This window comes from Rana temporaria, chromosome 8, assembly GCF_905171775.1.
Source record: "Rana temporaria chromosome 8, aRanTem1.1, whole genome shotgun sequence".
NCBI lineage: Eukaryota > Metazoa > Chordata > Amphibia > Anura > Ranidae > Rana > Rana temporaria.
Genome location: NC_053496.1, coordinates 177769548 through 177989152, shown reverse-complemented (window position 1 = coordinate 177989152; position 219605 = coordinate 177769548). Strand labels below are relative to the sequence as shown.

At 44.7% G+C, this 219605-nt stretch overlaps 9 protein-coding genes, 4 long non-coding RNA genes and 1 pseudogene across 21 annotated transcripts; 2 read left to right on the top strand and 12 right to left on the bottom strand.

Annotated features, from left to right (window-relative positions):
• Positions 1-13320: 13320 nt before the first annotated feature.
• Positions 13321-22923, bottom strand: LOC120910129 (zinc finger protein OZF-like). Of its 4 annotated transcripts, none has more exons than XM_040322005.1 (3): positions 22798-22917; positions 21142-21283; positions 13321-14586 (listed from the first exon to the last, which is right to left on the bottom strand). In XM_040322005.1, the coding sequence occupies exons 2-3, from the start codon at positions 21203-21205 to the stop codon at positions 13433-13435; spliced, it is 1218 nt and encodes a 405-aa protein (XP_040177939.1). In that variant the 5' UTR covers positions 21206-21283; positions 22798-22917; the 3' UTR covers positions 13321-13432. The 4 variants fall into 4 exon arrangements, with proteins under 4 accessions (XP_040177939.1, XP_040177938.1, XP_040177937.1 ...); XM_040322004.1 differs by having other exon boundaries at positions 13321-14589; positions 22798-22910; XM_040322003.1 differs by lacking the exon at positions 21142-21283 and having other exon boundaries at positions 22798-22923.
• Positions 22924-28938: 6015 nt separating this feature from the next.
• On the top strand, positions 28939-29033 carry LOC120912515 (annotated as a pseudogene).
• Positions 29034-34030: 4997 nt separating this feature from the next.
• LOC120910033 (gastrula zinc finger protein XlCGF26.1-like) lies at positions 34031-44273 on the bottom strand. The gene is made up of 3 exons (XM_040321881.1): positions 44151-44273; positions 34601-35954; positions 34031-34519 (listed from the first exon to the last, which is right to left on the bottom strand). Exons 1-3 carry the CDS (start codon positions 44212-44214, stop codon positions 34129-34131), a joined length of 1809 nt encoding a protein of 602 aa, XP_040177815.1. The 5' UTR covers positions 44215-44273; the 3' UTR covers positions 34031-34128.
• Positions 44274-44477: 204 nt separating this feature from the next.
• On the bottom strand, positions 44478-46004 carry LOC120910245. Its single transcript, XR_005741449.1, has 3 exons — positions 45013-46004; positions 44622-44791; positions 44478-44505 (listed from the first exon to the last, which is right to left on the bottom strand). It is a non-coding gene; the product is annotated as an uncharacterized LOC120910245 (long non-coding RNA).
• A 5045-nt stretch (positions 46005-51049) lies between these two features.
• Positions 51050-86138, bottom strand: LOC120910079 (zinc finger protein OZF-like). Of its 5 annotated transcripts, none has more exons than XM_040321937.1 (4): positions 72780-72814; positions 72507-72668; positions 72244-72385; positions 51050-53308 (listed from the first exon to the last, which is right to left on the bottom strand). In XM_040321937.1, exons 2-4 carry the CDS (start codon positions 72588-72590, stop codon positions 52236-52238), a joined length of 1299 nt encoding a protein of 432 aa, XP_040177871.1. In that variant the 5' UTR covers positions 72591-72668; positions 72780-72814; the 3' UTR covers positions 51050-52235. The 5 variants fall into 5 exon arrangements, with proteins under 5 accessions (XP_040177871.1, XP_040177872.1, XP_040177874.1 ...); XM_040321938.1 differs by having other exon boundaries at positions 51050-53305; XM_040321936.1 differs by lacking the exons at positions 51050-53308; positions 72507-72668; positions 72780-72814 and adding exons at positions 68909-71045; positions 85967-86138.
• On the bottom strand, positions 84118-104641 carry LOC120910185 (gastrula zinc finger protein XlCGF67.1-like). Its single transcript, XM_040322070.1, has 4 exons — positions 104631-104641; positions 104358-104519; positions 104091-104235; positions 84118-84862 (listed from the first exon to the last, which is right to left on the bottom strand). The coding sequence occupies exons 3-4, from the start codon at positions 104152-104154 to the stop codon at positions 84369-84371; spliced, it is 558 nt and encodes a 185-aa protein (XP_040178004.1). The 5' UTR covers positions 104155-104235; positions 104358-104519; positions 104631-104641; the 3' UTR covers positions 84118-84368.
• LOC120910207 lies at positions 86224-91859 on the bottom strand. Its single transcript, XR_005741410.1, has 4 exons — positions 91570-91859; positions 91178-91350; positions 86353-86526; positions 86224-86236 (listed from the first exon to the last, which is right to left on the bottom strand). It is a non-coding gene; the product is annotated as an uncharacterized LOC120910207 (long non-coding RNA).
• LOC120909790 (gastrula zinc finger protein XlCGF57.1-like) lies at positions 100984-103508 on the bottom strand. Its single transcript, XM_040321522.1, has 2 exons — positions 103502-103508; positions 100984-103000 (listed from the first exon to the last, which is right to left on the bottom strand). The coding sequence occupies exons 1-2, from the start codon at positions 103506-103508 to the stop codon at positions 101424-101426; spliced, it is 1584 nt and encodes a 527-aa protein (XP_040177456.1). The 3' UTR covers positions 100984-101423.
• A 5803-nt stretch (positions 104642-110444) lies between the features above and the next one.
• Positions 110445-156726, bottom strand: LOC120910542 (zinc finger protein 585A-like). The gene is made up of 9 exons (XM_040322298.1): positions 156694-156726; positions 156431-156574; positions 156192-156333; positions 136838-137821; positions 134745-134800; positions 126035-126170; positions 119644-120864; positions 119386-119445; positions 110445-110620 (listed from the first exon to the last, which is right to left on the bottom strand). Exons 2-9 carry the CDS (start codon positions 156536-156538, stop codon positions 110445-110447), a joined length of 2883 nt encoding a protein of 960 aa, XP_040178232.1. The 5' UTR covers positions 156539-156574; positions 156694-156726.
• A 240-nt stretch (positions 156727-156966) lies between these two features.
• On the bottom strand, positions 156967-159502 carry LOC120910286. Its single transcript, XR_005741491.1, has 3 exons — positions 159415-159502; positions 157102-157237; positions 156967-156985 (listed from the first exon to the last, which is right to left on the bottom strand). It is a non-coding gene; the product is annotated as an uncharacterized LOC120910286 (long non-coding RNA).
• A 5321-nt stretch (positions 159503-164823) lies between these two features.
• On the bottom strand, positions 164824-169125 carry LOC120910107 (gastrula zinc finger protein XlCGF57.1-like). 2 transcript variants are annotated; one of them, XM_040321977.1, is made up of 2 exons: positions 168804-169125; positions 164824-167439 (listed from the first exon to the last, which is right to left on the bottom strand). In XM_040321977.1, exons 1-2 carry the CDS (start codon positions 168865-168867, stop codon positions 166091-166093), a joined length of 1413 nt encoding a protein of 470 aa, XP_040177911.1. In that variant the 5' UTR covers positions 168868-169125; the 3' UTR covers positions 164824-166090. The 2 variants fall into 2 exon arrangements, with proteins under 2 accessions (XP_040177911.1, XP_040177912.1); XM_040321978.1 differs by having other exon boundaries at positions 164824-167436.
• Positions 169126-169343: 218 nt separating this feature from the next.
• LOC120910277 lies at positions 169344-171637 on the bottom strand. Its single transcript, XR_005741482.1, has 3 exons — positions 171538-171637; positions 169471-169599; positions 169344-169384 (listed from the first exon to the last, which is right to left on the bottom strand). It is a non-coding gene; the product is annotated as an uncharacterized LOC120910277 (long non-coding RNA).
• Positions 171638-177762: 6125 nt separating this feature from the next.
• LOC120910078 (gastrula zinc finger protein XlCGF26.1-like) lies at positions 177763-183584 on the bottom strand. The gene is made up of 3 exons (XM_040321935.1): positions 183554-183584; positions 183324-183465; positions 177763-179385 (listed from the first exon to the last, which is right to left on the bottom strand). The coding sequence occupies exons 2-3, from the start codon at positions 183385-183387 to the stop codon at positions 177896-177898; spliced, it is 1554 nt and encodes a 517-aa protein (XP_040177869.1). The 5' UTR covers positions 183388-183465; positions 183554-183584; the 3' UTR covers positions 177763-177895.
• Positions 183585-197341: 13757 nt separating this feature from the next.
• LOC120910541 (zinc finger protein 850-like) lies at positions 197342-215992 on the top strand. The gene is made up of 5 exons (XM_040322297.1): positions 197342-197462; positions 204730-205715; positions 209468-209533; positions 210957-211098; positions 214432-215992. The coding sequence occupies exons 1-5, from the start codon at positions 197399-197401 to the stop codon at positions 215742-215744; spliced, it is 2571 nt and encodes an 856-aa protein (XP_040178231.1). The 5' UTR covers positions 197342-197398; the 3' UTR covers positions 215745-215992.
• Positions 215993-219605: the final 3613 nt, after the last annotated feature.

Here is a 219605-nt window from a genome sequence, read left to right as displayed (position 1 = left end):
TCCTCCCTCTCCATAGGCACGCCCATTCCCCGCGGGAGCCGAAATCTACGATGTCCGATTACAAGGTGAGTCCGGGGTTAAAAAAATCGGGACAGGCATACTGTAGCTCGCGCTACAATGCCTGTCTCGATGGTAAAATCAAGCCAGTGAGGGTGAACTACCGCTTTAAGTTCCGGAAGCAATTAAAAACTGAGCTTTTCAGTCAAGCCTATGGAATTACATAGGCTTTTTTATAGTTTTCTAGTCTGCTAACTTCTTTTAAAATCATGAACTGTTCAGCTGGCTGATGTTTTTTGGTTGTGGCTGCATTGTTGTTCTCGGCGCATCGAGGCCTACGGGTAACTGACTGCATTTCTGTACTTTTTTTTGTACTTTTAAGAATTTTAATAAATAAATATAAATAAATAAATAAATATAAATAAATAAGGAAAAATAAGAATGTTGATCTGGGTTATCTCATTTCCTTTTCGGATCAGGAAAGAACATTTTAAACTATAGAAAATGAGGCCAAGCTTTATATGGTTATTCTGTCTTCCTCCTGGGTGAACTCAGTAGACATAGACCTTTCCTCCTCTGATGTAACAATGTAAATACAAACTTTATACTCATAGAAATAAAATAATAATGGGAACTGGTTCTATATTTAGTGTTTTTTACTTACTTGTGTCCATATGTAGAGAAGATTCCTCCTGTTTACATTCCGTAATCATCTCCCCCTCCTCCATAGACTGCTGATCTCCACTCACCAACCTCTCTTCTTCTTCCTCTTTAACCTCAATGTCTTTCAGTTCTTCACCCTAAACCCCAAAGATGAGAGAAAGAAACAAGAGATTACACAGAAGAATGTCCTCTCATAGATTAGAATACATTTTGAGTTCTAGTTGCTCATCCCCACCTACCTGATGATGGTGGGGGATGGTGTGACCTTCCTGTGTGGAATCCCGGGAATACAGAGGACAGGGACATCTCTCTGGTGGGTTCCCATTACTGGATCCATCTGTAGGAAACACACACACTGACTGAATACATTGTTTCTATGTGTTTATCAGATGATGGGGGATCTAGGTGAGCCTCCGTACTGCTCTCTCCTTTACAAAAAAGTCTCCTCTTACCCGGTGATGTGAGGGGCGGCTGATTCTCCATCATGACGTCCTTGTAGAGATCCTTGTGTCCTTCTAAATACCTCTGTTGTCAGACAGTGAGGTGGAGACACTGTGATGGGTGATGTCCTGTTAAGACGGCTGCTGGGTGTTAATGGATCTCCAGATAGTTACTGCTCTATAATCTGTGTGAAGACAGGAAGTCATAATGATCACTTCATACTTTCCAGAATTATCCCTACTTCTACCCATGTCAAAAAATAAACCCTAAAAACAGTATTTTAGGTTTGTGTAGTAGTGGATGTTGGAGATAAAGACATCACAGTGACTATGGAGGAAAATAACGAACATGACGGGGGTGGGGGGGTTTATTGGTGTAAATAGAAAAGGAATCTTCTTACCCTCTTTGTGTGTTCCAGTGATGTGTGCTCCCTATTTCCTCCTCCTTTCACCGTGGATATTGTACGTTATACAACGTTCTGTGCTTATCTTTCATCAGTTCCCGTCAGAGTGATCCGCACACAATATGTGATGTTGTTGTCTTGTTAGAACTGCATCATGTGAGGCTTCTAAGGTTACCAAGTGAATGTATCCTATATCTAGCCCATCCTCCACCCATACTTCCTGTGTTTCTTCGAGAGGGGTCTGGCTCCAGAGTGGAGCTCCACTGATGACAGGAAGCACGTGACCTCCACTCCACTTCTTTTTTATTTATTCTTTTACTGAACGTTATTGTGAATCTCTGCAGCTGGGAGAGGGGTCTGGCTGCAGAGATTCACAATAAGAAAAAAAAAAAAAGTGTAGTGGAGGACACATGTTTCCTTTAATCAGTGGAGCTCCACTCTGCAGCCAGACCCCTTGTAGAGACAGGAAGTGATGTAGGGTACAGAGAGGAAGTGATGTAGGGTACAGAGAGGAAGTGATGTTTAGGTATAAACAGGAAGTATCGGGTGAAAGGGGAGTTGTGAGGAGGTAGAAACAATATGTTAGAGCTGATGTTTCATCAGGTATGGCGACCCATCAGAATTGGTAACAGAAGTGACGTTCCATCTTGCTACACCCCGCACTCCTCCACAACGAAAACACAGAGAAAGGGCAAGCAAACATCTTGTTACACCCACTGGAGTTTTGCATTTCACACTTATTTTTAACAGGAAACGGAGCTTATAAGGTGAAATACAGTATTTAGAAATCGGACGGACAGTTTAGATGTTGAATTTTAAAAGCAGCGGCAAACCTGTTGATCTCACAGGTTTTCTAATGTGACAGAACGCCGCTGCTTTTATAATTCAACATCTAAACAGTATGATGGATTTCCAAATACTGTGTTTCACCATATAAGCTCTGTTTACTGTTAAAAATAACTGAAATACAAAACTCGGATGGGTGTAAGGAGTGTGGGGTGTAGCAAGATGGCAACGACGGAACGTCACTTCTGTTACCAATTCTGACAGGTTTGCATATCTGACAGAACACCTGCAAACATGCAGGAAGAGGAATTAAGGTCACCCTGCCCCCATCTCCAATTGTTATAACTACTTGTATTTTGCCCATTAATTCTCTTCCAAGTAAATTCACAGAGCACCCGGGAATGACTCTACAAGGGTGATACACCGTGCATCCATCATCTAAACTGCTCACAAGTAAGCAATGGGTTTCCTAAGTCTTTGTCAGGACCCCATTTATACCCACAGAAGGCTCACATTCTCTCAGAGTTCCAGTATATTCTCTCTTCTTTCACCCCCTTTGCTTCCCAGGACAATTTTCAGCTTACAATGCTTTGAATGACAATTGTGTGGTTATGCAACACTGTGCGCAAATTACATTTTAATATTTTCTTCACAAAACTAGAGCTTTAGGGTATTTAGTAACCACTGGGTCACCACTGAATTACGGTAATGGTTGCGCTGCGGGTGTGGGTTGTCTCCGAGCTGGAGGCCTGGTATGGTAAAAGGTCCCGCAGTGTTACAAGTGGAACAAGTTGGAATTCTGGGTGTCGTCTTAAGACCAACAGGCTGTTAATAAATAGGCTGCTATGGCCATTTGTACTCAATTTTATGTGCGGTCTCATTAATTTAGTTAATAGCAAGGGGGATGGTAAGTACTCATGGTCGGGCAGACACAAAACAAGGTTGGACATCTTATCTACACTGGTCATGTCTTTTTCACACAAGCTGGTTAGCGGCTCTCCTCCCCTCAGGCTGTCAGTGTGAAGAAAGGAATGCCGATAACCAGCTTGTGTTTACATCACACCATGGAAGGAAGAACTTCTGTAGAATAGTTACTCTATTGTCAAAGTGCCAAAGGGCGTAGACAGAACGTTACAGGAACATTGGTAGACCAGTTTTACACGGATAACGCATGCTTGTTTATAAGTTGTTAACAAGTACGAGTTATCCTTGTGAAGCCGGTCTACCAATGTTCCTGTAATGAACTGTCTACGTCCTTTGGCACCTTGACAATAAAGTAACTATTCTACAGAAGTTCTTCCTTCCATGATATATTCTGAATACTGTCATTTTTTTATATGAATAAATATAATGACCACTAAACAAAATCAGTGTCAAAAATAATAAGCAGTGCATACATTTTTACAAACAGTGAATGTGTGTAAATTTCTCTCAAAATGTAAAAATAAATAAATCAGAGATAGCATCAAAAAATTGGTTGTGAATACTATCAAGGATATTATAAAATATAGAACCTGTGAAAATAGTGACACAAGTGATAAACATAAAGAATCTTCAAGTCTTCCACCACACCAAAAGTGTTCAGTGAATCCTTCACCCATCAAATCAAACACTCACCAGAATGATATGCCTAATGCCGCGTACACACACAACCGTTTTTCGGGTTCTAAAAAATGACGTTTTTTTAACGATCGTGTGTGGGCTTCAGAGCATTTTTCGGGTTCTAAAAAATGGTCAAATTTTTGTGTGTGGGCTTTTCACGATCGTGTGTAGGCAAGGCCGTTTTAATAATCGGGTTGAAAAAAACTTTGTTTTTTCCAAACCATTAAAAAAATGAATTTTTTTAGAACCCGAAAAACGGTCGTGTGTACGTGCTTCAGTAAAAAAAAAGCATGAAAAGAACCTCTCAGGTAGGGGGATCAACTGGGACAGTGGAAGTAAGTATGATATGTTTGTTATTTAAAAAAAGAAAAAAACAAACCTTTACTAACCCTTTAAAAACGAGGCCGCATATGTGCGTATGATCGGCGCTAAGGGGATAAACCAGAAGCACTGGATGGACAATTGGATAAATGGTTCTATGTTTAGGATGTGTCTGTGTACATATTATAATACTCTATATATATATACGTCTGTATAGTATTATCGGTTGGAGATAAAATACATTACAGTGACTATGGAGGAAGAGGATGGATATGATGTGGGGGGTTACTGGGTGTAAATATAAAACAACTTGTATTACCTCCTCTGCTTCCGATTGCAAGGATATCCTTCTCTGGTCACCTACACTGACCCCCGACACCTACGCTGACCCCCGACACCTACCAGACACATACACTGACCCCTGACACCTACACTGACACGTATACTGACCCCCGACACCTATGCCCAATCACAGGGCACCGGACATCAAACATGGTGATCGAGATCGGGGACACAGAAAATGAAAATTAGGAGGAGGCACAGAGCCGAATGACGCCCCCCCTAAATGTCAGCACTGTTTTCCGGGACTCTAGTCTAGTCCGTGGGACCCCGGAACACACTTGGAATTGCGGGAGGGTCCCGCGGAATCCAGGACGGTTGGGAGGTATGCATCTGTGTATCCCACTGACTAAGTTCCCGAGACACCAGTCCCAGCCATCCCCTAAAGACAACTGCACTCCTGGAACCACAGGAACTGTATTGTTCACCCTTTGTTCATCCTCCTATACTTCCTGGTCAGTGACCATGGCATTCCTGGGGACAACCACGTATCAATTGATTTTTGGGATGCACAACATACAATGTTTGGTACATAATTAATCCATAAAAACAAACAAATACATTAAGTATGTCAAAATACCTGAACCGGTAATCACTAAACGAAGGGTGCGTAACCCTGCACACCAGAGGCCGTTGGTATTAGGACATAACTTTCAATCAAATTATATAAAACATCTCTGGACTGTATTTATAAAGTTATAGTTTTATAGTCTTACCTTTTACCCCATGAAATGTCTGTTATGATTTATTTGCACATGTGTCTATCTAATATATCCTTTATCATTTATTATTATGTATTTATATGTGTTACAAAATTTACCAGTGTTTTTAATTCTTATGTACATACTGTACCTTGCTCAGTTCTCTCCACGAGTTGGCAGGAAACTTCCGGCTGGCTGGTCTGTGTATATATACACCACATCATTAGGTGTTGTTATTTGCTTGAGAAGGGAGCGCACATGCCCCTATGAGGTATAGCACATGCTCTAAAATGCGTTGCATTCTGGTCCCGAGCCCTGCCTGTGTCATCCTTCTCCTGGCTGCCAACTCACTTCTGGAAGGACTTCGGCCAACTTCCTCCTCCACATGGGCAGCTCCCGCAGCCATCTCCAACTAGCGCTTCTCTGCTTTTGTTTTTGTCCTTGTATATTCAGAGTCTGCTAATCTCCACCAAGAAGCCTGCCCTAGTGCCTTGGACATTTTTGGACTTATCATGGACTTATACCTTATAATTACACTGCTTGCATATTAGGTATTATGACTAGGGTTGTCCCGATACCACTTTTTTAGGACTGAGTACAAGTACCGATACTTTTTTTCAAGTAGTCGCCGATACCGAATACGGATACTTTTTTTTAAATGTGTCCCCAAATGCAGCCATGTCCCCCCACATATGCAGCCATTGTCTCCCCCCATGCAGCCATTGTCTCCCCCCATGCAGCCATTGTCACCCCCCATGCAGCCATTGTCACCCCCCATGCAGCCATTGTCTCCCCCCATCCAGCCATTGTCTCCCCCATCCAGCCATTGTCACCCCCCATGCAGCCATTGTCACCCCCCATGCAGCCATTGTCTCCCCCCATGCAGCCATTGTCACCCCCCATGCAGCCATTGTCACCCCCCATGCAGCCATTGTCACCCCCCATGCAGACATTGTCACCCCCCATGCAGCCATTGTCTCCCCCCATCCAGCGTCTCCCCCCATGCAGCCATTGTCACCCCCCATCCAGCCATGTCTCCCCCCATCCAGCGTCTCCCCCCATGCAGCCATTGTCACCCCCCATCCAGCCATTGTCACCCCCCATCCAGCCATTGTCACCCCCCATCCAGCCATGTCTCCCCCCATCCAGCCATGTCTCCCCCCATGCAGCCATTGTCACCCCCCATCCAGCCATTGTCACCCCCCATACAGCCATTGTCTCCCCCCATCCAGCCATTGTCACCCCCCCATGCAGCCATTGTCTCCCCCCATGCAGCCATTGTCACCCCCCATGCAGCCATTGTCACCCCCCATGCAGCCATTGTCTCCCCCCATCCAGCCATTGTCACCCCCCATGCAGCCATTGTCACCCCCCATCCAGCCATTGTCTCCCCCCATGCAGCCATTGTCACCCCCCATGCAGCCATTGTCTCCCCCCATCCAGCGTCTCCCCCATGCAGCCATTGTCACCCCCCATCCAGCCATTGTCACCCCCCATCCAGCCATGTCTCCCCCCATCCAGCGTCTCCCCCCATGCAGCCATTGTCACCCCCCATCCAGCCATTGTCACCCCCCATCCAGCCATTGTCACCCCCCATCCAGCCATGTCTCCCCCCATCCAGCGTCTCCCCCCATGCAGCCATTGTCACCCCCCATGCAGCCATTGTCTCCCCCCATCCAGCGTCTCCCCCCATGCAGCCATTGTCACCCCCCATCCAGCCATTGTCACCCCCCATCCAGCGTCTCCCCCCATGCAGCCATTGTCTCCCCCCCCATCCAGCGTCTCCCCCCATGTATCCAGCGTCTCCCCCCATGCAGCCATGTCCCACTTACCTGCATCCCCATCCCAGCCATTGTCACCCCCCATCCAGCCATTGTCACCCCCCATCCAGCGTCTCCCCCCATGCAGCCATTGTCTCCCCCCCCCATCCAGCGTCTCCCCCCCATGTATCCAGCGTCTCCCCCCCATGTATCCAGCGTCTCCCCCCCATGTATCCAGCGTCTCCCCCATCCAGCGTCTCCCCCTCATGTATCCAGCGTCTTCCCCCATGTATCCAGCGTCTCCCCCCATGCAGCCATGTCCCACTTACCTGCATCCCCGCTGCCGCCGACTGTGTAATATGCCGGGAACATTACAACTTTGAATCGCTGTAATGATTGGCGCTGCGTATAGACACTCCCCCTCGCTCGGGATTGGACAGTTCACCCGAGCGAGGGGGAGTGTCTATGCGCGGAGCCAATCATTACAGCTATTCAAAGCTGTAATGTTCCCGGCGTATGACACAGTCGGCGGCAGCGGGGACAGAGGCGTCCCTAGGGGGGGGCCAGAGGGGGCCCTGACCCCCCCCAACATCATGCTGTGCCCCACCATGTGCCCCCCCAAAAAAAAAAATTTTTTTTTATTTATTTTTTTTGCAATTTTTGTATTTTGCTCCCCGAGAGGGAGAGCGTCCCCAGTCAGCTCTGTGGGGGATTCCTCCCCCTCGCTGTGCTCGCCGACACTGCATAATGCGAGCGCTCACACAACCAGATATTCAAGCCTGGGCCGTGTTTAAGTGTGTGCACTGCAGACTGCAGTACACTGTAATCACTGAACTACATTATCTCCATCCCTTCTCTCCCCCCCATCTGTCTCCCTCCCCTCTCCTGTTCCTGTTCTTTCAAAACATTCACAATTTACTTTCACTTTCAGTCAGGCAGATAATATACGGTGCAAATTTCTTTCCTGCATCCACAGATTGCAGGAAAGAAACTTGCATGATTCCCCCATCAACAGACAGTGGTGACAGGGTAATATCCCTCCTGCCCAGCAATTATATTCTCCCGACAAACAGTGATTATCACTAGTGACTATACAGCAACCACTAGTGATAATTATAAGAGAATCTGCTCATTAATGGTTCAAATCTCAGCCAGTTTCTGCTGAACCAGCTGAGATTTAAACTGTCTATGACTGGTCTTAGCTTATAGGCAGCCCATACATTGATTAGCACTGTGGAGTGTCGGCTTCCTGGCGTGATCGGGCATGTGGGATTTCAAATACACCCGAGCCCATCTCTATTGGTTGTAGACAGTTGAGCTCCCTGCAGGTTGCTTAGCAGCAGTGGACCCTTCTCTGACATGCTGATCGGGATGCAATCCAGGTGATGCTCTCAGTCAAATCCTAGTCATAAATATCAGTGATTTTTAGGGCTGTTACTGATCAAAATGTTTCTGTTCGATTAATCGTTTTTTTTTTTTTATCGATTAATCGACTAATTTCGATTAATAGCGCACATACAGATCCAACTACTTTTAGCTGATCTCCTTAAAGGCTGATTCCCAGTGCAGCTACCAACCACTGGAAAAATGGATAGCAGGATACAAAAAACACACAAAGGCAGCGCTCGATGGGAATAGCATTAAAACTTTTACAGTCATCAAGTAGGTAACCAAATAAATATTGCACTGGAGCACTGGAGATAAAATCATGTAGCTAAAAATGGTGCGAGTAATACCAAACGGTACCAAAAGCAGTCATAAAAACATGTAGCTAAGTATGATACTGGTATAAAAATGTGTACAACGATACCACTGCTGAATCCAGATGAGAGAGGTTAACATCAGTCCGTCGGCATGTAGATGTCCCATGAAGGGAACTTCACAACTCCCAGTGGATGGCTGTAGAATCCCAGGTTGATAGAGGGAAGTGTAACAGCCCTTGCGTGTGGCAGATAGTGAGGTCCCGCCGGCATGCAGATATGAAGGCACAGCAAAGGAGCCCTTCAGATGGACACGGCAAGCCCCGCCGGTGTCCGTGACGTACGGATCTCCAACGGAACTCCCTGAAGGCCCAGAAGCCGGCGGAGGATGAGTACCAATCAAAAGAATTTTAATCGATCAAAAAGATTTTGATCAATCAAAAAAATTCAAGATTAATCGATTAATTAAAAGTTAATTTGCACAGTCCTAGTGATTTTATTGATCAAAGCCCACACTTTACAGGCATAGAGCCCACATGGCTGCTGATCATACGGTTGATTATATTTATGTGGTTGTACTCTTGATGCTAATAAATACTGTGTTTATTAGATCTGACTGGGAGCATCACCTGGATCACATGCCGATCAGCATGTCAACAGAGAAGGTTATACAGCATTACTGCTGCTAGGTGACCAGCTGGGGGCTCGGCTCTCTATAACCAATAGTGCCAGCCTTCCCCTGCATGCACCCATAATGTCACCAGCACTAGGTCCTAATAGACTGCAGACGCCAGACCAGCGCTGTAAATAGCAGGGACAGGACAGCTGGGGATCCCCACTGTGGCAGAACACCAGTAGACTCCCTGGCAAGACATCCTTTGCAACCCTGATAGTTCTCCCACTGCTTTGGACCCTTATATTTTCTTGGTGTGCTGGTGACATATCTCTTGTTTTCTGCCACCCTGGGGGCCCCAGTATAGTAGGAAGGGAGCTCACTGCAGAACATGTGAAAGGGCCCATAGTGGGATCGTAGTAAAGGGCCCCAGGATATATATATATATATATGTATATATATATAAATATATATATATATATATAATTGCATTTTATAGTTGGACCCCCTACTTTTGTCCCTGTCCCCCCATGTGCCCCCCCTAAATATGAAAGCTGGAGACGCCACTGAGCGGGGATGCGGCGAATGGCGACGGGATGCGGCTTCACGGCGACGGCGGGGGGGCAAGTATTCTATTTGGGTATCGGGGGTATTTGCGGGAGTACGAGTACTCCTGCAAATACTCGGAATCGGTCCCGATACCGATACTAGTATCGGTATCGGGACAACCCTAATTATGACCAAGCCTATAACCTCCTGTTTTTATTTACTACCAATGGCCTTTGGTGCTCAGGGTTACGCACCCTTCATTTAGTGAGCACATAATCAATCCAGACTTTAAAAAAAGTCTCACACATGTGGCATCCCAGTAATCGGGAGGGGTAGAAGAATGTGTTTTGAAGTGTAATTGTTAGTATTCCCATGCTGTGTATTAATATTTTATTAATTGACAAATTTGTGTAAAAAAAGTAACATTTAATTTTCTTTCTACATTTTACTAAAACGTGTGCCAAAAAAATGAAATACCTTGGGGTGTTACCTCTCCAAATTGTGGTCATTTTGTGAATGTTTCTACTGTCCTCATTCTTCAGGACCTCCAAAATGCTATAGGTAGGTCAGATAATTAGATGTGTCATTTTTGACCCTAGAAAGCCTGAGGGTGCTCCTTGGATTTTTCTATGTGGTTAGGCTCTGTAAAGGTCTCACATATGTGGCAACCTCATACTGGGGAGGAGTAGAGGAGTGTGTTTTTTGGGTGTCTTTGGAAGCATTCCCATGCTACATGTTAGAAATAACTGGTTACAATGACAAATTTGTTAAATAAGATTATAGCAAACATGTACAACTTAAAAAAAAAACTCACCTTGCGTCTTACTATACATCTTAGAAAGTCTACTTTCCAAATTTTGTGGGCGTTTCTACTGTCCTGGTGCTCCATAGTCTCCAAAATGTGATAGGTAATCTGGAAATTAAATTGTAATTTATTCCTTGTAGTGCCCACCCCCAAGAAGCCCGTTTGCCCAAAGTTCATTCCCCAGTTTAATGCACAGACAACCAGGCACGCAGCAACAGTCACTCTTTCTGGCTCAATAAAACAATCTAGAGGTTTCCTGGTCTGTACACACAATGTTTCTGCATAACTGGATGCCCCCTTCCAATATCATTCCAACATTCACCACTGAGCTCTCCAGACCAGATCCCAAGAAAAATCCCATGATTAGAAAGGATTCTCAGAAGTAGTCCCCCTAGCTCTGGACTAGCTGGGACCTTGATGAACACCTTAAGAAGACCATCACCTGAGCTGCTGATTTGCTTCATCCAGCCCGCTTCATTCTACAATCCTTCAGAAGGCAAGGGGAAATAATCAAACCTGTAGCCGGCGATACCCAGAACAGCCCAAAGCAATCACAGTGAAAAAATACATTCTACTACTCCTCCCGAGTATGGGAATTACACATATGTGAGACATTTTCAATGTTTGAACCGATTATATATTGAATTTTTAAGGGCTTAACCACATAGAGAAGCCCAAAATCCAAGGCGTACCTTCAGACTTTTAAGGAGTGTATTACCCTCCTAAATAGGTTGCTAGAATCATTAGGAAATATGTCGTTCTTTTTGTAGTAGTTTTTTGTTGGAGCCATGAGGGTGCTATAATGCCAAACACATCACAAAACTCTATCTGCATTTAAACCTACCCCTTTTGGATATACATAAGCAGGACCTGAAGTTACTTCTGAGTGACAATATATTAATGGCCCCTTTCGAGACGAAACATAGGGAGGCGACGTTCTGACGTCACCACGCTTTGTGATCTAACCCGGAAGATACGGGCTGTTTGTTTTGAGAGCCAGCCGCTGATTTTTACTGGATGCTTTATATCTGCTGATTTGATGTACGTGTAATTCGTTTTACTATCAATTAAACCTGAGGATTTTACACTATGTGAGTCCCTTCTTCCTTTCCATATATATTTTGTGTTGGCATACTGATTGAGACCATCCATTACCCTGGTAACACGTTCCGAGGATACTATTGTGCACGCTGTATTTGATCTCCTATAATTTAGAGATCATTTAATTTCGGTAAGAGGCAGTGTGTGATCTTGGTGGAAGTGCCTTTCTCATCACTTTTTCCCTTGGATGTTTTGGTGATCATTTTCACTGGGGAGACCATTTTTTTATGAACTTTCTTTCCGATTTGGTGGACCGACTTTATATTGGAACATGGTTCAGTTATGATTGTACACGGATTCTTAACATATTCACTGTTTATGAATTTTTTTATGTACTCAATGCACTATAATTTGATTCTTAATACTGTTTAGTATAAGTACTTACAGCCACTATATTTATTTGTTCATCCTTTTGGTGTGGTTTCAGCACATAGCGCCAATAGGCCAAATTAGTGCTACTTTTTTCCGTTTACTTCTTTTTATTATACATGTTCTGGCGATATACGCCGAGTATAAGGAGATTACATTTGGATCTGGCACTCATATTGAGCTTAAGGAGACGCGTGAGAGGTCCACGATTCATGTTACCTTTTCAGTTTTGCCTGCATGGATACTATTGGTTCAGGGGGTCCCTTTCCTAAGGTGAGAGTATAAAGTGAGACCGAAGGTGGAGGGATTGTCACTCATTTTAGACCACTTGTGAAGGATTCCGCGAATGCTGTGGATTCTTTTGTTCATCAATTCTTTGGACTATTATTTTACTATACATTTTAGAAACTTTATTTGATTACGCTGCACTTGTTCTATATTTAAAATGTATCATCTAACCTCAGCTTGTTTAATTAAGCTTTGGCAATAAAACCTGGAAGCTGATTGGTTCCTATGCAGAATTGAGCCTGATTTTACACTGTTCAGCTTTAGTAAATAAACCCCACAGAGTAGATGATATACACTTATTTGCTTTGTATTTTACCAAAATTTGGCCTAAATTAACGAAGAAAGGTTATTTATTTGCATTTTTTATGAGAGAAACTAGGAAAAATGCTTTTTATTCTACATTTTTTTGTCTCTCTGCCATTATACTGTATAGTAAAAGTGGTGGAGAAACACAACTAAAAGGAAAGCTTTACATGTCTCATAAAAAATATATAAAATTCATTTGGGTACAGTGTTGTATGACAGAGTAATTGTCAGTCAAATATCACCATGTTAAAAATGAAAGAATGGTGTATACAGGAAGGGGGAATAACATGGCGGTCTTCAAGTGGTTAATAAACAATAAAAAAAAGAAGCTAGAATCTAAATCAAAACATTTATAATTGAAGATAATAAACAAAAACAAAAAATGAATTATTGGTTGGACCAATGAGAAGCCGGCTTCTTCAGTAAAACATAAAAAGACCAATAATGTACAGAAACCGATATCAAGCAATAAGAAGTGTTGTCCATGTATTGTCATATTTGGCCATGTATTAGCACAGTTTAGTTGTATGGTGCGGTCTGTGTGAGTGCGGGACCGAGTCATCTCTGTATGTTTAGAGGATCATATTACTAGAATTCTGCAGACTCAGATCTATCAAACCGAACCTGAAAAACATTCAATATATTCCGCCCCTCCCCCAACACACCACTGTTATCATGAGAAAGATCGTTATCTCATGTGAATTCTCTGATGTTTCACAAGGTTTCCTTTCCGTGAGAAAGATTTCCCACACTCTGAACATGAATAAGGACGCTCACCTGTGTGAATTCTCTGGTGCTGCACAAGGGGTCCTTTCCGTGAGAAAGATTTCCCGCACTCTGAACATGAATAAGGACGCTCACCCGTGTGAATTCTCTGGTGGTGCACAAGGGGTCCTTTCGACCCAAAAGATTTCCCACACTCTGAACATGAATAAGGACGCTCACCTGTGTGAATTCTTTGGTGATACACAAGGGGTCCTTTCGACCCAAAAGATTTCCCGCACTCTGAACATGAATAAGGACGCTCACCTGTGTGAATTCTTTGGTGATACACAAGGGGTCCTTTCGACTCAAAAGATTTCCCACACTCTGAACATGAATAAGGACTCTCACCCTTGTGAATTCTCTGGTGATACACAAGGCTTCCTTTCGCCCTAAAAGATTTCCCACACTCTGAACACGAATAAGGATGCACACCTGTGTGAATTCTCTGGTGTATAACAAGGTCTCCGTTTGACGTGAAAGATTTCCCGCACTCTGAACATGAATAAGGACGCTCACCTGTGTGAACTCTTTGGTGATACACAAGGATTCCTTTCTGTGAGAAAGATTTCCCACACTCTGAACATGAATAGGGACGCTCACCTGTGTGAATGTTCTGGTGTCTAAGAAGACTTTGTTTGGTAGTGAAAGATTTCCCGCATTCTGAGCATGAAAAAAGACGCTCACCTGTGTGAATGTTCTGGTGTAAAAGTAGATGTTGTTTGGTAGTGAAACATTTCCTACATACTGAGCATGAAAAGGGACGTTCACCTGTGTGAATTCTCTGATGTCTATGAAGGTTTTGTTTGCTAGTCAAACCCTTCCCGCACTCTGAACATGAATAGGGACGCTCAGCAGTGTGACATTTCTTGTGTTTAAGAAGGTCTCTGTTTTTTGTGAAAAGTTTCCCACACACTGAACATGACAATGACCTCTCTTCTGTGTGATCTGCTTCCTGCCCTGAAGAAGATTCCTCGGGAATAGACGGATCTATTAAAGTATTTCTACTGTGAGATCTTAGAGTCCTGGTATGTGATTTATCAGAAGATTCCTCAGACGTATTCCGGACATTATGGTCATCTGCTGAGAAACAATTTTACAATAAATGTTAGAGGAATATTTTTGTATTCAGGAGTCATATATGTTGACGAAAAATTATAAGCTGCGCAAAATAAAATGATAATCCAGTTAATGTGTGAATAGGTGTAACGCTCTCGCACGTGAGGTGAAAGAACGGAATGCAGTCTCTCCCACTATATGAAGTGAGTTGTCACCATATTCATAAGGAAAAAATGAAAATAAAATGAAAAGTGAATAAAGTGAGGGATGAAGAGCTAATTAAACACCAATCACATCACAATTTCTTATACGGTAAATGAAGAATAGTGTTCTGCCCATATTGTTCATAGTAAACATGTGCAATGTGCTGTTATAGATTATACTGCAATGTTAGTTTGACGTTGCTGCCATCTAGTGGTCAGAGTTGGTTATTATTTTGCCAGAGCTTACAGGAGGTTGTATTTTCCTGAGAGTAAGAGGCAATAACCTTTAACCTGGAACTGTATTTCCTCCATTTCATGACTGCTCCTGGATCTAGGCAGACTCATGCAGAGGAGCTCTCAATATATTCCTGGACTAATGATGGAATTGTCTGTGAGTACTCCTACTGATGGACTGAGGCTGCTGTATAATGTTTAATGTACTGACACATATGTTTTCTTTATGTTTATGTTGTAGTTTTACAAAGTTATTCAGAAAAAATAATACATACAGATCTGATGTCTCAGTTTCTTGACTTCTGAATTATTGTTAAGCTGTCTGACTAGTGTTATACAACAGTTCAATAAAACAAAGCAGAACAAATGGTATTATGAGACAGGGCTATTGCACCCTACACAATGTCCAATCAACACTGAGAAGTCCAAATGAGAGCAAGATAGCGGTTCAAGAATAAAGACGTCTCACACGCAAAGTCCAGGGTGACAAGTATGCAACACCTGAGAAGGAGTGATATCCATTTTGAGAAAAAGGAAATCCTCCACCACCAAATTGCTGCCGCTTACCAGATTGTGCGATCCCTTGGTTAGAGAGATCACACACGCTTATGGCTATTTCCCCAGCTCTGGGTCTCTGCGTCTCAATGTGAGGGTACCATCAGAAGTATCCAACCCAAGTGTTCACGACGACAAGAGAGTTCATGGCCCATAAAAAAAATGAAAACACATTTCCGTAGTGTAAAGCCTCGTACACATGACCAGTTTTCTTGGCAAAAACTGTAAGGCTTGCTAGAGTTCCCCCATAATATCAATGCTTGTATAGATGTACCATATTTTCCGCAACCATAAGATGCACTCCCCCCCCCCCAAAAAAAATGGGGGGGAAATGTCCCTGCGTCTTATGGTGCGAATACTGACCAGGCACTGTCGCCACCGCCATGTCAGAATCTCTCTCTCCTTCTCCTAGCAGGGGCATACCAAGAGGGAGCGGGGGAGATGTTTTCCCCCAGGGGTCAAAACATGGGGGGTGGCAGTAGCAGTGCTATGGGGATGCGCTCCGCACCCAGGTAGGGTGTCACCTGCCAGAGGTGACACCGTCCCGAAGGCAGTGTGAGCCGTTGCTGGTTTTTTTTTATTTCAGACTAACCCCCCCTTTTGGGGCCGTGGTCTAGTCCTGTCTGACTTCCTGCTCCTTCCCCCACAGCTGCTGCTGTAAACTATGTCCCCAGTCCTCATTTCTAGCTGCTTCCTGGGTACATCTGAGGCTGAGAGCCAGCCAGCCAGCCAGCCAAAGGGGATTATAATGGCAGTGTCCTCCACTGCCTGAGGTGAGCTGTTGATAAGGGGGTGGGAGGTGTGAGCTGGCATGGTATCCATTGCTCATCATCTGAGCTAATGTGATAGAAGAGGCTTAAGGGGTGTTTGTGTCTGCCCTGCCACCCTGAGCTGATCTGGGAAGGGGGGGGAGGTTGCTGTGTCCACCACCAGATATAGTGTAGCTGAGCTGATTTGTTGCTGTGTGTCCACCACCCACCTATATTAGTAGTGTAATATAAAATATTTTAGTACACCGTTTGGTTCTGAATTTTTTTTTCTTGTTTTCCTCCTCTAAAACCTAGGTGCGTCTTATGGAGCGAAAAATACGGTATGCTTTAACCCAGAACCGTTAGGATTAATTACACAGAAGCTAGAAGACAGCCTTGTAGTATGTTATTATTATGTACGAACAGAGAACAATAACAAGATAAGGCATGCGGTAGAAACAAGGTTTAGTTGGTTACACAGAAAATAGATTGCCATGTTTTCATGCTCTCAGAGCAGATGGTTACACGTTGTATAATTGTGACATACTGTATTACTTATATAATCTAATTACTTAAATACGATTGGCTGAACCAAGGGCGTTCCTTTTCTTGTATGTTTTGAATAGGTGCAGTGCGCACGAAAATTAAATCCTAGTCTTTGATTCACCATACCGCTGTGTGTGTCTCGACTTGCCGATGCATCAGAGAGTCTCCATACATCCAGAGGTCCTTAACCCCCAGGTCCAGTTGAACCACCAACCTCACAAAAACCATCAAGAAAACCGCTGGCAGAGCTTTTTTGCTGAGAAAAATGGTTGTGTGTATGTTTTTCGTGGAGAAAACTGTTGTGGATCTCGACGAGAAAAAAAAAGAACATGCTCTATTTTTTCTCGTCGGGAGTCTCAATTTTCTCGTTGTGTTTCTCATCGGGCTGGTTTACGACGAGAATTACGTTCGTTCGTGTGTATGCATAGAAACCCGCGCATGCTCAGAAAAAAGTATGAGACGGGAGCGCACCTTCGGTAAAAGTAGCGTTCGTAATGGAGATAGCACATTCGTCACGCTGTAACAGACTGAAAAGCACGAATCATCTCTCACCAAACTTTTACTAACACGCGGTAACACGAGATTAGCAAAAGCATCCCCAATGGTGGCGCCAGTGTAATCGAACTTCCCCTTTATAGTGCCGTCGTACGTGTTGTACGTCACCGCGTTTCAGAACGACGACATTTTTTCTCGACAGTGTGTATGCAAGGAAAGCTTGACAAGAACCTTGTCGAGAAAACTATGTTTCTTTTACGAAGAGATTCTCGTGTGTACGAGGCTTAACCCTTTTATTTTTTTGTTGTTCCTCTTCATAAAAACCTTTAGTAAAAGGCAAAAGATTTATTGGCTTAACCCTTTTAAAACATTTATTAAGTAAAAACAATCATATGCACTTACAATTGTGCAGGTATGTATAGGCGGTTCAGTATGTCTATTCAAGCTGGCGGGCTCTCAATAACAGCCCGTAGCTTCTGGGACTGGCACAGTACGCGGTGACGTCAGCATGCACGCCGCTCCTCCCTATGCCGTTTCGTCAATTGTGACATCTTCCAGGGTCACGGGCGGCGTGCTGACTCACCGCCGTAAATACTCCACATTACCTCAGGTACCATCCAGCTCTGATCTCCTGGCCATCGCCATCTTGAAACCTGGCATATGCCCTAAGTGCACGAATGGAGGCACCCCAAGAATGCCCCCACTCTTCACTCCTTCATTCAGTTTACCTTAATGATAATTGAACATTGAAAACTAAATTTTGATATGTTCAATCCCAGACTAAAAACCGTAATGTAATACCATACATAGAAATGGCAACATTCTCCGCATTACACCGCTGACACCTGTGGTCAATGGCAGTATTGCGGATGTCTCCTTTCTTGCCGAGCGTACGCATATATGCGTCCTCGGCTTTCGGGGGTTATATTGGGATGATGCCCACAGCTGCAAGCATCATCCCGGTACCGTTGTTTAGAGACGGCGATTGGCTATCCAGGCATAACAACTGATGCGGCTAAAAGCCGCTTGGTTGTTATGCCGGAGGAGCGGGAGGGGACATTCTCCCCCCCACCGCCTCTGGCCGCTCTGATCCTCAATCCCGCGCCTCCAGTGTCCAGGTGCAGACTGAAACCAAGCCGTAAACACGGAAGTGGCATCATGACGTCACTTCCGGGTTACTCGGCTGCCAATGGCGCCAGATTAAGATTTGAAGTGCAAAGGAGGGATCGGGGGTCTTTTAGATCCCCGATCCCTCCATAAAGAGTACCTGTCACCACCTATTACTGTCACAAGGGATATTTACATTCCTTGTGATAGCAATAAAAGTGATCAAAATCTAAAAACAAATAAGATTTTTTTTTTTAAAGCGCCCCCCTCCCCGCGAGCTCGCGCAACAAAGAACACACATACGGAAGTCGCACCCGCATATGAAAACGGTGTTCAAATCACACATGAGGTATCGCTGCGATCGTCAGAGCGAGAGCAATAATTCTAGCACTAGACCTCCTCTGTAACTCTAACCTAATAACCGTAAAAAAAAGTTTAAAACGTCGCCTATGGAGATTTTTAGGTACCGTAGTTTGTCATAAAAAAGAAGAAAGATGACTAAAAATGAACCAGCTGTGACTATTGCATAGAGACTTAAGGTTGATGTTACGTGTTAGCATGAGGTGGGGCTAAATCTATATTTAATATTAATTAGCCGCAACAACCCCAATCTATCCACCCTTCCTTCATCGACATAAATGAGCGTTACGCCAAGAAGAGAAACAAAAGTTATAAGCCATTCTGAAACCCTTTATAGAGCTATTCAGTCGATATTTATGGACCAATATGTTCCATAAAAATCAATCATATTGTCATGGGTGCTCTTTGTCCCATAACCACTATGGACTGATAGGAAAAAATTGTATGGGTATAATAATATCTATGTTATTTGAAACAAAATAAAAATATATATATATATTTTTCCCAAAATCAGGCTTATATGTATGAATGCATGTTAGTGTGGAAAAATCTCAGTACCTATCTCTCTCATCGTGATAACCTTATGCAGGTCACCCAGGAAATCAGTTAGTACACAATAACATGTATTAACTGTTGTCTATAAACACATTAACATCCGTATCTATATTGAGACCATATGGAGTATAGCAACGGACCCTGTGGATCCATGTCATTTCTAACCTTGATATATATGTTGGTCTAGTTCTAAATCTTTGAGCTCCGGAATGCAAGTGGGAGCAATCTGAACAGAAATAGAAATTCAAAGTAGATAAACGATACAATTCATCCAAATCACACTGTGCAACTTTGTGCATTGAGGACATTGTTATTGAGGAACAGAGAGGGACCTTTCATATGGTGTACAGTCTCTCCTCCTCATTTGTTGGGAACATGACGTTATATTGAGGAATGGAGATGGACCTTTCATATGATGTACAGTATCTCCTCCTCATTGGTTGGGAACATGACGTTATATTGAGGAATGGAGATGGACCTTTCATATGATGTACAGTATCTCCTCCTCATTGGTTGGGAACATGACGTTATATTGAGGAATGGAGATGGACCTTTCATATGGTGTACAGTATCTCCTCCTCATTTGTTGGGAACATGACGTTATATTGAGGAATGGAGATGGACCTTTCATATGGTGTACAGTATCTCCTCCTCATTTGTTGGGAACATGACATTATATTGAGGAATGGAGATGGACCTTTCATATGGTGTACAGTATCTCCTCCTCATTTGTTGGGAACATGACGTTATATTGAGGAATGGAGATGGACCTTTCATATGGTGTACAGTATCTCCTCCTCATTTGTTGGGAACATGACGTTATATTGAGGAATGGAGATGGACCTTTCATTTGGAGTACAGTATCTCCTCCTCATTTGTTGGGAACATGACGTTATATTGAGGAATGGAGATGGACCTTTCATATGGTGTACAGTATCTCATCCTCATTGGTTGTGAACATGTTGTTATATTGAGAAATGGAGATGGACCTTTCATATGGTGTACACAAGTGGTGGTCAGTTTGCTGGATGTAGGAGGCCTTAAGTGTGGCCCCTAAATATAATAAAAGGGTGGCACATAATATTCAGTGTATGTAAAGCTACAGAAATCTGTCGAACTGAACATATTACAGTAGATGGTCAGAGACTATAAGTATGGTGCAAATGAGATCGTAGACTGAGGACATGCTGCAGGAGGCAGACACTGTGAATACCTTCCATGATAATTCTGTTACAGTTTCTTTACAGGACATTGATGAGGTACATCGATGATGTTCTTACTGTAAGCAGTTGAGGTTTCTCAGTCTTTCCTGTACAGAAGGATAACATGCTCTCTATTTTGTACATGAGCAACACAGATTGCTTGAAATTAAATAGAAAAAAAAATCTCTGTATACGGAAGAGGTGATTTGTTTTTAGAGCTCTGTTGATGAAAAATTGTCTGGTTCTAGATGACTCTGAAATATTGACTGGATTTTCTTTTTATGATTACTAATAATTGTAGGAAAACTATTTTAGAATGTTGATCTGGTGAGCTATCTGGTTGCCTTTTGGGATCAGGAAGGAATCTTTATAACCTAAAGAAGATTAGGCCGAGCTTTATATGGACATTCTACTGTCCTGGGGGTCAGCTGCTGCTTTGACGTTTTTATTTTTCTCCTGGGTGAATTCAGTAGATATAGACCTTTTCTCCTCTGATGTAACAATGTAAATACAAACTTTATACTCATAGAAGTAAAATAATTATGGGAACTATTTCTGTTTATTACTTACTTGTGTCCATATGTAGAGAAGATTTCTCCTGTTTACATTCCGTAATCATCTCCCCCTCCTCCATAGACTGCTGATCTCCACTCACCAACCTCTCTTCTTCTTCCTCTATATCCTCAACTTTGATGTCTTTTAGTTCTTCACCCTAAACCCCATAGGTGATAGAATACTTGTATAAAAAGGAAATAGTCACAAAGAAGAATGTCCTCTCATAGCTTAGTATACATTTTTGGATCTACATGCTCAGTCCCACCTACCTGATGATGGTGAAGGATGGTGTGATCTTCCTGTGTGGAATCCCGGGAATACAGAGGACAGGGACATCTCTCTGGCGGGTTTCCATTACTGGATCCATATTAGGAAACACACACACTGACTGAATACATTGTTTCTATGTGTTTATCAGATGATGGGGGATCTAGGTGGATCCTCCGTACTGCTCTCTCCTCACAATAAAGTCTCCCCTTACCCGGTGATGTGAGGGAAGGCTATAATGACATCAATGTGATATGACCCAAAATCCTACTCACCTCTTTCTGATATATACAGGACTCTTCTCTCTGGACAGATAACAAACTTAGAATTATGGTCTAGTACAGCCCTCAAAATTTCCACTCGCCTACTAGCATTTGGCGAGTGGATTTAAGCTGGGGGCGAGTGATGACAGGGCTGCATGACCAATCTCCTTCCAATCTGTGCCTACACTTAGAGTCCCGATGAGATTGGCGGCCGAACAGGAAAGGTGCATCCTCGGGAAAAGTAGTCTGGTGAGCCGCGCACAGGCAGAGCAGTACACAGGTGCTCTCCTTCCAATTCTCATTAAGCCATGGGACCTAACAGTATGACCTCTCTGAGCCTGCCCCCCTTCCCCCGGGCCCCGACCAATGTAGCTGTGCTATGGTGTCAATGGCTGTGCAGTTGTGTGGATCTCAGCGCTTTATTGTACTCCCTCCCGCTGTGCTGCAGATCCTCTCCTCTCTGCCAGCCTGAATAAAAGGGGAAGTGGGGACATGCAAGCGTGGAGCCGCACACACAGGCTCCTGATGATGAGATGAATGGGAGAGAGAGAGAGGATGGATGGGAGTTGCAGAGGAGACAGCAAGAAAATGGGGAAGAGACCCAGTTCTAGTGCCCTGTCCCTCTGGTCTGCCCCCAGTGCCCTGTCCCTCTGGTCTGCCCCCAGTGCCCTGTCCCTCTGGTCTGCCCCCAGTGCCCTGTCCCTCTGGTCTGCCCCCAGTGCCCTGTCCCTCTGGTCTGCCCCCAGTGCCCTGTCCTATTTAGTTAAAGTTGTTGTTGGTAATATTTAATTTTGTAACTTGATTCTGCATAAAACATTGTCATTCCATGAGATAATCTACGAGGGCATGTTTACAGGTGCAATTAGGCGCAGGGCAATGTATGGATTAGGTGGGGCAACTAGTGGCGAGTAACTCTCGAGGCCTGGCTAGTAGCTCAGGACTTGAAATTTTGAGCCCTGGTCTAGTATATATCTGGCCTCTAGATGGACAGTTGGATAAATGGTTCTATATTTAGGATGTATCTGGATTATAACACAGAGGCTTTATGAACAGTTGGATTAATGGTTCCATATGTAGGATGTATCTATGTAAATATTACAATACTCTATATAAGTGTAAATATATAATAATATCTTATTACCTCCTCTGCTATCGGTTGCAGAAATATCTCCCTCCACTTCCAGCATGCTTTCCATTCTCAAGAAACTTTTTGTCTCTGTTGACATCACTTCCTCTCTGTAGATTACATTTCCTGTCTGTGTTGACATCACTTCCTGTCTCTACATTCCATTGACCATAAGTGAGATCACCGCCTTGTGGAGAAAATACACACTGCAGCCTATGTTTTTATAAACTTTGACAGATATTTCTTGATATTTTCTTTAGCTTTGGTGCTTAAAGTGGAACTTTAGTCAGAAAATTAGGTCCTGCTAGATCACCTCAGGCTGGCACCTTTTGCACGTACAGCTATATAAAATATAAAAAACAAGTAGCAGCACCTCACGACAATTACCACAGCACACTCGCGAGGATTGTAATATAAAGGGGGCAGAGAAGGACACTCACACTACTTTGGGGGGGTGAAAGAGGCAGAGAATACTGATGTGCAGATGAAGGTGGGCAGATAAGGGACTATACTGTGTAGGGGGAGAAGGAGGACACTACTGTGAGGGGGCTGAAGGGAGGCAGAAGTGGACACTGATGTGAGGGGAAAAATGAAGGGGAGCAGAGGAAGACACTGCTTTGGGGGGTGATATGAAAGGGGGTAGAGAAGGACAGTGCTGTGGTGGGTGATATGAAGGTGCACCATGTCGCTACAACCTCTAACCACCTCCTGTACCATGTTCTTAGTCTCTGACCATCTCCTGCACCATGTCTGCACAGCCTATTACCATCTCCCGTGCCATGTCTGCAGCCTCTGACCATCTTCTGTACTATGTTCGCAGCCTCTGACCACCTCCTGTATCATGTCTACAGCCTCTATACATCTCCTGTAGTATGTCCGCAGCCTCTGACCATCTCCTGTATCATGTTTGCAGTCTCTGACCACCTCCTGTACCATGTCTGCAGCCTCTGACCACCTCTTTCTATGATATCCACAGCCTCTGACCACCCTCTGTATCATGTCTGCAGTCTCTGACCACCTCCTGTACAATGTTTGCAGCCTTTGACCACCTCCTGTACCATGTCCACAGCCTCTACAAACCTCCTGTACCATGACTGCAGCCTCTGACCACCTCTTGTATGATGTCCACAGGATTAACACCACCTCCTGTACGATGTCTTCCGCCTCTAACCACCTCCTGTATGATGTACGCAGCCTCTAATTATCTTGTCTCTTGTATCATGTCCACAATCTCTGACCATCTCTGGTCTTTTATCATGTCTGCAGTCTCTGAGGGGGTCTGGGAGTCAAGAGATGGAGCGCCTCCGAGATGGGGGTCATGGGAGGAGTCAGATGTCTGTGGACTGTGAAGAGGAGACTATAGGACAAAACCAGAGCTACCAAGCTGGAGCCGTCTTACTGAGCCCTGCATGGTGCACCTGAGAGGAGTTCAGTGACAGCGCTGCCAGGCCAGTCTGAGGGGGGGGTCACTGATGTAAGGGGGAGTGAATACAATAATGTATGGGGGCACTGATATAAAAGTCCACCTTACAGCAGGGAACCCCCCGTTACCTTAGTGTATTCACTAGGCGGAAGGTGGTCTCTGGTGACCAGAGGCCCCCCACATCAGAATTCCTGACATTACCTGTTACATCAGAGTCTGCAGGATTCCCCCTTTCAGTGCAAGGGCAATGCTGCAGACCCTGATGTAAGTGAAAACTCTGATGTAAAGGAGAACGCAGTGGACTCTGATATGAGTTGGTCTGTGGTCACCATAGCCCCCTTACATCACAGTGCCTCCTTAGTTCATCATCTGCAGCGTTCTCCTTTACATAAGAGTTCCCTTGCACCCTGCCTTTGGCCAATTATGGCTCTTTCAGCAAAGTGCGCTGTGATTGGCCAAAGCATGCAGGTCAGGTGCATGCTTTGGCCAATCATCATATAGCAATGCACTGCGATATCCCAGTGCATAATGGGGCATTCCACTGCACTCGAATTTGCCATGAACGTCTCATAAAATTTGCTGTACACCCCGATGTTCGAGTTGAACATCGAGCTCATCCCTAAACACCAAGCTGCCAGTCTAATGTAAGCCAGCCAGACCAATGTAAGTCAGCCACAGTGTTACTTACACCAATCCCAGTGTCACTAGACCAGTACAAACAGCAACAGTGTTCCTTATCACCACAAGTCCTAGTGTCACCAGACCAGTGTAGCTCACAACAATATTGTTCCTGATTGTTGACAGACCAGAGCAGTCCAGCAGCATTGCTCCTGATTGCTACGATGCCACTGCCAGTGATTCAGAGTAGTGCAGGCAGCTACAGTTGGACTGGTCATCACTGCCTCACCAGTCACCAGTGTAAAAATCAACAATGTTCCCAATCACCACTAGGGATAAACATTGGGTGTTCGCCGAATAGCGAACAATTTGGGGTGTTTGCAGCAAATTCGAAAGCCGCGGAACACCCTTTAAAAGTCTATGGGAGAAATTAAAAATGCTAATTTTAAAGTCTTATATGCAAGGTATTGTCATAAAAAGTATTTGGGAACCTGGGTCCTGCCCCATGGGACATGTATCAATGCAAAAAAAGTTTTAAAAACTGCATTTTTTTCAGGAGCAGTGATTTTAATAATGCTTAAAGTGAAACAATAAAAGTGAAATATTCCTTTAAATTTCATACCTGGGGGTGTGTATAGTATGCCTGTAAAGTGGCACATTTTTCCCGCGTTTAGAACTGTCCCTGTAGCAAAATGACATGTCCCGGCCGCCGTTGTGTCGCCTGGGGCTTACTTCCGGGTATTGCGTCTCCGGTGCTGTGATTGGCTGGAGCCGAAACGATGTCACTCCCACGCATGTGCGCGGGGGCTGCCGGTAACGGCACATGGACTAAAGCAAGGACACATAGGTGTCATTGCTTCAGTTTGCCCTAATGCGCATGTGCTGATTACATCAGCACATGCAAGGGATATCTCCTAAACCGTTCAGGTTTAGGAGATATCCTGGGTAGCTACAGGTAAGCGTTAGTATAGGCTAAGGCCTACCTGTAGCATAAAGTGGTTGTAAAGGGTTTACAAGTACAACTGTAGCACCCTGGTGTTTAGGCAGTGTGCTGTCTAATATAAAATTGTCTATAGCATTGTCATTTTGAGGACACTTGGTGGTTACCTGTTGCAATTAGTTTCTCACAGGAAAGAAACAGGAAGTCAACTTTGTTAATAAAGTTTCTTATTGAACAACATAAAGTTTTTACCTCAGTTACGGAAGCCATTTTAGTTGTTATGCAGATAACTGAAGATCTTCAAATTTGCTTCTAGATACACAAATGTCTGTAAGTCTATTTATTATTTCCCAAAGTTCATTTTACACTTTGACTGCAGTGTTATGTGTTTGATATATGATTTGATATATGATTTAAATATATAGTAATATGTATAGTAAAATGTTGTACTTATTGCAAAGTGTCACATGTAATACATATTGTAATTCTAAGTTTCTCTGATTGTATTTCAGTTTACAGAACTATTGATAGATGTAAATTCAGTGTTGGAATTAAACACACTGCTATTTTTGTCTGTTTTGTTAACTGGCTCTCAGCTAAGGGATAGTAGGACAGCACAGGCAGGGTTGCTAACAAATTTAGTTTGCCAGGTAGTAATTGTCCTGGCTTATTGTTAGAAGATCCACTGCCTTCCCTCTAATTCTGGAATTGCTGCACCATTTCTCTTCTGTAACTAGGTGGCATTGTGGCTGGTGGCATTAAAGCGGAGTTCCACCCAAACTGGAACTTCTGCTTAATCCACTCCTTGCCCCCTTACATGCCACTTCCTCCTTCCGCCCAGAGGCCGCTAAGGCGATACGTCATATCGCCTTTTGGCGGCCCCTCCCTGTAGGCGATCGCCTGGGACACGTGACAGGTCCCAGGTGATCGCCTGTCCAATCAGATAGCGCCGCTCGCGCATGTGCAGTGAGTGCCCGGCCGTGAAGCCGAAAGCTGACACGGCTGGGTGCCCACAGTAACAATGAGGACGCCGGCCGGAGAGGGGGGGGGGAGAGGAGCGAAGCTCCGGCCGGCGTGTCGCTGGACCGTGCCTGGAACTCCCCTTTAAATCGATAAGGGCATATCAAGGACAGATCATGAATGGATGGGATGTCCTAGCCAATAGGTAAGGGTTTCTTTAGACCCTTGGCCTGATGGGAGAGCCTATTTATTTGGGTGGAGTCAGGGGTTCTGTGCCACCTGGATGGCTGTCTAGGTAGACATGTGTTTTGTCATGAAGGGCTGCTAGGCCGGAAGCCAGAGGCCTATGCCAGAGACACCTGGCTGCTAGGCTGCCTGAGGCCTATCCAGGAGCAGGAGAAGCAGTGTAGGGTTGGGACTGCAGGATTGGAGTCCAACCGAGTTGTGAAGGTTCAGCCGGATGGGGAACCAGTTGTGGTCGGAGGTAAAGGGGAAGCAGTCGCCACTAAGGGACCATCCACCTTGTTACTGGACACTACAGTGAGTAAGCTTGAGTACCAGTGCAATCTTCTCACCAGCCGGGGATGGTGAAAAAGGGGAAAAGCTTCAGCGAGTGCCAAGCCAGGGACCCAGCAGGTTAGTGGGGGTGACACTTGAGGAGTATACAACGGAATAGCTGTGGAAGAGCTCAGGAGATCGGGTGACAACTGGGATCTGGATGTCTAATGAGAGACTGGGAGCTTAGTGATTGAAAACCTACAGTGGGATACTGTGAGATAAGAAACAAACTGTTCTGTGTTACCAAGAGTTATGTATACCTACCTTTAGTGACTGTTACAAGTTCAGTTGCCATAGGAGACAGCGGTCCCACCTATACAGACGTGGCATCCGGCTGGAGGCCTTTCCCTTTATAGCTGTCTACCTATAGTGTCTCTGAGTCTTCCAATTAACTTTACAACCTCTGCCGGGTTAGCCCCCCCCCATATAAAAATGTTTGACTTATTTTATGCAGTTTGTTAGATCAGGTTAGATCAATCATTGTTTGCGTTAGATCGCACACAGAAGAAGCAATATTAACAGTTATTTGCTGGAGGGGCTAACCCGTCATCAGCCCCTCCTTATCAAATTTTCTGGCCAAAAATCATTCAGGCTAATAGATATTCGTTAGATCCGGTAAGATCAAGTGGTTTTTATGTTAGATTTCACATAATTAGAGACTTATTAAGTGATTAATGAGGGGGGGCTGGCCCCCCCTTATCAATTTTTTGGGCCAAAAATCATTCAGGCTAATAGATATTCGTTAGATCCGGTAAGATCAACTGGTTTTAACGTTAGATCTCACATAATTAGAGACTTATTAAGTGATTAATGAGGGGGGCTGGCCCCCCCTTATCAATTTTTTGGGCCAAAAATCATTCAGGCTAATAGATATTCGTTAGATCCGGTAAGATCAAGTGGTTTTAACGTTAGATCTCACATAATTAGAGACTTATTAAGTGATTAATGAGGGGGGCTGGCCAAAAATCATTCAGTCTCTCTCTAATTATGTGAGATCTAACGTTAAAACCACTTGATCTTACCGGATCTAACGAATATCTATTAGCCGAATGATTTTTGGCCAAAAAATTAATAAGGGGGAGGCCAGCCCCCCTCATAATCACTTAATAAGTCTCTAATTATGTGAGATCTAACGTTAAAACGCACTTGATCTTACCGATCATGAACGAATATCTATTAGCCTGAATGATTTTTGGCCAAAAAAAATGATATGGGGGGGCTGATGACGGGTTAGCCCCCCAAGCAAATAACTGTAATATTGCTTCTTCTGTGTGTGATCTAACGCAAACAATGGTTGATCTAACCTGATCTAACAAATATTCTAACAAACTGCATAAAAAAGTATTTTTTTTTTTATATAGGGAGGGGGGGGGGGCTAACCGGCAGAGGTAACTTTACATCTACCTAAGGGTGTCCTGGCTCTAACCTACTCTCCCACAGTTCTTGTTAGAGACAATAGATCTCTTCTTCGCATTTAAAAAGTGACAGACACTCATGATTTCATCTTGCATTACACCCACCATGCCTGCTAACCCACTTTACAAGGAAGATGTTCAGCTCTCCCTAACTCTTGAGGTCACCATTAGGCCTGGGACTCTGCTACACAACCATGACTCATCTGCTGTCAGCGGGATTCCCAACACAATGGAAACAAACAATCGCTTCTCGGCCTTTTGGCTAAGATCAAGTGTAGTATCTGTTCTTATCAGTTGCCAATAGGTGGTGCTATGCTGACTGTCCCCAGTACCTTGTGAGAGGGGGATTGGGATGGCAGTCGGCGGACGCTAAGCCTGTTGGCGTGGAGGTGAAAGCCTTCTGATCGGGACAGAGAGGCATGAGGTCGAAGCCAAGAGGCCGGGTCCCTGGCCTTTGGCCTGGATTCGGTGGTATCTGCCCCAGCCAGTTGTTCGGGAGGGGCGGGTAGTATTTTCCGAATGTGATTAGGTGGGAGAGTTAGGGGTTGTGGGTAGTAGCCTGCTTAGGTGGGCTCTCCCCGACCTCTTCTCCTACCTTCCTGGCTGGGAAGGGTGCTGCCGGTCCGGACCGGGGGCTAGGGACCGCTGAAAAGCCTGTGGAGATAGTGCCCCTGGAGTGGCAGTCCAGGGATGCCATACATTGCATGAGTGTTGAGGGGCACTCATCATGTGGCACCTTAGGTCACTGATCTCCACACACACTTTTTGACACCTGCCTCCTTTTGGCTAGGACCAGAGGAATTTTTGTTCCTGGCCGGAGGGCCGGCCATCGTATTGCACGGTGGCCACTTTCCACTCACCTTTCCACCTTCCTTTTCCCCCACTTTCTTTTTTTTTGACCCCCTGTTTGTCACAGTTACGTCTTCTTTTTGTTTGGTGCACTGCACCTTTAGTGTGATGAGTAGGGTGCTGGTCCTCGGGCCTGCTCTGAAAGTCTTGGGAGTGGGTGGACATGGCCTTCTGGCTTAGTTCGTCTGCTCTCACCGAGGAGGGTTCTGTTTCGGCAGTCCCTCCGAGGATGTTGGGTCCTTGTGGCTTCGGCTGCTTGGACCAAGATGGGTCCATGTGGCTTCGGCTGCATGGATCACAGTTACTCTTTTCCCTGTCAGGAGCCTAACGCCCCGGGGGATCAGAGCTGGGTCCTTTTCGGAGGACCGTTTGACGATGCACCCGTCACAGTTTTTTGTTGCACCTCTTTATGTGTGTGCACATTTTTCCTGCACCGGGTGGAGTTTTTGGGTTGTGTTTTGCACGCCACAGGCTTTTAAAAAAAAAGAATGGAAACAAACAAGTGTCGGGGATCTAGGTGGACCCTCCGTACTGCTCTCTCCTTTACAATAAAGTCTCCTCTTACCCGGTGATGTGAGGGGTGGCTGATTCTCCATCATGATGTCCTTGTAGAGATCCTTGTGTCCTTCTAAATACTTCCACTCCACCCAGCTGCTGGATGTTAATGGATCACCAGAGATTTTATTCACTACTTTATAATCTTGTGTAAAGGGAGAAAGTAATAACAACGACCAGCAAAAACTTGTGGCTGGTGCTTTATTAATAGAAATAAAAGAGATTTCACATGACCTCCCTGAATTCTCCTCACCTCTTCCTGATCTATACGACATGACTCCTCTCTGGTCAGATAACAAACTGAAAATTATCTGGACTATATTGGGATAAATGATGTCTGGGATGTATCCGGTCAATAAACCAGAGGCTCTGGATGGACAGTTGGATAAATGGCTCTATATTTAAGATGTATCTGTTCTATAAAACAAAAGCTTTGGATGGAAAGTTGGATAAACAGTCCTATATTTAGGATGTATCCAGTCTATAAACCAGAGGCTCTGGATGGACAGCTGGATAAATGGCTCTATATTTAGTATCTGATCTATAAACAAGAGGATCTGGTTGGATAAATGTCTCTATATTTATGATGTATCTAGTCTATAAACTAGAGGCTCTAGATGGACAGTTGGATAGATGGTTCTATATTTAGAATGTATCGAGTCTATAAACCAGAGTCTCTGAAGTTCTGAAGTAAAAGGTGGATAAATGGTTCAATATTTAGGATGTATCTGGTCTATAAACCAGAGGCTCTGGATGGACAGTTGGATAAATGGTTTTATATTTAGGATGTTTCCAGTCTATAAACCAGAGGCTTAGGATGGACAGTTAGATAATGGTTCTATATTTAGGATGGATCTGGTCTATAAACCAGAGGCTCTGGAGTAAAAGTTGGAAAATGGTTCTATATTTAGGATGTTTTCGGTCTATAACCAGAGGATCTGGATGGACAGTTGGATAAAGGTTCTATTTTAAAACCAGAGACTCTGGAGTAAAAGTTGGAAAAAATGTTCTATATTGAGGATGTAACTGAGGATTGAGGATATTGAGGATAAACCAGAGGCTCTGGATGGACAGTTGGATACATGGCTCTATATTTAGGATGCATCTGGTCTATAAACCAGAGGCTCTGGATGAACAGTTGGATAAATGGCTCTATATTTAGAATGTATCTGGTCTATAAACAAGAGACTCTGAAGTAAAAGTTAGAGAAATGGTATTTTATTTAGGATGTATCTGGTCTATAAACCAGAGGCTCTGGATAGACAGTTGGATAAATGGCTCTATATTTAGGATGTATCTGGTCTATAAACCAGAGACTCTGGATGGACAGTTGGACAAATGGCTCTATATTTAGGATGTATCTGGTCTATAAACCAGAGGCTCTGGATGGACAGTTGGATAAATGGCTCTATATTTAGGCTGTATCTGGTCTATAAACAAGAGGCTCTGGAGTAAAAGACTCAGCAGGCCTCTAAATTCATTTTGTGGGAGTTTCTCCTATCCTAGCCTCAAGAAATGTGATAGAAAGTCAAGAAATCATTAATTTTAACAATATATGTGCATTAATCAACACCTTCAAAATCACAGTCGTTTTGTACTATATACTTACCTGAGTAGTAGAATGTATTTTGGGGGAAATTGTAAATATGCCCATACTGTGTTTATGATATTTTATTAATTGACAGGTTTGTGTAAAAAAAAAAATTTTTTTTTTCATTTTCTTTCTGTATTTTCTAAAAACTTGTGGCAAAAAAAAGAATGAAATCCTCAAAAGACTCATCATGACTCTTAAAAAGATACCTTGGGGTGTTTACTCTTCAAAATGTGGTCATTGGGCCAAATTCTCAAAAACGCTGCCTAACTTAACTTTCAGCAGTTAAGTTACACAGGCGTTAAATTTCTACCTAAGTGCCCGATCCACAAAGCACTTATCTAGAAATTACACGCCGTGTAACCTAAGTGCCTCCGTCGCAAGGCGGTCGTCTGCTCGAGGGGGCGATTCCTATTCAAATGAGGCGCGCTCCCGCGCCGGACATACTGCGCATGCGTGTGACGTAATTTTTCCCGACGGGCAGCGTGCGAACGTAAATTATGCCGGGCTTTGTGGATTGCGACGGGACAATAAAGTTGCGACGGGTTGAAAAAAAAATACGCGCCGGGAAAAAAAAATCAAAATTAAAAAAAAAACGCGGCGATCGAAAAAAAGGTCTGGTTTTACATGGTGTACTAACTTTACACATTGTAAAACCAGCCCTAATTTTGCGCAAGCAAATCGTAACTTACGCAGAAAACACAAAGCTTAAAAGCTTTGTGGATCTGCTTAAGTACTCATTTGCATACGCTAGGCGGCATTTCGACTCGAAATGCCCCCAGCGGCGGATGCGGTACTGCATCTTAAGATCTGACAGTGTAAGTGTCTTACAGATGTCAGATCTTCTGCCTAACTTTGGTAAATCCTGCGTATCTCCTTTGAAGATTTGGCCCATTGTGTGGGTGTTTCTCTTATCCTGGCACTGCAGGGCCTCAAGAAATTTGATGGGAAGTCAGTTGCAACATTTATGCACTTTGAAAGCCTGAAGGTGCTCCTTGGATTTTGGCCCCCTCTATGCATCTAGACATATAAAAAGTCTCACACTTGTGGTATCCTCATGCTTGGAAAGAGTAGTGTGTTTTGAAGTTTAATTGTAAGCAAACCCATGTTGTGTGTGTGTGAGAAAAAAACTTGTTAAAATGACAACTTTGTGAAATAAAATCAGATTTTATTGCATTTCTTAATTTTCCAAAAAGATTGCGGCAAAAACTTACAGCATCAAAAAACTCATCCTGCCTCTTACTAAATACCTTGGACTGTCTACTTTCCATAAAGGCGTCATTTGGGGTATTTGTACTGTCCTGGCATTTTAGAGATTTAAGAATTTAGATATTCAGTCAGAACATCGGGATTGATTAATTTTTAATATATACACTATACATTGTAGACTTTATAACTTTCACACAGAGTAGATAATATACACCGATTTGCTTTGTATTTTACCCGAGAAATGTAAGGAAAAAAAAATGTTGCCCTAAATTTATGAGAAAGATTATTTACTTGCAATAATTTTTAATTAAAAAAACAAAATTTTACTCAAAATTTTTTTTTTTTTTACATTATATATTAAAAAGCGGTGAAAAAAAATCACAACTAAAAGGCAAGCTTTACATGTCTCATAAAAATTATATAAAATAATTTTGGGTACAGAGTTGTATGACCGAGTAATTGTCAGTCAAATTATCACTGTGCTGGAAACTAAAGAATGGCGTATACAGGAAGGGGAACAACATGCGGTCATCAAGTGGTTAACAAACAATAAATACTAAGATAGAATCTAAATCAAAACATTTATAATTGAAGATAATGACAATAAGAAGCTTCTTCAGTCAAACATAAAAAGAACAATAATGTACAGAAACCGACATCAACCAATAAGAAGTGTTGTCCATGTATTGTCATATCTGGCCATGTATTAGCACAGTTTAGTTGTATGGTGCGGTCTGTGTGAGTGCGGGACCGAGTCATCTCTGTATGTTTAGAGGATCATATTACTAGAATTCAATCCCTGCAGACTCAGATCTATCAAACCGAACCTGAAAAACATTCAATATATTCCGCCCCTCCCCCAACACACCACCGTTCTCATGAGAAAGATTGTTATCTCATGTGAGTTCTCTGGTGTTTCACAAGGTTTCCTTTTGATGTGTAAGATTTGCCGCACTCTGAACATGAATAAGGACGCTCACCTGTGTGAATTCTCTGGTGTTGCACAAGGTCTCCTTTCGCTATGAAAGATTTCCCGCACTCTGAACATGAATAAGGACGCTCACCTGTGTGAATTCTTTGGTGATACACAAGGCTTGCTTTCGATGTGAGCGATTTCCCGCACTCTGAACATGAATAAGGACGCTCACCTGTGTGAATTCTCTGGTGTTCCACTAAGTTTCCTTTCTGATTGAAAGATTTCTCGCACTCTGAACATGAATAGGGACACTCATCTGTGTGAGGTCTTCTGGTGTACATCGAATGAATATTTCCACTTGAACATTTCCCACACTCCGAACAAGAATAAGGACGCTCCACCCGTGTGATCTCTCTGGTGTACAAGAAGTTTTGCTTTCTCAATGAAACCTTTCCCGCACTCTGAGCATGAATAGGGACGCTCCCCCGTGTGAAGCTTCTGGTGTCTACTAAGACTTGATTTGTTAAAGAAACCTTTCCCGCACTCTGAGCATGAATAGAGAATCTCACCCGTGTGACATGTCTGGTGTGCAATAAGATTTATTTTGTTAGAGAAACATTTCCCGCACTCTGAACATGAATAAGAGCCTTCTCCTGTGTGACTTCTTTGGTGTCTAAGAAGATTTTTTTTCTCAGCGAAACATTTCCCACACTCTGAGCATGGAAGGGACGTTCTCCGTGTGCATTATAAGATGTTGAAGAGCTCATTTTTCCGAAAGAAACATTTCCCACACTCTGAGCATGGAAAGGGACGTTCACCCGTGTGCCTTCTAAGATGTTGAAGTAGCTCATTTTTCCGAAAGAAACATTTCCCACACTCTGAACATGAATGGGGGCGTTCCCCTGTGTGAAGCTTCTGGTGTCTAATAAGATTGCTTTCACAAGTGAAACATTTCCGGCACTCTGAACATGAATAGGGACGTTCACCTGTGTGAATTCTCTGGTGTCTTTCAAGACTTTTTTTTTCAGTAAAACCTTTCCCGCACTCTGAACATGAAAAGGGAAACTCACCTGTGTGAAGTGTCTGATGTTTAAGAAGGCGTCTTTTTTGAATGAAACATTTCCCGCACACTGAACATGAATAGGGACGCTCACCCGTGTGAATCATCTGGTGTCTATCAAGACTTTTTTTCTTAGTGAAACCTTTCCCGCACTCTGAACATGAAAAGGGAAACTCACCTATGTGAATTGTCTGATGTTTAAGAAGGCGTCTTTTTTGAATGAAACAAATCCCGCACACTGAACATGAATAGGGACGCTCACCCGTGTGAATCATCTGGTGTCTATCAAGACTTTTTTTCTCAGTGAAACCTTTCTCGCACACTGAACATGAAAAGGGAAACTCACATGTGTGAATTGTCTGATGTTTAAGAAGACTTATTTTTCCAATGAAACATTTCCCGCACACTGAACATGAATAGGGACGCTCACCTGTGTGAATCATCTGGTGTCTACCAAGAATTCTTTTCTTAGTGAAACCTTTCCCACACTCTGAACACGAAAAGGGGCGCTCACCTGTGTGAATTTTCTGATGTTCAAGAAGGTGATCTTTTTGAATAAAACATTTCCCGCACTCTGAACATGAATAGGGACGCTCCCCCGTGTGCATTCTATGATGTTTAAGAAGGTGATCTTTCTGAATAAAACATTTCCCACACTCTGAACATGAATAGGGACGCTCACCCGTGTGAATTCTCTGATGTATAACAAGAGTTCCTTTCACAGTGAAACCTTTCCCGCACTCTGAACATGAAAAGGGATGCTCACCGGTGTGACTGTACTGGTGTAAAAGAAGGTTTTGTTTGGTAGTGTAACACTTCCCGCACACTGAACATGAATAGGGACGCTCAGCAGTGTGACGTTTCTTGTGTTTAAGAAGGTCTCTCTTTTTTGTGAAAAGTTTCCAACACACTGAACATGACAATGGCCTCTCTTCTGTGTGATCTCCTTCCTGCCCTGAAGAAGATTCCTCGGGAATAGACGGATCTATTAAAGTATTTCTACTGTGAGATTTTAGAGTCCTGGTATGTGATTTATCAGAAGATTCCTCAGACGTATTCCGGACATTATGGTCATCTGCTGAGAAACAATTTTACAATAAATGTTAGAAGAATTTTTGGAATCTTGTATTCAATATCCCTTTACAGGGCGGTCCCCTTTATATCATTGTGCCCCCTTACATTAGAGTGCCCCCCCCCCCCGCAATCACAGCCCCCTCCCCCATCACTGTTCCCCTTTACATTACAGTGCCCCCTGCAATCACAGCCCCCCATTACAGTGCCCCCCCCCCCGCAATCACAGCCCCCATTACAGTGCCCCTTGCAGTCAAGAAAGCCCGGAGCTAGGACCAAGGGGACTCGGTGGAGGGCCACATGACTTAGAGAACAGGGGACAAATTAACTATTGGCTGTTCAGGGGATGGGGGGAGGAGAGAGGAGTTGATAAAAGGGCAAGTCCCGCCCCCCCCCGTGTAAGCAGAGCGCTCAGGAAAGTTTCAGAGACAGACAGCATGTCTGATTTAGCCAGCATTTGGGCCCAGCTCCAAGCGGAGGCGGCGATCCATGGCCCGGATTGGCTCCAAGAGCAGCTGCGGCCTATCCTAGGGGGGCCAGCAGCTTCAGGTACCGAGGGGGGGCAGGAATCGGGACGAGCTCGGAGGTCGCGGCCTCCGGAGCGCTTCTCCCCCGATTCGTCTCCCAGGGCCCAGCATCCCATTGGGAGTCCCCATTCGCGGGCCCCTCCGGGCCCCCCCCCCGCGAAGCGCGCGGCATTGCCAGGAAAGGGGGGGACCGGGAGGAATCCCCTCCGTGGACGGGGCTCGGTGGGCGGCCGCTCCGTCAGCCCTGGGGCGGCCCCTACTCCCGCCCGGCGCATGGAATCCGAGTCAGCGGGCTCCTCCTCCCGCGTTGTGGTGCGGGGCCTCAGCGTGGGAGGCCGAAGAGCGCGGCTGCTGGGCCTACAACCTCCGCGGCCTGCGGTCTAGCTCGGGGGGGGGACGGATGGAGATGTTGCGGGTGCCAGCGGTGATCGAGGCGTCGGGGCTGGGGGTGCCCGGCCCGCGGAAGGCGACGGAGAAATCTGCGAACGGGTCTGGCGTGCGTGCTGGCGCCAGGCTCGCGGCAGCCAGGGATCCTTCCCCTGGCGGGCTGTCTGAGGAGGGTGAAGAGCCTGCTGCGGTCCGATCTGAAGGGGAGCTGAACGAGTCCGAGGATGATATCCCCCCCAGGAGTGGGGTGGCGGCGGTGGAAACGGGACGGTCGGCTAGTGGTCCAATCCCTAGGCAGCATGGTAAGCCAGCCTCACCTACTATTTTGAATGCAGGGTTGGGTATGTCGGAGCAGGGGGTGACCGGGGTGGGGGGGCGGCGGGGGGCGGGTTGTTGCCCCCTGGCTCGGTGTCGGGGGGGGGGACCCGGGGGTTGGGGGGGGTTTGCGGGGTTCTTAGCGGGCATAAAGGAACTAGTGGGCAAGTTTGAGGGCACGGTGGGGCGGTACCGGGTCCGGCGTCGGCTTGGGTAGATCCCACCGGGGTGGGGCCTAGTGCGGTGGTGGCTTCTGCGGCGCCTGTGGCTCTGCCGGTGGTAGCATTGGTGCCCCCGCCGGGGTTAGCCCCCGCTGTGGCCCCGGCAAGTACGGTAGCACCTGGGGTGTCCGGGGAGGGAAAAGGGGCGGGGGATACGGCTGCCAGACAGGAGATAATTCGCCTAGTGGACGCAGCAAAGTGTAAGGTCTACGTCTGTTATGAGGCTTCGTTAGGGACCCATCTCAAGGTTGTCTGAAAGATTGGTTTCAAATGTTTTGACAGGGGCGCAGTTTCAGTGCTTGCCATAGGCACCATGGCCTCCCTGATCCTGCAAAGCCTACGGAAGGATCCTCGTATTCGTGCTATCAAGGAGAGGGATCAATACTGGCTGGCAACCCTCCTTGATCCACGTTACAAGAGTAAGGTTGCGGACCTTAACTTGCCGGCACAGAGGGAGCAGAGGATGAAACATCTTCGGGATGCCTTGCAGAAAGGTCTGTGCAACCTGGTCCTGGACAACGTGTTGCTGAGGCTTCGGTAAGTTACAGAAGGAGCGGTGGAGAAGGTGGCCGTCTGACCGATGCGTTCAGACAATTTTTTAGTCCGCAGCCCCAAGGTATGACCAGTTCCAGCAACCATCGCCAGCGTCTGTTTTACATGGTGTGGGAATACCTAGGGGCAAGATCAGACTTGGACACCTTTCCCACCGAAAATCCTCTGGCTTACTGGGTCTTGAGGATGGATCACTGGCCAGAGCTTGCACAGTACGCAATTGAGCTACTGGCTTGTCCTGCATCCAGCGTTCTTTCAGAGGCTTTGTATCCGATCACAGGGTGCGCCTCTCCACCGACTCGGTCAATCGACTGACCTTCATAAAAATTAATCAGGCTTGGATCACCATCAGCTACCAAGCACCTAATGCGGATGTAACCAAATTTTTTTTTTTTAAATGTCAGATCCTTTCAAGACTGCCTATGCTGATGCTGAGTGACTATCCTGTTATGCTGAGTGACTATCCTTTTCCTCCTCAATGATCTTGTTCATAGCTTGTAGGAACATTTTTGGTTCTGGGCACCGCCACCAGTGGCTAGGGCCCAATTTTTCAGCCCTTGTTTAACAGGGGCATGTAATTACAATTTTTGATGCAATACTTTACAGCGGGCTCATTCCTGCGCTCCAACTAGAGTATCTGTGAGGGGTTGCAGTGTTGTGGTACCAGCACCAGTGCCTAAGGCCCAATTTTTCTGCCCCTGTTCAACAGAGGCATGTAATTACAATTTTTGATGCAATACTTTGCAGCAGGGTTCCTTCCTGCACCCACCAAGAGTAACTGTGAGGGCTTAGTGTTGTGGCAACACCACCACCACCACCAAAGGCCCAATTTTTCTGCCCCTGTTTAACAGGTGCATGTAATTACAATTCTTGATATAATAATTCACATCAGGGCCCGTTCCAGCGCCCACCAAGACTAATGCCGCGTACAGACGGTCGTTTTATGCGATGTAAAAAAACGACGTTTTTAAAAACGTCAATTTCATTGACCGTGTGTGGGGGGAAACTTTGCTTTATGTCTTGTAAAAAACGACCAAAAAAAATTGAAGCATGCTTCAATTTTATGTGTCGTTTTTCAAAACGTCGTTTTTTGTGTCACAGAAATTGACCGTGTGTAGCAAAAAACGACGTTTAAAACAACGTTTTTGAACCCAGAAGCTAGTTATGAAGCGAGCTTCAATGGAAAAAACGTGGTGAACGTAACCTCGCTTTGCTAGAGCATTGTGAAAAAACAATGGTGTGTAGGCAACGTCGTTTTTGAAAATTGAAGTTTCAAAAACGTCGTTTTTTACTTCACAGAAAACTTTGTTTTTTTACATCGCATAAAACGACCGTCTGTACGCGGCATAACTGTGAGGGCTTGCAGTGTTGTGGCACCAGCACCACCACCACCAAAGGCCCAATTTTTCTACCACTGTTCAACAATGGCATGTAATTACAATTCTTGATATAATATTTCACAGCAGGGAGTTCCAGCACCCACCAAGAGTAACTGTGAGGGCTTACAGTGTTGGAGCAACACCTAGGGCCCAAATTTATGCAGAGTATATACGGCAGGCCTCTACTTACAAACGACTCCTACTTGCAAACGGAAGGAGACAACAGGAAGTGAGAGGAAATCTACCCCTAGGAAGGAGAAATTCTCTCCTGTAAGGCCTCGTACACACGGCCGAGGAACTCGACGTTCCTCGTCGAGTTCAGGGATGAAGCCGCCGAGGAGCATAGAACAACGAGAAAATAGAGAACATGTTTTCTATTTTCTCGACGAGTTCCTCGGCGGCTCCATCGGGCCGAAAGTGTACAGACGACAGAGTTTCTCGGCAGAATCAGGCTCTGACCGAGTTTCTCGCTGAATTCTGCCGAGAAACTCTGTCGTGTGTACAAGGCCTAAGTGTTAATATGGGAAAAAGGTGTCTCCTCCCCACTGATGCTTTATCACCAATACTTGCTTCACTAAAAACCCCAAATTTTCTAAAAACATTTGTCATTGGGACAGAAAGTGGGGTGAAATATTCTGAACAGATGCACACAGACAGCAAAACAAATGTTACAGGGGTGATAACCCTTCCCTATGTTACCTTAAAAACCTTAAAAATAGATTTATAGAGCTACACTTTAAAAATGTACCAGTTCAACATTACAAACATATTCTACTTAACAACAAACCTACACTCCCTGTCTTGTTTGCATCGCCTGTATACTGCTGTTCAGAGTATATAGGGCCTGGGGGCCTCATGCGGGGTTCCCCTTAATATCCATACAAGACCCAAAAGGTGCTGGTAATGGGCTGGGGGGTACCCATGCCATTTTTTCAATGATTTTCATCCATATTGCTGGGACCAGACATTACATTAAAGCCGCAACCAGTTTTAAATGACTTTTTTTCCTTTAGAAATGTCATTTTGTGCAGGGACTATTCTAAACACGGGAAACATGTGCTACTTTACAGGCATACTATAGACACCCAGCAGGTACGATATTTAACTGCTTTACAACCGCACGCCGTCAAATGACGGCGGGCGGAATACCCTATTGTTCTGACAGGATTTCATATGACGTCCTGTCATTTAAAGCCGCTAGGGGGCGCGCGTTACTGGGAACACAATGCACGTCGCATTACTGGGAACAATGGGAACACAATGCGCGTGCCCGGCGGCCGCGATGGCCGCCGGGCACCCGCGATTGCCCAGTAACTGAGCAGGACCGTGGATCTCTGTGTGTAAACACAGAGATCCACGTCCTGTCAGGGAGAGGAGACCGATGCTGTGTCCCTTGTACATAGGGACACAGATCGGTCACCTCCCCCAGTCACCCCCCTACAGTTAGAACACTCACTAGGCTACACATTTAACCCCTTCCCCGCCCCCTAGTGGTTAAGCCCTTCCCTGCCAGTCACATTTATACAGTAATCAATGCATATTCATAGCACTGTTCACTGTATAAATGTGAATGGTCCCAAAAATGTGTCAAAAGTGTCCAAAGTGTCCGCTATAATGTCGCAAGTCCCGAAAAAAAATCGCAGATCGCCGCCATTCCTAATAAAAAAAATAAGAAAAAAAATCATAATTATGTCCCCTATTTTGTAGGCAATATAAATTTTGTGCAAACTAGTCACTATACGGTTATTGTGATTTTTTTTTTTTACCAAAAATATGTAGAAGAATAGGTATCGGCCTAAACTGAGATAAACATTTTTTTTTTTTTTTAAATTGGATATTTATTATAGCAAAAAGTAAAAAATATATATTTTTCAAAATTTACGCTATTTTTTTGTTTATAGCCCAAAAAATAAAAACCGTACAGGCGATCAAATACCACCAAAAGAAAGCTCTATTTGTGGGAAAAAAAAGGACGTCAATTTTGTTTGGGAGCCACATCGCACGACCGCGCAATTGACAGTTAAAGTGACTCAGTGCCGGAAGCTAAAATTTCGTCTGGGCAGGAAGGGGGTGTATGTGCACAGTAAGCAAGTGGTTAAAGGAATATTTCACTTTTTTTTTTTTCACTTTAAGCATCATTAAAATCACTGCTCCCGTAAAAACAGCCATTTAAAAAAATAAAATTTTTTGCATTGATACATGTCCCCTGGAGCAGGACCCGGGTCCCCAAACCCTTTTTTAGGACAATAACATGCATATTAGCCTTTAACCACTTCCTGACCTCCTCATGTACATATACGTCAGCAGAATGGCACGGACAGGCACATGTACTCTGCTAGACGTGGGTGGGGGGTCCGTCGCGATCGCTCCCCGGAGCTGAAGAACGGGGAGAGCCGTGTGTAAACACGGTTTCCCCATGCTTCACTGTGTCGGCGCATCGATCGCGTCATTCCCTTTATAGGGAAGACACGATCGATGACGTCATTCCTACAGCCACACCCCCCCTACACTAGTAAACACACACAAAGTAAACCCTAACTCCTACAGCGCCCCCCTGTGGTTAACTCCCAAACTGCAACTGTCATTTTCACAATAAACAATGCAATTTAAATGCATTTTTGCTGTGAAAATGACAATTGTCCCAAAAATGTGTCAAAATTGTCCGAAGTGTCCGCCATAATGTCGCAGTCACGAAAAAAATCGCTGATCGCCGCCATTAGTAGTAAAAAAAATAAAAATGCAAAAAAAACTATCCCCTATTTTGTAAACGCTATAAATTTGGCGCAAACCAACCGATAAACGATTATTGCGATTTTTTTTTTACCAAAAATAGGTAGAAGAATACGTATCGGCCTAAACTGAGGAAAAAATAAATTTTTATATATATTTTTGGGGGATATTTATTACAGCAAAAAGTAAAAAATATTGCATCTTTTTCAAAATTGTCGCTCTATTTTTGTTTATAGCGCAAAAAATAAAAACCGCAGAGGTGATCAAATACCACCAAAAGAAAGCTCTATTTGTGGGGAAAAAAGGACGCCAATTTTGTTTGGGAGCCACGTCGCACGACCGCGCAATTGTCTGTTAAATCGACGCAGTCCCGAACTGTAAAAACCCCTTGGGTCTTTAGGCAGCAATATGGTCCGGGGCTTAAGTGGTTAAAATTATCACTTTTGATTCCGAACGTTTGAGTCCCATAGACTTTATCGGGGTTCAAAATTTTGTGCAAACTTTCAGTTCGTTTGAATGTTCTGATGCAAACCGAACCGGGGGGGGGTTCGGCTCATCCCTACGCCTCATTAATTGGTTAATGTGGTAAAATGAATTGCCTTCTTCTGGTAAGGGCTTGAGTTGATTCTTTCAAATGGTTTTCAATACCCACAGTACATTGGGCGGTGGGGTAGGTACATTGATGATGTTTTTACTACCAGCAGTTAGGGTTTCTCAGTTTTTCCTGTACAGAATGATGTGACATTCTCCATTTTGTATGTGAGCAGAATAGATTGTGTGTAATTAGACAGAAAAAACTAACCTCGGTATACGGAAGGGGTGCTTTGTTTTTGGAGCTCTGTGGATAATCTGGTTCCAGATGACTAATAAAAATTATTGGAAGTTCTTCTTATTACAAATACTGTATAAGTCGTGGCCCGCCCATACTGGGCCTTTAAGTTTTTGTGGGATTCCGGACACACAGGTGTATTTGAAGCATGACTGCATGCTGCAATCACCAAAAATAATAATAATGGCCCTTTAAGTGTGTGCAGGGTGCCGGACACACAGCTGCTATGGGAAGCATGATGTTTTTGCAAACACATGATTGCAAACAAGAAGCTCTATTGGCTTCCTTTAGAAAGTCCTCTGGGCACTGAAATCTGCTCCCTAAACACTCCCTCTATAGCATTGTTCCCTGCTGTGATGTGTGATTGGCAGGTCCTGTGCGTTCACTTCGGTTTCTCTGACTCATACCGGCCATCCCAAGGTGTAAGACAGGCAACTTGCTGTGAGTACGAGGGGGGAATGGGGGGACCTCTAATGTAAAGGAGGACTCTGGTGGGGACATCTAATGTAAAGGGGGGCTCTGATGGGGACATCTAATCTAAAGGGGGCTCTGATGGGGACACCTGATGTAAAGAGGGACTCTGATGAAGACACCTAATGTATAGGGGGATGCTGATTGGGACCCCTGATGTAAAGGGGGACTCTGACTGGGACATCTGATGTAAATGGAGGCTCTGAGGTGGGCATTAAGTGGTTTTATTTTATTTGAAATGTGGATGTAATTGACCTACTGTAACGAGCACAGTGAGGCTGCATATGATGAGTACAGTGAGGCTGCATATGACGGGTATAGTGAGGCTGCATGTGATGGGCACAGTGAAACTGCATATGATGGGCACAGTGAGGCTGCATATGATGGGCAATGTTGTTTCTAGCAGTAATGATACATAATCACCTGATAAATGGCTATTTACAGTCCTGCATTACTAACAGTTACATTTTTCAGTTTGTTTGCGCTCCCCCCAAAAAATGTTGAGCACCAGCTGCCACTGCTGTATATGATTACTAATAATTGTAGGGAAAACATTTTAGAATGTTGATCTGGGAAGTTATCTGATTGCCTTTTCGGATCAGGAAAGAACATATTTTTAAACTATAGAAAATGAGGTTCGAGCTTTATATGGTTATTCTGTCTTCCTCCTGGGTGAATTCAGTAGATATAGACCTTTTCTCCTCTGATGTAACAATGTAAATACAAACTTTATACTCATAGAAGTGACAAAATAATGGGAACTGGTTCTATATTTAGTGTTATATTACTTACTTGTGTCTATATGTAGAGAAGATTCCTCCTGTTTACTTTCCATAATCATCTCCTCCTCCTCCATAGACTGGTGATCTCCACTCACCAACCTCTCTTCTTCTTCCTCTTTATCCTCAACTTTGATGTCTTTCAGTTCTTCACCCTAAACCCCAAAGATGAGAGAAAACATGTGTAAAAAGAAACACGAGATTACACAGAAGACTGTCCTCTCATAGATTAGAATACATTTTGAGTTCTATTTGCTCAGTCCCACCTACCTGATGATGGTGGGGGATGGTGTGACCTTCCTGTGTGGAATCCCGGGAATACAGAGGACGGGGACATCTCTCTGGTGGGTTCCCATTACTGGATCCATCTGTAGGAAACACACACACTGACTGAATACATTGTTTCTATGTGTTTATCAGATGATGGGGGATCTAGGTGGACCCTCCGTACTGCTCTCTCCTTTACAATAAAGTCTCCTCTTACCCGGTGATGTGAGGGGCGGCTGATTCTCCATCATGACGTCCTTGTAGAGATCCTCATGTCCTTCTAAATACCTCTGTTGTCAGACAGTGAGGTGGAGGCACTGTGATGGGTGACGTCCTGTGAAGACGGCTGCTGGGTGTTAATGGATCTCCAGTTACTGCTCTATAATCCTGTGTGAAGACAGGAAGTCATAATGATCACTTCATTCTTTCCAGAATTATCCCTACTTCTACCCGTGTCAAAAAATAACCCCTAAAAACAGTATTTTAGGTTTGTGTAGTAGTGCATGTTGGAGATAAAGACATCACAGCAACTATGGAGGAAGAGAACGGACATGACGGGGTGGAGTGACGGGGATTTATTGGTGTAAATAGAAAAGGAATCTTATTACCCTCTTTGTGTGTTCCAGTGATGTGTGCTCCCTATTTCCTCCTCCTCTCACCTTGGATATTGTACGTTATACAACGTTCTGTGCTTATCTTTCATCAGTTCCCGTCAGAGTGATCCACACACAATATGTGATGTTGTTGTCTTGTTAGAACTGCATCATGTGAGGCTTCTTAGGGTACGGAGTGAATGTATCCTATATCTAGCCCGTCCTCCGCCCGTACTTCCTGTGTTTCTACGAGAGGGGTCTGGCTGCAGAGTGGAGCTCCACTGATGACAGGAAGAATGTGACCTTTGTTTTTTTTTTTACTGTTTTTAGAGCGGGCAGTCGGCTCTTCAGGGATAACAACCGATGCAGCTAAAAGCCGCTTGGCTGTTATCCTGGAGGAGCAAGAGGGGATGCTCCGCTCCCGCCGCTTAAAGGGGTTGTAAATGTAGCACCATCCCCGAAGGAGCCGCTTGGTGAATCTGGATTCTCTGACCTCCGCCTCAACTCCAAGAATGACCTCAGCGCCTCTGACACACCTGGTTAAATAAAATTACTGCAAGCACATTTTAGGACACATGCAGTAAATACCGTTATCCTGGCTGTGGAATTATCACCAAAAACAGACACACACCTGGCAGTGATAAACAAGCTGAATATATTAGCACGGTTTAAAGCGTATGGAAACTTACAACACTGTTAAACCTTGCTACAAATAACTAATACATTAGAAAAGACAACCTTCAATTTTAGCAACTGCAGATAAGGAAGGGTAGTAATCTAAATGCCCTTGACACAGGAGCGGAGAGGGAGGAGAGAAGACTTGTCAACCTCTCAGCTCCTTCTGGGCCACAAACACCCTTGAGAGGCACACATGCAAAGAAAAGAATGGATTACACAAGTACAGTAGATAGCTGCAGGTCCTGAGGTGAAGAATACTAGTGTCTTTGGCTAGCAAATGGTGGGGCCCTTGTAGATTTAAACAACCTAGCATGGAGCAGTAATGCCCTAGAACAGGGGTCTCCAAACTGTGGCCCAAGGGCCAGATGCGGCCCTTTGCTAGCCTTTATCCGGCCCTCAGGGCTTTATTCCTCCCACTGATATGAAGCACTATTCCGCCCACTGACTTCAACAAGGGGGCACTTTTTCTTCCACTGATGAGATACAATTACTCCTACTAATAGGGGTACTACTCCTTATCCTACTGATCGCATCACTATGAGGCCATATTTATTCTCATCTATGCTGGGCCCAGGGCTTTTTCTGCCTCCGCTGGCCACAATCCGACCCTCTTAAAGGCTAAAGAACAATAAACTGGCCCTTTGTTTGAAAAGTTTGGAGACCCCTGCCCTAGAATGTTCTGTTAAAGCGGGGGGTTCACCCGAAAAACATTTTTTAACATTAGATTGAGGCTAATTGTGGGAAGCACAATGGGGTGTTTTTTTTTTTTTAAATCAATGCAGTACTTACCGTTTTAGAGATAGATGTTCTCCGCCGCTTCCGGGTATGGTCTTAGGGACTGGGCGTTCCTATTTGATTGACAGCCTTCCGATCGTCGCATACAGCGCGTCACGAGTTGCCGAAAGAAGCCGAATGTCGGTGCGGCTCTATACGGCGCCTGCGCACCGACGTTCGGCTACTTTCGGCAACTCGTGACGCGCTGTATGCGACGGTCGGAGAAGGCTGTCAATCAAATAGGAACGCCCAGTCCCGCAGATCATACCCGGAAGTGGCGGGAGAACATCTATCTCTAAAACGGTAAGTACTGCATTGATTTTAAAAAAAAACACCCAATTGTGCTTCACGTAATTAGCCTCAATCTAATGTTAAAAATGTGTTTTTCGGGTGAACCCCCGCTTTAAGTAGAGATTAAAAATGGGAAAACTACTAGAGATGGTCTGGTCTGCATGCAGTGTCAGTATGGTGTCAAGAGGGATGTTGGGTTTGCACCCACTCACCAATCCTCGGTGCGATGACCAGAGCTTTTTTTCTCAGAAAATAGGTGCAGGAACTCAACCACGACCCCAATGAGATTTCACAAACAGTAGAAGGGTCTTAAAGGGGCATTAAATACCAGGATTGCATTACATACAGAATGCAGAGTTCAGGGGGGTTACACACAGAGTGCAGAGCTGTTGCTTGTAAACACAGAAACCAGACTTCTGTGTTTACAAGTGATTGTGGTGAGCAGGCACCAAAGGGTCTGAGCCAGAGGTGGTGGAACTGAGTTCCCCCAAGTTCCCCCTGAAAAAAAGCCCTGGCGATGACACAACAATAATCCCAGGTGCTGGTTCAGGCTCCTGATGCTCCTAGCAATGCTATAAGGCACTGCTTCTCTTGCTGCTGGCCGATCGATATGATGGATAGCTAAACTTACAACATGAACAGGCAGCGGCTGACACGATACCGAGATGGGTATCTCGATCCCTGAAAGGTGTGGGTCGTCTATGCTGAGCTGAGTGGTGCTGGGCTGCTGAGTAGGGTCCCTGGAATAAATAGTAGTGGACCACGTGGCTGTCTCTGCTCATGGCTCCCCTCAGGCGTCCTCACCTCTCATCAGACCGCTCTCCTTATTCTCCTCACGGACTCTTCTTCTCAGGCTTCAGGATATCCCTCCTCTGTTGGGGCACACACAGTCCCTGGTGTCAGTGTGTGTCTCTCTCCTCACTCTGGCCCCTCAGTTCATTCCCCTCACACACTCCTCCTCTCCTCACTGTTAAGTGCCAATGTGTCCCAGCAAAGGACTTTTGGAGCATTGGTATTTCCCTCTCTTTTAAGCAATCTCCTCTCCTCAGTCTGCTGTCATCCTCTCCCTTTCTTTTACCTCAGGCTTCTCCTCTCCTCAGTCTCTGTGTCCTGTCAGCCTCCTCAGCAATTCCTTTTCCCCCCTGTCCTCAGCACTTCCTGACCCTCCCCTTTTACCTCAGTGAGTCTTTTTGTTTAAATTAACAAGTCCGCATCTCTCTGTCTCCATCTTGTAGCCAAAAGGAGAAATTGCGTTACAAAAATCCCTGCTACATAAAGGTACATGTTTTTTTACCTTAAAGGGGTTGTAAAGGTACAATTTGTTTTCCTAAATAGCTTCCTTTACCTTAGTGCAGTCCTCCTTCACTTACCTCATCCTTCCATTTTGCTTTTAAATGTCCTCCGAGAAATCCTCACTTCCTGTTCTTCTGTCTGTAACTCCACACAGTAATGCAAGGCTTTCTCCCTGGTGTGGAGTGTCGTGCTCGCCCCCTCCTTTGGACTACAGGATAGTCGGGACGCTCTCTACGTTGCAGATAGAGAAAGGAGCTGTGTGTTAGTGGGCGTCCTGACTCTTGGTAGAGCGCTTCCCAGAAGGGGGGATTGTTGATGCGGGGAGGAGCTGAGACACCCGATGAGGGACCCCAGAGGAAGAGGATTGGAACCACTCAAAGCGAGCTGCACAGTGGAGGTAAGTGTGATATGTTTGTGTAGCGCTACCCCCGGAGGAGCCGCTGGTTAGATTGGGATGGCATAATTATGTTACCTCTGTGATGTGTCTAGGGGTGATGACGATAATAAGAGCAATGAAGAAATGTCCAGACAATTGGTTGACGTTTTCTGTGCCCTTTATTTTGGGTCCAACATGACCAACAGTCAACATGAGGTAGATAGAGAAAGGTTGGTAAAAAGGAGAAAACTTTGCAGATTCAGGCTACGGATAAAAGAAGCAGTCCTGCCTCCAATGATTATTCTTGCTTCGTCGCCACTCCAGCCGGAGTGGGTAAAGTGCCCCTGGACAGGTCCCTCTCACAGGCCTGGCAGCCAGGGTGTCACTCGGAACCACTGAGAAGGAACAAGTCTCTGCCACTGACTTGGCTCTAATAGAATTAAGATTAGTAAAGAGCCTCTGCCACCGGCCCAGTACTCAGCAACATAGATAGAGCGAATCCTTTCAGTCAATAATTTGCCTGAATCTCCCTCAGGTAGATTTCCTATATTTGGGGCCACCGACTGACAGTTTGCAGCATACAACCTGTAATTGTTCGGTCACCCAGATCCCCGATGGTTTTGTCTGAGTCCTATTGGATCACCTGCCTCCGGGCTCACCTCAGATCGACTCTCCACCGAACAGCACAGTCAGCTTGGGATCTTCCTTTTGAAGTGTGGGGACCCAGTAAGTCACTGGGGCCCCCTTTCAGCTTTAGTTGCTCTAGGCCATGAGGTCCCAGAGTCTGGAACTCCGCGTAGCACGTGCGCCCCGGCCTGGTAGGCCATATCGCCGGGGCCCGTGATGTGCGCACACCCTAAAGGTGGGTGCCGCACCTGGAACCAGGAACCCGCGAAGACCCCACAAAATGGCGTCCGCCACAGAATTACCCTCCCCCAGCATGCCCCGCGAGGGAAACACTCCTCTGATTGGCTGCTGGAGAAAAGGCGCCTCCGCCTGGACCTCTCTGGCGCCACCTGCCATCAGGAGATGAAACTACATCTCTGGAGCACAGAATGACCCACAGGACAGTCCAACAGCCAAATTTAAACCAATCAACATGGATGAGAGCAAATAACTCTCTCATCCCACTAAATTTGACATAGCACCTGTATTGAAAAGTACACAGGCGCTACATTTGTTATTTAAAAAAAAAACTTCACTAACCCTTTAAACCCAAAGCCGCATATGTGCGTATGGTCAGCACTAAGGGGATAAACCAGAGGCTCTGGATGGACAGTTGGATAAATGGTTCTATATTTAGGATGTATCCGGTCTATAAACCAGAGGCTCTGGATGGACAATTGGATAAATGGTTCAATATTTAGAATGTGTCTGTGTACATATTATAATAATATATACACATCTGTATAGTATTATCTGTTGGAGATAAATGGCATCACAGTGACTATGGAGGAAGAGGATGGACATGATGTGGGGGGTTACTGGGTATAAATATAAAATAACTTGTATTACCTCCTCTGCTGCCGATTGCAAGGATATCCTTCTCTGCTTCCTGCAAACTGTCTTATCTCTAGGAACCGCCCGTCTATGGAATTCTGTCTCTGTGTTCCACTGAAAATAAGTGAGATCAGCACCTTGTGGAGAAAATACCAACTACAGCCTGTGTTTTTAAATACTTTGAAAGCTGCTTCCTGGATTGTTCTTCAGATTTGGTGCCTAACCACTTGCCATATACTGTAACCGTTGTATAAAAAAAGATGGCAGGCCCCTGAAGGTTAGTGCCTATATAAGAATGGCCTGCCCTTTGCACTGCTCATGTGCACCCTCTAGCAGGGAGGCCAGCATTCACCGTATCCCGGAAGAAGACCCTGTCGGCTTCACAGTGTCCACAGGTAAAATGGAAAGATCCATCGGCTGACAATATAAAATATCCTTTTCACAATTACAGCGATTACGCCGGCTAAAGGAGTGGGACACCCTGGTAGTGCGGGAGTACAGGTAAGCCCTGAGGATTACTGCAAAAAAAAAAAAAAAATGATATCCCGCGGAACCCCCGCTTTAAGACGTGCAATTATTTCAAGCCCTCTGACAGAAACGGGTATATCTCGTTGGATAGCTGCCATCATAAAAGCTGGCTCTGCAACATTCCTAGGGGGCAGTTTATTCGCCTTAGAATAAACTGCACCTCCAATAAGGATTTTTTTATCACAATCAAATATTTGGGCTGATAGATTTCATCAAAAGGGTTACAATAAGGACACTATTCAGAATGAAATAGTCTGTCTGTGACTCCACACAGTAATGCGAGGCTTTTTCCCTGGTGTGGAGTGTCATGCTCGCCCCCTCCCTTGGACTACAGGAGAGTCAGGACGCTCTCTACGTTGCAGATAGAGAAAGGAGCTGTGTGTTAGTGGGCGTCATGACTCTTCTGTAGTCCAAGGGAGGGGCCCTCTACATTGTCCTGAGCAAGTTCCACGTGAACGTAACGCGTATGGGGGGAAGGAGCTGCGTATGACATCACCCGCTGCTGTCCTTAGGAAAAGTCATCCATGCTGGATTTGTTATTGCAGTTTTTTAAACATTTTAAATGTGAGTAGTTTTTCCACTTAATATCTACAATAAATCAAACAGAGAGCATTTAGATCCCATCTTTTTATTATACATGTTCTGTCAATATACGCTGAGTACAAGGAGATTACATTTGGATCTGGCACTCGTATTGAGCTTACGGAGACGCACGAGAGGTCCACGATTCATGTTAACCTTTTCAGTTTTGCCTGCATGACCCCCTGTTCGTTCAGGGGGTCGTTTTCCTAAGGTGAGAGTATTTAGTGCGACCGAAGGTGGAGGGATTGTCACTCATTTTAGACCACTGGTGAAGGATTCCGCAAATGCTGTGGATTCTTTTGTTCATCAATTCTTTGGACTATTATTTTACTATACATTTTGGGAACTTTATTTGACTGCGCTGCACTTGTTCTATATTTAAAATTTAGCATCTAACCTAAGCTTGTTTAATTAAGCTTTGGCAATAAAACCTAAAAGCTGATTGGTTCCTATGCTTTAGTAAATAAACCCCACAGAGTAGATGATATACGCTTATTTGCTTTGTATTTTACCAAAGAAATTTAGAAAAATACATTTTGGCCTAAATTAACAAAGAAAAGTTATTTGCATTTTTTATGAGAGAAACTAGGAAAAATGCCCTTTATTTTCCATTTTTTGTCTCTGTTCTATTTGTTGTCTCTTTGCCATTATACTGTATAGTAAAAGTGGTGGAGAAACACAACTAAAAGGAAAGCTTTACATGTCTCATAAAAATTATATAAAATTCATTTGGGTACAGTGTTGTATGACCGAGTAATTGTCAGTCAAATATCAAAAATTAAAGAATGGCGTATATAGGAAGGGGGTATAAAATGACGGTCTTCAAGTGGTTAATAAACAATAAAAAAAATAAGCTAGAATCTAAATCAAAACATTTATAATTCAAGATAATAAACAAAAACAAAAAATTAATTATTTGTTGGACCAATGAGAAGCCGGCTTCCTCAGTAAAACAAAAAAAGACCAATACTGTACAGAAACCGACATCAACCAATAAGAAGTGTTGTCCATGTATTGTCATATCTGGCCATGTATTAGCACAGTTTAGTTGTATGGTGCAGTCTGTGTGAGTGCGGGACCGAGTCATCTCTGTATGTTTAGAGGATCATATTACTAGAATTCAATCCCTGCAGACTCAGATCTATCAAACCGAACCTGAAAAACATTCAATATATTCCGCCCCTCCCCCAACACACCACTGTTATGAGAAAGATCGTTATCTCATGTGAGTTCTCTGATGAGACACAAGGCCACCTTTTGTTTTGTAAGATTTCCCGCACTCTGAACATGAATAAGGACGCTCACCCGTGTGAATTCTCTGGTGGTGCACAAGGGGTCCTTTCGACCCAAAAGATTTCCCGCACTCTGAACATGAATAAGGACGCTCACCTGTGTGAATCCTTTGGTGATACACAAGGGGTCCTTTCGACCCAAAAGATTTCCCGCACTCTGAACATGAATAAGGACGCTCACCTGTGTGAATTCTCTGGTGATACCCAAGGTGTTCTTTCGACCCAAAAGATTTCCCACACTCTGAACATGAGTAAGGACTCTCACCCGTGTGAATTCTCTGGTGATACCCAAGGTGTCCTTTCGACTTGAAAGATTTCCCGCACTCTGAACATGAATAAGGATGCACACCTGTGTGCATTCTCTGGTGTATAACAAGGTCTCCTTTTGACGTGAAAGATTTCCTGCACTCTGAACATGAATAAGGACGCTCACCTGTGTGAACTCTTTGGTGATACACAAGGTTTCCTTTCTGTGAGAAAGATTTCCCGCATTCTGAGCATGAATAGGGACGCTCACCTGTGTGACTGTTCTGGTGTCTAAGAAGACTTTGTTTGGTAGTGAAAGATTTCCCGCATTCTGAGCATGAAAAAAGACGCTCACCTGTGTGACTGTTCTGGTGTAAAAGTAGATGTTGTTTGGTAGTGAAACATTTCCTACATACTGAGCATGAAAAGGGACGCTCACCTGTGTGAATTCTCTGATGTAAAAGAAGGTTTTGTTTGCTAGTCAAACACTTCCCGCACTCTGAACATGAATAGGGACGCTCAGCAGTGTGACATTTCTTGTGTTTAAGAAGGTCTCTCTTTTTTGTGAAAAGTTTCCCACACACTGAACATGACAATGACCTCTCTTCTGTGTGATCTGCTTCCTGCCCTGAAGAAGATTCCTCGGGAATAGACGGATCTATTAAAGTATTTCTGCTGTGAGATCTTAGAGTCCTGGTATGTGATTTATCAGAAGATTCCTCAGACGTATTCCGGACATTATGGTCATCTGCTGAGAAACAATTTTACAATAAATGTTAGAAGAATCGTTGGAGTTTTAAATTCAGGAGTCATATATGTTAACGAAAAATTATAAGCATGGAATGTAGTCTCTCCCACTATATGAAGTGAGTTGTCACCATATTCATAAGGAAAAAATGAAAAGTGAAAAAAGTGAGGGTTGAAGAGCTAATTAAACACCAATCACATCACAATTGCTTATACGGTAAATGAAGAATAGTGTTCTGCCTATATTGTTCATAGTAAATATGTGCAATGTGCTGTTATAGATTATACTGCAATATTAGTTTGATGTTGCTGCCATATAGTGGTCAGAGTTTGTTATTATTTTGCCAGAGCTTACAGGAAGTTGTATTTTCCTCAGAGTAAGAGGCAATAACCTTTAACCTGGAACTGTATTTCCTCCATTTCATGACTGCTCCTGGATCTAGGCAGACTCATGCAGAGGAGCTCTCAATATATTCCTGGACTAATGATGGAATTGTCTGTGAGTACTCCTACTGATGGACTGAGGCTGCTGTATAATGTTTAATGTACTGACACATATGTTTTGTTTATGTTGTAGTTTTACAAAATTATTCAGAAAAAAGAATACATACAGATCTGATGTCTCACGTTTCTTGACTTCTGAATTATTGTTAAGCTGTCTGACTAGTGTTATACAACAGTTCAATAAAGCGAAGCAGAACACATGGTATTATGAGACAGGGCTATTGCACCCTACACAATGTCCAATCAACACTGAGAAGTCCAAATGAGAGCAAGATTCCAGATAGCGGTTCCAGAATAACGACGTCTCACACGCAAAGTTCAGGGTGACAAGTATGCAACACCCTAGAAGGAGTGATATCCATTTTGAGAAAAAGGAAATCCTCCACCACCAAATTGCTGCCGCTTACCAGATTGTGCGATCCCTTGGTTAGAGAGATCATACGCGCTTATGGCTATTTCCTCAGCTCTGGGTCTCTGCGTCTCAATGTGAGAGTACCATCAGAAGTATCCAACCCAAGTGTCCATGACAACAAGAGAGTTCATAGGGTAAAGCCTCGTACACGCGACCAGTTTTCTCAGCAAAAACTGTAAGGCTTGCTAGAGTTCCCCCATAATATCAATGCTTGTATAGATGTACCGTATTTTTCGCACCATAAGATGCACTCCCCCCCCCCCAAAAAAATGGGGGGAAAATGTCCCTGCGTCTTATAGTGCGAATACTGACCAGGCACTGAACCCCCCCCCCCCCTCCCCCGTCGCCACCGCCGTGTCAGAATCTCTCTCTCCTTCTTCTAGCAGGGGCATACCAAGAGGGAGCGGGGGGAGACTTTTGTTCCCCCGGGTGTCAAAACATGGGGGGTGTCAGTAGCAGTGCTATGAGGTTGCGCTCCGCACCCAGGTAGGGTGTCACCCGCCAGAGGTGACACCATCCCAAAGGCAGTGAGAGCCTTTGCTGGGGTTTTTTTTTCAGACAAATCCCCCCCCCCCTTTTGGGGCTGTGGTCTAGTCCTGTCTGACTTCCTGCTCCTTCCCCCGCTGCTGTAAACTATGTCCCCAGTCCTCATTTCTAGCTGCTTCCTGGGTACATCTGAGGCTGAGAGCCAGCCAGCCAGAGGGGATTATAATGGCAGTGTCCTCCACTGCCTGAGGTGAGCTGTTGATAAGGGGGTGGGAGGAGTGAGCTGGCATGGTATCCATTGCTCATCACCTGAGCTAATGTGATAGAAGAGGCTTAAGGGGTTTTTGTGTCTGCCCTGCCACCCTGAGTTGATCTGGGAAGGGGGGAGGTTGCTGGGTCCACCACCAGATGTAGTGTAGCTGAGCTGATTTGATAGGTGGGGTGGTATTGCTGTGTGTCCACCACCCACCTATAGTAGTAGTATAATATAATATATTTTAGTACACCATTTTGGTTCAGAATATTTTTTTTTCTTTTTTCCTCCTCTAAAACCTAGGTGCGTCTTATGGAGCGAAAAATACGGTATGCTTTAACCCAGAACCGTTAGGATTAATTACACAGAAGCTAGAAGACAGCCTTGTAGTATGTTATTATTATGTACAAGCAGAGAACAATAACAAGATAAGGCATGCGATAGAAACAAGGTTTAGTTGGTTACACAGAAAATAGATTGCCATGTTTTCATGCTCTCAGAGCAGATGGTTACACGTTGTATAATTGTGACATACTGTATTACTTATATAACCTAATTACTTAAAGCGGGAGTTCACCCTAAAAAAAAAGTTTAAGATTAGATTCATGCTCATTTTGTCAAGGGGAATCGGGTAGTTTTTTTAAAAACGAAGCAGTACTTACCATTTTAGAGAGCGATCTTCTCCGCCGCTTCCGGGTATGGTCTTCGGGACTGGGCGTTCCTTCTTGATTGACAGTCTTCCGACAGGCTTCCGACGGTCGCATCTATCGCGTCACGAGTAGCCGAAAGAAGCCGAACGTTGGTGCGGCTCTATACGGCGCCTGCGCACCGACGTTCGGCTACTTTCGGAAAATCGTAACGCGATAGATGCGACCGTCGGAAGCCTGTCGGAAGACTGTCAATCAAGAAGGAACGTCCAGTCCCGCAGTCCATACTCGGAAGTGGCAGAGAAGATGTATCTCTTAAACAGTAAGTACGGCTTTGATTTTAAAAAAACTACCCGATTCCCCTAGACAAAATGAGCATGAATCTAATGTTAAAAATTGTCATTTCCGGGTGAACCGCCACTTTAAATACGATTGGCTGAACCAAGGGCGTTCCTTTTCTTGTATGTTTTGAATAGGTGCAGTGCGCACGAAAATTAAATCCTAAATTGATTCACCATACCGCTGTGTGTGTCTTGACTTGCCGATGCATCAGAGAGTCTCCATACATCCAGAGGTCCTTAACCCCCGGGTCCAGTTGAACCACCAACCTCACAAAAACCATCAAGAAAACCGCTGGCAGAGCTTTTTTGCCGAGAAAAATGGTTGTGTGTATGTTTTTCGTCAAGAAAACTGTTGTGGATCTCGACGAGAAAAAAACAGAACATGCTCTCTTTTTTCTCATCGGGAGTCTCAATTTTCTCGTCGTGTTTCTCATCGGGCTGGTTTACGACGAGAAACACGTTTGTGTATATGCTTAGAAACCAGCGCATGCTCAGAAAAACGTATGAGACAGGAGCGCACCTTCGGTAAAAGTAGCGTTCGTAATGGAGATAGCACATTCGTCACGCTGTAACAGACTGAAAAGCACGAATCGTCTCTCACCAAACTTTTACTAACACGCGGTAACACGAGATTAGCAAAAGCAGCCCCAAGGGTGGCGCCAGTGTAATCGAACTTCCCCTTTATAGTGCCGTCGTACGTGTTGTCCGTCACCGCGTTTGAGAACGACGAGATTTTGTCTCGACAGTGTGTATGCAAGGAAAGCTTGACAAGAACCTCGTAGAGAAAAACTATGTTTCTTTTACGAAGAGATTCTCGTGTGTACGAGGCTTAACCCTTTTATAACATTTATTAAGTAAAAACAATCATATGCACTTACAATTGTGCAGGTATGTATAGGCGGTTCAGTATGTCTATTCAAGCTGGCTGGCTCTCAATAACAGCCCGTAGCTTCTGGGACTGGCACAGTACGCGGTGACTTCAGCACGCCGCTCCTCCCTATGCTGTTTTGTCAATTGTGACGTCTTCCAGGGGCACGGGCGGCGTGCTGACTCACCGCCGTAAATACTCCACATTACCTCAGGTACCGTCCAGCTCTAATCTCCTGGTGTCCCGACTGTAAGCATCGCCATCTTGAAACCTGGCATATGCCCTAAGTGCACGAATGGAGGCACCCCAAGAATGCCCCCACTCTTCACTCCTTCATTCGGTTTACCTTAATGCTAACTGAACATTGAAAACTAAATTTTGATATGTTAAATCCCAGACTAAAAACCGGAATGTAATACCATACATAGAAATGGCAACATTCTCCGCATTACACCGCTGACACCTGTGGTCAATGGCAGTATTGCAGATGTCTCCTTTCCCGCCAAGCGTACGCATATATGCGTCCTCGGCTTTCAGGGGTTATACTGGGATGATGCCCACAGCTGCAAGCATCATCCCGGTACCGTTGTTTAGAGATGGCGATTGGCTATCCAGGCATAACAACTGATGCGGCTAAAAGCCGCTCGGTTGTTATGCCGGAGGAGCGGGAGGGGACATTCTCCCCCCTGCCGCCTCTGGCCACTCTGACCAGGCCTCCCATCCCACCGGGAGACCCAATCCTCAATCCGGCGCCTCCAGTGTCCAGGTGCAGACTGAAACCAAGCCGTAAACACGGAAGTGGCATAATGACATCACTTCCGGGTTGCTCGGCTGCCAATGGCGCCGGATTTTAAAAAGTACGCAGTATTCAGAATCGCCGTTTTCGGCGATCTTAAAGCGGGATTCCACCCGCAATTTTTTTTTTTTAAAGTCAGCAGCTACTAACAGTGTAGCTGCTGACTTTTAATAAGGACACTTACCTGTCCTACTTGCCCGCGCTGATGCCCCCCCCCCCCCGATGCCGATCCCACGATCGATGCAGGTCCCGCGCCGCCATTCACACTAGGGGAAACAGGCAGTAAAGCCTTACGGCTTCACTGCCCATTTCCTACTGCACATGCGCGAGTCTCGCGCCGACTTGTGAATGGGCGGCTGCTCTCTGAGTACACACACAGTTCCCAGAAAGCAGCGCGCCCCATTCACTAGGAGAAGATGAAGAAGAAGACAGACCGCGGCTACGGAAGAGGCAGATTACAAACTTCCGCATAGCAACAGGTATTTCGGGTGAGTATAATTTTTTATTTTTTTCACATTTTTTTTAAGGATTTTTGGGCAAATGTTTTTTTCCTGGGTGGAACGCCACTTTAATACTTTGAAGTGCAAAGGAGGGATCGGGGGTCTTTTAGATCCCTGGTCCCTCCATAAAGAGTACCTGTCACCACCTATTACTGTCACAGGGGATATTTACATTCCTTGGGACAGCAATGAAAGTGATCAAAATGTAAAAAAAAAAAAAAGAACACAATTTAATATTATAAAAATAAATAAGATTTTTTTTTTTAAAGCGCCCCCTCCCCGTGAGCTCGCGCAACAAAGAACACACATACGGAAGTAGCGCCCGCATATGAAAACGGTGTTCAAATCACACATGAGGTATCGCTGCGATCGTCAGAGCGAGAGCAATAATTCTAGCACTAGACCTCCTCTAACTCTAACCTGATAACCGTAAAAAAAGTTTAAAGCGTCGCCTATGGAGATTTTTTAGGTACCATAGTTTGTTGCCATTCCACAAGTGCGTACAATTATAAAGCGTGACATGTTTGGTATCTATTTACTCGACGTTACATCATCTTTCACATTATACCAAAAAAATTGGGCTAAGTCTCTTACGCCATCGTATCTTAGTTGCATATTTACGCTGGCCGTTAGGTGGCGCTTCCGGAGATTTACAAGTAGAATATGTAAATTAGGTAGATACGCCGATTCAGAAACGTCCGTCCGCCCGGCGCATTTCTTTACGTCGTTTACGTAAGGCTTTTTCCGGCATAAAGTTACCCCTGCTATATGAGGCGTAGCCAATGTTAAGTATGGACGTCGGGCCAGCGTCGAATTTTGCGTTGTTTTTGTCGTTTGCGTAAGTCGTTCGCGAATAGGGCTTTGTGTAAGTTACGTTCACGTCGAAACCAATGAGGCTTTGCGGCGTAATTTGGAGCATGCGCACTGGGATACGTCCACGGACAGCGCATGCGCCGTTAGTAAAAAACGTAATTTACGTGGGGTCACCATTCATTAACATACAACACGCCCACTGCCTGGATAATTTGTATTTTGCGGGCTTACGCCGGACCACATACGCTACGCCGCCATAACTTAGGGCGCAGGCTCTTTCTGAATACAGAACCTGCCTCACTAAGTTACGGCGGCGTAGCGTATCTGAGATACGATACGCCCGCACAAAGTTACGCCGGGCTTTCTGAATCCGGGCCCAAATGTCGGAAATAGGCTTAGTCAGGAAAGGGTTAATGAATAATGTCTACTACCACACTTCACTCAATAAAATGTGGTCCGTCATAATCCGTAATAATGCTCAACAGTAGATCTAAGTTTAGGGCTCCACATCCCCAAGGCATATAAATTATAACAATGCCAATTAAAATAATCTGTTAAAAAATCAATCAAAAAATAACTCAACACGTCAGTGCGCAAATTTTGGTCGTGTCATGTCTGCTGCTTTGAAAAAAAGGAAAAAAAATGGCATAAAAAAGAAGAAAGATGACTAAAAATGAACCAGCTGTGACTATTGCATAGAGACTTAAGGTTGATGTTACGTGTTAGCTTGGGGCTTAGGTGGGGCTAAATCTATATTTAATATTAATTAGCCGCAACAACCCCAATCTATCCACCCTTCCTTCATTGACATAAATGAGCGTTACGCCAAGAAGAGAAACAAAAGTTATAAGCCATTCTGAAACCCTTTATAGAGCTATTCAGTCGATATTTATGGACCAAAAAAATCAATCATATTGTCATGGGTGCTCTTTGTCCCATAACCACTATGGACTGATTGGAAAAAATTGTATGGGTATAATAATATCTGTTATTTGAAACAAATTAAAAAATATATATATATATTTTTCCCAAAACCAGGCTTATATGTATGAATGCATGTTAGTGTGGAAAAATCTCAGTACCTATCTCTCTCATCGTGATACCCTTATGCAGGTCACCCAGGAAATCAGAGCTAGTACACAATAACATGTATTAACTGTTGTCTATAAACGCATTAACATCCGTATCTATATTGAGACCATACGAAGTATAGCAACAGACCCTGTGGATCCATGTCATTTCTAACCTTGATATATATGTTGGTCTAGTTCTAAATCTTTGAGCTCCGGAATGCAAGTGGGAGCAATCAGAACAGAAATAGAACTTCAAAGTAGATAAACAATACAATTCACCCAAATCACACTGTGCAACTTCGTGCATTGAGGACATTGTTATTGAGGAACAGAGAGGGACCGTTCATATGGTGTACAGTATCTCCTCCTCATTTGTTGGGAACATGACGTTATATTGAGGAATGGAGATGGACCTTTCATATGGTGTACAGTATCTCCTCCTCATTTGTTGGGAACATGACGTTATATTGAGGAATGGAGATGGACCTTTCATATGATGTACAGTATCTCCTCCTCATTGGTTGGGAACATGACGTTATATTGAGGAATGGAGATGGACCTTTCATATGATGTACAGTATCTCCTCCTCATTGGTTGGGAACATGACGTTATATTGAGGAATGGAGATGGACCTTTCATATGGTGTACAGTATCTCCTCCTCATTTGTTGGGAACATGACGTTATATTAAGGAATGGAGATGGACCTTTCATATGATGTACAGTATCTCCTCCTCATTGGTTGGGAACATGACGTTATATTGAGGAATTGAGATGGAACTGTCATATGATGTACACAAGTGGTGGTCAGTTTGCTGGATGTAGGAGGCCTTACGTGTGGCCCCTAATATAATCAAAGGGTGGCACATAATATTCAGTGTATGTAAAGCTACAGAAATCTGTCGGACTGAACATATTACAGTAGATGGTCAGAGACTATAAGTATGGTGCAAATGAGGTCGGAGACTGAGGACATGCTGCAGGAGGCAGATACTGTGAATACCTTCCATGATAATTCTATTACAGTTTCTTTACAGGACATTGATGAGGTACATCGATGATGTTCTTACTGTAAGCAGTTGAGGTTTCTCAGTCTTTCCTGTACAGAAGGATAACATGTTCTCCATTTTGCACATGAGCAACACAGATTGCTTGAATTTAAATAGAAAAAAAATCTCTGTATACGGAAGGAGTGATTTGTTTTTAGAGCTCTGTGGATGAAGAATTGTCTGGTTCTAGATGACTCTGAAATATTGACTGGATGTTCTTCTTACGCTTACTAATTATTGTAGGAAAAATATTTTAGAATGTTGATCTGGTGAGCTATCTGATTGCCTTTTGGGATCAGGAAGGAATCTTTATAAAGAAGATTAGGCCAAGCTTTATATGGACATTCTACTGTCCTGGGGGTCAGCTGCTGCTTTGAAATTTTTATTTTTCTCTCGGGTGAATTCAGTAGATATAGACCTTTTCTCCTCTGATGTAACAATGTAAATACAAACTTTATACTCATGGAAGTAAAATAATAATGGGAACTGGTTCTATATTTAGTGTTTATTACTTACTTGTGTCCATATGTAGAGAAGATTCCTCCTGTTTACTTTCCATAATCGTCTCCCCCTCCTCCATAGACTGCTGATTTCCACTCACCAGCGTCTCTTCTTCTTCCTCTTTATCCTCAACTTTGATGTCTTTTAGTTCTTCACCCTAAACCCCAAAGATGATAGAATACTAAGAAAAACACAAAGAAAAATGTCCTCTCATAGCTTAGAATACATTTTTGGATCTACATGCTCAGTCCCACCTACTTGATGATGGTGGGGGATGGTGTGACCTTCCTGTGTGTAATTCCGGGAATACAGAGGACGGGGACATCTCTTTGGTGGGTTCCCATTACTGGATCCATCTGTAGGAAACACACACACTGACTGAATACATTGTGAATACATATTGTACTTATTGTTTCTATGTGTTTATCAGATAATGGGGGATCTAGGTGGACCCTCCGTACTGCTCTCTCCTTTACAATAAAGTCTCTTACCCGGTGATATGAGGTGTGGCTAAAATGACATCAATGTCATATGACCCAAAATCCTACTCACCTCTTCCTGATACAGACATCTCAAGTCTCCCGGGAGCTGCAGGAGCCTCCCGCATTTGGCAGCGGGCTCCCGGACTCCCACGAGTGCAGGCGATCTCCCGGCTGTGCCTGTCACTTAACCACCGACAGACAGAGCAGCTCGAACTGCCAAATGGAGTACAGCCGCTCTGTCTGTGGCCGAGTGACATGTGGATGCAAGGTGCTGCGAGCTGAGGCGGGGGGGGGGGGGGGGGGACAGCCCATACTGCTGTCCCCATTCTGCTTTGGCTGCTGCATAAGCAGGGGTACTTTCTTCCGGTCTGGTCATTTTAGCAGTGCGGAGGCAGTGACATTGTTATGAAGGGGCGTTGAGTGTGAGGGGTGACACCTGTGGGCAGCGGCATCGCACGATCCGCACACCCCACTGATCTAGATCTCTCTGCTCAGATGTTGGTACCCTGCCCCCCCAGCCTTCTGCACTGCAGCTCCTCCCACACTACGGTACACAGGATGGATGAGGGAGTCCGTGGTGGAACTTGCTGCTGTGCATATCCCACGCTGTTCTGAGGTTTGAACAGTGTACACATGGACATATGCTGGGGCACTATGGGAGGGGGGGACTATTAACACAAGTGGAGGGGGGTCTATACTGATGGAGAGGGGTGTATATGCTCAGTGGGTCTATGCTGATGGAGGGGGGTGTATATGCTGAGGGGGTCTATGCTGATGGGGGGGTGTATACGCTGAGGGGGTCTATGTTGATGGAGAGGGGCTGCACTGGGGGGCTCTATACTGATGGGGAGGTGTCTATGCTGCGGGATGGGGTCTGCACTGCGGGAGAGGGGTCTGCACTGAATTCGCTGACTGGGATGCCTCACCAGCCCCATTTCAGCCAGACCCCAGGACCAGCAGGCAGACCTTTGGCCCCAGCAGCTGGATCCCAGGACCAACAGCCCAGCTCCAGCAGCCAGATCCTTGGCCCCAGTAGCCGGACCCCAGGCTCCAGCAGCCCACCTTTAGCAGCCAGACCCCATGACCACCAGCCCAGCCCCTGTGTGATCAGGCTGCATGTCATGGGCACTGGTATAGCTGCATTTAATTGGAGGGGGGGCATTATTGGCGTGAAGCGTTACCTCCCTGAAGTGAGTTTTTGCAGGTTGGGGTGTCTGCTGATATACAGTATACAGGGGTCTTCTCTCTGGAAGGATAACAAACTGAGAATTATCTGGACTGTACTGGGATAAATATGGTCTAGTACGTATCTGGCCTCTAGATGGACAGTTGCATAAATGGCTCTATATTTAGGACGTATCTGGTATATAAACCAGAGGCTCTGGATGGACAGTTGGATTAATGGTTCCATATGTAGCGTGTAGCTATGTAAATATTACAATACTCTATATAAGTGTATATCAGCATCTTTTGGAGATAAAAGACATCACAGTGACTATGGAGGAAGAGGACGGACATGACGGGGGTTACTGGGTGTAAATATACGATAATATCTTATTACCTCCTCTGCTATTGGTTGCAGAAATATCTCCCTCCGCTTCCAGCATGCTTTCCACTCTCGAGAAACTTTCCGTCTGTAGGGGACATCACTTCCTGTCTGTAGATTACATTTCCTGTCTGTTGACATCACTTCCTGTTTGTATCTTCTATCACTTCCTGTCTCTGCATTCCATGGACAATAAGTGAGATCACCGCCTTGTGGAGAAAATATGCACTGCAGCCTATGTTTTTATAAACTTTGACAGATACTTCTTGATATTTTCTTTAGTTTTGGTGCTTAAAGTGGAACTTTAGTCAGAAAATAAGGTCCTTCTAGATCACCTCAGGCTGGCACCTTTTTAACGTGCAGCTATATAAAATATAAAAAATAAGTAGCGGCACCTCACCAGTTACCACAGCACACTCGTGAGGATGGTAATAAAAAGGGGCAGAGCAGGACACTCACACTACTGTGGGGGGTGAAAGAGGCAGAGGTACTGATGTGCAGATGAAGGGGGACAGATAAGGACAGGACTATACTGTGTAGGGGAAGAGGAGGACACTACTGTAAGGGGGCTTAAGGGAGGCAGAAGAGGACACTGATGGGAGGGGAAAAATTAAGGGGAGCAGAGGAGTACGCTGTGGGGGGTGATATGAAAGGGGGTAGAGAAGGATAGTGCTGTGGGGGGTATATGAAGGTGCACCATGTCACCACAACCTCTACCCACCTCCTGTACCATGCGTTCAGTCTCTGATCATCTCCTGTAACATGTGCTCAGTCTCTGACCATGTGCTTTGTCCTCAGTCCCTGACCATGTACTATGTACCTTCAGGTCTGGAATGGATTTTAAGGGGAACCCCGCACCAAAATTGAAAAAAAATAATGGCGTAGGGTCCCACCAAAATCCCTTCCAGGCCCTTCAGGTCTGGTATGGATTTTAAGTTGAACCCTGCGTCAAAACGTAAAAATGGTGTGGGGGGTCCCCCAAAACCCATACCAGACCCTTATCCAAGCAGGAAAAGGGGGGACGAGAGAGCGCCCCCCCCCCTCCTGAACTGTACCGGGCCAAATGCCCACAACATGGGGAGGGTGCTTTGGGATCCCACAACCCTTGCCTGGTGGTTGTGGGGGGTATTATCGGAATCTGGAAGCCCCTTTAACAAGGGGGGCCCCCAGATCTTGGCCCCCCTTAGTAAATGGGTATGGGGCTAAATTGTACTCCTACCCATTCACCAAAAATGTTAAAAAAATATATAAACGACAGCAGTTTTTGACAATTCCTTTATTTAGAAAAAAAGTGTTTTGCTTTGGTCCCACATTCCATGAATGGATTACGCTATTATATCATCCACAGTTAAACTTAATGGGATCATTTCGGATTTCTTCCTAGTAGCTAGGGGGGCACGCTAGGGATGTCCTCTGTCCCCTGGTTTATTTGCCCTACTTAGGCCTCGTACACACGACCGAACATGTCTGCTGAAACTGGTCCGCGGACCAGTTTCAGCGGACTGATCCGACCGTGTGTACGGCCTAGCAGGCAGGTTTTTCCAGCAGACAAGTTTTAAAGCATGCTTTAAAACTTGTCGGCTGGAAACCCGTCCGTCCGACATGTCCGCTGGTTAGTACACCTAACCAGCGGACAGATATCTCCCGCATGCGTCAAATGGATTCGACGCATGCGTGGAAGTATTTTACTTCCTGGTTTGGTGACGTGGCGGCGTCAACGTCACCACGCTGTCTGTCCGCGGGGATTTCGGTTTGATGGTGTGTACAGCCATCAGACCGAAATCTCCGAGCGGACATGTCCAATGAAAACAGTCCGCGCACAGTTTTCATCGGACATGTTCGATGGTGTGTACGGGGCCATAGACTTATGTGTGTCCTCCGGGGTGAAGGGGATTCAGGTGGGAGTGTTGGAGGAAAAAAACTTTGCTATATGCCGAGTATGTAGTAACCACTCGTTAGCCTCAGCTTTATCCATCTTAGATACCTTCTCTCAGTTTTCGGGTCTTAGGGTAAACTGGGGTAAGTCACAAATTTTACTGTTGCTCGTCCCATCTCCGACCCTGAGGGCCCCAATAGGCTGCCCTCTGCAGTGGGTTGATAAGGTAAAATATTTGGGCTTAACTATCTCACAGTCAATTTCGGATTTTATCCCTCTTAATGTTACTCTGATTGTACAAACTCCTACGCTACGCATGCAAGCCTGCGCAACCTACCGTTATTCCTGCTCGGTAGAATTAATCTGATGAAAATGAAATTTCTCCCAGTGTGGCCAATCTTTTCATGGCCCACTGGGAGCGAGACGTGATTTTCCATGACATGCCGCCCCAGCTCCTGTGCTACAGGAGATATATCGACGATTTGATTATGATCTGGGAGGGTGACATTTCCACTCTTCAGGAGTTTATGAATAGGCTTAATAATTATAACAGGAATATCATTCTTACCTGGAAAGTCTCCCATGAGCAGGTCACATTTCTAGATTTGGAAATTTTCAAAAGAGATTCCAGATTATTGACCAGAAATCATTTTAAAGTAACCGATCGGAATGGGTATATCCCACTTACTAGCTGCCATCACAAGTTATGGTTGTGTAATATTCCTAGAGGACAATTTGTCAGACTCCGTAGGAATTGTACCCTTGAGTCTGACTTCTTGTCACAGTCGCAGGAGTTGGCGACTAGGTTCGCCGCTAAAGGTTATTCTCGACCTTCCATTGCACAAGAGATTGAGAAGGTCAGGATTCTAGAAAGAAAAAACATTATAGCTGATAAGCCCCAACCTTTGGATAAGGAAAAGGGCAGCAACTCTAAAATGGTGTTGGATTACAACATCCAACATAAGAAATTTGAGAAAATTGTGGCCAAACATTGCCCAATTCTCAGGGGTGATAAAGTATTGGGCCCGGTTTTACCTGACCGACCTCAATTTATTTACAGGAAGGCCCCCTCTCTTAGGGACTGCTTGGTCCCTGGAGTCGGGGACCCACCTGTAGTGGCCCCACCCAAATTTTTCAATTTTCTTTCTGGTTTCTATGCGTGTGGACGCTGTGCGACTTGCAAACATGCGAAGGCCAACATTAAAAAGCGGAAATCCTTCTGTTCCACTGTTACACAGACTGAATACCCAATAAAAAAGTTAATTACATGTGCCACGGTGGGTGTTGTTTACATGCTCGAATGTGGATGTGGCCTCCAGTATGTGGGGCGCACCTCTTGTGCGCTGCATGTAAATGGTAGGTGAGCATATTAGCAACATTAAAGTGGTAGTTCATCCCCCCCCCGACACATTTTACCATCGAGACAGGCATTGTAGCGCGAGCTACAGTATGCCTGTCCCGATTTTTTTAACCCCGTACTCACCTTGTAGTCGTCCATCGTAGATTTCGGCTCCCGCGGGGAATGGGCGTGCCTATGGAGAGGGAGGATGATTGACGGCCGGCCCTGGCACGTCACTCTCTCCGAAGACAGCCTGAGTAGGTCTCGGCTCTTCACGGCGCCTGCGCACAGGCTATGCGCACGCGTCGTGAAGACCAAGCCTATTTCGGCTATTTCCGGAGAAGCGTGACGCGCCAGAGCCGGCCGTCAATCATCCTCCGTCTCCATAGGCACGCCCATTCCCCGGTATCTTCGATGGACGACTACAAGGTGAGTATGGGGCTAAAAAAAACGGGACAGGCATACTGTAGCTCGCGCTACAATGCCTGATTTTAAGGTAAAAGAAAAAAAAAATGTTTTTTTTCCCGTCGATAGGGTGAACCCCCGCTTTAAGAAAGGCATTAAAACTCAGTGTCTCTAAACATTTCAGGACTCATCATCAACGAGATCCAAAAAGCCTGAAATTTTGGGGGATAGAAAAAGTTTCTAGGCATGTCTAGGTGGACATTACATTCGACAACTTAGTCGTCGTGAATCTTATTGGATTTATGAGACCAAGGTGACCTCGCCAGCAGGATTAAATGTTAAGTTTGATTTGAATTGTTTTATTTCGAACAGGTGACTTCAGCATTTTATTATTTTTTAGTTTTGTGCAATTTATTTGCGATTTTCTTGCAATTTTTTTGCATTTTTTTGCTAATCTTATCTTTATTTTATTATGTCTGGTTTATATTATTGTATCATTACTGTTTTTTATGATACTTGTATTTTTGGTTTCAGAAAGGGTGATCGCGGCTGACGTTTTTTCTATATTGGTCCTTTCTTACATACCGTTATATTGTGATTTTCTCCACGGCTTCCGGGTTCTGATTCCCGCGGGACTGGGCGTTCCTATCCCTGGGTTAGATGATTGATGTCTGATGAAACAGTTCTCATGTCGCACAAGGCGCGTCACCAGATTTCCGTAAATAGCCGAGCTGCGAGTCGGCGCTATACGGCGCCTGCGCAGTCAGCCCTACACGGCGGGCGCAGGCCCCGTATAGCACTGACTCGCAGCTCGGCTATTTACGGAAATCTGGTGACGTGCTTTGTGCGACATGGGAACTGTTTCACCAGACGTCAATCATCTAACCCAGGGATAGGAACGCCCAGTCCCGCGGGAATCAGAACCCGGAAGCCGGGGAGAAAATCACAATATAACGGTATGTACGGCAAAAAAAAAAAAAAAAGACCTGCATACTGTAAATGTCGTTAGTATGCTGGATGTAATGTTAGATTTTTTTAGAAGTTATATTTGATATCAACAACTAGTAATAAAGGATAACTCTAAAGGGAGCGCTCCAGAAGTTTTCATAGCTCCAGGCTCCCAATATTCTATCTTAACAGTATCCCCATGCTTAGAAGGAGTAGAAGAAAGTGTTTTGAAGTGTAATTGTAAGTAAACCCATGGTGTGTGTGAGAAATAACTTTAAAAAAAAAATCTGAGCTGCAACGTTTATGCACTTTGAAATCCTGAAGGTGCTCCTTGGATTTTGGACCCCTCTATGCATCCAGACATATAAAAAGTCTCACACTTGTGGTATCTTCATGCTTGGAAGGAGTAGAAGAAAGTGTTTTGATGTGTAATCGTAAGTATACCCGAGCTGTGTGTGAGAAATAACTTTAAAAAAAAATCAGATTTTTTTTCATTTCTTTATTTTCCAAAAAGATCGTGGCAAAAACTTACAGCATCAAAAACCTCTGCATGCCTCTTACTAAATACCTTGGACTGTCATTTGGAGGTATTTGTACTGTCCTGGCATTTTAGAGCCTCAAGAATTCAGAACATCAGGATTGATTTGTTTTCAAATACAGTATATATACCATAGTTTGAAGACTTTATAACTTTCACACAGAGTAGATAATAGACACTGATTTGCTATTTTACCAAAGAAATGTAGAAGAATAAATGTTGCCATAAATTTATGAAGAAAGATTATTTATTTGCAATTATTTTATAAGAATAACTAAGAAAAATGTTTTTTATTCAAACCTTTCAGTCCTTTTTCCATTATATTGTATAGTAAAAGTGGTGAAGGAACACAACTAAAAGAAAGCTTTACACGTTTTTGATATAAAATTAATTTGGCATTTGGGTACAGTGTTTGATGACCAAGTAATTGTCAGTCAAAGTATCACAGTGCCGAAAACTAAATAATGGTCTTGACAGGAATGGGATTTAACATTGGGGTCTTCAAGTGGTTAACGAACAATAAAAACCAAGAATCTAAATCTTTATAATTGAAGATAATAAACAAAAAAAATGTATTATTTGATGGACCAATGAGAAGCCGGCTTCTTCAATAAAACATGAAAAGAACCATAATGTACAGAAACCGACATCAACCAATAAGAAGTGTTGTCCGTGTATTGTCATATCTGGCCATGTATTAGCACAGTTTAGTTGTATGGTGCGGTCTGTGTGAGTGCGGGACCGAGTCATCTCTGTATGTTTAGAGGATCATATTACTAGAATTCAATCCCTGCAGACTCAGATCTATCAAACCAAACCTGAAAAACATTCAATATATTCCGCCCCTCCCCCAACACACCACCGTTATCATGAGAAAGATCGTTATCTCATGTGAGTTCTCTGGTGATACACAAGGCTTCCCTTCTGAATGAAAGATTTCCCGCACTCTGAACATGAATATGGATGCTCACCCGTGTGAATTTTCTGGTGTTTAATAAGATCGCCTTTCCCAATGAAAGATTTCCCGCACTCTAAGCATGAATAAGGACGCTCACCTGTGTGACTTCTCTGGTGATACACAAGGCCAACTTTCGATATGAAAGATTTCCCACACTCTGAACATGAATGACCCTCACCCGTGTGAATTCTCTGGTGATACACAAGGCTTCCTTTCGACCTGAAAGATTTCCCGCACTCTGAACATGAATAAGGATGCTCATCTGTGTGAATTCTCTGATGTAGCACAAGGGGTCCTTTCTGTGAGAAAGATTTCCCGCACTCTGAACATGAATAGGGACGCTCACCCGTGTGAAGCTTCTTATGCATATCGAATGAATACTTCCATTTAAAACATTTCCCACACTCTGAGCATGCATAAGGACGCTCACCCGTGTGATCTCTCTGGTGTACAAGAAGTTTTGCTTTCACAATGAAACCTTTCCCGCACTCAGAACATGAATAGGGACGCTCCCCCGTATGAAGCATCTGGTGTTTAATAAGATCTTGCTTTCGAGTGAAACCTTTGCCACACTCTGAACATAAATAGAGTTGGTCACCCGTGTGAATTCTCTGGTGTGTAATAAGACTATTTTTCTCATTGAAACCTTTCCCGCACTCTGAACATGAAAAGGGTCGCACACCCGTGTGACTGCTCTGGTGTGAAATAAGACTTTGTTTCAAATTAAAACCTTTCCCGCACTCTGAACATGAATAAGGATGCTCACCTGTGTGGCTTCTTTTATGTATACGAAGTTTATTCTCCTCAGTGTAACATTTCCCGCACTCTGAACATGAGAAGGGACGCTCACCCGTGTGACTGTACTGGTGTGTAAAAAGACTTTGGTTGTCAGTGAAACATTTCCCACATTCTGAGCATGAAAAGTCACCTGTGTGACTTCTTTTGTGTTTTTGAAGGTTTCCTTTCTTAGTGTAACATTTCCCGCACTCTGAACATGAGAAGGGACGTTCACCTGTGTGAAGGTACTGATGTGCAAGAAGGTTTTGTTTACTAGTAAAACACTTCCTGCACTCTGAACATGAATGGGGGTGCTCCCCAGTGTGAAGCTTCTGGTGTCTACTAAGATTGTTTTTCAGAGTGAAACATTTCCCGCACTCTGAACATGAATAGGGACGCTCAGCAGTGTGACATTTCTTGTGTCTAAGAAGGTCTCTCTTTTTTGTGAAAAGTTTCCCACACACTGAACATGACAATGACCTCTCTTCTGTGTGATCTCCTTCCTGCCCTGAAGAAGATTCCTCGGGAATAGACGGATCTATTAAAGTATTTCTACTGTGAGATCTTAGAGTCCTGGTATGTGATTTATCAGAAGATTCCTTAGACGTATTCCGGACATTACGGTCATCTGCTGAGAAACAATTTTACAATAAATGTTAGAAGAATTGTTGGAATCTTGTATTCAGGAGTCATATATGTTGGTCTATTTCTAAATCTTTGAGCTCCGGAATACAAGTGGGAGAAATCAGAACAGAAATAGAAATTCAAAGTAGATAAACGATACAATTCACCCAAATCACACTGTGCGACTTTGTGCATTGAGGACATTGTTATTGAGGAACAGAGATGGACCTTTCATATGGCCTTCTCCATGTCTGTCTGTCCACCTGCAAGGTGATTAATGTGGCCAGTCTCTGGGTGGAAACCAAACCTGATTTAAGCCAGCCAAGCCTGCAATCTCAGTATCTCCTCCTCATTTGTTGGGAACATGACATTATATTGAGGAATGGAGATGGACCTTTCATATGATGTACACAAGTGGTGGTCAGTTTGCTGGATGTAGGAAGCCTTAATTGTGGCCCCTAATATAATCAAACAGTGGCACATAATATTCAGTGTATGTAAAGCTACAGAAATTTGTCGGACTGAACATATTACAGTAGATGGTCAGAGACTATAAGCATGGTGCAAATGAGGTCGGAGACTGAGGACATGCTGCAGTAGGCAGATACTGTGAATACCTTCCATGATAATTATATTACAGTTTTTTTACAAATCAGTCCTCTCAGATTGGTGTTCTTTACAGGACATTGATGAGGTACATCGATGATGTTCTTATTGTCAGCAGTTGAGGTTTCTCAGTCTTTCCTGTACAGAAGGATAAGATGTTCTCTATTTTGTACATGAGCAACACAGATTGCTTGAAATTAAGTACAAAAAAATCTCTGTATACGGAAGAGGTGATTTATTTTTAGAGCTCTGTGGATGAAGAATTGTCTGGTTCTAGATGACTCTGAAAAATTCACTGGATGTTCTTCTTATGATTACTAATAATTGTAGAAAAAATATTTTAGAATGTTGATCTGGTGAGCTATCTGATTGCCTTTTGGGATCAGGGAGGAATCTTTATAACCTAAAGAAGATTAGGCCGAGCTTTATATGGACATTCTACTGTCCTGGGGGTCAGCTGCTGCTTTGAGATTTTTCTTTTTCTCTTCAGTAGACATCGACCTTTTCTCCTCTGATGTAACAATGTAAAGGAAAACTTTATACTCATAAAAGTAAAATAAAAATGGGAACTGGTTCTATATTTAGTGTTTATTACTCACTTGTGTCTATATGTAGAGAAGATTCCTCCTGTTTACTTTCCGTAATCATCTCCCCCTCCTCCATAGACTGCTGATCTCCACTCACCAACCTCTCTTCTTCTTCCTCTTTATCCTCAACTTTGATATCTTTCCGTTCTTCATTCTAAATTCCAGAGATAATAAAATATAACATCTGGAAACACTGCTGCCAATAATAAGAGATGACATAAAAGAATGTTCTCCCATAGAATTATTTTCTAGTTCTTTGTGCCCAGCCCATCTACCTGATCTCCTGATCTCCCATTCTCTGTATATTGGAGATCTTCCTGTGTAGAATTGTGGGAATCCAGAGGACAACCCTCCTCCATAGACTGCTGATCTCCACTCACCAACCTCTCTTCTTCCTCTGCCTTAATCTCATCTTTGATGTCTTTTAGTTCTTCACCCTAAAACCAAAGATGATAGAATACTTGTATAAAAAGGAACTAGTCACAAAGAAGAATGTCCTCTCATAACTTAGAATACATTTTTGGATCTACATATTCAGCCCCACCTACCTGATGATGGTGAGGGATGGTGTGATCTTCCTGTGTGGAATCCCGGGAATACAGAGGACGGGGACATCTCTCTGGTGGGTTCCCATTACTGGATCCATCTGTAGGAAACACACACACTGACTGAATACATTGTTTCTATGTGTTTATCAGATGATGGGGGATCTAGGTGGATCCTCCGTACTGCTCTCTCATTTACAATAAAGTCTCCTCTTACCCGGTGATATGAAGTGCGGCTAAAATGACATCAATGTCATATGACCCAAAATCCTACTCACCTCTTCCTGATACAGACATCCCAATCATTTGGCAGCGGGCTCCCGGACTCCCACGAGTGCAGGGCGATCTCCCGGCTGTGCCTGTCACTTAACCACCGACAGACAGAGCAGCTGGAACTGCCAAATGGAGTACAGCCGCTCTGTCTGTGGCCGAGTGACATGTGGATGCAAGGTGCTGCGAGCTGCGGCGGGGGGGGGGGGGAAGAGGGTTCGGACAGCCCATACTGCTGTCCCCATTCTGCTTTGGCTGCTGCATAAGCAGGGGTACTTTCTTCCGGTCTGGTCATTTTAGCAGTGCGGAGGCAGTGACGTTGTTATGAAGGGGCGTTGAGTGTGAGGGGTGACACCTGTGGGCAGCGGGATCACATGATCCGCACACCCCACTGATCTAGATCTCTCTGCTCAGATGTTGGTACCCTGCCCCCCAGCCTTCTGCACTGCAGCTCCTCCCACACTACTGTACACAGGATGGATGAGGGAGTCCGTGGTGGAACTTGCTGCTGTGCATATGCCACGTAGTGTTGCTCACGAATATTCGCATTGCGAATATTCGTTACGAATATGGCATATTCGAATATTCGCGAATAACTCGAATTTCGCGGCCAATATTCGATATTCCGAATATTCATATTTTTTCAATTCTATTTTTAAAACAGATCACATCCTAGTGATCTCCATTGACGTCTAAAAGCATTGCTGGTATGATTAGAGACCCTGGGCCGAGTAGCTAAGCTGAGGCGATCCTTTTATGTTGCCGAATATTCGCAATCGCGAATATTCGATTTCCGAATATTCGCGAATACTTTCTCCGCCCTTCTTTTGCATCAGAGCCAATCAGAGTTCTCCTACCACAGTTGTCATAGGAGAGAGTGGAGTGTTTCTGTGCGTTTTTCCAGTGTATCACATCTTCAAAGAATTTTCCACCTTTTTTCCCGTGTCATCATCATTTGCATTTCACCTCTTTAATGAGAATAATAACTGTTTAACATAAAGACATTTAAGAGATGTCAACGTAAACGGTTTACTTGTATTTTCCAAATCTATGGTTATTCAATATTTATTAAACTAATCAATATACAAATTGGTCAAAGTAAACCCTCAAATCTATATAATAATGTACTTATTTTATTAATACCTTGTTAGTTGCAGGGTCCATTACGTAAAACCACACTTTTTCCAAAGGGCAGGTGAAATTGAATGTTTCAAAATTTCGCAATCAATTTCGCATTCGCATTAGCGAAATCTCGCAATCAGTTTCGCATTAGCGAAATTTCTTTTTTTGATAAAATATCACGAATATTCGATTTTAGCGAATATTTCACGAATATTCGGCTATATATTCGTGATATATCGCGAAATCGAATATGGCGTATTCCGCTCAACACTAATCCCACGCTGTTCTGAGGTTTGAACAGTGTACACATGGACATATGCTGGGGCACTATGGGAGGGGGGACTATTAGCACAAGTGGAGGGGGGTCTATACTGATGGAGAGGGGTGTATATGCTCAGTGGGTCTATGCTGATGGAGGGGGGTGTATATGCTGAGGGGGTCTATGCTGATGGGGGGGGTGTATACCCTGAGGGGGTCTATGTTGATGGAGGGGGGCTGCACTGGGGGGCTCTATACTGATGGGGAGGTGTCTATGCTGCGGGACAGGGTCTGCACTGCGGGAGAGGGGTCTGCACTGAATTCGCTGACTGGGATGCCTCACCAGCCCCATTTCAGCCAGACCCCAGGACCAGCAGGCAGACCTTTGGCCCCAGCAGCTGGATCCCAGGACCAACAGCCCAGCTCCAGCAGCCAGATCCTTGGCCCCAGTAGCCGGACCCCAGGCTCCAGCAGCCCACCTTTAGCAGCCAGACCCCAGGACCACCAGCCCAGCCCCTGTGTGATCAGGCTGCATGTCATGGGCACTGGTATAGCTGCATTTAATTGGAGGGGGGGCATTATTGGCGTGAAGCGTTACCTCCCTGAAGTGAGTTTTTGCAGGTTGGGGTGTCTGCTGATATACAGTATACAGGGGTCTTCTCTCTGGAAGGATAACAAACTGAGAATTATCTGGACTGTACTGGGATAAATATGGTCTAGTACGTATCTGGCCTCTAGATGGACAGTTGGATAAATGGCTCTATATTTAGGACGTATCTGGTCTATAAACCAGAGGCTCTGGATGGACAGTTGGATTAATGTTTCCATATGTAGCTATGTAAATATTACAATACTCTATATAAGTGTATATCAGCATCTTTTGGAGATAAAAGACATCACAGTGACTATGGAGGAAGAGGACGGACATGACGGGAGAGTTACTTGGTGTAAATATATGATAATATCTTATTACCTCCTCTGCTATCGGTTGCAGAAATATCTCCCTCCGCTTCCAGCATGCTTTCCACTCTCGAGAAACTTTGCGTCTGTAGGGGACATCACTTCCTGTCTGTAGATTACATTTCCTGTCTGTTGACATCACTTCCTGTTTATATCTGCTTTCACTTCCTGTCTCTGCATTGCACGCATCATAAGTGAGATCACCGCCTTGTGGAGAAAATACACACTGCAGCCTATGTTTTTATAAACTTTGACAGATACTTCTTGATATTTTCTTTAGCTTTGGTGCTTAAAGTGGAACTTTAGTCAGAAAATAAGGTCCTTCTAGATCACCTCAGGCTGGCACCTTTTTAACGTACAGCTATGTAAAATATAAAAAATAAGTAGCGGCACCTCACCAGTTACCACAGCACACTCGTGAGGATGGTAATAAAAAGGGGCAGAGCAGGACACTCACACTACTGTGGGGGGTGAAAGAGGCAGAGGATACTGATGTACAGATGAAGGGGGACAGATAAGGACAGGACTATACTGTGTAGGGGGAAGAGGAGGACACTACTTTAAGGGGGCTGAATGGAGGCAGAAGAGGACACTGATGGGAGGGGAAAAATTAAGGGGAGCAGAGGAGTACACTGCTGTGGGGGGTGATATGAAAGGGGGTAGAGAAGGATAGTGCTATGTTTGATGTTGTATGACATCATGATACCTGTTTGATGTTGTATGACATCCTTGAGACGCAGCTATTATTGTTTTGTTATTTGGGTATGCGCAATATTTATTTCTTTTTTTTTTGGTATATGAAGGTGCACCATGTCGCCACAACCTCTACCCACCTCCTGTACCATGTGTTCAGTCTCTGCTCATCTCCTGTAACATGTGCTCAGTCTCTGACCATGTGCTTTGTCCTCAGTCTCTGACCATGTACTATGTACCTTCAGGTCTGGAATGGATTTTAAGGGGAACCCTGCACCAAAATTTAAAAAAATAATGGCGTGGGGTCCCCCCAAAATCTCTTCCAGGCCCTTCAGGTCTGGTATGGATTTTAAGTTGAACCCCAAAACGTAAAAATGGCGTGGGGGGTCCCCCAAAACCCATACCAGACCCTTATCCAAGCAGGAAAAGGGGGGACGAGAGAGCGCCCCCCCCTCCTGAACTGTACCGGGCCACATGCCCACAACATGGGGGGGTTCTTGGGGATCCCACAACCCTTGCCCGGTGGTTGTGGGGGTATTATCGGAATCTGGAAGCCCCTTTAACAAGGGGGGCCCCCAGATCTTGGCCCCCCTTAGTAAATGAGTATGGGGCTAAATTGTACTTCTACCCATTCACCAAAAATGTTAAAAAAATATATAAACGACAGCAGTTTTTGACAATTCCTTTATTTAAAAAAAAAAGTGTTTTGCTTTGGTCCCACATTCCATGAATGGATTACGCTATTATATCATCCACAGTTAAACTTAATGGAATCATTTCGGATTTCTTCCTGGTAGCTAGGGGGGCACGCTAGGGATGTCCTCTGTCCCCTGGTTTATTTGCCCTACTTAGGCCTCGTACACACGACCGAACATGTCTGCTGAAACTGGTCCGCGGACCAGTTTCAGCGGACTGATCCGACCGTGTGTACGGCCTAGCAGACAGGTTTTTCCAGCAGACAAGTTTTAAAGCATGCTTTAAAACTTGTCGGCTGGAAACCCGTCCGTCCGACATGTCCGCTGGTTAGTACTTCCTGGTTTGGTGACGTGGCGGCGTCAACGTCACCGCCACGTCACCGCGCTGTCTGTCCGCGGGGATTTCGGTTTGATGGTGTGTACAGCCATCAGACCGAAATCTCCGAGCGGACATGTCCAATGAAAACGGTCCGCGGACCGTTTTCATCGGACATGTTCGATGGTGTGTACGGGGCCATAGACTTATGTGTGTCCTCTGGGGTGAAGGGGATTCAGGTGGGAGTGTTGGAGGAAAAAAACGTTGCTATATGCCGAGTATGTAGTAACCACTCGTTAGCCTCAGCTTTATCCATCTTAGATACCTTCTCTCAGTTTTCGGGTCTTAGGGTAAACTGGGGTAAGTCACAAATTTTACTGTTGCTCGTCCCATCTCCGACCCTGAGGGCCCCAATAGGCTGCTCACTGCAGTGGGTTGATAAGGTAAAATATTTGGGCTTAACTATCTCACAGTCAATTTCGGATTTTATCCCTCTTAAAGTTACTCTGAGGCCCCATACACACGAGAGGATTTATCCGCGGATACGGTCCACCGGACCGTTTCCGCGGATAAATCCTCTCGAGGATTTTGATCCGATGGAGTGTACTCACCATCGGATCGAAATCCGGGCCGAAATCCCATTGCGATGACGTGTCGCGCCGTCGCCGCAATGATGTCACGGCGACGTGCGCGACGCTGTCATATAAGGAATTCCACGCATGCGTCGAATCATTACGACACATGCGGGGGATTGATTCGGACCGATTGATCCGGTGAGTCTGTACAGACCAGCGGATCAATCCGTTGGGATGGATTCAAGCGGATAGATTTGAAAGCATGTCTTAAAATTTTTATCCGCTGGAAATCCATCCCAGGGGATAAAAATCCGCGGAAACAGATCCGCTGGATCGTACACACCAGGGGATCTATCCGCTGGAGCCGGTCCGCGGATCAATTCCAGCGGATGGATCCTCTCGTGTGTATGGGGCCTGATTGTACAAACTCCTACGCTACGCATGAAAGCCTGCGCAACCTACCGTTATTCCTGCTCGGTAGAATTAATCTGATGAAAATGAAATTTCTCCCAGTGTGGCCAATCTTTTCATGGCCCACTGGGAGCGAGACGTGATTTTCCATGACATGCCGCCCCAGCTCCTGTGCTACAGGAGATATATCGACGATTTGATTATGATCTGGGAGGGTGACATTTCCACTCTTCAGGAGTTTATGAATAGGCTTAATAATAATAACAGGAATATCATTCTTACCTGGAAAGTCTCCCATGAGCAGGTCACATTTCTAGATTTGGAAATTTTCAAAAGAGATTCCAGATTATTGACCAGAAATCATTTTAAAGTAACCGATCGGAATGGGTATATCCCGCTTACTAGCTGCCATCACAAGTTATGGTTGTGTAATATTCCTAGAAAACAATTTGTCAGACTCCGTAGCAATTGTACCCTTGAGTCTGACTTCTTGTCACAGTCGCAGGAGTTGGCGACTAGGTTCGCCTCTAAAGGTTATTCTCCACCTTCCAAGAAAAACCATTATAGCTGATAAGCCCCAACCTTTGGATAAGGAAAAGGGCAGCAACTATAAAATGGTGGAAAAAGGAGGAAACTAAAGCGCTAGCCAATACTATCAACGTGAGGAATAAAATTGTGAAAACAATAATATAGAAAAATTAATGCAGCTCAAATCTAAAATGTACTAACGATAAAGAAATTGAAATGAATAATGTTGAATGATGAGCGCAAAAAATTGGTAAATGGTGCATACACAAACAATATATATAAATATGAATAAGATCCCCTATAGGGGAATGAAACCAAATAGTGTATTAATTAAGTTCTAGAATGAAATTCCATAGCCACTCAAAACCGCTGTGACAGTGATGCAAACAAAAGTAAACCAAAGTGTCCTGTGTTGCAAAAAATGAATAAAAAATATATATGGTGTCCCACAATAGTCAGCAATGAACTTGTGCATCCAAATAAAAGTGTCAGACACAATCCCACCGGCAGCTGGGCTCACGGAGCGCTTACCTTCCTGATGTTTAAAAACAGCATGTAGATCCTCAGATGGAGATTCAACAACCAAAAAGTGTCCCTTTATGTCAAAAGTGATTTTAGATCAGAGACAGAGCTGTATAAACAGCGTGTAGTACGATCGGATCTCTGCTCTGCGGCCGCGAGCGGATGAAGTCACCAGCAATCCTCCTCTTCCTCACACGTATCGTAACGAACACACGTTACTTAATCATAGGGATTATTCCGGATAGGCGACTACCTAGATCACAGAGGAATACATCCTCTCTAAGACTACACAGGCAGCTTGGAGATGCGTTCCACGGAGAGCTACCACCTACAAAAAATTCAGCTTTCCTTCAATCTATACGGAAAAGTGGGTCCGACATGACAACGCGTACCATCTTTGAGAATAGGTGCATGCAGGATTCTGATCTCCGGGGAGACATCTCTGTGTTCTACAAACAGTTGGCCGCCCCTCTTACTAGGCTCTCGTATCAGGTGGCATGGGACAGGGATCTGGAAATTAGCCCTGAGGCAGAGGACTGGCGTAAATGGAGCATAAGAATCCACAAAGGCATCCTCAATGTAGCCCTGATAGAGGCACGATATAAGGTATACACCAGGTGGTACCTGGTACCAGAACGTCTTCAGGGGTTGTGGACAGGTGGGTTCACCACTCCATGTATGGTAGACGTGCCCCAAGGTGCATTGCTTCTGGATCAGGGTCCCCTCGCTCATATTATCGATCACAATGGTGGATATTATCAAAGATGCCTCAGTCACCCTTCTAAACAAACCAGTACACAATATCCCCAGACACACTTAGACTTTAATATTTTACATATTCTTAGCGGCGAAAATAGCCATTGCATCTGCCTGGAAAAGCCCCATTGTGGACATAGCATTGATGAGCCATTGCGTCTGCCTGGAAAAGCCCCATTGTGGACATAGCATTGATGAAACACAAATTAAATTGGATCATGTTAAACGAGAAAATAGTGAGCATTCTAAATGACAAACAACTCCTCTTCGAGAAAACATGGTCCCCATGGCTCACCTACCTACAGGCCCCTGAGACATAAAGCTATCCACTCACACGACCAAACACAGATTCCCGGATGGACTCGCTTTTCCCTCTTCTCTCTTCTTTTCTCTTCTTCTATCCTGCTTACCTCTGGTACCTTGCCTCCATGATTTTTCGACTTTCCTCTTTTCTGGTTAACCTAGACCTCTCTAGGAATATTGTTGATTATAGGTTCCCCTATAGGGGGCAGTTAGGTTAAACAATTGTTGAAGGAATCTTACCCGCTATGGTATCAAGCCACCCAGACTATCTTGCTGTGATGTTACTCACAGAGACCCACAGAGACCAAGTTATCCTATATACACGCAACATGCGGGATGGCTGATAGAATGACTCTACCACAGAGTACAAATAGATTCTGTGGTATTACAATATCTCGACACTAGACACTGTCCTGCCTCCCATACTAATTAATCTATGTAGGGGGGCCGCAATTAAGCATCTAACCCGCGAGTCGGGTCCATATTTGTTTGTATTAAGCATAGCATTCAATTGTTGCATTGTTGTACTGTTTCCATGCTTGGATGCTTGTTTTCCTGTTCAACAGATATGGGTAGATTCACGTACGTTGCCGCAACTTTGCGGCAGCGTAGCTTAAGGAACTTAAGCTACGCCGCCGTAAGTTAGCGAGGCAAGTACATGATTCACAATGTACTTGCCTGCTAAGTTACGACGGCATAGCCTAAATCGGCGGGCGTAAGGGCACCTAATTCAAATGTGTTTGAGGGGGGCGTGTTTTATGTTAATGAGGCTTGACCTCACATTGTTTATGTTTATTTTAAACTGCGCATGCGCCGGGCGCCTACATTTCCCAGTGTGCATTGTGGCTAAGTACGCCGCACGGGCCTATTGATTTTGACGTGGACGTAAACTACATAAATCCCGATTCACGGACGACTTACGCAAACGACGTACAAAATTAGAATTTCGCCGCGGGAACGGCGGCCATACTTGACATTACTATTCCAACTAGGGCCCAGCTCTAACTTTACGTGGCCAATCTCTTACGGAAACGGCGTAAAAGTACTGCGTCGGCCGGGCGTACGTTCGTGAATCGGCGTATCTACTAATTTGCATATTCTACGCCGACCGCAATGGAAGCGCCACCTAGCGGCCATCCGAAATATTGCAATCTAATATAGGATGGCGCAAGCCGTCGTATCTTAGATATGTTTAAGCGTATCTCTGTTTGAGCATACGCTTAAACATAAGTCGGCGTAGATTCTGAGTTAGGTCGGCTTATCTACTGATAAGCCGGCCTAACTCTTTCTGAATCTACCTAATAGTCTCTTATACAATTCAAACTGCTGCATAAACTTCTGAAGGAGTCGAAAGCTTTTGGCAAAACGTCGAGATTGACGCATCTATTGTAACATGGAATATGTAAACTATGTTTGTTGATCAAAACACAGTAAAATTAATGGTTTTAATAAAAAGATTTAACTGAAATAAAACAAAACATTGTTACATTTTAACAATATTTGTGCATTAATCAGCACCTTAAAAACCCCTATTTTTTGTACTATATACTTACCTGAGTAGTAGAATGTGTTTTGGGGGAAATTGTAAATATGCCCATACTGTGTGTTACAATATTTTATTAATTGACAGGTTTTCTTCTTTGTATTTTCTAAAAACTTGTGACAGAAAAATAAAATCTTTAAAAGACTCATCATGCCTCTTAAAAAAGATACCTTGGGGTGTTTACTCTCCAAAATGTGGCCATTTAGTGGGTGTTTCTCTTATCCTGGCACTGCAGGGCCTCAAGAAATGTGATCGGAAGTCATTTATGCACTTTGAAAGCCTGAAGGTGCTCCTTGGATTTTGGACCCCTTTATGTATCTAAACATAAAAAAAGTCTCACACAAGTTACGATCAGATTCTTTGAAATAAAAATTATCCAGTAGCATTCGATACAAGTACAAGTTTACTGATAATAATCATTCATAATACATATGGAGAAGTACAGAGATAACCAGCGCGGGAGTCCACATCTCAATGGGGTGTAGCCCCGATACAAATATATCAGAAACTTTCATAACAAATTTCATAGCATCATAGTATCTGCATGGCATAGTCCCAACTCACTAGACCTCCCCTCCTAAATACTTCAGCATGACATATAGTCATCCTGACATTTATGCTATAAACAAATGTTTTTGGTCAGGACTCGTGAGTACAACAGGCTAAACTTGCCAAGGACATCTTCCTATTTTCTGGCAAAACTAAGGAAGATGTCCAACCAACTTGTACAGGTCATTTGGCAACCCACCATATGGCCTTGACACAGGGAATTACACAATACTAAAGAATTAAGAACAAAACCAAGTTATACTAGAAGTTATATTAGATATCAACAACTAGTAATAAAGGGTAACTCTAAACGAAAGCGCTCCGGAAGTTCATAGCTCCAGGCTCCCAATATTCTGTCTTAACAGTATCTCCATGCTTGGAAGGAGTAGAAGAAAGTGTTTTGAAGTATAATTGTAAGTAAACCCATGGTGCGTGTGAGAAATAACTTTAAAAAAAATATCTGAGCTGCAAAATGTATGCACTTTGAAAGCCTGAAGGTGCTCCTTGGATTTTGGACCCCTCTCTGCATCTAGACATATAAAAAGTCTCACACTTGTGGTATCCTCATGCTTGGAAGGAGTAGAAGAAAGTGTTTTGATGTGTAATTGTTAAGTATACCCGAGCTGTGTGTGAGAAATAACTTTAAAAAAAATCAGATTTTATTTAAATTTATTTATTTTCCAAAAAGATTGCTGCAGAAACTTACAGCATCAAAAAATTCTGCATGACTCAAGAATTGAGATAGGCCATCAGAACTAGAGGTCGACCGATATATCGGCAGGCCGATATATCGGCCGATATTCGGCCGTTTTGGAGAAATCGGCATCGTTAGGCCGATATTTAACATGGCCGCTAGTGGTGCATCCGCGGGATGCCGCCGCGGCCATAGCATCAGGAAAGGCCGCGGCTTCGGCCTAGCTCCGGAGCCACGGCCATCTTGGTGCACCCAGCGCGGCGGCCCTCCTCTCTGTTTACACCCACAGAGGAGGAGGGGCCGCGCTCGTGGAACACACACCGCTCTCTGGTGTCTGTACTACGGGGGGGCAGGGGGGTGTCTGTACTGAGGAGGGGGGGTGGTCTGCACCAAGGGGGGGTGACACAATTTTTTTTGTGCCAGTGCCAATTAGTGCCACCTGCCATCCAGTGCCACCTGCCAGTACCTGCCAATGCCACCTGCCAGTGCCAATACCAGTGCCACCTGCCAGTGCCAATTAGTGCCACCTGCCAGTGCCATCCAGTTCCACCTGCCAGTGCCAACTAAAGCCATCCAGTGCCACCTGCCAGTGCCATCTGCCAGTGCCAACTAAAGCCATCCAGTGCCATCTGCCAATGCCAACTAAAGCTATCTAGTGCCACCTGCCAGTGCCATCCAGTGCCACCTGCCAGTGCCATCCAGTGCCACCTGCCAGTGCCAACTAAAGCCATCCAGTGCCATCTGCCAGTGCTAACTATTGCCATCCAGTGCCACCTGCCAACTAAAGCCATCCAGTGCCACCTGCCAGTGCCATCCAGTGCCACCTGCCAGTGCCAACTAAAGCCATCTGCCAGTGCTAACTATTGCCATCTAGTGCCACCTGCCAACTAAAGCCATCCAGTGCCACCTGCCAGTGCCATCCAGTGCCACCTGCCAGTGCCAACTAAAGCCAACCAGTGCCATCTGCCAGTGACAATTAGTTTTTAAATACAGTATATATACCATAGTTTGAAGACTTTATAACTTTCACACAGAGTAGATAATAGACACTGATTTGCTATTTTACCAAAGAAATGTAGAAGAATAAATGTTGCCATAAATTTATGAAGAAAGATTGTTTATTTGCAATTATTTTATAAGAATAACTAAGAAAAATGCATTTTATTCAAACTTTTCAGTCCTTTTTCCATTATATTGTATAGTAAAAGTAGTGAAAGAACACAACTAAAAGAAAGCTTTACAAGTCTCTGATATAAAATTAATTTGGCATTTGGGTACAGTGTTGGATGACCGAGTAATTGTCAGTCAAAGTATCATGGTGCTGAAAACTAAAAAATGGTCTTGACAGGAATGGGATTTAACATTGGGGTCTTCAAGTGGTTAACAAGCAATAAAAACTAAGATAGATTCAAAATTTTTATAATTAATGATAATAAACATGGTCCTTTCTGTGAGAAAGATTTCCCGCACTCTGAACATGAATAAGGACGCTCATCTGTGTGAATTCTCTGGTGAGACACAAGGTTTCCTTTCGACCCGAAAGTTTTCCCACACTCTGAACATGAGAATGGATGCTCACCCGTGTGACTGTACTGGTGTAAAATAAGGTTTTCTTTGCAAGTGTAACATTTCCCGCACTCTGAACGTGAATAGGGACGCTCAGCAGTGTGACGTTTCTTGTGTTTAAGAAGGTCTCTCTTATTTGTGAAAAGTTTCCCACACACTGAACATGACAATGGCCTCTCTTCTGTGTGATCTCCTTCCTGCCCTGAAGAAGATTCCTCGGGAATAGACGGATCTATTAAAGTATTTCTACTGTGAGATCTTAGAGTCCTGGTATGTGATTTATCAGAAGATTCCTCAGACGTATTCCGGACATTATGGTCATCTGCTGAGAAACAATTTTACAATAAATGTTAGAAGAATTGTTGGAATCTTGTATTCAGGAGTCATATATGTTGGTCTAGTTCTAAATCTTTTAGATCCGGAATACAAGTGGGAGAAATCAGAACAGAAATAGAAATTCAAAGTAGATAAACAATACAAATCACCCAAATCACACTGTGCGACTTTGTGCATTGAGGACATTGTTATTGAGGAATGGAGATGGACCTTTCATATGGTGTACAGTATCTCCTCCTCATTTGTTGGGAACATGACTTTATATTGAGGAATGGAGATGGACCTTTCATATGGTGTACAGTATCTCCATCTCATTTGTTGGGAACATGACTTTATATTGAGGAATGGAGATGGACCTTTCGTATGGTATACAGTATCTCCTCCTCATTAATTGGGAACATTGGTTAATGTGGTAAATATAATTGCCTTCTTCTGGTGAGGACTAGAGTTGATTTTTTCAAATGGTTTTCAATACCCACAGTACATTGGGCGGTGAGGTAGGTACATCGATGATGTTTTTACTATCAGCAGTTAGTGTTTCTCAGTTTTTCCTGTACAGAATGATGTGACATTCTCCATTTGGTATGTGAGCAGAATAGATTGTGTGTAATTAAACAGAAAAAAAAATGAACCTCTGTATACGGAAGGGGTGTTGTGTTTTTAGAGCTCTGTGGATGAGGAATAATCTGGTTCCAGATGACTAATAAATAAAAATGACTGGATGGTCTTCAAATTAAGAATACTGTATACTACTAATTGTAGGAAAAACATTTTAGAATGTTGATCTGGGAAGTTATCTGATTGCCTCTTGGGATCAGGAAAGAACATTTTAACCTAAAGAAAATTAGGCCGATCTTTATATGGTTATTCTGTCTTCCTCCTGGGTGAATTCAGTAGACATAGACCTTTTCTCCTCTGATGTAACAATGTAAATACAAACTTTATACTCATAGAAATAAAATAATAATGGGAACTGGTTTTATATTTAGTGTTTTTTTTTTTACTTACTTGTGTCCATATGTAGAGAAGATTCCTCCTGTTTACATTCCGTAATCATCTCCCCCTCCTCCATAGACTGCCGATCTCCACTCACCAACCTCTCTTCTTCTTCCTCTTTAATCTCAACTTTGATGTCTTTCAGTTCTTCACCCTAAACCCCATAGGTGATAGAATACATTGGTAAAAAGAAACAAGAGATTACACAGAAGAATGTCCTCTCATAGATTAGAATACATTTTGAGTTCTAGTTGCTCAGTACCACCTACCTGATGATGGTGAGGGATGGTGTGATCTTCCTGTGTGGAATCCCGGGAATACAGAGGACGGGGACATCTCTCTGGTGGGTTCCCATTACTGGATCCATCTGTAGGAAACACACACACTGACTGAATACATTGTTTCTATGTGTTTATCAGATGATGGGGGATCTAGGTGGAGCCTCCGTACTGCTCTCTCCTTTACAATAAAGTCTCCTCTTACCCGGTGATGTGAGGGGCGGCTGATTCTCCATCATGACGTCCTTGTAGAGATCCTCGTGTCCTTCTAAATACCTCTGTTGTCAGACAGTGAGGTGGAGGCGCTGTGATGGGTGATGTCCTGTGAAGATGGCTGCTGGGTGTTAATTGATCTCCAGAAAGTTACTGCTCTATAATCCTGTGTGAAGACAGGAAGTCATAATGATCACTTCATTCTTTCCAGAATTATCCCTATTTCTATCCATGTCAAAAAATAACCCCCTAAAAACAGTATTTTAGGTTTGTGTGTGTAGCGCCCATGTACTTTAGGTACTGGTGCTAGTTAAAATTTAGAGGGAGAATGGAGTGTAGTTAAACTCTGATCCAAATTGTTATGTACAAAACAGGGTCTCTGTCTCAGCTTGGCTGTGCTGTGGGCTCATTCTGTTGCGCTGGGGTGTTCTTCCAGCCCCGATGCTGCAGGTGGCAGCAGTGGAGTCAAGGTTTAGGTGCTCTTTCCCAAAAGCCAATCAGGGGGGTTCGGCCTCACTGTGCATGCTGGAGAAAGGTATTTATGGGGCAGACACCATTGGTTCTGGGTTCTCCTTCGTCCAGTGTGGCACCCACCTTTAGGGTGACCACATCACGGTGGCCCGGCGTTTTGGCCTACCTGGCCGGGGCGCGCGGGCCACGCAGTGTTCCTGGTTCCGGGACCATGTTGGCCTGGAGCATCTGAGCAGCGACGGAGACCCAGTGAGCGACTGGGTTCCCACCTTTGAGGATCCCAAGCTGTATTGCTGTTCGGTGGGGAGTCCGTCTGAGGAGCGACATTGAGAGGCTGGCGGTCCAAAGGGGCCTAGACAAACCACTGGGGATCGAGGTAACCGGACACTGCAGGATTGATCCCCCGTCAGTCGGTACCTGGGCAACAAGTTGAATGAGGTCCAGGCGTACTTCACCTAAGGAGGATTACCTCCGTGACTGCAAATCAGAGAGGGCCTGTTGCAGGGATGTCTCTCTGAGATTCACCAAGCAGGGTCTGTGGCAGAGACTTTTCCTACAATTGTTTGAGTGATACTCCGGCTGCCAGGTCAGTGAGAGAGGCCTCTCCAGGTACACTTAACCCACTAACATAGGAGTGTTGAAAAGAGAGTGTTACGCTTGGGAGCAGGACTGTTTCCCTATCATTACGCCTGAATCTGCTGTTCATCTTTCTTCTTCAACTTTACTTTCCTCACCACAAGTTTATTGTTTTTACCCGGCTGGGTAATAAAGAGCACAGCAAAGAACACCTGTTGCGGACATTCCTTTACTTATACCAAATGCAATATGCATCATTCACCCCTAGGAATTCGGGGGAGCCATGAGGTAAATGTGCCACCCAAAACATCCAGCATCCCCCTCCGGGGGTAATGCTACATGTAGTAGTGGATGTTGGAGATAAAGACATCACAGTGACTATTAAAGGAAGAGAACGGACATGACGGGGTGGGGGGGATTTATTGGTGTAAATAGAAAAGGAATCTTATTACCCTCTTTGTGTGTTCCGGTGATGTGTGCTCTCTTTTTCCTCCTCCTTTCACCTTGGATATTGTACGTTATACAACGTTGTGTGCTTATCTTTTATCAGTTCCCGTCAGAGTGATCCGCACACAATATGTGATCTTGCTATCCTATATCTAGCCCATCCTCCGCCCACACTTCCTGTGCTACTTCTGCTAACTCATCTACGGTTTTCTGCAAACATGCAGAAAGGGGAAGTAAGGTCCACCCTCCCCGATCTCCAATTGTTATAACTACTTGTATTTTGGCCATTAATTCTCTTCCAAGTAAAATTCACAGAGCACCCGGGAATGACTCTACAAGGGTGATACACCATGCATCTATCATCTAAACCAGTAGTCTCCAAACTGTGGCCCGGGGGGCCAGATGCAGTTAGCTTTTATAGTGTGGGGTGGGACCATGAGCACTTGATTGGAGAAAGTAACCATCACTTTGTCCAATCAGAGGGACCTGACAGTGCAAATTGGTGAAACTTACTGTCCAGCAGACAGTTGGAAAAATTGTTTTATAATTAGTAGGGTTGTCCCGAAACCGATACCAGTATCGGTACGGGACCGATACCGAGTATTTGCGGGAGTACGCAAATACCCCCGATACCTAAATAGAATACTTGAAAAACTGATACCCACCCCCACCGCTGCCGCCGCCGCAACGAATGCCGCCGTCGACCCCGTCGCATACCGCAACAACGCCGCCGCCGCCGCATGGGTTAAACAGCGTGCGGGGAATATCACAGCTTTCATTTGAATAGCTGTAGTATTCCCGCTGCGCCGTGTATAGACACTCCCCCTTGCTCGGGATCTGTTCAATCCCGAGCAAGGGGGAGTGTCTATACGTGGCGCAGCGGGAATACTACAGCTATACAAATGAAAGCTGTGATGTTCCCCGCACGCTGTCTAACCCATGTGGCGGCGGCATCAAGGTACGGGGGGGGAATGCTTGATATAGGGGGGACATGGCTGGATATAGGGGGGACATGGCTGCATATAGGGGGGACATGGCTGCATATAGGGGGGACATGGCTGGATTTATGGGGGACATGGGCTGCATATAGGGGGGACATGGCTGGATTTATGGGGGACATGGCTGCATATAGGGGGGACATGGCTACATATAGGGGGGACATGGCTACATATAGGGGGGACATGGCTGGATTTATGGGGGACATGGCTGGATTTATGGGGGACATTGCTGAATATAGGGGGGACATGGCTGCATATAGGGGGGACATGGCTGCATATAGGGGGGACATAGCTGCATATGTGGGGGGACATGGCTGCATATGTGGGGGGACATGGCTGCATATGGGGGGGGACATGGCTGCATATGTGGGGGGACATGGCTGCATATATGGGGGACATGGCTGCATATGTGGGGGGACATGACTGCATATGTGGGGGGACATGGCTGCATATGTGGGGAGACATGGCTGCATTTGTGGGGAGACATGGCTGCATTTGTGGGGGGACATGGCTGCATATGTGGGGGGACATGGCTGCATATGTGGGGGGACATGGCTGCATATGTGGGGGACATGGCTGCATATGTGGGGGGACATGGCTGCATATGTGGGGGACATGACTGGATATGTGGGGGGACATGGCTGCATATGTGGGGAGACATGGCTGCATTTGTGGGGGGACATGGCTGCATATGTGGGGGGACATGGCTGCATATGTGGGGGGACATGGCTGCATATGTGGGGGACATGGCTGCATATGTGGGGGGACATGGCTGCATATGTGGGGGACATGGCTGCATATGTGGGGAGACATATCTGCATATGTGGGGGACATGGCTGCTTTTGGGGACACATTTTAAAAAAAGTATCGGTACTTGTACTCGGTCCTAAATAAGTGGTATCGGGACAACCCTAATATTTAGGATGCATCCGGTCTATAAACTCTGGCTCTGGATAGACAGTTGGATAAATGGTTCTATATTTAGGATGTATCTGGTCTATAAACCAGAAGCTCTGGATGGACAGATGGATAAATGGTTCTATATGTAGCATTACCCCCGAAGGAGCTGCTGGATATTTGGGCGTCACATTTACCTCATGGCTCCCCGAATCCCTAGGGGTGAATGATGCGTATTGCATTTGGTAGAAGTAAAGGAATGTCCGCAACAGGTGCTCTTTGCTGTGCTCTTTATTACCCAGCCGGGTAAAAACAATAAACTTGTGGTGAGGAAAGTAAAGTTGAAGAAAGGAGAACAGCAGATTCAGGCGTGATGGTAGGGAAACAGTCCTGCTCCCAAGCGTAACACTTCTCTGCGCCACTCCTATGTGAGTGTGTTTAGCGTACCCGAACAGGCCTCTCTCACTGACCTGGCAGCCGGAGTATCACTCGAACATTTGTAGGATAAAGTCTCTGCCACAGACCCTCCTTGGTGAACGTCAGGGAGATACCTCTGCCACAGGCCCTCTCTGATTTGTGGTTACGGAGATGATCCTCCTTAGGTGAATTACGCCTGGATCTCCTTCAACTTGTCACCCAGGTACCGACTGACAGGTGATCAATCCTTCAGTGTCCGGCTACCTTGACCCCCGGTGGTTTGTCGAGGCCCTTATGGACCGCCAGCCTCTCAATGGCGGTCCTCAGACGGACTCCCCACCGAACAGCAAATACAGCTTGGGATCTTCAAAGGTGGGAACCCAGTCGCTCATTGGGTCCCCGTCGCTCTGAATATGTGGGCAGACTGTGGGTTGCAAGGTTTCAGCTGTGGCCCGTTGGCCTCATGTGTGGTTGTGTTGGTGGGCAGGGCTGTTTTTGCCTGCCCAGCACGGTCTTATCTTTGTCATTGTCATTATGTGTCTTGTTTATACTTTTGGTGCCACTAATGGATCATATGGGATGTATATGTTTCCTCCTGTTATTTTCTGTGACTTTCTTTATGATGGTCTGTATTTTGTATTTCTTTTTGTTGGCACAATAAACCATTTTTTCTGATTTAAAATAAATAAATAACTGAAATGCAAAACTCCGGTGGGCGTAACAAGATGTCCGCTTGCCACCTTCTCTGCGTTTCGTTCCTGTGGAGGAGTGCGAGGTGTAGCAAGATGGTGGCGACGGAACGTCACTTCTATTACCATTTCTGACGGGTCGCCATATCTGACAGAACACCTGCAAACATGCAGAAATGGGAAGTAAGGTCCACGCTGCCCACATCTCCAATTGTTTTGGCCATTAATTCTCTTCCAAGTAAATTCACAGAGCATAAGATGATTGGGGATCTAGGTGGAGCCTCCGTACTGCTCTCTCCTTTACAATAAAGTCTCCTTATACCCGGTGATGTGAGGGGCGGCTGATTCTCCATCATGACGTCCTTGTATTGATCCTCGTGTCCTTCTAAATACCTCTGTTGTCAGACAGTGAGGTGGAGGCACTGTGATGGGTGACGTCCTGTGAAGACGGCTGCTGGGTGTTAATGGATCTCCAGATAGTTACTGCTCTATAATCTGTGTGAAGACAGGAAGTCGTAATGATCACTTCATACTTTCCAGAATTATCCCTACTTCTACCCATGTCAAAAAATAACCCCTAAAAACAGTATTTTAGGTTTGTGGAGTAGTGGATGGTGGAGATAAAGACATCACAGTGACTATGGAGGAAGAGAACGGACATGACGGGGGGGGGGGGGGATTTATTGGTGTAAATAAGAAAAATAATCTTATTACCCTCTTTGTGTGTTCCGGTGATGTGTGCTCTCTTTTTCCTCCTCCTTTCACCTTGGATATTGTACGTTATACAACATTCTGTGCTTATCTTTTATCAGTTCCCGTCAGAGTGATCTGCGCACAATATGTGATGTTGCTATCCTATATCTAGCCCATCCTCCGCCCAAACTTCCTGTGCTACTTCTGCTAACTCATCTACGGTTTTCTGCAAACATGCAGAAAGGAGAAGTAAGGTGCACCCTCCCCCATCTCCAATTGTTATAACTACTTGTATTTTGGCCATTAATTCTCTTCCAAGTAAAATTCACAGAGCACCCGGGAATGACTCTACAAGGGTGATACACCGTGCATCTATCATCTAAACCAGTAGTCTCCAAACTGTGGCCCGGGGGGCCAGATGCAGTTAGCTTTTATAGTGTGGGGTGGGACCATGAGCAATTGATTGGAGAAAGTAACCATCACTTTGTCCAATCAGAGGGACCTGACAGTGCAAATTGGTGAAACTTACTGTCCAGCAGACAGTTGGAAAAATTGTTTTATAATTAGTAGGGTTGTCCCGAAACCGATACCAGTATCGGCTGCATATGGAACACAACGTGGCACGCACGCCCCGGTAGGCGCTGGGGCGCGGTGATGTGGTTACCCTAAAGGTGGGAGAAGACCCAGAACCAATGGCGTCTGCCCCATAAATACCCCTCCCCAGCATGCACAGCGAGGTCAAACCCTCCCGATTGGCTGCTGGGAAAGAGCACCCAAACCTTGACTCCACTGCTGCCACCTGCAGCACCGGGGGGTTGGAAGAACACCCCAGTACAACAGAATAAGCCTGCAGCACAGCCAAGCTGAGACAGAGACCCTATTTTACACACAACAATTTGGATCAGAGTTTTTTTTTTTTAAGTGTATTTTGTGCGTGTAACCGAGAGAGGAGCCGGACTGCAGTAGTTGGGAGTAGGCAGGCCTCCCCCAGAGGCAATCTGCCACCTATCTCCATGCCCCGGGTGGCAATGGTGGGTGTGTGAGGGAGTCCTCCCACACAGCCTGCCCTACCTGCTCCGCTTTGAAGCCCAACGGGGCAGAGGGACTCCCTATAAGGGAGTGAGAGGATCTAGCCCGCTCAACCAGCCCCGTTAGTCCTTTGACTCTCTTTTTAGAGACCGCATGGTCAAAGTGCGTGCATGTTAACCCAATTTCGAGTGCGTGTAAGTGTGGTGGTTTTTTGCGGGAGGGGGGTGGGCGTACTAAGCGCAGGCTTACCTCGCATAGCACACCCACCGGGAGCCGGGCTGAGACCACCAAACTCAATTCACATGTAGCCGAGACCGGGATCCGAACCCCTAGCTGCAGAGGTGAATGGCTTGTCAGCGCAGTGCCAATCGCGTTGAGCCACCGCAGCTCCCCTTGGATCAGAGTTTAACTACACTCTGATCTCCCTCTAAATTTAACTAGCACCGGTACTATAAAGTAACCAGGCGCTACACATATTTAGGATGTATCTGGTCTATAAACCTATAAGGCTCTGTGTACATATTATAATACTCTATATATACGTCTGTATAGGAGTATCTGTTGGAGATAAAAGACATCACAGTGACTATGGAGGAAGAGGATGGACATGACGTGGGGGGTTATTGGGTGTAAATATAAAATAATTTGTATTACCTCCTCTGCTGCCGATTGCAAGGATATCCTTCTCTGCTTCCTGCAAACTGTCTTATCTCTAGGAACCTCCCATCTATAGTTGAAATCACTTCCTGTCTTTGCGTTCCACTGAAAATAAGTGAGATCAGCACCTTGTTGAGAAAAAAACAACCGCAGCCTGTGTTTTTAAATACTTTGAAAGCTGCTTCCTGGATTGTTCTTCAGTTTTGGTGCCTAACCACTTGCCATATACAGTAGCCGTTGGATAAAAACAACAAGACGGCGGGCTCCTGAAGGTTGGGGGCTGTATAAGAATGGCCTTCCCATTTGCACTGCTCATGTGTGCCCTCTAAAGTGTGCTGTTGCACCTTTTGTTAAAAAAAATGTGCAGTTGCATGCCCCGTGATCACTGAGCCCATCAGACATGGCAGATCAAAGAGCAGGGTACAAAACCAATTAAATTTGGCCTGTCCCGTGTGATCACTGTGACCAATCACCGCTATCATAAATGTGAACAAAAGCTGCATGTTGGTGCCACCATAAGCACAGGACAATGTCACCAAAGCAGCCAACCAATGTCCCTGATCACTACCAACTCCAGTACAGTATCACCATACCATTTCAACCAGCAACAGTGTCCATTATTGCTAGCCATCCCAGTACAAAATCACCAGGCAACAGTATTCCTTATTGTTGCCACCCCATGACACTTTCACTACACTTGTGTAAGCCAATAACAGTGTTCCCGATCACCGCTACACAAGTCCTACTGTCACCAGATGAGTGCAGCCATCAGCAGTTTTCCTGATCACTCCCACAGAAGTCCCAGTGTCACCTGACCAGTGTCAGCCAGCAACAGTGTTCTAGATTTCCTGATCACCAGCTTGAGTCCCATTGTCCCCAGACCAGTGTAAGTTAGAAACAATGGCCCGGATTCACATACATTGGCACATATTTATGCTGGCGTAGCGTATATAATATACGCTACGCCGACATAGCGCAGAGAGGCAAGCACCGAATTCACGAAGCACTTGCCTCCCAAACTGCGCTGGGTTCCCTCGGCGTAAGTCGTCGTAAGTGGAAGTGGGCGTGAGCCATGCTAATGAGGTGTGACCCCATGCAAATGATGGGCCGAGTGCCATACAAGTACTTAAAACATATGGCGCATGCGCCGTCCCGTGGACGTATCCCAGTGCGCATGCTCAGAATCACGTCGGAACTGCTCCCTAAGATACGACGGATCATTGCCTACGACGTGAACGTAACCTACGCCCAGCCCTTTACTATGTAAACGACTTAAAATACGACGGCTGTGTTCCCTGGTCCATACGTTTGCATGGATGCTGCTGACTTACACCTGCTATATGGGGCATAACTTTACGCCGGACGTAGGACTTTATGCGCACTGCGTCGGACGGACATACGTTCGTGAATCAGCATATCTCCCTCATTTGCATATGTGAATAGAAAATCAACGGGTGCGCCAAATACGTCCAGCGTAAATATGCGCCCACTCTACGCCGGCGTAGGAAAGTTACGTCGGTCGGATGAAGCCTATTTTCAGGCGTATCTTGGTTTCAGTGTCCGGCGCATAGATACTTACGCTGCGTATCTCGAGATACGCCGGCGTAAGTGCTTTGTGAATCCGGGCCAGTGTTTCTGATCACCGCCACACCAGTCCCAGTACCTGATTGCTGAGCACATTACTGTCTGTTGTCCTACCTGACCCATCTGTGTATCCCACTGACTAAGTTGCCGAGACACCAGTCCCAGCCATCCCCTGCAGACAACTGCACTCCTGGAACCACAGGAACTCTATTGTTCACCCTTTGTTCATCCTCCTATACATCATGGTCAGTGATCATGGCATTCCTGGGGACAACCACATATCAATAGGTTAGCTTGCCTGGCTTACAGGTACAAGGACTGCTACAGGTGACAACACAGAGCTGTATTCACTTACCACTTGTAGATTAGAGTGACCAGACATCCCCGGTTTCAGGGGACAGTCCCTGGATTGAGGACACTGTCCCCGGACCAAGTCTGTCCCCGGTTTTGTCCCCGGATTGGATTTGAACAGGGGCTGGGGAAATTTCAAAGACAGTCAGTACAGAATAATAATAAAAAAAATTACACACCCGCCGCTCCTACTAGCATACAGGGGTTTATTTTTTCCATTAACTGTACCCCTTTCTGATGATCATGTGCTAGTCGGAGCAGAGGGACTATTTCTTCAGTTTCGGGTCCATGCCCATTCAGATCCGCTCACATGTTCTTCTGCCTTGGCTCAAATCCTGGCCAGCCACCTGCCTGCTTATCTGCTTGCCTTCCCAGGCGGAGTGATCTTCCTCCGCTTCCCACCCAGTAGTAGCCAGGGCCCGGCCCCCAGAGAGTAAGACTTGACAAGCTGTGAGCCTGGCGTCGGCGGCGACGGGCAGAGAGTTGCTGATCGCCCCCCAGGGTGATTGATGGGAGAATGGCTCCTGATCAATCCCCGCATGCCGCGGTACCCGTGCTCCCCCCCACTTCAGCTCCTCGCCAGAAACGATTTTGCACTCGCAAAATGCGAGTAGGCGAGGGGAAATTTTGAGGGCTGTGTTACAAGATTTATCAGTGTTCTTATGTACATACTGTACCTTGCTCAGTTATCTCCAGAAGTTGGCAGGAAACTAGCACCCACTACCTTATAGTAGGTGCTAGAATGAGGTTTTTCATGTTCCAGGTATTAGTGCAGGCAAATTTAGGCAGGCCTGTGCTGTAAGCTAGGCCGGTTTGTTTTGATCTGTGACTGGGAAGTTCAGTGTAGCAGTGGGTGTGACCACTTGTGCTCAGGCTCTGAGGCGCCTCCCCTGCTTCCAGTCAGTAAGTTCTGGAACAGAGGCTGAACTTGAAGTTCTGAGTGACAGGCAGCTCATGTGCGGAGTTCTGCCAATCCCATTGGCAGGCAGTGTTGCTCATCTTCCTTTAAAAAAGTAATTAGTTACAGTTACAAATTACTTGTCCGAAAAAGTAATTGAGTTAGTGACTCAGGGCCAGATTCTCAAAGAATCGGCGTTGGCGTAGTGTAAGCCATTTACACCACGCCACCGCAACTTACTGGAGCAAGTGCCGTATTCTCCAAGCACTTGCTCCGTAATTTGCGGGGGCGTAGTGTAAATGGCCCGGCGTATGGCCACGTAATTCAAAGGGGGCGGCTTGTATTCAAATTAAGCGCGCCCCCGCGCCGATCGAACTGCGCATGCACCGGGCGGAAAAAGAGCCCAGTGCGCATGCTCCAGCTCACGACGGAAAACGTCAATGACGCCGACGTGAGCGTCATTGACGTAAAGTCGTATTCGCGGACGACTTAGTAAAACGACGTAACCGACGGAAAAAGACGACGCTGACCCGACGCCATACTTAACATGGCATACGGCGGACTGGCGTAAGGTTACCCCTCATATAGCAGGGGTAACCTTGCGCTTACGGAAACGAGGGAAACGATGACTACGCGGCGCAAATTCGTTCGGGAATCGGCGTATCAGGCTCATTTGCATAGTCAAATGAGAACTGAACGTAAACGCCACCTAGCGGCCAGCGTCGAATTACATCTAAGATCCGACGGTGTAAGTGACTTACACCTGTCGGATCTTGGCCGTATCTATGCGAAAATGATTCTAGGAATCACTCGCATAGATACCCGGGGCCAAAAACAGAGATACAACGGTGTTTCCTGAGATACACCGTCGTAACTCTTTTGAAAATCTGGCCCTCAGTTACTACATTGGCAAAGTAATTAGTAAAAGTAATTCAGTGTAACACAGTGTCACACTGCACACTGAATCTGATATTGTACAGTATTTTGTAAAGTATTGCTGGGCAGGTGGAGTGTTATGATGATATTAATAATTGTACACAGTATTGCATTTGCTGAGCCTGCCTGGGCATGTGGAGCGGTCCACATGCCCAGGCAGGCCCAGCAAATGCAATACTGTGTATAATTAATTATCAACTCCACCTGCCCACAGTGCCCAACTGCCCACTGCCCAGGCATGTCATCCTTTGTGGGGAGAGCCTGGATAAGCCCGCTAAGCTGCCTGATATGATATCTGGCTCTGACTCTATCCCCACCTCCTGGGTCTGTGTGTCCCGTGTACTGTGCGGGTGTACCTGTGCCTCTCCATCGCCGACTGTCATGATCTCCTCGGCGGGCTCCAACGCCGCTGTTCCGCCGGTTTCATCCGTTTTAGGCATATCGCCGTTATACACTGAAGACACTGCTGGAGCTTGGTATGAGATCATTTCAGGTAGTGAGTCCCGCCTTGAGACCATACCGGAGGTCCCGTCTTCCTGCTGTGCCAGGTCCCACTCCCTTCTCACCGTCAAGTATCGGGTAAGAGTGGCTGGGAGTGTACGGAGTGACGTTTCGACGTGGCCGCATCAGGTGGTCGGTGATTCATAAGCAGCGTCACGGGAGGAGGCAGAGTACGGCTTTTAAAAAAACTAGCTGATTCCCCTCGACCAAATGAGCATCAATCTAAGGTTAAAAAAATTTTTTTTGGGTGAACTCCCGCTTTAAGGACCTAACCCGCGAGTCAGGTCCATATTTGTTTGTATTAAGCATAGCATTCAATTGTCGCATTGTTGTACTGTTTCCATGCTTGGATGCTTGTTTTCCTGTTCAACAGATTTTTTTTTTTTTCGATACACGTGGAGCAAGCGAGGACTGTTCACTGTTCTACTTGATGGTTCTTTAACAATCTACGTAAACGATTAACAAAAAAGCATTGAAACAGAAATCTATCCATCTGCTTCAGGTGCTGTTATATTTTTCCGCTTGCCCCATTTTTCTACTGCATTGATATTCCATTTTGTGTTTGCTCTCATACAGAGCCTTCCCACCCCAGTGAGCTACTGGCTACCCCCCTGGTTTTCTTTCCCTTTTGGATATACCATCTACATAAGCAGGACCTGAAGTTACTTCTGAGTGACACAATAGATTAGTGACCCCTTTCCTGGACTTTTTGTCCTCCCTATATCATTTCAGCTGCCTTGATCATCAGTACATGGGCTCCAGTTGTTGATGTAAATACTGATAATATCTCTTCCTTCACTCTCATTTTTATTATTTAACAGATAGTCTCTTATAAAATTCAAATTGATGCATAAACTTTTGAAGAAGTCCAAAAATTTGGGCGAAACGTCGAGATTGAGGCATCTATTGTAACATGGAATATGTATGTTTGGTGATCAAAACACAGTGAGATTTGATGGTTTTAATAAATATTTTTAACTGAAATTAAACAATTTTTTTAAAATTTTAACAATTTTTGTGTATTAATCAGCACCTTAAAAAACATTTTTTTTTTTTTTACTATATACTTACCTGAGTAGTACAATGTGTTTGGGGGGGAAATTGTAAATATGCCCATACTGTGTGTTACAAAATTTTATTAATTGACAGGTTTGTGTAAAAAAATTAAAATCATTTTAATTTTCTTCTTGTATTTTCTAAAAACTTATGTCAGAAAAATAAAATCCTCAAAAGACTCATTATGCCTCTTTAAAAGATACATTGGGGTGTTTATTCTCCAAAATGTGGTCATTGTGTGGGCATTTCTCTTATCCTGGCACTGCAGTGCCTCAAGAAATGTGATCGGAAGTCATTTATGCACTTTGAAAGCCTGAAGGTGCTCCTTGGATTTTGGATCCCTTTATGTATCTAGACATATAAAAAGTCTCACACAAGTTACGATCAGATTCAGATTCTTTGAAATAAAAAGGATCCAGTAGCATTTGTTACAAGTACAAGTTTACTGATAATAATCATTCATAATCATAATACATATGGAGATCTACAGAGATAACCAGCGGGGTGTGGCCCCGATACAAATATATCAGAAGCTTTCATAACAAATTTCATAGCATCATAGTATCTGCATGGCATAGTCCCAACTCACTAGTCCTCCCCTCCTAATTACTTCAGCATGATATATAGTCATCCTGACATTTAGGCTATAAACAAATGTTTTTGGTCAGGACTCGTGAGTACAACAGGCTAAACTTGCAAAGGACATCTTCCTATTTTCTGGCAATACTAAGGAAGATGTACGGGTCATTTGGCAACCCACCATATGGCCTTGACACAGGGAATTACACAATACTAAAGAATTAAGAACAAAACAGAGTTATACTAGAAGTTATATTAGATATCAACAACTAGTAATGAAGGGTAACTCTAAAAGGAGCTCCAGAAGTTTTCATAGCTCCAGGCTCCCAATATTCTGTCTTAACAGTATCTCCATGCTTGGAAGGAGTAGAAGAAAGTGTTTTGAAGTGTAATTGTAAGTAAACCCATGGTGTGTGTGAGAAATAACTTTAACAAAAATATCTGAGCTGCAACATTTATGCACTTTGAAAGCCTGAAGGTGCTCCTTGGATTTTGGACCCCTCTATGCATCTGGACATATAAAAAGTCTCACACTTGTGGTATCCTCATGCTTGAAAGGAGTAGAAGAAAGTGTTTTGATGTGTAATTTTAAGTATACCCGAGCTGTGTGTGAGAAATAACTTGTTTAATAAAATCAGATTTAATTTCTTTATTTTTCAAAAAGATTGTGGCAAAAACATCAAAAAACTCTACATGCCTCTTACTAAATACCTTGGACTGTCTACTTAGATGTCATTTGGGGGTATTTGTACTGTCCTGGCATTTTAGAGCCTCAAGAATTGAGATAGGCCATCAGAACATCAGGATTTCAAATACAGTGGCCCGGATTCACGTAGAACCGCGTATCTTTGTGCGGGCATAACGTATCCTATTTAAGTTACGCCTCCGCAACTTTGTCAGGCAAGTGCTGTATTCTCAAACCAAAGTTGCGGCGGCGTAGCGTAAATAGGTCGGCGTAAGCCCGCCTAATTCTAATGTGGTAGATGTGGGCGTGTGTTATGTTAATTTAATGTGCCCCACGTAAATGACGCTTTTTACGAACGGCGCATGCGCCGTCCGTGAAAGTTTCCCTGTGTGCATGCTCCAAATTAACCCGCAAGAAGCCAATGCTTTTGACGTGAACGTAAATGACGCCCAGCCCTATTCGCGAACGACTTACGCAAACGACGTAAAATTTTCAAAATTCGACGCAAGAAAGACGTCCATACTTAATATTGGTACGCCTCATATAGCAAGGGTAACTTTACGCCAGGAAAAGCCTAACGTAAACGGTGTATCTGTACTGCGTCGGCCGGTCGTACGTTTGTGAATTGGCGTATCTAGCTGATTTACATATTTCTAGGCGTAAATCAGCGTACACGCCCCTAGCGTCCAGCGTAAATATGCAGTTAAGATCCGACGGCGTAAGATACTTACGCCGGTCGGATCTAATACAAATCTATGCGTAACTGATTCTAAGAATCAGGCGCATAAATACGACGGCTCGGACTCAGAGTTACGACGGCGTATCTGGATACGCTGGCGTAACTCGTACGAGAATCCGGGCCAGTATATATACCATTGTTTGAAGACTTTATAACTTTCACACAGAGTAGATAATATACACTGATTTGCTATTTTACCAAAGAAATGTAGAAGAATAAATGTTGTCCTAAATTTATAAAGAAAGATTATTTATTTGCAATTATTTTATAAGAATAACTAAGAAAAATTATTTTTATTCAAACTTTTCAGTCCTTTTTCCATTATATTGTATAGTAAAAGTGGTGAAGGAACACAACTAAAAGAATGCTTTACAAGTCTCTGATATAAAATTAATTTGGCATTTGGGTACAGTGTTGTCAGTCAAAGTATCACGGTGCCGAAAACTAAAAAATGGTCTTGACAGGAATGGGATTTAACATTGGGGTCTTCAAGTGGTTAACAAACAATAAAAACGAAGAATCTAAATCTTTATAATTAAAGATAATAAACAAAAAAAAATGTATTATTGGTTGGACCAATGAGCTTCTACAATAAAATATAAAAAGACCAATAATGTACAGAAACCGATATCAACAAATAAGAAGTGTTGTCCATGTATTGTCATATCTGGCAATGTGTTAGCCCAGTTTAGTTGTATGGTGCGGTCTGTGTGAGTGCGGGACCGAGTCATCTCTGTATGTTTAGAGGATCATATTACTAGAATTCAATCCCTGCAGACTCAGATCTATCAAACCGAACCTGAAAAAAATTCAATATATTCCGCCCCTCCCCCAACACACCACTGTTATGAGAAAGATTGTTATCTCGTGTGAGTTTTCTGGTGATGCACAAGGTTTACTTTCGAAGTGAAAGATTTCCCGCACTCTGAACATGAATAGGGACGCTCACCCGTGTGAATTCTCTGGTGTTGCACAAGGTGTCCTTTATGTGAGAAAGATTTCCCGCACTCTGAACATGAATAAGGACGCTCACCCCTGTGAACTCTCTGGTGATACTCAAGGCTTGCTTTCAAACGGAAAGATTTCCCACACTCTGAACATGAATAAGGACGCTCACCTGTGTGAACTCTCTGGTGTTTAACATGTTGCCCTTTCTGATTGAAAGATTTCCCACACTCTGAACATGAATAAGGACGCTCACCTGTGTGAACTCGCTGGTGATACACAAGGTTTCCTTTCTGTGAGAAAGATTTTCTGCACTCTGAACATGAATAAGGACGCTCGCCCTTGTGAACTCTCTGGTGATACACAAGGGATCCTTTCGACTTGAAAGATTTCCCACACTCTGAACATGATAAAGGACGCTCACCTGTGTGAACTCTCTGGTGATACACAAGGGGTCCTTTCTGATTGAAAGATTTCCCACACTCTGAACATGAATAAGGACGCTCACCTGTGTGAACTCTCTGGTGATACACAAGGTTTCCTTTCTGTGAGAAAGATTTCCCGCACTCTGAACATGAATAAGGACGCTCACCTGTGTGAACTCTCTGGTGATACACAAGGGATCCTTTCGACTTGAAAGGTTTCCCACACTCTAAGCATGAATAAGGACGCTCACCTATGTGAGCTCTCTGGTGATCCACAAGGTATCCTTTCGACGTGAAAGATTTCCCACACTCTGAACATGAAAAAGGACACTCACCTGTGTGACCTCTCTGGTGATACACAAGGTATCCTTTCGACTTGAAAGATTTCCCACACTCTGGGCATGAATAAGGACGCTCACCTGTGTGAACTCTCTGGTGATACACAATGCCTCCTTTCGACTTGAAAGATTTCCCACACTCTGAACATGAATAAGGACACTCACCCTTGTGAACTCTCTGGTGATCCACAAGGCTTCCTTTGGCCGTGAAAGATTTCCCACACTCTGAACATGAATAAGGACGCTCACCTGTGTGAACTCTCTGGTGATACACAAGGGGTCCTTTTGACTTGAAAGATTTCCCACACTCTGAACATGAATAAGGACGCTCACCCTTGTGAACTCTCTGGTGATCCACAAGGCCTCCTTTGGACGTGAAAGATTTCCCACACTCTGAACATGAGAAAGGTCGCTCACCTGTGTGACTGTACCAGTGTTTAAGAAGGTTTTGTTTGGTAGTGAAACATTTCCCGCACTCTGAACATGAATGTGGACGTTCACCTGTGTGAATTTTTTTATGTTTAAGAAGGTCTCTCTTTTTTGTGAAAAGTTTCCCACACACTGAACATGACAATGAACTTTCTTCTGTGTGATCTCCTTCCTGCCCTGAAGAAGATTCCTCGGGAATAGACGGATCTATTAAAGTATTTCTACTGTGAGATCTTAGAGTCCTGGTATGTGATTTATCAGAAGATTCCTCAGATGTATTCCGGACATTACGGTCATCTGCTGAGAAATAATTTTACAATAAATGTTGGAAGAATTATTGGAATCTTGTATTCAGGAGTCATATATGTTGGTCTAGTTCTAAATCTTTGAGCTCCAGAATGCAAGTGGGAGTAATCAGAACAGAAATAGAAATTCAAAGTAGATAAACGATACAAATCACCCAAATCACACTGTGCGACTTTGTGCATTAAGGACATTGTTATTGAGGAATGGAGAGAGACTTTCCCCCACCTCATTTCTTGGGAACATAATGAATAATGGAGATGAATCTTTTTATATGGTGTACAGTATCTCCTCCTCATTTGTTGGGAACATGACATTATAATGAAATATATGTCATGTAATATAATAAAAGGGTGGCACATAATATTCAGTGTATGTAAAGCTACAGAAATCTGTCGGACTGTGAACATATTACAGTAGATGGTCAGAGACTATAAGCATGGTGCAAATGAGGTCGGAGACTGAGGACATGCTGCAGTAGGCAGACACTGTGAATACCTTCCATGATAATTCTGTTACAGTTTTATTTACAAATCAGTCCTCTCAGATTGGTGTTCTTTACAGGACACTGATGAGGTACATCGATGATGTTCTTACTGTCAGCAGTTGAGGTTTCTCAGTCTTTCCTGTACCGAAGGATAACATGTTCTCTATTTTGCACATGAGCAACACAGATTGCTTGAAATGAAATAGAAAAAAATCTCTGTATACGGAAGAGGTGATTTGTTTTTAGAGCTCTGTGGATGAAGACTTGTCTGGCTCTAGATGACTCTGAAAAATTTACTGGATGTTCTTCTTATGATTACTAATTGTAGGAAAACTATTTTAGAATGATGATCTGGTGAGCTATCTGATTGCCTTTTGGGATCAGGAAGGAATCTTTATAACCTAAAGAAGATTAGGCCGAGCTTTATATGGACATTCTACTGTCCTGGGAATCAGCTGCTGAAGTTTTTTTTTTCTCTTGGGTGAATTCAGTAGACATCGACCTTTTTTCCTCTGATGTAACAATGTAAATACAAACTTTATACTCATAGAAGTAAAATAATAATGGGAACTGGTTCTATATTTAGTGTTTATTACTTACTTGTGTCCTTATGTAGAGAAGATTCCTCCTGTTTACTTTCCATAATCATCTCCCCCTCCTCCATAGACTGCTGATCTCCACTCACCAACCTTTCTTCTTCTTCTTCCTCTTTATCCTCAACTTTGATGTCTTTCCGTTCTTCATTCTAAATTCCAGAGATGATAAACTATAACATCTGGAAACACTGCTGTCAATAATAAGAGATGACATAAAAGAATATTCTCCCATAGAATTATTTTTTAGTTCTTTGTGCCCAGCCCCATCTACCTGATCTCCTGATCTCCCATTCTCTGTATATTGGAGATCTTCCTGTGTAGAATTGTGGGAATCCAGAGGACAACCATCCTCCACAGACTGCTGATCTCCACTCACCAACCTCTCTTCTTCTTCCTCCTTAATCTCATCTTTGATGTCTTTTAGTTCTTCACCCTAAACCCAAAGATGATAGAATACTTGTATAAAAAGGAACTAGTCACAAAGAAGAATGTCCTCTCATAACTTACAATACATTTTTGGATCTACATGCTCAATTCCACCTACCTGATGATGGTGATGGTGAGGGATGGTGTGACCTTCCTGTGTGGAATCCCAGGAATACAGAGGATAGGGACATCTCTCTGGTGGGTTCCCATTACTGGATCCATCTGTAGGAAACATACACACTGACTGAATACATTGTTTCTATGTGTTTATCAGATGATGGGGGATCTAGGTGGACCCTCCGTACTGCTCTCTCCTTTACAAAAATGTGCACCACCCTACAGTTTGGGCCCCACTGTTAGCTGGGAATACAGAGGACAGCAACATCTCTCTGGTGGGTTCCCATTACTGGATCCATCTGTAGGAAACACACACACTGACTGAATACATTGTTTCTATGTGTTTATCAGATGATGGGGGATCTAGATGGACCCTCCGTACTGCTCTCTCCTTTACAATAAAGTCTCCTCTTACCCAGTGATGTGAGGGGCGGCTGATTCTCCATCATGACGTCCTTGTAGAGATCCTCGTGTCCTTCTAAATACTCCCACTCCTCCCAGTTGCTGGGTGTAGATGGCTCACCAGATATTTTCTTAACCACGTAAAGATAGAAAGTAATAACAGTGATCACCAAAAATGTCCCAGAATCCTCCTCACCTCTCTGATCAAGCTTGTATTTTATTAATTTAAATAAAAATGATGTCATATGACCTCCCAAACTCTTATGCCTCGTACACACGATGGGAATTTCTTTTTTCATCGGAAATTCTGATCGTGTGTGGACCCCATCGGACCTTTTTCCGTCGGTGTTTAGAAATAGAACATGTTTTATTTTTTTATGATGGAAAAAAACGATAGGAAATTCCTATCGTCTTTGTGCAACTCCGACAGAGAAAGAACCCACGCATGCTCAGAATCAAGTCAACGCATGCTCGGAAGCATTAAAAAGTATTTTTCTCGGCTCCTCTAAGTGTTTTATGTCACCGCGTTTTGGACGGTCGGAATTTGGTCTGACAGTATGTATGCAAGACAGCTTGAATGGAATTCCGATGAAAAATTCCATTGGAAATTCCAATTGTGTGTACGGGCATTACTCACCTCTTCCTGATATATATACAGGACTCTTCTCTCTGAACAGATAACAAACTGAGAATTATCTGGACTGTACTGGGATAAATATGGTCTAGTATGTATCTGGCTTCTAGATGGACAGTTGGATAAATAGCTCTAGGATGTATCTGGTCTATAAACCAGAGGCTCTGGATGGACAGTTGGATAAATGGCTCTATATTTAGGATGTATCTGGTCTATAAACCAGAGGCTCTGGATGGACAGTTGAATAAATGGTTCCATATGTAGCGTGTAGCTATGTAAATATTACAATACTCTATATAAGTGTATATCAGCATCTTCTGGAGATAAAAGACATCACAGTGACTATGGAGGAAGAGGACGGACATGACGGGGGTTACTGGGTGTAAATATAAAATAATATCTTATTACCTCCTCTGCTATCGGTTGCAGGAATATCTCCCTCCACTTCCAGCATGCTTTCCACTCTCGAGAAACTTTCCGTCTGTAGAGGACATCACTTCCTGTTTGTAGATTACATTTCTTGTCTGTGTTGACATCACTTCCTGTTTGTATCTTCTATCACTTCTTGTCGCTGCATTCCATGGACAATAAGTGAGATCACCACCTTGTGGAGAAAATACGTACTGCAGCCGGTGTTTTTAAATCCGTTGACAGATGCTTCTTGATTTTTTTTTTCTTTAGCTTTGTTGCTTAAAGTGGAACTTTAGTCAGAAAATGAGGTCCTGCTAGATCACCTCAGGCTGGCCTCTTTTGTACATACAGCTATATAAATTATTAAAAATAAGTGCCTACACTGTTTACAATCCAGTAATATACCATCTATTGTAAAGCGCTGCGTAAACTGTTGGTGCTATATAAATTCTGTATAATAATAATGTATAATAATCTCACCCATCTCTGCACATGCTCATTTGCTCTTTATTTTCAGGCATGGTGCAGAATTTGTAGAGGACAATCGGCTGCTTAGGGGCTCTGAGCTTTAGCAAAATGGCCGCCTCTGACCAGAACAAATAGGACAAATGCTGGAGACAATTTACATTGCACATTTATTTTGATAGCATAATTATTCATGTGGAATGTATGTTTCTTTTTATTTATTTATTATTTATCCTATGTGGCAGAGCGAGGCTCTGTCCCAAGAGAAATAGTGTTAAAATGGGTTATGCACATTTGCTGGGTGCAACTCTACAGATGTGGACTGGAGAAGACTGCTGGTGCAGCTTTCTCCAGGTTTTGTTACTCTGTCATGGGGCTCTGTAGTTTGGAGATTCCACAGTGTCTGGGGTGGGACGGAATCTCCAACCCTGTATCCAGACTTTGTTAATTACCAGCAGGTGAGCACAGCCCTTATAATGAGAGTGTGCTAAGATCTCATCGCTCCCAGTTGGAGACAGCTCCTGTTAGGCCCCGTACAGACGAGCGGACAATCCAATGAAAACGGTCCGCCGGACCGTTTTCATCGGACACGTCCGTTGGGAGATTTCAGTCTGATGGCTGTACACACCATCAAACCGAAATCCGCGCTGACAGAGAACGCGGTGACGTAGACGACACCGACGTTCTCTATCGCGCGAGTTCAAAGATTCCACGCATGCGTCGAATCAATTCGACGCATGCGCTGGATTTCTGTCCGCTGGTTAGACGTACTAACCAGCGGACCTGTACGCCGGACAGCTTCCCAGCGGACATGTTTCTTAGCATGCTAAGAAACTTTTGTCCGCTGGAAATCTGTCCGGTCGGACGTACACACGACCGAACATGTCTGCTGAAACTGGTCAGCGGACCAGTTTCAGCGGACAGATCCGGTCGTGTGTACGAGGCCTAAGAGACAGGAGGTCTCCAGAAATCAGAGAGGCTGTAGGAGACAGCCAGAACGTGAGACAGGAGGTCTCCAGAAATCAGAGAGGCTGTAGGAGACAGCCAGAATGTGAGACAGGAGGTCTCCAGAAATCAGAGAGGCTGTAGGAGACAGCCAGAACGTGAGACAGGAGGTCTCCAGAAATCAGAGAGGCTGTAGGAGACAGCCAGAACGTGAGACAGGAGGTCTCCAGAAATCAGAGAGGCTGTAGGAGACAGCCAGAATGTGAGACAGGAGGTCTCCAGAAATCAGAGAGGCTGTAGGAGACAGCCAAAACGTTGGCTACTGCAAGAGGCAGAGCTGTAGACGCTGAAGGGAAGCCGTCTATGTTGAGGAGTCCGCTGGTCTGGGTGACCAGGATAACGTGCAGAAGTACTGCTACAGAGAGCCAGGTGGGCTAGCATTTTCTGTTTGCATTTGATGGAGAAGAACCCCCTGCGTGGGAAACCTTTGATTGAACTTTTTATTTTTGCATTTTTTAATTAAAATGGGCTACCCTGCCCTTAAAATATAGTTCCTGACTGGTGTGAATCACTAAAAAAAAAAAAAACATTCCACGAGAATTAACAACCCCCAATCTTACACCCTTGACAAACAAACATGACAAACATCTCCCAGGAGGCATAGTGGACGGGGGATCACGCGCTCAGGCCTCTGGCCACGGCCCGAGGAGAAGAATATCACTAATAAAACTGTGAGTTTAAAAAAAAGAAAAAAAATTGATATGCCAAATGTGTTTAAGGGGACAGAAAAGCAGGACATGAAGAGGACTTGAAAACGAGGGTGGAACTCCAATGTCAAAATACATGAACTGGTAATCACTAAATGCTCACTAAACGAAGGGTGCGTAACCCTGCACACCAGAGGCCATTGGTATTCGGACATAACTTTCAATCAAACTATATAAAACATCTCTGGACTGTATTTATGAAAGTCTATTTTATGTTTTTACCTTTTACCCCATGAAATGTCTATCAAGTAATGATTTCTTTGCACATGTGTCTATCTAATATATCCTTTATCATTTATTATTATGTATTTATATGTGTTACAAGATTTATCAGTGTTCTTATGTACATACTGTACCTTGCTCAGTTCTCTCCACAAGTTGACAGAAAACTTCCAGCCGGCTGGTCTGTGTATATGTAGCACCCACTACCTTTTGGTAGGTGCTAGAATGAGTTTTTTTTATGTTTCAGGTATTAGTGCAGGCAAATTTAGGCAGGCCTGTGCTGTAAGCTAGGCCCGTTTGTTTTGATCTGGGACTGGGAAGTTCAGTATAGCAGTGGGTGTAGAAATGGTGTGTAAAACCTTTTAAAATTTTATTGTAGAGTAATCATATGTAAAAAAAACTCACACTTTTGCAGTAAAAAAGAAGCCTTGAGTCTGCTGTACCGGCCGGATACAGACAGACAGACCCGTCAGTTGGGAAATCCTTGAGCAGTTCAGGGGGTAATGCCAGTGAGCCGCTCGTTCCGCCCGACAGGGAGCCTCAAAACCACCCCAAAAGCCCCAAAAAAAAAAAAAAAAAGGCCCAAATCAAACTGGAGTCCCCAATAGAGGAGGGGGTAGGGGGGAAATCTTGGTAATACCATTCAACATTTCAATCAGGGGATGTCCCCTCGCACATGGGATCATCATCCCGCAGGCCAGAGGTACCCACCCCCTAATAAGATCCCTGATGGGACTTTTTCTGGCTACCATCCAGGAGCGAACATTGGACCTAATAATTACAATGTCTCCATGCAAAATCGTTTTTTCCCCCTGTCTGATTTTGGGACCCCTTTGGTTTTTACCCCTGAGGGTAGAGGTTTTGGATATGAGAACCCAATTACATATCCTCCACCCTATTACCCAGGCAGTCAAGATCAGTTTTTCAATCAACGGAGATCAGACTACCCCGTTGGTCCCCCTGGGAATCCACCCAATCAAAATTGGGGTTTTCCCAGGGCCCACCAAAATTGGGGAGGCCCTATAGAACAAAGAGAGGGAGCAGGGGGGGGAGGCGGGCCCAGTCGGCCAAAAAGAAAGTGAATTTAGAGACAGGTATTTTAACCTAAGCCAACAAGTGTTGACAGACCCTCAAAAGAGACTTCTAGACAAGGGCTTAAAGTTTACCCCACCCCGCAGTCTAAGTAAATTTCAAACTTACATGGACATTCACAAGTATACTAGGAGACTTAAAGGGGAGTTCCAGCCATTTGTATGTTTATTAAAAGTCAGCAGCAACAAAAAGTGTAGCTGCTGGCTTTTAATAAACAGACACTTACCTGCTCCAGCGACACGCCGGCCGGGGCTCCGCTCCTCACCCCCCCTCCCCGGCCGGCGTCTTCATTCTCAGTGTGGGCACCCGGCTGTGATAGCTTTCGGCTTCACGGCCGGGCACCCACTGCGCATGCGTGAGCGGCACTGCGCATGCGCGAGCGGCGCCGCGCCGTGTAATTGGCCAGGAGATCGCCTAGGACCTGTGACGTGTCCTAGGCGATCGCCTACAGCAGCCCCTTCCTGAAGGCGATTAAGCTTAGTCGCCTACAGGAAGGAGGAAGTGGGACAGGAAGTCCCACTCTTGCTGAAGCCCCCACTCCCCCCCCCCCCAAAAAAATTACATGCCAAATGTGGCATGTAAGGGGGAGAGGAGTGGGTTAAGAGGAAGTTCCAAATTTGGGTGGAACTCCTCTTTAATATCAAGAGATACTTTCTATCTAACCCTGTTATGGACAAGCTAACACCCAATACGGAATACAAGCATTCTAGTTTAGCCAATGCTTCATTGTTTAACCCGCCAGGGTCATTGGCTCCTAGCATTAGGGTTTTCCGTTATGTTGTCCTTCAGGATTTGGAACACATTAAAGTTAAAAAGACCAATATGAATCATGATCTAGAGAAGGGGTTGGAGACGTTGTGCTCCAACAAGTCTTTGGTTATAAGACCTGCTGACAGGGGGTGGCATCGTCATCTTGGATAGATGTGATTATCTCGCAGAGATGCATCGCATCGTTGATGACGATGCCACCTACACACCCCTTAACAGGGATCCTGTTGTGAGATACAAGAGGGAGCATAAGGCCATTGTTGATCGTGGTGTTGACTGTGGGATCTTAAATAGTAAAGAAAGTTTTTTCCTGATACCGAGTGCTCCTCGCACTCTGGTAATTTACTATTTACCAAAGATTCATAAGAACCAGACTTGCCCCGGGACGCCCCATAGTCAGCGGGATTGATTCTATCACGTCCCTGGTGGGCAAGTACATTGATTTCTTCCTGCAGCCACTTGTTCAAATGATTCCCTCTTATATAAAAGACACTAAACATGTCATTAACATGTTGGCTAACATTACCCCTAAGCAAGGTTTATAAATGGTCACGGCCGACGTGACCTCCCTCTACACCATCATTCCGCACCAGCTTGGTTTAGAGGCGGTCTCACTCTATTTGGTGAGGAATTCAGGGTTGGCTCAAATACAGATTGACTACATTATGGAGCTGCTGCAATATGCAGTGAGCCACAATTACTTCTTCTTTGACAACCAGTTTTATAGACAGGATAGGGGGGTCGCAATGGGGGCTAAATACGCCCCTAGCTTGGCCAACCCTTTCAGGGCCAAATGGGAGGAGGACGTGGTCGATGCTTGCCGGAGACCTGAGATTGTTCTTTGGGCCAGATACATCGACGACGTCCTCCTCCTATGGGACGGCAGTGAATCTGACCTCAGGGAGTTCCTGTCAGGGCTAAACATCAATACCAGAGGGATTGCGTTTAGCTTTGAGGCAAGTAGAGAAGAAATTAATTTTTTGGATCTGAAAATTCCCATCAAAGATGAAAAATTTGTAACTACAATTTTTTTTAATCTACTGATAGAAATTCATACATTCCACTAGCTGCCATCTGCCGGCCTGGTTGAAAGCAGTCCCTCAAGGACAGTTTATGCGCCTAAGACGCAACTGTACGGATTTGAAATCTTTTGAGAACCAGGCTTTGTTGCTTTTCAATCGATTCACTGAGAAGGCATATGATAGGGCTTCCCTGTCTTTGTTGATTGATAAGACCAGAACTGTGGAGAGGGAGCATCTCTTAAGAGACCGGACCAAAGTAGACCGGGGAGACAGGTTTTCCATACCATTTGTGACAACTTTTTCTGTCCAACATCACAAAATAAAAAAGTTGATTCAAAAACATTGGCACATTCTTACCACCGATCATGTTTTGGCCCTTATTCTACCAGCGAGACCAAGCATTGTATTTAAGGGAGCCTCTACGCTGGCCAGAGCACTGCGAGAGTCAATCAGCAGCGCAGTGCAACTCGCGCATGCGCCGTAGGGAACCAGGTAGTGAAGCTGGAGCGCTTCACTTCCTGGTTCCCTCACTGAGGATGGCGGGGGGAGCAGCAGAGTGACGAGCGATCGCTCGTCCTCTGCTGCGGATGGCGCTGGACTCCAGGACAGGTAAGTGTCCTAATATTAAAAGTCAGCAGCTGCAGTATTTGTAGCTGCTGGCTTTTAGTATTTTTTTTTTCGTGGCACATCCGCTTTAATGCGGATTGCTGTGACCGGGGAACATAGCATTTGCAAGATTGGACTATCTGGGCCTAGTAGTCCATCGGTCGCCATGTGCTGCTAAAGTACTGGGCCGTCGGGGGAAGGTGTGGATGCCCCTCTGGTTCAGTGTCAGCATTTGAGTGACTGTCAGCACGTTGGGGAGTTATTCAGATTGACGTCTCGTAGGAAAGCAAGTTATGCAGGAAACTAACGGTTTTGCAGCAAAGGATTTACACAGGAATCTAGAAGTGATACTCTGCAGGAGTCAGTGCAGAAGAAGAGGAGCAAAAGTCTGCAGTGAAGCAAAGCAGAGCATGTGCTAAATGCTATGGGCATCTCATATCATCCCTATCCTATCCAAGTTTAATCCCGCAATGAAAATACAGCAAAGCAACGCAGATGACTGTTCATTGTCTCCGATCAGGCAGCAGGGTGATGTGTGGATCTTTTGAAACTCGCGACAGTGCACCGCTATATACTGTATATATATATATATATATATATATATATATATATATATATATATACACCACATCATTAGGTGTTGTTATTTGCTTGAGAAGGGAGCGTGCATGCCCCTATTAGATATAGCGCATGCTCTGAAATGCATTGCATTCTGGTCCCGAGCCCTGCCTGTGTCATCCTTCTCCTGGCTGCCAACTCACTTCTGGAAGGACTTCGGCCGGCTTCCTCCTCCACACGGGGAGTTCTGTCACATTCCATCTGGCGGTACCCGCGACCTGCTCCTACTGGCGTCCCGGACCTACACATATTGATGTGCCTGTTGTTTACCCATCTATTTAAGTAGCCCTGTTGTGGGGTCTTTTAAAATACAGTCTTACTGCACTCAGAGGCGCTTTTCTGCTTTAGTTTTTGTCCTTTTATATTCAGAGTCTGTGAAACTCCACCAAGAAGCCTGCCCTTGTGCCTTGGACATTTTTGGACTTATCATGGACTTATACCTTAAAATTACATGGCTTGCATATTAGGTATTATGACCAAGCCTCTGAGCCTATACCTCCTGTTCTTATTTAATACCAATGGCTTTTGGTGCGCAGGGTTACGCACCCTTCGTTTAGTGAGCACATAATCAATCCAGACTTTAAAAAGAAGTCTCACACATGTGGCATCCCCATACTTGGGAGGGGTAGAAGAATATGTTTTGGAGTGTAATTGTTAGTATTCCCATACTGTTGTAGCGCCCTCTATCATAGGTAGGTGCTAGAGATAAGGGGCCGGATTCAGGTAGAATTGCCCATTATTTACGGAGGCGCAGGGCAATGTTTTTGCCCTGCGCCCCCGCAAATTTCCTCCGCTGCCCTTGATTCACGGAGCAGAAGCTCCGTGAATTGCGCAGGCACGCCGGCAAAATGCCCGGCGCAGGAGCACGTAATTGAAATGATCCCGTAGGGGGCAGGAATCATTTAAATTAGGCGCGTTCCCGCGCCGATCGTAGCGCGCATGCTCCGTCGGGAAACTTTCCCGACATGCATTGCGGCAAATGACGTCGCAAGGACGTCATTTGCTTCAAAGTGAACGTGAATGGCGTCCAGCGCCATTCACGATTCACTTACGCAAAGTACGTAAAATTCAAATTTCGCGACGCGGGAACGACGGGTATACGTAACATGGGCTGCCCCTGCGAAAACCGCCGTACATAAACGACGTAAATTGTGTACGCAGGGCTCGCGCAACGTTGTGAATCGGTGTTAGTATGCAATTTGCATACTATACACTGAGCACAACGTGAACGCCACCTAGCGGCCACCGCAAGAATGCAGCCTAAGATATGCGGGCATAAGAGCCTTATGCCGCGCAGATCTTAGGCTGCAGTCGGTTTAACGACCTATGGTTACACAGGCGCAATTGCTTCTTGAATCTACCCCAAGGTGTTTTGCTCAGGTAAATTTAGGCAGGCCTATGCTGCATGCTAGGCCTCCTTGTTTTGATCTGGGGGGCAGGGAGTGTTTAGTGTAGCAGTGGGTGTGACTACCTGTCTTTCAGTTCTTGGGTGCCGCCCCTGCTTCCAGGAAGAATGTTCTGGAAGAGGGGCGGGGGTTGGGAAATGGAGTGACAGGGAGTTCATGTGAGGAGCCCTGACCAATCCCCAACTAGGATTGGCAGGGGGCAGGCCTTCTACATAAACTCAGGTCCAGCCCACTGGAGGGGGGTTGTTGGCTCGGTGAAGTGAAGAATGGAGTGTTAGACTGCAGCAGGAGGTTCACCCCCATCTGGGGGGGTGCAGGCCTCGGTGGAGGAGCTGAAAGAGAGCCTCACCTTACCTGGTCAAGGAGAGGTGTACTGGAACAGAGGAGCTGGAGAAGCGGTTGGTATCCACGGTTCGGGTAAATTCTTTATGAAGGACTCAGGGCAGGAGAAGTTTGGTGAGTGAGGCACAGTGGATATCTGGAAGAGGCATGCCAGGGGAGCTGGGTGCAAGGCCAGAGGGGAGTCTGTGGGGTTATGGGTCAAATCGCTGTGGCCTGAGGGCACAGGGTTTGCAGGCCATATTGGCTGGGATCAGTAGTCCATCAACCATTTAATGCTGCTAAGTAACTAGGCCATCAAGAAGGGGTACTGCAGGCCCCTGGCCTATCACAATTCAGCAAATCTAGCAACAGCCAGGGATTATTCAGAGTGATGCCTGGTGCAGTTCAAGATGATAGGGTGGAAAGACTACCACTGTGACAGTGAAGTTTGTGCAGGAGGAGAGGAGTCCTGGGAGTAACAGTCTACCGGAATTGTACAGATGAGTAACAGTCTGCAGGAGCTGTGCAGAGGGGAAGCGTAAAGTCAAGGTTAGAGTCCATCATTTTTCTAAGTGCTCTGTCCAAGATATGTAAAGCGCAACTTCTATAGCAATTCTTCAAGTAAATATGGCAAATGTAAAGTGTTCTTTGGGCATCCCATACCCTTTCCCCAACCAAGTTATATCAAAACAATGCAAATGACTGTTCATTGTCTACCAGAGAGTGAGAGAGGTCCCCAAACACTTTTTATGACAATATAAGCCTTTAAAATTAGCACTTTAGATTTCACTCAGACTTTTAAAGGGTGTTCCGCGGCTTTTCGAATTTGCCACGAACACCTCAAATTGTTCACCCCTAGTGATAGGAAGTCAGCTGCAACATTTATACACTTTGAAAGCCTGAAGGTGCTCCTTGGATTTTGGACCCCTCTATGCATCCTGACATATAAAAAGTCTCACAAATGTGGTATCCTCATGCTTGGAAGGAGTAGAAGAAAGTGTTTGGATGTGTGCGAGAAATAACTTGTTAAATAAAATCAGAGTTTATTTAATTTCTTTATTTTTCAAAAAGATTGCGGCAAAAACTTACAGCATCAAAAAACTCTGCATGCCTCTTACTAAATACCTTGGACTGTCTACTTAGAGGTCATTTAGGGGGTATTTGTACTGTCCTGGCATTTTAGAGCCTCAAGAATTGAGATAGGCCATCAGAACATCGGGATTGATTAGTTTGCAAATATATACCATAGTTTGAAGACTTTATAATTTTCACAGAGTAGATAATAGACACTGATTTGCTTTGTATTTTACCAAAGAAATGTAGAAAAATAAATGTTTCCCTAAATGAACGAAGAAAGATTATTTACTTGCTTTTTTTTAATGAGAGAAACTAAGAAAAATGCTTTTTATTCTCCATTTTTTGTATCTTTGCCATTATACTGTATAGTAATAGTGGTGGAGAAACACAACTGAGGCCTCGTACACACGACCGTTTTCCTCTGGAAAAATCCATCAAGAAACTTGGTTGTAGAGCTTTTTTGCCTGAGGAAAACTGTCGTGTGTATGTTTTTCGTCGAGAAAACTGTCGTGGAACTGGACGAGAAAGTTCTCTTTTTTCTCGTCGGGAGTCTCAATTTCCTCGTCGTGTTTCTCGTCGGGCTGGTTTACGACGAGAAACACGTTCGTGTGTAGGCATAGAAACCCGCGCATGCTCATAATAAAGTATGAGACGGGAGCGCACCTTCGGTAAAAGTAGCGTTCGTAATGAAGATAGCACATTCGTCACGCTGTAACAGAATAAAAAGCACGAATCGCCTCTTACCAAACTTTTACTTAACACGCAGTAACATGAGATTAGCAAAAAACAGCCCCAAAGGTTGTGCCAGTGGAATCGAACTTCCCCTTTATAGTGCCGTCGTACGTGTTGAACGTCACCGCGTTTGAGAACGACGCGATTTTGTCTTGACAGTGTGTACGCAAAGAAAGCTAGCTTGTCAAGATTCTCGACAAGCCTGACAAGGAACTCGTTGAGGAAAACAATGTTTCTTTTACGACGAGTTCCTCGGTCGTGTGTACGAGGCCTAAAAGGAAAGCTTTACATGTCTCATAAAAATGATATAAAATTCATTTGGGTACAGTGTTGTATGACCGAGTAATTGTCAGTCAAATATCACAGTGTTAAAAATGAAAGACTGGCATATACAGGAAGGGGGTATAAAATGACGGTCTTCAAGTGGTTAATAAACAATAAAAAAACTAAGATAGAATCTAAGGGCCAGATCCACAAAAGGGATACAACGGCGTATCTACTGATACGCCGTCGTATCCCTGTTTCTATCTTTGGAACTGATCCACAGAATCAGTTTCCAAGAGATAGACAGAAGATCCGACATGTGTAAGGGACTTACACTGCCAGATCTTAGGATGCAGTACCGCATCCGCCACTGGGGGCATTTCGAGTCGAAAAGCCGCGTCGGGTATGCAAATTAGCACTTACGGAGATCCACGAAGCTTTTCAGCTTCGTTTTTTCTCCGTAAGTTTTAGTTTGCAATCGTAAAATTAGGGCTGCTTTTACAAGGCCTAAACTGTTTAGGCCTTGTAAAAGTAGACCCTTCTATCCCGCGTCGCCGTCTTTTTTTTTCAAATTGTTTTTTTTCTCGCCGCAACTCGTATTTTTTTTTTTTTACGCCCGTCGCGATTCTCAAAACCCGGCGCAACGTAAAACCGCACTAAGCACGTCAGGAAAATGACGTCGTGAGCATGCGCAGTACGGCCGGCGCGGGAGCGCGCCCAATTCAAATGGGACTCGCCCCATTTGAATAGGAACGCTTTGCGCCGGCCGGATTTAAGTTACACAGCCGAAAATTTCTAGGTAAGTGCTTTGTGGATCGGGCACTTAGGTAGAAATTTTCCGGCCGTGTAACTTAAATGGCAATATTTAAGTTACGGCGGCTGGCTGTGGATCTGGCCCTAAATCAAAACATTTATAATTGAAGATAATAAACAAAAAAAAAAAAAATGAATTATTGGTTGGACCAATGAGAAGCCGGCTTCTTTAATAAAACATAAAAAGAGCAATAATGTACAGAAACCAACATCAACTAATAAGAAGAAGTGTTGTCCGTGTATTGTCATATCTGGCCATGTATTACACATACTAGAAAAAACAGCAATCAGCACACAAATGTTACAAATAAAACTAAATTGATTGCAAGCTGAACACCAACCGAGGCAATCACAAAAAAACTCAAAAGATATAAATGACAAATAATAATAAAAGTGCAGCGCAAATAGAGTCCTTGACTGAAGAATCAAGAATTAAGATGACACTCAGTAAAAAAGCAAATATCTCCGGCAAATGTGATGATATCCTCCACCAGTATAAGAAGTGCCTCCTTACCAGATGAGATGGACCGTATGTTTTCGCTTGTTCTCACCATAAGGGAGATGGTGCAGTGGAGTCCAATGCAGCAGTGAATAGTAGGTCCAATGCGGAATAAAAACTAAGTATAGACTGTATTTATTCCAGGGAAAAGTCAAAACAGTGCTTCACCATACTACAGTCAATCTGGTATGTCTGCTGACAATCTGCCAGAAAACAACTGGCCAGTAGGCCATGGCTCGACAAAATCCGGGCGCCAGGTGGCAATTGCGACAAGAAATTGTGACCCCCGCGCCCGCTGGTAATTGAGGCCGCGGCTTTGTGAAGTCCCAAGCTTCCTTCTGTGACCTGGCGCCATCTGGTGGTGGCAGTTGGCATTACAAGTAAAACAGCAGTTCTAATGTGTAATTTTTCACTGCCATCTCCTTCCCTCTAATTAGAACCCCCAAACATTATATATATTTTTTATCCTAACACCCTAGAGAATAAAATGGCGATCGTTGCAATACTTTCTGTCACGCCGTATTTGCGCAGCAGTCTTACTTTTTGGGGGAAAAATACAATTTTTTTAATTAAAAAATAAGACAACAGTAAAGTTATCCCAATTTTTTTTTTATATTATGAAAGATAATGTTATGCCGAGTAAATTGATATCCAACATGTCACGCTTCAAAATTGCGTCCGCTCGTGGAATGCCAACAAACTTTTACCTTATAAAATCTCCATAGGCAACGTTTAAAAAATTCTACAGGTTGCATGTTTTGAGTTACAGAGGAGGTCTAGGGCTAGAATTATTGCTCTCGCTCTACCGATCGCGGCGATACCTCACATGTGTGGTTTGAATACCGTTTACATATGCGGGCGCTACTCGCGTATGCGCTCGCTTCTGCGCGCGAGCTCGTCGGGACGTGGGCGCGTTTTCTGGCTCCTAACTTTTTTAGCTGGCTCCTAGATTCCAAGCAAATTTGTCAAACCCTGCGTGTAGGCGACTGGCAATGTAAAATAAAATAAAAACTCGGAGCAGCAGCAGGAAGGACGCGGGTGACGTCACAGGAAAAGCTCCTCCCCCATACGCACGTTACGTCCGGATTGGACTTCGTCAGCGGTGGGTGAAACAAGACACTTTCCCCGACTTGTTCATTCCCCGACTTAGTTGGGGTAGGCGGTACACTTTGGTAGGAGAGGGTCAGCCACGCCCTGTGACCTTTGGGAACCCGCCTTCTGACCTTTGACCTCTGGGGGAGGTTCCTGTACCGATTCCTGAGTCCTAGCCATATTCTTCCGGACGTAACGTGCGTACATGGGAGGATATCATCACATTTGACGCAGATTTTTGCTATTTCACTGAGTGTCATCTTAATTCTGGATTCTTCAGTCAAGGACTCTATTTGCGCTGCACTTTTATTATTATTTGTCATGCATTAGCACAGTTTAGTTGTATGGTGCGGTCTGTGTGAGTGCGGGACCGAGTCATCTCTGTATGTTTAGAGGATCATATTACTAGAATTCAATCCCTGCAGACTCAGATCTATCAAACCGAACCTGAAAAACATTCAACATATTCCGCCCCTCCCCCAACACACCACTGTGATCATGAGAAAGATTGTTAGCTCGTGTGACTTCTCTGGTGATACACAAGGCCTCCTTTCGACCTGAAAGATTTCCCGCACTCTGAACATGAATAAGGACGCTCACCTGTGTGAACTTTCTGGTGATCCACAAGGCGTCCTTTCTGATTGAAAGATTTCCCGCACTCTGAACATGAATAGGGACGCTCACCTGTGTGAATTCTCTTGTGATACACAAGGCCTTGTTTCGATGTGAAAGATTTCCCGCACTCTGAACATGAATAAGGATCCTCCCCCGTGTGAATTCTCTGGTGCTGCACAAGGTTTCCTTTCAACCTGAAAGATTTCCCGCACTCTGAACACGAATAAGGACGCTCGTCTGTGTGAATTCTCTGGTGATCCACAAGGTTTCCTTTCTGTGAGAAAGATTTCCCGCACTCTGAACATGAATAGGGACGCTCACCTATGTGAAGCTTCTGGTGCATATCGAATGAATATTTCCATTTGAAACATTTCCCACACTCTGAGCATGCATAAGGACGCTCACCCGTGTGATCTCTCTGGTGTACAAGAAGTTTTGCTTTCTCAATGAAACCTTTCCCGCACTCAGAACATGAATAGGGACGCACCCCCGTATGAAGCCTCTGGTGTCGAATAAGATTTATTTTCCGACTGAAATGTTTCCCACACTCTGAACATGAATAGGGTTGCTCACCCGTGTGACCTCTCTGGTGTGTAATAAGACTTTTTTTCACATTGAAACCTTTCCCGCACTCTGAACATGAATAGGGTAGCACACCTGTGTGAATTCTCTGGTGTGCAATAAGTTTTGTTTTTAAAATGAAACCTTTCCCGCACTCTGAACATGAATAGGGTTGCTCACCCGTGTGACTGCTCTGGTGTGCAATAAGACTTTGTTTCAAATTGAAACCTTTCCCGCACTCCGAACATGAATACGGTTGCTCACCCGTGTGACTGCTCTGGTGTGCAATAAGACTTTGTTTCCAATTGAAACCTTTCCCGCACTCTGAACATGAATAAGGATGCTCACCTGTGTGACTTATTTTATGTATACAAAGTTTTTTTTTCTCAGTGTAACATTTCCCGCACTCTGAACATGAGAAGGGACGCTCACCCGTGTGACTGTACCGGTGTGTGAGAAGACTTTGGTTGTCAGTGAAACATTTCCCACATACTGAGCATGAAAATTCACCTGTGTGAATTCTTTTGTGTCTAATAAGGCTTCCTTTCTCAGTGAAACATTTCCCGCACTCTGAACATGAATAAGGACGCTCCCCCGTGTGACTTCTTTGATGTATAGAAAGTTTTGTTTTCTGAGTGTAACATTTCCCGCACTCTGAACGTGAATAGGGACGCTCAGCAGTGTGATATTTCTCGTGTCCAAGAAGGTCTCTCTTATTTGTGAAAAGTTTCCCACACACTGAACATGACAATGACCTCTCTTCTGTGTGATCTCCTTCCTGCCCTGAAGAAGATTCCTCGGGAACAGACGGATCTATTAAAGTATTTCTACTGTGAGATCTTAGAGTCCTGGTATGTGATTTATCAGAAGATTCCTCAGACGTATTCCGGACATTATGGTCATCTGCTGAGAAACAATTTTACAATAAATGTTAGAAGAATTGTTGGAATCTTGTATTCAGGAGTCATATATGTTGGTCCCGCACTAAGAGCTCCTTTCACATTGAGGCGCTTGAAAAACGCCTTAAAACTCCCAGCGCTATTGTCGCGTTCGAGCTAAAATGAGGGCACCGCGCAGGAGATTTTAAGGCGTTTTTGAAGCGTTGGCATTAACAACCCCTCCCCCCTACATCACTTCCTGTGCACTGCCTACATCACTTCCTGTGCACTGCCTACATCACTTCCTGTGCACTGCCTACATCACTTCCTGTGCACTTCCTTGTATTCGGTGGAGGGGAGAGAGGGAACACAGAGAAGATGGAGTTTGCTGAGCTGCTGTTTGTGTTTCTCTATAGGGGAAATATCCTTAAACAGAGGCAGCGACGTCTCTTTTGGGTTCATCCCACCCTACAAGAGCGCTCCTCAAGAGGGACATTTGTGATGTTTTATCAGGACTTGAGTGTGACCCTGAAAGTTCTGAAATTACACTCAGATGAGCATTGCAACGCAAGTGGAAATATCCTAGTCCCAATCCCCCTAATCCCAGTCCCACTAGTCCCAATCCTCCAACCCTAATCTCAGTCCCACTCACTCCCAATCCCCTAACCCTAATCCCAGTCCCAATCCCCCAAGCCTAACCCTAATCCCAGTCTCACTCACTCCCAACCCTAATCCCAGTCCCAATCCCCCAAGCCTAACCCTAATCCCAGTCCCAATCCCAATCCCCCAAGCCTAACCCTAATCCCAGTCTCACTCACTCCCAACCCAAATCCCAGTCCCAATCCCCCAACCCCAGTCCAACTAGTTTCAATCCCCCCAACTCCAATCCTAGTCCTAATCCTAACCCTAATCCCAGTGCCATTAGTCCAAATCCCCCAATTTAATCCCAGTCCCAATCCTAACCCTTATCCCAGTCCCACTAATCCCAATCCCCCAACCTCAACTCAAATCCCAGTCCCACTAGTCTCAATCCCCCAACCCTAGTCCCAATCCTAATCCCAGTCCCATTAGTCTAAATCCCCCCATTTAACCCCAATCCCAGTCCCAATCCCCCAACCCTAACCCCAGTCCCACTAGTCGCCATCCCTAATCCTAGTCCCAATCCCCCAACCCCAGTCCAACTAGTTTCAATCCCCCAACTCTAATCCTAATCCTAACCCTAATCCCAGTCCCATTAGTCCAAATCCCCCAATTTAATCCCAGTCCCAATCCTAACCCTTATCCCAGTCCCACTAATCCCAATCCCCCAACCTCAACCCAAATCCCAGTTTTTTTTTTTTTGCATTTAAGCCTAAATATGAGATCTGAGGTCTTTTTGACCCCAGATCTCATATTTAAGAGGACCTGTCATGCTTTTTTCTATTACAAAGGATGTTTACATTACTTGTAATAGGAATAAAAGTGATCAAATTATTATTTATTTTTTTTCAGTGTAAAAAATAATAAAATAAATAAAAATAAATAAAAAAACAAAAAATTTTTTTTTTTAAAGCACCCCGTCCCGACGAGCTCGCGCGCAGAAGCGAACACATACGCGAGTAGCGCCCGCATATGAAAACGGTGTTCAAATCACACAAGTGAGGTATCGCCGCGATCGTTAGAGCGAGAGCAATAATTCTAGCCCTAGGCCTACTCTGTAGCTCAAAAAATGCAATCTCTAGAATTTTTTAAACATCGCCTATCGAGATTTTTAAGGGTAAAAGTTTGACGCCATGCCACGAGCGGGCGCAATTTTTAAGCGTGACATGTTGGGCATCATTTTACTCGGCGTAACATTATCTTTCACAATATATAAAAAAATTGGGCCAAATTTATTGTTGTCTTATTTTTTAATTCAAAAAAGTGATTTTTTTCCAAAAAAAGTGCGCTTGTAAGACCGCTGCACAAATACGGTGTGACAAAAAGTATTGGAATGACCACTATTTTATTCTCTAGGGTGTTGGAAAAAAAAAATATAATGTTTGGGGGTTTTAAGTAATTTTCTAGCAGAAAAAACTGTTTTAGTCTTGCAAACAGCGAATCTGAAAAACACCTAAGGTCTGGAAGTGGTTAAATGTTAGCTTATGCAGAAGTTTGTGAAATTGGTCCTCACAGTTGAGATGGGAAGAGCACAGCTCACCCCTCTCACTGTGTGCTATTTGCGGCAGGGATGGAGACTCGGCAGCTGGGGGAGGAGGGGGGGGACAGAACCAGCTGGGAGAGGGGTGTGGGGGACGGACGGACAGAAGCACATTCTCTGCTAGAAACCAACTCACCGCCGTATGTTAAATTGTCTCCGCTCTGCTTGCACACAGCCCCACCTCCTCCTAAGCCCACGCTGTGATAGACAGAACACATCAGCGCATTGGACACGCATTCTGTCTATCACAGCGTGGTTAGGAGCAGGCGAGGCTGTGTGCGAACAGAGCGGAGACAATTTCAATGTGTTTTTTTACCGCTTTGCTCTGCAGTCCCGCGGCTGTACGCCGCGGATCACGTGTGTGCCGATCCGAAGTCATTGATCCGTGCGGATCACGGATCAATGGCGATCCGTTTCACCACTAATCACAACACAGCCTGTGCTCGAAGCTGCCATGGCAAACAAGGTGGCTTGGAGAAGATTACGGGACTGACGACTATAATTCTATATGCTTTTAATATTCATCCACTCCCTGAGTTGCCATTTGTTTTTAATTAATTAAAACCACGATTTTAATACTGGCGCCCCTCTGTTTCTGCTTTTTATTTACAGAGTCCAATGCTTTGCTCTAAGGGTGATGCCTGATAGTGCCTATTGAACAATTATCATGGACTTCATCAATGGACTATGACAATATCAACCACTTAAGCCCCGGACCATATTGCTGCCTAAAGACCCAAGGGGTTTTTACAGTTCGGGACTGCGTCGCTTTAACAGACAATTGCGCGGTTGTGCGACGTGGCTCCCAAACAAAATTGGCGTCCTTTTTTCCCCACAAATAGAGCTTTCTTTTGGTGGTATTTGATCACCTCTGCAGTTTTTATTTTTTGCGCTATAAACAAAGCGACAATTTTGAAAAAAATGCAATATTTTTTACTTTTTGCTATAATAAATATCCCCCCAAAAACATATATAATTTTTTTTTTTGCTCAGTTTAGGCCGATACGTATTCTTCAACCTATTTTTGGTAAAAAAATCGCAATAATCGTTTATCGGTTGGTTTGCGCAACATTTATAGCGTTTACAAAATAGGGGATAGTTTTTTTTTTTTTTTTTTACTACTAATGGCGGCGATCAGCGATTTTTTTCGTGACTGCGACATTATGGCGGACACTTCGGACAATTTTGACACATTTTTGGGACCATTGTCATTTTCACAGCAAAAAATGCATTTAAATTGCATTCTTTATTGTGAAAATGACAGTTGCAGTTTGGGAGTTAAACACAGGGGGGCGCTGTAACATTTAGTGTTCACTTTGTGTGTGTTTACTAGTGTAGGGGGGTGTGGCTGTAGGAATGACATCATCGATCGGGTCTTCCCTATAAAGGGAATCACCCGATCGATGCGCCGCCACAGTGAAGCACGGGGAAGGCGTGTTTACACACGGCTCTCCCCGTTCTTCAGCTCCGGGGAGCGATCGCGACGGAGCGGCTAAAAACAAATAGCCGCGCCGTCGTCCCGGATCGCTCCCCGAGCGGACCCGACCTCCGCATGTACCGGGGGGGGGGGGGTCCCGATCGGACCCCCCACCCACGTCTAGCAGAGGACGTACAGGTACGTGATTGTGCCTGTCCGTGCCATTCTGCTGACGTATATGTACATGAGGAGGTCGGGAAGTGGTTAAATGAGTATTAATGTAATTCTTTAAATACAGTGTTGTCGTCAGGCTTCGTCTGACTGCCCTATCCATACATTTGTAGCGCCCCCTTACTTTCAGTATGGGCACTACGCTAAAGTTAGTGGGGAATGGGAGAGTTATTTTGCTCCCATTCACAATTTGCTAAATATGCACTTCTGTCGTTCCAGAAAAGGTCCACTGGGTCAGTCTGTGCTCCAGGGATGCGGTCCCATCCCTGGCCAGCAGTTGGCGCTAGAGGGGTTCTGGCAGAACAAGTTTTCCCCAGCAGCCAATCAGAGGAGTTTTCCCCTTGCGGGGCGTGCTGGGGGAGGGTATATCTGTGACAGATGTCATGTGCTAGAAAATCTTTGCGGGGTTCCGGTTCCAGGTGCGGCATCCACCTTTAGAATGTTGATCTGGTGAGCTATCTGATTGCCTTTTGGGATCAGGAAGGAATCTTTATAACCTAAAGAAGATTAGGCCGAGCTTTATATGGACATTCTACTGTCCTGGGGGTCAGCTGCTGCTTTGACATTTTTTTTTTTCTCTTGGGTGAATTCAGTAGACATCGACCTTTTCTCCTCTGATGTAACAATGTAAATACAAACTTTATACTCGTAGAAATAAAATAATAATGGGAACTGGTTCTATATTTAGTGTTTATTACTTACTTGTGTCTATATGTAGAGAAGATTCCTCCTGTTTACTTTCCATATTCATCTCCCCCTCCTCCATAGACTGCTGATCTCCACTCACCAACCTCTCTTCTTCTTCTTCTTTATCCTCAACTTTGATGTCTTTCAGTTCTTCATCCTAAACCCCAAAGATGATAGAATAACTAAAATAATAAAAATGAACAAGGTACAAAGAAGAATGTCCTCTCATAACTCACAATACATTTTTGGATCTACATGCTCAGTCCCACCTACCTGGTGATGGTGAGGGATGGTGTGACCCTCCTGTGTGGAATCCCGGGAATACAGAGGACGGGGACATCTCTCTGGTGGGTTCCCATTACTGGATCCATCTGTAGGAAACGCACACACTGACTGAATACATTGTTTCAATGTGTTTATCAGATGATGGGGGATCTAGGTGGACCCTCCGTAGTGCTCTCTCCTTTACAAAAATGTGCACCACCCTACAGTTTGGGCCCCACTGTTAGCTGGGAATACAGAGGACGGGGACATCTCTCTGGTGGGTTCCCATTACTGGATCCATCTGTAGGAAACACACACACTGACTGAATACATTGTTTCTATGTGTTTATCAGATGATGGGGGATCTAGGTGGAGCCTCCGTACCGCTCTCTCCTTTACAATAAAGTCTCCTCTTACCCGGTGATGTGAGGGGCGGCTGATTCTCCATCATGACGTCCTTGTAGAGATCCTCGTGTCCTTCTAAATACTCCCACTCCTCCCAGTTGCTGGGTGTTAATGGATCACCAGATATTTTCTTCACCACCTTAAAATCCTGTGTAAAGATAGAAAGTAATAACAGTGATCACCAAAAATGTCCCAGAATCCTCCTCACCTCTCTGATCAGGCTTGTATTTTATTAATAGAAAAAAAAATGATGTCATAAGACCTCCCAAACTCTTATGCCGCGTACACATGTCTGTCTGATGGACTTTTTTCATCAGAAATTCCGATCGTGTGTGGGTGAAGAATAGCTAAATTAATATCTAATATTCTTGTATCTCAAGGGCGTTTCTGAATGAACAGCATTCATAATCAGGTTGACTTGAAAATAACGTGTGAGTTTATTATCACACAGGTGGCATCACAAACACAATGAAAAATAGTATTACAGTTCAGTTTAGCGTAGATGAAAATATATGAGATTGAATCGATAGCGCCGTAGCAAGCTTATGAAAGCATGTGTGCTGCCTCAGTCTCCATTTTGCTTCGCTGAGAGTTTTCCAAAGTAGGCATGTGCAAAAGGGAAAATTTCGTTTTGTTTCGTTTTAATTCGTTATTTAATTAATTTCGTTAAAGGGTCACTAAAGGAAATTTTTTTTTTTGCTGAAATGACTGTTTATTGGGTATAGAGACATAAAAGTTAACCGATTCCTTTTAAAAATGATTAACAATTGAATTTAATCTATCATATAATGTGCCTCTACTTTCACTTTCGGTTTTAAAGGACATACATGAAGTTCCGGGTGAGAGGTGAGTCGGGAAGACTCACAGAACAAAAACAAACAAATCCAGGGCAGTGTTTTGTTTTTAAAATGAATCTGATTGGTTCTGAGGAGTTTTAGACACACAGTAATGACAGCTTAGACCACCGTGAAAATCTCCCAGTATGATGGTTATAAGGAAACAGGCAACCAGGAAGTGTGGAGATCACAGCAGAATTACAGCTACTTCAAAGCAAAAACGAACAATAAGGACATGAAACCAGTACTTCAGTAAGGTAAAGGAAGCTATTTAGCTAAAAAAAAAAATTCCTTTAGTGACCCTTTAAGTTAGGTTCGTTACATGTGTTAAATTCGTTTTCGGAACTCGTTCGTTTTCGACCGAATTTCGAAAAATCCGGTCAATTCGAAAGTATTTCGACCGGATTCGACAACAAATAGTCTCTTTTCGAATATAATTTCGAAATTCGATCGGAATTCGAAAAAAAAAAAAAAAATTCGAATTCCAAATCGAAAACCCGCGGACGAAATTCGATCGGAATTAAAAAAAAAAAAAAAAAAAATTTTGAATTCCAAATCGAAAACCCGCGGACGAAATTCGATCGGAATTCGAAAAAAAAAAAAAAAAAAATCGAATTCCGATCGAATTTCGTCCGCGGGTTTTCGATTTGGAATCGAAAACGTTCGTTCGGATTCGGTAAATTCATTAATATTGCAATTCGGGAATTCGTATGCATCCGAATGTCCGAATAATGAAAAATTCGTCCGAATTTCGATTCGGAACGAAACGAAATGCACATGCCTATTCCAAAGTGAAGAAGGAGAAGAAACAGGAAATGACGCTCTTAGACTTCTGGTATCAGCTGTTCTCCTTGTCAATCTGAGTAAATATGTCAGTGTTGTCTTCCGAAGTGGGTGTAAGGCCCCGTACACACGTCCGAGGAACTCGACGTGCCAAACACATCGAGTTCCTCGTCGAGTTCAGTGTTGAAGCCGCCGAGGATCTCGGCGAGCCAACTTTCCTCATTGAACAACGAGGAAATAGAGAACATGTTCTCTATTCGGCCCGACAAGTTCCTCGTCGGCTTCCTCTGTGAAAAGTGTACACACGACCGAGTTTCTCGTCAGAATCCAGCTCCGATCGAGTTTCTGGCTGAATTCTGCCGAGAAACTCGGTCGTGTGTACGGGGGCTGAGAGAATCTGTGTGTGTGTGTGTGTGTGTGTGTGTGTGTGTGTCAGTGTCATGAAAGTGTGTGGTGTAAGTGACTTGTACCAACTTTAAGCAAAACTTATATATATATATATGTTACAAATGAACATCATGACCTCCTGTTCAGACTTAGACCCTTGTATGGCACATTCATTTCTGCTATGTTCAGCAATATGAAGATCGTATGGAGTTTGATTGACAGGCACACATGTGACACTCTATACTTAGGCCCAGATTCTCATACATTAGCGCTGCTCCTGGGCAGCGTAATGTATGAGCTCTACGTTACACCGCCGCAGGTCTACAGGTTTACATCCTGATTCTCAGAACACTTACCTGTAAACTTGCGGCGGTGTATCGTTAGATTGCTCGGCGCAAGCCCGCCCAATTCAAATGGGGCGGGCACCATTTAAATTAGGCGCGCTCCAGCGTACTGCGCATGCTCCGTCGGGTAAATTACCCGACGTGCATTGCGCTAAATGACGTCGCCCCGACGTCATTTGCCTAGATGTATACGTAAATGGCGTCCAGCGCCATTCACGGACGTCTTACGCAAACGACGTAATTTTGATTCAATTCGACGCGGGAACGACGGCCATAGTTAACATTGGTTGCCCCTGCTAATAGCAGGGGCAACCTTACGTGTCGGGTACGCTACGCAAACGACGTTAATTGGCTGCGTCGACCTCGCGTATGTTCGGGAATCGCCGTACTTACCTCATTTGCATAGACGACGGGGAAAAGCGACGATGCGACACCTAGCGGCGGGAAAAAAAATTACTTTTAAGATCTGACAGCGTAACAGCCTTACGCTTGTCAGATCTAATGGGTACCTATGCGCAACTGATTCTAAGAATCAGTCGCATAGATACCCGGGGCCAGATGAGGAGTTACGACGGCGCAAATGGTGTTGCGCCGTCGTAACGCCTTCGAGAATCTGGGCCTTAGAGTATACTGAGTGGTGTGCAGATGATGTAACATCATAAAACATATAGGCCCAGATTCTCAAAGGACTTACGACGGCGTAGCGCCATGTACGCCATCGTAAGTCCGAATGAGAGCCGTCGTATCTATGCGGCTGATTCTTAGAATCAGTTACGCATAAATTTGCCTAAGATACGAGCGGCGTAAGTCTCTTACACCGTCGTATCTTAGGGTGCATATTTACGCTGGCCGCTAGGTGGCGCTTCCATAGATTTCCGCATCAAATATGCTAATGAGCTAGATACGGCGATTCACGAACGTCCGTGCTCCCGGCGTATCAAGATATGTCATTTACGTAAGACATACGCCGGTGTAAAGTTACTCCTCATAAAGCAGGGGTAAGTCATGTTAGGTATGGACGTCGGAAACGTCGGAACAGCGTCGTGTTTAACGTCGTTTGCGTAAGTCGTCCGTGAATGGGGCTGGACGTAAGTTACGTTCACGTCGACTTATCTTTGAGCGGGCGTAATTTAATTTGAAAATTCGACGTGATACTGAGCATGTGCCGTTCGATAAAAGCGTAATTTACGTGGGGTCACAAAACATTTACATACAACACGCCCCCTACCAGCCTAGTTTGAATTAGGCGGGCTTACGCCGTATCAGATACACTACGCCGCCGTAACTTAGAGCGGAAGATGTTTCTGAATACGGGACCTGCCGCTCTAATTTACGGCGGCGTAGTGTATCTGATATACGCTACGCCCGCCTAAAGATTTTTTTTGAATTTGGGCCATAATATATATGAACATATATTATTACCACCAGTTATACCTTCATTAAGTAACTATATACTAATACATATTCGTATGACTAAGACTTCACTAAAAATAACGTAACAATAGACATAAACAAGTATATTATAAGTAGCTTAGTTATGGCTTATCTGTGATTTTAACTTTAAAGCATGTAAAGAATTAAATATAGTGGGCCAGATTCATAAAGCCGCGCGCAAAGTTGCGGCGCCGTAACTTTTCTTATTTGCGTTAAGCCGCCGCAACTTAACATGCAAGTGCTGTAGCGTATTAAGTTGTGGCAGCGTAGCGTAAATTGGGCGGCCTAATTCAAAATAGCCGGTAGGGGGCGTCTCCTATTTAAATTAGGCGCGTCCACGCGCCGAACGTACTGCGCATGCGCCGGCCTTAGATATACAGAAAACAGATAAGCCGGCGCAAAGTGTGAGTTATGCCGGCCTATCACTGATACGCCGGCATAACTCTTTCTGAATCTGGCCCAGTATCTCTAGTTCAGCTTTATGACACATGAACTCTCTGGCCGGGATTCAGATACATTGGCGTATCTTTGAGCGGGCGTAGCGCATCTCATATGCGCTACGCTGACGTAACATAGAGAGGCAAGTACAGTATTCACAAAGCACTTGCTCCCATATGTACGTCGGCGTAACGTAAATGGGCCGGCGTAAGCCCGCGTAATTCAAAGTAGCAAGGCAGTGGGCGTGTTGTATTATAATGAAGCGTGACCCCATGTAAATTCATGGCCGATCGAACGGCGCATGGGCGCGCATGCTCAGGATCACGTCGCAAATACTCCCTAAGATACGTCGGCTCAATGCTTTCGACGTGAACGTAACCTACGCCCAGCCCCATTCATGTACGACTTACGCAAACGATGTAAAATACGACGGCTGTTCAGACGTTTCCGACGTCCATACCTTAAAGCGGGGGTTCTACCTAAAAAAAATTATTTTTTTTCTAGCATGCCATTCAGCATACTAGCGCGAGCTACAGTATGCCTTTATACATTTTTTTTGGCGCCATACTCACAGTTTAATTGCGTAGTAAAGTTTCAGACTCCCTGGGCGTTCCTATGCAGAGGGAACGTGATTGACGGCCGGCTATGGCGCGTCACGCTTCACGAAAATAGCCGAAATAGGAGTTTGCTCTTCACGGCGCCTGCGCAGTCAGCTCCGATGTCTGTGTGCAGGCGCCGTATAGCGCCGTGAAGAGCCGAGACCTACTCCGGCTATTTTCGGGAAGCGTGACGCGCCATAGCCGGCCGTCAATCACGTTCCCTCTACATAGGAACGCCCATTCCCCGCGGGGAGTCTGAAACTTTACTACGCGATTAAACTGTGAGTACGGCGCCAAAAAAAAATATAAAGGCATACTGTAGCTCGCGCTAGTATGCTGAATGGCATGCTAGAAACTTTTTTTTTAGGGTGAAACACCGCTTTAACATGACTTACCCCTGCTTTATGAGGGGTAAACTTACGCCGGACGTACACCTTACGTAAACGGCGTAGCTTAATGCGACGGGCGCAAGTACGTTCGTGAATCGACGTATCTAGGGCATTTGCATATTCGACGCGTAAATCTACGGAAGCGCCCCTTGCGGCCAGCGTAAATATGCACCCAAGATACGACGGCGTGAGGAGACTTACGTCGGTCGTATCTTGGCAAATTTCAGGCGTATCTAGTTTCAAGACTACGCGTATAGATACGACGGCGCACATTTGGACTTACGACGGCGTATCTGGAGATACGTCGTCGTAAGTCCTTTCTGAATCCCGGCCTGTGTGTATTCTTATCTGTGAACCTGCTGACCCGCTGACCTCATGTCAATCCTTGGACTGGAGAAACAGCTGCGTCTAAATCCTGACATTCAAACCTTATGTCATTCTCAAAATGGCTGACCAGAAATATCATCAAAGCTTTAGATTGAAGAATTATGTCATATCAATTGACCAAGGTCATTCACTCATACCTAATTATTATGATTAATCATTAATCCAAATATGTTTTGCAAGCTTGCCATGAATTATGAATTGCCGAATTATGAATTTGAAATAATATTCTAACAGTGGGCCCCATCGGACTTTTTCCATCTGTGCTTAGAAATAGAACATGTTTTATTTTGTTCTGATGGAAAAAAAAACACAACAGGAAATTCCTATCGTCTGTGTGCAACTCCGATGGTGAAAAAAAACCACGCATGCTCAGAATCAACTCGATGCATGCTCGGAAGCATTGAACCTTATTTTTCTCAGCTCGTCATAGTGTTTTATGTCACTGCGTTTTGGACGGTCGGAATTTGGCCTGACAGTGTGTATGCAAGACAGCTTGAATGGAATTCCGATGAAAAGTTCCATCGGAAATTCCAATTGTGTGTACGGGCATTACTCACCTCTTCCTGATATATATACAGGACTCTTCTCTCTGAACAGATAAACTGATGGCTCGTACACACGACCGGTTTTCCCAGTAGGAAAACTGGGGGGAAAAAAGAGAACTTGTTCTCTATTTTCCGAAAAAATCTTGCTGAGAAAACCGTCGTCTGTATGGTTTCCCGAGGGGGAAAAAATGAGCATGCTCGTAAACAATTCAACGCATACGCGGAAGAATAGAACGTCATTTTGTCGGCTCTTCGTAGTTTTTGACGTCACCGCGATCTTGACATTCAAAAGTTCAGCGGCCTTTTATGTGACCGTGTGTATGCAAGGCAGGCTTGACAGGAATGCCGTCAGGAAAAACATTGTGGCCCGGATTCACGTACAGCGGCGTATCTTTGAGCGGGCGTAACGTATCCTATTTACGTTACGCCTCCGCAACTTAGACGGGCAAGTGCAGTATTCTCAAAGCACTTGCTCCGTAAGTTGCGGCGGCGTAGCGTAAATAGGCCGGCGTAAGCCCGCCTAATTCAAATGTGGAAGATGTGGGCGTGTGTTATGTAAATGTTATGTGACCCCACGTAAATGACGCATGCGCCGTCCGTGGACATATCCCAGTGTGCATTGCTCCAAAGTACGCCGCAAGGACGTATTGGTTTCGACGTGAACGTAAATTACGTCCAGCCCCATTCACGGACGACTTACGCAAACGACGTAAAATTTTCAAAATTCGACGCGGGAACGACGTCCATACCTAACATTGGTATGCCGCATGTACGCCTCATATAGCAGGGTTAACTTTACGCCGGGAAAAGCCTAACGTAAATGGCGTATCTGTACTGCGTCGGCCGGGCGTACGTTCGTGAATTTGCGTATCTAGCTGATTTACATATTTCTAGGCGTAAATCAGCGTACACGCCCTAGCGGCCAGCGTAAATATGCAGCTAAGATCCGACGGCGTAAGAGACTTACGCCGGTCGGATCTAATACAAATCTATGCGTAACTGGTCTTAGAATCATGCGCATAGATACGACAGCTCGGACTCGGAGTTACGATGGCGTATCTCCTTTGAGAATCTGGGCCTGTTTTTTTGTCCTGACGGGAAAAATGGTTGTGTGTACAAGGCATGAGAATTATCTGGACTGTACTGAGATAAATATGGTCTAGTATGTATCTGGCTTCTAAGATAGACAGTTGGATAAATGGTTCTATATTTAGGACGTATCCGGTCTATAAACCAGAGGCTCTGGATGGACAGTTGGATAAATGGCTCTATATTTAGGCTATATCTGGTCTATAAACCAGAGGTTCTAGATGGACAGTTGGATAAATGGTTCTATATTTAGGATGTATCTTATTCTATAAACCAGAGGCTCTAGATGGACAGTTGCATAAATGGCTCTATATTTAGGACGTATCTGGTATATAAACCAGAGGCTCTGGATGGACAGTTGGATTAATGGTTCCATATGTAGCGTGTAGCTATGTAAATATTACAATACTCTATATAAGTGTATATCAGCATCTTTTGAAGATAAAAGACATCACAGTGACTATGGAGGAAGAGGACGGACATGACGGGGATTACTGGGTGTAAATATAAAATAATATCTTATTACCTCCTCTGCTATCGGTTGCAGAAATGTCTCCCTCCACTTCCAGCATACTTTCCACTCTCAAGAAACTTTCCATCTGTAGATGACATCACTTCCTGTTTGTATCTGCTTTCACTTCCTGTCTCTGCATTCCACGCATCATAAGTGAGATCATCACCTTGTGGAGAAAATACACACTGCAGCCTATGTTTTTATAAACGTTGACAGATACTTCTTGATACCTGTATTTTCTTTAGCTTTGGTGCTTAAAGCGGGGGTTCACCCTAAAAAAAATTTCTAACATTACATTCAGCTCACTACCGACATTGACAGTATGCATTTTTGTTGTTGTTGCTGTACATACCTCGTAAAGCTATTTTCTTAGCTGGCTTCCGGGTAGTGAATCGCGCGGGAGTGGGCGTTCCTATGCCCTAGTTAGTGATTGACTTGATGACAAACACCGCCCACCCCGTCGCATAAGGAGCGTCACGAGTTGCCGAAAGAAGCCGAACGTCGAGTCGGCACTATACGGCGCCTGCGCACCGACGTTCGGCTTCTTTCGGCAACTCGTGACGCTCCTTTGCGACCGGGGGCTGTAGTGTTTGTCGTCACGTCAATCACTAACTGCTGCATTAGGAACGCCCACTCCTGCGCGATTCACTACCCAGAAGCCGGCTAAGAAAATAACTTTACGAGGTATGTACGGCAAAAAAAAATAAAAAAAATCGACATACTGTCAATGTCGAGACTGAGCTCAATGTAATGTTAGAAAATTGTTTTTAGGGTGAACCCCCGCTTTAAAGTGGAACTTTAGTCAGAAAATTAGGTCCTTCTAGATCACCTCAGGCTGGCACCTTTTGCATATAAAATATAGAAGTAGCCCCCGGCTTAGTATTGCCTCTGTAATATATGCAGAGTATTGCGCTCTGAAACATTGCATTGCGTTTTCTGGCTAAACTGATAGCAGGAGGAGAGACTCTATTGGATACAGCTGCAGGATTGAAGGCAGATTGGGTCCTGCGGTAGCTAAGAAGGAAGCCCACCCCTAACAACAAAACAAGGAAGGACAGGATTGGATAGCAGCCCAGGAGAGCTGTGATTGGGGGAGAGAGAGGAGGAGAGACAGAGGGACATTGTGTGAGTCAGACATAAAAAATGTCCCATGTGCTTGTCTCCTGAGCACTTCCAGAGCCTGCGTTGCTGTCTGTGGCTCTCCTAAAGGGAGGTGCACACTTGAGAGGGGAGTTTGCAGTGTGTTATTCTGCCTGATTACTGAAGATGTGCTAACAGTGCAGTGCAATTTTGTAGTTGCTATAACTTTTGCGCAAACCAATCACTATACGCTTATTGCGATCTCTTTTTTTTTTTACCAAAAATATGTAGAAGAATATGTATCGGCCTAAACTGGGGACGAAAAACATTTTTTTTTGGGATTTTTATTATAGCAAAAAGTAAAAAATATTGTTTTTTTTTGTTTATAGCGCAAAAAATAAAAACCGCAGAGATGATCAAATACCACCAAAAGAAAGCTCTATTTGTGGAGGAAAAAGACGTAAATTTTGTTTGAGAGCCACGTCGCACGACCGCGCAATTGTCATTCAAACCTGACAGCGCTGAAAGCTGAAATTTCACCTGGGCAGGAAGGGGGTATATGTGCCCAGTAAGCAAGTGGTTAAGGGGAACCCCGTACCAAAAAATAAAATAATGGCGTGGGTCACCCCTCGTGCAGCGCGTGTGTGTGTGCTGAAAAAGAGAAGCACGTTTCCGTACGGGATTTTGCCCCGGTGAGCCATTGACGCAGTATATCTGTGTGAACCGGTCGGCAAACAGTAAAAAGATACCTTGCGGTGTTTACTCTCCAAAATGTGGTGATTTTGTGGGCGTTTCTCCTATCCCGTCACTTTAGGGCCTCAAAAAATGTGTTAGATAGTTAGGAAATCAGATGCACTATTTGCCTGAAGGTGCTCCTGGGATTTTGGGCCTCTCTATGCATCCAGACAGTACTTGTGGTATTCCCATGCTTGGAAGCAGTAGAAGAATGTGTTTTGTGTTGTAATTCTAAGTATACCCATATTGTGTGTGAGAAATAACTTGTTATAATGACAACTTTGAGAAACAAAATCAGATTTTATTTATTTTCCAAAAAAGATTGTGGCGAAAATTTATAGCATCAAAAAAATCCCCATGCTTTTTACTAAATACCTTGGACTGTCTACTTTCCATAAAAGGGTCATTTGGGGTATTTGTACTGTCCTGGCATTTTAGAGACTCAAGAATTTAGATATTCAGTCAGAACATCGGAATTGATTAATTTTCAATATATACACTATACACTTTATAACTTTCACGCAGAGTAGATAATATACACAGATTTGCTTTGTATTTTAACAAAGAAATGTAGAAAAATTAATTTTACGCTAAATTAATGAAGAAAAATTATTTCTTTACAAATTTTTATAAGAGAAACTAAGAAAGTTTTATTTTTTTCAATTTTTTTGGTAATTTTTCCATTATATAGCAAAAGTGGTGGAGAATTACAATTAAAAAAAAGCTTTACGTGTCTGAAAAAATCATATAAAATTAATTTGTGTACAGAGTTCCACGGTCGAGTAATTATCAAAGTATCACTGTGCTGAAAACTGAGCTATGGCCTGGACAGGAAGGGGGTTTAACACGCCGGTGTTCAAGTGGTTATCAAATAATAAAATGTAAGCAAGAATCTAAATCAAAACCTTTATAATTACAGATAATAAATAATAAAATCTACAAATTATTGGGTGGACCAATCACAAGCCAGCTTTTTCGGTAACACATAAAAAGAGCAAAAATGTACAGAAACCGATATCAACCAATAAGAAGTGTTGTCCATGTATTGTCATATCTGGCTATATATTAGCACAGTTTAGTTATATGGTGCGGTCTGTGTGAGTGCGGGACCGAGTCATCACTGTATGTTTAGAGGATGATATTACTAGAATTCAATCCCTGCAGACTCAGATCTATCAAACCGAACCTGAAAAACATTCAATATATTTCGCCCCTCCCCCAACACACCACTGTTATCATGAGAAAGATCGTTAGCTTGTGTGAATTCTCTGGTGTTGCAGAAGCCTTCCTTTCTGCATGAAAGATTTCCCGCACTCTGAACATGAATAAGGATGCTCACCCGTGTGAATTCTCTGGTGTTCATGAAGGGCTTTTTTCTGAGTGAAAGATTTTCCGCACTCTGAACACGAATAGGGACGCTCACCTATGTGAATCTTCTGGTGTTCATCGAATGAATATTTCCAATTAAAACATTTCCCACACTCTGAACACGAATAAGGACGCTCACCCGTGTGATCTCTCTGGTGTACAAGAAGTTTTTCTTTTGCGATGAAACCTTTCCCGCACTCTGAACACGAATAGGGACGCTCCCCCGTGTGAAGCTTCTGGTGTCTAATAAGACTTTTTTTCTCAGTGAAACCTTTCCCGCACTCTGAACAAGAATAGGGAAGGTCGCCCGTGTGACATATCTGGTGTGCAATAAGATTTTTTTTGTCGGAGAAACATTTCCCACACTCTGAACATGAATAAGGACATTCACCTGTGTGACTTCTTTGGTGTATAAGAAGAATTCTTTTCTCAGTGAAACATTTTCCACACTCTGAACATGGAAAGGGACGTTCACCCGTGTGCATTCTAAGATGTTTAAGAAGGTGATTTTTCCGAAAGAAACATTTCCCGCACTCTGAACATGAATGGGGGCGCTCCCCAGTGTGAAGCTTCTGGTGTCTACTAAGATTGTTTTTCAGAGTGAAACATTTTCCGCACTCTGAACATGAATAGGGACACTCAGTCGTGTGACATTTCTTGTGTTTAAGAAGGTCTCTCTTTTTTGTGAAAAGTTTCCCACACACTGAACATGACAATGACCTTTCTTCTGTGTGATCTCCTTCCTGCCCTGAAGAAGATTCCTCGGGAATAGACGGATCTATTAAAGCATTTCTACTGTGAGATCTTAGAGTCCTGGTATGTGATTTATCAGAAGATTCCTCAGACGTATTCCCGACATTATGGTCATCTGCTGAGAAACAATTTTACAATAAATGTTGGAAGAATTGTTGGAATTTTGTATTCAGGAGTCATATATGTTGGTCTAGTTCTAAATCTTTGAGCTCCGGAATACAAGTGGGAGAAATCAGAACAGAAATAGAAATTCAAAGTAGATAAACGATACAATTCACCCAAATCACACTGTGCGACTTTGTGCATTGAGGACATTGTTATTGAGGAATGGAGATGGACCTTTCATATGGTGTACAGTATCTCCTCCTCATTTGTTGGGAACATGACGTTATATTGAGGAATGGAGATGGACCTTTCATATGGTGTACAGTAGGGTTGTCCCGATACCACTTTTTTAGGACCGAGTACAAGTACCGATACTTTTTTTCAAGTAGTCGCCGATACCGAATACCGATACTTTTTTTAAATGTGTCCCCAAATGCAGCCATGTCCCCCCCATATGCAGCCATGTCCCTCTAGCCATGTCCCTCACATATGCAGCCATGTCCCTCTAGCCATGTCTCTCACATATGCAGCCATGTCCCTCACATATGCAGCCATGTCCCTCTAGCCATGTCCCTCACATATGCAGCCATGTCCCTCTAGCCATGTCCCTCACATATGCAGCCATGTCCCTCTAGCCATGTCCCTCACATATGCAGCAATGTCCCTCTAGCCATGTCCCTCACATATGCAGCAATGTCCCTCTAGCCATGTCCCTCACATATGCAGCCATGTCCCTCACATATGCAGCCATGTCCCTCACATATGCAGCAATGTCCCTCTAGCCATGTCCCTCACATATGCAGCAATGTCCCTCTAGCCATGTCCCTCGATGCGGCGGCGCGATGCAGTGGCAGCGGCGGGGGGGGGAAAGTATTCTATTTAGGTATCGGGGGTATTTGCGCGAGTACGAGTACTCCCGCAAATACTCTGTATCGGTCCCGATACCGATACTGGTATCGGTATCTGGACAACCCTAGTGTACAGTATCTCCTCCTCATTTGTTGGGAACATGACGTTATATTGAGGAATGGAGATGGACCTTTCATATGGCCTTCTCCATGTCTGTCTGTCCACCTGCAAGGTGATTAATGTGGCCAGTCTCTGGGTGGAGACCAAACCCGATTTAAGCCAGAAATATCTCCTCCTCATTTGTTGGGAACATGATGTTATATTGAGCAAAGGAGATGGACCTTTCATATGGTGTACAGTATCTCCTCCTCATTTGTTGGGAACATGACATTATATTGAGGAATGGAGATGGACCTTTCATATGGTGTACAGTATCTCCTCCTCATTTGTAGGGAACATGACGTTATATTGAGGAATGGAGATGGACCTTTCATATGGTGTACAGTATCTCCTCCTCATTTGTTGGGAACATTGTTTAATGTGGTAAATAGGATTGCCTTATTGAGGTGAGGACTAGAGTTTAATCATGTGGTTTACAATACACACAGTACATTGGGCGGTGGGGTAGGTACATCGATGACGTTCTTACTATCAGCAGTTAAGGTTTCTCATTCTTATTACAAACACTAAATATGGTTACTAATAATTGTAGGAATTTTTTTAGCATGTTGATATGAACAAATAACTGATTGCCTTTTGGGATCAGGAAGGAATCTTCTTAACCTAAAGAAAATGAGGCCGATATATATATATTTATATGGGTATCTTGCCTTCCTCTGTAAAAACTACTGCTTCAATATTTTAAGTTTTCTCCTGGTTGAATTTAGTAGATATAGACATTTTCTCCTCTGATGTAACAAAGTAAATACAAACTTTATACTCATAGAAGTAATAAAATAATAATGGGGACTGGTTCTATATTTGGTGTTTTTTAACTTACGTGTGTCTATATGTAGAGAAGATTCCTCCTGTTTACTTTCCGTAATCATCTCCCCCTCCTCCATAGACTGCTGATCTCCACTCACCAACCTCTCTTCTTCTTCTACTTCCTCTTCTTCTTTAATATCAACTTTGATGTCTTTCCGTTCTTCATTCTAAAACCCAAAGATGATAAAATACATTTATAAAAAATAAAGAAGAGATTACATAGAAGAATGTCCTCTCATAGCTTAGAATACATGTTGAGGTCTACCTGATGATGGTGGGGGATGGTGTGACTTTCCTGTGTGGAATCCCGGGAATACAGAGGAAGGGGACATCTCTCTGGTGGGTTCCCATTACTGGATCCATCTGTAGGAAACACACACACTGACTGAATACATTGTTTCTATGTGTTTATCAGATGATGGGGGGTCTAGGTGGACCCTCCGTACTGCTCTCTCCTTTACAATAAAGCAGGGATAAGCAATTAGCGGACCTCCAGCTGTTGCAGAACTACAAGTCCCATGAGGCTTAGCACGACACTGACAGCCACAAGCATGACACCCAGAGGCGGAGGCATGATGGGACTTGTAGTTTGGCAACAGCTGGAGGTCCGCTAATTGCAAATCCCTACAATAAAGTCTCCTCTTACCCGGTGATGTGAGGGGCGGCTGATTCTCCATCAAGACGTCCTTGTAGAGATCCTTGTGTCCTTCTAATTACTCCCACTCCTCCCAACTTCTGGGTGTTAATGGATCACCAGATATTTTCTTCACCACTTTACAATCCTGTTTAAAGAGAGAAATTACGTAGTGAATGTGAATATCCCGCGTCCTTTCACCAGCGGACTTCTGTACGAACTGATGGATAAACTCACCTCATCTGCCCCAGTGAAAATTCAAATTTTTTCGTCGGATATTCGATGAAGCTGACTTTCATCAGTCTTGCCTACACACCATCGGTCAAAAATCCGACCGTGTCCAATGCGGTGACGTAAAACACTACGACGTGCTGAGAAAAATTAAGTTCAATGCTTCCGAGCATGCGTTGACTTGATTCTGAGCATGCGTGGATTTTTGACCGATGAACTTCCACACAGACGATCGTTTTTTTTATCCATAGGAAAATTTTAAAACATGTATTTTTTTACCGATGGAAAACAAATCAAACAATATAGACTTATTGCGATTTTTTTTACCAAAAATATGTAGAAGAATACGTCTCGGCCTAAACTGTGGAAAATGTATTTTTTTTTTTTAAATTGGGATATTTATTATAGCAAAAAGTAAAAGATATTGGCCCGGATTCAGAAAGATGAGCGCATCTTTCTGCGGGCGTATCGTATCTCCGATACGTTACGCCGCTGTGACTTTGGGTGCAAGTTCTGTATTCAGAAAGAACTTGCGCCCTTAGTTACAGCGGCGTAACGTATGCGTGGCAGCGTAAGCCCGCCTAATTCAAATTTGGATGTTGGGGGCGTGTTTTATTTAAATTTTACTTGACCCTGCGTTTTTGACAAGTTTTTTTTTACGACGCATGCGCCGTCCGTAAAATATCCCAGTGTGCATTGCCCCAAATTACGCCGCAAGGACGTATTGGATTTGACGTGAACGTTAATGACGTCCAGCCCTATTCGCGAACGACTTACGCAAACGACGTAAAAATTTCAAAACTCGGCGCGGGAACGACGGCCATACTTAACATTAGCTACGCCTCATATAGCAGGGGTAACTATACGCCGAAAAAAGCCTAACGTAAACGACGTAAAAAAAATGCGCCGGCGGGACGTACGTTTCTGAATTGGCGTATCTAGCTCATTTGCATATTCCCCGCGTAACTATACGGAAGCGCCACCTAGCGGCCAGCGTGAATATGCAGCCTAAGATACGACGGTGTAAGACACGAAGTGATTCGACGCATGCGTGGAAGCATTGACCTTCCAGGGCCTTCGCACGTCGCCGTGTCATCGTCGCGGCGCGGACACGTCACCGCGTATCGTGTCTGCGCAGATTTTGGTTTGATGGTGTGTACAACCATCAGACCAAAATCCGGCAGTGGACATGTCCGATGAAAACGGTCCTGCAGACCGTTTTCATCGGACAGTCCGTCCGTGTGTACGAGGCCTTACACCAGTCGGATCTTAGGGATATCTATGCATAACTGATTCTCTGAATCAGGCGCATAGATACGACGGCCCGCACTCAGAGATACGACGGCGTATCAGGAGATACGCCGTCGTATCTCCTATCTGAATCCGGCCCATTGTGTTTTTTTTTAAATTGTCGCTGTCCTTTTGTTTATAGCGCCAAAAAAAGGCAGAGGCGATCAAATACCACCAAAAGAAAGCTCTATTGGTGGGAAGAAAAGGTTGCAAATTTTGTTTGGGTGCCACGTCGCATGACTGCGCAAATGTCAGTTAAAGCGACGCAGTGCCGAGATGTAAAAAGTGCTCTGGTCAGGAAGGGGGTAAAATCTTCCGGGGCTGAAGTGGTTAAAGAGCATCTCTGGAATGACTGAAGAAGAAATAATATTAATACATTTTTCTGTCTGTCTCCTGGATGGGGAGATAGCCTATCACTTCATGTCTAGGATGTATCTGGTCTATAAACCAGAGGCTCTGGATGGACAGTTGGATAAATGGTTCTATATTTAGGATGTATCTGGTCTATAAACCAGAGGCTCTGGATGGACAGTTGGATAAATGGTTCTATATTTAGGATGTATCTGGTCTATAAACCAGAGGCTCTGGATGGACAGTTGGATAAATGGTTCTATATTTAGGATGTATCTGGTCTATAAACCAGAGGCTCTGGATGGACAGTTGGATAAATGGTTCTATATTTAGGATGTATCCGGTCTATAAACCAGAGGCTCTGGGTGGACAGTTGGATATATGGCTCTATATTTAGGATGTATCCGGTCTATAAACAAGAGGCTCTGTGTACATATTATAATACTCTATATATACGTCTGTATAGGGTTATCTGCTGGAGGTAAAAGACGTCACAGTGACTATGGAGGAAGAGGACGGACATGACGTGGGGGGTTACTGGTGTAAATTTTAAACAATCTGTATTACCTCCTCTGCTACCGATTGCAAGCATATGCTTCTCTGCTTCCTGCAAACTGTCTTATCTCTAGGAACCTCCCATCTATAGTTGAAATCACTTCCTGTCTTCTATCAATTCCTGTCTTTGCGTTCCACTGAAAATAAGTGAGATCAGCACCTTGTGGAGAAAATACCAACTGCAGCCTGTGTTTTTATATACTTTGAAAGCTGCTTCCTGGATTGTTCTTCAGATTTGGTGCCTAACCACTTGCCATATACTGTAGCCGTTGGATAAAAACAACAAGACAGTGGACTCCTGAAAGTTGGGGGCTGTATAAGAATGGCCTGCCCTTTGCACTGCTCATGTACGCCCTCAAGAGTGTGCAGTGGTGTACTCAGTGATTACTGGGTCTATCAGACATGGCAGATCACAGAGCAGGGCAAGGACCAATGAAGTTTGTCCTGTCCCATGTGATCACTGTGACCAATCACAGACATCACAAATGTGAACAAAGGCTGCATGTTGGAGCCACCACTCTGTTTCCTCTTACACCGATTGGCTGTGAGAGGAAACAGAGTGTTATCCCAGTGATCGGCACAGTACAGTGTCACCAAAGCAGCCAACTAATGTCTCTGATTACTACCAACTGCAGTACACTATCAAGCGAACCAGTCGAAGCCAGCAACAGTGTTTCTGATCACTAGCCAAACCATTCCTACTGTCACCATACCAGTGCAGCCAGTATAAGTTTTTCTGATCACCACAATGGATCTCAGGGTCACCGGACCAGGTAAGCAAGCAACAGTGTTCCTGATTGCAGCCATACTAGTCCCAGTGTTACCAGTGGCGTCACTAGAGTTGGTGTCACCTGGTGCGGTAGAATATGGTGTCACACACCCCCCCCCCCCCCCAATAACATTTTTCAAATATTTTTATTGTTCTCCTTTCTTCCCCTTTTCTCTCTCTCCCTATCCATCTTTCTTGTTCGTTCTATCCCTTCTTCTTTCTCTCCATTTTTCTTTGTCCCCTCCCCCCACCTCTCTTTCTCCAGGACCGGAATTCACATCTCAGGAGCCTATAGGCCAGGGGCGTACCTAGAGCATTTTGCACCTCTGGACCACTTTACATTGCACAGCACCCTGCATCACTGGACCCCTTTACATTACACAGCCCCCTACACCTCTTTACATTACACAGCCCCTGCACCACTGGACCCCTTTACATTAAACAGCCCCCTGCATCACTGGACCCCTTTACATCTCATAGCACCCTGCATCTCTGGACCCTTTTACATTGCACAGCACCCTGCATCACTGCACCCCTTTTACATTACACAGCCGCCTGCACCTCTGCACCCCTTTACATCACATAGCCCCCTGCACCTCTGGACCCTTTTACACTACACAGCCCTCTGCACCCCTTTACATTACACAGCACCCTGCATCACTGCACCCCTTTTACATTACACAGCCACCTGCACCTCTGGACCCCTGCATGTTACACAGACCCCCCTTCAGTGCAGACACCCCCTCAGTGCAGACACCCCCCCCCCTTAGTGCAACCCCCCCCTCAGTGCAAATCCCCCCTCAGTGCAAACCCCCCCTCAGTGCAAACCCCCAGTGCAAACACCCCCCCTTAGTACAACCCCCCCTCAGTGCAAACCCCCCTTAGTGAAAACCCCCTTAGAGCAAACACCCCCTTAGTACATCCCCCCCACCCCTTCAGTAAAATCCCCCCAGATGCAAACACCCCCCCTCCCCATTCAGTACCTCAGATCATCGCAGGCAGCGCCACGGCACATGGACAGAAGGTCCCCTCGGCCCCTCCCCCTCTGTACACACAAACAGAGAGGAGTGGGCTGTGCCGACTGCCGACCACCGCTAACAGCCCGTGGCTGTGAGAGGAGGGGATGGATGGTGCTGTGGTGTCACCCCGCAACCCCCCCTCCTCTTGTACCGCGGCGCTCGGCGCTCCGATTCTGCGGCGCTCATCGCTGCAGTCGCGGGGGGGGGGGGGGGCCGCCCCCCCCCGCATGTCAGCTTTTTTTTTTTAAATCAGGATGGTGTCACCCCTCTAGTGGGTGTCACCCGGGGCGGCCCGCACCCCCCTAGCAACGCCTCTGAGTGTTACCAGAACAAGGTGAGTCAACAACAGATCATTGTCAAATCAGTTCCTGATTTTTGCTAAACCTCTGCCAGTGACCTAGACTAGTTCAAGCAGCAACAGTGGGACTGGTCATTGCTGTATCACCAGTTCAAGTTTCAACAGAATAGTGTAAGCCAGCAACAGTGTTCCTGATCAACACCATACCAGTCCCAGTGATGCCAAAGCAGTGTAAGCCATTAACAGTGTTTTGTAAGATAAGTGTAAGCCAGCAACAATATTCCCAGTCCCAAGTCACACCAGTCCCAGTGCCACCAGACCGGTGTAAGCCATCAACAGTGTTCCTGATCCCCACCACTTAAGCTTAACTGCAACACCAGTGCTAGTTTCAGCAGAACTAGTGCAGCCATCAACAGTCTCTGATAACCACCGCACCAGTTCCAATTTCACCAAACCAGTGTAAGTCATCAGCATTGTTCCTGATTGCTGCCACATCAGTACACTCTCACCAGAACAGCGTAGGCCTGCAACAGTGTTCCTGATCACAACCACTCCAGTCCCAGTTTTCCCAGGCCAGTATACACCAATAATAGTTTTCCTGATTGCAACCAAAGCAGCCCCAATTTCACCAGACCAGTGTAAGCCAGCAACAGTGTGCCAGGGCCAGTGTACCAGCTCCTATCTCTCCACAGTGACTCACCTGTTGTTTATCCTGCTCGTCAACTCTGCCTACTTAAAGCATTCCAGTTCATTTGCTCTCTGCCTTCGCCTTTGTCAACATCACAGAGACTTTCTCCAGCGTTCCTGTTGTGGACTTGCTCGGCTGGCGTTCCTCCTGGCTCCTGATCCCGCTTGTTGGCCTACTACGTTTATCTCTGGCTCTCTGACATTGGCTTGGCTGACTACCCGATCCGGTTACTGAACTCTGGCTTTTAATGATGTTTGACTACGCTTACTCCGTTTACCTTTTTATTATTATTATTATTAAACAAGTGTGATTGAACTGTACTTTTGTCTCGGTCTGATTCATGGTTCCTGATACAGTGGTCCTCACCACCGCTACATCAGTTCCACTGTTACCAAACCACAGTAAGCATGCAACAGTGTTTCTAAAACAGTCCCAGTGTTAACCACCAACAGTGTTTCTGATTGCTGCCACACCAGTTCCAATGTTGCCAGACCAGTGTAAACCAGTAAAAGTGTTGCTGATAGCTAGCCAAATCAGTCCCAGTATTACCAGAGCAGGGTAAGCCAGCAAAAATGTTGTTAATAACTAGCCACACCAGTCTGAATTTTCAGCATAAGCCAGAAACAGTCTTCCTGTCCTGATTGCTGCCACACCAGAGCAGTGTCATCCCAGCCTGCTGCCTGGACCAATCCTTTGTCTGTTTGCTGACTATGTTTCTGTCTGCCACCTGAACTGACTCGTTTGTGTGTCCTAATTGACGGCATTCCTTAGACACCAGTCCCAGCCATCCTCTGCATACAACTGCACTCCTGGAACCACTTGGACTCTTTTGTTCACTCTTCCTGGCTAGTAAACATGGCAATACTAGGGGCAGCCATGTACCAGTAGGCTAGGCTTGCTTGGTTTATAGCTACAAGGACTTCTACAGGTGACAACATGTTATAGGTAGTCAGAAAATTATAATAATTATATTGTAATTTATGCCCCTAGAAAGCCTGAAGGTGCTCCTTTGATTTTGGGCCTCTCTATGTGGTTAGGCTCTGTAAAAGTCTCACATATGTGACAACCTCATACTGAGGAGGAGTAGAGGAGTGTGTTATTTGGGTGTGATTGTAAGTATGCTCATGTTGTGTGTTAAAAATAACTTGTTAAAATTACACATTTGTGAAAAAAAACAAAAACATTTTTGAGTCAATTTTGCACATTTTGTGTCTGTTTTTGTTTTTCCTGTCCTGGTGCTCCAGGGCCTCCTGCCTTTTGTAGATTTATTGTTGAACATACTTGGTGCAGGGAAATATTGGATACTCCAGTAACACCATCCACTAACAGGAGGACACTCGCTATATGTATGCAGTCCAGAACAATCCTTTCAGCAGGAACTACAAGAATGGCCAGCACTGAGATTTCTGGACTAGCTCGATGAACATCTGCACAACATCAGCTGGGCTACCCAGAAGGGCAGCAGCCCTTCAGACTGGGAACTTTTTCTGCTGAACAAGAGAAGGGCTGCCTCGGGCCCAAAGTTCATTCCCAAATTTAATGCACAGACAGCCAGGCACACAGCAACAGTCACTTTTTCTGGCTCAATAAAACAGTCTAGAGGTTTCCTGGTCTGTGGTCTTCTGGTCTGAACTCACAATGTTTCTGCATGACTGATGCCCCCTTCCGATATCAGTCCAACATTCTCCACTGAGCTCTCCAGACCAGATCCCAAGTGAAATCTCTTTATTAGCGTCAAAAACAGGAATGAAAGGATCCTCAGACGTAGCCCACCCCCACCAGCTCAGGACTAGCTGGGACATTGATTAACACCTGCAGAACATGAGTTGGGCTGCCCAGAAGAGAAGCAGCCCCTCAGGCTGAGAACTTCTCCTACTGGACATAAACAGGGCTGCCCCGGGCTCCAGATTATTTATGCTCACTCCCAGCCATATTCTGGGCACCCTCCCCAAGGGATTGATTGAGACAACATAAATATTTGGGATGTTGATTTGCTTCATCCAGCCCTCTACATACTAGAATCCTCAAGAAGGCAAGGGGAGAAAGTCAGACCTGCAGCCAGCAAAGCCCATAACAGACCAAAGCAATCACAAACTGCTCCAATGATTACAGAGGAGCCAAAAATAACTAAATTTTCCTAATCATCCTAGCAACCCATTTAGAAGAGTGACACATCCCTTAAAAGTCTGAAGGTTCTCCTTAGATTTTGGGCCTCTCTCTGCGGTTAGGCTCTGAATATGTCAATATAATCAGTCCAAACATTGAAAATGTCTCACATATGTAGTATCCCCATACTAGGGAGGCGTAGTAGAATGGATTTTCATTTTCTTTCTGTATTTTCTAAAAACTTGTGGCAGAAGTATGAAATCTTCAAAAGATTTATCGTGCCTTTTAAAAAATACCTTGGGGTGTTTACACTCCAAAATGTGGTCATTCTGTGGGTGTTTCTCCTCAGGGCCGGTACAAGGGGGGGGGGGGGCGGATGCCCTGGGCGATACTATTTACTGGAGGAAGGGGGGCGCATGTGAAGTGCTGGCTGTGTGCTTCTAAAACTGTCTAGACACACCAGCCGGCAGCCGCTAATACCTACACCTGCAATGATGTGCCGAGTGTGCTCCTGCACCCGACACAAGCCTAGAACAGACCAGTGCTTCAATTATTCACTCCCCTGTCAGTGGAGATACACCCCCTTACAGGCGCTTGGTATTCCCTACCCAGCGTCACACACACAGAGGCTGGCCGGAGGTGGGATAGGAGCAGTGCGAGGAGGGGTGGCGGACAGCACCCTGGTGACACCATAAAGAAAGTTAGCAGTTGTAGCGGGTGCTGTCAAGCCCCCCTCCCTCCACCCCCCATCAGTCAAGCTGTGATAGTGGCGGTATGACAGGGGAGAGGCAAGCTACGGGATATCAGAATCTTTCGGGGCCCCCCTTTCTCCTGTCAGCAGTCCGGGAGAAGAGACAGCGGCTCTCTTATTAGGTTCGCTGCTCAGCTTCCCGCGCGTTCTATTTCCCTCCCCATTGGCCACAACACAGGGCCATTTACAGCAGACTAGTGGAGCATCATGGGATATGTAGTTCCATAAGATCAATGACGCTTTGCTCTCCACAGGAAAGAGACTACAGCTCCCAGCATGCACTCTGCTGGGGGAAAAAAGAGAGAGAGAGATCCCGTAACCCAGAAACAAGCCGGGGGAATGAATGATATACTTTAACAGCTCCAAAAGACAGAAACAGAAAGAGAGGAGTGTACTGGGGAAGCCAAAAAGGGAGCCACACTGCTAACCAACACCACCAGAGAGAGCCACGCTGCTAACCAGAACCACCAGAGAGAGCCACGCTGCTAACCAGAACCACCAGAGAGAGCCACGCTGCTAACCAGAGCCACCAGAGAGAGTCACGCTGCTAACCAGCACCACCAGAGAGCCAACGCTGAGCCACTACCAGGGTACAGACATGCTACATTACTGCGGCAGTTTCGCTGGGTCTGGTAAGAGGGCCTGTAGGCAATTATCCTTTACTGATCCTAGAAACGGAGCCATTAGGAACTGCCTAAGCTGCTATCCTCTAGCCCTAATACAGCCTCTGCAGGCTAGAGGATAGCAGGTTAAGCAATTGTTGACTGCCACAGTGAGCTTCAATGCTGTGCTGCTGGCCCAAAAATATTGTGTGTGTGTGGGGGGGGGGGGGGGGGGGGGGGTGGGGGCGCAGTTTGCCATGTTCGCCCTGGGCACCAAATTACCTTGTCCCGGCACTTTTTCTCCTATCCTGGCACTTCAGGGCCTCAAAAAATGTGATAGGTGGTCAGAAAATCAGATGCAATATTTATGCCCCTTGAAAGCCTGAAGTTGCTCCTTAGATTTTGGACCTCTTTATGTGTCTAAGCAGCTTAAAAGTCTCACACGTGTGGTATCCCCATACTCAGGAGGAGTAGAAAAAGAATGTATTTTGTGGTGTAATTCTAAGTATACCCATGTTGAGCGTGAGAAATTATTTGTTAAAATTAACATTTGTGAAGCAAAAGCAAATTTTATTTAATTTCTTATTTTTCCAAAAATATTCTTGCAAAAATATACAAAATCATGAAACTCCCCATGCCTCTTACTAAATACCTTGAATGGTCTACTTTCCAAAAGGGGTCATTTGGGGGGTGTTTATACTGTTCTGGTATTTTAAAGCCTCAAAAATCAAGACAGGCGGTCAGGATATCGGGACTGATTCATTTTCAATATATACATTGTAGACTTTATAACTTTCACACAGATTACATAAAATATACACAGATTTGCTTTTTATTTTACCAAAGAAATGTAGAAAAATACATTTGGTCTAAATTCATCAAGAAAGATTTATTTTCAGTTTTATAAGAGAAAGTAATAAAAATACATATACATTTTTAAAATGTTCAGGCTTATTTCTTTATATATTAAAAGCAGTGACAAATAACAACCAAAAAAAGCTTTACCGGTCTTGAAAAATTATATAAAATTCACTTGGGTACAGAGTTGCATTACCGAGTAATTGTCAGTCAAACAGTCACTGTGAAACCAAACAAATGGCGTGGACAGGAAGGGCTTTTAACATCTTAAAGTGGTTAAGAAACAATAAAAACAAAGCTAGAATCGAAATTAAAACCTTTATAATTGAAGACAAGAAACTATATAATGAAAGAAGAAGAAGATAATAAACTATAATAAATCCAGGAAGCGATCCGAGCGGCCGTTTGCTGACCAGGAAGTTGAGTGAGGCCAAGGTGGCCTCTACTCATCTCTATGACCTTGGAGGACCAGAACGATGTCTGACATCACTTCTGATTCTCGGGTCAAAACTTTTTTTTTTTTTTTAAAGTCAAAATGCAAAAAAAAAAAAAAAAAACATTTTGGGGCAGATCCACAGAGATCTGCACCCGCACAGCGTATCAGAGATACGCAACGCCGTCGTACCTTACCTGGCTTTATTTAGAATCCTTAAAGATTTTGCGCCGTAAGTGTCGGCGGCGTAGTCTATCTCTGTCAGCGGAATTCAAACCGGCGATTAGGGGGCGTGTTTCATTTAAATGAAGCGCGTCCCCGCGCCAAATGAACTGCGCATGTGCCGTCCCTAAATTTCCCACCGTGCATTGCGCTAAATGACGTCGCAAGGACGTAATTTTTTTTAACTTAGACATGAATTACGTCCATCCCGATTCACGGACGACTTACGCAAAAAAAAAAATAATAAATAAACGCGGGAACGACGGCCATACTTAACATGGCAGGTCTAACTATACGCAACGAAATACCAGCTTTAACTATACGCCGGAAAAAGCCGACTAGAGACGCCGTGAAAAAAATGCGCCGGCCGCTCGTACGTTCGTGGATCGTAATAGCTAATTTGCATACCCGACGCGGAAAACGACGTGAACGCCACCCAGCGGACGCCGAAAAATTGCATCTTAGATCCAAAGGCGTACGAGGACGTACACCTGTCGGATCTAACCCAGATGCTGTCGTATCTACGACAGCATCTGGGAGATACGACGCGGGGTAATTTGAAAGTACACCGGCGTATCAGTAGATACGCCGGCGTACTCGCTCTGTGGATCTGCCCCTTTGCTTTTAAAGGTAAATGAGAGATCTGGGGTATTTTTGACCCCAGATTTCTCAATAAAGAGGACCCATCATCCTTATTATTATTATTGCAAGGAATGTTTATGTTTTTTTTATTGTGATTCTCGGGTCAAAACATATTTTTTTTAAAGTCAAAATACCAAAAAAAATATATATAATAATAAAAAAAAAGATTTTGCTTTAAAAAAAGGTAACTAATAGATCTGTCATTTTGACCCCAGATTGCTCAATAAAGAGGACCTGTCATCCTTATTATTATTTCAAGGAATGTTTATGTTCCTTGTAATAGGAATAAAAGTGATAAAAAAAAAAAATGAAGGTACAGTGTAAAAATAAAATAAAGAAAAAATAAATTGAAAGCTCCCCATCCCTCCACGCTCACGTGCAGACGCAAATGTAAGCCGCACACAAATGTGTAAACGGTGTACAAACCACACATGTGAGGTATCGCCACGAACGTTTGAGTGAGATCAATAATTCTAGCGCAGCATCTCCTCCGTAAATCTAAACAGGTAATCCTTTGTTGGTGTCATTGGGCCCCATTTTTGGTGTCATTGGAAGGAGCTTGAATTGAGCTTCGGGAGGAATTGTGCCCCAATGTTGGTGTCGGTGAATGAAATAGCGCCCCAAGCCAGATAAAGGAAAGCACACCTGTCCATGGGCCGCGGTTGGAAGATCCCAGGTTTAGAGGATCATATTACTAGAATTCCTGCAGACTCAGATCTATCAAACCGAACCTGAAAAACATTCAACATATTCCACCCCTCCCCCAACACACCACTGTTATCATAAGAAAGATCGTTATCTCGTGTGAGTTCTCTGGCGATGCACAAGGTTTGCCTTTTGAGTGAAAGATTTCCCGCACTCTGAACATGAATGATGCTCACCCGTGTGAATTCTCTGGTGATACACAAAGCTTTTTTTCTGAATGAAAGATTTCACACACTGTCAACATGAATAAGGACGCTCTCCCATGTGACTTTTCTGGTGATACACAAGGCCTCCTTTCTGAATGAAAGATTTCCCGCACTCTAAACATGATCAAGGACTCTCACCTGTGTGAATTCTCTGGTGTTCATCAAGGGCGTTTTTCCGAGTGAATGATTTCCCGCACTCTGAACATGAATAACGTTCACCCACATGCAATCTCTGGTGATGCACAAGCTGTCCTTTAGTCATGAAAGAATTCCCGCACTATGAACATGATCAAGGACGCTCACCTGTGTGAATTCTCTGGTGTTCATCAAGGGCGTTTTTCTGAGTAAAAGATTTCTCGCACTCTGAACATGAATAGGGACGCTCACCTATGTGGGTCTTCTGGTGTGCATTAAATGAATATTTCAATTTGAAACATTTCCCACACTCTGAGCACGAATAAGGACGCTCACCTGTGTGATCTCTCTGGTGTACAAGAAGTTTTGCTTTCTCAATGAAACCTTTCCCGCACTCTAAACATGAATAGGGACGCTCTCCCGTGTGAATCTTCTGGTGTCTAATAAGATTTATTTTCCGAGTGAAACTTTTCCCGCACTCTGAACATGGATAGGGACGCTCACACGTGTGAATCTTCAGGTGTTTAATGAAATTTATTTCCTCAATGAAACATTTCCCACACTCTGAACATGAATAGGGACGCTCACCTATGTGGGTCTTCTGGTGTGCATTAAATGAATATTTCCATTTGAAACATTTCCCACACTCTGAGCACGAATAAGGATGCTCACCCGTGTGATCTCTCTGGTGTATAAGAAGTTTTGCTTTCTCAATGAAACCTTTCCCACACTCTGAACATGAATATGGACGCTCTCCTGTGTGAATCTTCTGGTGTCTAATAAGATTTATTTTCCGAGTGAAACTTTTCCCGCACTCTGAACATGGATAGGGACGCTCACCCGTGTGAATCTTCTGGTGTTTAATGAGATTTATTCCCTCAGTGAAACATTTCCCACACTCTGAACATGAAATAGGGCGCTCACTTGTGTGAATTTTTTCGTGGATAAGAAGTTTGCTTTTTACAGTGAAACCTTTCCCGCACTCTGAACAGGAAAAGGGACGCTCACCAGTGTGACTGTACCAGTGTATAAGAAGGCTTTGTTTGCTAGCGAAACATTTCCCGCACTCTGAACATGAATAGGGACGCTCAGCAGTGTGATATTTCTTGTGTTTAAGATACTTGCTCTTTTTTGTGAAAAGTTTCCCACACACTGAACATGACAATGAACTCTCTTCTGTGTGATCTCCTTCCTGCCCTGAAGAAGATTCCTCGGGAATAGACGGATCTATTAAAGTATTTCTACTGTGAGATCTTAGAGTCCCGGTATGTGATTTATCAGAAGATTCCTCAGACGTATTCCGGACATTATGGTCATCTGCTGAGAAACAATTTTACAATAAATGTTGGAAGAATTGTTGGAATCTTGTATTCAGGAGTCATATATGTTGGTCTAGTTCTAAATCTTTGAGCTCCGGAATACAAGTGGGAGAAATCAGAACAGAAATAGAAATTCAAAGTAGATAAACGATACAATTCACCCAAATCACACTGTGCGACTTTGTGCATTGAGGACATTGTTATTGAGGAATGGAGATGGACCTTTCATATGGCCTTCTCCATGTCTGTCTGTCCACCTGCAAGGTGATTATTGTGGCCAGTCTCTGGGTGGAGACCAAACCTGATTTAAGCCAGAAAAGCCTGCAATCTCAGTATCTCCTCCTCATTTGTTTGGAACATGACGTTATATTGAGGAATGGAGATGGACCTTTCATATGGTGTACAGTATCTCCTCCTCATTAGTTGGGAACATGACGTTATATTGAGGAATGGAGATGGACCTTTCATATGGTGTACAGTATCTCCTCCTCATTTGTAGGGAACATGACGTTATATTGAGGAATGGAGATGGACCTTTCATATGGTGTACAGTATCTCCTCCTCATTAGTTGGGAACATGACGTTATATTGAGGAATGGAGATGGACCTTTCATATGGTGTACAGTATCTCCTCCTCATTTGTAGGGAACATGACGTTATATTGAGGAATGGAGATGGACCTTTCATATGGTGTACAGTATCTCCTCCTCATTAGTTGGGAACATGACGTTATATTGAGGAATGGAGATGGACCTTTCATATGGTGTACAGTATCTCCTCCTCATTTGTTGGGAACATGACGTCATATTGAGGAATGGAGATGGACCTTTCATATGGTGTACAGTATCTCCTCCTCATTTGTTGGGAACATGACGTCATATTGAGGAATGGAGATGGACCTTTCATATGATGTACAGTATCTCCTCCTCATTTGTTGGGAACATTGGTTAATGTGGTAAATATAATTAACTTCTGACTAGAGATAATTCTTTCACATGGTGTACAATATACACAGTACATTGGGCGGTGGGGTAGATACATCGATGATGTTCTTACTATCAGCATTTCAGGTTTATCAGTCTGTCCTGGAAATATATATATGACATTCTCCATTTTATAAATGTGCATAATAGATTGTGTTTAATTAAAAGAAAAAAACGAATCTCTGTATACGGAAGAGGTGATTTGTTTTTAGAGCTCTGTGGATGAGGAATAGTCTGGCTCTAGATGACTCTGAAAAATGACTGGATGTCCTTCTTATGATTACTAATAATTGTAGGAATAACATTTTAGAATGTTGATCTGGTGAGCTATCTGATTTCCTTTTGGGATCAGGGAGGAATCTTTATAACCAAAAGAAGATTAGGCCAAGCTTTATATGGACATTCTACTGTCCTGGGGGTCAGCTGCTGCTTTGAAAATTTAATTTTTCTCCTGGGTGAATTCAGTAGACATCGACCTTTTCTCCTCTGATGTAACAATGTAAATACAAACTTTATACTCATATAAGTGAAATAATAATGGGAATTGGTTTTAAATTTAGTGTTTGTGTAGCGCCTGTGTACTTTCAGTACAGGTGCTATCCTAAATTTAGAGGGTGATGAGAGAGTTAGTTAATTCTCATCCAGGTAATTTGTGTAAATTAAGCCTCTGTTTCAGCTGGGCTCTATTGTGTATTCATTCTGTGTTCCTGAGGTGCTTTTCCACCCCGGGGCGACAGGTGGTGCCAGTGGAGTCTAGGTGGGAGTGCCTCTTTCCAGCAGCCAATCAGGAGGGGTTTTCCCTTGCGGGGCATGCTGGGGGAGGATACTTTAGGAACAGACGCCATTCTGGCGGGATTCGTTTTCTTCTGGTTCCGGGTGCGGCACCCACCTTCAGGGTGACCACACATCACGGGCCCCGGCGATATGGCCTACCAGGCCGGGGCTCACGTGCTACGCGGTGTTCTTAGTTCCGGCACCCTGATGGCCCGGAGAAACTGAAGCTATGGTGGGGCCCCAGCAATCGGCTGGGTCTCCAAATTCTGAGAAGAGATCCCAAGCGAGTTGTGCTGTTCGGTGGGGAGTCAGTCTGAAGAGAGCCAGAGAGGCAGGCGATCCAACAGGGCCTAGACCAGTGGTTCTTAACCTTGTTGGAGGTACTGAACCCCACCAGTTTCATATGCGCATTCACCGAACCCTTCTTAATTGGAAAAATAAAATATGATTTTGCGTGTGATGGGCACAGTGGCTACGTGTGATGGGCACAGTGGCTGCGTGTGATGGGCACAGTGGCTGCGTGTGATGGGCACAGTGGCGACAATTGATGGCATAGTGAGGCTGCAATTTATATATATTTGCACCAGGTCTGTGGCAGAGACTTGTTTTTCTTCCCAGTGCCCTGAGTGATACCCTGGCTGCCAGGTCGGTGTGAGAGGCCTGTCCATGTACACTATACCCCCTCCGGCTGGAGGGGCGACGAAAGTAGAGTGTCATTTTGAAGCAGGACTGCTTCTGTTCTGTTGGGCCTGAATCTGCTATTCCTCCTCCTCACCCATCTCTGATCTACCTACCTCCAGTTTACTGTTTGCCGTGTTGGGCAGTAATAAAAGCACAAGAAAGACACCTGCTGTTTGGACATTCCGTCATTGCTACTCTCATCAACTACCCTAGACGTCAGAGCCATAGAGGTAACACGCCATCCCAATCTATAACCAGCGGCTCCTGCGGGGGTAGCGCTACATTTATTACTCACTTGTGTCTATATGTAGAGAAGATTCCTCCTGTTTACATTCCGTAATCATCTCCCCCTCCTTCATAGACTGCTGATCTCCACTCACCAATGTCTCTTCTTCTTCCTCTTTAATCTCATCTTTGATGTCTTTCAGTTCTTCACCCTAAACCCCAAATATGACAAAACAAGAGATTACGCAAAAGAATATCATCACATAGTTTAGAATACATTTTGAGTTCTAGTTGCTCAGTCCCACCTACCTGATAATTGTGAGGGATGGTGTGACCTTCCTGTGTGGAATCCCGGGAATACAGAGGACCTCCCCCTCCCATAGACTGCGGATCCTCAAACATCTCTTCTGTTTCCATTTTATTCTCAACTTTGATGTCTTTCAGTTCTTCACTCTGAACTCACAATGAGAAAAATGGATTTATAAAAAGGAAACAAAAGAAAAAATAGAAGGTTATTTGGAAGCATAGAATTCAACAATGTATTTGACTTCTAATTGCTCAGCCCCACCTACCTGATGATGGTGAGGGATGATGTGACCTTCCTGTGTGGAATCCCGGGAATACAGAGGACGGGGACATCTCTCTGGTGGGTTCCCATTACTGGATCCATCTGTAGGAAACACACACACTGACTGAATACATTGTTTCTATGTGTTTATTAGATGATCGAGGATCTAGGTGGATCCTCCATACTGCTCTCTCCTTTACAATAATGTGCACCACCCTACAGTTTGGGCCCCACTGTTAGCTGGGAATACAGAGGACAGGGACATTTTTCTGGTTGGTTCCCATTACTGGATCCATCTGTAGGAAACACACACACTGACTGAATACATTGTTTCTATGTGTTTATCAGATGATGGGGGATCTAGGTGGAGCCTCCGTACTGCTCTCTCCTTTACAATAAAGTCTCCTCTTACCTGGTGATGTGAGGGGCGGCTGATTCTCCATCATGACGTCCTTGTAGAGATCCTCGTGTCCTCCTTAATACCCCCACTCCTCCCAGCTGCTGGGTGTTAATGGATCACCAGACATTTTCTTCACCACTTTACAATCCTGTGTAAAGAGAGAAATTAGCAATGGCCACTCCTGACCTCCTATATTCCTCCTCACCTCTCCAGATAGAATATTATTTTAATTACAGAGATAAAAATAATGTCACGTGACCCTCTCAGAGTTTTCCTCACCTCCTCCTGATCTATACAGGACTCTCCTCTCTGTAGAGTCTAGACAATAATAAAATGAGAGCTAACTGGACTGTACTGGGATGAATAATGTCTGCACAGAGTTCTGACACCTCAGGTGGCTTTTAACTGCTTGCCGACTGCCCACTGTCGTTTCACGGCGGCAAGTCGGCTCCCCTGCGCGAGAGCACGCAATATAACGCCGGCTCCCGCGCAGGCCACTAGGGCTGCTCGCCCCCGACTCCCGTGCCCGGCGGGCGCAATCGCCGCCAGACACACGCGATCGCTCATTACAGAGCGGGGCCTGGGAGCTGTGTGTGTAAACACACAGCTCCCGGTCCTGTCAGGGGGGGAAATGCTGATCTTCTGTACATACAATGTATAAACAGCGATCAGTGATTTCCCCTAATGAGGCCACCCCCCCTACAGTTAGAACACACCCAGGGAACATACTTAACCCCTTCCCCGCCCCCTAGTGTTAACCCCTTCCCTGCCAGTGGCATTTTTATTGTAATTCAATGCGTTTTTATAGCACTGATCGCTATAAAAATGCCAATGGTCCCAAAAATGTGTCAAAAGTGTCCGCCATAATGTCGCAGTACCGGAAAAAAAACGCTGATCGCCGCCATTACTAGTAAAAAAAAAATATTAATAAAAATGCCATTAAAAAAAAAACTATTTTGTAAACGCTATAACTTTTGTGCAAACCAATCAATAAACGCCTATTGCGATTTTTTTTTAACGAAAAATATGTAGAAGAATACGTATCGGCCTAAACTGAGGAAAAAAAATGTTTTTTATTATATATTTTGAGGGATATTTATTACAGCAAAAAGTAAAAAATATTTTTTTTTTCAAAATTGTCGCTCTATTTTTGTTTATAGCGCAAAAACTAAAAACCGCAGAGGTGATCAAATACCACCAAAAGAAAGCTCTATTTGTGGGGAAAAAAGGACGCCAATTTTGTTTGGGAGCCGCGTCGCACGACCGCGCAATTGTCAGTTAAATCGACGCAGTGCCGAATCACAAAAAGTGCTCTGGTCTTTGGGCAGCAATATGGTCCGGGGGTTAAAGAGGAGTTCCACCTAAAAATTTAACTTCCTCTTAACCCACTCCTCGCCCCCTTATATGCCACATTTGGCATGTAATTTTTTTGGGGGGGGGAGTGGGGGCTTCAGCAGAAGGGGACTTCCTGTCCCACTTCCTCCTTCCGCCGAGGGGCTGAAAAGGCGATACGTCATATCGCCTTTTGGCAGCCCCTCCCTGTAGGCGATCGCCTAGGACACGTGACAGGTCCTAGGCGATCGCCTGTCCAATCAAACAGCGCAGCGCCGGGCCGTGCCGCTCGCGCATGCGCAGTGGGTGCCCGGCCGTGAAGCCGAAAGCGGTCACGGCCGGGTGCCCACAGTGACAATGAAAACGCCGGCCGGGGAGGGGGGGAGAGGAGCGGAGCCCCGGCCGGCGCGTCGCTGGAATGCTGGAGCAGGTAAGTGTCAGTTTATTAAAAGCCAGCAGCTACACTTTTTGTAGCTGCTGACTTTTAATAAACTTAAAAAATGGGTGGAAAACCCCTTTAAGTGGTTAAAGAAAAACTCCAACTAAAATCTTTTATTTTAGGCTTAGAATGACTGGAGAGGAAATAGCACTTCTAGTAATATATTTTCTGCCTGTGTCCTGGATAAGGAGATATCCTTTCACTTCATGTCCAACGTGTATTGGGTCTATAGACCAGAGGCTCAGGATGGACAGTTGGATCAATGGCTCTATATTTAGGATGTATTCAGTCTATAAACCAGAGGCTCTGGATGGACAGTTGGATAAATGGCTCTATATTTAGGATGTATCTGGTCTATAAACCAGAGGCTCTGGATAGGCAGTTGGATAAATGGTTCTATATTTACAATGTATCAGTGTACGTATTATAATATAAGTCTGTATAGTAGTTACTGGAGATAAAAGACATCACAGTGACTATGGAGGAAGAGGACGGACATGACGGGGGGGGGGGGGGGGGGTTACTGGGTGTAAATATAAAGTAATTTATATTACCTCCTATACTGCCGATTGCAAGGATATCCTCCTCTTCTTCCTGCAAACTTTCCCTCTCTAGGAACTTCCTGTCTGTAGAGGACATCACTTCCTGTCTGTAAATGACATCACTTCCTGTCTGTATCTTTTATCACTTCCTGTCAGTTGATTCCAAATGAAGATAAGTGAGATCACCATCTTGTGGAGAAAATACCAACCGCAGCCTGTGTTTTTAAATACTTTGAAAGCGGCTTCCTGGATTGTTCTTCAGATTTGGTGCCTAATCACTTGTCATATTGCCATTGTATTAAAAAAACAAGACAGCTGACTCCTGAATGTTGGGGGCTGTATAAGAATGACCTCCCCTTTGTGTTGCTCATGCAAACCCTCTAGACCAGTGGTTCTCAACCTTTCTAGTGCCGTGTCCCCTTGATAAAATTTCCCAAGTTGTGGGGACCCCCAACAGTAAAATTATTTTTGTAGCGTGGGTTGTCAGCACCTAAGGCAAGACAAGTAATTTGCGCCCCTAACCCACAGGTATTTAACGCTCCCTGAGTCCCTTCCACTCGTACAGTATTAAACCCCTTGTGGTACCACTCTCTTTTTTTCTCCTTTCTTCCCTTTTATCTCTCTATCGTAATTTCTTGATTTTTTTCCCCCATCCCTCTCTCTAGCTGTTTTTTCTCCCCTTTTCTTTGTTCCTCCCCCTCTTTTCCTCTCCCTTCCATGTATTCTCTATTTATTCATTTTCTTACTCCTTGGTGGGGATGGGGGTTGTCAGTGCTGGTGGGGGGATCAGTGGCAGTGCTGGGGGGAGTTCTGATCAGTCATCTTAGGTGCTCTTGATCAGGGTCATCTGCTGATCTGAGAACTGTAGCGGGGACTTTTAATGGCAACTATAATCACAGGTAGTGTTACTCACTGTGTATCTTGCTTTAATGTGTCACCAGCTCTGTGGTGTCTCACAGAAGTGACACCTATGCTGCAATCAGGACATAGGGTCTCCTCTACTCCCTCCCACTTCACATTCCTTACCATTTAGCTGACCTCTAGTCTCTGCCCCCCACCCATGCCGTGAACTGAATGGGAGGCTTCAAAAAGCCTGAGTGGGCAGCCACGGGCTCCAGGAACAGCCCAGCTAGGCGGCAACAGGCTCCAGGGACAGCCCTGTTGGGTGGCTACGAAAAGGCTGGGAGAGCAGTGTGGGCTTCAGGAACAGCCCTGGATTTGGTGACCCCTGGCAAATTGTCATTCCACCCCCGAGGGGGGCCCGACCCCCAGGTTGAGAACCACTGCTCTAGACTATGAAGCAGAGTGCTCCATGATCACTGTGTCCATCAGACATCGCAGATTACAGAGCAGGGTACAAAATCAATGAAATTGGCCCCATGTGACCAATCACAGCCATCACAAATGTTAACTAAAGCTAATTATTGGCTGTGAGAGGAAACAGAGTGTTATCACAGTGACACCACCACACCAGTCCATAGCAGCCTCTTTATTAACAACTCAATTCAATTAACATAACTGTATAAAACATCGGTTAAACCACCACCCATCAACCAAAATACTCGCATTGGCCTTTGCAGGAAACCCCAAACATTGCCACATGATCCAATCATGCACTGCGGTATCTTTAACATAAATAGGCCTCCAGCTGGCATACCACCAATGGGACCCATACCACCAATGGGTCCCGAACTCTTCCATATCCAAGGTTTTTTCCTTTGCCCGCAAAGACCAACACCCGCCACTGCCACGACATCCAAAGATCCAACCGCTCTGTGGAAAAATTGCATTAGCATGAAAGACAACCATAATACCCACTAAAACAGGGAGGGTGGGTGGGAAGCTCGCTCCTCCTGTCTACACTGACACAGAGGAGGGACGTTCTCCTTCCTTACTTCCTGCTGACCCCTCCTCCTATCTAAATCCAATCAGGTGAGCTCTTACAATTACCAAACTTCCTTGGTTCCCTGTTAACCCTGTCATGTCAGCGCTCTGTTATTGCACTTTTTTTTGTTTACTTCGAGGCTTCTCTATAAACAGTGTTTTTGTAAGATAAGTGTAAGCCATCAACAATGTTCCGTGTCCCAAGTCACACCAGTCCCAGTGCCACCAGACCAGTGTAAGCCATCAACAGCTTAACTGCAACACCAGTGCTAGTTTCAGCAGAACTAGTGCAGCCATCAACAATGTCTCTGATAACCACCGCACCAGTTCCAATGCCACCAGACCAGTGTAAGTCATCAGCATTGTTCCTGATTGCTGCCACATCAGTACACTCTCACCAGAACAATGTAGGCCTGGAACAGTGTTCCTAAACACAACCACACCAGTCCCAGTTTTTCCAGGCCAGTATACACCAGTAAAAGTCTTCCCGATTGCCACCAAAGCAGCCCCAATTTCACCAGACCAGTGTAAGCCAGCAACAGTGTGTCAGGGCTGGGCTCAGCCCTTCCTTCTCTGTGCTGGCAGCTCAGCTGTCAGCTAATTACAAGCTCCTATCTCTCCACAGTGACTCACCTGTTGTCAATCCTGCTCGTCAGCTCTGCCTACTTAAAGCCTTCCAGTTCATTTGCTCTCTGCCTTCGCCGTTGTCAACATCACAGAGACTTTCTCCTGCGTTCCTGTTGTGGACTGGCTCGGCTGGCATTCCTTCTGGCTCCTGATTCCACTTGTTGGACTACTACGTTTATCCCTGGCTCTCTGACATTGGCTTGGTCGACTACCCGATTCAGTTACTGTTTACCTTTTTATTATTATTTTTAAACAAGTGTGATTTAACTGTACTTCTATTGCGGTCTGATTCATGGTTCCTGATACAGTGGTCCTCACCACCGCCACACCAGTTCCAGTGTTACCAAACCACAGTAAGCATGCAACAGTATTTCTGAAACAGTCCCGGTGTTAACAGACCAGTGTAAACCAGTAACAGTGTCCCTGATTTCTGCCACACCAGTTCCAATGTTGCCAGACCAGTGTAAGCCAGCAAAAGTGTTGCTGATAGCTAGGCACACCAGTCTGAATTTCCAGCATAAGCCAGCAACAATCTTCCTGTCCTGATTGCTGCCACACCAGAGCAGTGTGATCCCAGCCTGCTGCCTGGACCAATCCTTTGCCTGTTTGCTGACCATGTTTCTGTCTGCCACCTGAACTGGCCCATTTGTGTGTCATAATTGACGGCATTCCATAGACACCAGTCCCAGCCATCCTCTGCAGACAACTGCACTCCTGGAACCACTGGGATGCTTTTGTTCAATCTTTGTTCAGCCCCTATACTTTCTGGCTCGTAAACATGGCATAACTAGGGCCAGCCATGTACCAGTAGGCTGGGCTTGCTTGGCTTACAGCTACAGGGACTTCTACAGGTGACAACATGTTATAGGTAGTCAGAAAATTATAATAATTATATTGTAATTTATGCCCCTAGAAAGCCTGAAGGTGCTCCTTTGATTTTGGGCCTCTCTATGTGGTTAGGCTCTGTAAAAGTCTCACATATGCGACAACCTCATATTGAGGTGTAGAGCAGTGTTTTTTTGGGTGTGATTTTAAGTATGCCCATGTTGTGTGTTAGAAATAACTTGTTAAAATTACACATTTGTGAAATAAAATCAAGAGTCTATTTTCCACATTTTGTGTCTGTTTTTACTGTCCTGGTGCTTCAGGGCCTCCTGCCCTTTGTAGATTTATTGTTAAACATACTTGGTGCAGGGAAATATTGCATACTCTAGTAACACCATCCACTAACAGGGGGACACTCTTCACTATACATATGCCACCCAGAACAATCCTTTCAGCAGGAACTAAGAGAATGGCCAGCACTGAGATTTTTGGACTAGCTCAATGAACATCTAAAAACAACATCAGCTGGGCTACCCAGAAGGGCAGCAGCCCTTCAGACTGGGAACTTCTTCTGCTGAACAAGAGAAGGGCTGCCCCGGGCCCAAAATTCATTAATGCACAGACAGCCAGTCACGCAGCAACAGTCACCATTTCTGTCTCAATAAAACAGTCTAGAGGTTTTCTGGTCTGTGGTATTCTGGTCTGAACTCACGTTTCTGCATGACTGGATGCCCCCTTCCGATATCAGTCCAACATTCACCACTGAGCTCTCCAGACCAGATCCCAAGTGAAATCTCTTGATTAGAGTCAATAACAGGAAGGAAAGGACCCTCAGAAGTAGGCCCCCCCCCCACCAGCTCTGGACTAGCTGGGACCTCGATTAAAACCAGCAGAACACGAGTTGAGCTGCCCTGAAGAGCAGCAGCCACTCAGACTGGGAACTTCTCCTACTGGACATAAACAGGCCTGCCCCAGGTGCCAGACTATTTATACTCACTCCCAGACATATTCTGGGCACCCTCCCCCAGGGATTGATTGAGACAACATAAATATTCAGGCTGTTGATTTGCTTCATCCAGCCCTCTACATTCTAGAATCCTCCAGAAGGCAAGGGGAAACAGTCAGACCTGCAGACAGCGAAGCCCATGACAGACCAAAGCATTTACAAACTGCTCCAATCATTACAGAGGAACGAAAAAGAACTACATTTAACTAATCATTCTAGCAACCTATTTGAAAGAGTGACACATCCCTTAAAAGTCTGAAGGTTCTCCTTAGATTTTGGGCCTCTCTATGTGGTTAGGCTCTGAAAATGTCAATATAATCAGTCCAAACATTGAAAATGTCTCACACATGTAGTATCCCCATACTAGGGAGGAGTAGTAGAACGGTTTTTCAATATTCTCTCTGTATTTTCTAAAAACTTGTGGCAGAAGTATGAAATCTTCAAAAGATTTATCGTGCCTTTTAAAAAATACCTTGGGGTGTTTACTCTCCTGAAATGTGGGTGCTTCTCCTATCCCGGCACTTCAGGGCCTCAAAAAATGTGATAGGTGGTCAGAAAATCAGATGCAATAATTATGCCCCTTAAAAGCCTGAAGGTGCTCCTTAGATTTTGGACCTCTTTATGTGTCTAGGCAGCTTAATAGTCTCACACGTGTGGTATCCCCATACTCAGGAGGAGTAGAAGAAGAAGAATAAGTTGTGTGGTGTAATTCTAAGTATACCCATGTTGAGCGTGAGAAATGATTTGTTAAAATTAACATTTGTGAAGCAAAATTATTTATTTAATTTCTTATTTTTCCAAAAATATTCTTGCAAAAATATACAAAATCAGAAAACTCCCCATGCCTCTTACTAAATACCTTGAATTGTCTACTTTCCAAAAGGGGTCATTTGGGGGGTGTTTATACTGTTCTGGTATTTTAAAGCCTCAAGAATCAAGACAGGCGGTCAGGATATCAGGACTATTTCATTTTCAATATATATACATTGTAGACTTTATAACTTTCACACAGATTACATAAAATATACACCGATTTACTTTTTATTTTACCAAAGAAATGTAGAAGAATACATTTGGTCTAAATTTATCAAGAAAGATTTATTTTCAGTTTTAAAAGAGAAAGTAATAAAAATACATATACATTTTTAAAATGTTGCGGCTTATTTCTTTATATATTAAAAGCAGTGACAAAATACAACCAAAAAAAGCTTTACCGGTCTCGAAAAATTATAGAAAATTCACTTGGGTACAGAGTTGCATTACCGAGTAATTGTCAGTCAAAGAGTCACTGTGAAACCAAACAAATGGCGTGGACAGGAAGGGCGTTTAACATCTTAAAGTGGTTAACAAACAATAAAAACAAAGCTATAATCTAAATCAAAACCTTTATAATTGAAGACAAGAAACAATATAAAAGAAGAAAAAGATAAAACTATAATAAAGCCCGAGAGCGATCCGCGCGGCCGTTATGCTGGGCAGGAAGTTGAGTCAAAATGCAAAAAAAAAAAAACATTTTGCTTTTAAATGTAAATGAGAGATCTGGGGTATTTTTGACCCCAGATTTCTCAATAAAGAGGACCCGTCATCCTTATTATTATTGCAAGGAATGTTTATGGTTTTTTATTGTGATTCTCGGGTCAAAACATTTTTTTTTTTTTTAAGTCAAAATACCAAAAAAAATTATAGTAATAAAAAAAGATTTTGCTGTTAAAAAAGGTAACTAATAGATCTGGGGTCATTTTGACCCCAGATTGCTCATTAAAGAGGACCTGTCATCCTTATTATTATTTCAAGGAATGTTTATGTTCCTTGTAATAGGAATAAAAGTGATAAAAAAAAATGAAGGTACAGTGTAATAATAAAAAGTAAAAGAAGAAAAAAATAAATTGAAAGCACCCCATCCCTCCACGCTCACGTGCAGACGCAAATGCAAATGTAAGCCGCACACAAATGTGTAAACGGTGTACAAACCACACATGTGAGGTATCGCCACGAACGTTTGAGTGAGATCAATAATTCTACTGCCGCATCTCCTCCGTAAATCTAAACAGGTAATCCTTTGTTGGTGTCTTTGGGCCCCATTTTTGGTGTCATTGGAAGGAGCTTGAATTGAGCTTCAGGAGGAATTGTGCCCCAATGTTGGTGTCGGTGAATGAAATAGCGCCCCAAGCCAGATAAAGGAAAGCACACCTGGTCCATGGGCTGCAGTTGGAAGACCCCTGGTTTAGAGGATCATATTACTAGAATTCAATCCCTGCAGACTCAGATCTATCAAACTGAACCTGAAAAACATTCAATATATTCCGCCCCACCCCCAACACACCACTGTTATCATGAGAAAGATTGTTATCTCGTGTGAGTTCTCTGGTGATACACAAAGCTTTTTTTATGAATGAAAGATTTCCCGCACTGTGAACATGAATAAGGACGCTCTCCCATGTGAATTTTCTGGTGATACACAAGGTTTCCTTTCTGAGTGAAAGATTTCCCGCACTCTGAACATGAATAACGTTCACCCACGTGCAATCTCTGGTGATGCACAAGCTGTCCTTTCGTCATGAAAGATTTCCCGCACTCTGAACATGGATAAGGACGCTCACCTGTGTGAATTCTCTGGTGTTCATGAAGGGCGTTTTTCTTAATGAAAGATTTCTCGCACTCTGAACATGAATAGGGACGCTCATCTATGTGAATTTTCTGGTGTCCATCAAAAGACGCTTTCCATTTAAAACATTTCCCACACTCTGAGCATGAATAAGGACGCTCACCCGTGTGATCTCTCTGGTGTACAAAAAGTTTTGCTTTCTCAATGAAACCTTTCCCGCACTCTGAACATGAATAAGGACGCTCACCCGTGTGAATCTTCTGGTGTCTAATAAGATTTCTTTTCCGAGTGAAACTTTTCCCGCACTCTGAACATGGATAGGGACGCTCACCCGTGTGAATCTTCAGGTGTTTAATGAGATTTATTTCCTCAGTGAAACATTTCCCACACTCTGAACATGAATGAGAAGACTCACCTGTGTGACTTCTTTGGTGTACGAGAAGATTTATTTCCTCAATGAAACATTTCCCGCACTCTGAACATGAATGAGGAGACTCACCTGTGTGAATTTTTTCGTGGATAAGAAGTTTGCTTTTTACAGTGAAACCTTTCCCGCACTCTGAACAGGAAAAGGGACGCTCACCCGTGTGACTGTACCAGTGTGCAAGAAGGCTTTGTTTACTAGAGAAACACTTCCCGCACTCTGAACATGAATAGGGACGCTCGCCCGTGTGAATCTTTTGATGTTTAATAAGATTTTTTCTCTCAGTGTAAGATTTCCCGCACTCTGAACATGAAAACGGACGCTCACCTGTGTGACTTCTCTGATGTCCAACAAGCCCAGATTTATGAATAAAACCTTTCCCGCACTCTGAACATGAAAAGGAATGCTCACCCGTGTGACTGTACTGGTGATGCTCAGCAGTGTGATATTTCCTGTGTTTAAGAAGGTATCTCTTTTTTGTGAAAAGTTTCCCACACACTGAACATGACAATGACCTCTCTTCTGTGTGATCTCCTTCCTGCCCTGAAGAAGATTCCTCGGGAATAGACGGATCTATTAAAGTATTTCTACTGTGAAATCTTAGAGTCCTGGTATGTGATTTATCAGAAGATTCCTCAGACGTATTCCGGACATTATGGTCATCTGCTGAGAAACAATTTTACAATAAATGTTAGAAAAAGTGTTATAAAAAAAACTTGATTTCAGGAGTCGTATTTGTTGGACCAGCACTAAATATTTGAGCTCCGGCATACAAGAGGGAGCAATCAGAACAGAAATATAAATGCTTAATAGATAAATGATACAAATCACCCAAATCACACTGTGCAACTTTGTGCATTGAGGACGTTATATTGAGGAATGGAGATGCACCTTTCATATGGCCTTCTCCATGTCTGTCCACCTGCAAGGTGATTAATGTGGTCAGTCTCTGGGTGGAGACCAAACCTGATATAAGCCAGCGAAGCCTGCAATCTCAGTATCTCCTCCTCATTTGTTGGGAACAGGACGTTATATTGAGGAACAGAGAGGGATCTTTCATATGGTGTACAGTATCTCCTCCTCATTTGTTGGGAACATGACGTTATATTGAGGAATGGAGATGGACCTTTCATATGGTGTACAGTATCTCCTCATTTATTGGGAACATTGGTTAATATAATTGAGCTCTTCTGATTAAGACTACAGATGATTCTTTCATATGGTGTTCGATACACACAGTTCATTGGGCGGTGGAATAGATACAGCAATGATTTTCTTATTTTCAGCATTTCAGGTTTCTCAGTCTGTCCTGGAAATAAGAATATGATGTTCTCCATTTTATAGATTGCGTGTAATTAAAAGGAAAACTAACCTCTGTATACGGAAGGGGTGTTTTGTTTTAAGAGCTCTGTGGATGAGGAATAATCTGGTTCCAGATGACTAATAAAAATGACTGGATGTTCTTATTATTACAAATATTGTATACTAATAATTGTAGGAAAAAAATTTTAGAATGTTGATCTGGGAAGTTATCCAATTGCCTCTTGGGCAGGGTCGGACTGACCATTGAGTCACTCGGCACTGCCCGAGGGCCCCATGCCACTAGGGGGCCCCATCAGGGTTGCCAGGCTCAGTAAAACCAGGGACAGTATGTACAAATCTATGTTTTTTTTACATCTGTCCCTGATATGTCCGAAACCGACATGCTTCTAATGTGAAAATCCCGAGATTTTAGCTGCCCAGCCTCTGGGCGTGGTGGCCATCTGTAAGCCCAGGGGCCCCATAATCTTCTATTGCCCGGGGGCCCCACGAGTTGTCAGTCCGCCCCTGCTCTTGGGATCAGGAAAGAACATCTTAACCTAAAGAAAATGAGGCCGATCTTTATATGGTTATTCTGTCTTCCTCCTGGGTGAATTCAGTAGACATAGACCTTTTCTCCTCTGATGTAACAATGTAAATACAAACTTTATACTCATAGAAATAAAATAATAATGGGAACTTGTTCTATATTTAGTGTTTTTTTTACTTACTTGTGTCCATATGTAGAGAAGATTCCTCCTGTTTACATTCCGTAATCATCTCCCCGTCCTCCATAGACTGTCGATCTCCACTCACCAACCTCTCTTCTTCTTCCTCTTTATCCTCAACTTTGATGTCTTTCAGTTCTTCACCCTAAACCCCAAAGATGGTAGAAAGAAACAAGAGATTACACAGAAGAATGTCCTCCATAGATTAGAATACATTTTGAGTTCTAGTTGCTCAGTCCCACCTACCCGATGATGGTGGGGGATGGTGTGACCTTCCTGTGTGGAATCCCGGGAATACAGAGGACGGGGACATCTCTCTGGTGGGTTCCCATTACTGGATCCATCTGTAGGAAACACACACACTGACTGAATACATTGTTTCTATGTGTTTATCAGATGATGGGGGATCTAGGTGGAGCCTCCGTACTGCTCTCTCCTTTACAATAAAGTCTCCTCTTACCCGGTGATGTGAGGGGCGGCTGATTCTCCATCATGACGTCCTTGGAGAGATCCTTGTGTCCTTCTAAATACTCCCACTCCTCCATGGAGAAATAGACAGTGACATCCTGACACCTTATAGGAACCTGACACACACAATGATACAGTCACCATCCAGACACATCCCTTGTCTGTTACTGGATAATGTCCCAGAATTCCCGGCACCGCTCACCTCTCCTGTCATCAGTTCAATGGTCTTATTGGTGACCTCAAGAACCTTCTTGTTTCTTTCAATGGTCAGGGAAAGTGGTGGAGGCACCTTATTGGTCACCTGGCCAGTAGACTTTACAGGAGGCAATATCTATAGAAAAAGATAAAGAATGATGTCATGGCACTACCAGAATTGTTTTCTCTCTACAGGAGTTTTTTTCCCACTAATAGAGATAAGAGTGATATCATCTGGCCTCCCAGAATCCTCCTCTCTTCCTCTCACATTTCTGTACAGAACTCTCCTCTGTGTAGACGGATAATAAACTGATAATTATCTGAACTGTAATGGGATGAATAATGTCTACACAGAGTTCCACTAGAGGTATGACACCTCAGATTGCATTTAAAGAACAACTCTGTCTAGAAACCAGAGGCTCTGGATGGACAGTTGGATAAATGGTTCTATATTTAGGATGTATCCGGTCTATAAACCAGAGGCTCTGGATGGACAGTTGGATAAATGGTTCTATATTTAGGATGTATCCGGTCTATAAACCAGAGGCTCTGTATGGACAGTTGGATAAATGGCTCTATATCTAGGATGTATCTGGTCTATAAACCAGAGGCTCTGGCATAGTTGCCAACTGCCCTAAATTTCCCAGGACATTCCTGGTATTTAGACCTTTGTCACAGTCTTACAGTTTCCCGGGAAATGTCCACAGTTTTCCTGATTTTTCGCCAGCGCTGGTTAATTGTCTCCGCCGGGCCCCCATTTTACAGAAGACCAGCTATCGTGAGGAAGAAACAAGAGGTGGAACCAAGGCTCTGTAGTTCTATCATAGGCCTCATTTAAAGTCCCAACCCTACCCCTTCCTTGTTTTTGAACCGCCTCTTGGTTCTTTCCTTTGACTTCCACGAGCTGGTCTTCTGTAAATGGCACATAGACCAAATTAGCAGTGGCGTCGCTACCGGGGGGCGGCCCGCACACGGGTGAATAGGGGCGACAAGTGTCTTTCCCAGCCAGAGTTCTGGGACCCCGAGCAACCTCCATTCCCTCAGTGCACAGAGCCCTCCAGGACAAACAAACTTTTAGCACACATTTTCATCCCAGGCAGTGGTGTAAGGAGGGACTCTGATGGGGACACCTGTGATGGAAGTAGGGACTCTGGTCACCCCCCCTCCCCGTGCTCTTCTCCGGTCATCCCCCTGTGCTCTTCTCCGGTCACACAGGGGATGCCAGATTATCCCCTCCCAGCCAGCATAATTTAGCCACACCCACATTTTGCCGCTGCACACATCGCATTCCATAGGTCAAATATTCCCCCGAAATGTCCCTCATTCTCAACTTCAAAAGTTGGGAGGCATGTTTAGGATGTAATCTGATCTATAAACCAGAGGCTCTGGATGGACAGTTGGATAAATGGCTCTATATTTTGGATGTATTTGGTCTATAAACCAGAGGCTCTGGATGGACAGTTGGATAAATGGATCTTTATTTATAATGTATCTGGTCTATAAACCAGAGGCTCTGGATGGACAGTTGGATAAATGGCTCTATATTTAGGATGTATCCGGTCTATAAACCAGAGGCTCTGGATGGACAGTTGGATAAATAGTTCTAAATTTATGATGTATCTGGTCTATAAACCAGAGGCTCTGGATGGACAGTTGGATAAATAGTTCTATATTTAGGATGTATCTGGTCTAAAAACCAGATGCACTGGATGGACAGTTGGATAAATGGCTCTATATTTAGGATGTATCCGGTCTATAAACCAGAGGCTCTGGATGGACAGTTGGATAAATGGCTCTATATTTAGGATGTATCCGGTCTATAAACCAGAGGCTCTGGATGGACAGTTGGATAAATAGTTCTATATTTAGGATGTATCCGGTCTATAAACCAGAGGCTCTGTATGGACAGTTGGATAAATAGTTTTATATTTAGGATGTATCAGTGTACGTATTATAATATACGTCTGTATAGTTAGTATCTGTTGCAGATAGCAGATATCACAGTGTCTATGGAGGAAGAGGACGGACATGACGGGGGATTACTGGGTGTAAATATAAAATAACATCTTATTACCTTCTCTGCAGCCGATTGCAAGGATATCCTTCTCTTCTTCCTGCAAACTTGCTTCTATCTAGAAACCACCTGTCTGTAGGTGACATCACTTCCTGTGTGTATCTTTATCATTTCCTGTCTGTATCGTCTATCACTTCCTGTCCGTAGATGACATCACTTCCTGTCCATGTCTGCTATCACTTCCTGTCTCTGCATTCCAATGAGGACAAGTGAGTTCTCCATCTTGTGGAGAAAATACATACCGCAGCATGTGTCTTTATATACTTTGAAAGCTGCTTTATGGATTGTTCTTCAGTTCTGGTGCCTAAACACTTGTCATATGTTGTATAAAAAATATGCCATTGTTGTATAAAAAAAACAACAACAAGACAGCTGACTCCTGAAGGTTGGGGTTGTATAGAAATGCGTCCCCCCCCCCCCCCCCTTTGAGCATCCTCTATCTAGAGCAGTGATGGCGAACCTCGGCACCCCAGATGTTTTGGAACTTAATTTCCCATGATGCTCAACTACACTGCAGAGTGCATGAGAATCATGGGAAATGTGCGTCCATCAGACACGGCAGATCACAGAGCAGAGTACAGGACCCATGAAACTGGCCCCATGTGATCACTGTGACCAATCACAGACATCACAAATGTGAACTAAGGCTGCATGTTGAAGTCATAACTTTGTTTTCTCTTATATTGATCGGCTCTGAGAGGAAACAGAGGCCCAGATTCTCATACATTAGCGCTGCTCCTGGGCAGCGTAATGTATGAGCTCTACGTTACACTGCCGCAGGTCTACAGGTTTAAATCCTGATTCTCAGAACACTTACCTGTAAACTTGCGGCGGTGTAGCGTTAGATTGCTCGGCGCAAGCCCGCCCAATTCAAATGGGGCGGGCACCATATAAATTAGACGCGCTCCCGCGCCGAGCGTACTACGCATGCTCCGTCGGGTAAATTACCCGACGTGCATTGCGCTAAATGACGTCGCCCCGACGTCATTTGCCTAGATGTATACGTAAATGGCGTCCAGCGCTATTCACGGACGTCTTATGCAAACGACGTAATTTTTATTCAATTCGACGCGGGAACGACGGCCATAGTTAACATTGGTTGCGCCTGCTAATTAGCAGGGGCAACCTTACGCGTCGGGTACGCTACGCAAACGACGTTAATTCGCTGCTCGACCTCGCGTATGTTCGGGAATCGCCGTACTTACCTCATTTGCATAGACGACGGGGAAAAGCGACGATGCGACACCTAGCGGCGGGAAAAAAATTACTTTTAAGATCTGACAGCGTAACAGCCTTACGCTTGTCAGATCTAATGGGTACCTATGCGCAACTGATTCTGAGAATCAGTCGCATAGATACCCGGGGCCAGATGAGGTGTTACGACGGCGCTAATGGTGTTGCGTCGTCGTAACGCCTTTGAGAATCTGGCCCAGAGTGTTATGCCAGTGATTAGCACAGTACAGTGTCACCAGAGCAGCCAACCAATGTCCCGGATCACTACCAACTCCAGTACAGTATCACCATACCAGTACAACCGACAACAGTGTCCCTTATTGCTAATGTCACTACCAAGTCACCAGACCAGTGCAGCCAATCACAGTGTTCTTGATCACCAGTGTTGCCATAGCAGTGTAAGCCATCTACAGTGTTCCCAGTCGCAAGCCACACCTGTCCCAGTGCCATCAGCTGTGTTCCTGATCACCACCACTACAGTCCCAGTTTTCCCCGGCCTGTGTACACTAGTAAAGGCTCGTACACATGATCGGACTTCCATCGGACAAATACGTGGAATTTTGTACGAAGGGCGTTGGCCGTAAACTTGTTCTGCATACAGACGGCAGAACCTTTTCAGCCAACATACACGAAACTATGTGGGTTTTCTGCTCTGTAGCGCCACCATTTGGGCAACTTCTGCTAATGTTGTCATTGGTTCGGAGATTGCGTGTTTGTACTTTGGATTTTAGTCTGACGGACTTTTTTACACACGATCGGATAATCCGGCAGCACACACTTGTTGTCGGAAAACTTGAGAGCATGACCATCCAACATTTGTTGTTGGAAATTCCGATAAGCTAGAAACAGTGTTCCTGAACACCACCACACCAGTCCCAATGTTACCAGACCCCAGTAAGGGGAGAGACTGCCACATGTAGCAAGCTTTCAAAGGACAGTGCTGTGCCTAACTCTTTGGAGCAGCCAGGTGGGCTGGTATACAAGCAGCCAGGAGGGCTGGTAGGACCTGCAGGCAGTAAAGCTGGGGGCAGTTCTACAGAGGAAAGGAAATAATCCTGCATGCCGATATATATATAGCCACTTCAATAACCACTTTAATACCGGGAACTTTCCCCCCTTCCTGCCCAAGCCAATTTTCAGCTTTCAGCGCTGTCACTATTTAAATGACAATTGCGCGGTCATGTAACAGTATACTTTATAAATAACTATGTTTTCTCCTTCACTGACGGGTACTGATGACGAGGTGGCACTGATGATTGGTGCTGATGGGCACTAATATGCAGTACTGATGGTCATTGATAGGCACTGAAAGGATGCACTGATGGGTACTTATGGGTGGCACTGTTGGGCATCACTGATAAGGAGGCACTGGCAGGCATCATTTGTGGGCACTGATTACCATAATTTGTGAGCACTGATTGGCATCTCTGGTGGCCTTGTGTGACATACCTGGCGGGCATCCGTGCTGGTCCTGGTGGCATCCCTGGTGGTCCTGGGTGAGCATGCACTGATAATCACTCCACACAGCCCAGCCCCCCTCCCTGACAGGAGAGCAGCCGCTGAGCTCTCCTCTACTCGTGTCTGTCAGACGCGAGTGAGGAAAATCCGATACACAGCTTTTCCTGTTTACACCGTGATCAGCTGTGATCGGACACAGCTGATCACATGGTAGAGAGCCTCCGTCAGAGGCTCTTTACCGGGATCGGAATTGCAGTCCTTCAGACTGACACCACAACACCGATGTCATATGACGTCCAGTCAGGATATCCTAACCACTTTGCGCACGTCATATTGCTATATGGTGGGCAGGAAGTGGTTAAAGACTGATTGTGTCCAGGAAGGAGAACAGTCTATGATCTTGTCTTTGTACATATCGGAAGGAAGTTGTCCCCATCCATTGTTTTAGTCATATTGGGCATCCCATAACCCCTCTACCCCTCCAGGTTGTTATCCATAATAAAAACAACAAAAATAATTCAGGGACTGATTTCTTGTGTCGAGATGCAAGTGTATGAAAAAAAAGAAAGCCTGAAGGTGCTCCTTGGATTTTGGACCACTCTACGTGTCTAGGCAGGTAAAAAGTCTCACATATGCGGTATCCCCATGCTTGGAAGAAGCAGTCGAATGTGTTGTGTGGTGTAATTGTATACCCATGTTGGGTGTGAGTAATAATTTGTTAAAATGAAACTTTGTGAAACAAAAAGCACATTTTTATTTAATTTATTTTCCCAAAAAGATTCTTTCAAAAATTAAAAAATTCAGAAAACTCTCCATGCCTCTTACTGAATACCTTGAACTGTCTACCTAAAAAGGGGTCATTTGCGAGGTGTTTATACTGTTCTGGCATTTTAAAGCCTCAAGAATCCAGACAGGCGGTCAGGATATCAATTAATTTTTAATATATATATACATATATATTATACATTGTATACTTTATAACGTTCACACAAATTACATAATACACACTGATTTGCTTTTTATTTTACCAAATAAATGTAGAATACATTTTGGTGTAAATTTATGAAGAAAGATTATTTAGTAGCAAATTTTTATAAGAGAAAGTTATATATATATATATATTTTTTTTTAATTTTCAGTCTTTATTATATAAAATAATATGAAAAGCGGTGACGAAACACAACCAAAAAAAATCATAAAAAAAAAACGGTCCCAAAAAATTATATAAAATTCATTTGTGTAATTGTCAGTCAAAGTTTCACAGTGATATAAACAAAAAAAAAATGTCGTGGACAGGAATTGCGTTTAACATGGCGGTCTTCAAGTGGTTAACAAACAATAAAAACTAAGCTATAATCAAAACCTTTATAATTGACGACAATAAACGATATAATAGAAGAAGAAGATGATAATAAACTATCATAATAAAGCCCGGAGGTGATTCAATGAGGTTGTTTCCTGGACAGGAAGTCGAGTGTGGCCTCTACTCTTCTTTATGCCCTTGGAGCACCGGAGCGACTTCTGACAGCACTTACGATTCTCGGGCCAAAGCAATTTTTTTTTCTTTTTGTCAAAATGCAAAAAAAATAAAATTATTTTGTTTTTAAAAGGTAAATGAGAGATCTGGGGTCTTTTTTACCCCAGATATCTCAATAAAGAGTACCTGTCATTCTTATTTTTATTACAAGGAATGTTTATGTTCCTTGTAATACGAATAAAAGTAATAAAAAAATAAATAAAGGGACAGTGTAAAAATATTTTTTTTTAAAGTAAAACAAATTAGAAAAAATTATTAAAGGGACAGTGTAAAAAATAAAAATTAAAGTAAAACAAATAAGAAAAAAAATTAAAGGGACAGTGTAAAAATAAAAAAATTGAAAGTCAAACAAATAAAAAAAATAATTAAAGTGCCCCATCCCTCTGTGCTCGCGCACAGAAGCAAACGCATACGTAAGCCGTGCCCACATATGTAGATGGTGTTCAAACCACACATGTGAGGTATCGCCGCGAACGTTAGAGCGAGAGCAATAATTCTAGCCGTAGACCTCCTCTGTAACTCTAAACGGGTAACCTGTAAAAATTATAAAGCGTCGTCTATGGAGATTAAATACCGTAGTTTATCGCCATTCCACGGGTGTGCGCAATTTTAAAGCATGACATGCTGGGTATCTATTTACTCGGCGTAACATCACCTTCCACATTATACAATTTTTTTTATTATTACTTAATAAAATAGTATTTTTTTCCAAAAAATTGCATTTGAAAGACCGCTGCGCAAATACTGCGTGACATAAAAAATTGCAATGATCGCTATTTGATTTTCTAGGAGCCTCTGCTAAAATATGTATATATAATGCTTGTGGGTTCTAAGTAGAATTATGATTTAAACTTTTTTTTTTTTTAGGGGGGCCGGACTTTGGCCATTGGGTGAAGAAAATGTCCCGGCATCAGCGGGAGTTTGATGTCAAATCTTTGATGTCAGTGAGAAGAATTCAGCATCATTGTTGGTGTAATTGTGCCCTATCAGTGTCATTGGAAAGAATGTTGGCCCAATGTTGGTATCATTGGACCCCATTGTTGGTACCATTGGGAGAAGCTGTGCACCCTCATTGGTGTCATAGGGAGGAATTGTTTCGAAATGTTGGTGTCATTGGGCCCCATTGTTGGTATCATTGGGCCCCATCATTGATGTAACTGCGCCCCATCATTGGTGTCATTGGGGCCCATTGTTGGTGTCTTTGGGAATAACTATGCCCTATCAGTGTCATTGGAAAGAATTGTGCCCCAATGCTGGTGTTATTGGGTCCCATTATTGGTCTCATTGGGAGGAACTGTGTCCTATTAGTGTAATTGGAAAGAATTGTGTTCCAATGTTGGTGTCATTGGGCCACACTGTTGGTGTAATTGGGAGGAAATGTGCCCCATCATTGGTGCTATTGGGAGGAATTGTGCCCCAATGTTGGTATCTTTAGGCCCCATTGTTGGTGTTATTGGGAGAAGCTGTGCACCCTCATTGGTGTCATAGGGAGGAATTGTGCCCTATTGTTGGTGTCATTGGGCCCCATTGTTGGTATCATTGGGAGGAACTGTGCCCTATCAGTGTCATTGGAAAGAATTGCGCACCTTCGTTGGTGTCATTGGGCCCCATTGTTGGTGTCATTTGGAGGAACTGTGGCCTATCAGTGTTGTTGGAAAGAATTGTGCCCCAATGTTGGTGTCATTGGGCCCCATCATTGGTGTAATTGGGAAGAACTGTGCCCCAATGTTGGTGTCATTGGGAGGAACTGTGTCCTATTATTGTCATTGGAATGAATTGCGCACCTTTGTTGGTGTCATTGGGCCCCATTGTTGGTGTCATTGGGAAGAACTGCGGTCTATCAGTGTCGTTGGAAAGAATTGTGCCCCATTGTTCGTGTCATTGGTAGGAGTTGAGCTTCGGGAGGAATTGTGCCCCAATGTTGGTGTCAGTGAATGAAATAGCGCCCCAAGGGCCAGATAAAAGAAAGCACACCTGGTCCATGGGCCGCGGTTGGAAGACCCCTGGTTTAGAGGATCATATTACAAGGATTCAATCCCTGCAGACTCAGATCTATCAAACCGAACCTGAAAAACATTCAATATATTCCGCCCCTCCCCCAACACACCACTGTTATCATGAGAAAGATTGTTAGCTCGTGTGACTTCTCTGGTGATACACTAGGCTTTCTTTGTGAGTGAAAGATTTCCCGCACTCTGAACATGAATAAAGACGCTCACCTGTGTGAATTCTCTGGTGTTTACCAAGGTTTCCTTTCGACATGAAAGATTTCCCGCACTCTGAACATGGATAAGGACGCTCACCCGTGTGATATCTCTGGTGTGCATCAAGGGCGCTTTTTTGAGTGAAAGATTTCCCGCACTCTGAACATGAATGACGCTCGCCCACGTGCATCCTCTGGTGATACACAAGGCTTCCTTTCGTCATAAAAGATCTCCCGCACTCTGAACACGGAAAGGGACGCACACCCGTGTGAATTCTCTGGTGTTTAACAAGGTTTCCTTTCGACGTGAAAGATTTCCCGCACTCTGAACATGGATAAGGACGCTCCCCAGTGTGATATCTCTGGTGTTCATCAAGGGCGCTTTTTTGAGTGAAAGATTTCCCGCACTCTGAACATGCATAAGGACGCACACCTGTGTGAGCTCTCTGGTGTACATGAAGTATTGCTTTATCAAAGAAACCTTTCCCGCACTCTGAACATGAATAAGGACGGTCACCCGTGTGAGCTCTCTGGTGTACAAGAAGTTTTGCTTTCTCAAGGAAACCTTTTCCACACTCTTTGCATGAATAGGGACGCTCCCCCGTGTGAATCTTCTGGTGTCTAATAAGATACATTTTTTTATTGAAACATTTCCCGCACTCTGAACATGAATGAGAAGACTCGCCTGTGTGACTTCTTTGGTGTATAAGAAATTCTTTTTTTTGAATGAAACTATTCCCACACTCTGAACACGAAAAGAGACGCTCATCTGTGTGACTTTTTTCGTGTTTAAGAAGGTTTCCTTTCATACTAAAACATTTCCCGCACTCTGAACATGAATAGGGACGCTCACCCGTGTGAACTTTTATATGTCTCAGAAAGCTTCCTTTCACATTGAAACATTTCTCGCACTCCGAACATGAATAGGGACGCTCACCTGTGTGAACCCTCTGGTGTTCATCAAGGGTGCTTTTTCGAGTGAAAGACTTCCCGCACTCTGAACATGAAAAGGGACGCACACCTGTGTGACTTTTTTTGTGTTTGTGAAGGTTTGCTTTCAAAGTGAAACATTTCCCGCACTCTGAACATGAATAGGGACGCTCACCTGTGTGACTCTTTTTGTGTCTAAGGACGCTTCCTTTCAAAGTGAAACACTTCCCGCACTCTGAACATGAATAGGGACGTTCAGCGGTGTGACGTTTCTTGTGTTTAAGAAGTTCTCTCTTATTTGTGAAAAGTTTCCCACACACTGAACATGACAATGAACTCTCTACTGTGTGATCTCCTTCCTGCCCTGAAGAAGATTCCTCGGGAATAGACGGATCTATTAAAGTATTTCTACTGTGAGATCTTAGAGTCCTGGTATGTGATTTATCAGAAGATTCCTCAGACGTATTCCGGACATTATGGTCATCTGCTGAGAAACAATTTTACAATAAATGTTAGAAGAATTTTTTAAATATTGTATTCAGGAGTCATATATGTTGGGAACATGACGTTATATTGAGGAATAGAGATGGACCTTTCATATGGCCTTCTCCAGGTCTGTCTGTCCACCTGCAAGGTGATTAATGTGGCCAGTCTCTGGGTGGAGACCAAACCTGATTTAAGCCAGAAAAGCCTGAAATCTCAGTATCTCCTCCTCATTTGTTGGGAACGTGACGTTATATTGAGGAATGGAGATGGACCTTTCATATGGTGTACAGTATCTCCTCCTCATTTGTTGGGAACATGACATTATATTGAGGAATGGAGATGGACCTTTCATATGGTGTACAGTATCTCCTCCTCATTTGTTGGGAACATGACGTTATATTGAGGAATTGAGATGGACCTTTCATATGGCCTTCTCCATGTCTGTCTGTCTACCTGCAAGGTGATTAATGTGGCCAGTCTCTGGGTGGAGACCAAACCTGATTTAAGCCAGCCAAGCCTGCAATCTCAATATCTCCTCCTCATTTGTTGGGAACGTGACATTATATTGAGGAATGGAGATGGACCTTTCATATGGTGTACAGTATGTCCTCCTCATTTGTTGGGACCATTGGTTAATGTGGTAAATATAATTAAGACTAGAGATGATTCTTTCACATGGTGTACAATATACACAGTACATTGGGCGGTGGAATAGATACATTGACAATGTTCTTATTTTCAGCATTTCAGGTCTCTCAGTCTTTCCTGGAAATAAGAATATGATGTTCTCCATTTTATAGATTGTGTGTAATTTAAAGAAAAAAACAACCCCCAAAACTGCTAATGGATAGATTCTCTATGTAGAGAGGAGAGGACAGGGGGGGCGGGAAATAAGAATATAGAGACGTACATTGTAAATGTATAGGAATGTAAAAATACAGTATTAGGTATGTCAATTGAAATGTAATGGATGCCGAATAGGCATATTTATGTATGAAATAAGAAAATAAATAAAAATAAAGTGGTTAAAAATAAAAGAAAAAAGAAAAAAAACAACCGCTGTATACAGAAGAGCAGCTTTGTTTTTACAGCTCTGTGGATGAGAAATAGTTGGGTTCAGTAATAAATAATATCAATATTATTAATCCGCACCCATTTCTCACCGTTCTTTTTAGTGCTCTGGTCTTTGGGCAGCCAAATGGTCCGGGGCTGAAGTGGTTTAAAAAAACCTTAAGGGTTATAAAAGGGGGCAAGCAAAGAACAACAGCGGTACGAAGAAAACATGCCGCCAATACTACAGAATCAATTTTAAATAAGATAGAAATCACAGACAAATATCCACTGTGATACCCGGTAGCAACAATTCACCAGATATGGAAAACCCGGCTATAAAACCCAAGACTAGAAGTCCAAACCCTAGCAAACTGGAAAACTAGTCAAAAGAATATAAAATATTACCAATCCCAGGGGATGAGGCAAGGGTTGAAGTCTCTTCATGACCTTGTCCTTCAGGCCTAACTTATAATGCCCCGTACACACGGTCGGATTTTCCGACAAGAAAAGTCTGATGTGAGCTTTTGGTCAGAAATTCTAACCGTGTGTATGCTCAATCGAACTTTTCCTGTCGGAATTTCCGCCAACAAAATCTGCTTCTCAAATTTTCAGATGGAAAAAAATCCAATCGGATACTACGATCGTCTGTAGCAATTCCAACAAATGCAAAATTGCAACGCATGCTCGGAAACAATTCAACGCATGTGCGGAAGCATTGAACTTAATTTTCTCAGCTCATCATAGTGTTGTACATCACTGTGTTCTTGACGGTCAAAAGTTCACTAAACTTTTGTGTGAACGTGTGTATGCAAGCCAAGCTTGAGCGGAACTCCATCGGAAAAACCATCCAAGTTTTTTCCGATGAAAATTCCGATTGTGTGTACGGGGCATAAGAGTATGAGCTCTTTCTCTGTCCAAGCTTCAGGTCCACTACTCCAGCCACGTCTTCCCAGTCAAACCCGCAGTCCATCCTCTCCTCCCGACTCTGCTCAATGTCCAGTCTACCTGTTTTTACTCCTTCTCTCCATTCGCGATCATTGAGAGTTTTCCAATCGGCTCAAACTGCCCAATCAAATCTTTCTTTGAAAAAGAGATTGAATGGGCCTCAAAGTCTATGTTGCTTTGATGCTTGACCAATATTAACCACTTCCGGACCACCCACTGCATATATACAGTACTGTGGCAGGGCGCCCGGCTTTGCGAAATCACGTACCTGTACATGATTACGTGCATGAGGTCCACCAGCGACTGGCTCCTAATGTGATTGGACACAGCAGGAGCCAATTAGCAGGTCTGGCAGTCACGATGGTCGCCGGTCACCTGCGACCGTTCAGAGGAAAGGCAGAACAGCGGTCTGCCTATGTAAACAAGGCAGACCGCCATTCTGTCAGAGGAAGAGAGAGATCTTGTGCTCCTGCTAATCCGGAATAGGGATGAGCTCCGGTGTGTTCGCACAGTGCACATGCAGAGGCCGCCATGAAGTCTGCACGGCGCTGCGCTAATCACAGGCAGGGAGACATTGTCCCGATGCTCGGCTGCAGAGATCGGGAAATGTCTCCCTGCCAGTGGTTAGCGCAGCACCGTGCCGACTTCCTGGCGGCCTCTGCACGTGGACTGTGCGAACACGCCAGAGCTCATCCCTAATCAGGAACATGGATCTCTCTCTTCCCTAACAGTCAGTCCACCCCCCCCCCCCCCCCAACACACAGTTAAAAAGCCCTCCCTAGGAGCACACTTAAGCCTTTGATCACCTCTGTTGTTAACCCCTTCCCTGCCAGTGTCATTTTTACAGTGACAGAGCATTTTATTTTAGCACTGATCACTGTATTGGTGTCCCCAAAAAGTGTCACCTTTGTCCGCCGCAATGTCGCAGTCCAGCTAAAAATCGCTGATCGACTACATTACTAGTAAAGACAATAAAAAAATCCCGAAAAATATCCCTTATGCCGCGTACACACGATCGGACATTCCGACAACCAAACCGTGCATACATTTCCGACTGATGTTGGCTCAAACTTGTGTTGCATACACACGATTTTGTGGCCACGTACAACGCGTACGATGGCACAATTATAAGTTCTAAACCAAGTGTGCCACCCTTTGGGCTCCTCCTGCTAATCTCGTGTTAGTAGAAGTTTGGTGAGAGACGATTCGCGTTTTTCAGCTTTGAGCTTTTCAGTCCGTTATTGCTCTTTAGTTGACGAATGTGCGATCTCCATTACGAACAATAGTTTTACCAGACCGATCGCTTCCGTCTCGTACTTGATTCAGAGCATGCGTGGAATTTTGTGTGTCGGAATTGTCCACACACGCTCGGAATTTACAAGAACGGATTTTGTTGTCGGGAAATTTGAGAATCAGCTCTCAAATCTTTGTTGTCGGAAATTTCGAGCGTGTGTACGCCGCATTAGTTTGTAGATGCTATAACTTTTCCATGATCTGTATGAAAACAACTGATGTGTCTAGAATCACCGTCTGTCTAGTGAGTGTATTACCTCTAATAAACCTGTCTTCGTGATTTTACTACACTCAGATCGGCACTGCTCTCTTCTCTCCTTGTGTTTTTTTTTGGCTGCCGTTCCAGTGTGTACAAGGACCCCGGTCCCTCTTTCCTGTGGTTACCACCCAGGATACACAGCCTTTCAATAACTTGGGCTCTCCCCCCACCTCCACCTTGTCTCCTGATTATTTGTCCCAAAAAGAGACAATACGTCACACCCCTCAGCTGAGGTGGCCTCACAATAGCCATATAGTCCCCAGCGCTTCAAACCCCCCCCCCCCCCCCCCCCTGTACCTATTGCCTGGAACAATGTAAATACAATCTTTATACTCATAGAAGTAAAATAATAATGGGAACTGGTTCTATATTTAGTGTTTATTACTCACTTGTGTCTATATGTAGAGAAGATTCCTCCTGTTTACTTTCCATAATCATCTCCCCCTCCTCCATAGACTGCTGATCTCCACTCACCAACCTCTCTTCTTCTTCCTCTTTATCCTCAACTTTGATATCTTTCCGTTCTTCACACTAAACCCCAAAGATGATAGAATACGTTTATAAAACAAGAAGTTAGATTAGAATACATTATTAGGTCTAAATGCTCACTCCCACCTACCTGATGATGGTGAGGGATGGTGTGATCTTCCCATGTGGAATCCCGGGAATACAGAGGACGGGGACATTTCTCTGGTGGGTTCCCATTACTGGATCCATCTGTAGGAAACACACACACTGACTGGATACATTGTTTCTATGTGTTTATCAGATGATGGGGGATCTAGGTGGACCCTCCGTACTGCTCTCTCCTTTACAATAATGTGCACCACCCTACAGTTTGGGCCCCACTGTTAGCTGGCAATACAGAGGACGGGGACATCTCTCTGGTGGGTTCCCATTACTGGATCCATCTGTAGGAAACACACACACTGACTGAATACATTGTTTCTATGTGTTTATCAGATGATGGGGGATCTAGGTGGACCCTCCATACTGCTCTCATTTACAATAAAGTCTCCTCTTACCCGGTGATGTGAGGAGCGGCTGATTGTCCATCATGCTGTCTTTTCTAGAGGTCATATGGCCTGATGTGATGGTCCACAGATCCTTAATCATCAGCTTATATTTGAACCCTTTCTGTTTTCAGTGTCCAGAACTCACCTGTGCTGGTATCAAGAGAAGGCTCCTCCTCTTTAGCTGTCACCATCATCCCAACTTCCTCCGTAGACTCCTGATAACCCATCACAGTCATCACCTCTTCCTCCTCCTTAACCTCAGCTTTCACAGACATCCGTTCTTCATGCTAACCCAACAAAAAGAAAAAAAAATGTACAACTTGAGGACCAATAGGCAGAGTGTAACCTCAAACAGTCTAGAGTCACTTTTATGTTTTTCCTATATACCTGATCATGGTGAGGGATGGTGTGATCTTCCTGGGTGGAATTCTGGGAATACAGAGGACCTCCCTCCTCCATAGACTGCTGATCTCCACTCATCAATGTCTCTTCTTCTTCCTCTTTAATCTCAACTTTGATGTCTTCCAGTTCTTCATCCTAAACCCCAAAGATGATGGATGAAAAAATAACAAGATATTAAAAAGAAGAATGTCCTGTCATAGCATATAATTATTTTGAGTTCTAGTGGCTCAGTCCCACCTACCTGATGATGGTGAGGGATGGTGTGACCTTCCTGTGTGGAATCCCGGGAATACAGAGGACGGGGACATCTCTCTGGTGGGTTCCCATTACTGGATCCATCTGTAGGAAACACACACACTGACTGAATACATTGTTTCTATGTGTTTATCAGATGATGGGGGATCTAGGTGGAGCCTCCGTACTGCTCTCTCCTTTACAATAAAGTCTCCTCTTACCCGGTGATGTGAGGGGCGGCTGATTCTCCATCATGACGTCCTTGTAGAGATCCTCGTGTCCTTCTAAATACTCCCACTCCTCCCAGCTGCTGGGTGTTAATGGCTCACCAGATATTTTCTTCACTACTTGAGTAAAGTAATCCTGTGTAAAGAGAGAAATTAGCAATGGTCACTCCTGACCTCCTATATTCCTCCTCACCTCTCCAGATAGAATATTATTTTAATTACAAAGATAAAAAATAATGTCATGTGACCTCCCAGAATCCTCCTCACCTCCTCCTGACTCTCCTCTCTGTAGACGGATAATAAACTGAGAATTGTCTGGACTGTACTGGGATGAAAAATGTCTACACAGAGTTCCTCCAGAGTTATGACACCTCAGACGGCTTTTAAAGAACAACTCTGTCTAGAAACCAGAGGCTCTGGATGGACAGTTGGATAAATGGTTCTATATTTAGGATGTATCCGGTCTATAAACCAGAGGCTCTGGGTGGACGGTTGTATAAATGGCTCTATATTTAGGATGTATCTGGTCTACCGTATAAACCAGAGGCTCTGGCATAGTTGCCAACTGCCCCAAATTTCCCAGGACATTCTAAAATCTTTTATTTTAGGCTTGGAATGACTGGAGAGGAGAGGAAATAGAACTTCTCTTAATATATTTTTCCTGGTGTCCTGGGTGGGGAGATATCCTTTCACTTCATATTCATTATGTATCATGTCTATGGATGGACAGTTGGATAAATGGTTCTATATTTAGGATGTATCCAGTCTATAAACCAGAGGCACTGGATGGACAGTTGGATAAATGGCTCTATATTTAGGATGTATCCGGTCTATAAAACAGAGGCTCTGGGTGGACAGTTGGATAAATGGCTCTATATTTAGGATGTATCTGGTCTATAAACCAGAGGCACTGGATGGACAGTTGGATAAATGGCTCTATATTTAGGATGTATCCGGTCTATAAACCAGAGGCTCTGGATGGACAGTTGGATAAATGGCTCTATATTTAGGATGTATCTGGTCTATAAACCACAGACTCTGTTTACATATTATAATACTCCTATATATATGTCTCTATAGTATTATCTGTTGGAGATAAAAGACATCACAGTGACTATGGAGGAAGAGGACGGACATGACGGGGGTTATTGGGTGTAAATATATAATAATATATCTTATTACCTCCTCTGCTGCCGGTTCCAAGTATATCCTCCTCTTCTTCCTGCAAACTGTCCCCTTTCTAGGAACTTCCTCTCTGTAGATGACATCACTTCCTGTCTGTATCTTCTATCACTTCCTGTCTGCATCTTCTATCACTTCCTGTCTCTGCATTCTACTGAAGATAAGTGAGATCGCCACCTTGCGGATAAAACAAACCGCAGCCGTTTTTTAAAAATACTTTGAATGTTACTTCATGGATTGTTCTTCAGCACACCTCTCTCACATTTTTGCGATAGGAACGAGGCACAGCTATTAGCAAAAGTTTGTAGAAATAGGACACACCCCCAATCACGCCCGCTCAAAGGAGAATTATAATATAATATTTGTTAACCACTTGGTGCCCAGTTCGCTCCTACATGTAAAAATCATAATTTTTTTGCTACAAAATTACATAAAACCCCCAAAAACTATATATGTTTTTTTTTTTATCAGAGACCCTAGAGAATACAATTGCTGTCATTTCAACTTTATGGGCCAGATTCACAAAGAGATACGACGGTGTATCTACAGATACACCATCGTATCTCTGACTTACACTGGTCCTATCTATGCGCCTGATTCATAGAATCAGTTACACATAGATAGGGCTAGATCCGACAGTGTTACACTGTGTTACACTGTCGGATCTTATTTTTGATTTAAAAATGGCGCCGGGGGCGTTCCCGCTGATTTACCCTGAATAATATGTAAATCAGCGAGATACGCAAATTCACGAACGTACGCGGACCCGACGCAGTTTTCTTACGACGTTTCCGTAGCGGCTTTCCCGTCGTATACTTACCCCTGCTTTTATCAGGCGCAGCCAATGTTAAGTATAGCTGGCGTTCCGGCGTCGAATTTGAATTTTCTGACGTCGTTTGCGTACGCCGATTCACAAACACGCGCGTCGCAAGTCACGCTCACGTCGAAACCACTGACGTCCTAGTGACGTCAGTGGGAGCAATGCACGCCGGGAAATTCCCCGGACGGCGCATGCGCATTTAAATCGGCGCGGGAACGCGCCTGATTTAAATAGTACACTCCCCCTAGCCGCGGAATTTGAATTCCGCCGGGGGATTTAGGATCCGCCGCCGCAAGTTTGAAGGTAAGTGGTTTGTGAATTAGCCACTTGCCTCTCAAACTTGCGGGAGTGGATCTTAAATCACGTAGATCGAGCGGATCTATAGATCCGCTGATCTACGTGAATCTGGCCCTCTATCTCGTACAGTATTTTCTAACGCGTTTTAGTTTCATTCTTAAAAAAAAAAAAACTGTAAAGTTAGCTAACAAATTGTTGCATAATGTGAAAGATGAAGTTACGCTGAGTAAACAGATACGTATTATGTCACGCTTCAAAATTGCACATGCTTGTGGAATGGTGCCAAACTTCAGTACTTAAAAATCCTCATAGGCGACGCTTTAAATTTGTTTACTGGCTACATGTTTTGAGTTAGCGAGGAGGTCTAGGGCTAGAATTATTGCTCTCTCTCTAACGTTCGCGGCGACACCTCATATGTGTGGTTTGAACACCGTTTTCATATGTGGGCAGGACTTACGTATGCGTATGCGTTCGCTTCTGCGTGCAAGCACACGGGGACAGGGGCACTTAAAAAAATATATTTTTTTTTAATTAATTTTACTTACATTTTTGACACTTTTTTTTTTTTTTAAAAGAAAACATTTTGATCGCTTTTATTCCTATTACAAGGAAAACATCCCTTGTAATAGAAATATGACATGACAGGACCTCTTTACAGTGAGATAAGGGGGTCAATAAGACCGCACATCTCACCACTTGGGTGAGAAGCCTAAAGAAAAAAAAATTATCACCGCTTCCCAGCCGAGGCGGTGCCTTTTTTTTTTAATGCAGAGGCCGGAGCGTGACGTAATAACATCGAGCTCAGCCTCCGACGATCATAGAGCTTCCGGCGACCATCCGGCAGAAATCTCTGGCCCGGATTCAGATAGAGATACGACGGCGTATCTCCTGATACGCCGTCGTATCTCTGAGTTCCGTCCGTCATATCTATGCGGCTGATTCATAGAATCAGGTTCCGCATAGATCTCCCTAAGATCCGACAGGTGTAAGTGACTTACACCGTCGGATCTTAGGCTGCAATTCCAGGCCGGCCGCTAGGTGGCGTTTCGTTTTTTGTACGCGAGGAATATGCAAATGAGGAGTTCCGCCGATTCAGAAAAGCCTCGCTTTTTTTTTACGTCTTTGCGTTCGGCTTTTTCCGGCGGATAGTTACCCCTGCTATATGCAGCGTATCCTATGTTAAAGCGGGGGTTCACCCTTAGAGGGCACTTTTCCCCTTTAGCTTCATGCTCGTTTTCTCTAGGGGAATCGGCAATTTGTTTTAAAATATGTGCTGTACTTACCCGTTTACGAGATGCATCCTCTCCGTCGCTTCCGGGTATGGGCTGTGGGACTGGGCGTTCCTTCTTGATTGACAGTCTTCCGAGAGGCTTCCGACGGTCGCATCCATCGCGTCACGATTTTCCGAAAGAAGCCGAACGTCGGTGCGCAGGCGCAGTATACAGCCGCACTGACGTTCGGCTTCTTTCGGCTACGAGTGACGCGTTGGATGCGACCGTCGGAAGCCTGTCAATCAAGAAGGAACGCCCGCTCCCGAAGACCCATACCCGGAAGCGACGGAAGAAGATGCATCTCGAAAACGGGTAAGTACGGATCATATTTTAATACAAATAGCCGATTCCCCTAGACAAAACGAGCAGGAATCTAAGGGGAGAAAAAAAATTTTTTTAGAAATGGGTGAACTCCCGCTTTAAGTATGGCCGTCGTTCCCGGGTCAAATTTTGAATTTTTTTACGTTGTTTGCGTAAGTCGGTCGCGAATACAGATGGACGTAATTTACGTTCACGTCGAAACCAATGACGTCCTAGCGACGTCATTTGGAGCAATGCACGCTGGGAAATTTAGCCGGCGGCGCATGCGCAGTTCAATCGGCGCGGGAACGCGCCTGATTTAAATAGTAAACTCCCCCTAGCCACGGAATATGAATTCCGCCGGGGGATTTAAGATCCGCCGACGCTACTTTTACACAAACTTGCTCTGGCGGATCGTAAATCAGATAGATTACGAGGATCTAAAGATCTGCTAATCTATCTGAATCTAGCCCTCTATGATCAGCACTATGATCGCAGCGCTAAGTCAGTAGAAGCCTTGAAGGGCAGCGGGAGGGGGGCCGTCCCCTTTCGCCGCTTGTATGAACGATCGAGCGGCGGGAACAGCCGCTATGATCATTCTTATGGTGTAGGGAATCGCTGGCAAAAAATGCAAATATCTGAATGATGCCTGTATCTGCACCAATCATTCAGATAAAACCCCACAAAGCCCAGGACGTCATATGATGGCCTGGGGGCGCCAAGCGGTTAAACCCACAAGCATACCTCCCAACATTTTAAAACTCCACTGTGGGACATTTTTGTTGAGGGGGGGGGGGGGGGTTGGCCGATCATCGAAGTTGTTGAGCGGGGAGGGGCGGACAATCAAAGTTGTTGAGCGGGGGGGACGATCGTCGTGCGGGGGGATAAATTGGATAAAAGGTTTAGCACTGGGAAACACTTTTTGAAAGTAAAATAGTGCATTTTATATAAAACTTTATAGATCAGACCAAAATGAGGGAGAAATGAGGAGGAAAGAGGGACAGAGGGACATCTGTTTCCATTGACTTCAATGGGGAAACTCGCTTTGATATGTGAGTACTTTGGATTACAAGCATTCTCCTGGAACGGATGAAGCTCGTAATCCGAGGTTCCACTGTACTTCAATCGGGATCATAAAATACAAAAAAAACGCTGACATAGCATAATCCTGTTTTATTAAAACTTCCCCAAATACAAATACCCTCCTTCGAATATACGTATAAAACGTTAATCAAGCATGGAAAAAAGGTCGAGTGTAGTCACCGATTCGCTATCCCCTGAACTGGCTCGCATACAAGGCGCTCGCGATCACTTCCTAGTCGGGAGCAGCTGACGGTGAGACGCACTTGCCACTTCTGTAGTCACGCCCTCATAGTTGCTAAATGGTTCTATATGTAGGATGTATCGGTGGTATGGGTTTATATTCATATATAACATTAGTTATTGATTTACAAGGAACTTAATAATAGTTTTATAAGTAATCACTTCTATCTATATATAACATGCTTAATGCATGAGACATCTGCTTCATTATGCTTTTTTTCCAATCCTAGGACGGGTGACATGTATCAAAGGTCCCCGGACAAGGGGAGGGGTTTATGTGATAGCCTGCAGCGGGGGAACACACAGCTATTGAAAAGAAAGCTGTGATGTTCCCTGCTCTGATCAAGGGACATCGGTCCGGAAGAGGCACATCTGCCTCATCTGTGCCCACCTTTATCACCTGCCAGTGCCCACCAGTGCCACCTATCAATACCCACGAGTGCCACCTGTCAATGCCCACCAGTGGTGCCAATCAGTGACACCTAGCAGTGCTGCCTATCAGTGTAACCTACCAGTGCTGCTCAGTGCCTATCAGTGCCCATCACTTCCACCTATCAGTGCCCATCACTGCCCCCTATTAGTGCCACTTCTCAGTGCCCAATGCCACCTATAAATGCCCTTCAGTGCCACCTCTCAGTGCCCACCAGTGCTGCCTATCAGTGCCACCTTATTGGTGCCCATCAATATAGCACATTGGTGCCCATCAGTGCAGCCCATTGGTGCCCTTCCGTGCAGCCCATCAGTGCCCATTAGTGCAGCCTATCGGTGCCCATCAGTGCAGCCTCATCAGCTGTTATATTCTTAAATTTGAAAAATATAATTTGGTCAGTAGTATCATTAAAGTGGTAGTAAACTCTGTACTACCACTTTAACCTACAGGTAAGCCTATAATAAGGCTTACCTGTAGGTATAAAGAATATCTCCTAAACCTGTAAGGTTTAAGAGATATTCCCCCCGCAATGCGCCGTTGACTGCAGCGGCGCATGCACAGCGGGGATCCTCGGCTAAAGGGCCAGCAGCCGCCAGCCCTTGCCGGAGAGAAGTTTCCCGCGCGCATTCGTGGGAGTGACGACATCGCCGCTCCAGCCAATCACAGCACTGGAGCGGCGATACCCGGAAGAAACGCAGAAGAAAGATGACATCTCCCTCGGCGTGGACCAGGTAAGTTCCTCTCACCTCGTTCCAAGGTAAGTATTTCATAATCAGCTAGTATGGGGTGCATACTAGCTGATTATGGCTTTTGCTTTTCAGGTTTAAAAAAAAAAAATTACAGCGGGTATACAACCGCTTTAAGAATACATATCCCTGTTAATGTGATGTGAATGTTGGGTTTTGAGTTAATAATCTCCTGATGTGACATTTGGACCCAGTTATAAACCATTCCATGAAAGGTTTATTTCATCAGCATACATCAATGAAGAAGAAAAATTACCTGTTTGCAAAATTTTACAACAATATATATATATATATATATTTTTTTTAATTCTGTCTTTTTAATTTTTTTACCAAAAAATAAAAACTGCAGAGGTGATCAAATACCACCAAAAGAAATCTCGAGGAAAGAAATGATAACAATTCATTTGGGTACAGTGTAGTTTGTTTGCGCAATTGTCATTCAAAGTGCATCAGCGCTGAAAGCTGAAAATTGGTCTGGGCAGGAGGAGGGTTTAAGTGCCCATTAAGCAAGTGGTTAACAAGTTATTTCTCACACACAATATGGGTATATTTAGAATTACAACACAAAAAACATTCTTCTACTCCTTCCAAGCATGGGGATACCACAAGTTCTGTCTGGATGCATTGAGGGGCCCAAAATCTCAGGAGCACCTTCAGGCAAATAGTGCATCTGATTTCCTATCAATCAAATTTTTTGAGGTGCTAAAGTGCCAGGGTAGGAGAAACACCCACAAAATCACCACATTTTGGAGAGTAAACACCTCAAGGTATCTTTTAACTGCTTCCCGACCGACTCACGCAGATATACTGCGTCAATGGCTCCCCTGGGTGAAATACCGTACGTGTCAGGCCTGCATTCAGTGCTAGCTGGTCCCGAGAGCGAAACATTGCAAGCAAAGTTTGTGATGGAGGACGAGAGGAAGTTGGGTGAAATCGCGTACGTGTCAGGCCTGCATTCAGTGCTAGCTGGTCCCGGGAGCGATACATTGCAAGCAAAGTTTGTGATGGAGGACAAGAGGAAGTTCTATATACTGGAGATGTATATGGGTTTCAGTCCCTACATTGTCTTTTTGATCAACTGAGCATCTCATAACTACCCTATCCCTATCCAAGTTTAATTCCCCCAATAAAACACAAAAAAAAACAAAGTGCTTGGACTGTTTCATGTCTCATGGATGCTTGAGGACTGTGTGTCTGGCTGGGCAGGATGACAGGTTGACCACAACAACCTGCAGCCCCTATGGGGTACTGCTACATATATAACAGCAGTATGACATGCGCTGCGGATATCATACATGAGGTGGTCCTCACCCTGCGGACATCATACAAGAGGTGGTCAGAGGCTGCAGATATGGTACAGGAGGTGGTCAGAGACTGTGGACATGATACAGAAGGTGGTCAGAGGCTGAAGATATCATAGAAAGAGGTGGTCAGAGACTGCGGACATGATACAGGAGATGGTTTAGAGATTGCAGACATGATACAGCAGATGGTCAGAGGCTGCAGACATACTACAGAAGATGCTTTGAGGCTGTGGATATGATACAAGAGGTGGTCAGAGGCTGCAGACATGGTATAGGAGATGGTCAGAGACTGTTCACATGATACAGGAGGTGATCAGAGGCTGCAGATATCATAGAAAGAGGTGGTCAGAGGCTGCGGACATGATACAGGAGATGGTCAAAGGCTGCAAACATGATACAGGAGATGGTTAGAGACTGAAGACATACTACAGGAGATGCTTAGAGGCTGTGGACATGATACAGGAGGTGGTCAGAGGCTGCGGATATAGTACATAAGATGGTCAGAGGCTATGGATATGGTACAGGAGATGGTCAAAGGCTGCAGACATGGAACAGGAAGTGGTCATAGGCTGTGCGATAGGGTTGCCACCTGTACGGTTTTGACCCGGACAGTCCGGTTTTTGACACATGTGCCAGAGTTTCAACCTGCCTGAAACTCGGACACATAAAGCAACAATTCAACTGTCCTGCTGTGGCCCGGCCGCAACATCTAGAGCGGCGCATATTTTCCACAGACCACAGCCGCTGCCATCAACGTACACTGACTGTGCGAGAGCTGGGCAGTGGGCACCCTGTGTGACTGGCTGAATAAGTCATGTGCGCCCGACGCTTGGGTCTCTGATTGGCCTGGTGGAGCTGGTAAATGGTCACATGTGGACTGGAGGCAGGGCTGGACTGTGGACTATCGCGGCTGCCCGGAGTCCCGCCCCCCCACCTGGCACGCCCTGCTGTTCTTCCTGACTGAGGTGAGGTCTCTCTGCCATCCGCTCTTCCACCCATCCGGCTGTCAGCCCGCCCCTCTCTTTAAACCACCCCCCCTATTTTAGCAATCCCCCCTATCAGCAACCCCCGTCAGCTCCCCTCTCTGTTAGCAACCCCCCTCTTTTAGCAGCCCCCCTTGTCAGCCCCCCTCTTTGTCAGCAACCCCCCCTGTCAGCCCCACTCTCTGTCAGCAACCCCCCTTTATCAGCAACCCCCCCTTTCAGCCCCCCTCTCTGTCAGAAACCCCCGTCAGCCCCACTCTCTGTCAGCAACCCCCCTCTATCAGCAACCCCCCTGTCAGCCCCCCTCTCTGTCAGCAACCCCCTCTATCAGCAACCCCCCCTGTCAGCCCCCCTCTCTGTCAGCAACCCCCCCTGTGTGGACATAGTACATGGTCAGAGACTTAGGACATGTTACAGGAGGTGGTTAGAGGTTGTGGCGACATGGTGCACCTTCATATACCCCCCCCCCCCCAGCACTGTCCTTCTCTAAGCCCTTTCATATCACCCCCCACAGCAGTGTCCTCCTCTGCTCCCCTTCATTTTTCCCCTCCCATCAGTGTCCTCTTCTGCTTCCCTTCAGCCCCCTTACAGTAGTGTCCTCCTCTTCCCCTACACAGTATAGTCCTGTCCTTATCTGTCCCCCTTCATCTGTACATCAGTATCCTCTGCCTCTTTCACCCCCCACAGTAGTGTGAGTGTCCTCCTCTGCCCCCTTTATATTACAATCCTCACGAGTGTGCTGTGGTAACTGTGGTGAGGTGCCGCTAGTTATTTTTTAGATTTTATATAGCTGTATGTGCAAAAGGTGCCAGCCTGAGGTGATCTAGAAGGACCTAATTTTCTGACTAAAGTTCCACTTTAAGCACCAAAACTAAAGAAAATATCAAGAAGTATCTGTCAAAGTTTATAAAAACATAGGCTGCAGTGTGTATTTTCTCCACAAGGTGGTGATCTCACTTATTGTCCATGGAATGCAGAGACAGGAAGTGATAGAAGATACAAACAGGAAGTGATCTCAACCAAAGACAGGAAATGTAATCTACAGACAGGAAGTGATGTCCTCTACAGACGGAAAGTTTCTCAAGAGTGGAAAGCATGCTGGAAGTGGAGGGAGATATTCCTGCAACCGATAGCAGAGAAGGTAATAAGATATTATTTTATATTTACACCCAGTAACCCCCCGTCATGTCCGTCCTCTTCCTCCATAGTCACTGTGATGTCTTTTATCTCAAAAAGATGCCTAAATATAGAACCATTTATCCAACTATTCACTCAGAGCCTCTGGTTTATGGAGTATGTGGCGAGAGCTTTATGTGCTGGGGGCTGTAGGCGGTGAGGGACAGTGGGGGCTGTAGGTGAGGGACAGTGGGGGCTGTAGGTGAGGGACAGTGAGTGCTGGGGGCTGTAGGTATTGAGGGACAGTGGGGGCTGTTGGTGGTGGGGACTGTAGGTGAGGGACAGTGGGGGCTGTAGGTGGTGAGGGACAGTGGGGGCTGTAGGTGGTGAGGGACAGTGGGTGCTGGGGGCTGTAGGTGGTGAGGGACAGTGGGTGCTGGGGGCTGTAGGTGGTGAGGGACAGTGGGTGCTGGGGGCTGAAGGTGGTGAGGGACAGTGGGTGCTGGGGGCTGTAGGTGGTGAGGGACAGTGGGTGCTGGGGGCTGTAGGTGGTGAGGGACAGTGGGTGCTGGGGGCTGTAGGTGGTGAGGGACAGTGGGGGCTGTAGGTGGTGAGGGACAGTTGGTGCTGGGGGCTGTAGGTATTGAGGGACAGTGGGGGCTGGGGGCTGTAGTTATTGAGGGACAGTTGGTGCTGTAGGTGGTGAGGGGCAGTGGGTGCTGGGGGCTGTAGGTGGTGAGGGACAGTGGATGCTGGGGGCTGTAGGTGGTGAGGGACAGTGGATGCTGGGGGCTGTAGGTGGTGAGGGACAGTGAGTGCTGGGGGCTGTAGGTGGTGAGGGACAGTGGGTGCTGGGGGCTGTAGGTGGTGAGGGACAGTGGATGCTGGGGGCTGTAGGTAGTGAGGGGCAGTGGGTGCTGGGGGCTGTAGGTAGTGAGGGGCAGTGGGTGCTGGGGGCTGTAGGTAGTGAGGGGCAGTGGGTGCTGGGGGCTGTAGGTAGTGAGGGGCAGTGGATGCTGGGGGCTGTAGGTGGTGAGGGACAGTGGATGCTGGGGGCTGTAGGTGGTGAGGGACAGTGGGGGCTGTAGGTGGTGAGGGACAGTGGGTGCTGGGGGCTGTAGGTGGTGAGGGACAGTGGGTGCTGGGGGCTGTAGGTGGTGAGGGACAGTGGGTGCTGGGGCCTGTAGGTGGTGAGGGACAGTGGGTGCTGGGGGCTGTAGGTGGTGAGGGACAGTGGGTGCTGGGGCCTGTAGGTGGTGAGGGACAGTGGGTGCTGGGGCTTGTAGGTGGTGAGGGACAGTGAGTGCTGGATGCTATAGGTGGTTGGGGGCTGTTGGTGGTGGGGGCTGTAGGTGAGGGACAGTGGGGCCTGTAGGTGGTGAGGGACAGTGGGTGCTGGGGCCTGTAGGTGGTGAGGGACAGTGGGTGCTGGGGCCTGTAGGTGGTGAGAGACAGTGAGTGCTGGGTGCTATAGGTGGTTGGGGACAGTGGGTGCTGGGGGCTGTAGGTGGTTGGGGACAGTGGGTGCTGGGGGCTGTAGGTGGTGAGGGACAGTGGGTCCTGGGGGCTGTAGGTGGTGAGGGAGGGACAGTGGGTGGTTGGGGACAGTGAGTGCTGGGGGCTGTAGGTATTGAGGGACAGTGGGTGCTGGGGGCTGTAGGTATTGAGGGACAGTGGGTGCTGGGGGCTGTAGGTATTGAGGGACAGTGGGTGCTGGGGGCTGTAGGTATTGAGGGACAGTGGGGGCTGTAGGTGGTGGGTGGTGAGGGACAGTGGGGGCTGTAGGTGGTGAGGGACAGTGGGTGCTGGGGGCTGTAGCTGGTGAGGGACAGTGGGTGCTACGAGGCTAAGCGCCGGGTACTGCAGCCGAAGACTAAGTAAGAGGCTGCTCCTGCTGGTCCCCCTTGCAACTCGATGGATTGGAGGACTATGCACCCACCTGGCGCCACCCCTGGCTTGGGGGAAGGGGTGGGATCTGCCTGTTCCTTCTCCCCGCCCAGCTACTCTGCACTAGCAGCCAGCCAGATGGAGCCGCCTCTCCTCCCGCCAAACTCCGCACAGCGCCACGACCTACCAGGGGGAGCCGATCCTCCTTAGGGGACCCAGGAGCTGTGGCTTTACCCCTAGGGGGCTGCTTGCTACAGCCTGCAGGTCGCAGCACACAGTCTTCTGCCTCCACCTGGTGCCCACCCCGTTCCTTCCCTGCTGAATTGACCCGCCCCAGCCGGGAGTTCGCCTGGCGCTCGTGGGTGTCCAGGAGCCCGCAGCCAAATGTGGGAGTCTCTCGTGACTTGCGGGAAACTTGAGATGTCTGCCATCCAGAGCCTCTGGTTTATAGGTACATCCTAAAAATAGAACCATTTATCTGACTGTCCATCTAGAGGCCAGATACATATTAGATCATATTTATCCCAGTACAGTCCAGATAATTCTCAGTTTATCTGTCCAGGGAGAAGAGTAGATCCCCCATCATCTGATAAACACATAGAAACAATGTATTCAGTGAGTGTGTGTGTTTCCTACAGATGGATCCAGTAATGGGAACCCACCAGAGAGATGTCCTCGTCCTCTGTATTCCCGGGATTCCACACAGGAAGATCACACCATCCCCCACCATCATCAGGTAGGTGGGAGTGAGCAACTAGAACTCATAATGTATTCTAAGTTATGAGAGGACATTCTTCTTTGTGAATAGTTCCTTTTTATACAATTATTCTATCATCTTTGGGGTTTAGGGTGAAGAACTAAAAGACATCAAAGTTGAGGATAAAGAGGAAGAAGAAGAGAGGTTGGTGAGTGGAGATCAGCAGTCTATGGAGGAGGGGGAGATGATTACGGAAAGTAAACAGGAGGAATCTTCTCTACATATAGACACAAGTGAGTAATAAACACTAAATATAGAACCAGTTCCCATTTTTATTTTACTTCTATGAGTATAAAGTTTGTATTTACATTGTTACATCAGAGGAGAAAAGGTCGATGTCTACTGAAGTCACCCAGGAGAAAATAATAATCTCAAAGCAGCAGCTGACCCCCAGGACAGTGGAATGTCCATATAAAGCTCGGCCTAATCTTCTTTAGGTTATAAAGATTCCTCCCTGATCCCAAAAGGCAATCGGATAGCTCACCAGATCAACATTCTAAAATAGTTTTCCTACAATTATTAGTAATCAGAAGAAGAACATCCAGTCATTTTTCAGAGTCATCTAGAGCCAGACAATTCTTCATCCACAGAGCTCTAAAAACAAATCACCTCTTCCGTATACAGAGGTTTTTTATTCCATATAATTTCAAGCAATCTGTGTTGCTCATGTGCAAAAAATAGGATTTTTTTGTACTCACCATAAAATCCTTTTCTCTGACGTCCATGGACGGACACAGCTCCTTAAATCTTGACAAGCGGGTTATGTTCCCTGTTTACAGGAGAGCACTAGGCAGAAACATGTTAGATCATTTAATACATGTTACATTAACAGAGTTGAACAGCCCCGCCCAGGGGGCGGTCCCTCCAGACATAACCCTCCTCACTGCAGCTGCAGCCTCAGTTCGTAACAAGCAGTACAAACCTAAAATGGAGGGGTGTGAGCTGTGTCTGTCCATGGACGTCAGAGAAAAGGATTTTACGGTGAGTATAAAAAAATCCTATTTTCTCTTATCGTCCATGGACGGACACAGCTCCTTAAGTCTTGACAAGTGGGACGTCCCCAAGCAGTGTCAAAACGAGGGGTGGGAAATATAACAGTAAAAAACAATCTTAACTTCACCCCAAAACAAGCAGAGCTCCTCAAAAGAGGAGGTGCAACTTTAAACAGCCGCCTGCAAACAACCTAGCGGCCGAAAGAAGCATCAGAAGATGCACTCACAGCAACCATGTAAATTCTGGAAAGAATTTGAACGGACGACCAAGTCGCCGCCTCACACACCTGATGCCGCGTACACACCATCACTTTATGTGATGAAAAAAAACGACACTTTCTGTGAAGTAAAAAATGACGTTTTTGAAACTTCAATTTTCAAAGATGAAGTTGCCTACACACCATCGTTTTCTCACAATGATCTTGCAAAGTGAGGTTACGTTCCACCACGTTTTTCCATTGAAGCTTGCTTCATAAGTAGCTTCTGGGCATGCGCGGATGAAAAAACGTCTTAGAAAACGACGTTTTTTGCTACACACGGTCAATTTCTGTGAAGTAAAAAGTGCACTTTTGAAAAACGACACATAAAATTGAAGCTTGCTTCAATTTTTTTTGGTCGTTTTTTAGAAGACATAAAACGACGTTTTCCCCCACACACAGTCAATTAAAGTGACGTTTTTAAAAACGTCATTTTTTTTCATCACATAAAGTGATGGTGTGTACGCGGCATGAGACCGGCGCATGCTGTCGGACCGGAAAAGGGGGGCCGGCCCCTAAGAACATAGGCCTGTATGACAGCCTACCTGATCCACAGAGAAATGGTGGGCAACGAGATTGCCAGTCCCTTTTGTGAACCAGACACCGACACAAAAGAGTCAGATCTTCCGAAACGGAGCCGTAGCAGGCTAGTATACTCGCAAAGCGCGTACCACGCCTAAAGTATGAAAGGCAACCTCCGTAGGATGCGGCTGCCAAGGACAGAAGGATGTGAGGAACAATGTCCTTATTCCTTCGGAAGAAGGGAAGGTCGTGGACGCACCACCACCACCTAAGACTATGAAGGATCCAACATGGCGGCTTGCAAGACAAGAGCGCCAACTCAAACCCCTCTAACAGAGGTAAAGGTCACTTCTGAGATAGTGTCAAGAGAAAATCTCTCTGATGTTTCCAAAAGGAAGATTCCCGAGAACCGAGAGAGCCAGAGTCAAAACTCATGGGGTAAGAAATGGGCCAAGGGGGGAAGGTATAGGACAAGCCCCCTCCACAAAAAAGGTACCCACCAGGGAACGGCCACAAAAAGGCTACTGAAAGAACACAGCCAAGGCTGAAATCTGCCCCCAAACGGTGCTCTAAGCTAATTTTTTGATCTACCAAGCTGTAAAAACAGCAGGCCGACGGACCCCGAGTACGTCCGTAGACGTCACTCCATCTCGTCGCACCCAGAGATGTAGGTCCGCCAGACGCGACGGTAGGTCCACTGGAAGAAGACTACCGTGCCCTCAGCATTGTTGAGGTGACCAAGTCGGACAGCCCCCGGTCCCTTAAAGTCTGGCTTCCAATAGCCCTGTTGAGCAAGTCAGTGACTGTACAACATGAGGAAGTATGGGACCTCGAGACAGAAGGACCTCCTGCCCTGGCAACCGCTACCAGGCGGCCGAAATCGGCGCACCAAAGATCTGGAGCTATTAAAATCATCGGGATTCCTCAGCCTCCACTCTGTGGAGCAGCCGGGGAAGCCACCACAATGGGGGAAAGGCATAAAGTCGCCGAGGCAGACCCCACAGGGCCACCAGCGCAACTTGCGCGTCTGTACCAGATCACTAGATCTGGCCACGAACCTTGATACCTCTGCGGCTGAGACGAGTGGCTAGGAGATCCATGCCCTGCGAGGCTCACCTCCTGCAAGGGAGTTGACTCCATGTGCCAAAACCAGTTGTCCTGGTTCAACATCAGGCGACTCCAGTAGCCCGCCTGCCGGTATACCTGATGGTAGCCCGAAGCCACCGGCCTGGCGTTGTCAGGTTGAATCAAGATCGGATGACCTTGCAACCCCCTCGACCACGAGGAGAGGCATAGCCTGACCGCCCACAGTACTAGGGCAAGTAACGGTAGACAAGGTCTACGGCACCTGGTATTTCCAGGCGGACTCCCACCCGCGTGCTAACCAGGCCCGAGCTTGTTACCGAGAACGGGTGCATATAGAGCTGTGTGGCCGTAGGTCCACTCAAGTCCAGCGACTCTGGGCCGACTCCCTAGGCGCCCTCACAACCCTAGAGGTTGGCGTCCGGTGTAATCTCCACAGAAAGGAAGAAACCACCTCCCGGACCGAAAAGTCAGGGATCTCAGCCACCAATTCAGAGAGACACTGACTAGGTGGCACACCTGAATCTGATGATTCAGAGACCAGAAATTTGTACCACTCGGACAGCATTTCCCTCTGGAAATAAATATGAGCGTGGAACTAGGCATACGCTACCGCCTCGGAGGAGGCTACCCACAGACCTAGGATTTGCTTGCAAACGGAGAGACCGATTGCGTGATGTCAATAATCACCGCCGACTGAAGAGTCTGCAAGTTCTCCAGGGGGAAAAAAGACCTTCGCCCCCGAGGAGTCTGGAAGTCGTAGGCACTCCAAACTGAGTCGGAACCAGGACCAACTCCAAATGTTTAACACCCACCCGAATTCACAGAGGGTCTGAAAAGCCACAGACACAACCTCTGAGTCAGGAAGTCGTCTAAGTAGCCACGATGGCAAAGCCTCGCTGTCCCAACAGGGATAGGATAAGTGCAAAACTCCTTGGTGAAAACCATTGGTGCTGGCGCCAGTTCAAAAGGCAGGACCACAACTGACCGTGGGCATCCCCATCGCGAGGCACAGAAAACCTCTGTGACTTGCGCAAAGTGGAACATGCATGTATGCATCCTTATGTCCAAGGACGCCAGAAAGTCCCCCAGATGGAGCGCAGCTAAAAGCTATACAGGTAGCAGCCCCATGGTGGGTCGTACCTATGACCTTCTGCACCGAAGTGCAAGTGGCTACCCCACCGAATGAATGGATTCCGAGCGGACCTACCCACCATTCACAAAGGCCTTTAGGCCCTTGAAGCCCAAAATCGGACGGACCATGCCCATCCATGGGACCGAGAGCGGATTTGGATAGAATTCCCTCAAACCACTAGTCCTGCGGAAAATCACACCGCAGCTTATCAAGTCCCACACTGCCAAAAGGCAGAACGAGCCGGGAGAGGGAGACACGAGGAAAGAAAACTGTTCAGTGGATCGAAATTGACCCTATCTAGTACCCCGAAGATACCACCTCGCAGACCCACTGTCGGAGAGCATGAAGGTTCACCGAGCTGTTAACAGCAAAGGTGCCCTCCCACTTCAGAGACGGGCAGGGGAAGCTACATACATTGGTGAGTTCGGGTGCCGGCGTGATTGGCTTACGCACCCAGGGACGGATCAGCCCCCCAGCTGAGCCCTTGTCGGCCCAGGAGGTTCGCCCCCGGCCCCCGACTGACGAAAAACAGACCACTTTCGTGTGGAAAAAGAAGGACCCGGCACACGGCGGGGCCCCTTCCCCCTGGAGGCCTGAGGGAGGAGAGCGCTCTTCCCTCCAGAGACATCCTTGATAATGTCGTCCAGCGAGGACCCAAAGGTCTCCCACCCAAAAAAGGGTAAATCAGTCAGGGCGTATGTTAGAGGCCTGGCCAGCAGACCAGCATTCCAACCAGAGAAGGCGCCATCTCTGAAACCAAAGCCCTGGATATCAAGGGCATCCAGTGAAACATCACAGACATATACAAGGCCCTGGACCCGCAGGTCCGTTAGCCTAATAACTTCGGGAGAGAGTCGGTGCTCCTCCATTGTATGGTGCAACATGCTCACTCGGTGAGGCGACTGGGATTCCAGAGTAGTGGCCGCAAGACAGACCCCAGCATGATAGACATGGAACGGGTCAGAACTTCGGATCTTCTCAGTCAAATCCATACAAGCGGGGGTGTCCCGCAATAGAGAGGGTGGTCACCTATACATGACCCCCCTAAGGGTCCACCACCGGAGGAGAAACCCACTCTCTTAAAAAGGCTCCAATCAAGGGGCACTAAGCTGCCAGGCGGTGAGGGACTACAAAAGGCTTTTCTCATTCCGCATCTTAAAAATTAGTAAGGAAGGGCACAGAAGGAAAACCTAAACAGAGCGGTCTGATTTGTGTGATCCCAAAAAAGACAGAGCCCTCAGCGGAAACCCAGCTGCACTATCCAGCTACAGGGAGTCCCGTACAGCAGTGAGAAGCGCACCTCTAAGTGCCTTATCCTGCACCCCCAGGTATCTGGTCCATGGCTCCATTGATAGAGCATTCCCCAGGGGATAACAGGGGGGGCACTCCTTTGACCTCCGCCTGTCGGCAGTCCCCCACCCTGGCACCAAGGTGTCCAGGACAAACAGTAAAAAACCATTTGTGGGATCCCAGGTGGGGAAGGACCAGATACTGACCCCAATAGAGCAACACATACACATAGTGTGTATGTATAAAATGCAATTGTTTAACAGGAGCTCCAATGCCCTATGCAGGGAAACTCGCCCTTCGCTGCGCTGGTCGGGGGTATCCCAGGGGACTCACCGAGGAGGAGACTGCCCAGCGTGCCATCCGCCCACAGCACAGCACAGCATGTGGGGAGGAAAAAATACTGTGAGGAGACTTGCGGCATCCAAGGGACATGTGTGCACCGTAGAATTCAGCACTAGGGGTCAGCCAAGATGGCCGAACGTCCTCGGCTATGGCAAAATGGCCACCAATGGGAGTTTTCAATGCAATTGAAGACCACCCCAAAAATGGCGCCAGAGCCGGCCGAATGGCGGCAAAACGCTGCATTTAAACAGCAAAAGCCTCTAAGGCTTTTAAAAGTGTAAAGAAAAATTCACACAGAAACCTCACAAAAAAACTCAGGCCAGGCACAGTTCCCAATCCCCCCCCCCCCCCCGACAGCGGCAAATGTTTTGCAATGCAGCAGAGGGAAAGGAGCAGGGAAGGGAGAAGAGGACGCCCAAACCCCAGGAATGCCCAGCCGTACCAACCCACCTAAGCGGGAGGGACTGTACTTACCTCCGAGTGAGGATTCGCTGACGCATTCCTGACAGACCTACAACCGCACTGGAGGTAGCTGTCGGCCCGGTCCACTGTGAGTGAGACAACACCACAGCCCAGTCATATGTGGACCTCAGAGCAAAGCTCACCGGCAACCCCAGGAGTCATGAGGTATGGCGTGGGAGACCAAGCCTATTTGCAAAGGTGTGCCCACGCATGCTGGTCGGACTGAGAAGACTACAAGGATCTATAATATCCAGCCTGTCTCTCAGCCGACAGTTGAAAGAAGATTCTTTAAGAAAAAATCTAAATAAAATAATTTCTCCTCAAGGAGCTGGGCACAAAGGGAACCATACGTCCTTCTCCTTTGCTAGGCAGAACGAAACTGAGGCTGCAGCTGCAGTGAGGAGGGTTATGTCTGGAGGGACCGCCCCCTGGGCGGGGCTGTTCAACTCTGTTAATGTAACATGTATTTAATGATCTAACATGTTTCTGCCTAGTCCTCTCCTGTAAACAGGGAACATAACCCACTTGTCAAGACTTAAGGAGATGTGTCCGTCCATAGACGATAAGAGAAATTGGATTTTTTTAATACAGCTTACCTGTAAAATCCTTTTCTTGGAAATACATCAACTGCTGACAGTAAGAACATCATCGATGTACCTCATCAATGTCCTGTAAAGAACACCAATCTGAGAGGACTGATTTGTAAATAAAACTGTAACAGAATTATCATGGAAGGTATTCACAGTATCTGCCTTCTGCAGCATGTCCTCAGTCTCCGACCTCATTTGCACCATACTTATAGTCTCTGATCATCTACTGTAATATGTTCACAGTCCGACAGATTTCTGTAGCTTTACATACACTGAATATTATGTGCCACCCTTTGATTATATTAGGGGCCACACTTAAGGCCTCCTACATCCAGCAAACTGACCACCACTTGTGTACATCATATGAAAGGTCCATCTCAATTCCTCAATATAACGTCATGTTCCCAACAAATGAGGAGATACTGTACATCATATGAAAGGTCCCTCTCCATTCCTCAATATAATGTCATGTTCCCAACTAATGAGGAGGAGATACTGAGATTGTAGGCTTTTCTGGCTTAAATCAGGTTTGGTCTCCACCCAGCGACTGGCCACATTAATCACCTTGCAGGTGGACAGACAGACATGGAGAAGGCCATATGAAAGATCCATCTCTGTTCCTCAATAACAATGTCCTCAATGCACAAAGTCGCACAGTGTGATTTGGGTGAATTGTATCGTTTATCTACTTTGAATTTCTATTTCTGTTCTGATTTCTCCCACTTGTATTCCGGAGCTCAAAGATTTAGAACTAGACCAACATATATGACTCCTGAATACAAGATTCCAACAATTCTTCTAACATTTATTGTAAAATTGTTTCTCAGCAGATGACCATAATGTCCGGAATACGTCTGAGGAATCTTCTGATAAATCACATACCAGGACTCTAAGATCTCACAGTAGAAATACTTTAATAGATCCGTCTATTCCCGAGGAATTTTCTTCAGGGCAGGAAGGAGATCACACAGAAGAGAGGTCATTGTCATGTTCAGTGTGTGGGAAACTTTTCACACAAAAGAGAAAACTTCTTAGACACGAGAAATATCACACCGCTGAGCGTCCATATTCATGTTCAGAGTGCGGGAAGTGTTTCACTAGCAAACAAAACCTTCTTACACACCAGAACAGCCATACGGGTGTGCGTCCCTATTCATGTTCGGAGTGCGGGAAATGTTACACTCAGCAAAACCACCTACATAGACATCAAAGAAGCCACACAGGTGAACGTCCCTTCTCATGTTCAGAGTGCGGGAAAGGTTTCAATGAGAAAAAAAGTCTTATTACACACCAGAGAAGTCACACGGGTGAGCAACCCTATTCATGTTCAGAGTGTGGGAAGTGTTTCACTCTGAAAAAAAATCTTATTAGACACCAGAAGGTTCACACGGGTGAGCGTCCCTATTCATGTTCTGAGTGCGGGAAAGGTTTCATTGAGAATGCAAAACTTATTTTACACCAGAGAAATCACACAGGCGAGTGTCCTTATACATGCTTGGAGTGTGGGAAATGTTTCAAATGGAAACATTCATTTGATGCACACCAGAGAATTCACACGGGTGAGCGTCCCTATTCATGTTCAGAGTGCGGGAAATCTTTCACAAAGAAAGGAGACCTTGTGGAACACCAGAGAATTCACACAGGTGAGCGTCCTTATTCATGTTCAGTGTGCGGGAAATCTTTCACTCAGAATGGAGGCCTTGTGTATCACCAGAGAATTCACACAGGTGAGCGTCCTTATTCATGTTCAGTGTGCGGGAAATCTTTCAATCAGAATGGAAGCCTTGTGTATCACCAGAGAACTCACATGAGATAACAATCTTTCTCATAACAGTGGTGTGTTGGGGGAGGGGCGGAATATATTTAATGTTTTTCAGGTTCGGTTTGATAGATCTGAGTCTGCAGGGATTGAATTCTAGTAATATGATCCTCTAAACATACAGAGATGACTCGGTCCCGCACTCACACAGACCGCACCATACAACTAAACTGTGCTAATACATGGCCAGATATGACAATACATGGACAACACTTCTTATTGGTTGATGTTGGTTTCTGTACATTATTGCTCTTTTTTTGTTTTACTGAAGAAGCCGGCTTCTCATTGATCCAACCAATGATACATTTTTTTTTATTTACTATGTTCAATTATAAATGTTTTGATTTAGATTCTAGCTTAGTTTTTTTTATTGTTTATTAACCACTTGAAGACCGCTGTGTTATTCCCCCTTCCTGTATACGCCATTCTTTCATTTTTAGCACAGTGATATTTGACTGACAATTACTCGGTCATACAACTCTGTACCCAAATAGATTTTATATAATTTTTATGAGACATGTAAAGCTTTCCTTTTTAGTTGTGTTTCTCCATCACTTTTACTATACAGTATAATGGCAAAGAGACAAAAAAAAATAGAATAGAAAGCATTTTTCTTAATTTCTCTCATAAAAGAAAAGCACATTTATAACCTTTTTTCATTAATTTAAAGAAACATTTATTTTTCTACATTTCTTTGGTAAAATACAAAGAAAATCAGTGTATATTATCTACTCTGTCTCTGTGTGAAAGTCTTCAAACTATGGTGTATATATTTGAAAATGAATCAATCCTGATGTTCTGGCGGCCTATCAATTCTTGAGGCTCTAAAATGCCAGGACAGAACAAATACCCACAAAATGACACCTAAGTAGATGGTCCAAGGTGTTTAGTAAGAGGCATGCAGAGTTTTTTGATGCAGTTTTTGCCACAATATTTTTGGAAAATAAACAAATTAAATAAAATCTGATTTTTATTTCACAAAGTTGTCATTTTAACAAGTTATTTCTCGCACACAACATGGGTATACTTACAATTACACATCAAAACACTTTCTTCTACTCCTTACAAGCATGAGGATACCACATGTGAGAGACTTTTTATATGTCTAGATGCATAGAGGGGTCCAAAATCCAAGGAGCACCTTCAGGCTTTCAAAGTGCATAAATGTTGCTGCTGGCTTCCCATTACATTTCTTGAGGCCTTAAGGGGCCAGGATAAGAGAAACACCCACACAATGACCACATTCTGGAGAGTAAACACCCCAAGCTATCTTTTTAAGAGGCATGATGAGTCTTTTGGGGATTTCATTTTCCTGACACAAGTTTTTAGCAAATACAGGAATAAAATTACAATTCTTATATTTTTGTGTTTTTTTTTTTTTTACGCAAACCTGTCAATTAATAAAATATCATAAATACAGTATGGGCATATTTACAATTTCACACAAAATATATTCCACTACTCAGGTAAGTATATAGTACAAAACAATAGGGGTTTTTAAGGTGCTGATTAATACATAAATATTGTTAAAATTTAAAAAATAAATTTAATTTCAGTTAGAAATATTTATTGAAACCATAAATCTCACTGTGTTTTGATCAACAAACATACTTTACATATTCCATGTTACAATCTCAACGTTTTGCCAAAAGTTTTTGACTTCTTCAGGAGTTTATGCATCAATTTGAATTGTATGAGAGACTATCTGTTAAAGCGGTGGTTCACCCTCAATAACAACATTTTAGCATTAAATTAAGCATAGTAGCGCGAGCTGCAGTATGCCTGTATTTATTTTTTTTGCCCCGTACTCACTGTGCAATCCTATAGTGAAGATTCCGACTCCCCGCGGGGAATGGGCGTTCCTATCCAGAGGGAAGATGATTGACGGCCGGCTATGGCACGTCACGCTCCCCGAAGATAGCCGGAGTAGGTCTCGGCTCTTCACGGCGCTATACGCCGCCTGCGCACAGACTATGCGCAGGCGCCGTGAAGAGCCAAGTCCTATTTCGGCTATTTCCGGAGAAGCGTGACGCGCCAGAGCCGGCCGTCAATCATCTTCCCTCTGGATAGGAATGCCCCCTCTTTAAATCATAAAAATGAGAGTGATGGAAGAGATATTATCAGTATTTACATCAACAACTGGAGCCCATGTACTGATGATCAAGGCAGCTGAAAAAGTCAAGGGAAGGGGTCACTAATCTATTGTGTCACGCAGAAGTAACTTATATAGATGGTATATCCAAAAGGGAAAGAAAACCAGGGAGATAGCCAGTAGCTCACTGGGGTGTATGGGCTGGAAAGGCTCTCTATGAGAGCAAATACAGCGTCCCTCAGATAGCTGGCTCACCTCAATAAGGTGTGATTTTTGTAATCAACCAAGCATACAAAAGAAAAGGGTAAAAAGAGAGCCTCGTCTATAGTAATTACTAGGGACCATGCAGCTTATAGATATTTTATTACACAAAAATATCAAATGGTAATACAAAAATCCCATCACCAGCACCTCAGTAAAAAATAGACAACATTGTCTGATCAAACTGCAGACATGATACAGGAGGTGGCCAGAGGCTACAGACACGATACAGGAGATGGCCAGAGGCTGCAGACATGATACAGGAGGTGGCCAGAGGCTGCAGACATGATACAGGAGATGGCCAGAGGCTACAGACATGATACAGGAGATGGCCAGAAGCTACAGACATGATACAGGAGATGGCCAGAGGCTACAGACATGATACAGGAGGTGGCCAGAGGCTGCAGACATGATACAGGAGATGGCCAGAGGCTACAGACATGATACAGGAGATGGCCAGAAGCTACAGACATGATACAGGAGATGGCCAGAGGCTGCAGACATGATACAGGAGGTGGCCAGAGGCTGCAGACATGATACAGGAGATGGCCAGAGGCTACAGACATGATACAGGAGATGGCCAGAAGCTACAGACATGATACAGGAGATGGCCAGAGGCTACAGACATGATACAGGAGATGGCCAGAAGCTACAGACATGATACAGGAGGTGGCCAGAGGCTGCAGACATGATACAGGAGATGGCCAGAAGCTACAGTACAGACATGATACAGGAGGTGGTCAGAGGCTGTGCGGACATAGTACAGGAGATGGTTAGAGACTAAGGACATGGTACAGGAGGTGGTAAGAAGTTGTGGCGGCATGGTGCACCTTTATATACCCCCCCCCCCCCACAGCAGTGTCCTCTGCTCCCCTTCATTTCCCCCTCACATCGGTGTCCTCTTCAGCCCCCTCACAGTAGTGTCCTCCTCTTCCCCCTACACAGTATAGTCCTGTCCTTATCTGTCCTCCTTTATCTGCACATCAGTATCCTCTGCTTCCTTCACCCCCCCCCCCCCCCCCCACAGTAGTGTCCTCATCTGCCCCCTTTATATTGCCATCCTCACGAGCGTACTGTGGTGAGGTGCCGCCATTTATTTTTTAGATTTTATATAGCTGTACATGCAAAAAGGTGCCAGCCTGAGGTGATCTAGAAGGACCTAATTTTCTGACTAAAGTTCCACTTTAAGCACCAAAACCAAAGAAAACATCAAGAAGTATCTGTCAACGTTTATAAAAACACCGGCTGCAGTGTGTATTTTCTCCACAAGGCGGTGATCTCACTTATGGTCCATGAAATGCAGAGACAGGAAGTGAAATCAGATACAAACAGGAAGTGATGTCAACAGAGACAGGGAATGTAATAGACGGACAGGAAGTGATGTCCTCTACAGACAGAAAGTTTCTCGAAAGCATGCTGGAAGTGGAGGGAGATATTTCTGCAACTGATAGCAGAGGAGGTAATAAGATATTATTTTATATTTACACCCAGTAACCCCCCACGTCATGTCCGTCCTCTTCCTCCATAGTCACTGTGATGTCTTTTATCTCAAAAAGATGCCTAAATGTAGAACCATTTATCCAACTGTTCATCCAGAGCCTCTGGTTTATAGAGTATGTGGCGAGAACAGTATGTGGTGAGGGCTTTATGTGCTGGGGGCTGTAGGTGGTGAGGGACAGTGGGACGCTATAACTTTTGCGCAAACCAATCAATAAACACTTATTGCGATTTTTTTTTTTTTTACGAAAAACATGTAGAAGAATGGGTATTGGCCGCAACTGAGGAAAAAAATAACTTTTTTAGATATTTTTGGGGATATTTATTATAGCAAAAAATATTCATTTTTTTTCAAAATTGTCGCTCTATTTTTGTTTATAGCGCAAAAAATAAAAAACGCAGAGGTGATCAAATACCACAAAAAGAAGGCTCTATTTGAGGGGAAAAAAAATGCCAAATTTTGTTTGGGAGCCACAGCGCACGACCGCGCAATTGTCAGTTAAAACGACGCAGTGCCGAATCGCAAAAAGTGGCCCGGTCATTGACCAGCAATATGGTCCGGGGCTGAAGTGGTTAAGGAGCACTTTGAGCTTTAAAGCATTGGACTTTTATATTGAATTGAGAGTTCTTTGTTTTTTTGCAGTAGTTATACATAGTCACATAAGATTTTGGTGTATTTATCCATTTATTTATAGTGTTTTTTTAGTTTTGAGTTCATAATATACTGCTGGCTTATCAACCATATGTCCACTAATATTAGGATTGGCGCAGTGACATATTTTTGCTTATATATCAGGAAGAGGTGAGTACTTTTTGGGCAGTCATATCACATTGATGTAATTTTAGCCACCCCTCACATCACCGGGTAAGAGGAGACTTTATTGTAAAGGAGAGAGCAGTACGGAGGGTCCACCTAGATCCCCCATCATCTGATAAACACATAGAAACAATGTATTCAGTCAGTGTGTGTGTTTCCTACAGATGGATCCAGTAATGGGAACCTACCAGAGAAATGTCCCTGTCCTCTGTATTCCCAGCTAACAGTGGGGCCCAAACTGTAGGGTGGTGCACAATATTGTAAAGGAGAGAGCAGTACGGAGGGTCCACCTAGATCCTCCATCATCTGATAAACACATAGAAACAATGTATTCAGTCAGTGTGTGTGTTTCCTACAGATGGATCCAGTAATGGGAACCCACCAGAGAGATGTCCCCGTCCTCTGTATTCCCGGGATTCCACACAGGAAGATCACACCATCCCCCACCATCATCAGGTAGGTGGGACTGAACAACTAGAACTCAAAATGTATTCTAAGCTATGAGAGGACATTCTTCTTTGTACCTTGTTCATTTTTATACAATTATTCTACCATCTTTGGGGTTTAGGGTGAAGAACTAAAAGACATCAAAGATGAGATTAAAGAGGAAGAAGAAGAGACGCTGGTGAGTGGAGATCAGCAGTCTATGGAGGAGGGGGAGATGATTATGGAAAGTAAACAGGTGGAATCTTCTCTACATATGGACACAAGTAAGTAATAAACACTAAATATAGAACCAGTTCCCATTATTATTTTACTTCTATGAGTATAAAGTTTGTATTTACATTGTTACATCAGAGGAGAAAAGGTCGATGTCTACTGAATTCACCCAAGAGAAAAATAATAATCTCAAAGCAGCAGCTGACCCCCAGGACAGTAGAATGTCCATATAAAGCTCGGCCTAATCTTATTTAGGTTATAAAGTTTCCTCCCTGATCCCAAAAGGCAATCAGATAGCTCACCAGATCAACATTCTAAAATAGTTTTCCTACAATTAGTAATCATGAGAAGAACATCCAGTCAATTTTTCAGAGTCATCTAGAACCAGACAATTCTTCATCCACAGAGCTCTAAAAACATATCACCTCTTCCGTATACCGCAGGGCTCAAGTCCTGCGGGAACGGAGTTCCTGCACTTTTTTCACAGCAGGAACTCAGTTCCCTTTGCAGCACTAGAGCAGCCGAGCCAATCCTTCACTAAGCGGCGATGCCCAGCTCGAGTCACTGTCAGGGGCAGGCGAACCTTAGTAATCCTTTATGTTACTGGCCGCTTCCTGTATATGGATTCATCGGGGAGTGTGCGGGTATTCCGTCACTTCCTCGATGCCGCAATGTCTCCTGGGAGCTTTTGTCATTGTTCCCAGGAGACATTGCGGAGGTCTGCCGCGAGTTATCAAGGGGTTTAGAAAGAACTTGCTTCTTTCTAAATCCTGCGATAACTCGCGGCAGACCTCCGCAATGTCTCTTGGGAACAATGACAAAAGCTCCCAGGAGACATTGCGGCATTGAGGAAGTGACGGAATACCCGCACACTACCCGATGAATCCATATACAGGAAGCGGCCAGTAACATAAAGGATTACTAAGGTACAGTGGATCGAAAAAAAAAAAAAACATGCGGTTTAGTAATTATGCATATGAGTATGTCATTTTTGTGGATCTTGGGTGGGAGTTCCCACACTTTTTCCCCCAGGACTTGACCCCTGGTATACAGAGATTTTTTTTCTATTTAATTTGAATTAATCTGTGTTGCTCATGTACAAAATAGAGAACATGTTATCCTTCGGTACAGGAAAGACAGAGAAACCTCAACTGCTGACAGTAAGAACATCATCGATGTACCTCCTCAATGTCCTGTAGGGAAAACCCATCTGACAGAGGACTGATTTGTAAAGAAACTGTAACAGAATTATAATGGAAGATATTCACAGTATCTGCCTCCTGCAGCATGTCCTCAGTCTCCGACCTCATTTGCACCATGCTCATAGTCTCTACTACATACTACTGTAGTATGTTCACAAAGATATAAAAACAGTGGCACTATAAAAGTGAGTGCAAGGGTGCGGGTATAGGATTAGTCCCTATCCCATAGCCCTATTCCCTGTCCCAATCCCCTAACCCTAATCTCAGTGCCACTAGTCCCAACCCCCCAACCCTAATCCCAGTGCCACTAGTCCCAATCACTAATCCCAGTCCCACTAGTCCCAACCCTAATCCCAGTGCCACAAACCCTAATCCCAGTCCCACTAGTCCCAATCCGCTAACCCTAATCCCAGTCCCACTAGTCCCAATACCGCAACCCTAAACCAACTCCCACTAGTCCCAATTCCCTAATCCCAGTCTCACTAGTACCAATCCCCTAACCCTAATCCCAGTCCCAATAGACCTAATCCCAGTCTCACTAGTACTAACCCTAATACCATTCCCACTCGTCCCAATCCCCCAACACTAACCCTAATTTCAGTCCCAATACCCCAACACTAATCCTGGTCCCACTACTCCCAATCCCACAACCCTCATCCTAATCCCAGTGTAATAGGTAGTCTTACGAGAGACTGGAATGCAATCTGTGTGATGCATGCAAGCAGCAAGTAACACACTCCCAATATAATGTCCAAATAAAACTCCAAACAAATAATGCTGCGCTAGTGTTAATAATTATATCCAACCTCTTATGCCGCGTACAGACGATCGGACATTCCGACAACAAAACCGTGGATATTTTTCCGATGGAATGTTGGCTCAAACTCGTCTTGCATACACACGGTCACACAAATTTAGTCGGAAATTGCGAACGTCAAGAACACGGAGACGTACAACACCTACGACTAGCCGAGAAAAATTAAGTTCGATAGCCATTGCGGCTCTTCTGCTTGATTCCGAGCATGCGTGGAATTTAGTACACACGCTCAGAATTTCCGACAACATGTATCGGAAAATGTGAGAACCAGCTCTGTTTTTGTTGTCGGAAATTCCGACAGCAAATGTCCGATGGAGCCTACACACCTTCGGAATGTCCAAAAACAAGCTCCCATCGAACATATTTGTGGGAAATTCCGACCGTGTGTACGCGGCATTAGTGTATCAATTCTCCTGTTCCAACATGAGTGCCAACATAATAACATGTGAACATACAATAATATAATACATTCATCTATATTTCTTCTTATAATAATATCCCGTGCTTGAGTGCATGAAAATAGTTAATTAAATAATGAATGATGTCAGAAAAAAGTTGTAACGAATTGGGATGAGTGGGACTGGGATTAGGGTTAGGATTGGGACTAGTGGGACTGGGATTAAGGTTAGGATTGGGACTAGTGAAACTGGGGTTGGGGGATTGGGACTGGGATTAGGGTTGGGACTAGCTGGAATGGGATTAGGGTTAGAGTTGGGGGATTGGGGTTAGGATTGGGACTAGTGGGACTGGGATTAGGGTTAGGATTGGGACTGGGATATTTCCACTTGCATTGCAATGCTCATCTGAGTGTAATTTCAGAACTTTCAGGGTCACACTCAAGTCCTGATAAAACATCACAAATGTCCCTCTTGAGGAGCGCTCTTGTAGGGTGGGATGAGCCCAAAAGAGACGTCGCTGCCTCTGTTTAAGGAAATTTTCCCAATAGAGAAACACAAACAGCAGCTCAGCAAACTCCATCTTCTCTGTGTTCCCTCTCTCCCCTCCACCGAATACAAGGACGTGCACAGGAAGTGATGTAGGCAGTGCACTGGAAGTGATGTAGGCAGTGCACAGGAAGTGATGTAGGGAGTGCACAGGAAGTGATGTAGGAAGTGATGTAGGGAGTGCACAGGAAGTGATGTAGGGGGGAGAGGTTATTAATGCCAACGCTTCAAAAACGCCTTATAATCTCCTGTGCGGTGCCCTCATTTTAGCTCTAACACGACAATAGCGCTGGGAGTTTTTAAGGCGTTTTTCAAGCGCCTCAATGTGAAAGGAGCTCTTAGTGCGGGACCAACATATATGACTCCTGAATACAAGATTCCAATAATTCCTCTAACATTTATTGTAAAATTGTTTCTCAGCAGATGACCATAATGTCCGGAATACGTCTGAGGAATCTTCTGATAAATCACATACCAGGACTCTAAGATCTCACAGTAGAAATACTTTAATAGATCCGTCTATTCCCGAGGAATCTTCTTCAGAGCAGGAAGGAGATCACACAGAAGAGAGGTCATTGTCATGTTCAGTGTGTGGGAAACTTTTCACAAAAAAGAGAGACCTTCTTAAACATAAAAAAATTCACACAGGTGAGCGTTCCTATTCATGTTCAGAGTGTGGGAAATGTTTCCCTCAGAAAACAAAACTTTCTATACATCAAAGAAGTCACACTGGGGAGCGTCCTTATTCATGTTCAGAGTGCGGGAAATGTTACACTAAGAAAGGAAGCCTTATTAGACACAAAAGAAGTCACACAGGTGAATTTTCATGCTCAGAATGTGGGAAATGCTTCACTGACAACCAAAGTCTTCTTACACACCGGTACAGTCACACGGGTGAGCGTCCCTTCTCATGTTCAGAGTGCGGAAAATGTTACACAAAGAAAGCTAGCCTTCTTGCACACAAAAGACGTCACACAGGTGAATTTTCATGCCCAGAATGTGGGAAATGTTTCGCTGACAACCAAAGTCTTCTCACACACCGGTACAGTCACACGGGTGAGCGTCCCTTCTCATGTTCAGAGTGCGGGAAATGTTACACTGAGAAAAAAAAACTTAGTATACATAAAAGAAGTCACACAGGTGAGTGTTCTTATTCATGTTCAGAGTGCGGGAAAGGTTTCAATGAGAAAAAAACTTTTATTACACACCAGAGAAGTCACACGGGTGAGCAACCCTATTCATGTTCTGAGTGCGGGAAATGTTTCACTCAGAAAATAAATCTTATTAGACACCAGAAGCTTCATACGGGGGAGCGTCCCTATTCATGTTCAGAGTGCGGGAAAGGTTTCATTGAGAAAGCACAACTTCTCGTGCACCAGAGAAATCACACGGGCGAGCATCCTTATACATGCCCAGAGTGTGGGAAATGTTTCAAATGGAAATATTCATTCGATATACACAAGAAGCATCACACGGGTGAGCGTCCCTATTCTTGTTCAGAGTGTGGGAAATCTTTCTCACTGAAAGGAGACCTTGTGTATCACCTGAGAATTCACACAGGTGAGCGTCCTTATTCATGTTCAGAGTGCGGGAAATCCTTCAGGTCGAACGGAGGCCTTGTGTATCACCAGAGAATTCACACGGGTGAGGGTCCTTATTCATGTTCAGAGTGCGGGAAATCTTTCACAACAAAAGGAAACCTTGTGAAACACCAGAGAATTCACATGAGATAACGATCTTTCTCATAATAACAGTGGTGTGTTGGGGGAGGGGCGGAATATATTGAATGTTTTTCAGGTTCGGTTTGATAGATCTGAGTCTGCAGGGATTGAATTCTAGTAATATGATCCTCTAAACATACAGAGATGACTCGGTCCCGCACTCACACAGACCGCACCATACAACTAAACTGTGCTAATACATGGCCAGATATGACAATACATGGACAACACTTCTTATTGGTTGATATCGGTTTCTGTACATTATTGTTCTTGTTAGGTTTTACTCATTGGTCCAACAAATAATACATTTTTTTTTTGTTTATTATCTTCAATTATAAAGGTTTTGATTTAGATCTTATCTTAGTTTTTTATTGTTTATTAACCACTTGATGACCGCCATGTTGTTCCCCCTTCCTGTATACGCCATTCTTTCATTTTTAGCACAGTGATAATTTGACTGACAATTACTCGGTCATACAACTCTGTACCCAAATGAATTTTATATCATTTTCATGAGACATGTAAAGCTTTATTTTAGTTGTGATTTTTCATCGCTTTTAATATATAATGGGAAAAAAATGTGAATTAAAAAAAAAATGTAATAAAAATAAGTAAATAATCTTTCTTCATGAATTTAGGGCAACATTTATTTTTCTACATTTCTTTGGTAAAATACAAATCCGTGTCTATTATCTACTCTGTGTGAAAGTTATAAAGTCTACAATGTATAGTGTATATGATGAAAATTAATCAATCCCAATGTCCTGACTGAATATCTAAATTCTTGAGTCTCCAAAATTCCAGGACAGTACAAATATCCCCAAATGACACCTTTTCGGAAAGTAGACAGTCCAAGGTATTTAGTAAGAGGCAGGATGAGTTTTTTTTTTCTCCACACTCTTTTCTGGAAAATAAAGAAATTAAATAAAATCTGATTTTATTTCACAAAAGTTGTCATTTTAACAAGTTATTTCTCACACACAACATGCGTATTCTTAGAATTACACCACAAAACACATTATTCCACACTTTCCAAGCATGGGGATATCACATGTGTGGGACGTTTTGTTCTGTCTGGATGCATAGAGGGGCCCAAAATCCAAGGAGCACCTTCAGGCAAATTGTGCATCTGATTTCCTGACTATCTATCACATTTTTTGAGACACTAAAGTGCCAGGATAGGAGAAACACCCACAAAATCACCACATTTTGGAGAGTAAACACCTCAAGGTATTTTTTAATAGGCACGATGAGTCTTTTGAGGATTTCATTTTTCTGCCACATATTTAAAAAATATAAAAAGAAAACTTTTTTTTTTACACAAAGCTGTCAATTAATAAAATATAACACACACAGTATGGTCACACTTAGAATTACACTTCAAAATGCATTTTACTACTTTACCCTAGTATGGTGATACCACATATGTGAGACTTTCCGCCTAATCACATAGAGAGGCCCAAAAACAGAAAATTGAATTAAAATACTTACCGTAATTTTCCTTTCCTGACGAGCTCCATGTCAGCACAGCTGGGTGATGCCCTGCCCACCCCCTATGTAATCAGGACATTTTTTGCTCACTGCAGCCACAGCATTTCGTAACTATTACTACTTAACTGGGCGGGTTCTGTGCTGACATGGAGCTTGTCAGGAAAGGAAAATTACGGTAAGTATTTGAATTAAATTTTCTATTTTCCTGACGGCTCCATGTCAGCACAGCTGGGAATTAACTAGCCACACACGGGAGGGTCATGCTTGAGAATTTTTTGGAATCCATATTGGAGGCGGAATCTAGCACCCTCCTGCCAAAATCTATGGTAGTCAGAGCTGCTGGCTCCACACGGAAGTGTGTCATGAAGGTATGTATAGACGTCCATGTGGCTGTCTTGCCGATTGTCTCCAAGGACACTTGTCTGACCGCTGCCCAGGAGGTAGAGACTGCTCTCGTGGAATGCGCTGTGACCCCCTCAGGCACAGGCAACGCTCTTGATCTGTAGGCTAGAGCTATCGTTTTAACCAGCCATGTGGCGATCACTCTACTAGAAGCCCTCATGCCTTTCTGGGCACCATTCGGGATGATGAAGAGATTGTCTGACTTCCTAAGTTCGGCTGTTGCATCCACATAGGCTCTTAGTGAAGGTCCTACATCGAGCGGATTTGGATCCCGAGAGTTTCCTGCGAGAAACAATGGGAGAGTAATTTCCTGTGTCATGGAAAGTAGAGGCTACATTTGGGACAAATCCCAGCATTGGTCTGAGTACTGCTCTATAAACTCCTTAAACCCCAGCGCGGCCATCTCAGATACCCTTCTGGCTGAGGTTACTGCCACGAGAAAGGCAGTCTTTAATGTGAGATGCCACAGAGAAACCGGAGAGGCAAAGGTGTCTGATGACAGAAAATCCGAGATTAAGGTCAAGTCCCACTTCGGAAATCTTGGCAACTTTGGTGGTATCAGGTGGATGGTTGCTCTGAAGAATTGGTGATTCAATCATTCAGCGGCCCATTGGATACCAGTAAAAGCCGAGATAGCAGACACGTGAGTCTTCAAAAGTGTTTGTGGAGAGACCTAGTTCCAAGCCCGCTTGGAGGAACTTCAGAATGTGGCAGACTTTTGGTAAGTCAGACAGAAAATCATGTCAAAAATCAATAGATACGCCGATGTAAATTCTTTCTGAATCTAGCCCATACATTCCACATGAATAATTATGCTACCAAAATAAATGTCCAATGTAAATTGTCTCCAGCATTGCTCCTATTTTTTCTGGTCAGAGGCGGCTCTGAGCTTCAGCAAAATGGCCGCCTCTGACCAGAAAAAATAGGAGCAATGCTGGAGACAATTTACATTGGACATTTATTTTGTCCTCTAAAAATTCTGCACCATGCCTGAAAATAGAGAGCAAATGAGCATGTGCAGAGAAGGGTGAGATTATTATACAGAATTTATATAGTGCCAACAGTTTACGCAGCGCTTTACAATAGATGGTATATTACTAGATTTTAAACAGTGTACGCACTTATTTTTAATAATTTATATAGCTGTGTGTGCAAAAGGGGCCATCCTACAGGTGATCTAGCAGGACCTAATTTTCTGACTAAAGTTTCACTTTAAGCAACAAAGCTAAAGAAAAAAAATCAAGAATCATCTGTCAAAGTTTTTAAAAACATCGGCTGCAGTGCGTATTTTCTCCACAAGGTGGTTATTGTCCATGGAAAGCAGGGACAGGAAGTGATAGAAGATACAAAACAGGAAGTGATGTCAACACAGACAGGAAATGTAATCTACAGACAGGAAGTGATGTCATCTTCAGAGTAGAAAGCGTGCTGGAAGTGGAGGAAGATATTCCTGCAACCGATAGAGGAGGTAATAAGATATTTTCTATTTACACCCAGTAACCCCCCCCCGTCATGTCCGTCCTCTTCCTCCATAGTCACTGTGATGTCTTTTATCTCCAGAAGATGCTGATATACACTTATATAGAGGATTGTAATATTTACATAGATACATCCTAAATATAGAGCCATTTATCCAACTGTCCATCCAGAGCCTCTGGTTTATAGACCTGATACATCATTCATACCAGTACAGTACAGATAATTCTGAGTTTGTTATCTGTCCATCGAAAAGAGTCCTGTATATATCAGAAAGAGGTGAATAAGATGTTGAGAGGTCATATGACATAATTTGTATTTCTATTAATAAAATACAATCCTGATCAGAGAGGTGAGGAGGATTCTGGGACATTTTTGGTGATCACTGTTATTACTTTTTTATCTTTACACAGGATTGTTAAGTGGTGAAGAAAATATCTGGTGATCCATTAACACCCAGCAACTGGGAGGAGTGGGAGTATTTAGAAGGACACAAGGTTTTCT

What these genes read in the sequence shown, in the direction of transcription:
- LOC120910078 (XM_040321935.1), bottom strand. Translation starts at nt 183,387, where the DNA reads ATGGAGGAGGGGGAGATGATTATGGAAAGTAAACAGGAGGAATCTTCT. An exon ending in TTCTCTACATATAGACACAA is followed by an intron (nt 179,386 to 183,323) that starts GTGAGTAATAAA and finishes ATTGTTTCTCAG; the next exon opens with CAGATGACCATAATGTCCGG.
- LOC120910129 (XM_040322002.1), bottom strand. Translation starts at nt 22,882, where the DNA reads ATGTCAACAGAGACAAAAAGTTTCTTGAGAATGGAAAGCATGCTGGAA. An exon ending in TGCAACCGATAGCAGAGGAG is followed by an intron (nt 14,590 to 22,797) that starts GTAATAAGATAT and finishes ATTGTTTCTCAG; the next exon opens with CAGATGACCATAATGTCCGG.
- LOC120910033 (XM_040321881.1), bottom strand. Translation starts at nt 44,214, where the DNA reads ATGGAGGAGGAGGAGATGATTATGGAAAGTAAACAGGAGGAATCTTCT. An exon ending in TTCTCTACATATAGACACAA is followed by an intron (nt 35,955 to 44,150) that starts GTAAGTAATATA and finishes ATTGTTTCTCAG; the next exon opens with CAGATGACCATAATGTCCGG. An exon ending in CCATGCTCAGAGTGTGGGAA is followed by an intron (nt 34,520 to 34,600) that starts ATGTTTCTTTCG and finishes AGAGTGTGGGAA; the next exon opens with ATGTTTCGCTGAGAAAAAAA.
- LOC120910079 (XM_040321936.1), bottom strand. Translation starts at nt 72,307, where the DNA reads ATGGAGGAGGGGGAGATGATTACGGAAAGTAAACAGGAGGAATCTTCT. An exon ending in TTCTCTACATATAGACACAA is followed by an intron (nt 71,046 to 72,243) that starts GTGAGTAATAAA and finishes ATTGTTTCTCAG; the next exon opens with CAGATGACCGTAATGTCCGG.
- LOC120910541 (XM_040322297.1), top strand. Translation starts at nt 197,399, where the DNA reads ATGGAGGAGGGGGAGATGATTACGGAAAGTAAACAGGAGGAATCTTCT. An exon ending in ACCAGAGAACTCACATGAGA is followed by an intron (nt 205,716 to 209,467) that starts TAACAATCTTTC and finishes TGTCCTCTACAG; the next exon opens with ACAGAAAGTTTCTCGAAAGC. An exon ending in TTCTCTACATATGGACACAA is followed by an intron (nt 211,099 to 214,431) that starts GTAAGTAATAAA and finishes ATTGTTTCTCAG; the next exon opens with CAGATGACCATAATGTCCGG.
- LOC120910542 (XM_040322298.1), bottom strand. Translation starts at nt 156,538, where the DNA reads ATGGAAACAGAAGAGATGTTTGAGGATCCGCAGTCTATGGGAGGGGGA. An exon ending in CTGCCTTCAATCCTGCAGCT is followed by an intron (nt 126,171 to 134,744) that starts GTATCCAATAGA and finishes ATCTTTACACAG; the next exon opens with GATTTTAAGGTGGTGAAGAA. An exon ending in TGTGGATCACCAGAGAATTC is followed by an intron (nt 119,446 to 119,643) that starts ACACAGACGAGC and finishes ATTCATGTTCAG; the next exon opens with AGTGCGGGAAATCTTTCAAT.
- LOC120910185 (XM_040322070.1), bottom strand. Translation starts at nt 104,154, where the DNA reads ATGGAGGAGGGGGAGATGATTATGGAAAGTAAACAGGAGGAATCTTCT. An exon ending in TTCTCTACATAAGGACACAA is followed by an intron (nt 84,863 to 104,090) that starts GTAAGTAATAAA and finishes ATTGTTTCTCAG; the next exon opens with CAGATGACCATAATGTCCGG.
- LOC120910107 (XM_040321977.1), bottom strand. Translation starts at nt 168,867, where the DNA reads ATGGAGGACGGGGAGATGATTACGGAATGTAAACAGGAGGAATCTTCT. An exon ending in TTCTCTACATATGGACACAA is followed by an intron (nt 167,440 to 168,803) that starts GTAAGTAAAAAA and finishes ATTGTTTCTCAG; the next exon opens with CAGATGACCATAATGTCCGG.